Source organism: Phasianus colchicus, chromosome 2 (assembly GCF_987193195.1).
Source record: "Phasianus colchicus chromosome 2, bPhaCol1.hap1.1, whole genome shotgun sequence".
Classification (NCBI taxonomy): domain Eukaryota; kingdom Metazoa; phylum Chordata; class Aves; order Galliformes; family Phasianidae; genus Phasianus; species Phasianus colchicus.
Genome location: NC_143437.1, coordinates 62,174,673 through 62,403,667, shown reverse-complemented (window position 1 = coordinate 62,403,667; position 228,995 = coordinate 62,174,673). Strand labels below are relative to the sequence as shown.

The 228,995-nt window shown below is 37.7% G+C and overlaps 1 protein-coding gene across 1 annotated transcript; it reads right to left on the bottom strand.

Moving 5' to 3' along the window:
• Nucleotides 1-58,084: 58,084 nt before the first annotated feature.
• On the bottom strand, nt 58,085-194,470 carry MAN1A1 (mannosidase alpha class 1A member 1). Its single transcript, XM_031610985.2, has 12 exons — nt 193,625-194,470; nt 161,174-161,270; nt 149,999-150,114; nt 137,365-137,445; nt 115,507-115,601; nt 86,002-86,125; nt 84,522-84,615; nt 80,615-80,730; nt 69,012-69,231; nt 68,044-68,216; nt 62,818-62,933; nt 58,085-61,601 (listed from the first exon to the last, which is right to left on the bottom strand). The coding sequence occupies exons 1-12, from the start codon at nt 194,213-194,215 to the stop codon at nt 61,475-61,477; spliced, it is 1,950 nt and encodes a 649-aa protein (XP_031466845.1). The 5' UTR covers nt 194,216-194,470; the 3' UTR covers nt 58,085-61,474.
• Nucleotides 194,471-228,995: the final 34,525 nt, after the last annotated feature.

The window sequence follows — 228,995 nt, the reverse complement described above, 5'->3', positions numbered from 1 at the left end:
AACTTCTGTAATGCTTCTCTAAGGACATAACTGCAAGGGAGTGCTGTGAGTGAGGCTGAGTGGTGTTTAATGCAAGTGTTACAAAACACTCAAAAAGGGGACAAGTTAAAGAAAATTTGCCATGGGCTTTCATTAGTAACTGGTAAAGATAATTTTGTTATACTTGTACGACTTGCTCAGTTCAGCCCTGATGTTACTTATATATGCTGGACTTGCTTGTACAGACATATAATACCCTTGTTTTCTTCTTGGAGGAAAAGCAGCTTTGTAGGCTAAAATACAAAAATAATTCTGACTGATAAAAACATTATTCAGAACGTTAGTCTATGATAAACAATACTAAACAATTGTGATTGAGAATAAGACTTACAACACTGACCTTCCTGGGAAAATCTGGCTGGCTTGCTGATGATGTTTGTTGGTTTTAGCATAGTTATTGCCAGCTGGTGTTTATCACATCTGTTATGCATCTTCAGGGAAAAAATCATCAGTAGGGAAAAATGGCTACAGCATCAGCCCACAGTTTAAGAGTTGCTGCTCTCAGCAGTTTAATTTAACATTAAACGCCTGTTATAGGAACACCAGTATAGAGTTCAGCTAAGCTAGGATTTAATTCACTGCTTTCTATGCTGGCTTCCATACGTACTCATTCTGACTTCAGGAAGCCTATAAAAGGCATCCACTCTCACAGACGACATGAATGAAATGCAGACATTTTTATCTTCTTGAGCTCATCTCTGGAAGGTTGGGTGCAATAATTTAAAGCCACATTGAGTGGCAAGTCTTATCTACAGCGCAAGCATGGCACCATATGCTGCAGGACTACCCAGGTTTTCCTTCTCCATCATTGCCAATGGGGTCATTTGGAAGCAGATAGAGAAATGTTCCACAATAGGAAAGTTCAAACAGATGGCTGGTATAGCTCTGATCCTGCCCTCAGGGTTATTCTGCAAAGCAACATTGACAACATTTGCAAGCTGTATTTCTCACTACGATGGTATTGGAAATTGAAAGATTGGTTGCTTGGAGGGTTTTACTTTGAATGTGAATAATTAATCTCTGACATTGTTTCAGAATTTTCTGGTCTGCACAATTATCTTGGATCTATTCCCCGATATATATGACTTCAAATCACTGCATCTTGCCAATGAATCTGGGGGGATTTGAGCATACAGATTTGGACTCCAATGAGGATTTTGGTTTTGCTTTGAGAAAGAAGAAAGATAGATTGGCATCATTCCAAAAAATTAAGAGTGATGGATTTATGGTTTTGTTAAAATTGGGTCAAGGCCCCAGAGGCTCCGTACAAGTGTCAATTAAAAATAAAAATTCAAATAAAAATGTCTTTTATAAAGTTTTCTATCAAATACTTGAAAGCTTCTCTTGAAATGAAATGTTTTGAAAACAACAGTATTTTAAGATAAATTTGTACATACATGTTGCTGACTGAAAGTTATATTTTACAAAAGTGTTCCATAAAAATTCTGGTTAAGGGAGGATAAAGAAGAGTACTTAAATTATTACTGATATCCAGAATCTAGCTATCAGAATGTTGTACTTTGACATAACGTAGTCCCTTGAAACTGATTCTGAAATACTTCTAAGTTCAGTTGACTGTACTGTTATTATTAGCAGAGGTAATGCTTGCCAGTCATCCAGATTTGACTCAGATAGACTTCCAGTTGATCAGCATATGGATTAAGTGCATCAGTCCTGAAAATACACCACTATGCTCAAACTCAACACAGCGGCAGCACAGCCTCCATCCAGAAAAACACTGGGGCTCCAGATCTTAACAGGATCTCAAACAGCTCACCAATATTTAAAAATTTGGAAAAGATCAGAATTAGTGTTGCACAGATCTGGTTCTGGACAGAAGTAAGAAATTTGCTTTGAGAATGAGCAAAGTACATCCGTCTCTAAGTCTGCATTGACACGAATTTCACTGTATTACACACATAGTTTCATCAAGGACATAGCATTCTGCTTGGTACATAATCAGACCAGTCTATAAGCACAGAAGTATGTATATTTTTAATTATTATGGAAAATGTTTCTTATTCTATTGAAAAATTTTCTTGATAGTAAGAGAAATGATACAGATTTCTCCTATAAATTTAGGAATTATTGCTTATGAAGTTTAGGAATAGGCATTTTCGACAAAAAAAAAAAAAAAGAGGGCTATGTTTTTTTTTCATATACTTCATAAAACACTCTTGAGCATCTTCTGAAAATTATTACAGTTAGGTCAAGATTGTAAAAATTAAATATTAGTGATCATCATTTCTACATCAGTATTCATTTTTTACTTTATTCTTTAGTTATAAGTGCCCATAATTTAATAAATACATATATTATAATAAAATCGAATTTACTTGCTTTTTGGGTATCAAGAGAATAGGCTTAATATCACCAACATTTTTAATATGATAATTTAGTTACTCACAAGAGTTTATTGATTTTCAAATAAATCCATATTTTCAAAATTAAACATGTCGTGATCTATAAGATCAGAACTAAATGAAATATTTAAAAGTAAATAAAATGCATACAACACAGCAAAGAAAGTAGCAACATCCAGCATTGGAATATCAAGATTTTCTGCATAAGAAATTAATTAAAATAAAAAATTGTGATGAAGTAATGTAGAATCTCCAAAATAGAAAACTGGAAGGACAAAAAAAGGAATTCACCCCAAGTCTTTATCCAGTTAAACTCCAGGATCACAGCCTCAGCTCAGCAGTTACATATTTACCTTTGAAAATTCAAGTAATCTGAGATCAGCTTTTGCATAATAAAAATCACAAATTCTACTTGTATTGCTCCAATAGCAATACTTCCTATTTGATTTCATGGAAGCTGCAACAGATGCAAAGAGCACAAAAACACTATTTGACAGAGCAAATTCTCAGCTACAAAACACAGTTTTTCAACATAGACACCACCATTAGCTGTGCATTTTCACCAGCAATGAAAAAGAGTCTGTATGCTGTGCTTATAGAAATCAGCACCAGCAGTGGTGACCCACTCTTTCACAGCTGCTATGTAAGTATAATTGCTGGGAAAATACTGCCTGTGCACTTCATCTTTTATTGGATGGAAGTCAGGATGCAGCAAATGCAGACTATGCGATGGGTGTAGGAAGACAGTGCAGCCAAGATTGGCAGAGTGTTTCACAGTCTTCAAGCTGGTATGGGGCTTGGCACTATCATGTTCCAAGAGAAAGTCTGTCTTCTCCTCTGGCCTTGCTGTGGAAGTTCAAGCCTTCAGCTTAGTCTCTATGGTGATGTAGTGATCAGAATTCATCATTTGTCTGGATTCCAGGAAATCTGGAAGGATTTTTCCTGTCCCAAAATACACTGGGTATTGCTTTTCCCATGGAGGGCTGTGTCTTCAACATTGTCTTTGGTGAGGAATCCACTTGTCATCATTCTATGGACTTGGACTCATAATGGTGTCACCAATCTCATTACTTGAAATGATGTGATTCAGGAAACTGTCACCTTCAGCCTCATACTGGTTCAGTAGGTCCTAAAAAACTTGCATATGGCATTCTTGCTGTTCCTGTTCCTGAGAATTCGTGGGACCCACTTCTCACAAACTTTGCGATATTGCAATTTTGCTGTCATAGTTTCCAATGTAGTGAAGCCAATATTCAGATCCATATGCAGTTCCCTGGTCATAATTACTAATTTTTGCAAACCAGCTGATTGAGATGCTCCTCATTTCATGGTATGATAGCTGTGCATGGTCAATCAGAACATGGCTTATCCTCACATCACAGTCGCCACTGCTGAAACACACCACTCAACTCCTCACTATTCTCACATGCACTGTTTGGTCCTCATCAGTGTTCAGCAAGCATTGATGAATGTCAATGAGTACAATTGTTTAAGCATGAAGGAATTCAGTTACACACCTTTGCTCCTTAGCACTTCCATGTCAGATATCATTTTGTCACACTGTCCCTACTCTGCCATCTGTTGCACAGCAGCAAAATTTAACGAATGCCAGCATTAGTCTTCCACCAACATCTGCCTGTGATGACTCGGACCAACATAATAAAATTGGAGGCACAGTTTTCAGAGCAGCTCTCTTATAAGTTAGCTGTAGACATGTAATATTTCTGCATATTTCTGCTGCCTAGATTTTTATGTATTCTGTGACATTCAGGAAATTTTAGAATGAAAGTCACTCAGAGAAATAATAAGGAAGAACAACAAAGATATTTATTTGAAACAGTATTAAATCCCAATTTGGAATAAAATCAAGTATTCGTAAATTTTATGACATTAATGTCATAATCTTTTATTTAAAAGTCCTTCACTTCTCTCTAAGTACTTTGAGGAGTGTTTCTGTGCAACCAGATTTTTGCTTATAAGATTTTAAATCCACACTTACAGTGCATTTGCAATAGAAATTGAGGATAACCTTCCTCTCACTAAAAATACATCACTTTTTAAAAGATTTTCTAGAATGAATAAACTCCATGTCTATGCAACCTTCATTTTCCCATACACAATACATCTGGCTGCTTCACTTTTTGCCACTGAAGCTTTTTGATGCTAGACTACACTTCCTTGTTTAGTGACTACCCAGAGGAATTTTGGGAAATTATCAGGGAAAAGAAAGATGCTTCACATATTTATATTATAAATAGTATCACTTCTCCTAAAGACAGCTTAAATTTCTAGCAGTTGGTTTTACTCAGGGGAAAAGCATTTGCCTTTCAGAAGCTTTTTTTTTTTTTTTTTTCCAGAGCCAGAGCTCATGAGGCAGCACAAATAGGTCCATCATAGAAGCAAGTAGCTCTCAATTTGGCATCCACCCAAAAGAGAGAGCAAGGCCAAGTAGATATTGAGAAGTAAGGGACTGATTCTACTCCATGTAGCTGTCATACAGTGTGTACTCTGGAGGCATGTCAAATTTGCCAGGGCAGGAATTGTAATAAAAATAGGCTCAGATCAACTCCTGCAGAAGTAGTGCAAAAAAGCTTTCTTGTAAAAGATAAATCTCCATAATATCCAACTGTTACAGAAGACCTTCAGGATCACATCTAATCCATATCTGCCTATATATATGTATAAATATATATATACATACACACACACACACACAAAGAATACTAACTTGTGCTTGCCCAAATGGACAGTCGTTTTAATAAAAACAATTTATATTATGGTTCATAACTACACAATGTGAATACATAGATAAATGCAGCTCGTCAGTGTGCACTGATATGTATGAGAACCTGATATTCATACCCCAAAATAAAATTCTTACAGGAAAGAGAGACTATTGCACAGTCTTTGTACTATCTTTGGGAAATCTGGAACATCTAATTCTAGTAAAAGATGCAGTTCATATTCAGGAAAAAAATGTAGATTTTGTTGTCATCTAGTAGATCTGCAAAGTATGAGAACTACTGGAAGACATACAAAGATTTTTTTCTTTAATTTAAAATGTTTTAATTCTTCATGCAAAAATTAATATTTATTTGATCATAATACATAATTCAGCTGCTCAACTCTCATCGAACATCACTCAGGGATAAAAGTGTCTGATTCAGAAATAGTGCCTGCCCTCTGCACAAACTCACATAAACTTTTCATCATGGAACAGCTCTTCCATAATTATCAGCCAACCTTATAGGATTATCATTCATTCCTCATTGTGTTTGCTTTGCCAATTACCTTACATTTTTCTTTCCTTTTCAGTGATGAATAACGAAGCAAAAGGTACCTCTGCCTATTTTTTATTCTAATCCTCAGTTGCTTTAGGTAGCGCATATACAGGTAGTTGAATTGGATATTTCTTGTTGGTTGTTTGTAAATATTTTGATGTAATTGAAAGAGTGATATCAGACCTAAGAGACTCCGAATTAGGCTGGAGTTCAGAGTTCAGGTGCACTCCCTCAGTGGTGGAAAAAGAGAATTCCATTTCAATGTGATTACCTCACAGTACTTTCTTGCTTGCTTAACTTCCTCAGAGGAAAGAAAAATCTAATTACAAGTTGTATCTGATAGAACTTGTTTAGCTTTGTCAGATCAAAGAGTTAAGAAAAAAATCATCGAACTTATCAGACAAAGAGTATTAAGATGCTTATTTTCGCTACTTCTCTTATAAAATCAAGATGTCCAGAAAACAGTTAGCAAAATTTCTATTATGGCATCAAAGGGCTACTAATACCTTCATTGTGAATTCAACTAGATTTCTCCTGTGCAGAAGTATAAATTAATTTCTATGCATATATCTTAGAATTTCTATAATGAGCTACCTAGCACACTTCTGTCTTTCTAAGTATCAGAGATCCATGCTAAAGAAATGAATGTTGTGCCAAACACCAAGTAATTTTAAAATCCATTTATAAAAAATTACTTTAAATATTTTATGTAATGTGCTGTTGAAAACACGTTCTTCTGTCAAGTCATTTTGATAAAAATAAAAGAGAAAGCCATATGCAAAAAAGATGCATGTTTACTCAGGAGAGATGATTATTTCTGCAGCTCCAATTATTTCCATATTTGAGAAAGTAAGTATGAAAAATGGAATGAATCTGACATGGCTGAAAAAAAGAATATTAACCTCTATTTGAATTCCTGCAGCTTCTGCACTTTATTCTTCCTCAGTAAGCACAGTGGTGAAAATGGCTTCACCAGATGCTAGTCCTAGACCCAAATATTCAAACTTAGACAAAATGTAATTTCTTCCTAAAAGAGGAACAGTCTATGACCATTGTTTTAGATACAGTATATTACTGACAAATCCCTTCTAACATGCACAGACCACTGCAGAGGTAGTAGTTCTAACAGTGCAGAGCTAATTTAGAACCTAGGCTACAGGGTTATTATTATTATTTGCTGGAGTAGCTAGTGGGACTGAACATCATTTTCCTTTAAAGACAGTTTCAGATCTTCAGTTCAGTCTGTATCATCTAGAGAAAACTATTTTTACAATGCTGTTAGTTCTTTCTAGTATCAGTTTCATGTTATGATCCCAAGACAAGCATAGAGAAGAAGAACAGATCTGGGAGACTAATTACATAATACTAATTTAATCAAGATTTGACATCTTAGCAAGTGAGAAATCCCTATAATAATTTTACATTACTTATTCACCAAGAATGACAATTTCGCTATTATATAATGAAACAAAGACTGCTCTTATTCTTGGATCCTGGCATTCTCTCCTTGGTACTTCTGTACTTCCTAAACACTTCAGTTACAACCTATGCCTCTGTGCAAAAACATCACTTTTCCTTTCTCAGCTTAGTACAGCTACATCTTTCCTTAGTTCCCACACTGTGTTAACAAAGCAATTGTCCATCATATATCTATAATTTTTTTTTCCTTTTGTAAGCTTCAAGTACATATTCTTCTTCTTTCCAACATTTATGTCTGTACAGCAAGCATATCAGCATATTTCACAACAAATGATACAAATTTAAACTTAAAGTTCATAGGGCAAATTTTAATAAATGCATCCAAAGTTATATTCCAAATGACTGTGAGAAATTATATTTGCAGCATTTTCGGGATGACAGCTGAAAACTAGGACTGCATATCATTCATAGAAATAATTGATGTATGTCTATGGCAATTCATTCTAGCATAACTTAACTCTTCCTTGGTTCTGTTCAAAGGCAATAAATTTGTCTAAAAATGAAAGCAATGTCATGTATTATAATATCCAAAATTCATTTCATGGATTTTAATTCCCCATACCTCTTGCAAATAAAAGAAATCCAAGGTTTCACATAAGCACTGTATATTAAAGCAAAGCTCTTTCTGGCTGATAGCAGTTCTGCTCTCTAATAGACCTTACATTATATTGTGGAATTTTAACATTAGACATGTAATTACTAGCATGCATCTCCAAGTAAGTTAAGATTCCTTTGTTAAACCCAAGGACAATCTACTTCAAGTATGTTTCTGCTAAGTAGCTACATGCAGATCAATCATACCTAGACAGGTTTGTAATTTCAAGTAATAATAGATTAATTCAGATTAGGAGACACTTCGAGGGTCTGTAGTCAACCTCCTGCCCCATGCAGGCTCAAATGTGAAGTCAGGCTTTGCCCAAGTGGACTGGAAAACCTCCAGGTGTAGAGGCTGCACAGCTTCCCTGGGCAGCCTGCTACAGAATCACAGAATGGCCAGGGTTGGCAGGGACCTCAAGGATCATGAATCTCCAACCCCCCTGCCACATGCAGGGCCACCAACCATCCCACCTAATGCTAGACCAGGCTGCCAGCCCCATCCAATCTGCCTTTGAACACTTCCAGGGATGGGGCATCCACAACCTCTCTGGGCAGCCTGTTCCAGCACCTCACCACTCTCTCTGTAAAGAATTTCCCCCTGACATCCAACCTAAATCTCTCCTCCCTCAACTTAAAACCATTTCCCCTCGTCCTGCTGTTATCATCCCTTTCAAAGAGCTGATTCTCCTCCCCTCTGTAGGCTCCTTTTAGGTACTGAAAGGCTGCAATAAGGTCACCCCACAGCCTTCTTTTCTCCAGGTGAACAAGCCCAGCTCCCTCAGCCTGTCTTCATAGGGGAGGTGCACCAGTCCCCTGATCATCTTCGTGGCCCTCCTCTGGACCCTCTGCAACAGCTCCCTGTCTTTTTTGTACTGGGGGCTCCAGACCTGGACGCAGTATTCCAGATGGGGCCTCACAAGAGCAGAGTAGAGGGGGACAATCACCTCCCTGTCCCTGCTGGCCACCCCTCTTCTGATGGAGCCCAGGATACCATTTGCCTTCCAAGCCATAAGGGCACACTGCTGGCTCATATTAAGTTTTTCATCTATCAGGACCCCCAGGTCCTTCTCCACAGGGCTGCTCTCAAGGACCACTCCTTCCAGTCTGTAGGGATGCCTGGGATTCCTCCGGCCCAAGTGCAAAACTCTGCACTTTGCTGTGTTGAACCTCATCAGGTTCACCCGGGCCCACCTTTCTAGCCTCTCGAGGTCCCTCTGAATGGCATCCCTTCCTTCAACCGTGTCAACTGCACCACTCAGCTTGGTGTCATCAGCAAACTTGCTGAGGGTGCACTCAATTCCGTCATCGATGACATCGATAAAGATGTTAAAGAGCACCGGTCCCAAGACAGATCCCTGGGGGACGCCGCTCGTTACCAGCTTCCACCTGGACATAGAGCCATTGATGACCACCCTCTGTCTGCGGCCTTTCAACCAGTTTCTTATCCATCGAGTGGTCCACCCATCAAATCCACATCCCTCCAGTTTGGAGAGAAGGATGTGGTGGGGGACCATGTCAAAGGCCTTGCTCAAGTCCAGGTAAATGACATCGGTCGCCTTTCCCTTGTCTACCAATGCCATCACTCCATCATAGAAGGCCACCAGATTGGTCAAACATGACCTTCCTCTGGTGAAGCCGTGCTGGCTGTCACGGATCACACGCCCTTTCCTCATGTGATCAAGCATGTCACCCAGGATGATCTGCTCCATGATCTTCCCAGGCACAGAGGGGAGACTCACTGGCCTGTTGTTTCTGGGGTCCTCCTTGCTCCCTTTCTTGTAAATGGGAGTGACGTGACCCTTCCTCCAGTCATCCGGGACCTCACCTGACAGCCATGACTTTTCAAATATGATGGAGAGCGGCTTGGCAACCACCTCAGCCAGCTCCTTCAGAATCTCAGGATGCACACCCTCCAGCCCCATAGGCTTGTACACATTCAGTCTCATGAGGCGGTCTCAGATCTGCTCTGTCCTCACAGCAGGGGGGGGGATTTACCACGCCGGTCCCCACCCAGAGGTTTAGGGATGCAGGGCTCAGGGACGTGAGAAGTACTGGAATCCTAGCCACCAGTGAAGACCGAGGCAAAGAACTCATTCATGGGCTGCACTGTCCAACTGTCCTCTGGAGAGAAGGTTTTTACTTACATCCATCTGAACCTGTTTTATTTCAATTTGTGCCACAGTCTTTTGTCCTGCTATGCGCCAAGCCTAGCTCCATCTGCTTGACAACTCCCTTGTAGATATAACAGGTTGCTGTTAGATCCCCACTAAGGCTCCTCTTCCCCAGTCTGAGCATGCTTCAGTGGTATGGTTGCAAATCTATTCTGACTAGCCTCAATAGGAAGCATCAGCAACAAGCACTAGCTCCCATTATTTATAGTTTTTGTTTTGGTTTTATTAAAGTGCTATCTGACATGCTGCCCTTGAGTTCCTTCTTTTGTTTGGACCGGAGAATGTCACTTTAGGTAAGCAGCTGTTAGGTGAACCAACTGAATACACAGCATATGTCCTGCAACCTTTAACACATATAGTACTGCCTGACTCACCCACCTAAACATTCCTTTTTCCCAAGAAAAAAACAATATCCAAAGTAACAAATGATATTTCTAAAATAATAATTTAACAAAACACAGCTATTTAAGAATACCATGCCTTTGCTTTTCTTAATTTAAGAACTGAGGTAATTCTACTGTCAGAGTTTGTGAACAACTGGAGGACACGATTGGAATAGAAATACAAAATACAATGAAAAACATAGAAATGAATAGACTTATGCATGAAGTTCATGCATGTTGTGTGAGATGGCACTCTAGCATGACTTTGGGACTTTAATTTATTCTAAGTAAAAAACAATACCAATTCATATCCTCACATCCTAGCCACTTGGACTAAGATAAACAAGTACCAGAGAATTGGATCTTGTTACTCTTTAATTATCACAAACTTCACTCCTGCTAAATGTTAATTGAGGAAACAAAAATATGTTCACAGTTGTTGCTACTTCTGTTGGCACTGTACTCATAAGATTTCTTGCATAAGAAAGCAAGCAAATAGTCTGACCGTACAGAATTGTCCTCCCTGCCCAAATTAGACTATTTCAGTGTAAAGAGAGGTACAAAACAAAACCAATACTCATCAATTAATGAAACAAAACCAGAATCAAAAGACTAGAGATGGAGTATTAGAAGGCATGAAATATAATCAAAAGAGAAGAAATATAGCAAATGTCACATGATAAAGATGGTTGAATAAAATGTGTTTTTTTCGCATCTTGTGAGAGTCTATCATGTTTTCTGAGAACAAACAAGCTAGAAGCATGGATAAATCTGACAGAGACAAGAATGAGAAGATAAATGATAATGCATCAGTTGGCAGCCTGCCACTAGCACAGGCATAATTAAAATAAAATTAAAAAAAAAAAAAGAAAAAATCCCAACACCTGAATAGAGTCTATACTGAAGATGAGAATTCCATGTAATGAAACACTTCAATTACTGGTTAACTTCACATCTTGAATTTCTTTATAAAAGTTCTGATGAACCTCATATTTTAGATTTTAGTTTTGCCTTATTTGTAATTACAATAAAATCTCTCTTGAAACAGTTTCCTAAAAAAGAAAAATCAAAACCAGTTTTTAGTGGGTTCCCACTTTCTCTGTATGATAAAAAGTACATCATGTAAATGGAACGGAGTTATGTTAAAGTTCTTCCATTCAGCTCAACTTGCGAATCAGTAGTTCCAATGAGCTAGTCTGAGTAGATGTAGCTAATACATTTCATCAAATGTATCAAGAATCAAAAAGATTTGAAAATGTGATTTAAATGTTCAGCTCATATTCCAAATTATAAAGAAATACGTGATGAGGTAAACAAGCTGCAGAACAGAGACAAAAGGCCTAAATTTCCTTACTAGAAAAGTCTATCTCCAAATCTGTAGTCTCTTCCTGTAACTGGAGCTCGAACAAAAGAAATGTAAAAGGCATGCTTTATTTTTCCAGAGAAATCAATTATTTTCATACTCTGACATCATCCTCACCGAACTAGACCTCTTTAAATCAATTACAAAAGGCATAGACACCAAGACAATCAGCATCCAAGAAGAGCAACAATCTCCAAAACTGAAAAGGTAAAATTTGTTTTTCTTACATAGATATAAAAAAGAAGAACCCTCTTTCTCTACTGCTCATGCTTTACAACACATCATAGTACTTGCTAAAAAGCCCAGAATTTACATGATAAAATCAGGCCACTAAATGAAAACACATAACCTTTCTCATTACAAAAATACTCTTTAAAACATCTGTTCCAACAGAGGTACCAGGAAAGCCACTTGCTCTGCCTTGGCAACAGAAAAGTAAAGCATAAAGCTAATAAAGGGCTCCAAACGTTTTCAGCGATAACACCCACTCAAGATTTTTCAAGGTAACATTATAATTCAATAATAATAATAATAATAGTGTTACTTGGGTGCCTTTTCCTGCTCTAAAACTTCTTACATACCGCTTTCAAATTTCAGTCTTTCTTTGACTTGTCAGAGAATTTTTAATGCTGCTCGGTGGTGAATATATAGGATGAAAGTAGGTCATTTCAGTAACCTGGGGCTGTCTTTGCTCTGTCTCAGTGAACATCGTTGGGCCGTGGTGAATGAATTATTTCTTTCCTTGACTGACAATAGAAGAAATTATTTTAGGAAATTTTATGCCCATTTTAGCCTGGTTATATATTATTATATAGTCCCCTTCAATTTGAAGACAGGGGCAAATACAGTTGGCATTTCACCATGAAGGCTACCTGGAGGAGTCCCAGAAGAAACAGTCTTCACTTTTGTTCTGTTCAGTGCCTACTTTTATACGATTTTTCTGTGATCAAGCAGAAAGACCTTGAGCCCAAGTACCTCAGAAGCAGGGGCAGCGCTCGGGGCCATCCATCCTAAGAGCGAACAGCTGCGTGACTGCCACCAAGAGGACAACAAGTAAGCACACAGTCTGGATGACACTTCCGAATGGCGTTTCGTAGTCTCCTATGAGAAACGGAGGCACCCTGGGACCCAAGACCATTTCCTTGCCGTCCCTGCAGAACGCAACAATACGCCAGCCGAGCCCTGCCAGCTGCGCGCAATGAGCAGCGCAGCGCACAGCAGGTGTCTGCTCTCCTCTCCTCTGCTCTGCGGCTCTTTTACGTTTGGAAAACCACTCTGCTCCCTTTGCTTTGTAGCCGGTGCTTTTTTGTTACTGCTTCTTGTTACAATACACACAAAGCTTCTGTGGGGGCCTCAGAAGCGTTCAGAGGTTCTTGGAATGCTTTGATATATCTGTATTTATCAGGGTTTTGTTTGTTTGTTTGTGGTTTCCTTTTGATTTTCCGTGATTGGAGCTGAGATGCTTCACCAAAGCACTATAGCTTAGTGTGAAGATCCCCAAACTGCCTGTCACAATATGGATAATGCTTCTTAAATGTTATGTCTGGAAGGGCTAAACTGGAGCTTCTGTCTGAACAGGGCTTGTTTATTCTGACTGATTACAACCAATCTTTTCCAATACATGTTATTTATGAAATGCTTTGTGTCAGGCCTGATAAGTCCCAGGTCCATCTGAAATCTGAAAGAACTGGCCAAATAGAGAAAAGAAAGCAAATTTTTATCAGCTCCAAACCTCTTCTTACTTTGAGGCAGACCACACAGCTTTAGCACAAACAATTGGAGACTTCCCAAATCTGGTCCTTCCATCTCCCACTGCTCTGCTATACAACAAATTAATTTGTTCAGTCATGGCTCTAGCTGTGCACCCACCCACTTACAGCTATTCTTATAGAAAATAACTTCCTTTCCCACTGACGCACATAATTTGTGTCTTCTGATAATTGCATGTCTGATACACAGAGAGAAGATAATAATGGATAAGTACTTCAATTTGTTTCCTGACATACAATTCGAATAAAAAGGCTATGAATAAAGTTATGTCTGTATATATTTTGTCTAAACAGCAAATAAAACGTAGAAATATTCAAATACACTATTCAGTAACGACAGTAATTTTCTGAGTTTATCACTGGCTGAAATGGCATAAAATGAATATAAATACATTCCATGAATGGAAAATACCTATGCATATTCATAGGTAAAATTATTATGTTTGTAAGTTACATTATATGACATGGGAGCACGGATGATCCTCCTACTACCACTTTCAATGTTATCAGCCTTTCTCATTCCAAGACATTCTGAATCAGAACTTTCTATACATTTGTGATTTTTTTTCTTGTCTATTTTATCCTTAACCATGCCAATTTTCAGGTGCCCAACAGCAGTTCCGCAGGTCTACAACCCACTGCAGTAAGAACAGTGTGCTTCTGATAGTTGCTTTTTCAGTTTCATTTGATGTTATTGTACCAGCAAATGTACAGATAATCAATCTCTATCTCACTGTGTGTCATCATTTGATAAACTTCTGCTATGTGTAGATGTGTTTCCTTTCCTGAAAAGTCCTAGCTTAGTTGCTTACTTATCTGCTTTATGGTATGAGTCATCCTTGTTGATGAACCATCTCTGAATGGTTCTCCAATTCTGCCGCATACTATTTGAGGTGGTGGTACTAAGGATGCACACACAACTGTTCAGATGGAAATTAACAATTGATTTATAAATTATATCATACATTCTGAATGTAACAACTGGGGAATGAAAGCTTTTTTAGTAGATGCAGTTAAAATGTCCAAATTACACACTAGACTGTGGTATCCAATTGTTTTAAAGAGTATTTTTTCTTGCTAAAGGGAACATTAATTTATTTACGTTTGGTAATACTGAGATTTCAAAAATTCACTTCTTACAGAGTTGAACAGTTTACTCAAACTAATAAAGCACACAGAGAAGAAAAACAGTAATTAGTCATATATTTGGTATTCAGATGCTTAAAGAGACAATGAGCAAATGCATGCCTGCAAATTACAAGAGTTATTAGATTCTGAAAAACTTTCTGAGAACCTTGGGGAGTACCTAGCAACATTTACAACTTTTACAGTGTGTGTTGAAAGCCTGAGGAACTGAAATACAAAACTTCCATAATTACAGAGCTGTACATTTTAATATCTAACTAAATTAATATAAAGTTCATCTATATTCTGCAGAAAGAGTGGTCCCTGAAGTGGCTGTAGACAGTGTGCACTGTGCCTTCCATCTCCACACAACTGCGTGACCATCAGCATATGGCTCCATTGAGGGCAGCCTGAGGGAAGACTCATCAGGTGTGTCTGACACTGTGCTCATCAATCAGGTGTGTTGAAGTGGCTTTATTCCTACATGCAGCAGGTAGATCTAGCTGTGCAGAGTTCATGCATACTACCGCTTTTTGAAGTTTACAGAACTCCTCTTCAGAGCTAACTTTGGCAACAGGAAAAAAAGTTCCAGCAGAAATTCCTTTGCATCAGTAAATAGAAGGATACCTGTTTACACACGTAGGTGTCAAGAAAAGCATAGCTCATTGTCATGTCTATAAACATGCACCTTTTGATTTATTCATATTCCATTAACTGATACCATTCACATCTTTTCTTGCATCTTGGAAAGTATAATAACTTGAGATACTAGAGAGTGACTGTATCATACGCGGAGTTCATGGGAATCATATAGGTGGAAAGTACAGAGCACATTAAAATTATTGCTAGAGAAAGAAGAGCAATGAAAATTTGCTGGCAAATGTAGGTCACTTATTTGTGCAAGTAAGTTTTACAGTTCACTGCCTAACCTCCTGCCTTTTTACCTGAATAGGATTGTGTAGCAAGAACAAAATAAATATGTGGCACATAGACCGTGTTAATCTTATTTAGATACATTCCTGTAGAATGAAATTGAGATAAACAGCTAGGTAATAAGAAATGTACTGGACCACTAACACAATTAGACCAGTGTAAGTATACAGGATTAAATAAGTAGTATAAAAGGCCTTAAACTTGCTTAAAGTTCTTGCAAATATATAGATGTATTATTTGTTAATTTTCATGCAGTCATGTCTTTTAATATTGCGTTCTAACGTACAAGCACAAATGGATCTTTTTTGTTATTATTGTTAAATAGTAGCAAATTGAGTTAATCTTCAAAGGATATTTCTTGCATGTGACAATATCGTAATATTTCAGTATCTAATTTTGCTATCAGCTTTAGTCAGAGAGATTTTTCCTATGCAGACTCTTTAAATGTGTATATTTTCAGGGAACAACTTTCCACAGGTGTATTGCAAAAATAGAGAGGTACCAAAAATTCCACAGGTTAGTGCTGAGTTTGCACTTTTTTATGAAAAAATACATGCCATCCTCTTCAAAATATGCACTTTTGATATTGACTACAAAATTTTCTGGGGGGGGGGGGTTGGTTTGTTTTGCAAACCTGATCTGACTGAAAACTCATCCAGGAAAAGGTGGATTTTTTTAACCTGGATCAGTACTCTGATCAGACTCACTGGACAGCAGCACAAACAGCCAGCACAGGGCAGGGTTTTGGTGGTGGACAGAGCAGCTTCCTTTGGTAGCAGTGTATGTTGCTGCAGCTTTAAAGTGTTTAAGAAATGACAGATCAGTTATGCAAATCCATAGTGACTTGAGTCTGCCTGTGCTGGTGCTTTCATGGCCCCATGGCATTCCGTTTCTCCTCTCAGCTGCACATTCTCAATTTCTTTGTTTTAGCACCAGATTTTCACGTACTTGGTGATGAGCTAGTAGAGAAAGCAGCAGAGAACTGTACATTTTTCTTTCTGGTTTAATCTTCTATCAATTAAGCCATTTAAAACAGCTTAGGCTGGTTTAAACTGTGGGGGAACAGAATTTCAGACTAATGTGGTTTATTTTCCTATAGATCTTCTCTGTTGAATGATAGACTATGGCAGTGAAAGTAGCCACAGCTCAACAGTGTGTGAATTGATCTATTCCGTTTGCTGGGCACTTTCCTTTCCCAAAGGCAATGCTTGAGGGCCTCTGATACCTGTTCAGGGAGCATGAAAGACAGCCCAAGAGAAACACGTTCCTCAGTTGCCTACTAAAATGTGTGGTAGAGTTTGTGCATGAGTTAATGTTCACACCAAAACCTCCCAGCGTGTTCCTGCCTTTCCGAGTGCCATCATCTCAGTTTGTGAGACATTAATTCTGTCAGCCACTGAGCAATGTGACAGGAAGAGATGAGGTCTTGCTGTCCTGGCAGGGAAAGTGTTCTGTGACCTGTGTACCTTGTTAGAGACTGCAGGCCTTGCTGTATTTCTGACTCACTGACTACAGGCAACAACTATCTGCAGCCTGAAGCATACAATGCTGACAGCTTTAAGTAAGTCAGATTTTTCAGAAAATCTATTTTGTGAGCAATGTGGCTCCCTGGTACTGTAAAACCTCGTTTTAAAATGTGCCAGCAGATATGTATAAGCATGCTTGTGGTAAAAATAAATAAATAAATAAATTACATATTCAGTAAGTTAACAGTAAATAGGCGTAAAATAGAAAAAGAAGGGGAAAATCCTTCTTCATTATGTATATTTCTGCCATAAGATAATGCTGGAAATCACATCTAGTGTGTATACATGGCTTTAAGAGAGCTGTGCATTTTGCTGGAAAAGCATTTAAGATATACTGAATCTCAAGAGAAAATATTTTTTTGTATTTATTGTCTTGCGTACCTTAAAATACAGCTTTCCCTAACACTGTATTATTTATAAATTTATATTTGTAAGTAATTTCCATATAGTTATTCTGAGAAAAAATGATGAAATATGGGAAAATTACTAACATTTTCATATGAAATAAAAGTAAAATCCTCAATTGCCTTTTAAGGTGCCAGTCCCACAGGCTGTATTTAGAATGTGAAATAATATTGAAATGACAAATATGACAGTTTTTTTTTTTTTAAGACCTGCATGTTGCCTGGAAAAGGCATTTGCTGCCTTTGTGTTGCACTTCACAGCCATTAATATTTGTGTAATACCCATGAATCTGTTGTAATGAGGTTCTGATAAAGACCCTGAAGTTGTCAGAAGGAACTTGCTGTTCTCTTTACAAGGAACTTTTCTCAGAAATCTGTGGCAGTTCCAGAAAAAAAAAGTCATTGCAGTATGAATTTGCAAATCTGTAGGTACACTTTGTATATTGAGAATATTCTGTGTGACAAATGTGACATCTGCGCGTGTCCTACATGTGCCATAAAACCTGTTCTTAGATCAACTCTAAAGCTGGGACTATTCAATTGTCCTATAGTCCGTAAACAAGATGACTGCAGGTCAAAAACTAAAGACACAAAGACTAACTCAATAAGAGAAGGTTTTAACGGTGTTTCAGGTATAAATTTTGAAGCATAATTATTTCTTTTGTGGTTAAGTTAGTTAGGGTTCACACTAGTAGCTTAGGCTATGGGTCAGTGCAGTAGAAACCTAGGTGTGTGTTCCTTTTTGACATTGCTGCTGTTGGAGCAGCATCCCCTGGAACAGAGACACTGCAGATACCTGAGGATTTACATCCCCGTACAATATTTGTCAGGGAACATTTGTCAGAGCCTGAAGATGTTACAGCTGTGTAGGGCAGGGTGGAAAATTTTGAAAAACCAAATACTGATGAGGAAAGAGGACAGCAATTTTTATTTGCCTAGGGTGGCCAAAAACCTTGCATCAGCTCTGCTCTTTTAATACAGATTTTATTCAGTTTTTTGTTTAGTTTTCCGAGGGAATATTGTGATGTACATTTGTGTTGCATTATTCTTTGTGTTATTATTGGCTCACCTAATTCATTTTGGGGAAAGGCATTCTTAGCAGAAAACATTTTACTTTTCAAAATGCAAAACACATCAACCTAATGAAATACCCTCTGGAAGAGTCTTGAACCAAAAAGCCACATTGTTTCATGCACTGGCCCCTAGCAGTTCCAAGGTAGTATTTAGAAAAGGTCATTGCTGCTGCAGTACATACCAGAGGAAGTGAAGGAAAAATATTATAAATAAATAAATACATAAAAATTATTTGCTTTCACAGTAGACAATGAGAAAGCTACATATCTGAAAATTTGTCAGCATTCACTGTGGCATTAGGAGTCATGGTTTGTGATGGGACTCAGCAGGTCAGGTTAACAGTTGAACTTGATGATTTGAAGCCAGAATGAAGCTACGGTTCTGTAATTTACTGTGAAGGTTCGACAAAAGATGTATATGTGTTTTCTTTCCTAAAAGAGCTGCATACGTTTGTCTGTAACTTGCTGAGCCATAAAGGCTGTAATACAAAATAGAGCAAGTTCAGTGTAGAGATAATAATGTGAAATATCAAGAAGCTGTAGTCACACAGTACCACCTAACGAGTATAAACAGACTTTTGTCACTTTGCTGTAGTTCAACCAGTTTGTACTAGCCCCAGAGCTGTTATTCAAGATACAAATCAGGTTGTGTCTGGAATGTAGTGTGTCAAAGAGTGATGAGTGAAGATTAGGTTACCTACAAAAATGCCAGTGAAACTTCAGAGCTTTATGTTTCTCATTAGAAAGTCATTAAAAGTCTTACTTAAAGGAGTCTTTCCGCTTCAGTTTTGGAGTAAGCTCTTCTCTTTCCTCGAGGAGCTTGTAAGGAAGCAATATTGCATAATCAGATATGAACTGTCTTTCTGATATTTTCTTGTCAGGTCTCAGAGAGAGGCAGCTGCTCTCTAAGGAAGGGTGACCATGAAGACAAGGCCGATCCCAGTGCACTCTGTGCCTTCATCACCAGGCACCATCTCACAGGATCAGACCATGGTGGAAGGAGCTGGGGGCTGTAGCAAGTCCACTGGCAGGTCCTGACAGGGGAAGTGCTCAGTCATCGCCAGGGTCCATCCAGGGTCTTCCAGCAAGAGCTAAAGGAGAAGAGGCTGGATGCAGGACCAGAGACCGGTCCATAACGTGGGTCTAAAATTCATCTGAGGGGCAGGTCCAGAGGGAGGACTGGAAACAACTTACAACATGTGACCTTAGGGTCTATCCAGGAGACCAGCTGCACACAGTGTAGGTCCACATGCACCCAGGAGGCAGAGCCAGAGCTAGAAATGGAAGATTGGCATTACATCAACATAGCCCAGGCTAAAGAGAAATGAGGTTCCTGTGCCCATGGGCAATGCTGGGGGGAGGCCCCAGATGAAGCTGATAAGGGCCATTTAGGCCTATATAAGGGTGCTCTCAGGGTTCTGACATTTCCAAGGAAAACCTTTTTTAATTACCCTTCTCATCATTCCGCGTTTAGTAATGACCACTCCTTGTTTAGTACTGAAAAGTGGTTGTGCACAGAGCAGTAAGTGATTCTACTGAGGAAAACTGGGTGAGAAAAATAAAAAAAGAGCCTTGAAATCCCCTCCTTAAGAGGAGAACATGTTAAGACATGAGATCTGCTTGGGTAGCTGCCTACAACTATATTGTTTAACTTCTCCTTTTTTTTTTTTCCATGACAAATGTCTTATTTTCACTGCTTTGTTTCAGAAAAGCACAGAAATAAAGAGAAAAATGTTTTACCAATGAGACAAGCTTGTTCCCTTAGTTCAGAGCCATTAAACAATTTCAGACTACCTGGAAATACAGTATAGAAAAACACCATTTAGGCTATACTGTGGGTAAAACTTTTAATTGTTCTTCAAGATCACTTTTTCACTAATATACCACTGAGCTACTGGGTTCAGATGTATTTAGAAAACACGCCTCCCCCCTCCCTCCCTCTTTTCAGGGTCCTATCAGTATTAATTGAAGAATACCTCCAATTTAGTGATTTCATTGTAAGCCTATCATTTGGTAGGGTTCCTACACTGTGTCACACCAGCTATTTCCTCTGTGAAAGCAGAAGTGGATTACTTTTAATTTCCACACTTCTTCTTTCACTGAGCCACCACTTAAATTTGGCATTTGTCAGCATATAGGTGTCGAGGCCAGACTCCTCTCTGGAAAATTTGCTGTCTCCATTCTGACTGATTACTATGGCAGTAAGTGTCCTCAGTGAGTGTCCCCTATTTTGAATTAAATTGTGAGACAAGGACATGTAAGTGTCCTGTGTTACCAGACTTCCATCCCCCTGCTGCTAATTGCAGAACTATAGGGACTGCTAGAGGGTTTGACAATGGACAGGGGCTATCTGCAGCCTCTACTCACTGTCATTTTTTCTGGGACTCTATGCAAGTGATTGGCACATTCACTTGGGGAACTGTCATCTCTCATAATCCATTGGCACAGATATCTCATGAATAGCTACCTCTGAAATATCTATCCTGCATTTTTCTGTGAGCGATGTCACCCTCTAATTTAACAAATGTGTTTCCAGTTATTTTAATAGCACTCTTTATTTCTATCATGATAAAGCATGCTCTTTTGTATTTCTGTATGGATTGAAAGTTACCTGGGCGAGATTGCAAATATATTTGAGGTTTTGCTGCCATCTGCAGTTGAAATCTAATATTAATCCTAGTTTACGAGTGATCCCTGCTTCCCAGTGTCTTGAGACTTTTGTATCTCAGACGAGCAACAAGACAAGCTTTACTGAATATCATTGCATCCTGAACTACCAACTGCTTGTTCTAGCAGAAGGGAGGAGAAATGGTTACTTAACGTTATATAACTTCTTCTGTCTGTACAATACACCTTGATAGTGCAAATGGCAAACCTTGTCAGTTGTCTCTTCAGATATCTGTTTGGACAAATTATACTCCTTCCAGTGTGTAAGAATTCACAACACAAACCCCCGTTTAAACTTTGATCCACAAATGTTTCAGAAGCTTTCCAGTTGTAACACAGAGCTTGAGTGTTTAGGGATTGAGAGCTGTACCTCTCCATTTTCTAAACTGGATCATCTGTTTGTTTCATCCCTAAAACAAAATAAGAGGAAAGCCGGTGATGTAACATAGGTCTTCCAGTACTACTGCACTGAGTTTTCTCATTGAGATATGCAGTGTGTCCAAGTACACAACAGCAAAGCTTTCATGCTGGCATAGAACAGAATAAGAAAAGATTTCTCTAAGTAAATTTAGTAAGATTTACCTTTTCAGTACTGTAATCATTCTAGGCACCAGAATATCTAGAAAAATATAGGTGCATCAAAGGACATTTAGGATAATTAAAAAAAAAAAAAATAGAGTTAAATATTTCTCTATATTTTTACCATTGTACAGATAAGGTATGTAAAGAAGTAGAAGAGAAATTAATATTGTAGTTCTTCACACTTTCTGCAAATAAATGAAGAAATAGGTAAGTAAATATGTAACAGAATGAGAAGAATACAAGGGAAGTGAGTGCTTATAGTTAAGTTGGTGTCATTAACATATTCTAGGCAGAGTATATGAGAGCTGTCCTGAAAGTAATGGCTCCAATTTTGTTACATTGGCCTGTGACATAATAGGCAGATGTTGGTGGTACGGCAGTAGAGGTTGAATCTTCCCATCAATATTCTTTTAAATTTTGTTACCATGCAACAGGTGGCAGCAAAAGGACCATCTGACAAAAGTGTTTGACATGGAAAAGTGTATGCAGAGGTATGTAATTCAATTCCTCTATGAGGATAAGGTTGCACTCACTGGCATTCATCAATGCTTGCTGAATGATCATGGAGACCTAACAATGGATGTGAACACACTGAGTTGAATGGTGCTTTTCACCAGTGGCGATGGTGACATGAAAGGTAAACCACATTCTGAACAGCCATACACAGATGTCACATCATGACATGAAGAGTATCTTGATCAGCTCATCCATGTGAATTAGTGGATTATGTACAGAGAACTCTGTACAGAGCTGAATATCAACTTCAGTGCACTGGAAACATGGTAACATGGTGTCAATTTTGGAATTTCACAGAGCTTGCGGCAGGTGGGTCCCACAAATGCTCACACGGGAACAGAAGGAGTGCCATGTCTGAGTTTGTCAGGACATATTGAACAAATATGTTGCTGTAGGTGACAGCTTCCTGGATTGTATCATTACTGGTGACAAGATTTTGTGTCACCATCTATGAGCTAGAGTCAAAATGGCAGTCGATGGAATGACAACATGTGAATTCCCCACAGAAAAAAAAGTTGAGGATGCAGCCCTCTGTGGATGAAGTGACATGCACTGGTTTTTTTTTGGGATAGGAAATATGTGATCCTTTTAGATTTCCTGCAACCTAGAAAACCATCAACTTTGATTGCTACATCATAACATTGAGTAAACTGAAGCTTCCAACTTCCAGAGTCAGGCCAGAGAGGAAGACAACTTTTCTCCTGCAACACGATAAGCCCCATACCATTATGAAGACAGTGAAGCACATTGTCAGTCTTGGCTGCACTGTCTTAACACACCCACCATATAGTCTGGTTTTGGTGTCTTCTGACTTCCATTTGTGTGGATCAAGAAGAAATGGACCCTGTTAGCAATATTTTCCCAGCAATGACGACATCACAACAGCTGTGAAACAGTGGGTCACCATGTCAGGTGGTGCAGATTTTTACACAGAATTTTATTGCTGGTGAAAATGCACAGCCAGTGGTGGTGATTATGTTGAAAAATAGTGTTTTATAGCTGAGATTTTGCTTTATCAAATAGTGTTATTGTGCTCTTTGTATCTGTTGTAGTTTCCATAAATAAACAGGAGGATTTACTTCTAGGGCAACCTATATAGTTACACATTTCTTCTCAAATAAATGTAGTTAAACAGTTTCAGGTACTTTGATAAGAAGCTAGATCTGACCATCTGCATAAAATAGCAAAATATTAGTTTCTATTAGATTTGAAGACCCTCATGCTCCCAAAAAAAGGATTACATCCATTACATAGGTACTGGCTCTAGCTTCTCTAACAGAGCACAGTTACAACTCAAAATCTCTGTACTTGAGAAGATCTGCTATACAAATCCTCTTTGAATTTCAGATCTTTGCAAACCATAGCAAAATGAACAACTATGGCAAGTCTGATCCTTCTAGACTGTAAATCATCATTTCTCCTCCAAAGCAAATGGAGCAGCACTGATTTGCAGAAATAGAGGATCTAGCCCTGGATTTTAAATATTTCATGAGCTCTTCACTCAAACTGAGAAGCATACATGATGACTGAAATAACAGTTTTCTTACTGCATACTATAATTTGTGCTCTTTAGCCCAATTAGAGTACTTAAAGAATCAACACGTATAATAAAAGTACAATTTAATAGTGATCAGATTAAGTGTATTAAATTACTGCAGAGTAATCATTGAGTGAACTACCAACTTCTTTTTGCAGTCACAGAAAATCAATGTCTTAATTTCTTCTGACAAATGGTGATTGTTTCTTACGCAGATAGTGCACAGATTAAAGGAGAGTGACTGAATTTTGACTGTGTTTTTCCAACGGATGCTTAACACAGCAATCTTGAAGTTCACATAACAAGAAGCAGTTTCCATGCTGAGTTCAAGGTCAGAAACTGTAGCCATTATCAATCCAGTTTCAGTGAACTGTCCGTTTGGTCTAGAATTTGTCAGAAGGCATGCCAGGAAATCTGGGAATATTTCTGTTCATTAGGAAGATGGATATAATTGTGTTTATATTTATTTTCTCCCTGTACTGTTCATGGGAAGACCTGATAGTCCTCTGATGCACAGAACTATCTGTTCTTCAGCATCAGTGAATCATGGAGATCTCTTTTTGGCTATGCTGTGAGACCTTGAGTAAGTCACGTACTTTTATTATAGTATCAAATATTAAGTCTTAATTCTAAGGTCAATAATACCTGGCTGACAATTGTATTACGAGGTTTAATTGATTAAAATGTTCGGAAACTTTTGACTTCAAGTCATTTAAAAGCTCTTATTATGTATTACGTGATTTGACTAATGATTAGTACATTCAGAATTCATAAAGTTAGCTATAAAATTATCTTCTATAAAATTATGCTAGTATATTTTTTACTATAATGCATTCAAATTTTATCTTGAAAAATGATAGAGCAAACCATTTTATCCAGATTACTTTAGTAAAGAGTATAACCAAAAGATGTATTTAAATAAACTTAAACTTACTTATTTCCTAAATTACTAGTATATTTAAGAATATCCTGCAACAGCCTATCAATAGAAGAAAGATTACGTGGAAGTACATTATGTTCTGTGTAACAATTCAGTGTGCAAAGCCAACCTTATTTTGAATTACAAATTTTCTATGATCAGAAAGTTTTAATTTGTGACTTATTTCAATTTCTTACATCTACCATAAACCTAGCATAGGTAATGGGAAATTCAGCTTCATTTAGATCCAAGGTTCAAGTTTTGGTCATGTTTTTTAATTTTTCTCTGGAGCAAAATTCTTTCCTGAAGGAGAACTCAATGAATTTTCTCTCATACATGAAAAAATACTCAGAGTAATCCTTCTGACCAACACAGTAATGTCAACTAACAAGTAATCAAGCTAAAATGCATTGGATTGTGCTGTAGACCTAAGTGCTAGAGGGAAAGGTGCAAGAACAGATTAAAACTAAAGCCTCCCAGAATATGTCTGCCACCGCTTACATCTTAGGATAGAGAGTCTATGTTGCCACCAGATTTGCTTTTCAAGGCCCAGAATAGTATTTCGGGCTGTGGCATGGGACACAAGACATGTCTCCATCCATCTGGTGTGCTTCTACCACTGTAAGCACATGGCATACACCACGATGAGTTTGCATGAGTGTGATATAATCCACCTGTCAGGCTTCCCTGTAACTATATTTCAGTCATTGTCCTCCATACCAACTCCAGGGTTAACAGAATTCTGTATTGCCAGTTGAAATCATTTATCTTTGCAAGAGAAAGGTGACAGGACTTTTCCAAAGTTGACACTGATTTAATGCTTTTACCTCCTCCTAGAATCTGAGGCTGGCCTGGATGCATGTTCTCTCTGAACTTCTGCTTCATTCAATTTGCTTTTCTTTCAGGAAGCTGTCAATAAAGACTGCCAGAGAAATCAAACAAAACTCTCCTTTACTTATGATTGGCACTAGTTGTACATGAGAAGAGAAATAGGGAGTAAAAGATTAGGTCATTTGAGAAGGAATGGGTTGCCTTCCACAACTAAACTCTGTAAGTACATGAAAGTGAAAAGGAGGGAGGAGAAGAAGAAAGTAAAAATCCTGAAGTGTCATCTGACTTGTAGATTTGGAAGGAGAAATAGTGGCAGTTACGGTAAAAATGATAACAGTAACATGCTGTGTGGTGTTACATTTGCAGGATCATGCTCTACAAAACGCCCTTGTTACTCCCCTCCAGTTTCTCCACTCTCTGTGAAGTGCATCCATTACTCACACATCTCCCCAACAGAAACTTCCTCTGCAATACCTGCACTGTCAAGTGCAGCAATGTCTCATTTTGTTATAGCCACTTGCAGCCCTCTGCCACCAGCAGTTCCTTGCCACCTTGTCTGGGCCATTACATAGAACTCTGCTAACCGACATGTCCTAGCTGCCCTGCTGGCTTTTAGGGCCTCTGAGAGGACTGGACTTTAATGTCTGCTCATTTACACTTTCTGCTTCCTGGGCTGGGTGTGTGAATGCAGTTAAAAATCTATAGTGAGCCCAGCACTACAAGGCCTGCCCTGGGTGAGGAAAGAGCTCTCCTGATTTCTCTGGGTGAAGAATTCACTCATTTATAGCCTGATGGTGGGTTTCATTTAATGTAATTCCATTTTGGGAGCTCTGTTATGAATAAACTAATGACCTTGCAGCTGCCATTATGTGTCTCCCTACTTTTGATTATAGCTCAGAGCTAATTGCGGAGGGTAAATGGGGCAGAGCCAGAAGAGGGAAGAGCTTTAAAAGCTGAACAGCTGGCAGTTACTGAGGCAATAAAGCAATAGAAGGAAGTAAATAAGGATATCTAGAAGAAACTCGTTCTTGCTGAAGAAAAGATTAGGTTTTTCTAGAGGGTATATTCATCTGTATGGTTATCACTTGGTTTTATGGAAATTTGCACATTATTTGAGAGCTGTGCATTGACACAAAAATGGAGACATTGCAGCTGAGGGTATTTGGATGTATTTTACATTTGGCAATAGTTCCAGAATCTGCTGGGTACAAAGAAGGATCAGAGATGAACTAGGTGAGAGTGATGAAACCTAATATGTGAAGAGCTAATTAACTGAGAGTTGGCCAAGTGTTGCTCTACCTGACCCACTTTGAAAGAAAAGTAAATAAAGGAAATGAGGGATTATTGAATCAGAGAATGGTTTGGGTTGGAAGGGACCTTGAAAACCATCTGGTTCCAGTCCCTGTGATACGTGTAGGAACAACTTCTGCTAGACCAGGTTGCTCAAAGCACCATCAAGCCCGGACTTGAACACTTCCAGGGTTGAGACATCCATAAGATCTCTGGACAACCCATTTCTGTGCCTCAACACCCTCATAGTAAATAATGTCTTCATAGTATCCAAATCTATCTTTTAATTTATACAGTTGTTCTAACCCTGACAAAGAGTGTCTCCTTATCTTTCTTAAGAGTCTCTTCTTCTCCTTTAAGTACTGAAAGATCACAAAAAGCTCTTCTTAGAGCCTTCTCTTTTTCAGGCCAAATAACTCCAATTCTTTCAGCCTGCTTCCATAGGAGAATTTCTCTAGCCCTCTGATAATCACTGTGACCTCATATGGACACGATCCAAGATGCACATTCTTACACTGAGAGCCCCAGAGCTGAACGCAGTACTGCAGATGTTCATGAGAGAGAGCAGAGGGGGACAATCACCTCCCTCACACTGATGGTCACACTTCTTTTGATGCAGCCCATAATATGGTTGGCTTTCTGGGCTGCAAAGACACCTTGACTGCTCGTGTTCAGCTTTTTGTTCACAAATACAGACAAGTATTATTCTGCAGAGCTGCTCTGAGTCCACTCATTGCCCAGCCCTTATTGATATGTGGGATGATATAGTAATACACTGCAGTAGAAAAGGGCTAGCAATTAGAAGTAGTGTTACCATGACACTAAAACAAAGAGAAGAGTGTGCCTTTAATCAAGTAACGCAGTTAAATATAGTAATGCAGTTAGAACCTATTTAAATGAGGCTGAAATCAAAGCTTCTGATGAAAACTTTTGGAAATCTAAGCTTAGCTAATGAACTTGATTTAAGAAACTTAGATGCAACCCTAAGATAATAAAAAATAGCACATAGGCTACTAAACAAAGTAATGTGATCCAGATAGCTACAGACCTGTTTAACTGTCAAAATACGTAAGCTCTCATAACCAATCAGGATTTGAAAGAGTGGAGAGCTTATTTTCTTGAAAGAACTTAATTTGTTTAGTTTAAGAAGTTTAAGACTGAAAATTGTTCAGCTATTTTAAATACATTCAGGTGTACACTGGGATAGAGGATATGTTTAAGTTACAGGATATGATGATAGCTCCAGAACAACTTAGTAAAAAGCTAGTAACTGCTGAAAGAACAATCACAGCATTAAAATTCTGGGATAGCTCACCAGAAGGATTAATGGGACTTAGAAGTTGTATAGGCTTTGGCTGGTACTTGATCAGCTGCCAAAATAACTTACGCCTATGGAGACAGCAGAGGACAAGAATTGATGACTTCGAAATGCAAGACTGAGAAGGACATTACATTTCTAGGAATACGAAGAGAATAGTTTTCTTAAAAAAAAAAAAAGACAAAGCCTACATAAATCACTCTCATCCTTAAAACACAAACAAAAACCCCCACATTAATATTAAAGGCATATTATTTCTCCAAGGACATCTTATGACACCAAAGGAGGTAAAAAGTATTTATTATCAGGAAAGTGTAGACTGAGGAACTCTCTGCACCAGAGTCCGCACAACTGTCATGGCCTTCTACTCTGAGCTCTGAGGACTTGCATGGTAAATGGTTAATATTGTCCTGGCCTAAGTGAAAGATACCTGAAAAATTGCTCGCGTTGCTGGTTTTGACAGAAAACAGACTGTCTGCAGGAATCCTTCTTTCTGAAGGACAGACTGAATCCAAAATAGATGCAGTTTTAATAGTTGAGTCATCCTTGTCCACTTAAAGCCATTACTAAGATCCCATCCTACTAATGAGGCAGTGAGATCTTTTGTGTGTTTCTTCATCTGATGGAAAGAAAAGAATGTTTGGTTCATTCTGTTGCACCTCCTGCAAGACCTGGCTCACAGAGAGTTGCAGCTTTAGGATTCTCATTTGAGTACTTTCCCATGCATATTAGAATTTAGTGGGTTTCTAGTAAAACAACAAACAAGTCAGCATTTGACTTGTTTTCATTAAGTCTGTGCACCCATCAGAAATTATTCTAAATATTTGCAGCATTGAAAGTTTCCCTAAACTTAAACAAAATGCTCTGCAGTACCCACGGTCTTATACATATAGTTGAAGGAAAATCTCAGCTCTGCTTCTGAACTCAGAAAGAACTCATATCTTTATAGAAAAGAAACTAAACATGTATCACAGCCGACAAAGAAATAAGTATGAAATAAGTATGCTGTTTTAAAAGCTGCAGTTTCAGGGGCAGAAACCAAAACTCTTGTTTTATGGAAAACAAATAATAATTTACCAAAAGAATAATAATAAATAAAATAATAATTTACAAAAGCTCTGCCTAGAAATTTGCAGCAACTGCTGTGAAATCCTCGTTTTATTTTTTTTTTTACTGCATATGTTTTATTCGGAGCCATTTTTAAAAGAAGCAAGCACAGAAAATAAACATGTGCAAAGCATTAATTTGACAATAATGTTTGAAGTATCATCTGAAAAAAACACTGTAGTACCAAACTTTGGTAAGGGATGTGGTAATGTATTTAACCGGATTAAATAATATTTATTTTCCTTTCCGAATAAATTATAAATGTCACAGTTCTGCACAGCTGAAAAGATTGAATTAATTAGCCCGTCACCTGAGAGCTTTCGCCCTTTCTACAAGGGAATGAAGTGATTTGAAAGAGTGCTGGAAAGGGCCCTCGTTCCACTTGACCTTTCCAGAGATGTGGCAGACAGATCGATGGGGAAGTAACTGCAACAGGCTGACACCTTGTAGAGAAGGTATGCTTCAGGAATCAAGAGTACCTAAATAAGTTATAAAAGCACAGAGATCTACTGCCTTGCTTTATGAAGAAGTCTTCTGTTATATTGGTTAATGCTGAGTTAACTTCCAATCACTTTGTTGATTTTTTTTTTCTCCCTGTTTATTTGGTTGTTTTTAATTATCTGCATCATCACTAGAACAAAATTCTTTGATCTGAAGCATCAGTGGTGCAAATTGATAGTTGGGATTGTAGTAAGAATAGTAAAATATAGTAAGAATTGATGTTTACTAGCTCTTCCAATCAGGGTAGTTTGGTACTGCTGTGAAGTCCAGGCTCTCTATAGGAATGATAGAGCAGTTTTTTCCAGTAAGCTTTGATCTGTTGTTTCCTTATTGATAGAGAAATATAGAAGGATACAGAGAGGGAAAGCTGTTGCAGTCACAAGCTTGCATGCTGGATCTCCATTTAGAAGATGAATTCCACTGACTAAATCCCGTGTTGGGTTATGAGGGGAGAATTTGAGAACCTTCCCTGTCTACTCATTTTCCAATCAACCTTATGTATGTATGTCTGTAATCTTTTGCTTATATCCAGTAGGCTCTGGATAGTTAACTAACAAAGAAAAGAAGCATTTATTGTATGGGCAAGCAAAGTAGAATGTTGATGTTACCAGCCAATCCAGGTATATTTCTACTAATCACTCTCAAAACAAACAAATGCCACAAATTACTCAATAAGAAACCTATGAGATGTTCCTTGGATTGTTGTGTAACAATGGAAATAAGTAAACTGTGATCACCTTGCTAAAATACAGTCTTCCAAAAGCTCAGAAGTATGTATTTGTGGGGGTACTGTTAAAATCACTCAATGCTGCTTTGGAGCTAAATGGCAGTATGAACAGGGTTCATATATCTATGTCTATAACAGCAAATAAAATGATGCCTGGAACTTGAATAACTGCAACACTTCTTTTTTTTTTTTTTTTTTTTTTTTTTTAAAAGCATAGTCTGTGGCTCCTTAGGAGGATCAAAACGTGCTCTTCTAGCATAAGCCAAGGCCTTATCACAATATGGAGTCTGAATGGGACATAACTGTTCTGCAGGGAAAGAGTTTTAGTGATATGGATGTAGATGGTCAACAGCAATTTCTATAAGGGTCAGAGAAAAACCTCTAGAACCGTTCAGGTTGTTGGTTTTTTGTTTTGGTTTGTTTGTGTAGGATTAGCCAACATCTCTGGTCACAATAGAAAACCCAAGACAAGCTGAAGCTGACTGCAATAACTCAGCTGTTTCCTAGTGTGTATAATAACAAGATCAGTTGTCTGCAAGATGATGCTCTAGTCTCTAGGCCTTGCTTTGATGACTTTTCCGTCCTAAAATTAAATGTTTGGTGAAGAAGATGAATAGAATGATTTCTGCCTCTGTACAAACTACAAACGTAGCTCACAGCTAATGCTGAGCCATGTGCTTTTGTACTCCTTCTTCTAAATTAATCTTGATTTCCCTTTATTAAACATTCATATAACTTAAACAAGGAATAATAGGCTGTGAATTTACACCCATGCCCCCTACAGTGGTGATCAGCTACTTTTGTGTAAGGTGAGAAACAAGGATTTATAATTTTTTCTCACATTTGTGGATCTAACCCTGACAAATTGCCTTGAGGGGTAAGATGAAGGATGAGGCTGAAATGGCTGGATGCTGACTCCAAAATTATACTCATCAGTTTAAAAGTTCAGGATTCAGTGATTTGATTTAGGACAGAAAACTAGATACAGACAGCCTGCAGACTGACTCGTGGGTTATTTTTATAAGCAAGTACATCGTGAATGCTATTTGTTACAGCAAGCTCCACTTCTCATGTGACACTGCTAGGATTTTCAAGTCTCATCTGTTGAGAAATTATGGTATATAGCTGCTCATTTTCCAGATATCAAGTGCTCTGAGGCAAAGAGTGAACATCTTCAGAATAATACAAATACCAAAGGAAAAAATGTACCTGGCCTTGCTCCCTTTGTGTACCCTCCTGCAGCAATTAATGTGCAGATCTGCAGTAGTATATTGCTGGTTTTCATCTCTCCTGTTGTCTTCTTTACCTCACAATCACTATAAACTTGAAAGTAGCTGAATAAGGTCTTGTGGGTGCTGCTGTCCAGGAGATGTCCACCTACTTCATTGCTGGGCTTTGTGCTATGCTCTTGCCCTCTTCACAGTATTGTTCTGGAAGTAAAGGAAGTGCCGAATGACTCATTAATTTGTTGATTCCCATTTGTCTCTTAAAAAAAAATTCTAACACTGAAAAGACTTCTCAGAACGTGAGCCTCTCTTACCAGAGAATCTTTCTATACAGAAATCTCTTTGGCTAGACTGTATTTTTCTGAATTCCTAGCCACCGTTTATTATCTCTTCTGCATTGAGACATAATCTGTAAAAATGAGTTTAATTTGTTTCTGCTGTGTTGTTATAACTTCTCCTATCATCTATGGAAATGCCTCTGTGAAAATGAGAGTTGCCCCTGAAGTCCAAGTCTGAAAGTGCTCATGGCGAAGAAGAACGTTAACCTACTGTACAAAAGTACATGTAAGTTTTTGTTCTGGAGATTCTTACACCTAATAAAATGGAAAATAACCAGAACTGTTGTTTTAAGAGAAATGTTTACTCCGTATTTCAAACAGAACTGCAAACATGCTGGACAAGAAAACATCTTTTTCCTGAAAAAAAAAAAAAAAACCAAAACCACTTGGTCTAATAAAATGTTAATCAGTCTTCCTTGGTAAAAATCTCATGATGCTGGATGCCCTGAATTACTGAAATAAGTACTGTACAGATCAGTCACCTGTACTCCAAATGTTTGCTTTTGAATGTCTTCTTTATATAGTGCTCCAGCTTAATTTTTGAACTAGCCCGGTTTTAACAGACTCCAGGAATAAAAATGAAGTCTTGATGAACTACCAAATTGCTGTTACTGTTCTTTTAGGAGTGGTGGGATTCTGCTCAGATGATCCAAAGTGTTAGGAGCTGCTGTTACCTTCATGACCTTTCATTGAAAAAGAATAATCAATCTGACTCTGAGTTCCTGAACTTTCCAGTTTGTACATGGAGGTTAGATTCATGTGAAAATGATAGTTGGACATCTGCGTTGTCAGGATGAAACAGGCAAAGCATCAGGAAGCGACGAAGACAAATGGATACTAATTCCACATGGAACTCCCAACTACTAATTGTGAGCCTCTTGAAGAGGTGTCATCTCTTTCAAAATACAGAAAGAGCAAGCTGGTATTTAGTGAAGAAAAGTTTGGCAATGTTTGAGGCATTTCCTTTATCTGAAAAAAAAAAAAAAAGTCAGGAAATAATTTCCTATATTATCTGTGAGTTTACGGTATAGCTGTGTCCTTTGGGTTTATGGATTTGTATGAATGAATAAAAAACCTATGTGGCTTTGTACATATTGCTAAGCTTTATAAGTGGAGAGAATGAGAGACTATACTGGAGCAACAGGAAGACGTCCTCTGTTATGTGAGAGGCTAAAGTTTGCATCCCTGCTACAGAGACAAGTTCTGAACTCAAATATTCTGTATGAATAAGCACAGGCTAAGTTGGATTAGTAAGCAAGTAGTGGAAAACTGGAAAGTCAGAGTTCACTAGTGTGCCAAGTGCAGGCTTGAATTGCTACACCACACAATCTTGATGGTTTTTTTTCCTGATTGAGATACTTTAAGCAATGCTCTTTTTATTTTCAGTCTTATATCTGGGAGCCAATTGCAGGTGATTCCTACTTCTGAAAACATGAAAGTGCTGTAGATTGCATGGTATTAGCTAGAGTTACTGATTTTATGTGGAAAATACCTCAACTCTGGTGAAAATTCTGCAATAACATCTTCAAATATCTCCAGATCCTGTTATGGTTAAGCCCTGTAACAAATTCACTTATCGTTTTGTTGTCAAATAAAATATAACAATTGGGAAACACTGGCCAACACCATACTAAAACACTGTAATGCTATGACATGATGGAAAGGATGGAAAGTACAGCAATAGCAGCAGGGTGGCAAAGTCCCTGGCTACAGCAAACGAGAACAAAAACAACTGCAGCAGCCACCAATACAGAAACAAAAGAAAAAAAAAAAACAAAAACAACAACAAAAAAAAACCTGCTTACCTTTGGAAAGCCTCAGGTAGGTAAAGCTCTCTAATGAGCTACCCTTGCCTCCATTGCCAACCCTTAAGTGAAGTCTGGGAAGGGTTGGATCCTGGCTCCACCCCTTCCAGTCACTCAGGAACATTGCATGCAGCTGAGCTCCCCTGGGTTGGCCCTGCTTTCACACCAGGTGTTCAATCACTGTTTCAGCCCTGACTTGGAATTTCTGCTACTGATGTTCAAAGTAGTGACAGCTAACAAAGATGGAAGTTGGTGCCACAGATGTATATCTAGGCCTGGGATTTAGAGAAATGGACATTTGACCCCCATAGTTGTTTAGAAATGATTAACAAAGACAACAAAATGTTTATATTAGGTTTTACAGCTTTTCTTCAGATTTATCTACCTGAAGTGACTATCTGATACTAAGATGCCTGCAGCAATCTAATGGGTGGAATTTGATCTCTTGAATGATATCGTTACTTCATCTCTTAGAATAGAGATCCGATTTTAAAAGCCATTATACAAATTAATGTATGAATAAAACAAAAAAAAAAAACATCTCCAAACTGTTTCTTGATCTCTGTGTTCATGAATTGGATTTTAACTTGTTGATTCAACTAAACATCTGATAACAAAATAAGCAGCACTCCGTATGTGAAAGCTCTTTTCCCAGATAGATAAATTACCAGTTGTATAGAATAAGTTGTATACAACTGTATTACTACTTACATCTGTCCTGGTTTGCTGATTTTTTTACACTGTTCCGTAAGAAATTGCAAATTTTGAACTTTACTGCAGTAGCATAAAAATATTTAAGCATCTTTTAGATACTTAGCGTTCTGTAGGGGCTACAAGGAAGGGTAGGTTTGTGGGTAAAGCACTAGCCGTGGAATTATTCACTTGACTGTCTCCTTCCTTTTTTACTATGGACAAATCAAACAGGCTAAGCATTTTTTTTTTTTTTTTTTTTTTCATTTGGGACTTCAGCAACATTGCTTCCTTTCTGTCTTTCCCATGTAGTCTATAATTTGAGACAGAAATAATTCTTACAAGTTCTATACAAGATAAACTAATGCCTACTTCCAGGCAGGCTACAAACTAAGCTGTTTCGGCTGCTGTTAATTTTCTTATGTTTTTATAAATGCCATTTAAGATTCCTTTAGGTAAAGCTTCTCAAATACATGGTTCTGGTGTAGTCTGTTGGTCTATAGCCCTTTCTCCTACCGGTCCCCTCTCCGATTTTTTTTTCCCTTTTCAGTGATGTTACTTTGCTCAAATCTAAAGGACATAGGTATGTAAACACTGAAAAATTGTGTTGTTCTTGTTCTCTTGCAGTGGCATAGTCTTTGCTTCTGGGAGAAGTCATTCTCTTTAGAGGATATCTGCAATTACTTCTACTTTCTACTTTCCATGTAACGCTCATATATTCTCTTCTTAAATTTTCTGTCCTACATATGTAATTCGGAACAGAAGATCCTCAACCTTTTTTTTTTATTATTATGTAAATTTAGAAACATAAATCACTTATACATTAAAAATGATGGTGTACAAGAGGCCCTCTTCATCTCTAGAAGTGTACAGTAGTATAGTATTAGTGTCTTTCTTCTAATTTTACATGAAATTGAATGATCAAAAAAAGTTTCAAGCTTGAAGGCCTTGCAAGTGATATTTTAGAAGTCTGACAGTCTTTGAGAAAACCTTATTTCCTGGCAACTGGAGGAAACAGGAATTATTTCCTTTGCTTATAATTGAAATCCCATTCTACCTGTTTGGACTTTGCAAAAATTTTTTCTGTTTCACTTTTAGGTCACAAGATTGGTTATTTTTAATTATTTTATTGTTCTCCTTTTTTTCCCGCCTCTTCAATCAAATGGCAATTAAGAGACTGAACAAGATTTCAGCCAGAACCTTGTTACAAACTATTCACATGAGACTTACTGAGTTGACAAGGACAGAACTGCCTCCAAGATGCTATTGCTTCATTTAAAGATTTTTTTTTTAAGTGCTGAGTAGCAGTGCTATCTGTGAATTGGCAATATTGCCCAGTTTTCATCAGTTCTAAATTTTCCTTCAGTTCTCCCATAGGAAGAGTGCAATCTCAGCTATGCCTTTCCACAGCACACTACTTTTTCTGAAGCCTGCCTACACCAATCTCCCTGCTGGCCTCATCAGAAGTAAGAGAGATCTTTAAGAGTATCAGCAGCTGTAATTTGCTTCTACTCATTTAAATTCAGAGGTCCTTCTGGAGTTTCCATAGGCTTACGGGAAAATACTATTACTCTGCTCTGAGTCAGATTTGCAGTGTGAAACCATCTCTCCACTTACACACTCCACACATTGTATTTTACAGCCATTGTCTTGATTACTAAGCTGCAATTGATTCACTAGGCAGCAAATTGAAAAATTATCTCTACGCTTCTCTGTAAAATTACCTCTGATAGCAGGTGCATTAGACAGTGCTTTAGTGCTAGCAGAAGGCTGTCAGGCTATTGCCATCTCTGCCAACTAACTCTCACTGCTAGGCAAAAATTGAAGTCCTGAAACATTCTTAGGAGCTACAGCCACTGACTGATTCCCTCTAAATAGTGGGAAAGTACAGGATGGCATGTTGAGAGAGAGGAAAGTAGTCAAGTTACTATATTGAAGTAAATTCTGTGCTTAATTGGCCCTAGGAGTAAGGGTGATTAAAGGGATCTCACATCAAATTTGGTTAGATAGAGCGATGTCCTTTCTTATATCAGCATCTATGGATTATAACCCCTATAGTGAACTCACTCACGTATGTCTCTCTCATCTTCATCAGGAGGAAGAGGCACTCCATAAAACTCAGGCGGTAGTTTTAGAGCAGAGCAGACAATAGCTTTGCATATTGCATGGTGAAGATATAGTGCTTAGTGTTATAGGTGTTGCAGATGCTAAAAGTACAAATAAGTTTGCCTGTGTCTTTTTTTTTTTTTTTTTTTTTTTTGCAAGATCTTGCAAGCAGTTCCTCAACTGTCGAACAGTCCACCCATCAAATCAATATCTTTCCATTTTGGAGAGAAGGACGTTATGGAGAACTGTGTCAAAGGCCTTAAGGAATTTCAGATATATGGCACGAGTGACTCTACCTTTGTCCACTGATGTAGTTACGCCATCATAAAAAGCAACAAGGTTAGTAAGGCAGGACCTGCCCTTGGTGAAGCCATGCTGGTTGTGCTATATCACCTCCCTCTCTTCCAGGTGCCTTACCATAGCTTCCAAGAGGATCTGCTCCATGATCTTCCCTGACATAGAGGCGAGGTTGAGTTCCCTGAGTCATCCTTTCTACCCTTCTTAAAAATGGGTATGATCTTGCCTTTTCTTTTCAGTCACCAGGGACTTTGCCTGGTTGCCATGACTTTTAAAATAGCATTGAGAATGACTTGATGACTGCATTGGCCAGTTTCCTCAAGACTCTAGGATGCATCTTATTGGGACCCATTGACATTTGGATGTTCATGTTCCTTTGCTTTGCTTTGCAGGTTCTTAATCTGGTCTTTGCTTATGGCAGGAGGGGCATTGCTCCCTTAATTCATGGCTACCAACAATTCAATACAAACTCTGCTCTGGGATTTCAGGAGAGTTTGGTACTGAAAAGCTTGAGCTGGAGAAAATTAGATTGTAAGTGTGATACTCACATTAAAATTTTAAAATTTTAAATTAAATTTTAAACCTTTAATTGAGTTAAGGTAGTGATTTCATATAAGAGATAAGCAGGATGAAATGTTTAGTTTTTAAGAAGATGTATTTGAAAACAGTGGAGCCTCAGGCAGGCTTGTGTTGAGAGCCATAGGTAAAAGAGGATAAGGTCAAAAGGCTGGCTTGATGTCGGTGGTATGTTTTTGTTTAATTTGGAAAATGAATATATTTGCAAGAAGGAACAATGAAGGAGCAGCTCTGGGTCAGAGGACTAGGAAAGTTCTTGTCTTCTGAGAGCTATTTTGAAGATACTATTGAGCAACAGGAGGAGAAAAGGAATGCCTGCCTTCTTAGGGTCAATGAATAGAGACTATTTTTACACAAGAGTGCTTTTTTTCCTCTAGGAAAAATGCTTTGCACAGTGCATTGTGTAAGCGTAAGTGAAATTGTTGGTTCTATTCTACGGTAAATTGCATGTACCAATGGGGATTCATGTGAATATGTGCATTACTCAGATCTCATGGGGAGTTTCTAAGGACTGTGATTCCAAGGTCTCCAAGAGGATTCAAACCTGTTATAATTTCTACTGTGCTCCTTTAGCCTCAGAAGTCCTCTCACAACTACAATGTCTTTATTTAGGATATCTTACTTGTGTGCTTAGGCAGGTACGTGTTTGTATGCTCTGGCTCTTACAGCTTGTGAGAAGGCCACAAGCACCAGCAAAAGTGACCTTCCTAAATTGAAGATGACGGTGTTTTTATCCTTCTGCTTGGCATGTCTGGGAGCTATAACAGTAAAACAGAAGAATGTCTTCTTTTCTGTCCTTCCCTTCCACTTCCCACCCAAACAGAGCTTAGCAGCCTGCCAAAGGGTGTTTGGCTTCAGCAGTTGTGTAGTGACCCCTGGCCAATTTATAAACTCATCCCTGCCCTGGGAAGGAGGGGCTGACACATGCCCTTGTGCTTTCCTCTTGCTCTTTCAGTGCTTTCTGCTTGCTTTTCTTCCCAGGCACTCTGACATCCTGACTTATTTTACAATTACAGCAACTTGCTGCTGAGAGCTTAATGAGTACGAAAGGGCACTTATGATTTCCAAACATCATAAGGCAAAATAGTGCTGTGGGGGAGACAATCTACAAATGAACAGAAACAGTGGAACACTGAAGGGTGAGCAGGGTGGTGCAAAGCCATCTAGAAATATCCACCTGCCCTGAAATGACTTCGACTCACCTGAAAGTCCATCTGTATTTCAAGTGTGCCTAATGGCTTTAAAAATGTTGGTGGAGTGCTAGCACAATGCAAAATCTTTTCAACCTGAGCTTGCTGTTTTATGGTGGGGTATCATTAATGCCTGGAAACCTCTTGAGAAGTAGTGTGCTTTCTCTGGACTCCAGCTCATATTAGCAAATGAATGAATGCTTATCAGTGTGGTGGAGAAGATCCTATGCCTTCTTACACTAAAAGGATTTTCAGTGTTTTTGAGATATGCAAGGGAAAGCACATTCCTCCAGTTGTATAATACTCAAACATACCCCAAATGCAGGAAACCTACATATGTAACAGCTCTTAACTTTTAAGTAAAGGATGTCATAAAGAAAATGTGGGCTACTGAGGCAGACCTAATGACTTTAAAAAGGTAAACAAAATCACCAGAGCAGAAACAATAAGGTCCCTGTGAATGTGGGGAATCATCTTGGAGTTCTGTTTCTTTCTTGACGTGCTAAGTGCAGCTGAGGGTACATTTGCAGGATGCTCTGAAAGCAATACCTCCTGTTTATTTCCATAGAATCTACAAGAGATACAAAGAGCACAATAACATGATTCGATAGAGCAAATTCTCATCTACAAGACACTTTTTTTTTTTCAACCTAGTCATTGCCATTAGCTATGCATTTTCACCAGAGATGAACAAGAGCCTGAATGCCATGCTCGTAAAAAATCTGCACAGCCATATGGAATGTGGCTTGTCTTTCATGTTGCTGCTGCCACTGCTGAAACACAGCATGCCTTGCTGTGCTCACATCCACTGTTTGGTCTCCATAAATATTCAGCAAGTGTCAGTAAATGTCAGTGGGTGCAAATTTTTCTGCATGGAGGAAGTCAGTGACATACTTCTGATTTGTAGGCACTTCCATGTCAGATGCCATATTGTCAGACTGCTCTTCAGCTGCTATCTTTTGCATGGTAACAAAATTTAATGGGATATTGGTGGGAAGGTTCAGCCTCTTTTGCCATACCACCAACATCCACCTATGACATAGTGGACCAACATAATGAAATAGGAGTCATTACTTTCAGATTAGCATTCACAGAAGCCAGCTTTGCTGAGACCCTTTCTCCTGGCCCAGGCAGCTTACCGAGGGCTTCCCTTCCCTTCCTAAATGGTGCCGGGAGTAATCATAAAGTTACAGTAAGCACAGTATGCTCAGCGTGGCTCACTATGCTTGGGAAGCAAATCATGATATCTTGGATTCTTGTAACTCATTTGCTGCTTGCGTGATGTAGTTTAGCCTTCAGAGACTCTTAGATCGAAGTTACTGCTGATATTTAGAATTGCTCAGAAGGACAGAGGGTGGCAGCACAGCGCTGCCGGAGCTCACTCACACAAATTACAGAGCTGAGGCAGTGCAGAGTGGGTGTAAAACATTTCATACACACTTGCTTCTAATTAAATGTACACTTTTTGTGGTTGTTGTTTTCTTTCACAACAGGTATTGCCTGGTATTTTTTTTTCTTTTAATTTTTATTTAAAACCATATCCTTGACTTAAGCTTGACTTAAACTTAAGTGGTGAAGTTGAAAACCATGGGTCATATATGTAGTGTATGTGAACAGAGACAAAAATTGCCTCTAGGAGGTTAATCATGAAATTCCAACTTATTAAATGCTATAAAATTGCTGCCCGTTCTGCTGATGATAGTGACATTTCTTAACATAAGAGTACCAAGTGCAGACGGAACTGAGGCTGTGGCAAGTTCTGAATTGGGGAAAGAGTGAAGAATCTGCAGTGAGAAGCACTGTAGGAAGTGATAGGAACTGTGGAAGAAGATGTAGTTCAGGGAGCCTTATAATAGGCTCAGTTTGCACATTTCTCCCATGGAGAAACAAAGTTAAGATGTTGCTTAATGTGCTGCTGGAAGAGACTGGAATTTTCTGGTGTTGAGGACTAAAACTTACAAAAACAAACAGAAGCCACAAAACCCAAAAACCTAAACCAAAGCCAGATCTACATCTACAGCCAGATTTGGAGAATTCGCACAATCCATATTCCTCTTCCACATTCCCAACTAAGTGAAATGAAGACATTAGGCTATTGATAGCGTACTACTAGAACATGCATGGCTAAAAATTTATCCATGAAACATTTTCTCTGTTCTTGTAGGAAAACAATAAGCAGAATTACTGAAGCATCATTGGGAATTGTTAAAAATGATAAAAGGCTTCCTGCATGAGTGTCAGAAATGGCTTTTTTAAAAGAAGCTAGTTTAGCTTTGAAAGGAAGCCTTGCCCATTTCCTATGTGAATAGGAAATGTCTTCGTCTCTTGTACTTTATATGAGATGGCAGACACAAGTTTTGGAGCAGACTGATTAAAGCCCAAAGTTATGTATTTATCAGTTCTATATTGTTTTAAATTGGTGATGTGATTTGAACCTGTGTTATGCATTGATTATGTTATCTCAGACTTGTAGAAATTTTCAAGTTACAATTGTAACTACCAAATTGTTTTTGATGGAAATCTGTGAAGATAAAATATAATTTATGATTTGTGTTGTAATAATAGCTTAGTTAAAAAAGGAAAAAAAAATATATATATATTTTAAACACACATGCACAGGACAAATTTTACAAATGACTTTTTCCTCATTCACTTTGTTTACCACTTCAGCACTTCACTTAGATGAGATGTTATATTTTGCCTTTATGTAGGTTAATTTACTTAATCTTGTCTTGCTATGTTTTGGCTAATCAAAAAATGAATCATAATAGTTTTCTGTGTGCAGATGAAATTTTATGCCTGATAATCTCAGGAGAGATTATTTCAGTTCTGAATCTTCTCCAGAAGGCTAACTAGCTTACAAGGAAGCAGGACCAATGTGCATACTTATTTAATATCAGTCATGATTTTAGTTTAAAATAATGCAAAAGAATGTCTCTGAACTGAAGATGTCATATTCAGGAAAATTCAAAAGCTTTTTAGGTGTGGAAAAATTATTCCCACCCTTAAACAATAGAAGAGCTTGGTAGACCCAAGTCCAATGAAACACGGAAGAATGGAAAGAAAGAGCAGCCTCTTCTACTTGACTTTTGCTTGTATTTGTGATTCCAGTCACTCTTTAGAATCTTTTTCTAACACCATCACTGTTTTTTTTTCTTATTTTCTTTTGTCTGGTAGTGCTTTTAACTGTAAAAAGAGAAGGACATCTCCCACCTCAATTCCTTCCGGATGTTAGCTCTCTTTTCATATAGGCATTAAAAATCTTTGAAATGACAAAGGTCAGGTTTGAACAGACTAATTTATACTATTAAAAAAGAAAGTAGTATTTAAGAAGTCAAAACCTGATTGATAGAAATCACAGCATGCATTTTCATTGTAACTGTACACTATAGAATCATAGAATCATAGAATTACTCAGGTTGGGAAAGACCTTCAAGATCATCAAGTTCAACCACATGTATATGTACAAAGAATCTGAAATGTTTCTGAGAAAATCTTTTCAATTGCCTCTCTTAATAACAATTTGATAATCTTCTGCAGTTGTGTTAACAATGATGGAACTTATGTATTTATTTCCCTGACATTACATTTCTTATTTACAGTCTGATCTTGACAAATTAGAAATAATGTTGAAAGACATAGGTCTGACAGACCATTTGCTGCAAATGTAGTATTCTGCTCTGAATGAATCATTGTTTTAGAAAAGCTTTCTTTGCTAGAGGTAGGGCACATCATGCAGTGTGTTTCTCCAAAACATACAGGTATCCATTAATTGCAGCTCATAACACACACTTGCATCTCAGTGGGAAGGGGTTATACAAGCCAGGAAAGCACTTGGTATCTAGCAGGTTTGCTTTCTAGCAGTTAGAAAGCAGAAAAGTTGCCCTGACTTGAAAGGTGCAGTTCCCCAATCTGGAGAAACCTTTGTGATGGAAAAGGTTGTGAGAGACACAGCCCCGGGCTGCAGTGTGGTGGCACTGGCTGGTGTTGACAGGCAGATGAATGCAGTAGCAGCCACCTGCATTTCTCTGCTGCAAGTGAAGTTTTCTTAGGTGGGTTCAACTTGTGCCAGGAGGCAGAGCAGCTCGTCAGGATTTAGTGAAGTGATTTTAGCCAAGCTCCAACACTGTGCCCTTAAGTTCTGAAGATCAAGAAGCATTCTGAAATAATTGTTCCCGGTGGAGACTGTAATGAGGTTAGGCTAAACACATTAAATAACTGTAATTCCTTATTGTCTAATGACACCATTTGAAATAGCATTTGAGATCCCAGGAAACTGGGTTAGATCAACTTTCCTCTACTTCATCAAAACATCTATTTATTCCCGAGAGAGGTATCATTTTATAACTGACCAAGCATAAGTTTTCAGTGTTTCAGCATAGCAATCTGGCTTTCCTTTGTTGCCATATATATAGACAAGATATTTCTTCGAGGGCAACTAAGAATATAGTTTTCAATATAAAAATGTTAGATAGGGAAAGAAAAACAAAATCTTTTGAAGTTATTCAAGAAAGGAAGATCTTTATGAGCTGCTATATCAAATCTAGACAGACTAATTGCAGCACCCTAGCATCCTGTTAGTAACTGACTCATGGCTGAATCTTTTTTTCTTTTTTTTCCCTACAGGTCTTTTGAAATCTTCTTCCTTCAATTAGTCTCTGAAAAGAGATCAATAAAATAGTTTTCTCTTGTAAGAGTAAAGATGTGTCTAGACTTCACAATGGATAAAGTAACAGTTTGTCTGCAGGAATGATGAAATTCTCGCTCTCAACCATTGTAATATGTCTGTGGGGCTCCCAGTGTGACTGGACCATCCTCATGTGATGTGCTTATATCTACACAAAAAAAAGCAGGATTTTCTTTTAAAACATTTGCAAACAATCTAAAGAAGGCTTATGAGAGCAGTGATGTTGGGCAGAAATACTGTACTATGTTCAATCCCATGATAAGGGTAAATTTAAGTATTTGGAAAAGGGAGCTGTCTAAATTTAAACTAAATTTAAAATTAGCTTTTTTTTTTTTTTTTTTTTTTTTTCTCTCCTAGATCTGTTCTCTTACTTTGACTCAGTCCCTAAATTATGTGAATGCAGTCAGGAAATTTATTAAACTTTGAATTTTCACAAGCATTGTTCTGTAGTTGTTCATCTTTGTAATGAACAGTGAGTCTGTGAGAGACTTTACATCTTTTTCAAAAGAAAATGGTAAAGATAATAGTGGAGGCACCTGAAACACAGAATGCATGAAGAAGGTCAAACCTGTTCTTCCTCAGTACTCACGAGATGAATGATGTCCCTGCAAACCAAACTCAGCTGTAAGACAAGTGAGTCCCAGAGTAATTCCTTCTGGAAGAAATTGTAGATATGCCTTCCTTAAGCTTGAAGATAATGCAGAAGTTGGAAAGTAAGAGAGTTTTATGCATGGACAGTGAAAATGACTTTCATGTTGATGACTACTCCAATTTTTCAGATAAACTCTAAGTTAAGCTCCTTTCTTTCTGCGTTTAAGTACAAACAAATTTGACAAATAGAAATTTTGTGCAAAATTCATCTAGGTCCTGAAGACCATAGCTGTGTAATAATGAACAAGCTTGGACTGCAGAAGCTAGCAGTCCGGGAAGGCTACCAATGAGATCCTGAGTCTGCTACCATGGAGGCCAAAACAAGGTTCTTAAGATCTGCAGTAATCTGCCCGATGTCATGCACCAGGTGCATGGCAGAGCAGAGAATGGCACCTATTCCACTTGGAAAGGCAATGTATTCACTGGCAGACTCCCCAGAGAGTTGGTACAGATTTTTATTCACTAGTCATAGCTACAGCAGTCACCCTGTAGTTAAAGCAGATGACTGACTTAACCTACTTAATGACATTATAGCTGGAAAAACATTGCAGATCTCCTTATTCCTCTCTGTTTGCCTTGGCTTTCTCAGCTTCACTTGGGAGATAACAGCAACATTGAGATAACCAAATATTTGTTCATATGAGTACATTTCTTAATTAGCAAAGTTCTTTGAAAAACTGTCTACGGTAAGTGTTACAGCAACAAGAGGAAGCCAGAAATTGTTTCCTCTGGCGTTTAGTCACCTCTTAGGATGAAGCCACTAATTTCTCCTCCTCCCCATTTAGCACACACATTATGTAAATAATCCTAACAATAAGCTGTCTGGAGTATCTTATTGCTTAATTAATATGGTTTAAATATTATGAATAAATAAGATCACATTCAGATTCTGAGTAAAGTAAAGGGGATATGATCCAAGATGGAGTTTCAACTCCCTTCGCATCTGTTCCTCTATTTTGTTGGATTAATTTTATGTTCTAAATTAAATTATTCTTATGAATCTGTTTCCTCTGATGTCTGCCCTCCTCCCCTCATCTTCTCATCATCTGTCTGCTCAACTCCTTTTGCATAGGGAAATAAAAGCCACTTGACAGCCCAGCTGGCTGAGCAGGTCTGTGCTGCTCCCTCCATCCCTCATGGGGCCCCTGAACGTGAGAGGTTTGGAAATCTCTGGACTGGTTGCTCTCTGTTTGCAGATAAATGCAGTCTTCCCAACTGGCATTCATTGTTATTTTGATCCATGTTTTAATTAAAAACTTGGGAATTTAAGAGCAGTTGAAATGAAGTGGACTTATTTTTTAGTAAAAGATCCTAGTCTTCCTCTTCACTCTGCCCCCAAATAAAACTCGAATACAGGAAATTCTCAAAGCTTTGCATATTTCTGCTTAGTGAAGGTGAAAAAGTTGTTAAAGATTTATTTTCTTCACCCGGTTCTCACAAATACACATTATATATATATACACAATAATTTTGTTTTCCTATCTTATGACCTTTGTCTGAAGATAAGCTTTCTTTTTTCCCCCTTTTTTCTGGTGACCTGGAAAATGTGGCCGCATCACTGTTTCTGTAGCCAAAAGTTATATATTGAGGTTTCATTTTTATTTCCCTAAATTATAGATCCTTAATGGAATTAATTGACCCTCTCTCTGGCTGGTAAAAGGAGCTGGCACGCTGTGTGTTTAAGACTATCTATAAATAGTCTCTCCTTTTTGTATCTATGCATTTTTAAGTACTTAGTCGTGTAATTGTCATTGAAAGTCGAGTGTTCCGTAGTTGGGAAAAAACTTTGTTGAAATCTTCCTCGGGGTTTAGAAAACCCTTTCCAAGGGATAAACTAACACAGGATGACTAAATGGAATTTTAGAAATTAATTACATGTAAAAAGTCACTCTGTTTTTTTAGAAGCATTGTCAGACCATGGTCTCAGTGCTGCCATGTCTCAGTGGCAAAGACTGGTCTGAATTGTTGTAGAGGTGTTGGATACATTTAAAGAGTGAAAGACAAACACAAATACCCCCTTTTATCTCTTCAGGGTTTTTTTTTGTTTGTTTGTCTTCACCTTTTAATTTATTTAATGTTATTCTTGCAGTCTCACGTTGCAGACTTTTAATTACACAAAACTGTTTGTAGAGTGGTCTGTATGGCTTTACAATTTTGCTGCTTCTTTCAGAGCATGTTGGTGTGGGCAAAGGGAGAATGCAGGAGGATCCTGAGCCTGCTCCCATGTGCTGAGAGGCGTGTTGTACCTGTTACTTCATGATGAAATGTCTTTGAGTCTGCCTGCTGAAACTGAAGATGATTTTTTTTCCTGTTTAAGAAATATTAGCCATAACCTCTACACTTCTGAAATTAATTTCTTTCTTCTACCACTTCTTATCTCTTTGCCTGCAGTGAAAGAAACAGCAACTTAATGCAAAGGAAATCACACCCGATTTATTCATGCTTGTATAAACAGCATGTATTTCTTCACATGCAGGTAAATGGAATTATAAAGACAAGACTTTGTGAATAAAATTTTGAGAAATGAGAGTTCACTAGTAACTCATTTACCATGACAGGAGATGAATAGAGGTAATTTAGTCTCGTAAAAGTAAAATTGGCTCATGTCTTACACAGGAGTGGGAGAAAGAATATTGTTTAGTGGCTGGAAAGCAGCACAGAGTTAAGAACTGGCAGCTGTGCTGAGGGGGATTGTCTGCCTGCCTGCATAACCTGGGTGAGTCATTTTGTGTGCCTAGTGTAAGTGCTCCCTTTTGTAAATACAGGTCTAATTTTTTGGTGAGTTCCTAGAGGGTTTTGTTCTTCACAATGTGAAGCACGAGAAAATAGGACTCAGTGTGGTGCTGGTCTATTGCTGTGTTTTAATAAGAGTTTCCCTCTCTCTTTTCCGCTCCTGTGGCTGATATATTTGCTCTGTAAGTGTTTTTCAGCCTTCAGATCTGTCCTGGGCACAGTGAGAGTGGAAAACAGGCTTGAAAGTAATCCTGAAGGAAAAGAAAATATCCCTTGGTTTTAAAGATATATAATAGTTAGATGAAAAGATTAGGGCCTGCAGGACTAGGCATGATGAGCTTCAGATGAAGTACAAGATCCTCTAAGGTACCTGCTTGGGCAAATTAGCAGGACTGGGGGCACAAATGAAGTGCGCCTGGGAGGATATTTCCTCCCCCCCAAAAAACCCCAAAACCCAAACCAAACAAATGGGAAAAAAGAACAACTCAAAAAGCAAAGAGAGACTGAGTAAAACTACTCAGAAGAAATTCCCCTTGATACCAGTTAGAGTGCTGGAGAAAATCCCTGAGCTAGGTGATGGCCAGGGCTGCTCTGTGGTGCTGGATGACCGGAAGTGGGAGAGACCGGGCAAGAAGGAGGTGGCTGCAAAAAATGTGTGAAATGAGCAAAGAGATTTTTTGTGAATTGTCTGGAGCAATTTGTTTCCCACTATGTAGGAAAAAGGCAAGGGTTCTGTTGTGGTTGATTTTTATTCTTTTTTTGTTGTTGTTAATTTTGAAGGTGAGACAGAAAGAGAAAAGAAGGTTGTCAATGTGATCTACCTAAGGCTGTCAATGTGGTCTACTCGAGGCTGCCAATGTGGTCTACTTGGATTTCAGTAAAGCCTTTGACACTGTTCTCCACAACGTCCTCATGGAGAAGCTGGCTGCCCATGGTTTGGGTGGGCGTACACTCTGCTGGGTGAAACAGTGGCTGGATGGCTGTGCCCAGAGAAATGTGGTCGAAGTAGTTAAATCCATTGGCAGCCAGTCACAGAGGAATATCCCCCAGGGCTTGGTACTGGGACCATCTCTATTTAATATTTTTATTAACAATCTTGATGAGGGGATTGAGTGCACCTTCAGTAAGTTTGCAGATGACACAAAGTTGGGAGGGAGTGTTGATCTGCCTAAGGGGAGAAAGGCACTACAGAGGGACCTGGATAGACTGGATTGATGGGCCAAGGTTAACTGTATGAGTTCCAATAGGGCCAAGAGTTGGGTCCTGCATTTTGGTCACAACAACCCCAGACAACTCTACAGGCTTGGGAAGGAGTGGATGGAAAGCTGCCTGATGGAAAAGGTCTTTAATGTACTGATGGACAGTTGGTTGAGTATGAGCCAGCAGTGTGCCCAAGGGGCCAAGAAGGCCAATGGCATCCTGGCTCGTATCAGGAATGGCGTGGTAAGCAGGACTAGGAAGTAATCTTGCCCCTGTACTCGGCACTAGTACACTCACCTCAAGTACTGTGTTCAGTTTTGGGCACCTTGGTACAGAAAGGACTAATGTGCTGGAGCAGGTCCAAAGAAGGGCAACAAGGCTTGTGAAGGTCTTGGAGAATATGTCTTATGAGGAGAGACTGGAGAAACTGGGGCTGTTTTGTCTGGGGAAAAGGAGACTGAGGGTAGACCTTATTGCTCTCTTCTAATATCTGAAAGGTGCTTACAGCAAGAGCAGGGTTGGTCTCTTGTCACTGATGACGGGTGACAGGTCAAGCGGAAATGGCCTTAAGTTGTGCCAGCAGAGGTTTAGATTGGATATCAGGAAAAACTTCTTTACAGAAAGGGTTGTTAAGCACTGGAATAGGCTCCCCAGGGGGGTGGTTGAGTCACCATCCCTGGATGCGTTTAAAAACCATTTGGATGTGGTGCTCAGGGACATGATTTAGCAGAGGGTTGTTAGAGTTAGGGTAGTTAAGTTGTGGTTGGACTCGATGATCCTTAAGGTTTTTTCCAACCTGAGCGATTCTATGATTCTATGATTCTCAGAGGTTTGAGGTTAAACTGGATGGGTGCTGACATAGCCTTTGTTCTTAGAAGGGTCAAGAGTATATGCTTCATAAAAAACTGTACTATCAAAAATTCAGTGGTTCCACAGTGCAGGTAATGTTTGTTTAATGGTGTTGAACAGTTTAAATAACAGAAGTGTCTGTTTTCTGCCCAAGAACGTAGCTTTCAGCATTTTCACTCTCTTAAGAATGAACATTAAGACTGATCGATTTCTATTTTGGCTCACAAGAAGTTGTTACTCTTTGTCTGTTTGAAGACTGGTTATAATAATCTAAAATGAGATTGCTAAATCTTACATTATCATTAATTAATTTAATTATATGGTTCTGTTTTCATTTTGGAGGTGTTCTTAGTTTCCCTGAGTAGCAATGATGAGCACCAAGCTGTGTTCTCTTAAATAATTTACACATTATTTCTGGTAGCTGGAGACAGTGAGATGACTTGTGTCTCTTTAAAATGTTCCCCTGAATTACTCAGAAGATGCTGCTGTGTCGATAGCACCCTTCTGCTTCTCTGCTTTTAATCTGTTCATCATGCTGCAAATCTGTAAATAATGTTGTTTACAACAATTTTTGGTTCATTGCTAAGCATGACAGCCAGCTTTGGCCTGGGACTCGCTGAAATCGGCAGTGATCACTCTGGACCAGCACTAATCCGATCACTTTGCAGGCTGGGTTGTGCGATACCACTGGGATTTCAAAAGCCTTTTCAAACCTAGCTAGCTGTAAAAAAAGCTCAGAGGCTGGTCTGGGCAGGAAAGAAAGAACCATACGAGTTGGAGGAAATACCTGTCTATCCCAACATTTAAAAGGTCTGTGTGCATCTGTCTCTAAGATGTTTACTTCAAAAAAGTCTGTAGCTAAGTACTTAATAGCAAAAGGGGGCAGCAAGGGGTTGGAGCAGGCTGTAGAGTTACTGAGGCTCAGCAGAGAGCCATACTGAGGCTCAGCAGAGAGCCAGGGAGATGAATAAAGACTCATGAGTGATGTTTGCATTGCAGAGCAATGAACAACCCATGACGGCTGTCTCCAGAGGCAGTGGAGTGGAGGAGGGAATTACTAACTCATGGGGTTTGTTTCTTTTGCTTTTTTAACATAGAGTAAGACAAAAATTGATTGTAATATAAAATACACTTTAATAAGCCAGTGAAAGAAAGCCATGCAAGAATATTCTCAGCTTTAGCAGGCAGGCAAATTCTTTCACACTAACAGCGCCCACAGGTACTGTGGGAAAGCACCAAGCCTATGAGCACACTGTAGAGTGGGAGGTGAACTGTTGCACAATGAGGGGACAGGAGGCAGCCTATAAATTCTGGCTGATATCAGAGTAATGATATATACATATTTTTTCTGGCTATAATTATCTGGTCATATTTTCAGTGGTTGATTTCTACCTTGGGGTGATCTCTAGGATCTTGCTCTTGCTGAGTGTCTCAGGCCCTAAGGAGAAGGAATCTCTGAAGTGTTAGTGCAGTTTCCACTACAGTTCAGTTCTTGGTCTGCTTGATGATGACTCAAAGAAGGGCAATGAAACTGGTGAAGAATCTAGAGAAACAAGTAGAAGCTGAACAAACTGGGATTATTTAGCCTAGAGAAAAGGAAGCTCAAGTGAGAACTTATTTCTCTTTGCAACTACCTGAAAGGAGGTTGTAATGAGATAGGATCAGTCTCTTCTCCCAGGCAACAACTGACAGGACAAGAGGAAATGGCCTCAGGTTGCGCAAGGTTTCAGTTGGATATTAGGAAAAATTTCTTTACAGAGAAGACTGTGAAACATTGGAACAGGCTGAAATAGTTGAATCACTATCCCTGGGTGTATTTTAAAGACGTGTAGGTGTGTTGCTTAGGGACATGGTTTAGTGGTAGACTTGGCAGTGCTAGGTTAACTGTTAGACTTCATGACCCCAGGGGACTTTTCCAACCTAAATGATTCTATTGTCCTTACCCTGCTTTGTGGTTTCTGCAAATGGAAGTTTATGTTCTTGTCTCTTCTCCAGCATGGTTCTTTCTGCAACTCATTTTGCCTTAATCTTTTCACCACCGATCTCCTTATGCCCTTATCTTGTTTGAGAAATCGACCAGTGACTTAAATTTATCATATCTTCTATAGTAAAAAACATTTCAGGAAGAGAATGTGTTCGCATAACTTGTTCCACATTTATGGCATTATAGAGTATAAATGGTGGTTATTAATAATGCATCTCAAAAGGGTCTCTTATCTGACAAGCATAGTTTTATTTTAATATACAATATTTATGTTGTGCATGTAAGTGTTCTGCACTATATTTTATAAAATTAATGGATTTTCAAAAAATGGGAGTTCAGTATTATTTCTGGCTGTTAAATCTCTACCGAGAAATAGAAAGAGGCTGCAGGATTTTGCATGCAGGTGGAGATTACACTTTATAAATGCTAGCAGCCAGTGTTGGGAGAGTTTGGAAAAGAGCCGGAGATGTGATGGATGAAAATATATGAGAGTGATAGAGAAAATAAAAGCTCCAAATTTTGTTGAAGCCATTCATGTGAAGACATGCATACTTTAACTAAAGAAGCCAAATATCAATTGAAATGAAGTCACTGATTTTTTTTTTTTTCAGCTGGTACAACATAGTTCTGAATTATAAGAAAATGTATAGTTTACTGAAAGTGAATAAATCCACACAGTGTTTATCTTCTAAAATACCTGCATTTTAAAAATAAATCATCTGTAGGATATTAATAAAAAGAAAAGACAAAGCACCTATGCTTTCTTTTCATAGTGCTCCCTAGGCTATATCTGTTTCATAAATTTCCACGTAAAATTGTATGACAATTGTATTTCTCTGGGTGAAAAATTGACTTCACTAAAGTACACAGAAATGGGAGTTTGGTTGCTGACTTAAATTGAGCTGGTTTTCCTCCTGTATATATATTTAAGAGAGAAAAATGCTCATTGATGCAAGAAAATTTCCAGTTAGCCCACCATGATGACAGTGTATGTATAAAGAGAGGAGACTGAGTGCCTCAAACAACTTGTGATCATGAACAACCAGTTAATTCTACAGTCAGAAAATATCCAGTCATTTCAATGTGAGGTTGTTTCTCCTCCGCCTTTTGCCTTTGTACAGAAAGTAATGAGAATTCTATGCTGAGGCTCTATGCTAAAGTCTGTCAAATCTTGCTGCAGAAATGGATACTTACAAGGATTGCTTACATCTGTAAATATAGTGTAAAACACTAACAGTCTGCGAGATTTTTCTTCTTTATTGAGAAGCATTCAATTTTTGAGTTAATGTGTGGACAGCAGCATTTTACTGGACAGATGTATTCGATTTCTGATCTAAGAAAAAATTGTGGAGTACTTTGCTGGTTATTCAGAGATAAATGTGAAACAAGAATGCCAAGTTATTTTTTTCTCTGTAGCCTCAATGTCCTTTAACCTAATATAGTTTTTCAGATCTTTAGATGTGGGTGCAACACCAACTGGCTTCACTCAAGAACTGAGTACCGCAATGGAAATTTTACCACAGTAGTCAAGGGCCATTGCAGAAATTGCTCAGATCCTTCCTGACTCAGAGACCCTGGGGAAGCCTGCTGAGTAATTGTTCATTATGTAGGTCCTGCCTTATCTTCTCCCCCTTATTTGCATCTGTGGGTGTCAGGAGAGAGGTGATCAATAAGATGATAAACTCACTTTTTCCTGTCTCTGTCCCATTGGGCCATAAAGTTGTATTTTAATTAGTTTTCTATCTGTCTGTATTCTTACGATACTTATGGTAGAAAGGTGCTTTGTGAGAAAAAGAGGAAATAAGTTTTCTTAAGAGACTTGAAGTTTTTTCTAGCATTTTTCTTTGAAGTTCCTGTGCTCTCAGACTGCTAATTCTTCTCCTTTCTTTCTGTTCTCCCGGCATTGGTTGCACACGAGCCAAGACACCGAGCCCAGGTTCCTGGGCTGCACGAGCGGAGGGTTGTTTTTGTGCAAGTTGTGCTTGGCTTGTGCTTGCTTCTGGTCGGTGTACGCTGTACTGTGGCTCCCAGTCAGATGGATCAGTGTGGTGAGAGTTGGTTTTCCACTGTAAAGGCAGTTGGAAAATGCATGTTTGAAGCTACTTCTTGATAAATTCCTGCTAAATGAAAGTACTGGAGAAAAATAAAGCAGTGCTCTTACTTGGGATGCAGAGTTTCCAGAGAAATGCCCTGGCTGCAGGAAGCCTTAGGGAAGCTTGCTTCCCTCTGGCTCTGGTTGGAGTGGTGTTGTGTGTGGCCCCTGGCTTTGTGGCAGCTGAGACTCCTGGACACCTTGATCCTGTTGCTGGGCCCTGCTCAGACAACATGTAAGTAGGCACCACAGTGGGGCAGAGAGGTCCAAGAGGGTAGGACATGGGGTGGCATTTTACAACTTTTACTGACATATGACCTGCATCTTTCAGTTCCCAATTGAGTACCCAAGCCTCTGGTTGTTTGGATGGATTTTCTGGTCAAAAGATGACAGTGTTTGTTACAGGAAAAAAAACATTTCTAACTAAAAGTTACATTGAAAATGGTGCATTGCCAAGGAGATATAGGAGATAGCAAATCTACTCCCTGAGCTAGCCGTGCCCTCAGTTTCATGTATAGCAGCAGTGAATAGAGGACATTTCCTTATGATTTGTACCATAGTCTTAGCAGGTTTCAGTTCTCTTCAGACTGAGCAGCAGCCCTTCCTTGAACAGAAGATGCCTGCTACAGTTTAACGCAGCAGGTGACTGGTTAAGCACCACCCAATCATTTGCTCACTCTCCCCATTCCCAGTGATATGGGGGAGAGAATCTGGGATTAAAAAAAGTAGAACTTGTGGGTTGAGATAAAACTATTTACTAAGATATAGAAAAGGGTGGTAATTATGACTGTGTGTATATATGTGTGTGTACATATGAATGTATTTGACAAGTGATGCACAAATGATTGCTTGCCACCTGCTAACCCAGCTAGCCCCCTGAGCAGCAAAAGAGCCAGATGAATCTGCACTTCAAAACTCTTTCTGCTTGATGTCATATGATATGGAATATCCCTTCAGCCAGTTAGTCAGCTGTCCTTAGCAGCAGCTATAAACATTGGTGTGTTATTACTGCTGTTTTTCAGCCAGAAACAAAACATAGCATCATAGCAGTCACCGAAGAAATTGTCCCAGCTGAAACTAAATGCTTCAAATTCACCAGTGATGGCTCCAAAGTGGTCACAGCCTCCTTGCTACATGGTTCCAGGACAAAAGGCCATGCCATTGGAGTCAGCTGGGTTACAGGTGAGGGGTTGGGAGAAGGGAGGCCAGGGGACACCAGTGACATAGGCAGCCATGCCAGCTGGCAGCAAATTCTGCCTGATATAGGCAGAACATGAGGGAATAAGTTCCTGGTTACTGAGCCACCAAGAAAGAGCTCTAATTTACTTGAGCTGGCTGGTTAAGCCTCTTCTCCCTTTCCAAGAATCAGCACACTAAACATGTCTGGATGATAAATTCCTTCTGTGAAATTTTGAGTCAGTATGTTTTGCTTTTCTTAGGCTTCAGTGATCTGATGTTTGTCAGCTCCTACCCAGGATGCTTATGGAGTGTTGCAATGTTAATTTGTTGTTGCTGACCTTGCCATCTCTGGGTGGTATCTTTGGGATGTTCCAAAACCCTCATGTAGCTGTAGGTTGAGCAGTGTTATATAAACTGCAGTGACTGGAATTGTCATGCAAAATATGTTTCTGTAGCTAGTCCTGTTTCTGCTTAGTTATGTACCATGGAACTGTAGCTTAATCTTTAAAATAATATAAAATGCGTGCAGTTTATTTATTAAACAATGGAGCCAAAACACATTCAAATGGAAATACAAATCCTTGTATATACAGCTTTGGGCATAGATTTGCTCCTCCTTTTAATTCGTCCCTACTGTTCTGCAGTTCTTAGCAGTATACTTTTGAAATAGGCTGCTGTAATATTTTAAATTGCAAGTGGAAGGAACGGGACAAAGCTTAAGGTTCTTGTATACAACAAGTAGCAAAATATTTTCACACAATTTTTACCATACAATTGGTCAAAAAAACCAAGGGTATTAATCTATTTTTATTATCTCTTTTCATAGAATCACAGAACAGTTTGAGTTAGAAGGGACTCTTGTAGGTCATCTAGGCCAGCTCCCCTGCAATGAAAAGGGACACCTACAGCTAGATCAGATCAGGTTCCTTAGAGCCCTGCCCAGTGTGGCTGTGCAGCTGCAGTGTGACCCTGAATGTCTCCAGGGGTGGGTTATCCACCACCTCTCTGGGTAACCTGTTTCAGTGCTTCACTGCCCTTACTGTAATGAACTTTTTTCTTATATCCAATCTAAATCTCTCCTCTTTTAGTTTGAAATCATCTCCTTTTGTCCTATCACAACAGATCCCGCTGAAGAGCCTGTCCCCTTCCTTCTCATAGCCCCCCTTTAGATACTGAAAGGCTGATACTAGGTCTTTCAGATCTTTTTGTAAGTTGAGTGATTTAAAATGCAAGGAAGAAGTTGCACTGATTTGTAAGAACTGGGAGAAGATGTTGACTGTCTTGAGAGAAAAGAGGCCTTACAGGAGATCACAAGGTAGAGGGCTGGGCAATCACCGATGGTAAGAGGTTGAATGAGAGCAAGCGTTGGATTCTTTTCCTGGGAGGGTGCAACCCTGGGTATACATACATAGTGGGGGAGAAGAAGCTAGAGAGCAGCTCTGTGGAAAGAAATCTAGGGGTGTTTTTTGAAGGCAAGTTGAATGTTAGTCAGCAGTGTGCCTTGGCAGCCCAAAGAGCCAACTCTACCCCAGGTGAGGGAAGGGATTGTCCTGCTCTGCTCTGCACAGCCTCACCTCCAGCACTGGGTGCAAGTTTGGGTGCCACAACATAAAAAGAGCATAAAACTATCAGACAGGATACAAAGGAGGCCTATGAAGCTGGCGACAGGCCTAGAGGGCAAGCTGTATGAGGAGCGACTCAGGCTCCTCAACACTGAGGAGGCTGAGAAGTCTCATGGCAGCATATAGCTCCTCATGAGGGGAGTGAAGGGGCAGTGCTGATCTGTGCTCTCTGGTGACAGCAACAGGACGTGAGGAAATGGCATGGGAACTGTGTCAGGGCAAGGTCAGGTTGAAGGTTAGGGAAATGTTCTTCACTTTAGGATGCTCAGGCTGCACTGGAACAGGCTGCCCAGAGCAGTGGTCACAACCCCAAGCTACTAGAATTCAAGCATTTGGATAGCACTCTCAGACACTGGATTTGAATCTTGAGTAGTTCTGTGCAGAGCTAGGAGTTGAGCTCCATGATCCTCGTGGGTCCCTTCCAACTCAAGATATTCTATGAGTCTATGACCGAGTTCTGCATCTAAACTGTTGATGAAAACATTGTAGAGAACTGGCCCTAAAACAGAGCCCCATGGAACCCCACTGGTGACTGGCTGCCAGCTTGATGTAATTTCATTTAGTGTAACCCTTTGAGCCTGGCCCATCAGCCCACTGGTCACCCATTGTACTTTGTCTAACTTATTGTAGGATCACTAATTTGCAGCAACAAAATTCTTTAAATATTTCACATGGATTACATAATAAATAATGTTGGGCTCTTCTGTCGTGTGTGCCTCTCAGAGCTTCTACAGTACCAGCAAATCCCTGTGCCCTAGGGTTATACTCCTTGATAGATAATTTAATGGTCAGAATGTGATAGTATAATTAAATCATGTTGATGATTTATTTATTATTTATATTTTTGTACTGTTAGGTAATAAAGACTAATAGTAGCTCTGTGCTGTGCTGAATGATAGTGTGAAGGCAATGCATAACTGAAGTGAGAGGACAAAAAGTCAGTAATGAGAGTATCCTGTAAAATATCAAAGTGAAAACTGAAAGGCAAAGAACCTACCACAAATCCACCATGAGGTGAGCACAGAAAGTTTGGAAAGTGTATGAGAGTTTCAGAGAAGGGCTTCCAAAGTGAAGGTTGATCTACAGTGACTTAAATCAGAGGATGAGTAAGAGCTGATGCAGATAGCAGAGCTGATACCTGAACAGTGAGGCAAAGCAATGCTTTCTGAGTACAGTTGAATGCTAACAGTGTGCTGGTCTCTTTGCTAGACCTGTTCTGCAGCTGTATCACATGTGGTAGCTACCACTTTGCACACGTGAAAATGCATAAAGCCAAGAAGCAAAAACCTGTTTTGTGCTTTCTCCTGATAGACATGCACGAACTCTCAGGCCAGGGGACTTTTCCCTGGGTTTGGCAGCCTGCTTTTTGACACTTGACATCTTGACTAACAGTCAACTCAGTCCTAATTCCTTTCCTTTGGCAGAAAAGAAACTACATGAAACATCCAATTACTGCTCAAGCAGGAGACAAAGCTGCACATAAAAGTCAAAAGTCAAACCTAGACTTGTATTTACATCTCACGTGCTGCATTAGTTTTTGTTTAAATTGTTCATCAAGCAGCATTTTATGTGACCCTGAAGCCAGCTAGAGGCAGGGGCTGCTCTCTGACCACAATGAAGATTGTGCATGCACAGCTGTGCTGGAAAAATGAAACACTAGATCAAATAGCTACCCTGAAAAATTACTTGCACAGGTGCGATGAGTAAGTCTTTAGATAAAAATAGATGTTTCTGAGACTGTTCTGTGAAATCATGCAGTTTATTTCACTATCATCTTTCGATGATGGTTTCTACTAGTCAGAGAAAACAAGCGTATCTATGAGGCGTGGCTGTTATTTCAAGGTTTAGATCAGAGATGTTAATGGCACAGCCTTCTGACACAAAGTGTAGTTACAGTTCTTATGACAACTATTCCTCTCTCCTTTGGAGCATGGGCTAACAACAGTGTTTCATTACATGTTGTGTAGCACTGGGCTCTTTGACAGGCTTGTCATCTCAACCCAAGTGCTTGTTTCTAAATGGCACTTTGCAGTGTGAATTTGAGTGACTGACCTTCACTTTGCTTTGCTTGCTGTTCCGACTTCCAAGCTTCCCACTTTCATTACTTTCTAGCAAAATACATTTGGGAGAACAGATTTCTTTGAATTCTAGGAACTGATTTTTGTGGTAGATTCTATGAGTTGACTAAAATTAATTGAGTAGTAACAAAAGTATCTAAACAAATACAGAGTACTAATCTGTGTGTAACCAATCTGCTGATAAAAATGTATGGGTACAGCAGCCAAACCAGGCTATGCAGCAGGTTACTGTAGTTACTTCTGCAGTGTACTTACGAAAAATTTGAACAAATTGAACAGATATATTAAAAGACTTTATTCACAATAGAGAAACTTTTACAAATATAAGTTCTTAAAAATTAAGCATCTTGATCTATTATGTATTTCATAATTCAGGATTTATATAAAGATGAGAAGACTAAATGGAATATGCACAAATCAAAGCCAATTTAAATGTCTCAGAAATGGAAAATATGTATGATGAAGTCACCATAGAAACAGTGAGCCATAGGACGTTGCAAAAATCTGTGTACGATCAACAAATATGCAATACATATTTCACAAATGATCAGAATAATTATTATTTTTTTTTCCCATGAGAAAGTATGGTTGCCTTTTAAAATGATTTATTTCTTAGGACTTAACATATGCAGATTTAAATGTGTTATTTTGCTACAGAGAAGTGAAAAGAGGATAGGCAAGTGTGTTTACACAAAAATTATACCCCTCCATAATGCAATTTCTTTTGGTCTTATGAATGAATGGGGACACGAAGCAACCATTGCTAGCCACTTTCATACAGCTAGTTAAGTGAATGGGAAATAAAATGAATGTTATCTCAGCAATCTAACAACGGCTGGTAAGTACTGACTGTTTCAAAATGATTACTCTAGCTTTGGTGTTTTGGGGTTATTAAAAAAAATAAAAATAAAATAAATATATTCTCATTTTATGAAAAGTTTTCTTACAGTTGGCAGATCTACACGTTGTACAATCTTCTCGTCTACTTACATTTGTTTACAAAAAGTACAGTATAGTGCATTTTGTACATACAACCTGAATACCAATACCAGTCACATCAAATTTGTGCTCTTTCAAATCATCGTAACTATCAAACTAAAAAATATTCATACTGAACGTCTGTATTACAAGTAAACAGTTCTGACACGTATTTACGCACATAGGACCCAATGCATACAACAGTTTTGTGTTTGCCTGCTTTTTGAAACAAGAAGAGCTTATCAGGTTCTCCGTTGTTTCTCTGAAGCTTATTGAATAAACACAAGATCACTGGACACATCTGGGGGGGAAGCATCCCACTATTAAGAAAAACATGTAAAAAGAGGCTTACAAAACGCATTTCTCAAAGATTGCTTTTGTCTGAGTTATTGAAGTCATTTAACTGATACGAGGCCTATGATAGCATGTGTGCTATCATGTGGTAGGCAGCAGCAGGTGACATAATAAAGATAAATAAGACAAAAGTATAATCTTTTTTTTTTTTTTTTTTAAGAGGGAAGATAATTGTACGTAGAGAGATAGCTATCATTTGTTGGTTGTAACTGGGGGGAAAAAAAAGCTCCCTTATAAATACAGTTTCTGAAGAAATACAATGAAATACTCCCAAATACTCCCATACTTCACAGTTAACAAATTTCGGATTATAAGATAAGCAGGAATTCTGCTTTTCAACAGAGGAGGGCCAAGGATTCCTTCTTCACTTATTCTCATGCTGTTACTGAGAGAATCCATATTTAAAAATATAATACTTTTGCACAAGAGCAAAAAATCTCAAGCGAACTTGCAGATTCCATCCAAGCAGGCTTTATATTAGGCAGCTGTATATATATTTATATTCATTCTCCCTGCTCTGGGTTGCAGAGGCTCAGTAGAGTCCTTCTGTTAACTTCCATGTATGACTGCACAGCTCTGCCAGACCTTTGAAAGAAGAATCAGTGTCACTGGAGATACTCTTGCCTTGCCCCCTGTAGAAATGTTTTTTGCAGCTCACATGGCAGACTTTGTCTTCTCTGTCTGCAGTGGAACCACATAGGCAGTGCTGTCTTAAACACCCCAGAGGGTAAAGTTTACGGGTCAGCCTCCAATATATATAGAAATGTAATGTTATCTTTTGGAAGCTTTTGGCTTCCACATAAGTAAAGCTTATTCTGCAAACCTCTATCAGTACAGAAAAAAGTAGTAAAATGTATTCTGTAATGCCTAAACAACCATGTTTCTTCAGCTCTGATTAGCTACCCTGGATATGTGTGATAGACAGCTTACAAGGTTTAAAATAGATAACTGATCAGAACCATTTGTTTTGTTGCAGTCAAATCAGTTCATAATGCACTGTCTCAGAACAGGAAGCCAGGTGTTATACTCTACTCAAAATGTATAAAATTCATCCTTTCTCTGACTGAAAACATTTGTAGACTTCAAAACAATGTAAGACACTCCAAGCTACATTTAAGTAAAAGAAGGATTTAATTGTGCCTGATTCTTTTCCCTTTGGTGATACCACAAAGTAAAACATTTTTGGCAAAACTGTTACCTTTCTCAGTAAACTAAGCGTCTAATCTAAGGACTATTTTACAACATACTGCATTTCTGACACTTACAGAAGCCAGAGTAGGTGCTTTCAGAAAGTTTTAATTCTATGCTGGATAATTTCCTCTCTGAAAGAGACGAGTTTCTTCAAGGCATCAGAATATCTGATTTTATTCATAAAGATACATTAAATTGTTTTGTGACAATAAAGTACAAAGACTAGTGTTGAGTTTGAACCAGTCTGAGTGCTTGAGAAAGTCATGGAAAACCAAATTGTAATTCTCAGCTCAACTTCAGTGATAAATTCATTGAGTAGTTTTGTCTTTTTACCATCTACACAAATGAAAGCTGGATTAAAAACATAAAGATGGCGAGACTCCTTTTCCTAATAAGAAATGATTATCTTATTTTACTCCATATTGGCCTGACTAAAGGCATCAGGATAACTCCACTTAGAATTGGGAAGAAACTATTTACTCTACAGTAATATTCTAATAAAAACTTGAAAAACTAGTGTGCTAACTAATGTGCTAAACTCATAAAACTAGTTGAGACTAACTCCAACATATACTGCAGTTTCAGAGTTGTGTCTGCATGAGATGAAAATATTCCTATGTAGACTTCATTGACAATGAAATACATCAGATACTTTACTTTAATGATAGACCCGCATAAGAAGAGGCTGTCACAGTCACGATATTTGTCTTGGATGACACACAAAACAAATTAACATAGAACAAAAAAAGAAAAAGAAAAAAGCTCTTTATATACTTAATTCAATATGGCTTTTTGCAACATGGCAAAATATTACAGCTTAAAGCAGACATCTCCTCATGGAGGAGAAAAAATTTTGCAGTCAAATTAAAAGTATAACTGGAAACTAGTAACATGCAGACCCTCTGCTCTTTTTGGCCAAGATTACACTGCAGACTAACAAAATCTGGACAGATGTATTTCTCTTCTAAAAAGCGGTTCAGCTGATGGCTGAAGTTTTATGAGTTTGGGTCCATTCATAAATATTTACTGTTAAAGAAAACAGACTGCAAAACATTTGATTTACAAATTTAACTCAAGGATTTAAAATCAGATCACATGCCCAAGTCCTGGAAAGAAACATAAGGAATGAAACAAGTTAAAACTCGATCTATTTTTCTTTTTCTTCTTTACTCCCATCCTCTTTGCGAAGAATAGGGAAGGGATGAGCCTCTGTGTTGAAGACCCAGTGCTCGAATGGAAGAAGATCATCGTCAGAAAATAGCAAATATAAGTATCTGGCAAGAAAAAAAAGCAGGAAATATGACTATGTCAAGAAAGTGAAACAGCAGTCATTTTTAAGAAAACATGAATACCTGATTTTGGTAGAAGAATATATCAATGGAAACCACTGACAGCAAATATTAAGTCCGAGCATAATAAAGTTTAGCACAAAGCTACTCCACTCAGGTTGGAGTCAAGGGCAGTAAGAAGTGGAGACCAACAGTCCAGCTCCTCTATTTTGATAGAGGAAAAATAAGTTTAGGCCATCGAGATTGAATACTACTTTATCTCACTTCCACTTTATCCTTTGTAATGTTATTACATATTATTTTGATTGTATATGACCATTATGTATATATATTTTCCTCCTGAATGTTCAGTTTATCAAGGTGAAGTAATGAAAATACTACAGTCCAATGCTACATTACTTCTGAGAGAAACTTCTGGCCTAGGAATTCTGAAGAATAAAAGCTAAGTCCTAGCATTAGGACCAAAAGATTGAATAGACATTTATTAAGATAGGGTCTATTAAAGCCAGCAGTAAATAAAAATAAACAAACAAATAAATCATTTTATTTAGTATAATGGTACAGGGTAGTAGCTTCTTTAACATGATTATTAAAGACAACTTAGGAGTGAAACTCTCCTTACTAAATGAAAATTTATTCTGAATCACTCTCCTTCTGTGAAGGCTTTTCACAGAATCATAGGGGTTGGAAGAGACCTCTGGAGATCACCTAAATAAAACTTCATTCACTCCATTAACAATTTTGGAGACAGTGGTATATATTAAAGACTTTTATTTTTTTCCTCTTAACAGGATGCGTGAGCTTATCATGCAACTTCACTTCTTTTTCCCCCTCACTCTGCAAATTTAAAATGAAAAGTATGTGATATATGCCTGTTAAGTCCTCTGTGTACTTAATTTGTTTCCCTAGTGTTGGCATATGTAACTAGAACCTATCAATGCTTGTAGATGTAATTTCTCACCAAATGCTACCGAGTTTCTTTAAACAGAAGTAAAGATAATTTTCAAAAGTCATAGAATTTACTTTACTGATATAGAAGAGGGAAAAAAAGGCAATTTGGCTTCCTGTTACCTAAGAAAAGCTCTAATGTTTCAGTGAAATTTTGTTACATGAATGTCAAGGGTACTAATGATAAATACTTGTCTGTAGAGATGATATGTAGAACTACTTGATATTAATGAAAGCAACTTTCTTAACTTACTTGAGTGTCTCCGAAAGGAAGAAACTTTGCTGCACATCATCATGGCTTTCATGATTACTATAAACATCTCTAAGGCCAGAATAGCCACCATCTACTCTGCAGTGTTTTTCCAGTGCCTAAAGATAGGTGAGGGGAAAAAAAAAGAAGAAAAAAAGACAAGATGTTTAATAATATGAATAATCTGTCACATTTTGATTGTTTGAAAATAACATTGTAACTACCAGGAGTTTCTGACAATTTTTATTTGATCAAGAGCTAAAACTAGATAGAGCTCCGGACAGAAATCTCTTTAAAACACACATGTAGTTTTACATTAAAGAAGAGAATCAAAATGGTAAATTCATAAAAGAAGTGAATACAAGCCAGTTTTCAGAGGGAAATGTATACTGGTGTATCAGTGTAAAGATATACGCACTATTCATTGTTTTCTTTTTTCTATTTTTGATAGTGTGCCTTCTCTGTCATAGGCTTGTCTGTACAGCATTCAGAAATCCTGTCAGACACCTTTCCTGGTCATGTTTTACTGCTTACAACTTACTGTGATTGAATTGAATGCTATGATTAAGATCAGTCTTTTCTTTGCCTTTCTTTTCCTTAGTTTTGGAAAGGGGAAGCCAACTGTCCATTTCTTGTGTAAGTTCTTAAGGGTGTTTTTTTGTTTTTTTCAATTATTTCATTTTTGATAGGGAAACATCTGATATTGGGCTGTGACTGTATTTCTTTCTGCATTAGGTCCTATAACCTTTCTGAAAAAATCTTTGTTTCTTGTTAGACAGAAAGCTATGAGACTAGACAATGTAAATATCCTGGAGAGAACCTACAATGATTTAATTTAACGACTCATTATTCAAAAACAAATCCAAATGGTCTTTACCTCTAAATAATTTCTCACAAGGAAAATGACAGTAAACTGTCTATTCAGGACCACCCTCGTCTGCAACATAGTGCTCACTGTGGAAATAGGCATGGGAGTAACAACATTCAAGCAGAAATACCTGGAGCTTCATCAAAACCCAGAGAAGGAGATGAAAGGCTCTAATCCCATTAGGCAACTAGTTACTCCATTTCTGAAGTTATTAAAAATATCACTGAAGTGACTATGAGATGTATATATTTTCTTTCTGAAAATTCTATTCTGTATTTCAAACCACATATAGCAGAAACTAATGAAAAGGCAGAAGATACACCTGAAAGCAGGCAAGCAGGCAGAATAAGTGTTTTCTGATGAAAGATAGGACTAAACGTCACTAATGATTACTGAAGTATCTATCACCTCCACCTGCTCTAAAAGCTGTTCAAGATCTGTGTCTTGCTGTGAGTAGATATCCTATATTTCCTTGATGCTGGAGGTATGGTTAGTTATCTGCATATATTTAGCTTGCACATCAGGCTCTCTATAGCTTTCACTGAGAGTAAGCTGCCTATTGTACATTTAAAAGACATTTTTCTCCAGAAGAGATCCTTTAAAATATAACAGGCCTATTTTTCTTCTCTCTGTGTGTTTAGGTTCTTTAATTTTCCTGGACAGTTTTACTAAGTGACAAATATACTTAAGTTTAAACAAGTAATTTCCCCTGGCTGGTATTTCTTTTCTCTCATCTACTTGAACCTGCAGTGAATTCAAAATGCTGAATCTGTGCCTGGATTTTCAATGTCAAACACAAGATTATGTTTTCTGAGGCACAGCAGAAGGAGAACTTGAAGGATAAAGCTAGTACTCAAAAAAACATCTGCATTCTAATCAGGGTGAAGCAAAATAAAACAAATTGCTTTTTTAGGTTTATATGCTCTAACATGTAGTTAGAGCTTTCCTCATGAGGATCACCAGAATTAACTGTAGAGAGATACCATATACACAACTGAATACACTGCTGTGACAAAAAATAAGAGATTAACTTGCAACATTTTAGCCCTTTGGTGGTATCTGCTTTGTGCAAATGTGTATCATCTTACCCCTGAAAACTACTTTGCACTACACTAATGGGAAAAAAATGTTAACATCTGGTATTAGTACCACAAAAAATATATTTGTTGTAATCACTCTTTATCTGGCAGGAATGTCCTTTTGTGCCTGTGCCTTCCATTTCAGAACACAGTGACATTCATACTTACTGTGCATCAGTGGTAGGTGAGGAGAATTGACTTAACACATTTTAAATTAGTAGACCTTGGAAAATGAGAGTGGCTAAGATCAGTTATGCTAGTAATGGGAAATATAAATAAAGTGAGAACCAGCTGTCAGTCTCAAAGTCTCATAAAAGAAAAAAACAAAGGAAGTGCTATGAATTCAAAACGTGCCATAATTATAATGCAGAAAGGGAGACATTCGTGAGCTAAGCTGATGAAATCTTTCTGACTCAGTAGAAGTGGATTTTGCTGTTGGTCATCGCTGCATTTTCTTCAGAAACTGAAGTACATACAGATTGATCTTGGACAAACTGAGGCAGAAAAGCAAGCCTCCAGAGTACAAAAAAAAAAAAAAAAAAAAAAGGAGATACAAGAGTGTTTTTTTCAGACTATGAAAGCTAGAGAATGAAATAATAGATGTGTTCTGTGTTGGAGAGTTTAACAGTTCATGATCATGGCACAGGTGCTGCCTCTTACTACATGGGGACTAGAAAACAAACATGAATTATTACTGTCAGTGTCAGGAGTTGAAAATGGACATGAAATACCTAAAACTCAGCATTTTCAGACTACTAATCTTGGTAATTCTATGGACTTGTGAAGTAGTTGTGGTAAGCTATCATGACAAAACAAAACAAAAGCTGAAACAACAACAACAACAAAAAAAAAACCAGCATGAAGTGGAGCTGTATGAGCTAGAAACATCAAAGGAGAAAAAAGAAAATATTTTAAACCTACAGCTAACTGTATAGCTTCTGCAAGATCTGTTTTTGTGAAACACGCAGCTGTACATTAAAACAATGGAAGATGGGCCTGTACAGAATGAGACCAGCTGCATTTGCCACAGATGGGCTCTAAACCATTACTTTAGAGCTATACTAAAGTGGCCACAAGAATGTTAAACAAGGAACATAGGGAGAGCAATAAGAAGGTAAATAAGTATACAAACTTGAAATAAACACAAACAAACTGAATCAGGGTAAAGAATAATAATAAGGAAAACATTTTAATTGTTTATAACAATATTAACAGTGTGGGCAGCAACAATGAGTCAGGAAAAGCAGCTGGAGAAGGAACACTGTACACTTGGCACTGCTGAAGCCTAGTGGGATGACTTCCATAAACAGTGATTTTAAACATTTCAATTATAATTTGTCTGGGAAGAGTCCAGTATGAAAATGTATGCATATGGATGGTGTTAGGAAAGAAGAAAGTATGGGAACAGCACTCTATAGTAGAGGCTTTTGGGGAAAAAAAAAAAAAAAGGAGAGATTTGGAATCAGTAAGTCAGCAACATATCATTTAAAGACATATACAGCTAACACCTGAAGACAGTAAACACATTGTCCTAAATAACTACACTCTACCTAGCTAAATAGAGTGTTGACAGCAGATATAGAATTGCACAGAATATGCAAGAAATAAAGAGTTGGAAATTAATATAGTTTCACTATGGAAAGCAGATTTTATCACAAATTTTATTCCTCAAGAGTATGTAATAACCAAAATTGAAATGCTCTTTTTGCACAAATTTGAGATACATTCACTATCTCAGAGAGTGAATACGGAGTACAATTACAGATTTTTGTTGCTGTATGGGGAGCCAGGTAGCTGCAGATGTCACGTTGCAGCCAGGTACATGGAATTGTAATGCAGTAATAGCTCTCTAGTAGGGTCTCACAGGGACAGGCAATTGTGCAACAAGTCAATGTGTTCTTCCCTGACTGTAGAGCAAACTTCCACGTCTACTAGAAGGCCATTCTGAAGAGTTACAATCATACATTCCTAGAAAAAAGATGTGTTGGATAAACTGACAAGCAGAATAGTTTTAAAATCCCAGAAGGCAATAGCTGTGCAAAGGACTGAGGGGTCACTGATAAGAAATCACTGCAGAGAGTTTTGATTTCTTTCTTTGTGTTTTTCTTTAGAATACAGAGCCACAAAATTAACATTCTTTAGCCTCCTTAATCTTCTCATAAGGTCTCAGTCTACTTAAAAATCTCAGACAAAGAGTGATAGGCAGAGACTTTAAGAAGTGCAACATCAATGTGAGGAGAAAATAAGTGAACTCTGGAAGGATAATATAAGCCCATGCCTGGAGGACAAAGCAAGGTAAATCCAACGGTATTCATGTCCAACAGTAAGACTGATTAAAGAACACAAAAGGCATGAGAAACCTGACTGGCCATGAAGAACAATCACAGAATCACAGAATTGCCAGGGTTGGAAGGGACATCAAGGATCATGAATCTCCAACCCCCCTGCCACACACAGGGCCACCAACCATTCCACCTAATGCTAGACCAGACTGCCCAGGGCCCCATCCAATCTGGCTTTGAACACCTCCAGGGACGGGGCATCCACAACCTCCCTGGGGAGCCTGTTCCAGAACCTCACCACTCTCTCCGTAAAGAATTTCCCCCTGATGTCCAACCTAAATCTCCCTTCCCTCAGCTTAAAACCATTTCCCCTTGTCCTGCTGTCACTCACCCTTTCAAAGATTCCCCTCCTGTTCCCTCAAGGCAAAGAACTCCTTGACTACCTCAGCCTTCTCCATGTCTGAAGAGGCCAGCTCTCACTTCACATTTCTCAGATGGGATACACTCTCCTTTGCCTGCCTTTTCTGCCCAATGTATCTAAAGAGTCTCTTCTTGTTGTTTTTCATGTCCTTCACCAAGTTCAATTCTATCTGCACCTTGGTTTTCTTGGCTTTCCTGATCCCATCCCTATACTATAGAAAATACACTTCATAGAACTTATTTCCATGTCCAAGGCTCAAATACATCATATTTTCACTTTCCATTCACATGCAGCAATACTCAGCATCTTGAGCAAAACATTCAAATATGACCTTGTTCAGGGAAATATTTAATAAAGAAAAATCACAAGATATTTTTCAAGTATACGATACCAACAGGAGATGATGAATCAATCAAAATCATCTTATTTCATGTAGTAAATCTCTGGAAATGTGAGTTGATATTACTGATTTAAAATGATTACTTACTCTTCAACTGCTAAGCAAAATCCAGATTTTGTTCAATAGCTCACATAACAAGATACTAGAATTTAGTAAGAAAAGAATCCTTTAGAAATTACCTCTACAGCTTCCCATGCCCACTGCCTGTACTTTGGGTCATGAGTAAGCCGCCACATGTACATGTAGGTCTCTATGACTTCAGGCCGTAGGATGTAGTATTTTTCATTTTGTCTTGTAGCAATGGCCTCAACTCCACCATCAAATCTGAACGCTTCTGGCCCCAGTTTCATACCTACCCAATATAAAAACATATGCTGAAGTAAAGGCATTAAAAGGTTTCAAATCAATCATGTAACCTGCCAAATTAACTATCGTTTCATACCACACAATGCTACTTAAAATGTATATAATTTTTGACAGATACTACAACAGCTTCTTTTTCTAATATTTTGCAAATAATTCACAGTGCTCGAGAGCTATTTTTTATCAATGCCTTAAACAGCAGTTCCAGTCTGAACAGCGATGTTAACATTTGCATTCTGAGCAATTTTATATAATTAGCAACATATTAGGTTTTCCTTAAAAGATGAGGACATTCACTTTTCTCTGTTAAACTTGATAATACACTCTAGGATCTGAAATGCTGCCAGGGTTATTTTTATAAGATGAAAGAATCCAAAGAAATTTCCTGCACAGAGATTCACTTTCTTTGTGCAATTCTTTGTTTGCAGTATTGTACCAATAGAATTGAGAATAAAATATTTTTTTTTGCACGTAAAGCATAATTTGTGATGCATAAATGAACAGATCCCCTCCTTTACTTATATCTGGCTATGAAGAAATTGGCAACATGGAAAAAAAAGCTGTAATGTTAGTTACTACAGTGAGTAGCTATAATTCAGATGTACAGAAATTATTTATGAAACAAAGCAGCCATTCTTAAAGACACTTCTGAATCAAAGCAGCATTTTATCAGAGAAAGGAAGAAGAGTTTTTGCTATGATTCAACTTTTATTCACCACTGTGAATACTGATGAAACACTGATGGCTGCCTTCATAAAACCAAACTATCTGATACTGTACTTACTTGTGCGATCATAGGATTCGTGGCAAGTTCTAGCAATTTCAGCACCAAGCTCAATGTGATGGCCTGTCTTGTCACTAGGTGCTCCATCTGCTCCTAGAGCAAACATGCCTCCAGCAAAACAAGTCAGATGTCCCATCTTGTGTTCCAGCAGTCCACCCTTCCACTCAGCAATGTATGTCAGTCCACTACTTGATTTTCGAATGAGGTGGGTCTCTATGGCCTATGGAAGCACATTATTTATTATTATTATTATTATTATTATTATTAATCATCAAAAGTTACCACTTGGTAAAGCATGAAAGACCAAGACAGATAGCAGAGAGACCTTAAGACTGTTTTATATGTCAGTTGTTTTTTTCTCTGTGTTGCCTTTGCTTATAGGTAAAATGGATGAGCTGGCACCAATTCAAAGTGTAGCTAAATCAACATAGATTAGAATACACCTGATAGTGATGATTAATACTGCTACAACTTTCAGCAATTTACATGGTATATCTTATACAAAAGGCCTAAAAAATAAAATAGCATTTTAATATTTTTCTTCTCTTTCCTAATTTGAACACTTTCAGATAATTTCATTTTTAATGGTGATTAGCAATTACTTTAGCTTCCATATTTCCAAAATGAACTCTGAGAACGAATTCGTTTATTGATATAAATTCATGTGTATTATATGCAGGTCTAAATTCATATTTATAACATCTGAGTCAGTGTACTAAATGATGCTGGGCTTTTGGGACTATATGGCACTCCCAACCAAGATCAATGAATTTCCCCCCAAGATTGAATTCCTCCATAATCAAAAGCAGAGGCTCTGAGACTTCTAGGAAAACAAAAAACAAAAAACAGAAAACAAACTAAGCAGAAGAAGAAACACATCTCTGGGAAAGAATCAGAAGTGGGTGCTCATAGCAATTGTCTGGTCACTGATTACCAAATCCAGAAAAATACCCATATGTTTTCAGAGGAACATAATTAAGACAATGGTAGTGATGCAGGGGAGCACATTAATTAGAAACACACAGAGAAATTAGGTTATTGCCTTTAAAGGGTAGTGGAGAAGAAATTAATATCTCTATCACACATTCAGTTTAACCACCAGTGTTCTGGTTTATTCTATTGAAATCATGAGATCCAGAAACAGTACCGAGAGTGCATTGTACAAGAGAAAGAAAATTAATAAAGCATCACTAAAGAGAACTGTTAATAAAAAAAAGCCAGGATTAAAAACAATGTGTAATAATGAGAAGGTATTGATTATACTTATTTCTTCCCATTTAAACATCTGTAAAGGTTGTTTTATAAGCATCAGCAGAATAATTCTACAAGTTTTACTTACTATGTAGCTCTTTTGGGGGGGGGGGGGGGGGAGGGAAGGGGGGAGCAAGACTGTCACATCAAATGATATAGTTTGTTTTCCACTAGCCCACTATTGTCTTAGAAAGACAAGTCCTTTTGTTTCCTCATGGATTATATATACTTTTAGCATTGGATGCCAAGTGAAAATATACAAATTTTAAAGCATCAGTAAATAATGAAGTTTTCTGTATTTTAAACAAATCCTGTGTAAATCAACCTGTAGAAAGAGGAATTTAGCACAAAGGGGGAAGGGATGAGAAATGTATTTCTTAAGCATCCAAACAACATACTCCAATGTGGAAGATGAAAGAATTACAGGGGTTAAGGTGATGTGAAGCTAACAGTGGACATGTGTTCCAAGTGCATTATCAAAAAGCTTTTCCGTCATGTTGGAAAACTAGTAGTGGAATACCTAGGTACAGCTTTTTAAAATAATGTTCTTTGAAACATATTTTTTTTAGTTAGCTCATTGGGTATGAAGTACTTTAATGTATAATTAAAGAACTGATAGAACAGAGTTCATAGAACCTGCTACAAAATGTACTGCTGCGTAAACAGGTGAAATTTATGAGACGGTAGAAATTATTGGAAAACTTCCAGTATCTTTCAGTGTGCTGATCACATTTTTATAAAAGTTTGTGTACTCCAATAGGATATCTTATTGCTAGAACATGCAACAGTTTTGTGGGAAATAGCTTTCAGACGACTGAGGCATTCTCAAGGATAAGTAATCTAAAATCAAGTTCAGAAATGAAAAAGTTTTAATTTAGTGACGCTTCATTAGACCTTCCAGCAGGGTATCTCCATCTCATCAAATCAACACTTCTGTTAATGCCTGATAGCGCAGTTGGTCACTTAACGGTCGATTAAGAATTTATTACAAAAACAAACAAATTAAAATTTGATTGATAAATAAATTTACTTATATTGCCTTTTTTTTTTTTTTTTAATGAAAGACAAACTGAAGCATTACCGTACCTGACAGAAATAACAGTGGTCATACACATTCAGAAATACTAGAACCACACCAGACTTTATTATTTTAGTATGAAAATGGATTTTGATATACCAGTAAGCCTTTCAGTGTTTTTTTTTTTTGTTCTCCTCTTTTTTTTTTTTTTTTTTGGGCCTCTGGATAAAATGTCAAACTGAAAAAGATAACATCCATTGGAGAAATTTTAAAATCAATTTCAGAAGCTGGCATTAAAAAATAACCTGATGCTAATTGATATTAAAATGTTGCAAAATATAAATAATTTCCAAATTGTTCATCCTTTGGAGAGAACATTATATATTATACTGATTTTATTAATGAGCCCTATTAAGAACTAGTACTTATATTTATTTATAATTATCTTCACTATGTAAGCATTTTATTTGAAGTTATTTTCATTATGCAGTTGTCTTATATATTATGGACTCTCAAATTGCCTTGTTATTCTCAGTATAATTGCAGAGCCTGAACTCAAGAGTGGCTCCCTCAGCTGCTCCTCATAAGATTTGTGCTCCAGATCCCTCACCATTTTCGTTGCCCTTCTCTGGACTCGCTTCAGGGCCTCAATGTCTTTCTTGTAGTGAGGGGCCCAAAACTGAACACAGTACTTGAGGTGCTCAAAGAACTTAATAGTAAAAAATATTTAGCATTATGAAAGATCAGCGCATCTAAAAAGCCTCAAAAGTTATATATTAATAAATCTACAGCCCACATGAGTACAACATGTAAATGAAAATTCCCAACATAACTATCAATTAATGTGTTCTCTGAAATTATAAACTGTATAGGTGACAGTATTTACTTCAAGATGTATGGTAATGCCTCCCTTTTCCCCACAAATCCAGCTTAACTACAGTTGGATTTCAGAATTTACTTTGAAATATTGATAAAGCATTACTTCTGGAACAATGTAGTATTTTTATAATGCATTAACGTATTACAGTACTTTCAAGGTAAATAATAAAAAAAATCACTAATCTTTCAATTATCAGTTCAGAATCTATATTCTGAATATGTGTACCACAGCCATTCAATATGCATCCACTGGAATTTTTAAAGAGTTCAATTCAAATATTTTAATACTTTTACAGTTTAAATCAGTGAGCACTTTTTAAACAGAACATAAAACTTTTTTTTTTTTTCTGAGAGAATTTCACACAGCTTTTAAGTGCAATCAGGACAGACTGAACAAAGATTTTTGTTTTTTAAATAAGCTTCATGTCCAGAGAACAAGGTTAAAATGCTGGTTGGAATGAACAGACAAGTGTTTAAGGGTAAAAAAAATCTGAAGACAAAGTTAAGAAAGTAGTAGGATGAGGAAGAAATACTATCAGTTTAAACGAAAATATAACAAGTGCCTGAACTTGAGGAATAGGATGAAAAGCTTGGGCTTATGAGCTCATAGCAAAATGCTGATTGCTATCTGCAGTGCTGTGGGTGAAGTTCTGGCGAGGAACTGAAGTTGTTAAAACAAATCATTATAAAAGAAGATTAGGTAGCAATTTGATAAGGATCCACCCAAGTGAAAATTTCTATTTGGCAGAATTAATTTTCAATTTCATACTCACAATCAATTTACTTTTGTTTTGACGTAATTATCTACACATTTCAAAAAGGCACACATTTATTTTAAGCACAGCTCTAGTATAACTTAAAGCCTGTCTGCAAATAACCCCTGCTGAGTTTCAGTACTTGTGAATAAGGTTGTGTCATATTTTCACTATAGAGACTATTATTTAATTTTACTGCAATGAATATACTCAACACAAACCAATAGACAACATCCGCAAAAAATCCAAAAGGCTAGAAGAATGTGATCTTTTATTAGCTGATAACACATTACTGATGGCTAATTATTAGGAGCCAGCACGGATTTCCTTTTAAGCAAATGGAAAACAGTTACATGAAATTTACAGAACGTGTTTCTGCAAATCAATTAGAATTATTTTTTTTTCTTTGTATCAAGGTAATGCAGAAACCCCGTGCAACACAAAAGGTTGCAAGGAAAAAGTGGCTGCAAATGCTTGCTCTCAAAGGGATCAAGAGAGGGTGTTACCTGCCAGTGACTGGAAAAAAAAAGATGTAGATAATCTGACTTCAGACTATACTTGACAAAAAAAGAAAGGAAGGAAAGAAGACTAAAGAAAAATAAATGCTTGCCAGCTATTAAAACAAATAAATTCACTTCATGTAAGGGCTGTATGATATGTGGTTTGGAGTATGCCTCTAAGCTCCTTTAACCAGCCTACCTCTTATGACTGATTCAGTTCCTGGAAATTTTTTGTGTTTGTATGCTTTTATGCAATGCTCTGCTTTCAGACCTCACTGCAATTAAGCTTTTAGCTAAATTACAGAATCACAGAATGACCAGGGTTGGGAGGGACCTCAAGGATCACACAGAATGGACAGGGATGGAAGGGACCTCAAGGATGATGAATTTCCAACCCCCCTGCCACATGCAGGGCCACCGACCTCCCCATTTAATACTAGACCAGGCTTTGTCCAGAGCCCCAGCCAATCTGGCCTTGAACACCTCTATGGATGGGGCATCCAAAATTATCTTTTTTCCCCCATCTTGTGGGAAATTCTCTCTCCAATACAATAACTGTAAAAATGCTTGAAAATTCACTTAGAAACACTAATAGTCCCTTCTACATTTTGTATTGTGACTCGAGTGCACCTTGTAGTACTTCTGGCATCTTTCTCATCAGTTTACATGATAAAATCATGCCTCTACCTATCTGTTTCTTAGTTACCCATTTCCATTTTCACCCACACAGTTCTTCAATATGTTGGTGCCCTCCCTGGGGTCTCCAGCACTATTTGTGATTCAAGAAAACAGGATTCTCTGATGCTCGTCTGTCAGCTTTCCTAACCTCCAGGGATTGCAAGGGACAAAACACAGTTTACACACGGTCTTTTCCTCACCTCTTCCTCTTGTGATTGAGAGAAGTCCTTCATTTACCCTTTGAGTTGTTTAGAACATAAACTGGATTGCTTATAGAGCAAAATGGACGATACAGAATATAAGTAATCTCAGTGTTCAAATGAATTAAGAAAGGAAAAAATATCAACTAGCTTATTGTTAGTAGAGGGTGTTCTCATGGTGGATTATGTCACCAAGGAAAATAAGTGTAGGCACAGATGTAGGCTTCTCAGTAAAAATGTCCTGTACCTAAGGAAGTCGCAAAATTCAAAATAAACACACAATACAAAAAAGTTAACTCTGCATAAGGAGAAGAAATGACAAATGATAAACCACAAAATACAGTGAAAACTTACACTCTAGTTCTTCAAGCATGTGTATATTTTAACTTTCCTTTTACAAAAACAGCTTCATTATGATTAATGAGTTTCAGCAACTACATCTATTTAAAGAACAAAACCCAGACATTTCCTTTCCTACCTCAAGATGTCACTGTAGCTGGAGATAAAACTTTCTTGCAAGCCAGAGTTATCCATTTCCCTTCAGTAATAAATTTGAAACTTCAAAAATATCATCTTTGTTCTCAACTTCCAGGGATTATGATGTTTGCCTTGGGGATAATTACAACTCTGTATGCTTCTTTATAATAAAGCACAATAAATTATCTCAGTCCACACTTTTAATACATTTTTCTTCCCCTAGGGATCTTCTTAAACAGTGTTTTGACAATTTGAAGCAACGATGAGCATGAAAGAGAATTCTACAGTATGATATTTCTAAGAATTCAAAAGTGGCAATTTTTTTTGCTTTTTATTTTAGTATTTATGGCCTGTATGAGAACAATTTATTGCTTTGAACCAGCACAAAGCAGGCAGGTCAGGATTACTGTGGTTTCACATACTTTGAATTTGTATGTCACATGCCTGTTTTACTGACTTTGAGTTTCTTTCATCATCTTCTCTGATTGAGTTGATCTAATGCAATAGGTACTTTTTTCTTCACCAGTCTTCACAATTCATACAATGTATAATTTGTCCAAAATTCCAACGAGTTTATTTCTCATTCCAATGAGAAAAGTTTGAAATTTCCATTATTCCATTATTATTGCCATTTTGAAGATGGTAGAAAACACATTGCACAAGTTTTTTCCTAAATTTAAATTTTGTATTGAACTTATGTAAGTATTACAAGACACATGAGTCATGTGAAAGCATACTGACAGAGAAGCTAGCATAAAATAGGAAGTTTGAGCCTTTGCTACTGTTATTCAAATGATTCAGCCAAAGAAAAGTGGTATGGTTTCTGCTTGAGATTCCAACTGCTTTCTGAACTCTCCTTTTCAAAGATGAAAACCAAAATCTGAATACAGAAGAACTTCCATTTGTTTAAAGACCATACGTAAGAAACATTTTGACATAAGAAAAACCGTAAAGCACTTACTGCTTTTGGACTTGACATGCTACAAAGACAAGCTCACAAAATGAAATACGAATGAAGTAATGGGGATACCTACATTTTCAAAATGGAAAAGTTGGCAAGCATTTAACTGCTATGATACCTATCTATCTGATCTCTAAAAGATGATTAAGTTCTAGAGTAAGGCTGATAATTTACTCTTGCCCGAAAATCTACTTATGTATTTTTGTCTGGAAAGGCCTATTAGCGTCTCCAAGAGCACCAATGCTCTTGCACTAAAAGTACTTAATGATGTCTGCTACCAGAAGGCAAGATTTATTCACATTCTTCGAACAGTATAAACAGAATATCATGAATCAAAGCAAGACTCCAAGTCTCTCCCAGAAATTTATATTATCTATTTTCTGAATGTTCTAGAATAAATACCTGCCCCTCCTGGCAAGCTTTTTCACTATATTAGCCTTTGGGAAGGAAAGAAAAACAGTGCAAGTATTAAGGATACAGCTGCTCAGACATGACAGGACTTTCTGATGACAAGAGCAAAGCCCCAGGCAAAATGGGGACAATTTCTCTTGCAAGACTTTTCTGGTTAAAATCCTCCTTCAAGAGCTCCAACAACTGTATAGCTTGCTGCCTCTCATGATAGTCCATATACAAGCAAGCAAACAAACAAAGTACTTTGTATAGTCCAAAACATAGAGATTGCATAGTTCTAAGTAAATCATTAACATAAAAATCTGCAGAAGCCTTTTTTTAGGCTTTAGAAGCTTTGCTTTCTTTTACAGTCTCAAAACTCCTCCCATACTTCTGACGGTAGAGGAAGTCTAGTTTGGAAAAGAAAAGAAGCATCAAGTCCTCTGGATGTTCTTGTCCTGTAAGCATAACGAATCTTGTGTTTCTGCATAATGCAGCTTTAGTATCACTACACACAGAACACTAGTGCAGCAGTATGATAAATATTTTTAACAGAACATCTGACAAACTATGTAAATAAACCACACATTTATTCATTCTATACACTTAAGTCATAGACAAAATGAATCCCTCCCTAAAATGAGTCCACAGCCCTAAGTGCTTCACTGGGAAGATCAGCTCCTGTTGAGCCATGTTGTCTGCTGATGCAGATTTATCCCATTTTCTTGAGTGCCAAGAAGTGCTAAAATAGTGAATGTCCAATTCATTAATGTACTTTTGGCTTTACTTAGCATGAAAAATTATTCTGAGTTGTTGCAGTTCTATCATTGTCCATATCAGTTATGTAGTTTTTAGGATCACTGTAATAGCAAAGCAAATCACTTTAAGTGACTGAGTGGAAACTGCAATCAACCCAGAGCAGCCACCAGCCTGTCACCACAGCTAAATATGCCCTCTTGAAACCCTGGAGATGAAAAGGTCCTATCTGCCAATATCATGTTTCATTTTGCTAACAACATATTGCTTGGTCCCTCACTTTAATGAGAAAGAAGTCTGTGTGGCTTTGTTTTAGCTACTTCTATCATTTTCTATTTCCACATTGTCAGAAGATAACTACTTCCCATGTCACAGTGTTACTTCTAAGCAGTTGTTATCCAGTGAAATAAATTAGTAAATATGAATGTACACCACCATTTCTGCAGAACACAACTGCTTTCCTTTCTGATACCAGGGGGCCAGTGCTGGCTGAACTGAACTAGCTTGGGAGCTGCTGGTAAGGGTTTCCTCTTTCTTTTATACAGTTCTGCTGCGCTGAGGTACCTCTCCCTTTAGAGCCCTTAGATATGGTGCTCCTTCAGAAATACACTTAGGAAGGAGATGAAGGCAGTGTCCAGAAAGAGAAGAAATACTTAGGATATAGAAAGCTGGAGGCAATGACCAGGAAAAAATATGAAAATTAGGAACAGATATCAGAATGTCAAGAGTGTGAGGCAACATATGAATAAAAGTAATGGGAAAATTACTTTTTCTTTTAAAATGAGGGCTGGCATTCAAGAGAGGACGATTTGATGCAGTTGCTTGTGACTTGCTGTTGTTAGACTAAAGTGAATCCAGAAGGTTCATTTTTGCTCTAAATTATCATATTATTTTACTAAACCTAATCAGTTATCCTTCAGAGATCAACTGTGCTAGCTGAAAAGCGAGAAATGTGTCCTGAATGCTTGCAAAGACTGAAAGTTTGTTCCACGGTCAGTAAAATCCTCTAAGTAGGTAATATGTTCTATCAGTAGGAAATGTTGCATGCTTTCTGTTTAAACTAGCTTAAGAAGATCTCTTCCTTCCTAAATTATGTGAAGGACATTATATAAAATAACATATTACTTTTCAAAAGAAAAAAATAACTTACGGTAAAAATACATACACTTTATGCAAATTCTAGCATTTATGAATCTCTCTTATGGCCTTATAAATACATTCAGATTGTGCTCTGGTATTCAGAACAATATCTCTGTCCCTTTTCCATGAGAAATCAACTTTTATCAAATTAGCATCAGCCAAATATACACCTCACTCATGGCAAATAAAAAGTTTTTAAGCACAGTTTGGTATCTCATTGTGTATTTTCATGTGTGGTTTCTGGATAGCAGGAGATATTGAATTAGGCATCAAGCCCTAGCGTCACACTTTTAGAACTTGGTGGGAATATGCAGGAACAAACGGCTGGGAATAAGTGTGCCATTCCCTTTGGTATCGTCTTAATAAGAGGCTGAAAGCATTGAGGGAAATTAATCTGAGAAAATATGACGCAGACTCAGAATGCCCAAAATGCGGAGGCTTAGTCATGAAAGACTGCAGTTTGTGCTGACACTTAAATTAAAGCTAATTTAGGTAAGTAAAGGATCAATAGCAATAAAGCCAATTTCAGGATGGATTTCAAAATAGACTAGTCACTCTGGTAAAGAACCTCACATGTCAGTGGTGCCCAAACAGTCTGCAATTTCTATCATACTGCAGCAGCCCTGATGCTGTTATCTGGACAAGCTACATTACAACATCAAGCCATTCCTCCACATGATCCATGTACTCTTTCAGCTTTGATACAGATGTACTGCACTACAGAAAGTGGAGAATACAAACACAGCTCAGACACCCACACAGACACACATCGCCAGACAAGCAGGCTGCAAGAGCTGTGCGGCCATTTCTGGCACTTTCCTCCAATGCCCAGGAAAGAACATATAGGCCTCTGCCCCGCTCATGTGCCTTGCTCAGGAGTGATCCAGACCCCTGAGTCTTTACCATCCACCTGAAATCTGGGCCAGAAGCAGGGAAAGGCAGACAACGGCTTTAGGAGTATCATCCAAGGAGGTGTGTGGCTGCCCTTGTTTCCCTATTGATAGCAGGCAGCAACATTCCTCTGCATTCCTAAGGGGACAGGGAGCACAATGCACAGTATCACTGCATTAGCAATATTCAGCCTGCAACATCTTCCAGAAGAGCAATTCCCCTTTTTTTGTTGCACATATCTATACACTAGCACTTACCCTGTGTAAGAATGCATTTAAAAGAAAGAAATTGTTAAACCAGAGAAAGAAGACTTTGAGGTGGTTCAAAATGCCTTTCACAATAAGATGAATTGATACTGTATTCCCAGATACTTTGTTCTTGCTTTTTGGCTGCTAACCTAATGGCTGAGCTATTACAATATCACTGTTCTCATACTATAACTTCAAATATACTGAAATCTAATTTAAAATCCACCTTTTGCTCAGTTATCAGTGGAAATGAGGCTGACCGCATCCAAATCTGCACTTACAAAATTAAAGGCAGGATTTTCTTAGCAGAGGATGCTCCGTTGTCAAATGTACTACCAGCAGGGATCACATCCTCCCTCAAATCATCACCATATGACTTTTCTCTCTAATGAAAAAAGTACTTCCAGTGAGTCAGGGCTGTATTTTTTAATGCCACCACTTTTTGCTGTGTGGGAAGTAAAGAGAGACTTATGTCTCTTCTCTAAGGACTGCATTTCCAGATGTATGAAAGAATAAGCAGATATTACTTGGCATCTTGAAGTCTTGTCTGCTGAGGCACTGTACATACATACAGTTAATAAGAGATAAAAGTCCCAGACCTAGAGAGCTTACAGTCAAAACAGATGAAAGGATGGGAAAAAAGAAGTAATATTATCCTCTTTTTTATAGAAATGAAAGCAAAGAACAGAGAAAATGGGTCATTTGCCCAGACTGCAAGGGAAGCCTGTAAATATGGATTTAAATGTAATGCTTCACAAGTTTCAATCCAGTGTCAAAAAAAATATTATTTCTTCAAAAACAGTATATTAAAGGAAATACCATCAATAACAAAGCAAATTGCAGACTAGCAGGATCATAAATAAAACAAAGCATTAAAAAAAAAAGTATCAACAATTCTGATTTTTGAGAACTTTCTCCTGTGTCCAATTTGAATAACTGCCTGTTTCACAGAGGTTGGCAAACGTATGCTTCTTGTAACAAAAAGGCATTGTGTAATAAAATTTGTTTTTCTGTTAATATTATCTACCATAATACACTGATCCCTATTTTGACTACAGTCAAAATACTGTAGTGTCTGAAGTATGGGGCTGTAACACAAAAGAGGAATTAGCTTCTGAATATATGGAAAAAAAAAATAAAACCATTAAGAGTCTATATAGAGAAAATTCAGGGAAATACTGAACTTCTACCTGAGAGCTACTTCTAAATTCATTTCTGTTGCATACTTCATGATCATTTTTCAGTTGAAGAAAATTTGCTATACTTCAAGACTCTCCCCCCACTTCCTTCAGCAGCTGCATTCCTCTACCATTTATATTTGATGGAGTCTTAAAAAAAACCAAAAACTAATTCATTTTAAAAAAGCACACTTTGGTGGCAAACACATAAATCTCTCACATTGTTAAGACTATTAGAGATTAGATTATTATGGCAAGGAAGATTTAAATCTCTCATTTACCTGAACAGCGTCATAATACATTTTCTTGCCTTCTTCATCGGTCTTGTCTGACATCAGCCATGCCTTCAGCAAATATTCATAAAAGCTATCCCCAAGCCCTCCAATGGAGACATGATCTAAAAGGCAATACAGAAGTTTAACAGCAAGTCCATCTTTAGCACAGACAATGAAATACAATTATAGTTTGTAATTGCAGTAATGCATTTAAAGATGTGTCATTGCTGACTTTTTCACAGGAGTTCATGGAAAAGAAATAAGAATTTATATGTATAATATTTACTTCATGTTTAGTAGTCTATCTCATACAAAAATGTATTAACCCCATTTGTTTTATCTTAAAAATATTTAAAAAAAGTAGAAAACGCTGTGTAATTTAAGAAATACTTTCCCCTCTTACCATGTAGGCATTGCTTTTGTTTGTTGTTTATCAGATGATATGTCATTTAAGACACATCGTAAAAAAAGCCCAGATGATTTAGTTCCCTACTACTGAGGCAGATTTATTTTATTATTTATTTTATGGTATATATGAAAATGTCTCTCTCTCTTTATGCTTAAAAATACTATTATGTTTTTCAATATCTAGTTGGTTGTCAGGACTCAGCAGTGGTTCTTAGGAAAAAAAGACTTTGTCACATGTACGGAAGATTATTGCTCTCATGTTGCTTTATTCTGTCCTATGCTTACTACACGAAACAGTATGGAACTACAAGCACTGTAATTATTTAATTGGACCCATTTAGGACTTGGCACTGCAAATACAAGTCAAATTGCTCAGTATCATTGCACCAGCCACACAGGAATTACTGGTGGTCTTAGCTGCTTGCATAAAGTTGCACTAGCTTACTCTCAAAGAGACTCTAGAAAATTCCTGGCAAAATTTTAAGAGGCTACTATATGATTTCAGTATAGATCTCCTTAGTGCATAAAATACTACAGCTAAAGAGTGTGTTTCTTTAAGCTCTGTTAAACCAAGAACACCAAGTTTTCTTTTTGAAGTTGATACTGCCTTTTAACGTTAAGGGACTTAGCATGTATAATGTCTTCTCTGAAAGTTTTTCAAAGTGTTTTACTGGGACTAATCATTTATAACTGTCAATTTTACAGTAGGGATGAAATAGTCAAGCTCCTTCCAAGACATCCAGGATGGAGATGTGGATACACATATTGCATTGCAAGTCAGTGAGTCATATCACAAAATTCTGGGACTGAGAAAAGCAGAACATGTTCAACGTAACCCAGGCTCATAAAGCAAGATGCAGGAGAGTCACTGGTACAGACTTCAAGATTCCCAATACCTCACTGATCTTAACTTCAGAGTTATGCCTCCGGTAGAATTCAAAAGAACACAATTTATTTATTTTGGAACTCTTTAGTATCTTCTCTTCATTGAGTGCATCCTTTTGCCTACTGAACTGGAAAGCCATGCAACTGCAGAAGAATTTTTTTCTGTTCAAATTGTATTAGGACTTTTTTCTATTCCAACTTTATTACACCTATTTTTTTCTTTCTCCCATAGCCCATCACATACAAAAAATAATTTACTTTTCCCAATGTATACTGTCCCTTTGTCTAACAAATGCATTGTGCCATCAAATCTGGATTACAGACTGCTTCCCCCCTCCCCCCCTCTTCTGAATGAGATATATTAAATTTCTGTAAAGAATATACCATTTATTTAATTAAATGTTCATGATCCAAAAGGAAAAGAAGCTTCCTAAAAAAATGAGAACATTTTCTATGATGGAAGGCTGATCTTTGAACAGCAGCATTTAAATGACCTTTACAGTTTCCTAAATAAATTACCATAGAAACCTCTGACATTTGCAAACTAAATAGCATACGCATAGTTTCATCAATAGTAAGCCCTGTTATTATATACATTATTGTAGTAGACAAATCCAACTGACACATGCTGCAGCAAATCACTGTCAATTTACTGTCAAAATAACAAGGGCTAAATGAATTTACAGGAACAATGGCAGTGATCCAGCAGCGCCCTTCACAGTTACAGCATTACTAGAGAAGAAATGTTCAGAAACTACTCCCCCCACCCCACTTGATGTTTGAGAGGAAATGTTTCTGCCTTGTACCAATTACGGGTCTAGGCTTTCTTTTCCTGTTATAATCAACTGAAAACAGACTTGAAAAGCAGTCTCAAATAAAATATCTCTCAAGTCTTCTGATGGTCTACTATGGAAAAAAAAATCAATGTCTGTACACAGAAGCAATTGAAAGAGAATCGGAAGAGATGCAACAAGTAAAGATCAAATTTGCTTTTGCTGTTTCAGCATGGTAGGGACTGACCTGCATAAACACTTGTGTTCATCATTTTCACATGCTGGAAGCTAATTTCTATGTCAATACTACAAGCTATTGCAAAGCAAAGGTGGAATAAACTGTAATTGTTACTGCACATGCCAACAGAAACCAGCATAGAGGAGAGTAGTACATAACTGGAGAGGAGTACATAAGACACAATTACATTAAAAAAGGGAAATGTGAAAGGCTGTGAGATAGCATCAGTATTTGACTACTATAAAATAAATAAGGCAGAGCCACTAATGGTGGCAGCTACTAGCAAGATCCCTTCTTGTCCAGCTCACCAAAAGTGTAACTACATGATTGCAGAACTAAACTTAATGCCATGCCCGGAATGCCACAGATCAGTAATGCTCCTTGGGACACTCAATACTATTACCCTAACTAAGGGAGTTGGATGCAAATTAGGGAAGCTGTTGGCTAGTCCAGTGCCAAAAAGCTGAGTTTCTGTGGTTGACTGAAGCCAGTGAGGATTTGAAGTTGGCTGAACACAGGGTCACAAAGGCATGAAGGTAGTCTTCTGATCAAACTCAGAGCTTACAGCTTTAGAACCAACACTTTCAATGGAAAGTGTTATCATTTTACAAAGCCATGTTAAACCAACAGGGGCAACAGGCAAGCACAGACCTCAGAGCCAGTTAAATATGCCAGCTGGTTATACACATTGAGCTGCCACAGGCCTGTGGCACTGCTAGCTATTGTATCCAAGAATTTCCCCATTTATTTACCTGTTTCTACCTGAGCTTGGTCTAACCAGCCCAAGCAGTGATAAACAACAGAACCATGTCATCTACCTATGTGTTTTCAGATCAAGATATTTCATCTTGCTACTTTTGTTTCAATAATAGAGGGAAGGAAAAAGGTAAATGACTTGGAGAGTGGAAACATGAGTGAAATAATAAAAGACTGAAAGTAAGCAGGAAAAGCGGAGAAAGAAGCAGGGTCTCTGAGACTGTATTCCTGCACATTGTTCTGGCTTTGAACATGGGATAAAGATTGGAGAAGGCAATGTATAACGCATACAGGCCCAATCATCACAAAAGAGCAAAGTAGTTCAAAGACTTCAAATGCTTCCAATTTTGGTAATAATTCCTGGAGAATTAATGCTATGACCGTTCTTTCTAGTTTGCTTCCTCATTTATTGCCATTAAACTTCAACAGAAATCACAGCTGATATTAAGCACAAAAAGTTGTGGGTTTTTTTTTTTTTTTAATTTTTTTAATCTCCAGTGGAGCCACACCTGACTAAAAGTGTGGAATTTGATTCAGATGAGATGATGATGTTTCCTTAAACAGCTACTTTAGAGAACACTTAAGAATTTTCAATAAAATAATTTTATAGTCTACAAATTCCTTTTCAAAACTATAGATGCCTTCCTGCTTCCAGAAGCCATACTGAAAGCTCAAATAAAAGTACATTAAAATACAGCAAGTAAGAACATTATTTTTAAAGATGCATTTTTTTTTGCATTGCGTAACTCAGATACAATACAAAGAGTCAAGAAAACACATAGTGACTGAAAGAAATTAACAACTGCAGACAGCAGTCTGACAACTCATAGTTCTAAAGAACTGATCTACTTACGCTGGCCCCATTGACCACTGCTGGGATTCAAATAGTTGGGGTAAAGGCCTTCTGGTTTATCCAGGCGACTTAGAACTTTTCGAATATTCATTACCTATTGGAAGGGTACAGAATACTGAGCATTTTTTCCCAAAATAAAACAGCATCGGTACGAAAGTCTCGAAGTACAAATACTTCAATGTATACACAGTGTCTGAATATCTCTATGTAATCATATTATTATTAAAAAAAGATCCTCTAAGCTGACATCATCATGTAAATAAGCTTCAAGAACCTCTAGAGTTTCTGCGCCAACTGTTAGTAATGAAACACAATAGAAGAAATCTTCAAAGTTAAGTTCTTACTACACTGAATATTTCGCCTCTCCACAATATACTGAAATTCATGGAAGCTAGCTGCTTTAACTAAGCTCAGCTACTTCAGCATTATATTCTCCATACTCCCAGATCAGAAATGGTATTAAATACTTAAGCTCATCACCTAGTCTAGATGCAGAAGTGAACTGTAAGGCAATTTTGTCTGGAAAGGAGAACACTGCTGGAACTGAGCTTCTTACATCCAAACTGTCCAGGAGAAACTGATCCAGCCCTGAGCTTTCTATCAGCATGATTAAGGAGCTTGCCACAAATAAGTGGCCTGGATAAAATGACAGTTCAGATGCTTTGCAGCTGATGCACTAGTGGCACATTTCATTGCTACAAAGCATATGAAATAATTTAGACTGAAATTTAACTTTCACAAAAAATTCAAAGATGGCAACAAAGATGGAAGAAACATGATCACAATAACCATAGATCAGAAGTAGTAACATAAAAGTTCTGATTGCTTTATTTTTACATCCTTAAAGTTTAGAGATCAATTGAACTAGTTGCTAAGACAAATGATAAATTAGCTCACACCAAGCCCTAGAAGGATTTCTACTGTGTTACACAAATTGCCTTCTGCATCTTGATATGGTTTTGCTAACAGCCAACGTCTAAATGCAGACTGCAAGGAGTCCTCGACCTAACTTAATGAATAATATGAACACTTCCATGCAAAGCTTATTCCAGTGTTTCTTCTTTATCAAGTGTACCAGACCTTGAACAGCTTGTCTCGGTGCGCTGTGAAGTCTCAGTCTCTAAAGGGTTTTAAGAGCAGCTTACATAAACATATTTCCTGCTTTTTGCAGCTATAGCTTGATTCCACTTTGAAAAGAAGCATAGGCTAGAATTTTTAACACACACACACACACACACACACACACACACTTCTATCACTCTTTAGTTGTCTCTTAACAGAAGAAATGTTAAACATTACCACAAATATCACAAGATAATTAATTTATCCTCTACATTTGCTTGTGGATGCTTCTTGCCCCTGTCTGCCCCAAAAATCCAAATGGAAAAATCCAAATCTGAACAACCAAATCTTTCTCTAGAAATATTACTCTAGCATGTGATTTATCTTTTAGAACATAATTTTTAAGGAACATTCTAACCTTTTCAGCAAAGACAGGGTTCCCAGACAGGTGGCTCAAGTGTACAAATTCCAGATGCAAAGTCCCAAATTCTGCCAAAATGCTGCTGCCACCAGATGCCCAGGGCCAATTTCGACCGATTCCACTATTCAAGGGAAGGGGGTAGAAGAGAAACAGAAAACATGAGTATCTTACGTAACACTAACAAAATATGTGTAATAGATATGGTTACTAAAAGAAAACAATGAATTTAAAACATCTGTGTGGGAAAGCATGCTTTCAGCAGCCTTCCATGGATTAATCATAGGACCTCAAATTACTTCAGTTCAGCTTTGCTAAGGTTTGTAAGATTACTTCTCACAGCAATCCAGTCTTCTAGCTTACATATAACTCCAATGCATGTCACTGTATCAGAGTTTCACAGTATAACATCAATTAAATAAATCGCAATGAAAATCTTCTCAGACCTCACCTGTTTTCCCTGTATTTATCACAAGCTGCAGTTCTAATTGTTCTTATTCAGAGAACAAATGGAAGGACAAGTAGGACAGACTTAAATTACTGCATGTATACATCACAAGTCTTAACTTAAAAATATATGCAGCATATCTTTCTTAACACCTAAGAATTTAACTGGAATAGGATATTTAGGCATTGGACGCTTTTAGCAGGATGACTAATGTCAGTTTTAATTAAGACACAAAGACATTTCACAGTAAAATTAATCTTGGGAATTGTAGTAAGAGTAGATAAAAGCACATTTACTGCTAAATTCCCAATACAAACTAATGCTGGTTAAAATTCAGAAGAAAACGGCTGTTAAAGTTTCATTAAAAAAAGAAGTTTTTTCTCCTTGAAATTTTCAGCAGCAATATTCAGATCTCTTTTCCCAACATTAAAGAAAAGATATGAAAAAAAATTACTAAAGAAAAAACTTTCCTGAGCTGGATAAATAATAGCATATAAGATCAGCACAAACGTTATTAAGTGCTAAGTCTCATCCTTATTTTCAAGTAGTAAACAGCATTACAGACATACACGCATAATTTAACTTTACTTTAGCACATGAGCAGTCACTAGAGTCATCAGTTAGCACTTACACAACCATGAAAAGTGAGCACACTTCCTGAGATAAACTGTTACTCAAATGACGAAAATAATCCCAAATCATTAAACTTTAAAAGCAGAATAAAGATGACAAATAAAGAACATGTCTGTGTTCTACTTAAATGCCATGGCTTTAAACCTTGCAACACCTTTGGCAGCCTGGCCTTGAGCTGAAAGCAGCTTTGAAACTCACTGAAGTGCCACCAAAAATAAACCCAGAATATTACCTCCTGACAGATGAACTTACATTGCCCCACTTCTGAAGTACCATAGCATCTGCCAAATATTTCCCCATAGGGATGCTCCACATTTTTTTTCCCGGACTGCAAAGAACACAGCATTAACTGAGCTTACTTGAGCACCGAGTGGAAAGAAAACTTGGCTGAGCAAAAGGGAAGGGATCAGTTGAAGCTCTTCTGCCTGACCATAAAGACACAAGGACTGGGACACATGGAGGTCCTCTGATGCACGATTGCCCAAACTCCAAAGTAGAAAAATGTTTCTAATCTTGCAGAGAAATTCAGCAAGATAACCAAGTCAGGGTTCTGCAAAGATGCCCACAAGCCAGCTTTTATACAGCAGAAAAAGAACAACAGCTTTCTGGGATCTGAATATCACATTTTAAGAGCAATTTTACAAAGAAGAGTGCTTTTTACATTTGATGAAAACAAAAATGAAGAAAGCAAACCCAACTGGCTTGCAAGCTTTCTGCACTTCAAATACTGTGGGTAAAAAATTTTCCAAATGGTGGCATAAAAACTTAAGATATTATAAAAAATAAGATTAAGGTGAGTACTGCAGAGAGAATCTGGAAACACTTATCTGAAAACTGAAGAACTGACATCACCAGATTAGTCATTCATCTGAGAAACAGGCACTTTCTCAGGGCCATACTGGTCCATAATCCTGCCTCAGTGCTGACTTCTTGAAGAAAATATTTTAGCTTGTTCCCAGATTGCCCATACTAAAAGAGTTGACATAACACATTACTGGTAAACAGAGCTGACCAGAACAAAGTGAAAATTTCCAAGGTTTTGAGAAGTTGCTGTATTGTGGTGCAACTTGCAAAAGCCCATCATTTTTTCTATTAAACTCTTCAATAAATCTCAAAGTGGAAACATTGTGTTGTTCCTGCAGCAATGCATCAACCAAATTTGGCAGAAAACATATTAAGTTCCTACCTGTGCTTCACCAGGATTTCTGCTGATATCAACACATTCTGTCAGAACATTTTGATGTACTGTGCTTTGTTAATCAGACAACTTTCCAAACACAGCTATCAAGAGGTTTTCTGCATGCAGCAATGTTTACTTGAGCATCACTGCGAGGTTTATCATCAGTGCAAGATTCCCTTGCTTAAGATGGCTTGAGAGAAAAAGTTTACTTCTTTACTTTTAGTACAGTACAAGTAGAAATATCTACGTTGCATTTATGTAATTTTTAACATATCTTTTATTGACTTCATTTGGGACAGGTGTTTAGAAAAATATATATAAAGGTAATTCTGGCAAATCTGCAAAGTAATGATAATATCTGCTTGTTTTTTTTTTTCTGATGGGCATTCTAAGTCAACACTGACAAGCTTTTTTCAACAAGTGGTAGAATTGAAGGATTCAAGTCTTCAGATATTTTCCATGCATCCCTCAGTTTGGACGTCTAATATTCTTTCTTATATTTCATCTTTTGGAGTAACAAAGCAGATGAATGAGCATGCGAATGCAATAGCCACTTTAAGGTGATATTCAAGAACACAGAGCTATGCAGATAGTCAGCTCCTGAAGAAATATTACCAGATCAACAAAGTGCTCAGCATACAGAATGCGAGAGATTTCATACTCTCTGATGCTTTTTAACCAGGGAAATTAACTTTATTTTATGTTTAATGGACTCTAAGCTTAAAAAAAAAAAAAAAAGGAAACCGAAGAGGGTGCTCTTTTTCAATCACTCTAGAAGTTTTCTAGATATCATATAATTTCAAAACAAAACAGACCTTAAGCAACAAAGAAACTAGTGAGAAAATAAAATGGTGAAATGGAAAAATACTTCTGTGTCAAGAATTATAAAGAGTGAGTACATTTACAAAGCACAGGCAAATGGCACTATGTTCCTGGAGAATAATGTGAAGGAAATACATGGTAAATCTTACTTCAGTAAATCTTAATAACTGGCCATATTAAAATATTGATTTCTGTCCATGCATGAGACAAAAAAATAAAAATAAAAATCCAGTGTTCAGATATTCTGCAAGGTCATAGAATCAATCATAGAATCACCAAGATTGGAAAAGACCTCCACCATCATCCAGTCCAACCAGTTACCTAACACCAATATATCCTCACTAAACCATGTCCTTTAGTATAATGTCCCTTAGTACAACACCTAAACATTTCTTGAATACCTCTAGGAATGGTGACTTCCCTGGGCAGCCTGTTCCAGCACCTGATAACTTTTTCAGAGAAGAAATTTTTCCTAACTTCCAACCTGAATCTCCCCTGGTGTAATTTGAGGCCACTCCCTCTAGTCCTATCACTAGTTACGTGGAAGAAGAGGCTGACCCCCATCTTGCCACAACGTCCTTTCAAGTGGTTGTAGAGAGCGATAAAGTCACCTCTGAACCTCTTCTTCTCCAGACTGATCAACCCAGTTCCCTCAACTGCTCTTCATAAGATTTGTGCTCCAGACCCCTCACCAGCTTTGTTGCCCTTCTCTGAACATGCTCCAGGGCCTCGATGTCTTTCTTGTAATGATGGGCACAGAACTGAACACTGTACTCGAGGTGCATCTTCACCAGGGCGGAATACAGAGGAATGATTACTTTCCTGCTCTCAAACCACAATGTCATTGAACTTCTTGGCCACCTGGACACACTACTGGCTTACGTTCAGCCAAGCATCAACCAGCACCCCCATGTCCTTTTCTTCCTCACAGTCTTCCAGCCACTCTACTCCAAGCATGAGACAAAAAGCACTGTCTGGGGTTGTTGTGGTCAAATGCAGGACATACCAGTTGGTTTTTCTGTTGTCCTCAGCCCAGTGATCTAGCCTCAGATAAGAAGGTTCTATTGAGGGCCTATCCCCCAGTAGATGGACACTTTCTACCAGCTTGATGTCATCTGCAGACTTACCGATGGTAATATTAGTACACCTTTAGAACTTATCTCTTTATTATTATAACTAGAATTATGTGGTTATGTAAACTCTAAAGTGAGGATGTGGATCAGAACAGCATATTGAAGTAAGATCACTGCTGTGATTTCCTCTCAGGAAATACGGGCTGCTGGTAACTCAACTCAGTATTTTTCCAGCAGACCACTGTTGTTTCTTCTGTGCATAAGAACAAAAAGTATCAGAACTGCAGCTCTTCCAAAGGATTAAAAATATCCAAGGAGAGGGAACCACAGAGGAAACAAATATTTTCAAGTTTTTTAAAACTACTGAAACTCAGAGAAATAATAATATTTGCAAGATTATTATTATTTCATTAATTACATCACATTTTTTAATCACATCACATAAAGTAGCAGCTAATTTTCAACTGAAAGAAACAGTGAACCCAGGGATACTGCACAAATACTTCAATGGGTCAAAACACCTAAAATTCTGGCCATCAGTGAGCACCACTGTTTCAGTCTCTGCAGACAATTTATTACTCTCCATCCTTTCCCAGAGAATATCAGGATGACTCCAAAAGTTAGATATAGAGAAAGACTTCAAAATATCAATGTTTAATGCAAGATACAAAAGCATAATCTTAAGAGTCAATATTCTTCTGCGGAATTGGCCTGTAGAAAAGGTAAAAGGATAGAATAAAGGGACTCAGCAACAGCAATTTGAAGTGCTGAGAGCTGCTGTTATCCAATCTTTAGGATTAATTATGAAAATAACTCTTTATAGCTCTCTTAAAAAAGCTACTCAGTTACGATGGTAGGTGGAAATACAAAATGCAATAACAAAAATCAGAATATAGCACTAAGAAGAGTCCATTTAAATTCACCAGAGTCATGAGACTCAGCTTGAAGAAAATGAATGATACTTCCCAAAGTGCTATAGGAAAAAAAAAATGTCTGGAGAACACAACTGGAGACCTGTTTTAAAAGGAGCCTGCATGAGCAGGACATCACCTAGCCTGGCTTGCAGACTCTGATTCACATACCTCACTCCACTCAGTCAGCCACCAATTATCCATGATGGAGAGGGACCTTCCCAGACGGAGGTAAAAAGGAGGGAAAGGGTGACAGAAAAAAAATCACACACACTTTCCTACAGCTTTTTGCATATTTTTTATCCATCTTCCCCTTCCAGTTCCCTTAGAAGACACTCCTTGCTTTACCTGGAGGCTCAGCCCCTGAGAGTGTGCACCTTACAAGTAGAAATAAAGTAAAATTATTAGCTATTGTGTGAAGGAAAACATCACCACTCATTTTTCCTCCCAAAGGAAGCCTGAATTGCCATTTGGTTATATAGCTATTTAGTAGAAACTCCTCAGATTATTTTGTAGGCATAATATAATCACTTTTCCAAGTCTCAGCTTTAAAATTATAACAACTTGAGATTCAGCGACATGGCTTATATCCAAGACTTGTTAATTTAGCCTACTGACACTGTGTATCAATGAAGAAACCAATCATAACCGATAATATGGAAATGGGAGAGCATACAAGTCCAAGGAAGTCCAAGTCACGGAAATTAATCTCTTCAAGGGCTCCTTTGATGATCTGTGCAGGGAGATAACTGAATTAAATCAATTCATAGAAGAGATTTAGCTAAAGATGGAGCCTCTCTCTTCACTGAGTAAACCCAGAGAGACTCAACTCATCCACAGCTAGCCTTTGACAGATGCCCACATCTCCTCAAGATTTCAATTAACTTCTCAGGTATTGGATGAATTTTATAACTCTCCACACATTAATATAAATAGCAAAAAAGTAACACTAGAGGTTAATGCTTTTTTTAATTTTTTTTTTTTATTTAATTCTAAAATAAGATCTTCCTAGCTCACAAAGTATTAGTAACGGTCCTTTTTTGGATGGGCCACCTTTTAAATGACATTTTAAAAAAATATTGCAAGATAATTATTGAGCAGATTTAACTAGAAAGAAAAGAAAACCTTTTTGCAGTATTTTGGCATGGAAAGTAAAGGTCCATGAATTTTCTATATCCGTATACCCAGCCAGTCAAAGCGGTACAGATGGTGCCACATGTTTTTACTTAACACAGTGGATTATGAACATATCTAACATTTCTATCATAGATGTAATAAACATCAAATTTACTATTTTCTCTCCATTATTTCAGTTCAGTGAGAAAAATCTCTAAGGGCATATTTCATTTCAGCAAAATTGCTCATTATTTCCATGTATAGCTCTATTTTATTTTATTTTTTGTATGGAGAAATGCCTTTCTTTAATAAAAAATCCAGTATGGCTACCTAATGACTTATGGCATTGCTAGTAAAACACTTGTACATTGTAAAAGCTTTCAGTCTATTTCTTATCTGTCACCCCAAGTCTTACATAACAATATTTTGATTTAAGTAAATAAATTAAGTCTATTTAGAAGAAAGAGAATGAGGACAGTAAGGAGTCAGATTTTCATTTACATGCTCAATATCCATTTCTCATTTAAAAATATATAAATTTAAAAGACTAAGTTGCGATAGAGCCAAAGATGGCACAAACTAGGTCAAAATGCTAAATAAAACTTACTTGCTTTCTTCATTACTGAACAAAGAAATGGATTCATAACCAAACATTCAATATATTCTAAATGAACTTTGTAAAATACAAAATCCCTCAACATAAAATTAAGTTAATAAAGAAAAAAAAATGTTTAATGGTTACTAGAACCGCATACTATGACTCCACTAGCTAAGGAGTCACTATGGCAGCAAAAAAGATGTTATTCTCAGATGTTATTTTCACAGAATAACTAATGTTTCATGCATTATTTAGGATTGCCACCTCCAAAAATGCTTTCATAAGGATGATTTTTTATTTCGCCCCAAAGGGAAGCATTTGTCAATATATCATAAAAATTAATGAAGAGCGGCTTCTTCTGTTCCCAGAAGCCAGTGCTGATCCCTTGCTTCCAATTTGCTAAGAGAGCAGTTATATCCAATGACACAGCTCAAACTGGGGAATTTATAGGGTGAGTTGGTATTGATGCCTTTGAGAAGAGATCTGCTGCAAACCCCTGTGCTGTCTCCTTTCTTGAAAGCTTTCTCCTTTCTTGCAGCTAACTGACATTGCTATTCAACTGTGGTTTATGACTATAAAAAAGCTGTGACAAAAAAAAAAAAAAAAAAAATTAGAAGCTTCTACTTTCTAAAATAAAAAACAACTCGTACCACAGAGTGCACAGGCAATGCTAAAGGATAAGTTACAGATTATTATTAATCTATTTCCTTCATACATCCTCTCCCCAAAGGATACAACATATGGCATCTTGGTGTAAGGGTCTGCCTTCACAGACAGTGAAATTGATGATTTATTTGCTAATGTCTCAAAGATATTTAATAATTTTCTGTTTTCTCCATAGCATGAATGAGCTGCACACCTATCTTACGAAAGAAATATAGGAACAATGAAATCCCAGGCTCCTCCAAGCCACTGGTACTGAGCTTTCACCCCAAGTCCAGTGGCACCTTGCCTGCAAAGTCAAATGGAGAACCTGTGATTGGGTAACTCTGTGTTTCTAGCCCTAGCAGCAAGCATGAAAGACCTCACAGTCCAACTTTTGCTATATTGCAAAGAACTTTTTGCTCTCCTGCATGATCCCTATCTCCCTCCAAGCAGCATCAAGCCAGGCAGATAGAGCTGCTGCAACCCAGAGTTGTCCACAGCATCTCTTTTCTAAGAAAGGAAAATTATGACAACCTGGTTAAGCATCTCTCACGCAGCACCTCAACAGCTGAAGACAGCACAGAAAGAAACTAAAATTAGGTAGCTAGCCTACATGGCACTTTTTGATGTCTGTTTTATTCCTTAGTGCTAGGAGAATCTTTCAGCCAAGTACTAACAGCTGGTTAGTTTTTCATCTGTGATGATGAATGAATAACCATTGCCCCTGCCTAATCATTGCCCAGCTGGTTGTTTCCTGCTCAGCTGAGCTGCCCCCTCCAAAGACCAATCGCTGCCAGCAATTACCTGGCAAGGTGATTCCTAGGGATGCTGACTTAGCAGAAGGATACAGACAGTGAATTAGTGCCATCAGCAACTGCAGTGTGTAGACTAGCAACAAAAGTAGTTACTCAATTTTACAGTACTACAGGGGACAGAAACATTTCTATGCTGAAATGTCAGGCAGAACACAAATGGTTTGTATACTGTAACAAGTGAGATAATGAAGAGTTATTGGCCCAGGAGCTATTAGTTTGAGAACATTAATTTTCTCTGTTTGCCTAGTCATACGCAGTGTCAGCACTAATGTATGCTGATCTCCTGACAACTCTGTTCTGCCAGTGCAGGAAACACATCCATTTGTAAGGGAGGCACGTGTTCATCATCATCTGGCTGAAGGCTGAGAATAAGGGTAGGAAATGTCAAGTACTGTGTCTGACCATTCATACTTTGTGAAACGATTAGGACAACTCTGAAGAGATGCTAACAGAACAGCTCTGAAAACCCTACTTTTCTCCATGAGGTCCATTGGGCTTTTCAAAGTTGATGTAGGTGGCACACCTCCACAGACCTAACAGAGAGACTTGTCTATAAAAGGGCAAGAGAAAAGGAAACACTCCCCCTATCAGTTTTAGGAAAATGGGACTGGTCAGAACATTTTAATGATTCTTGAGAACTAACAGGCTTTTTAGACACGTTAGTGTACCTACGCACATTTCTTATATTATCAGAGTGGTTAATTTTTCCAAGGACAAAAGCTCTCTTCCTCTCAACATTTTGCCTTTCCCCTTTGTTGAGAAATGTACCCAGCAACCTTTAAAGGTCACCTGAAATAGTAACTATATCCTTACAATACTTGCAGGCAAAAAGTCAAGCTGCTAAACAATCATGCAGTGTGTTTCAAGTGTGTCTCATCTCCCTCAAGGTGACCATTCCACTAGTGATCTCTCTGTAAACTGGTCAGAACAGACAGAGAGACTGAGGAGCAATGGAGGAGGACACTAGAAAAGTGAGAACGAAGCAGAAAGTGGATGTGGTATCAGCTTGTGTTGTGGCCTCCTTCAGGGTTGGTTCCCACCTCTGAGAAAGGTTGTCTCAGTGTTGGAGGTGTTGGATGAGTGTGCACATCCAAGTCATGGGCTGTGACACACCTCTAAGTGCTCTGCCCAGTAAAAAAAAATACTTTTCAATAACATCATTAAAATTTAATCTCATGACAGCAGGATCAGTCTGCATGGTGAAAAATTCTTGTTTATCCTAAGATTGGAGTCATGATGGCAGCTGGGGAATAGTGAAGTGAGTGGACACCAAGGCAAATGGAAACAGCAGCACAGGGAGCAGGAGGAGCCAAGAGGCAGGTGGGGACCGAAATGAAGGGAGAACCAAGATGAAGAAGAAACAGCCTCATCTAGCTCTGGGGAGCAGCAGAGAATAAGCAGAGGCCAGTGAAATTGCCTGTGGGAAGATCATGCTTTACTGTATGCACTGAGGTCTGACAGCTGCTGAGAATGAAAAATAGAGCACTCCTTCCTTGGGCTCTGAAAACCACCAGACACCACTGAGTACTATGTTTGTGATCTGATACATGGATTCTGAACATTTGGATCTAGTGATGTGCCTAGTGATGTTTAAAATAACCTTCCCAAGCCATTCATTCCAAATATTCACCTGCTTTGTTTATGTCAGATTCCTACAGCATTTCTCAGAGGAAATACATTGCATTTCTTTAGGACTTTACCGTCAAAGAGTCTTCAACCCTTTCCTTGTGACTATCTGCCCTATAACACTTAACATATTATTGCTACTCTAAAGGGGAATCAAATCTTGTGGAACTGGCATGGCAAAGTAAAATAATGGAGTTTATGAACAGTGAGCTTGTATATGCACTCACATGAAGGAGAGATTGAGAAAGGGAGAGATAACTCATAGGCTGGCCGTGTGAAATTTCAAATATCACTATTAAACATGGTAAGTGCTTAAAGGTAATTTTCAGTGTCACCATCTAAAACCGTACTTGCTAATGTAATAATTTCTGATTAAAGTTATCTATTTGAGCACAGCATATTGTCCTACATACGTCTGACAATACAGCACTGAATAAACTAAACAATTCGTGTTTCTTATTACTTTATGCACTAAAGGTTTAATTAATCAATTTCCAGGGGCTAAAATAACAAGAGGGAATACAGCACAGAAGATGAGGGCAGCGGATAATAACCAGCACAGAGTAGTTTTAATCAAGTCCCTGAAGAAAAGTGAAAATAACAGGAAATGAAAAGTCATGAATAGAAGTCTAGAGTTCTGATATCAGTGCAATAAGAAGGTGTTAGAACACAATTTCCTACTACAACTTGTGTAATTCACTGTTAGTGGCAGTCAATTCCCCCCTACCAAAACGAAACAAACAAAAATCTCCCATTCCCCATGAAAAACTCTGAAACCTGTCTCTGAGAAGTCAACTGAAAACGTATTTCATGGTGTTTTCACTGGGGAGGGGGTTGAAAGAAGAAGAATTTTGCAAGAGTCCATGACAAACATTATTTATGTATGCTCTCTTCCTCTCTGCCATGCTTTTTAATACAGAGGACAGCTTTGTCCAAGTCTTAAGCTTCTTTCAGATCCTCACATTTCATTAAACATAAGAATGCTTTCTGCCTTAACCCATTATAACCACTGCAATCAGCACTCTTAACCCACACTGTTCTGTACATCTCTATAAAACTCCGCTTCCAGTTTAATATTACTTTTCCAACATTCAACATTTAGGCTAAGCTTTTTTTTTTTTTTTTTTTTTTTTTTTTTTCCTTCTGCTGTGGATTTGCTACAAATTTCTGTCCTCCCTCCTGCCCCCTTGACATCCTGACTGACAATCAGATATTCCTCCTTCTAATATAGCTGCACAGTAGTTTCAGATATCGGACAGCTTGTTGCAAGACTTGCAGCTGTGACTTTCATACAATGATAACATTAACTTACAAATGCCATAGATTGCACTTGCATGCGCACTTACAGATCTCTATCAGTCTAAACATGTATAGCACAGAGGCAACACTGTTGTTGAGGGATACCTCTCCCCTGAAGTGTCTGCTTTCACAGATTCTTAGCAGCAGTATGAAACGCTACAGAAACAGAAATCTGGCTCATTGAGAGGGACAGCTTGTCTGGATAAAAAAATTGAAGTAGTCTTTTTCAGACTAGTGTTGCTACGATGTAATCTGTTTTGACAAATGCTTTAAGAAAAGTATAAATGTCCCTTTCATCCAGTCTGCTTCAATCTTCTTTCTCCTTACACACACACTGCTGTGTCACATAAATCCATTTATTCTGAGATCAGATAAATGTTTGGTTTTCTTAGTGCCAGTGTCTATGAGCTTGATCCTTACTCACAACCAACAGAAAAGCTCCTGGTGGCTTCAATAATGATCAAACATTAAAATCCTGTAACTGACATTAAAATAATAGCAGAGATGACAGGCAGTACAAATATACAGTGAGTGGAAAGCCAGAGTTGAGATGGAGAGGACAAAATGCATTTCAATAGCAACATTAAGCACAGAAATTACTTATCCTATTAGGGAAGAAGCTGAATAGTTTCTACATGCAGCGTAGACTAAGCACAGTCTTTGGAAGTAAACACAAGGCACTTCAGACTGACTGGGTAAAATAATTCAGTATGTAAACAGGAGTAGTAAATAGGAACAAACATTCATTCAGTCCTGCACTGAGAATTCATGCAGCCTAACTGAAATACCAGTATAATATAAATCCTTTCAACTCACAACACTGAGATTTGGGAACTGGTTCATTTACTGGAAACCAGCAATACAAAGAAAAAACCTGATTCTTCTCGATCCTCTTCCCAACACAGTTTATGTCATAGTTTATGTACAGCTTTATCCTTCAATCTATTTGAGAATACAGATTAAACTGAATTATTATAAAGGAAGTTCTTAGTTAAAAATAATTTACAAACCACTTTACACAAGAACATTATTCAGTATAATTCAGACAATTTCATGACAAGAAGCTACTGCTGTTTTTCTCAAATGACCTTAGTTTCAAATATATAAATAGTTTGTAAAATACACTGATATTATTTATCATTTTCTGATTTTGAATGTCATGCTTGTGCCCCAAACATGATGCAATACTGTTTGATTAAACACAATTTAAATTGATCACATTTTTGTAAATGAATAAACTGTCTCATTGTTCATGTGATTAAACAAGGGCTAAAATTCAATCAAATCTGTTAACTAATGAATGAAATAAACAGGAGTATATCCTACTACCTGTCAAATATCAGACATAAAAACATACTTAATCTAGTATGCAACTGATTTTTCACTTAGGAAGGAAGGCATCCCATTAGACCTTCTCCTCTGATAAAGTCTCTGCTACCAGTTGTTCAGTTGTGTTGCACCAAGCCCCAAATTCCACCTTCAATCTACTTATAAACTACTTGAAGCAACAAATATTTTTACACAGCTTCTGCTCATCTTACAGATGAGCTATTTATAAGAAACCAATAATACTATCTGAGATAGCTAAGCACAGCACAAACAGCTTAATTCTCAGACGTGCACCAGAAACTATGACCCAGGACAATTTGATTATAACAGAATAAAGAGAGAATAAAAATAAAATAAAAAAGACAAACATTACCTTGAATGTTAAATAAAGTCAAGGCATGTATTATTATTTTTTTAATTGATTTTGTTTCTTAATCTTTTTGCAGTAATACATATTTTATATTAGGATACAATAACACTTTAAAGCAGTGAGTATCCTGAAGAAGGGAAGGAGTTTTCTATTAAATTACCAAATAATTCAATTGAGCCAAAAAAGGCTGAAAGATACAACCTACATTGACAGAGCAGAAGAATTGGAAGCACCAAACATTTCTTTTAAGAGTAATACTTAAAAAAAATAAGCAGCCCATGCATTAATAGTCTGGATCACACTTAAGTTATTTCCTGGAGGATTTTGCAAATGAGATTATTTGATAATAAAGGAGCTGGCATTAAGTAGTGAAATAAGCTTTTCTTAAAATTAATGGGATTTTAATCAATATAATGAAAATAATAAAGGACAAAGTAAAATGAACATGAAAATATTACCATTTAAAATGATAGAACAATCAAAGGCATAGAAAACAGATTTCTGGAATCATGCTGGAGACAGAATGTGTAATTTTTGTTCTTGCACCAGCACACAATTTAATTACACACATTGAAGAAGTAGCAAAACATTTGGTAAAAGGTTTGAAATGCTGTTTGCCATCTCTCACTGTTTCAATGGCTTCAGTGAAGAAATGTGCACCACACTTTTTCTTCAAACTGCAATGAAGACCTTAACAGGAATGGAATAGTAGATTCTGTAAAGATATGGCATACTGATGAGTCTTTGTGACACTTTGAAAGATAATGTCAAATTAAATAAATATTTTAGAAAAGTGCAAAATTATTTCTTGTGTAATAGAAAGCTTTTGAGTAACAGGGCATCATTGAACTCATAAACCATCAAGAGCAACTATTTTACATCTCTTAAGAGTGACTTAAATTAATTCTGTCTCATCCATCAAAATGATGTATTTCTTAACTCTTATCATATTACAGTTTGGGGATTATGAGAGAAACACCTTGCCCAAAAGATCAGAGTAAATGCAAAAAGTGAAGCTGGCTCCCTTTTCTCACTACTCCCTACTCTCTTTCCAGTAGGCAGATTTCCAAAGGGCATCTTCAAGAACTAGAAACCAGAGCCTGAATTGTCTTTGATGCGTGGGTGAATTAGGGGATGGAATAAAAAAGGCGAACCTCTCCTCCACCCTGGAATAGGCAAGTACAAATAACGACCTATGCTACAGCTGCCCTCTCTACAGCTCTTTGCTAACACTCTTAATGGAGGGAAGACATGTTTAGTCAATACATGACTGATGAATGACAAACCAATCAGGCTCATACAAAAAAGTTACAGGAGAAGAGGAGAAAATAAAGAGGTTGCTTACTTCAAAAGGCTTGATAGAGAATGAAACAAAAAGAATCAGATACTAATGTGGTTCAGTATAACACAAAATTTATACAAATTGATGTCAGTTAATCAAACAAATAACATTTGTTTTCTCATTCTGTTATTCCTGAGTAGGGGAAACATCTAGCTTATACTGGTAGGCTGAATCACCAGTTGTTCAGAAAAAACAAGTTTTTTTTTTTTACTCAAAAAATGTTTAAGAAAAAGAAACCTGGAAAATTCACAAAACTACGGAGCAATTTGCTGCATCCCCCAAAATTTGGAGAAGCAGGAACAGAGAAGAAGGTTTTAGGAAGTGAGAATCATGTTAAGTGGAAATGCAAACAAGCCATGTCATGGGGCAGATGATATGGCTTAAACATGATCTCAGGGATGAAAGTTCTAAAGGGCTTGTTTATTCACAGATGGAAAGGTCTTTTTTTGAAATATGATCAGTACCGAACACCAACAACATTTCAAGAAAAACAGGGACAAATTTTAGAAAGCTTAGAGAAAAGTAACAAGAATGATTAGGAGCAAAGAAAGTACTACACTAGGGCTATTCTTGTTAACAGGCAACAGATCTGACATGATGAGAGTTCTTTTCAAACATGTAAAAGGAAATAAATATTCCACTGAAATAGTAAAGTACTGAAATTCTAGGACAGACATCAGGAACAAACAAAACCTCCAGAACTCCCAACAGTGAAGGCAGAAGCACTGATACAAGCTTCCATGAAAAAGCGTGGAAACTCCATGTTGGAGATCTTGAAGAAATCTAGGCAAACATTCATCTGGAAGATCTTAGGTGTAGCTTGACTATTCAATATTAGAACATACAAAGTAATTACACAAATTCTGCCTTACTTCCTGTGATTATTTAATTCCTGAAACCCCTCAAAAATCATGAAATAAAGCAATGGAGAGCTAAGCTACATATTCTTGATGAATTAAGCTTGTTTAAAAATAGTAGTAAAATAGTAGTAAAACACTTAGAACATCCCACCACTGCATTTTAGGAGGAGGAGGGAAACAAGTAAAGACCGTAAAGTGTTCTTTTTTTATTTTTAAGGTGAGCATCATCAAATTACATCATTCAGACAAACAAATCTGTCATTCACAAAATGGACTGTTTAGTACTTTGATAAGTGGAGGAAAAAAAGAAGCAATTTGAAGCACTACCTAAAGTTTTGTTCACCCAAAACCAAGTTTGTGAACTTGTACCACTCATTAAAACCTTGGATGCAAATAAACATTTAAGCCTTCGAAGCCAGGTCTAAAAGCTTTTAAGACAATTATGAATAATAAAAAAAGTTATGCAAAATTCAACTAATTTACAAAACTGATTCCAGGTAGATAATAGAGAAAATCATTTATTTGTGACCTCAGTAGAAAATTATGAAGTGATGTGAAACAGCATTGCTGAAAGAGTGAGCATTCAACTATCTGTTAGAAAATATTAATTTGAAAATAATTAAGATCCAAGTGAAACACTTACAATCTCCTTTGTTCCAACAGATTTCATTATCTGTAAAGAATGCAATATGACATGAAATGGACAACATGAAAGGTCAACCAGAAAGACTGTCAGATTTGCTGTACTGACTGTGGCTTACTGGGAGATATTTAAAACACACAAGCTCCAGAAGGCTATGTATTGAATCAAGACAGTTACATTAATGGGCCTTTACCAGACATACTATACATTTTTTTTGTACTACACAGAAACCACACAACACAAGCACCATTACAAGATACATAGCATATGGCTATCATTAAAGCTCAATTATAATGAATACTCATTTATTTTTCTCTACTACAAGGAATGAAGCAGCAGTTTCAGAGATGTCAGCTGGAAACAGTAGCCTTTCATTTAATTTGCAGAAAGATTGCTCCCTCCTATTAACTTCCTCATAAAGATGTGTCAGAGGTGTAACAATAAAAATGTAATTTTAACATGAAATTTAAACCAATGAAGGCAAATTTTCTGGAACAAAATGCTTAGCTGGCTCACTAGCCTCTCTTCATTTCCTTCTGAATAGTTCTCAAACTAACAAGCCTTATTTTTTCTTTACCCTCTGGTTATAGTGGCATTTGTGTGTCTTTCACATTTACTGCTAGGATTTTATTACAGCTTGTTGGTGGGCAGTGGATTGTTTAAAATAGAGCAAATCAACTATTCCGGTACATCTTTAAAAATTACATTCACCCTATCCTCAGGTTGAATCTGGTCATGATCTACAAAAAAGTGAGCAAGGTCTGCTCATCAAAAAGCAGTAAACACAAAATTGCTTTATTTCTAATGTGAGATTTCAGCAAGAACACAGGAGATACAGCATATTTTGGATGTCAGCTAGATGCATCCACCTAACACAAACACACATGATTCTCCTCATCAGTCCTCTGAACTAAGGAGTAAGAAGTCAGACTGCTTGCTTTCTTCAACAAGAAGAAACACTTATGAGTTCCTAGAGACTTCTGCCCTTATACAAATCAGCCCATGATGAGTTACATGTATGTACAAAACATGCTAATGGAATACTTCCTCATCAGAACACTCATTCTTAAGATTGACTCACCAGGTATTAGCTCCCTACTACAGTCATTCCAAATTATATGGCATTGTTAGAAAAATAAATAGTTCAGGTTTAGCCATCACAGAACTTGATAATCATTCTAACACAGGCAGGCTCATTGCAGCAAGAGGAATACTCAGTTGAGTCTGTCTCTTCCCTACAACACTGATATGATAATGGCAAACCATTGGTATGAATGTGCACAGGATTTCTAGCAACATCTCAATACAAAATGGAACAGAGAAAAACCAGAAGGAACTCAGCAGATACAGACTGCTTAATAATCTTTATTTCTCCTGACAGAAGAATTGAGTATCTTCTTTTATAGTTTCTTTCTCAATATGAATATCATACTGGCCATCATAGCAGAAACTGAACGACACAAAAGAGGATCACCTTTCAGTTATCTGCATACACAACTGATCAGCAATCAGGAGAAAAGGAAAAAAAAGTTTGTTTTACAAAAAAGACAAAGAAGGAAAAAGACAATAAAGACAATCTATCAAACAGAATGAAAAGATTTCAGTGTCAGGGTTAATACTGCATACCTACATTACAAGGAAAAACAACTTATCATTACAAAAAGCCTTGAGGCATTTTTATAGGACCAAATTTGCTTCTGAAAGGCCTCCTGGACCTCAGAACCAAATATAAATTTTATTGACAAGACTACATTATTTTGTTCAGCTAGACATTAAGAATATTTTCTCTTATCAATACCACTGTTCAGACCCTACTTCTAATTTTTGTTCAGTAGCATTTGGTTTCTTAATAGACAAGAGGCACAGAGCACAGGGTGATTCAAGATGACCTTCATGCATCATAAAGATAGCAAGAAGGGCACAAACACTCCCCCACTCAAGCCACCTTGTCATGCTAATTTAGTACAGCTACATAATTTCTATATTCCTTTTGTGTTTCTGAAAAAAACATTTATGGATTGGTTATGAAAAATGCAACCTAATATAACCATTAAAGTAATTGCATTGGTTAGGTTTATTAATTTGTCACAATTAAGTCAATAAGAGTTTCATTAACATCGTTATATTACTTGATTAGTTTTGAAAGCGATTATCCTAAGAACTCTATTTAATTGGAAGCTTCTCAATTTACAAGGTACATTAAATTCTCAGTAGCATTTTAAGAATATTCAACATATGCAGGTCAATTACCAGTAATCACTGTTTCATACAACTGCTTCATGAGAAACTTCATTACAATACTGGAAAAGAATAAAAGGGGTTGTAAAGAATACCTCTGTACTTCAGTTTACATCACTATAGTGAAAGGCCATATCTAACATCTAAATTGTGAAAACCATTTAGAAATTAAAAAAAAAAAAAAAAGAAAGAAAGAAAAAAAGAGCAAAGATTAGAAAACTGTTATCCACCTTAAAAGAGATGATAAATTGTCAGGACTGCCAAATCACTGAATTCCACTAACAGCACTCATGCCCAGTTGCACGTTAATTACCAGATTAGAAAGTTATAATTAATTTTCTTAATATCGCTATGCTGCTTTTCTTCCTTGAGTTAATAAAAACAGATTGCAATCAATCTTTGTTAATTCATGCTGCAGAACAAAACTGCTGTAGTTATTTCCATATGTGAAAAGCTCTGTGTGCACAGTTCTGGTGAAATATCCCAGCTAGAAGCTGTATCTTCTGACATTTAAATGAAGTGTTGTAATAAGGCAAATAAATTATAAATTATAATTTGACTTAATATGGATAGTTAAAAAAACTACAGTCTTAAAAATGCTGTTAATTTTCTAATGACAGAAGTCAGAGACTTGGATTTCAAAATACACTGTATTTCAACATAATTTCAACCATAAAAGATGTTTTATTTGTAGTTGCATTGAAAGATTACACTGCTGAGACTTTTTTAATGATTAAAATGCAGTTGTGGTTAAGAAAGCATTTTTTAATTAGTTGATATTCTCATTAGAAACTATTAGAAGTGCTCCACACCTGTCTGGCCTTCAAAGAGCACAAGCTGCAAGATATATAATAACTATTAAGGGAAAACAACTATAAGGATCACAGTGCACCAAATTTTTGATAAAGAGTGTTCAGATATAAAGAAGTCAAAGCTAATTAATGCAGAGTTCAAACAGCACACATTTTCTTGTTTCAGTATCCGTACTGGTATCAAGAGTCGCTTTTATAAAACAGAAAGATGATTCAGTTGTTCTTTTGCAAGTAAAAGAGAATCAAGTACAACAAATGAAACTTTATTTTCCTTTTATGCCTGAAAAATGTTCTATTTCTCCAGCCTCGTTGCTTCTTAGAAATTAATTCTTTTCACTCCCTTTCCCCCCAAGATTTCTAAGAGAGAAGAATGGATGTAGCACTACTGGATATACAACATCACGGTTGCCCAAGAGCAGCAATCTGTGCTACCCAGCCTGATATAACAAAACTCATGTCATCAGCTCAGGTGCTAGAAAAGGAAGACTGAATATTCAATAGCTAATGATGGCTGAAAATGTATTTGCATATATACAAATACTAATATATATGTATATATATATTAGTTTCTTAAGTGCTCTGGAGAGCGGTAAAAAACACTTAATTCTGTATTTGAGAGAATGGGAGATAAGACATTATTAAGACTAGATAGCCTCCAGCAGCAAAGAACATTTTTTTTTTTTTTTTACAATTTATTCTGGAATGGGCTGCCCAGGGAGGTGGTGGAGTCACCGACCCTGGAGGTGTTCAAAGAACGTTTGGATGTTGTGTTGAGGGATATGGTTTAATGAGAACCATTGGTGACAGGTGGATGGTTGGACTGGATGATCTTATAGGTCTTTTCCAACCTTAGTGATTCTGTGATTCTGTGATTCTGTGATTCTTTCTCCCAAATTTGTCTAAATCAGCCCAACTTGCCTTGTAGTACAAAGTGCTTATATATAAATATATCAATATTTATACATCTATTTATAAAATATATATCTATATTATATCAGTTTTCAGGTTTCTCTTATTAAATATATTGGATCAAGTGCAGAATCACAGTTCAGTAGAAGAAACAGAACAGAAAATGACCACTGGTGTGCTTCTTCTCAAAAATAAAGATAATAAAATTTAGATTAGAAGAGGGAAGGAGGCACAGAAGAGGAGCGGTAGGGTTAGAAAATACATAAATTAGACCAGAGCTAATGACAGATTGAATTATTTACTGATTTATGAAAACATAGAAATAAAAGCATTGGATTATCTCAGAATCTTGTAATAAAAAACGAATACTACAAATGGCTACTTGCAACTTAGATTCAGGATTCAAATCAGGTCAAGAGGCATTATAAGCAGAAAATAGGAACTGCACCATCACACTGATGAACACTAGACAACTGAAAGTAAGAAATAAAGCACTTCTGCTGACCATATTCAATGCTGAGATCATTATTTAAAAGCAAGGACGTGTTCTGTTCTAAGCTGGATGTCTGAAGTTGGTCATAAACCTGAAGAAATACTACTAAAAAGCACCCACTCCACAGTTAGAATAGCTGGAGCTGGAAACAAGGAAGCCAATAATCCTTCAATCACTTTAAGATTCCCAAAACTAAAGCAAGCTCTCCTAATGTTCCCAGATGCTAAACATAACTGTACAATTAACAATTAATAAACTTTAGTTTATGTTAAAATGAATGACGTTTCAAAAGCTCTAAAAATTCTAAAATCAGTCTGCATGTATATTCTTGCTTCTCTGATGAAACTGACTGATTTCTAGAGAAGAATGCATCCTATTGTATGCCTATTTTATATTTTAAGGCCTCAATAAGGAATTAAACAGAAAACTGAGCTGAAAAAATATTTGGTTTATTCATGAGAAGTTTTTTTCCTGAATGAAACCATTCAAAACAAAATCATAGGCAACTATGGCTAGTCAGCTTAAAACTAAATAAGTTAAAAAAAAAAAAAAAAAAAAGGCATGCAAAACACCCGTCAGCATTGGCTATAATAAAACTAAAAACACAAAATTAAAGTTTCAGAGTATTATTAGAATTATAAAGTGCTATAGAGAGAAGCTTCTATTTGAGATAAGTGAAATAGTTAATTGGGAGATACATGAAGCATCACATCTACGGGTTGATTTTCAGTCATTCAGCCAGATGATTATTGTTCAGAGAAGATTAAGGAGAAATTCTCTTGTATCAGCAGTAATAAAAACCATAAAATCACGAATAAATCTTTATCAATATGTATGTATAAATGTTTATACATATACATGAGTGCATATGTTTGTATATGTACGTACATATGTATTAAATCCATTTTAAAAGGATAGTGTACTTAGAATAATATTGAAGCATTCTTAGTGAGGAAAAGAAAGTAGTCTTCTGTGAAGAAGGTAGAAGAATCTCATCTCAATTATGATTTCCACAAAACATAGTTAGCAATGCTCACTCCTTTAGGACAATTAGAATATTGTAAAATAGCTACAAATATTAGTCACATATTTAAACTAGTGCTTTTTTAGCATCTAACATTGTACTTTCTTTTGGTACTAGGGAAAAATCTTGTCCCTGTAGTCTTGTAATGCTTAGGTACCACACACAATATTGCCAATCATTTAGTGAGACTATCAAATGCTTGGAATCCCTCTACTCTTACTTATCCACCAATCATAGAGATGCTTAAACATGAGTAGGGGAAAAGCAAACAACAGCCCAAACTCTTTCCACTTTGAAATTTTTTTTTTTATGAAAACCCTGCTAGATTTGAGAATTTGTCCAGCTAAACGTATCAAAGTAATTCCAGATAAAATCACAAGTGAATCTTCAAATTCTCTTTCCTTTCTTCATGGCCATTTAAAAATGTCCCTAGTGAGAATGGATTGATGGATTTCACAGGCAAAATAATGCAAATGTACATATATCAAATGCACAAAATGAATAATACATGTCTCTTGACCATCTGTCACTTAGAAACTTCTTAGGTAAGACAATTCTAGCATAACTGTTATTTAATTGAAGCATTTCCATGAAGTGACTCGAATTGCAGTGACTGAGGAGTGCTTGTACTCATTTTGGGTATTTAATGAAACACAAAGTCTGTGTGACTTGACTTCCTTTTTTCTGAAGGAAGCTCTTTCCAACAGTCACATTTTGTCTGTAATAGGACTACACTTTGGTGGACACAAGTTAAAAAATGGTCATGTATGATACAAGCAATTTAAAGGGAAATGATCTATAGCCAGTGCTGGGGGACTATGCTTACACCAAGGAATCTTGGTTGCAGCAGTCAGAGTGGTCAGGGAGGGGAAGCTTAGGTGGCCAAACACCATCCCTTTACCTCAGGGAGAGACAACCACTCCTCAGATTGCCTCCTGCTGAATGGCTGCCTGGTGACTGCAGTGAGAGCTGGCTCATGCTGTGCTGGTGAGACATACAATTGTGTCTCACCTTCAGCTAGGCCCTGTCCTGTGCACTTGCATGCTCAGCTCTCAAATACACCTAGAAACTCAGCGCAACCATAGAGATCCAGGGGCTCCCTTGTTTTTCCTGGGCAGCACAGAAATACTTCATGCAGGAAGCTCTCAATTATCTTGACAATATCAAAGGGATAGCAGCAGTTAGCGTCTAAAGAAAAACCACAAGCAGCACCAACATTTGTGTACTGATTTATAAAATCCTCTTTTCCATAAAGGCAATTTCCAAACCTTGCAAGCCTGTTTCTTATGGGAAGAAGAACAGTTTTAACTATTGGGAAGCAAACTGTGGATCTGATAAAAATTCCTCATGCTCTTCTCTACAAATCCTTACATTTTTCCCCATAAATCCTGGCTGTGCTTCAACCAGGGCCTGATTAATTTCCATCTGGGTCGGCAGAAAAGATAAAACACCTGGCCAGTACACAGCATCCCTTGTATACACCATAAGTGCTAACTTCTGATTTTTTCTAAGGCAAAACACAAAACTGCCTGTCCTGATTCATGTTCCTTTCACTTTCAGAAGTTTTCCTACCCATGTTACAAACAACAGACAAAAAAAGTCATTTCCTGTCCTTAACGAACATCCAAGATGAAAATTCACAATAGCTGATGGAGGTTTTGATACGCCAGTGAGAATGTCTGCTGTGGAGTGGGACAAAACCATGAAATGAAGACCAATATTCTCCTGTACTAGCAGGCTTCTGCAGGACATCAAAATCTTGGTTTTGTTTTAAAACAATCAGCACCACCTCTTATTATCATCGCAGAGATCTCTGAAGTCTTTGTAATCCTACAGTTAGTGCTATGGGATCACAATACTAATCCCTGCATAAGGTTTTACAAACACCAGCAGTATGGTAATTACTAACCTGTAATTAATTATTTACGCTCATTTTACAGTGAACTAGTAAACTCTAGGGAGTTACTGCTCAAACCTTGATTTTGGGACCAAGATACTTCTCCCTTGAAAAAAGAACAAAAACACTTGAACTGAGGAAGATACTTTGCAGTAGCAACAATAGGTCATACAAAATTCATGGTTACAGTATTGAATTTTGCTGTTTAAATAATACAATTTAACCTTACGGAGTTTTGCAAAAAAAATATTTTTCTTGGTTCTTTATTTCTTTTCTTCCTCTTCCCCCCAATCTCCTTGATCTCAAGAATATTTTTATAGTTTGGGATCCTTGCACTGTGTAGTGGCAAATTAGACACTGTCAAAGGTCCAAAATATCTGTCCCCAAAACTGCACCAATACATCAAACCCAAATTTTAGTAATACTTTCAGATCAATTTACTTATTTCATCTGTGAACGTGGAAGAATTATTTATGGTAACTCAAGGGAAAAAAAGGAATGCTGCTATTTTCAGTAACTATAAATTTAAGAATAGTTTGTTTGATTTTTACTGAATACAAGGCACTGGTCATTCAGTACATAATGGACTCCTCATTTCAAATAAGGCAAAGAAAAGGCAAGCAATTTGCTTACCATAGTATTCTAAGGCATTCTAAAACGGAAGTTGCTAAAGAGATGGAGCATAACATAGTGATATGTAGAGTCCAAACAAAATCATTTTTGAGGTAAACATTGCACTGTACTTACCCAAGAACTCTAAAGTTGTTTATGAACCATGCAATGCATCAATAGATTCAGCATCACTTAAAATGGTAGTGCTAAAAAGATATACCCTTACTGAAACAGTCTTTATCAGTGGTTACTTATAAATCAGGCTGGAATTCATTTTCCTAACTTAAAAATTTAGTTCTTTTAATAATTTGTCTAAAGCCTTCTTTAGCCAATAGGGAGAGATCAATACCTTTGAAGGCAAATAATCTGATCCCCCAGAAAAGTGCTTAGCCAGAAAATCAATTCTTACGTAGCTGAAGTTCAGCAAGGATTTATCATTCCACAACCAGTACTAATACAAATCCACATTGTGATCCAAATGCTTGTAGGAAAAAGTCTGGTTTCAATCAGTATGTTTTAACAGTGGAAATATCAGTGTTTTACTCAATATCCAAATCCTTTTTATTACTGTTACCACTTCAGTTAACAGCACCAGTGAAGCATTTGCCAAAACCACACACACAAGCCTTTGTCAAACATGCAAACTACAAGATTACTTTTAGCTTTATTTCCTAAGACACTTTAGATTCCTTTCCCTAGAATTAAGCCCAGAGTAGACAGAAAAGATAAGATTGAAGATTCTACCTAAACTTCTGCCCAGCCCTACAGTGACAGTGAAGACAATGCAATTTTTTTTCCAAAATACAATCCCTTTAAATCACACATCTCTTTTTGCAATGGTAGTCAAATTTGAATAGCCTTTACTTAGCTCTGTAATCTTTTTTTTTTTTTTTAATTTAGATTTTAGAATTAATAATGCAAACCAGAAAATTAACATTAACCTTCTGACAATGTGTGAGATTTCTCTCCTCTCTTCTCTTCTCCTTTCCTCCCCTTTCCCTTTTCACTTTTCCCTTTTAGAAAAGCCCGATGAGTCACTAGGACAAGTAAACGCATGAATCACTATCTCTGTTAAAGAATATAATATTATACAGACAACATGATGTTTAGGAAAATTTTGCAATATCATGCAACATTCACCGTTTGACATTTCTGATAAATTAAGAGGGGGAATTAAGCTGTCCAAGAACAAATTACTGAATTTAGTTGCTTGGATCCTATCTTCATATTTTCAAGCTTTCTCAGTGCATTAAGATCCCTTTACAAACCATAAGGAATATAACTGTAAGTGCATTGATTATGACATTTTAGAAATCCCAGAATTTGAAGAAAGTCACTCTGTTAAGCATTAAACTGTATATTTTCTTAAGAAAACAGTAAGCTTTCCTAACAAATAGGGCTCTAAAGAGATTATGAGACCCAAATTCTGTGTGATTTAGGCACATGAACTGTAAACATGTTTTGAATCTGGGAGTCAGTTTGAAATGTTAAAATATTTTCAAACAAGTTCTGTTGCCTATCTTTAACACTTCATACATTAGTCGCTGATTTTTGAGCCGCATTTCCTACTAAATGGAAGACTGCAGCAGGTAAGTTTCTTTAAATGACTGCAAATTAAAATGTTACCAATTCCCTGAAATACCAAAGTGCATGCCTCACAACAACAACAACAACAACAAACCACCTGTGCCCTAGTTCCCCTGGCTATACTGTGGCATTTTAGCACAAAACCCTTCTCGTCAAAAGCACCTGGAACCCGTTGTAAGCCAAGTTAGCTTCCTCTATGCTGCTGTCATGGGAATAGGAAGCATAGGTGGTGGTAAAACCTAAAGCATTCAAACTTCATCCAAGGGGAAAGACAAAAGGAAAAGCATATTCTACCTTAGAAACATGATCTGATATGAAAAATTAAGAAGGCATTATCTTTTTTCAAAAAAAAAAATGGGAGGAAAAAAAGATGCTCTATGGGTGCATCATCTTGCTCAGAACAAAGGCAGGGGATTCCAGAGTCATACGTAGCTTCAGAAAACATTCATACAGGTATGGAGGCGTGGAAAGGTCTGTGGCCTAACATGAATACTCTGTACAATATGTGATTAAAAAAAAAGAAAAAAAAAAAAGATTAAAAAAATCAAGTGCAATTTGTTTTATAAAAATAAGACTTGCTGGCCAGATTCAATAGCAAAAACACTGCAGTTTTGGTTACTTCTATCCTTGGTTACCTACAAATGAGTAACAACTTTGTGCAAACAATTTAGCAGGTTCTCTGCACTCTCTTTGCAAAATATGCAATACTGAATTCAGCTCAGGTCCACTGTTAATGTATAATCAGTGCTAAAGTGTAAAAGGCAAAGAATCCTTGGCTGACATCAAACACAGTACACATTTTATGTTTATGTCAAGTAAATCTTATCGCTTCCTGACTTCAACACACATTAATCAAATTTATTTTAATTTCCTCCCCTTTGACTTCCATTAAGCTTTCCTGCTCTGTAATACTCCATCCACACCTCATGGCCCTTTCCTTCTATACAGGACTTCCCATGGTCCCCGTATCCGCTAATGCTGAAATCAGTCACTCTTGTCATGGAGCCAGGAAAAAAAACAGTATCCTTCCAGTAACAACACTAGGAAGCAAGCTAGAGGTCCACTTTGTCGTCTCCAGAAATCAAAAAAACAAAAAAACAAAAAAATATTATTTAGTCCAGACAAAATAGATGTAAGGCATAACCATTTTTCAAAATTTCAGATGCACTGAGAGGTAATATTATGAACTGATTCTATGTAAAAAGCCAATCAGCTTAGTGGCTAATAGTACTGCTACATACTGGCACACAAGGGATAATAAATAACTTTAAAACAGGGATTCCACTGGTCAGTGAACAGAGAGCAAACGTTTTATGGAAACTACGATTCTTCACGGGAGAATGCTTCTGGGTTGTTTACTATAAAACAGTAATTTAATGTTATTACGACTAATACGAACTGGAAAAAAAAGGATAAAGTTTTGCTTCCAAAAGAAAAAAAAGGGGGAAAAAAAGTGATATAAAGAGAGATTTTCCATCCGAAAGAAAAAAAACATTGTACAGGATCCCATACTGAGAAGTATTTTCTTGAGTGGTCCAACAGACCAACAAAAACTGGGCTCCCTGTATTTCACAGCTGGGTACCATCTCAAAAGTCCAAATCAAATACAGTTTCCTTTTTAATAGTTACAGGGTAGATATATTAAAAAGGTTACTTGACACTATGAACTTGACACAAGATGGACATTTCTTAAAATTTCTTAACTCACTATCTAGGAGGGCTGTAATTTCAGAATTTTTTATTCCTATAGATTGGAGACGCGTATTACAGAAATACCTAATCAATACAATTGCTCAGTCATAAATTACTTGAAGTTTAAGAGAAAAGGAATTGAAAACTTTAGCATGAATGAGTCAATTTATTGTGGCTCACTGAGAACAAAAATAAGAATCATAAACATTAATATAGTATTTAAAGAAGCTGTAGTAGTTGCAGTTTTACAAGCACTGAGAACAAAATATCTAAAGAATTCTTCTGGATGTGAGGAATAATAAATTTTAAGAACTAGCTTTGTCAGCTGTGAGTGAAAAACAGATGCTGAAAGTGAGTTGAAGATACAGAGCAATATCAGCAACATCAAAAACTATGGAAATGCAGCCTAAATACTGATAAAGAAATAAAAAGACATTCCACTACAAACTCCCAATCTAATTGTTTATAAGGTTCTTTAGTGATAATGTGAAATTTCATATAGAAACAAACTTACTCAAGAAATTGGCTAACAATTTTAGCTATAGAAAAAGTACAACTAACATTTTTATTTGAAAATTAAGGTTCCACAAGTGTCCCATGGTCTTTGAATCAAGAAGAAAGAAACAAAACAAAACAAAAAAAAAACAATGGAAAAGAAAGAGATGACAAGATTTAAGGTGGATGCCTTTGGCATACTAGGACACCCAAAGACAAAAGGTTTGCACATAGGCAATCACAGAGAGAGAAAGTCTGGCTCTGATACTACAGGATAAGCAGAGAAAATAAGCTATTTTGTGAAGAATATTTGCCTAGTGAAACCAATGCTCAGCTCATCTGTTAATCCAAAAATAGTCTTTTAAAAATAACCAGACATCCACAATTTGTTGTCAATGTTCTCCAGTTTGAAGCATAAATCAAAATAAAATCAAATAAAATACTAATCAGAAATGAGGCATATTAGATCTGTAATATATTCAGGCTTCAGTGGCTTAGCATTTGCTAAGCCTGGATGACAGCATATTTGTTTACGCACGGTATTATGGAATTGTCATCTACTGAAGGTCAAATCTAGACAGATGTGTAAGGATTCAGAATGAACAACCAAGAACACAGCACTGAATGTAACACTTGCTGCCATAGCAAATGAAGTTATCTTGATGCAGATTTTCTTTCACTTTGGTGAAAGATAAAAAATGGATCCCCAACTTTTTTATTTTTTTATTTTTTAATCACTATCCTATATTGCCTGGGATCAATATTTGCAGTGTCCCACAGCATTTGTCATGAGAGAAGCTAGGAACAAAATCGTAAAGATCCATCACTGAATTCAAAGCAAACAAACAAACAAACAAACAAATAAATAAAATAAATAGATAATAAACAAGATTGATATATTTAGTAGACAAGTAAGGATTTAGATAAGGGCTGCATATAAGAATTTTTTAGCCTGAATACCTTTAATAACATTTAAATACACTATGTAGTATAAGGTACTGTTGTGCTGGAATTACAGATGTATGCTAGGATTTTGTACTCGGAAGCTTTTGTAACAGCTCAAAAACAAACGAAAAAACCTCAAACTATCGTGCAATTAGCTTGTGCAGAACTCATTAAAATCTTTTGAGAATAAATCATTAACATGCATGTAAGTAACTACTTGAATTACAAGGACCACCACCAAGCAGCAGTTAATCAGTTCCTTCAGTGATGAAAAGGTCCACAAGGAACAAGCTCCCTCCTGCCCCTAGCACACACACATGCTCTTGGTCCCTTGCATCCTTTCTGTCTGAAATAAAGATTGGACATAGCCCTGCCCAAACTACAGTGCTAGGGATTTCTGTAGGACTGGCTCTGAGGAGCTTATTGGGAATCCTCAGACATAGACAGCCAACCAGCAAGCGTACCAGTGCCATGTCCCACTGTGGGAAAAAGGCATACCATGAATATACATTAGGCAGAGAACAGGGGAAGATACTTACTGTTAAGGAGGGAATCACACAAACAAAGAAACATAAAAACGCGTGACATCAACACATACAAAGAAGAAACTCTCCTTGGTTCTCCCTGACAAGCAGTACTCCACATTCTTGTAGTGGGTGATGCTGAGATTTACTTGCAGTATTATGAAAGCTGAGAGAATATACACTTCTCATTAGCAAGTGAGAACCAAAAAGTAATTTGTAGCAGATATTACTCTTGCTTCTTGATATACTAGTTATTGAAGGAATAACAATGGCAAATGAGAACAGGTAAAAATAACAGAACAAGTAGCTGGACACCTTACCTTCTCAGAGTAGCACCCATCCTTTTGCAACTACCGTACGTAAAACAACACTAACACTAATGTAGGACTTTGGGAAAAGTGATTAACAACATACTAAAAGAGTAAGTTATAGAACTAAGGATCTTACATCAACTTTTACCTTGCTGGAAAGATTAGAACTGTGCTGCAAGCAATAGTTCTGTGGCAAAGGATTTTAGTTTCAAGAGAACTTTTTAATATGCTCTAGTCACCAAAAATCACGTTTTACCTCTTAATATTAAGCAGTGCCCAAGGTATCCCAGTGGGAGTGTTGAAAGCAGGCAGCAATTTCTCTCCAAGCTCTACTGCCTTCTTCCGGAAAATCTGGAAGTGAAGAAGAAAAAAGTGTTAGAAAATTCATTGCAGTTCTCAATAAATGATATTTCAGCACAACAAAGAATTCCTGCTTTTTCCTTAGTGATTGAAGAAACAGTGCAGCACATTCAGTCTTCTATTAAACAGCGTAATAGGGGGATAGCTAGTGTATGCCATGGACTACAGAAGAACTCATACAGCAGGGTTACATGGTGAAGACATCCAGACAACAGCACTGGAAAGAACAGCATTAAATCAGAGACAACAGTGTGACTGGTCATGCTCTGCTGTGCAATGGAGCAGGAGGTTTATTAGTTGGGTGAACTGCTGGGTCCATTCTGGCCAGCATACAGCTGCCTGCCCAAGATGATATGTCCTCCCTGTGCACAGGGATGTTGTCACAGGAGCACTGCATATGCTCTGGACGAGTCAGCTCACAGTGATGGGATTTGTTAAGAATGCCATGGGAACTTGGGCTGGATCACCAGGTACCTGCTGTGTGGTGAATGTGCTGCACAGGCAATCCGAGGCAAACATAAAGCACAACACAACACCTCCCCCCCTGCCAAAAAAAAAAAAAAAAAAAAAAATGGTATTGTAGTGATATTTTTTCAGCATCATAGTCTTTATTGACTCAGTCAGCTTACACCCAGACTGACGTCAATGCCATGGTTAATTCAGAAATTGGAATATACTCCTACAGATAGCAGAGTTAACTGAATTTTAGCTAAAAGTTCCCCTTTAAAATAAAGAGAAAGACCTTGAATGCATAACATACACCCACAAGAATTACAAACAATTTAACATCAGGAACTTTTATGATTAGAGAAATAGCCTATAACACTACAACAAATACGATGTTGCTCTCCTTTGATTGCCATCTCAGCTCAGGTTAGCCTGACTTTTGGAGCACTGAGCATATTAGTAAAGAGCTTCTAATAAGAAGCAAAATTGTTCCAACTTAAATATAGAAATCTATACAAAGATCACAGAATGTAGATGCCCAAGGCCTATTTGCTTGGGATTGCACTGGAATCCAATGCAAAAGTGAAAGGCATTAACTCAGGTGTAATAGCCAGAATAGTGAAGTCACTTTCATCATCTGCTCTCTCTGGTAATGACTCTCTTCAATTTATTTTTCTCCTTGAATGTATTTATGATGGGTTTGTATTTATTTATTTTTAGAACTCAACTTGTACACTTGATGCAACTCACAGTACAGCCAAGTACAGTGCAGTAAATTATCAGAGAGAGAAAACAATGCACAGGAAACATCTCTATATTTTTAGACAAAGTATCACAGAATCCCAGAATGGCTTGGGTTGGAAGGGACCTTAAAGAACACCCAGTTCCAACCCCCTGCTGTGGGCAGGGTTGCCCCCGCACCAGATCAGTCTGCTGTTTTCATTGTTTAAGAATACGATCAGAAGAGAATTTAAAACTCTGGGACAATCATGTTACCATAAAGAACCTCTAGACTACTCCTCAGTCTCTTCATATGACACAGGTTTCTGTGAAAAGTAGTCCTAGATTTGGAATTACAGATATTTGGAGAGGTTAAAGAATTTGAAGCTAAATTCTGGCTGAAGTCAGAAAACATTTTTGAGTGGAGTGCCTGTGAGTGCTGGGAAAAAGTTGAAATAACACAGCAGGGAAAACAATCTGCTTGGAAATCCCTTCAGAATTCATGTTATTTCTGACTTCCCAGATTACTGATTGTGTGGATTCTGACAAGAATTAGTCATGGATTTGTGATCATCAGACAGCACATCATTCAGTCTTCCCAAGGTCTAAACCTTATGGAATACTCAGTAAAAACAGCTGATGCAGAACTGTCTTAACTCAGTAGATTTACTGGAGAGGAGAAAGTGACCCACAGTTTGCCCACAAGCTTTTCCCTTGTTACACCACACAGTTGCATTTGTTCACCTGTGCTATTAAACCTGAACACATGCTTTGCTCTTTCAGCACAAGAGAGTTCTCCTGAGATTTTCACAGTATATGGTATAGTCAACGTATCAGTTTATCTTAGCATCTCTGCTCTGAAACACTGAGGTATTAACAGGAGAGCGGTCATAATGAACCTCCTTAGCAATGGGCACAAAGGTGCCTGAATTCCTGTAGCAGCATCTATTGGCTGCGCAGCATAAAACCAACTCTTCTATCATATGTAAAGAACACTGAAACTGGAGATTATCAATGTGTCATATATACCTTTTAGACTTGTATTTAATGTCAAGAGGCAATCACCCCTTCAAAAGGCACATACATGTTCAACCATAGCAGTGGCATCAAGGACAGTAATGCGCCAAGGCTCCATAACTGCTCTGCTATGGGCTGTATTATCTCTCATCACAAAAAAAATTCAAACTCATAAAGAATTCTATTATGTTTATTGCTTCAGGACAAAAATGCATTCTAATTTCTCAACTAAATATTTGTTATACAGCATCAGTACTTTAATTTCAAATTGTCCTACTAACTCTCACATTTTTTCTATTCCATTTTTGCTATAAATTAACAACCTAATTTCTTATTTTAAAAAACTTGCCTACTCCATAAAAATGTCAAAAGTAACAGTTATCTAAGCACATCTGATATGAATTGGTAAGGAAACACTGCCCCAGCTACAGATATTCAAAGAAAGTCAAAAGTACTCATGATAAGGACACAGATTTGAAGAAATTGCTAGTGCTTTGAAAACACATTGAAGCTGGGCATTCTAACTTCGTTCTTTTCCAAAATACCCATCTTTTAATGTAGGAAACAGTCTGAGAAACAGGGAAAAAGGAAAAAAAAAAAACAACTAGGAAAATAGATTTTTTAAAGTGATTTTTGAATCATCATACAATCTTGGGACAACTCTTCAGGTGAAAACATACTTCTTGTTTACAAGACAATTTCAACAAGTTATTACTAATACATACTAGGTATTTTCCTTCTTTTTACAAAGTTAAAAAGAAGTCAACTACGGGCACTATCTAACATGGCTGAACAAGTGATTGCTAAATCACTATCTATCAAGTACAATGGTATAGGCAAGAATGAGAAGAATAGAACAAAACTTTGCGAATGACTGAACACACTAAATAGCAGCTTCATACAGCAAAACTGCACCCTTTCATTAAGGGTAAGAAGTTGAAGACTAATAAAGGAACCAAGTTGTTTTTTTGATTTGAGGCTTTAACATTTACAAAATAGAAACAGGAAAAACTTGTGTAAGTTGTAATTTTTCTAGTCTAAGAAATAAATGTTGTACAGCTCTAGATATTTTTTCAGTTTGTAAAAGTGAACAAATAGAAACTATTTAATATCTGTTGCTGATATGAATTTCATTCACTAAGTCCTTTTCTGGTAAGGAAAAAGTAGGATATCCACTACTGGCATGTGAAATTCAAAAATGACAGAGCATGGAAGATATTATATATAATAAAGAAAAAGCCTACAGCAAAATTTCCCAGTCCAATGGTTATCTTGAGAGTCTCAAGGACATTTTCTGGCCTCTCCTCATGGGTGTTCATCTAGCAGTAATGAAGGCTTACTTAGACAAAATACTTTCTCTGAATCAGAACTGTACCATGCACCTGTAAAGGTGTAACCACAGGACTGTCATTTGGTGCAGTATTGCCCTTCTTTAGGGTGCAGGATGGTTATTGTCCCTAGATTAATAATAATAAAAAAGATTCCTCTAGATGGAGGAACCCAAAGGGACGAACTCCTTTGAAAGTGTTAGATTACCTCATCGCACGCTTAATTGCTAATCAGGAAGAAAAGAAAACACAGGAAACAAAGAAATATCTCAGAATTGCATATGAGGCACAAGTAATTTAAAAAGAGCATAGTATGCTCCATACCAGTGAACAAGAAATTAAAATTTAACAGCAATCAGAGGAAACAATTCTATTTCTTAATGTATTATTCTTTAATTGATGAAGACATTTTCTCCACATTTCTAATTCTATCAAATTAAGCATTTTTCCTTTTTGTTTTATATTTATAGATAAAAACTGACAAGCCATTAAATAAGATTTATTGCTTGCTTTCCTGTACCTGATTGCCTTTCCCAGTAGGGTAGGGAGTGAATATTTCAGTGCAAAAGCAGGAAACAGGAGCAGAAAATGAACAAGGACAGGCTGTTTTGCTTCTCTTCAGAACACCAAATAGAATTCCTTTCAGCCTAACAAATGCTGATTTATGTTTAAAGTGATCTGCTAACAAAGAACTCTTTAGGAAGATCTTGTTCTAATACCTTCTTCACTAAAAGATAATCCAGGATTTTTGCTATCTTTGCTTTTTAATTTTTATTTTTTACAATGACAGATTAAAAATGCTACAAAAATTGCTATGTACCACCTGAGATACCAAAATACTTTAAACGGCACAAGATGAATTATCCCACTATCTTCAATACCAAGTGATATGACACTTGTTGTGTTACGTGAAACAATTTCCTGTAAGATATTCCCAATGTTTATGAAGACTTGGCATGATATCTGATTGCTGACATTAACTCGGCAGCAATGATCTGTTTTACAGTTCCTGTTGCTTTGACTGTAACAGGTGGGTTGGGGGTTAATTCCAGCCAACTCTCACTGAATTCTGACTGAGCCAAGTCAGTTATTAAAGACCTGTGCTGCAAGCCAGCAACACTTCTGAACTCAGGCATTGCAATGAGTTACTTTGGTGTAGAAACTGACAGCTGGATTCCAAGCAGACACCACCTCAGACCTACGCAGCTGCAAGTGTATTTATTGTGCACTCACATCCAGAAGTGCTGGAGAATCCATTTTGAATATTTTCCCTGTGTTCAGGGACATGGCTGGATGCTGGAAAGCCCCTTGCAGAGGCACAGGGCCTGCACAAGATCCCCTACTAGAGCACCTACATCCCTGTGGGGCTGAAGCTGCAGCCTCCAGCAGGGCAGCCCGGTCTGGGAAGGGAATCTGGGCCTGGGAAGGGAAGAGCTGACTTTGATCTGGAAAAGTGAATCATGACAAAGCATAATTCGACTTCCTCACAAAGTGTGGTTTGCCACACCCTCAAATAAGAATTTTGACTGGACAAAGCAGGGTTTTATTTTAACAAGAATTTCCACACAGTAGCCACCAATCACTGGCCACATGCAGAAGACCCCAGCAGGTTTCTTGTCACACAGGGATGCCGGCAGAGGGAGCACACAGAGGGCTGATACACTGCACAGCAGAGGGGCTTCTTGGAATCAGGTGACATCAGAAAAGTTCCAGAAAAGAGCTACATCGAAAAGACTCAGAGACATAAATAATCTCAACCACTTTTCTCTCATTATAACCCTCAAAGCCGTGATAGTTTTCATTCAAATCTCTCACATATAAGAACAACATCAGGTAAATAAAGCAGGAGGAACATTATGTTTAAAAACAATCACCACCTTCAGCCATTCCCAGAATCTTGTTAAGCATCTGCTGCCACACAGTGCTGGGTGTAAAATTATAAAAGACAGATACACACACTGGTTTCCAGATAAGATAAGCTGGAAAATGCAGATCCTGCAGTTGCAGGAGAATTCTTATCTCAGTTGAAGGCTGAAATAGCCACAGGACAGTGTTTTTAACAAGCTCTTTGTTACGGGAATCCGAAGTTTGTATTTAATACATTCATGACGGCAACAGGCATTAGAGCACTCATTAGAGCTTTTGAGAGCTCTTAGCACCTAAGGTGATGTGTCAGCTCAGAAAGGGGAACAGCAACTTCCAGCTTTCAAAAATCTTGATCTTCAAGTATGCAAAGAACCTCCCTGGATCCTGCAGTCATGGGAGATTCAGATAGCCTGCGGTTTCTGTGAGCCACAATTCCATCTCATTTGTAACACATTAGAGCAGCACGTCTTCTTCAAAATGTGTGGAAATAACAGAGAAGTGTTTAGATTTGTATAGGATACTCCAGAACCTGCTGGTTTCCAGCTTTTAGGGACCATACCACATAATAAGCAGTATGCTATAATATCCATGGATATTATTCCACAATGAAGAGCATCTGTTATCCTATTAAGAGACCTAAAACATACATTAACCTAATATCTTGTTCTGAAACAAATCTATGCAAAGATGCTTATTACAAAAATTTGATTACAACTGAAAAAAAACCTGTATTCAGTTGTTGTTGTTGTTACGGTTTTACTGATGACAAGAAAATTAATTTTCCTTTCTAGCTGATTATTGTACCAAAGAAATCGCAAAGTACCATGAAGAGTCCCTCCCCGGTAGAAAAGACCATGGAGAAATTAATCAAATGGAAGTAACTGGATTAGTGAGAGATTTCCAGATTTAATCCAAATGTACATAGCAACAAGCAGAACACAAAACCCCTCAAGTTATCAGCAGTAGCTAACACATGTAATTACTTCAGAATTTTTTTTAACTAAAAAAAAATCTAAATACTTTCTGATCAAAAAGTTTATTTCAAGGAAAGTCACTAGTAAGTATACAAACTGCAAGAAAGTAAGCAAGGTATAAAACAAATAAATATTAATGTGCAGTAATATGCATGCTTGACGCATACTTTAAAATAAGAATGAATTGCTAAATAGGAGTAGAATTAAAAAATCATAAAGGAAGACTTTGGTCTACTTATATTTGGTTATTTCCTTTTTTGCTACTTATATGTATTTAAGATCGCTTACTCAGCTACAAAGAACTTTACATTAGAGTAACTGCTAATTTATCTACCAATGTCAAGAAACCATTAACTGTTTTAAAGCTTATGCATACTCACAATTGAAAGTTAAGCCACAACACATTAGCGCCTAGAAAGCTCAAGGGCTGGTCACTTACTATTACCTGTGTTGTGACAATCTAAGAAAAGGTGGAGATGAATAAATTAAACTTTAACAATTGCCTGTAATAGAAGCAATGATTTAGGTATAAAAGCCTTTAAGAACATTTCACTCTAAATTCAGGGTGGCCTTAATTTTCAAACGGTGTAGTTTGCAAGTTGAGTAATGACCTGAATTTGCTACACGTGTGCAGATGAACCATCCTATGGTAGCTGGCTCCAGAGATCCAAACCACGAGTAGCAAGACTCGTGCCTAAAAAAGCCATGCTTAAATTTTAAGTTTCTGAAATCCCACACAACCCCAAATAAATAAATTATAACATAGCTCAGGGTAAGTAAATCTCTGTCAAAGATTTAGGATGCCGTTCTTATGTCTTGTCAGAAATAGAAATGAATCACTGAAGAGGCTGAAATCCCAGACCTCCCGCCGAATGATGTTTCTGCCAAGGGCAGATGGCAAACTAGCAGGAATTAAAACTGTCAGCAGCCTCAGTGAAAACAGAAAACTAAGTCCAAACCTAAGAGCCAGTCTAAGTTTTAAATCTGTTTTTACCTGTTTACAGAATCACAGAATCACAGAATTGCCAGGGTTGGAAGGGACTTCAAGGATCATGAATCTCCAACCCCCCTGCCACATGCAGGGCCATCAACCTTCCCACCTAATGCTAGACCAGGCTGCCCAGGGCCCCATCTAATCTGGCCTTGAACACCTCCAGGGACGGGGCATCCACAGCCTCTCTGGGCAGTTTACCTGTTTGTTGTTCAGATAACTTGGACAGACCCATATCTCCTCTTTCACCCCCACAAAACAAAACTTCCAGCAACCTACAGAAATCTGGTATTCAAATCCTTGGATGCTGGTTAGAGACACAAACATCATCATCATCTCCAGGAGTAACCACTGGACTAGCACCAGGCATACAGGCTGAGAGAACAACATATGTTATATGTTTAGCGCTCAGGTCTTCTATACTTAAGTTAGATGATACACGTATTTTAAAATATATTGGACATAAGTAAATATGAATAGAATTAGAAATACTGCATATACAATGGAAACTCATTATATTGTGAAGCAATACAGAAAACATCTGGATGCCATCTTAGAGATTTGTGTTTTTCATGATTAAGGAAACAGCTGCCTTAGTAAAATTACTTATATCCACCAGTAATGAGGAATATCTTTTAGCACAGTTCATCTGTTAAACCACAAGCATCTGCTTCCTAATTTTCTTTTTATTTAATCTTGTATACCCAGACCAAGTGCTGGAACAACAAATTTAAATAGCTGCCTCATTTTATATCTTGCAAACTATCATATCTAAACAAAGAATAACACTTTGCATATGAAACTCTCCTTTCAAGCAGGTGACTGCTGAGAGGTGATTTGCAACACCATCTGTGTGAAAGGGAGGGATGGGTGGAGAAGCCTAATAAACATTACATGGTGAATCAATAATTACATTCTTAATGTAGCATAAAGTGCTAACTGAAGATTCATTCCTAGCTTTGTAAATTTGACTTTATCTTTTAATTCCACCATTAAGTGATTCAGAGAAATACTATAAACTATGATCATAGAGCACATGTAAAAGACACTCTGTAAAAGAAAAATCACTCTATAGGTAAAGGAAGTTCTGTTTGCTTTTCAATGTTACCTAACAGCAAATGAGAGCTGTTTGTTTCAGCCTTTATTCCATGATACTTGTAAGATTGTTCCACTTGCTAATAGAGTTTTAAATGATGCTTATTAACTATATAAGTACAACAACATGTAAAGGATACTGAGTATTCCTACTTTTATTGTTCTTCAACTCATTTTTTTCCAAAAAATTACTCCAGAATTAGAATAATAGCTTAATGAAGGGATTCTCAAATAGCAGACCAGAGCAGGGAGAAAGCAGCAAAAGTGCAATTACCCTGCATGGTTCATTGATGGGGGGGTTACCTTCCAAAGCTCAAGGTCTCCCATATTCTACCAGCTTCTTTGAGTTGGATTATAGCAAACAGGTAGCTTGATGAACCTATGGAAAAAGAAAACAAACTACCCTGCCTCTTTACTCTGGCTCCTGTCAAAAGGGAATCTTCCTGAATCAACACACAGTCTGGCAACACAATCTGACACTATCACAATCATTTTAAGTAAATCAGGTACTGGTATCACTAAAAAGCCAGCCTCAAATGGTTAAAACTTCTGACAGTGTCTGTATTGTCTTGGCACACAGACCAGGTAGCACAGACTAGCTCTTCTACACCTATCTCAGGGCTTGTTCCCTCTGAAGAGGGCTGTGCCAGCCGCTGCAGAGCAATTGTCCTGTTTCTCCAGTGATAGTGCTGGGGCCCCAAGAAATAAAACTTTTTTTTCTTTTTTTTCCCCCCGACTTGAAGTGCTCCAGATAGTGAAAGGATTGTATTTTCTAGAGACTACAGGTGAAAGTTATACATGGGTGGAAGCAGAGCACGGGGGCATGTACAGGACAGTGTCACAGGACAGTCTTAAGTGAACTTTTATTCATAGTACAGTTTCAGTGGACTCTGGAACAAACCAGCGATGTCCAGAGCCTCCTACCTCTTTTACAGTGCAATGGTGACTTGCTCCAGAAAGAAGCAAGCAGTAAACTAATTCACTTGCAATGATGCAGATTAGGGCCCAGGAACAAGGGATGAGAACCCAAACAGACATGTCTAAATACTTTGGTTAAGAACAAATAATGATGTTGGGCATAGAATTAGAGGGTTTGTCTTCATTAAACACAAAAAGCCTAAGTACTTTCATTTGCATTAAAGTTTACTCTAATGTTTTTTAAAGAGATCTTCTGCTTTTACTGCTTTGGCAGTTCCACTGACCATTAATTGGATGTGCTCATGGATACAAGATTAAATTAAACTAATCTTTTAGAGTGTTTCTTCTATTGTTTAAACATATATCAGATTTAATGAGTATTCAAAATTAACTTTGTATATTAAAGCTATTCAGTATTTAAACAATAAAAGGTTCTTTTAATTCTTATACTAAAGCTGATACAGGAATTTCCAAATTTTGTGACCTCAGATACTGGAAACATCATATATATTTCAAAAAGTATAATGATTGCAAGTACAAAGACAATGCCCACTGTTAGTCTGATAGATTTACAGCAAGGATAACTTAGGAACATGTCATCAGACATAAAACTAATTGACCTTCCTATGCAACAAGCAGCTACAAACTGTTTCTATCTCACTTTTAGATATATGGAAAAGGAACAGGAAGTTTATTTGCTCCAGCTGTAAGTTTTCAGTAGTCTCTCAGTCACAACAACCAAAACCAAAGAACATATTTTTCATTTCTTTTGGCAAAATTCATTAAAAGCAATGGGATTGAGAATGTGTAATTTGAATAAACTCAGACTGGATTTGCAGCTCTGTTCAAACAGTTTTACTTTATTTTGTGACAGGCGAGCTCTAGCACTAGCAGCTGCATTGATCATGCATTTCTGAGATGCTATTTTTCAGGGGAGATGAACATTAAAATTTAACATCCTTCTTAGTTCCTTTCTTCACAAGACCACACACCATCTTCCTGATTTTTTACACAAGTAACATAACTAGAAAAAAGTCTCTTGTATAGTAGAAAAGGATAATGATGCTTTCCTAGCTCAGGGTGTTATTACTGTTGATATTTCTCTGACAAACAGTAGTCACTGGTCTGTCTGATGAATAATGTGTACATCCAAAACAAGCCTAAAGAAAGTGCTTTTGTATTTTTCTAAAATTAAATATAAGAAACGTGAACTCTCTTGCACTTCTTTTAATGTAAGTCAAAGAGAATGCTTCAAGAGAAGAAAACCATAATTTAAGAAGCTACTTTTATGTTGTAAGTTAAATCATCAGGCAGACTAATTCAATTACTCACTGTTTACTCTAAGACTATTTCTCTTACTGGACAAGCTATAAAACTAAGTGGCTAAAATATAAGAAGGCAAGCACACATTTCCAATTCTTAAACATCAAAAACAACTGCTCTGATTGAAGAGCAGTGCTGCTAGTAAGTAATAAATTTATGAGCAAATCAATTAGTTTCTCTGAATTTCCTACAAAAGTTTTTGTTTTCTCCCTCCCCCCCCTTCCCCCAAACAGTTAAATTTTGAATTCATTCCTGTAACTAAATAGCCATGAAATGGTCTTTCCAAAGATGAGCATTATATTATTTTTGAATGTATGTATACATGCAATGTATATTTGGAGGAAATGATGGTTATAAGTAATCATAAAGTTTTGAGGTAATACACATACTATAATTAGTAGGAATTATTATGTTTCTTTCCCTCTCCCCACCCCTTCTCTCCCTTCCCCCCCACCCAAGGAGGGGGAAAAAAAAAAAAGCATGACAGTTCTATAAGCTCTTTCTGTTTTTACCCAAAATCCTGACATAGTTTTACTGTTTCATTTTTGACTGAAGACTTCTCATGGCCAACCAAGAAGGTTTCACTTGATTATTTTTCTAGTTTGTAGTATGTAAATTAAAAGATAATGGTAATGTATCTGCCTTTCAAGTTGGATATGGTTATGAAAAAAATGTCTTATAAGCATGACTTAGAATGATCTACATTCATTTCTTCAATCACCGATGGTCATAGACCATCGAAAAAGAACTGGTTGAGCAAAGAATTCTTCCTATCTCAATAAGTTCTTCCATCATTGGGCCATTTAATAATCATATTAGCAAACAATCTTTGAGCAAATCAGAATGTCCGATGGCACTTAATATTAGACTATGTCTGCCCCGCTGTTCTGACTACCATCCCTAGTCTCCTGTAGCAGTCTGGCAATGTTTGCCTGCAGCATCTCAGGAGTTATTGATCTTATCTAGAATCAGTAAGATTATTTGTTGATCCCTCTTGAATATAAATGGAAATAAAAGCAACTATGGAGAGAAAAGACTGAGCACAGTCTGACTGATGTTTGCAAAAGATATCCTAAAAGCTGCAAATGCTGATGAGAAGGCCTGAGTTATTCACAACTTTTGCATAATAAAGGAAAAAGGCTGGAATTGTCTGTATACTATGAATAGTGTTTTTAAGAAGAAGTTGGGAAAACAGCATCTTTTAAGAAATGTCATTGTGAGCTGCTGACTTTGTTTTGCAGCTGTTGGTTTGAAGAAAACAAAAAAGGATTTTTAAAGAAAAATGGAAGAGAATGAATTTCACAGCATTTTCTTATCACACAATGATCCTGAGGATCCACTGGACTGTAAAATTATCTAGCCATGCTTGCAAAAATTAAGAACAACATGCCCCCCAAGGAAAAAAACACGACTTTAAACCACTAGCAGAACTGAACCAGCTTCCAAAACAACTAGTGTTGTTATCTTATTTAGCCTACAAAAGTAGATGACAGCCTAAAGGCTGAAGAAAACAAACAAACCAAATACATTCAGTTCTTCATATTAATGGTTACAAAGTCATTTGGTAGCTCAATGTATCTGATTCATGAAATGCAACAGAATTGGCCCATGATGCCAGAAGGAAGTTTGGTTTTTGTAAACTGAAGATTGACTCCACTTCAGTCACACTGCTGCTGAAATGGTCTTCCCTGTTTACTTCAAAGTTTTGTCAGTTTACATGTGGTTGGTTTTTTTTTTTTATTATAGTAAGGTGAATTATGAGAATCCCTGCTTTGTACCATCTAATCAATTACTAGTTGAAGAGATTATCAAAGTCAGGTGGCTGAACAAGCAACCGATGTTTGAGTGGAGAACATCACAGATGTACATAAACATAAAAACCAAGTTCTTCAGAATATCTTCACTACCTCTTGACTTCTTACATCTTATGCATTAATAGAAAATTAATTAGTAAGATAATAACAAGATAGTGATAAAATAAGGGGGAATGGTTTTAAGCTCAAGGAGGGAAGGTTTAGATTGGGTGTCAGGGAGAAGTTCTTTACAGAGAGAGCAGTACAGGCTGCCAGAGAGGTTGTGGATGCTCTGCCCCTCGAAGTGTTCAAGGCCAGGTTGGATAGGGCAAACTGATCTAGTACCAGATTTGGAGGTTGGTGGCCCTGCCTGTGCAGGAGGGTTGAAACTTGATGATTCTTGGGGTCCCTTCCAACCCAAGCCATTCTATGATTCTGTGATAACTAACCAGATAACAGCCGTGGAAATACAAAACTAAAATATTTATTTACAAAAAACTTCCAATGTAAACAGTGAGCTAAGGAACTTAAATCTGCTGTTTAAATATATTCTACAGTATTTTCATTGAGGAAAGCAACACTGGCGCTAATATTACTCCTCTCTTTAATCCTTCAAGTCTTCACTGAAGTGATTTCGTTCATCCTCTTCTCAGTTTTTGGCTGGAGAAAGGTTTGCAAATTGCCCATTTCTGTGTATTTTATATTTACTGACTTGAGGAATCGTGATAGCTCCTTTCAGGGGTGACCACCTGCCAAATACCAAAATTCCCCTCTGGCAGCAATTGCACTGGAAGTGGCTCAGCATTTTTCATGTGAACATCTTTTCCAAGTTACTACTCAATCATTTGCACATAGGGTGCAAATACAGTCTGTGTATGGCAGAGAAAAGCTTTTGGCACAGTAGAGACAGGAACTGGGTTCATTTATCAACCACAAAATTTATCAATATTACTCAACGGTTGCATTTTTCACAAACACATGGCACACAAATAGTATGTGGATTCCTGCAGTTCCTAAAAGTAAAAACCCCTCCTTAGTTTTCCTTACAAATGTTTCAGATTTCTTTTGTTTGAAAAGCATGATTTTGACAAAAACAAACAAACAGCCCAAAGCCAGGTCAATTAGCACTTCCCATAAATTGATCCCAAGAGTTTATGCCAACGAGCATAAAGCCAACGAGCCTTGCTTGTATCTGTTTCAGATCGCTGGGCAAGATGTATTGCTAAATCCAAAGGAGGCTAAAAGTATATCTGTCTTCTGTAGCAAATATGCCATTATCTGTACCTATTGTTGGAGGCATAAAGAACATGCAAAAATAGCAATAATGTCTGCTTCTGATGTGAGGCATTCAATTTTCTCAGTGATTTTCAGTTAACTTGAAGCCCCAGAATTTGCATATGGCAGAGAATGTGGTGTTTTGTAATGAATCTCTAATCTGATCATTCAAATAGCCAATTTCATAGAATTATAGAATTCCTAGAGTTGGAAGGGATCTTTAAAGGCCATCTAGTCTAACTCCTCTGCAATGAACAGGGACACACGCAGCTAGATCATGCTCTACCATTTCAACCACTGAATAGTCAACCCATCATATCCATATCTTTCCAATTTGGAGAGAAGGATGTACCTGAAGTGTACTTCTAGTACCTGAAGGGGGCCTACAGGAAAGCTAAGGAGGGACTTTTTAGAAGGGTATGTAGAGACAGGACAAGGGGAAATGGTTTTAAACTGGAAGAGGGTAGATTTAGACTAGATGGTCAAACAGGAATTTGATTTGTTTAACCTCTTCCTGGAGTGTGGTGCATACTACAGCATCTTCCCAGAATCTCTCAACAAATGCCATGACATCCTAGGATAAATGTAAATACCGCAAAGAAATGTTTCTTTTCTTAAAGTTCAGCAAGAATAGGAAGTATGACAGTAGTTTCTCCCCAGGATAGTTGTAGTTTTCAGAAGTACTCTTCACATACAATATTGTCAGACAAAGGAAGAAAGCATCTTTTCCCAGAATACCTCTCCAACATATAACTGTATTCCTTGGTCCAAATCCCATGAACTCATGTAAAAAGACTAAGGTTGTAACTAATACTGATCCATTTCACTAATTTCTCTCTCTCTCTCTCTCTCTCTTTTTTTTTTTTTTTTTTTTTTTAGGAACATTTCCCAATTTTACAATATACTTCAATTTCTTTAATATAAGTAATTTAACTTTCCACAAAAAGATACAAAAGTAGAAGGAGTAATTGAGAAAGTCAGATTTGGAAATCTGATGGAACACCTTGATATTTTCCTGTAGAATGAAAACTAGAGACATCTGCTAGTTATACTTTTGTCTTCTATACTGAGCTAATAAGGAGAGAAAGCCTACTTAACTCCAAACTTAATGAAAAGTAACCTCCAGATCAGTCAGTCAGTGGAGGCATAACACAAAATGGGATCTTAGCTAATCATATTATTATTAAAAATAAGAAAAATATATAATAATAAAAATAGCTAGATATTCTGAAATATAGAGATGAAGAAGATGAAAAAATGAAGAGTTAATGCATGTCCAGAAGAAAATGAAGATGCACAGTATTTTTCTCTTTTTCTTTTTTTTTTTTGGGGGGGGGGGGGCAGGGGGTGGAGGAGGGAGGTGAAATCAGTTAAATGATTCAATACAATTTCTTACTTATTACTTTTGAGCCATCTAACTGAACTTTTATAATACATTCACAGAGAGAATGAAATTTTCCATATTTCTGACATAGCCTAGATTAAATGAGGGCAAGTTAATTCCCCTCTATTGTCTCTGTCAGCATCAGCTGAGATACTTCAATGTTGCTTTCATTTGCAGAAATAAGACAGATTTTTGGTTGTAAGCTTATGTACAGACATGATTCTTTAGATAAAGATAGTATATTTGCAACAATGCTAACACTGCTTGCAACCAGCTCCACAGAGCCAGGAGTATTGTATTTAACCATATGTTGTAAGTTTTCTTAATTAAATCTTCAGAACAGGACAATCCTACCGACTCTTCAGACAATATGGTTTTATTCTTCTTATTAAAGTTGCATTTGGTGCTATAAAATGACAAAACTGAATACTGAGATAAGTGAAAGACAAATATCTTCAAATTTCTTTGCAGATACATGGTCTGTGGACAGACTGTTAATAGCATATCACACAAACAGTTCCTCTTCTGGATCTACCTAGAACTGCTACTCAAAAGGAAAGCACCCACGCCACTACCACTCTCAGACATGCCCCTCTCCAACTGTTCTGCAGAACCGCAAACAAGTGAAACTACGGGAATTGGTTGAGAGCCAAGTCCTCAGAACAAACAAACCAGCTCACTGTCAGTTCTATTTAGTAGCATAGCTCAGGTGTTCATGTCAACCACACCAGCTATTACAATCAGATATTATTTAGCTCTCATTATCATCCATTCTCCCATTTAAGTTTACTACCTTTGGCATCCAGCTATGGTAAGTCTGGAAGTAAGCAGGAATTTTTGTTTAAATCAGTGAAATGAGCAATAAAGTGTTTGTTTACTTATTCCTGAAGACATTAAACGAATGCAAAGACCTTTCAAATAAGTTTGTCATTAGGCAAACCAAGTTATTTTCTTTTTTCCAAAAGAACTCTCCAAGCACACAATGTACTTTTAGTTGTGCAAAAGAAAATCCATTAAATGTGATAAAGAATAAATATACAGGTCAATTCTAAACCCATGTTTTTCAGACCCAAATCAGGGCTCCTGGTTTCTTTCTCCTCCTGGTAGAGGTTTACAAATGGCAGCTGAAACAGGTTTACACCACAGCTGCTTTGCCCTTCCTGCTCTGGGAATCACTGCTATAAGTATTCATGTTAACGACAAACAGCTCAAAGAAAATTGTACTTATGTTGAACTTCAGCGGTTAACAATTTACTGAATTGATGCGAGTTGCCTCTGTTTTCACTTTACATCAGTATAGTATGTGAAAGTGTTTATTATAATGTACAAAAATTGTTGGTGATGATGGTAGATTGCTCGCCAGATGAATAGATTGCAGAGCTTCCACAAGGTTTCATTTGGATAGGCTTTCCCCGTCAAAGTATGCATATGTGTATCAATAATTCTGGAGCAGGGAGAGAAGGAACATTAAGTATGAAAGTGAAAAGGAGCATCTCTGTTACAGTTCTTTGAAACGTCCTAGCATTTTGTGTGCAGCTATCTAGAGAGGTAGGGTTGTGTAGAGCAGCTAAGCAAGTAGCATTGGGAAAAAGGGGAGAGAATATCAGGAATGAGGAAGCTTTCACAGTATAGGGAACATATTAAATTGAGGTGGGTTTATAATCAATAGGCATGGTTATTAATAGCAGGAACTTGAGACAGAAATGGAAGACTGAAGAGAAGTCCACTTGGAACAACAGAAGAGTAGTCTTAGAGGACAAAATCTTAGGAGGTCATCTGTAAAATACAAGTCCATAGGAATTCTGTAGTATATTCTGATGCAGCTAGCAAAGAAAGAGATCAGTATTAGGACTATTATGATAAAAGGTGATGAAGAGACTGAAATACTAATGGAGATTATAGACAGTAAGACAGTATAGACAGATAATGGTGACATTAAATCCTCCTTTGTTCTCGAGCAGACTGTTAAGTACTTCATCAGAGCAGATGAGGAAGAGCAAACCACCTTTCTATACACTGTAATGATAATTTTTTGCAGAAACTCAGAGGTTATAAGACAAAGAGTAGCTCTTGACTTAGTTTGACATTCTGCTAACTGGTGCTTCACACACTAATTCAACACCCTGTCATAAACAAAAGGTTCACTTTGGTACTGCTCAAGTTTTGAAAGAGAAAATCTATTTGCACTAGGAGTCACTCTTGAAGAGGTTCTTAAAAAAGTAACCCTAATGCACCATTCCATTATTGGGCTTGAACTAGATGACCTCTTGTGGTCCCTTCCAAGCTGAATGATTCCAGGATTGTACAAAATATGGGAATTTAAAAGAAAATCATAATGAAAACAAATCACCAAGATCATTTCAGAGCACTAAATGAACTAAAATGTGACACCACTGAGATATTGATATACATACTGATGCATCACTTATAGTAGCAGCAGATGGATGGCAAGTAGCAAACATAATCCAAATCTTAAAACAACGCTGAAGAAAATTAAATGCAATAGAAGTCTTTTACTTTTTACTAAACAGGCAGTTATAGTGCCAGTCTCTGAAGAGGAAGGAGCAGTGGCATTCACAATGAAGTGATCGAACTGATACACACTATGCCTGACGTTTCGAACGGCATCAGAAATCGAGTTTCCAGACATAAGAGGAAATGTCCTCTTGTTAGTTAGTGTCAAGTTAAGGGAAAGGAATCAGAACACAAAACATGATAAATTCTCGTACTGGTGAGATAAGATCCCCAAGGGATCTATACTAAAACTTACATTATCTGATTGGCAGAAACAGATACCTATGTACAGGTGGAAAACTTAATCCTCCTGCTACTAACACTGGTAAATCATGAATTATATGTTGGTGGGTTTTTTGTGTTTATTTGTTTTTTAAATGGAATTTAAATATTCTCCATGAAGTGATGCATCTATAAAAGAAGGAGACCCAGATAAAAACAGTTACAGTTAAATGGTGTAGAGTGTCTAAGTATTATATTAAGTCAGCAACTTTTGTGGCCAGCCTGACAAAAGCAGCTCTGAATCAAAAGAATCTATATCCCTATCCTGCCAGAGTAGTTAAAAATCTGTCACATTTCTACTTCATGTCACGGAGAGAAATGGCAATATAAACATCAAGTTGATCAAAATCAACTTTATTATCTTCCTCCAGTGAAGACAACTGTCTTTACTCCCAGAAAAAAGGATATATTATGCAGGAAGAACAGGAACAGCTGCTGAATCCAAAGTATTTTAAATAATAAAAAAAACCAACCAAAAACGTTCCAAACAATTAGTCATCCCATTCAGAAAACAGAATATCTTCAAAGGAATCTGGGAATTTACCAGCTGGATCTAAAACTTCTATGCTCCTTGTTCATTTTAGAGCACGGTGGATTTACTTAAGTAGTTAGGACTTACAGATTGTTGCGAAACATACAACATGTTGCAGCTTTGGATCATTACCCATGGGAATGTAATTTAGAAGTACAATAATTATTATAATGGGCTCAAAATTATTTCTGTCACTTCTTCTAACGAAACATAGACTTCTTTAATTAAGATATTCATAAGTGAGTTTTAAATAGTTAAATGAGCTTTTAACTAAGAAAGTTTAATTCACTGAACAACTTGCATGCAAGTGCTTCCATTCCCTTATGAATGCCCACTGACATAATAGATTAAAGAATGATGTGGGAGCAACCAGACTCTGTCAGCAGCACCAGAGGACTGACCCAAGAGCATGGGAAACTACACATTGTTGGATGGTTTGTCTGCCATCAGAGTAGCTTCACCCAGCTCTTCCCACCTGCAGCAGCTGGTTATTGCTTCAGTATCTCAAACTTAAGAGGCAAATCAAGAAGCCTCTCCACATCTGATAAAGGCAGAGGATTTTTAAGAGAGACGTGAGGAAGCACACTGAGTTACTCTCTCTAAGTCACTATGACAACTATTATTTAGGAATATCATTCTGCCTCAGATAGGAGATTTCTATCAGAGTAAAGAAAAACACTTACTGGCTTGGCCAGTGTCTTTCCCAGACTGCAAGAGCTCAGGACTCTCCCTAATCATAGCTATCAGGTTTGTGTTTTGTTTTTGTTAATTACTAGAATCATTATTAGAATAGGCATTATCATCACTAACATTCCATTGCAAAATGTTCCACATAATAATGCATTATGTGAAGTAACTTCTTTTGTTCTAAATGCTTCCTCATTTTATCTGTACAGTAGTTTTATTTGAATTTCATTGCTGCTATAAATCCAGACCCAGAGATGATAGTAAAGCTACCTTGTAAAAGTGAAGGACTAGTTGAGAAGCAATGACTATGTGTTATTTAGGAGAAACAATATGCACTGATTGAAAATGAGATTGCACATTAACAGACACAAGATATAAACCATCAACATATAAATGAAATCAACAGCACTGATGACAAATGGCTCAGGCATTTCTTGGCAGACAGTTGCCATTTTATTTAAAGGTTCACACACAATCCTCCACCAACTCTTGTCTGCCAAGAAATATTCTCTGTTTCTGTCACAACCAGTTAATTAAAACATACTGGAAAAGCTCCCATCGTGAGGAAGCTGGAGCTTGCCATCAGGCCTCCCCTCCTCTTCTCTGGGCTGAACAAATCAGGGGACCTCAGCTATAGATCTTGGCCTTCAGACCCTACACTGTCTTTGTGGCCTTTCTTTGCACGCTAATATTTTTATGTCCTTCTTACACTGTACTGCTCAAGCTCTTTCCTCTGCAGTCTACATGAGTCAGACATCATCCTTGAACTTCTGCTCGTGCAAGGGGTTTCTCATAGTGGGAGAGAAAAGAATATCTCATCACAGATGCTGCACAATAAAGAGACTGTGGTTAGAGCTCTCCAAGAAGAGGGCCAATTATAATGTTCTAGTAAGTTTTTGGTCACTCCTTAGCAGCTGCATGAGTTCACCTTATGAAATTCTCTCAGCAGAGCTGAAACACTTAATCATCTTTCCTTTATTCTACATTCCTTGCTTTGACTAATCTAAGCAAATGTGCTTTTTTTTTTTTTTTTTTTTTTGTTCCAATCAGCATGTCTTTAGAAAAAGCTTCCTTCACAGAATCACAGAATCTTTTGAACTGGAAGAACTTTCAATTCTGCAAACACCTTTAGGTATGCTTATTTATGGCTGCCAAGTTATTGTACAAGAATAAATGATTTCCTTCAAGAGAAGTAATATTAAGTAAAACAATGTGTAGTAAAGGCAAAGAAGTCAGCTACTAACCACCTCTCAGTGTTTTTTTTTTCATTAAAAGTGAATTTGAAATGAGTCTAAGTGCAAATTTTAAAAGCTAAAATATAAACAATAGTATATTTTAAATTCAGTGCGTTTTCAGTATCATCTAAATCCAGAATAGGATCATGAGAAACAAATAGTAACCTTTTTTAGGCAATACTGTCAGCAAAAAAAATTGTCTCCTCATAACTACTTTGTCTTAATTACATTATCCAATAGTAGCTGCTAAGATAACTTTTATCACTATTTTAAACTTTATGGTGCATATATTGTTTTTTTTCTTTGTTTTTGTTTTTGTTTTTTAATTTAATATTATTTAATGTAATGGGCTCAAAATACATCTTGGTCTAGTATGTGAGAATTTTGCAGATGACTGAAAATTATACATCTTTAGGCTTTTGCAGAGTTACTGCCAAAAATTGATTCTTTGTAGGGAGCCTACTTTAGCAGGGGAGTTGGACTCAATGATCTCTCAAGATTCCTTCCAACTCCTGCAATTCTTTGATTTGGATTTAATGAAATCTCAAGATAAATTCAATTTACAGATAAAGAGTTTTAACTAGTGTTGATCCTGCATTAAAACATTAGTATAACCCACAGATAAGGAACAAGAAATTACGCAAGTATGATTAAAGACTTTTAAGTGCCAAACTAAAATTTTTAAATATTATTGTTCCTGTCACTCAGTATAGCCTTCACTAAATATGTTACAGAAATAACTGTATGTTAGACAAAAAGTGCTTCTTAATCTTCTCTAGAAACCATGACAAAGTGTAGTCACAAAACCTATAAAACTATTCATAAGAAAACAATAGAAATTAATGGGATATTAATGCTTTAAAGACCTTCACACGTAAGTATACATAAGCATACAGTTATCTTCTCTTTCTTAACATGTCTTTTCTATGAGAGTCGATGCTTCCAGCTTCAGAAAAGCCAACAGCTTTGTCAGAGGTGTAGTTGATATGAGCTAAGAACATGCTCCTAAATGATTTGTGAAGAAGATGCACAATGTGCCAAATTTACCACTTCCACAGCATAGTAGCATAGAGGCTCTGTAACTACATACTTCAACACTGGGCTTCAACGCAAAGCCCAGTAGGTACATACTTAGAATGGTTTAAACTGAGGAAAAACATTAACACTTACACAAAGTAAAAGCTTAAAAACTTTAATACAAATTAATAGTAATAGAAGCAGTAACAGCCATTGGACAGGTCTTTACCATATAAGTCATATTTTCAAAGGTCTAGATATGTTTAATTCTGATAAATAAAACAGGTTGCTAATCTGAAACTTAGCTATCTATCAAGATGAAGACATTTGAAATAAACCATGTGAAAATATCTTACCTCTTCTCCTGAAAGATAGTAAGCTGAAAGGAGTCCACCAACAAAACGGATGTTCACTTCGAATACTGAAATTTCTGCATTCTGGTAAAACAAACAGACATCATAGAATTATTCCTTGATACTTTTGGTAAGAAAGATTCTCTGTACTGCAATTATAAGTTCGGATAATATTTACATAAAGTGGTAGTTCCAGCTACAGTAGAAAAAGAATTCTTTTATTAAGTACATACACAGGCATTGAACCAGAACAGTAGATAGAAAAACACAAAATACGTAGGTAAAGCCAACATTATAACTTACAGCATTTTAAAGTGCTTCCTTCTCTTCTTCAATAAAATATCATCTCAATTATTCTCATACAGTTTATCTTTTCCTCTTTTTCACTTAGATATGAGTCACTGTATAAATACACATATGTGAGCACTTCCAGTGACAGGCAATTCAGAACTCACACACAAAATATTCTCTCAGATCATTTGTCTCACGCTACCTCACCTCACACTATCTTGTTTCAGACATTATATGAGAAGATCTTGGTCAGAATGTTGTTATCAAGAATATTTCTACCTCATTCTAAATGCAGATTATTCTAAATTGGGACTTGTAGGTAACGTGAAAATGAGTTAATTATCTGTAATCATGGCATCAATTCCCTAGGAAGGAGATGATCTTTCACTGTGATAAAGACAGTCCTTACCAAGCTGGCCTGGTCTTTACCAATTACACAGACTGCCTTTGTTGTTACTTAGCAGTAGAGATTCAGCCATTACTTCACTCAAAAAGTAGATGCTTGTCTGCCTTTTAAAATATAAATCTAAAGGAAGATTCTCATTCTTATGATCGCTACCTTATCTCGACCAAATCAATTCTAGTTCTATACCTGTGTATAACATTCAGTGGGTTGTGAGAGTAAGGGTAGTATGGTTATGTTGTAGTTAGACTCGATGATCTTGAAGATCTTTTCCAACCTGAGCAATTCTATGATTTGATCCATCAAAGAGACATTTAGTTGAAAAACTAGTCTAGTGAAGCTTCTTAATTTCAGCTTTTGAATGTAATACTACTTCTTATATTTTTGCATCTCTGTAGAAAACTGGCACTGTCCTTCTAAGCTTTCAGGTTCAAAAATAAGGCATTTGACATTCATGTCTTCTGAGTTCCTTTTACTTCTATCGAGTTATTTTTCTGTTTCTATAGCTGTATTCAGTAGAAATCAATGCATAGTGGAGCTTCTTCCTGCTTATAGGCTTTCTTCTCATTTATCTAGTTATTTCACTTTTCTCCATTTTAAATGTTCAGATGTCAATCTTAACAGGAGGGAAGAATTTGCCTCCTATTTTCTATGGATTTGAAATTCTAGCAGACTACCTTAGCAGATGAAAACAGCACTAAGTTACTTATTAGAAATATTTCTTCAGTTTTCAGTATGCAAGGCACTTTGTTTAAGTAAAGGTATCTAAACACATTACAAAGGGTTGTTCAGTGTCTCATCAGTTGTTAAAGTACAGACTTCAAAAAAAAACACTCACTGACTTGCTACAATGTTTGTTCACTTATTATGAGGTGTATAGCTTCTCCTTTAAAATCGCCTGTGCAGCTCCTCCTCTAAAAATGGAGAATATAATTTAATTAATAGAATCCCTCTGATTTATATATAATTCATATTTTGTACATATGCACATACACATATGTTGTTCATTTTTTTTATACACACAAGTAAAATTCAAATAATCAAAGTCACATAGCTCTGCCTATAGAAAGCATACAGCTGACATCATGAGTGGAGGCTGCCAACTGAGAAGGATTTTCTAGTGTACAAGACTGGTCAGAAGGGTTTTTTTCCTTGTTTATCTATCTTAAAGGCACTAAAGCTCTGCAGATTCTCCTCATTTACTCCTTTCACGATATTTATCTACTTACACTCTTTGGACGTAATTTGTAATATAAAAATTTATCTGATATTTCCGCTTCAAAGTATTCACTCTGTGTCAGTGAATCCAGCAAGATGTAAAATAAAACACTTTTAAACAAGCATTCAGTTCAGCTTTAACTAGTGCAAAATTTCTATGCACTTTTTTTTTTTTAATCATGGTTAATCAAGGTACATGGTTAACTTGGGGATATAAATACAAAAATATTTAAATCCTTTAGAAATCTGAACTAACTAGTACAGCTGTTTAGCTACCAAGCCAGTTACCTATGTAAGAATATGAGTAAGGATGTTTATGTTAATGAAATCCAGTGCAGAAAATAGCTTGTAGAGAGCTGGTCTGACTTTAAAAAGGCTGTTTAGAATAAATGATGATTAAAGGTGTGGCAGGGATAGCTCTTCCTTGGAACTTGAGCTATCCTTATGTATCCCTTCAAAAAACTCCTACAATTTGTATTTGCTTGAGAGACTGCTTCAGAAATTAGTATTCTTTCCATTACAATCCTGAGATTCATCACAGGCAAAAAACTTTTCTTTGATGTGAGAAAGTTGAAGCTGTAAAGAGGCAGGTATTAGACAAGGGAATGAGTTCATGAGATATCTCAGATTGTTCCATTTCCTACAAGAACTGAATGAAATTAATGTTTGATTTGATCCAAGTAAATTAAGTGATACACGAGCTGAGTATTTTGTCTCCAGAACCCTACATTCTACCATTCTGGATGCAATAGGGCCATTTAAGTCAGAACTATTGCGATCTTTCAAGGAACACAAAGGCCCGTTAGGAAAAGGTTAGTATATACACACTGACATCTGCTTCTAGAATTCAGATATAGACAAAAAGAACACTTTGAAGTAATCCTTGTATAATCTAAGTTGGAAGGGATCACGGATCATGAGGTCCAACTCCCAGCTTCCCCCAGGATCACCTAAAATTCAAGCCCTGCATACGAGATCACTGTTCAAGTGCTTATTGAACTCCAGCAGCTTGAGGCCATGACCAATGCCCCAGGGAGTCTCTGCCAGTGCCCAACCACCCTCTCAGTGGAGAAACTTTTCCTAATATCCAGACTAAACTTCCCATGACAAAGCAATGTGAATAAAGATTTTACTATCGAACCTCAAAGATTAACTGCACTGTAATCCTGCATGTTTGCTGAAGGATCTTACAAGACATTTCTTGAAACTAATCACTCTTTCAATGTTAGCAGTTTTCCAATACTTCACTTGCACACATCCTTGACCCTTTGTTCAAAATCCTCATGTGAAACCTTTACACAAGATGCTGAAGCAGACATGATGAATGGACAGGCATTTCATGAATGGAAGATTTGAAAGCTGTTATGTTTCATAAGGTAGTTACTCTTAAACTCATTATACCAGGCTAGTTGTATACCTGGAAATCACAGAGATTACAGTAATTTGCAAAATGGTTAGAGGTTGCGTAATTTCATATCAAAGAAACACTTAACTCTAAATGGAATGTGCACATGAAGTAGTAGTCTGTTGAGAAAAGCGAACTTGTCTTAATTTTACTGCTATATCAACTTCATCCATCTTTTTGGTTTGATTTTTTTTAATTACGTGTTTAAAATGCTTCAACACTAACCATCACTCTCTTTTCATGTTTTTAATCATAATTCACATACAGTACGCAGAAATGCACAAGTCCGTATACTTCTACTCAGAAGTCAAATCCCAAAAAATGAATGCTATTTTTTATTTTGCTTTCAGATCCAGATGTAGATAAATAACTTCTGAACAGCTTAACAGTGCTATAATATATAAGTAAAGAAAAAAAAAAAACATTATCTTCATCTCCCAAGGTTTTTACTTTTTTCCATCAGCTGAAGAAACCAGAAGTTATTTTAATTTCAAATTTAGATCTCTCCTTCAAGCCTCCCTTGTATCACTGCATAGCTGGTACGGGAAATGTTTCAGTAAATTCTGATATATCTAATAGGACTTCTGTAAGGAGCAGTAACTGGACATATTTATTTTAAAATGACTATGATGTTCCTTTCTATGTTCATAGATGTAGAAGTTGTCACTGACCAATTGGATAGATATAACGTCTAATTTCACAGCCTTTTCATGAGTATCCTCATTTAGATTACATGACTGTGTATTGTGTAAGACAATATCTGATATATCTTTGTCAGTGCACATCTGCTTATCTCTCACTGTTACTATGCAGATTCATCTTGCTCTACCTGCTCTCCTTTTACAAAGTATTCTGAAAATACGTAGATGCTTGCATCTGACATGAGAGGATAAAGGGAAGGCAATCAACATCATCTACCTGGAACTGTGTGAGGCTTTTGACATGGTCCCCCACTATATCCTTATCTCAAAATCGGAGAGATACAGATTTGATGGATAGACTATTTGGTAGAAAAGGAGTGGGCTGAAAGGTCATAGACAGAGGGTTATGGTGAATGGCAATATCACAGGCCTCCACCTGGACATGAGTGGTGTCCCCCAGGGATCTGTCTTGGCACTGGTACTTTTCAATATCTTCATAAAAAGCACTGATAATGGGCTCGAGTGCACCCTCAGCAAGCTTGTCGACGACACCAAGCTGAGCGTGTAGTTTACAAGTTAGCAGGAAGTGAAGCCATCCAGAGGGACCTTGATAAACTCAAAGGTGGGTCCTGGCTGACAAACTGAACAGAAGCCAACACTCAGCTATTGCAGCTCGGGAGGCCAATGGTATCCTGGGCTCCATCAGAAGAGGGTGGCGAGCAGGGATGGGAAGGGGATTGTCCCTCTCTACTCTGCCCTCATGAGACTCCATCTAGAGTACTTCATCCATGTCTGGGGCCCCCAATACAGGAAAGATGTGGAAGTGTTGGGAAGGGTCCAGAGGAGTGCCACAAAGATGCTCAGAAGGCTGGAATACTTCCTCTATGAGGACAGGCTGAGGGAACTGGGCTTGTTCAGCCTGGAGAAGGGTGCAAGGAGATCTCATTGCAGTCTTCCAGTGTTTAAAAGGGGATTATAAACAGGAGGAGAATCAACTTCTTACAAGGGTAGATAATGGCAGAAAAAGGAGAAATGGTTTTAAGTTGAAGGAGGGAAGATTTAGGTTGGATATTAGGGGGAAGTTCTTTAAGGAGAGAGTGGTGAGGTGCTGGAACAGGCTGCCCACAGAGGCTGTGGATAGTCAGAGGATCCCTGTCCCTGGAGATGTTCAAGACCAGGATGAATGGGGCTCTGGATGGCCTTGCCTGTGGCAGGGGAGTTGGAACTCAGTAATTCTTGAGGTCCCTTCTGACCCAAGCCATTCTATAATTCTATGATAATCGAAACAGAGTATTTTTATTTCCATGACTTTTATGTTCATTGAAGTATGAGAGTAATTTGGGCTTTCATTTTACACTTGATAAATATTTAATCATTCATTTTTTGATCTTCTGATTGTAAATGGGATAGCCTTAAGTACTATCCAAAATTCAAGGAAACTTTAACTACTGCTTAACATATGTTTGGAGAAAAACAATACAAGTAACCATATGTATCCATTAAATGGTACAGGAGCAAAAGATGACAGCTTCATAGAATCCCATGTTTTCTTGATTTGATTCTAAAGACAACAATATTTACTGACAAAGTGATGTAACATTCTTTATATTGCTGGCTAAAATAAAACCAAATCTATTTACATATGGTGGAGAATGCTCGTTCTCAAACTCAGGCAAATCATGGAATCATATAATTGTTTGAGTTAGAAGGGATCTTTAAAGGCTGTTTAGTCCAGCTCCCTTGCAATGAACAGGGACACCTTCAGTTAGGTTGCTTAGAGCCCGGTGCAGCCTGATCTTGAGTTTGCCAAGGATGGGGAATTCACCACCTCTCTGGACAACCTGTTCCAAGTGCTTCACTATCCTTGTGGTAATATTTTTTTTTCTTGTATCTTATAACCAGTTTTTCTGTTGCTTTCTCCTATATGCCTCATTGTCTTAAGATTTCAAGTGTGCTGCAGTGTTGTCAGCACATCTCAGGGTAGCAGGTTGAGGGCCCCTGCTAGCATCCTGTTCTTCTAACCTAGCTATTTTATCACACATCTAAGTAAGCAAGCAAGTCTCCATAATCAAAGAATGAAACAGCTGAGCATACCATATTTTGTCTTGATAAGGGGAAATGTTGAAATAAGTTTTTTAAGCAAGAGAAGAAACTAGTTCAGTGCTCAGATATACCACAAGAAGTCACAGTACCTGACAAACTTAACTAGCAAGATTATTAGCTTAACTCATTTTAAAGAAAGGGAACCTGACTGTACCTCAGGAAGCTTCAAAAAGCAGCAAAAATTACAGAAATAAAGAGAAAAAAAAAATCCCAGGTGCTACATTAGTTAGTGTTACTCTGCATTTCCATTTTACTTGCAAACTTGTGACAGACCAATCTGATCTTAGCTGCATCTCACTACCTCATTTCCATCACTTTGGTAAAGTGGAAGATTAAGTCTACAACTGGTACACTGCTGAAGCTTCATCCAGCTGTTTTTGAGTTTAATGGTGAAGGCACTGTACATATAAAAAATGCTACTTGTCAGATGGGCTCTTCTGAAGCCTTCTCTTACACAACTGCTCCAGATTCCTAAAGATCAGTACTGGACCTATCCTCTGTACCATTTCCATAGCATATCTTCTCCTGAAAATCTTCCTCTCCACAAAGTTATAGATCAAAGCCAAGATAGTTTTTATCTGTGTTTCCTCACTTATAACACAACAATTGAAGTAAAATTTTATTTATCTAGCATCAGCTTCCACCTGGCACTCATTGGCACTGCTAGTTGCTCTGTCACTCACAATTCAATTAGGGAAATTACTGTGTGCCTTTACATGGGTGAATATATTCACAATAATCAGGGTACCTTAATTTATATTTGTTAAATAACTCACTCTGTTGTTTTTCATAAAGATCCAAAGAAGGCTTCAATCCTACCAACAATTTATTTCAGCCTTTGTCATTGGACAGATTAATTCCCAACCTTTTTTTTCCATTCAGTTCTCCTGTTCTTGTGTCATCATGAATAGTAAAATTTCAGTCATCTCATGTGCATTTCCATATATTATTCCTACGTACAAGGAATAGTTACACACAAACACATCCCCTTCTGTACAAGCATCCCTCACAAACAGCCTGTATACTGCAGGTTAACAAGCCATACAATACAACTCCAGGGACCCTGCACTGAACTATACTGAATAATGTACATAATTCTAGACTGAAAAAATAGACTGAAAGGGACCGTGTTTCAAGTGAAATGATTTGTACTTATAGTTAAAGATTACTATTGAGTAATAATCCTGCACTTAAACACAAAAGTTGGGAACAACAACAAAACTTGGCATTTTCAAGCTGTTGGGAAAATGAAAAACAGACACAAAGAATACTATAACAGCTTACATTAATCTACGGTAATTTATCTACATTCCAGTTACTTGCAACTGTAGAAAGAAAGTCCACAACTGAAATTTGGTAGCAGTTTGCACTCAGTTCCCATTCACAAGGGAAGCAATTTTAGCAACCTTTATTGCAAGCATCAAAGCCTTATTACTACCCAGCATGTTGTTTTAAGCTTACTGCTGTACCCACACAGCAAACTGTAAGACCTTAAACAGGCACAGTGTTACGAACACTAGCAGAAAGAGAACTGCATTTAATAACAAATCTGCCAACATCTCCTTTTAACCTATCAAAACAATATTTTGTGATCAAAACAAAATCAAGTCACTTTGAAGTCTAGTGTTTAGAGTACACTAATAAGCTATATGGCAAACTAGTGAACAAATAGTCCCATAAACCATCTTCAATTGCTGCCTTTCTTAAGTTTCCTCACTGACCTATTATACTTGAAGTCCATTTACTTACACCTCGCATACATGGTTTTTGTTTCTTTTTAAGAAAGAAAGCTTTCTTGTATTAGGAATCTTTTTGATTTTCTCATTTAAAGAGAAATGGAAAAAAAAGAATGAAGTGCAAAAAATTCATTTGTCTCCAAAAGAGAACTTCAGATTAGGACTGTTTAAAATAATTACTCCTCAGTCATAATATCTACAGTTTCAGCGCAGTAGGCTTAAAATTTGTAAATGCTGAAGTTTGAAATAAACAGTTTGCATTCTAAAAGTTTGTCTTATTACTTTCATGCTACAGAACTTCTGAACTAAACATAAATGCACAAAGCGTTGTTAATTGAATGTAAGTAATATTTGGTATTCTGGAATCTTGGAAAAGGGGCGTGTTAATGTGCACATGGCAGCAGAGACGTATGTAATTTCAGGTTTTTGTACTTAAACATTTTTCTAGTTGCCAAAAGTAGACATACTATAAGCAAAACCTTCAAGCTTCAAGATGGTTTATAAGATCAGATAGTGACTGACCTCTGTAAACAGCTTTGCTTAAGACTGCTGGCAGGACAGAAGCCTTAATTTATCCTTGCCATTTTAACCATTCCCTTCTCTTTAAGCAGGTCCCGAATTCAGTAAAGAATGAAAAGCTCTTAATACTTTTCACACAGCACAGCATCAGCTCTTTTCTAAAGAGATGCATCCTGTGAAGCCAAAAAGGAAAGGTATCCTTGATGAGATAGATAATGCACAACGACTCAGTGCTCACACAAAATGTTAATTAGAGTCAAATTATATCCACATAGTTAGATCTACTGCATAGACCTTTACCATTTCCATCCGAATAAGCAATCGTAACTTTCTGCCATCCTCCATTTTGGCCAAAATAGAGCAAGATGAGGCAAACATAGCAAAGTCCTCTAAAAAACAGCAAGGAAGTTATTTTAGTCAGGATTCAAATTCAGCTTTGAGAAATTTTCTAGTACAGGAAACAATTTTTCTCTTTGCCCAAACAAGCTCATTTTTTTTTCTGCTCCACACCTTTTCTCTGTTCTGGCCCTGCCTCATTTCACCTGCTTTAGAATGCTAAACAGGTTAAGGCATGAATCTAAGCACTGTTCATTCTTAGCACTTCCTGGTCAGATTTTGGACTCCGTTGTTCCAGCCCAGGCATGACTGAGGACATAATACATGTCAAAGACCATTCCCAATACATGGTATAGGCAAGTTCATCTTTCTGAGAGGAAGGAGATCAGCATGGCTAGAGAGCACTTCATTTAAGAGTGGAGGCTGAGCTACCCTCCCTTCCCCAAAACTTTAGACTAATTTCATCTTCTGCATCCAGTTAGTTACAGACCTCTTTCATCTTTCTATCATAACAGAGAGGAGGAACAAAAGCAAGCCTCTAGCTCTGAGCCTTCCCCATGATACTCCTGCTTGTTCCTCTGCCTCACCTCTCAGAACAGGATGACAGATCTGCTAGCCTCTCATCCTAAAGAAGATTGAGTGTTCAGGTACAGAAGTGAAGTGCCATCAATTCTAGTCCTTAACAGCTCCTAAACCTCCAGTGCTGTGCCAAACGGCCAAGCTTCTCCACTACTACTTACTGGCTCCTGAACCCTTCATATGTTTTATTGAGACTTCTCTTGTAATCTCTTTTCCCAAGGCTGAGTTCATTTTGCTTCGCTGAAGTGTGATAGCCTTTCTTCCCTGGTATGAAGTAGCAGTTGGCTGTTGGTAGAGAAACTCTTACAGAAAACTACGAATGCTTTGTTTGTATGCATGCCCTAAAGCAAATAGGAAAAAATGAAAACAGAGAAGCACAAAGAAGTGTGTAGTTATAGATAGGAAACAGTCAAGTTCCCTAGTGGTCCTGTAAAATATAGCATTTTTTTTCCTGTAGCATGTGCTGAGGTCAGAGCATATCCTCAACTTTATTAACTGAAGATTAAAGACACATCCCCACACACGTGAAGCTATTTAATAGAAAACATAGCATACCTCTATGATGAAAACACCATGGATTTATCCACTACTAAATGTCAAATATTTCTAAAGGTCTGAGTATATCTACATTTCTTAAAATATCAACAGAACAAGAGCATGCAAATTCCTAAAGAACCATTTTGCTTGACGGAAACTTCAGGAAGGTATCAAGTATAAAGAATTTCAGTAGTTACGTGCATTGATACTGAGCACTGCAATGTGTAGATATCTCAGTTTCAAAAATAAAGAGCTAGCAGCTCCAGTTCTAATGAAAACAGCCTCAGCTTATTGTACTCCACAATGAGGTCACTTCCAAACAAGTTCACTCAGAAGTTTACCAAGAAGGGTGGAATTTACTTATGCAGAATTTTCTTCCTAGATTGAAACTTGTCTATCTTTCTCAAGAAAGGAAACAGAGAAGCCAGAAAATTTATTGAATGGAGGAACTGAAATCTAATGTGAAGTAATGATGCCATTTCCCACTATGACATCTTTATTCTAAAAATCCTCCTGTGCAGATAAACTAATAGCTACATTACAAAGTGAAATTTGGAAACTTTTATGACCACATAATGAGAATGATATATTGCTAGGCAAATGGTTCAAGACATACACCAAGTATCTGAAGTATTACTAATTTTTAGAGAAGATAGCTTTCATTATCCAGCTGCACTGCACTAGAATACAAACACAAAAGATTCTTCCACAGACTCAGTGATTTTTTAAAGAACATCTTAAAGATTAAGAAAGAGCAGATCCAAGATTTAATGTAAAGAAAATCTAATCCTATTTATACAAATTAAGGTCAAATATGCTTCCTTAAATGCCAATTAAGTAGTCTTTGCCTAGGAAATGACCAGAAACGTTAAAAAAAAAAAAGTTTTATAATACTTCTAATAAATAGCTTTTAAAGGTAGGTCTTTGTGTCAGTTATTAAAAACCAAATCAATTTCATAGGAAAAGGGCTTATGAAACACACATAAGTAATAATATGCAAAATATTAAAGCAGTAAATGATTCATAATGCCTGAAACATGGCTATGCCATCACTTTAAATACTTTTAAAAAAAAAGGGCTCTGTATACTTTGCATTATGTAATCTCCATCTTTTTACTGTAAGACAGAGATACAAAACAGCATTTGAAATTGAAACTTAAAACAGAAAACTAAACAAGTAGTTTCAGACAACTCCATTGTCATTAAACAAACAGATTATGTGACCAATATTAAAGTTGAAAGTAATAACAAATTACTAAAGTTGGTCTTACTTGTTTTAATTTCCTCACTCTATTTGGGAAAATTAATTCAGCTCTGTATGAGTATGAAGTGTTATGAAAACACTATGTGAGCTGCTGAACTCAGGACAGTTATTTCAGATACTGTTATTGATGCATAACATTGTTATCTGTAAAGTAGTGTTGGTAAATCTGTTGGATTACTACACTGACTGACTAATGTAATACAAAATTGCAGACATTTTGACAGAAATCTTATAGCTTTGACTTATTCTTCCTCAGTAATGCTTAGATTAACAGGAGGAGCAGAAATAGTAGGCAGCACCATCTATAAGTTTGCAACAGAAAAAATAGCAAGACCTCTGAAAAAATAATGATTTTAATGTTATTAATGTAAATTACTTTACAGGTTTTTTAGCATTCTCCAAGCAGAGCTCAGATTTTCCTTTAAAGAAGAGCTTGTTATTTTCTATGATATTTTGTTCTTACATTTTTTAGTTCCTAATGCTAAGCTAAAAAGACAAAAATTTTACATCATAAAAATTTCTACAGAAATATTCTTACGCTGAGGATATACTAAGTGTGTTGTTCAGACATCTGATGCTACTCAGAAGCACAGTTTAATATTCTGTATTTATATCATTAACATAAATATAAATGCACGCTAAATTGCTGCTTATATAAACTATATAATATCCTCTCTTATTAATGCCTCTTTCTTAAATTGATAATTATTTCTCAAGTATGTAAGAGAAGCTAATTAAACATGACTTTTACATATTAGAAAGAGTACTTTGTTTGCAGAAGGTGTTTCCACCATGATGCACCTTAACTACAAGAGGTTTACAGAGCTCAGTGCACTGTGCCTACAGTGCTTTATTACACTTTATTGGGACTACTCCAAGCAGTGGAGCTACTCCATTATCTCTCTGCACCCAATAATTATATTACATTCTCATGCCCACAAAAAAGAAGAAAAAAAAGGACCAAGACCAGACCTTCTCAATTTAACTGAAGTTTTATAGTTGCTCTAGCTGTTCTGTGCAAGAACACTTCAAGAATAAAAGCTTTATAAATGAACTCTCAAGTGCATACTTACCAGTTAATAGGATGATTTGTACATGCAGGTTTAATGACCTAGTGCCTCATGTGGCTAAAGCAGTTTGAGCTGAGCTGAGTTCAGTATAAGTCATGGGATAGAGCTTTACTAGAATACTCAAAGGAATTTAAATGATTATGTGCTACGCGTAGCCTTCTCTAAATGTAAGTCTAACTTATGGAAGATTTCAGAAAGAAAAATTAAGTCTTTATGTAGCTAATAAATAATGTTTGCATTGAAGTCCTGATAATTCTATCCAAAAACATTTGAAAGTTTGTTGCAAATTTTACAATGACACCCTTATTACTTTTTCCTTGCTTCAGTTCCTCCTGTCTACATAAATCTCTCAAACTGAAAAACTGCCACTAGGCAGTACAGTAAGTTCAATACATTCCTGCTTCTTGCTACATTTTAGCTATTGATGATCTAAATGCTGTAGCCTGATATCATACTTGCAACATTAGAATCCAGTCCTCAGTTGGTTCTTAGATACTAAACAAACCATTAAGTATTAGTCATTAACACTACTTACCACATTGAAATCTAAGTTTTTTTCAACCCACTCCTTGGCTTCCTTGAATTCCTCTTTCATTTCCATGATGTACAGTGTATCGAGGGCATCCACTATTGTTGCTCCTTGAATGTTACCTGAAATAAATAAATTCAGTGATTTACTTTCCAACAGAAAGCTTTTCAGTTAAATCTAATTAATTCAAATTAATTCTAATTTCAAAATCCAGTTTTAATTAATCCAATTTAAAATGAGAAATATAGGCATTCCAGTGGGCAACTAGTAATTCACAGCCTTAAATTTGATTTCCATGCTGCTACACAACATCAAAATATTTAAGTAGTTCTTCCACTAAGTCTGTTTTGAAGAGTGGTTCTAATGCATTGCATTTTCAGCCATGGTTTTGCATTTTTCAACACTGATAAGACCATTCACTGTAAAATACAATTCACAGAAGATAATAAATCTCATTGAGAAATGACTGATCCTGAAAAAAATAATTGTTTTGTATTTTTATACTCTATACTCAATAACACACAAAGATTTAAGCAGCAGATAAGTGATGATCACATTTCATTTAGGCTAGTCCTTTCTCAAGTATCCTCTCTGAAAAAAAAATTCTCTGATATTATGCATCATCACATAGCCTGCACATAATACCGTTGTAGGGAGCAAAGGTAATCATGCATACATCTGAATTTCTCAGCTTAGAAGAAACTGCCAGATTAAGAGTTTTAGAGAAAGTTCTGTGCATTTGTGCAAGTAGTGTCCTTCTACCTCTTTCACAGCAATGGATACTAGGCAGTTTAGTTCAGCCTTCAAGTAAGATTGCAAAATGAAGCGTCACCCATATGTTTACTTTGATATGTATTAAATACGTGTTCATGATCCTGTACTTAAAGACTGTTTTGGAAGGTGGAGGAGAAAATGAACTGATCCCAAATGACATTCCCATGTTTCCTTGAAATTTATGACAACCTTCTCAAAATAACATTTTGTCTAGAAAAAGTTTTGATTCCTATTTACTGAGGACTGTACAAAATTCAGTTTGGGCCAATTTATTCAATTTGGAATTTATGAAACCAGCAATCTTCATAATTAATGCAAACTACTATTAAGATAATCTTCAGAGAAGACCCTAGACACAGAAGCAACCATTTATACCTGCAAAATAATTTAGGCTGCAAAACCAGAGAAAGTCATTAGATCTAATCCCTCTTTCTCCAGCAAAGCTAATGACTCAGGTGGATAATTGATTACTCAATCAGGAATAGATATCCCTTGGTAAATAACAAGAGAGTAGCTGCAAAGAACTTCACAGAATTTGAATATAGTTCTGAGATGTTTGAGAAAAAAGTAAGCTTGGGTTTGTAAACTTTTGCCACACATCAGGATTGAATTATTCATATACGGCACAGAAGTTAATCATTTCAGTGAATTCTTTTGTGTTCATGTCAACAGTTCACAGGCTGGTTCGGCCCGGTTCCGTGAGTAGTGGGGCAGAGGGATTTCGCAAATCTGCACCTCTGGAAAAGGGAAACGGTATCCCAAAACAGCGGCAACGATCTGAGGAGAAACAAACTAATTTACTAAATATGGTATCGGAATGCAAGATAATACAATACAGTACAATACAATGCACTATAATAGAATACAATTAGAACTGAAACTAATAAACCAAATACAATGAGAGTATCTGAAAGCTGCAGGCCTTACACTAGTGCGGTCAGGACGAGCAGCACGGAGGAGTGGCTGATGATTGAAAAAAGCAATGTCAGAGGAAATGGAGGAATGATTGGAGGTCTCTGTATAAAGAGACTGACATTACTTTCTCAACTTGAGATTGCAGACAGGAAATAACTTCCCATTTTTATCCTCTTAGAAACATAATAGTAGGTAACACTTGATCAGGGCAGCCTTATGAAGTAAGTAGCAACCCTGCCCATGGCAAGGGAGTTGGAACTAGATGATTTGTAAGGTCCATTCCTAACCTAAGACATTCTATGTTTCTGTAGTTATAAGTTACTTCATACATGTAATAAAACTAGACAATTTATTTGTTTTAGCAGTTACTGATTGCTTGTATCACCATCATTGTTTCTGGAATGTCTTTCCTACTGTAAAAATAAGTCATTTATATATTCTCCCAGATATTCCTGTAATAAAACTGCAGCATAGTTTGGTAACAAGTGAATACTGTCTTCTCAGAGCTTACTTGGAACATGACTGCCCTTCTCTCATATTAAAGGAAATTAATCCCCTTAAACATGTTCAAGCAACATACACTTTTACTGAGCTCATGAGAAAATGAGAATGAGCACAGAAAACTGCTAGAGAACATGCTCAAGAACCTTTTTGCAAAGACTATACATATTTAGTAACTACGCACACACAAAAGCAGCTCATAGTGAACTTTTCAACTGAGCTCTACCTCAAAGAAAAATAATCTACAACCCGATTTGCTTAAGTGATTTTGATAGGTTCAATGCAGTGACATTTTCTTTGGTAATCACTTTGTAAAACAGCTAACACCATCTCCAGTCACGCTTTCAATTTTAAGGTCTAGTGCTTGAGTTGCAACTCACTGCTTAGTCAGAAGAGGATTCAACCTTACTTGCCCTTGGAATTGCACACATCTTACTTTTTTCCTGGCTCTGGCCTACACAGAACCACAGTGTGGCCTACTTTGAGTAGAAATATCCCTTCTGAGCAGAGAGAAAAGAATGGGAGAATCTCTATTTTTGAAAAAATCTAATCCATTATTCTGAAGGTTTCAGAAGACAATGAGATTTAAATAGTTAAATTTGTTTCAAACTTCAACAATCTTGAGAAAAGATAGAAGAACACAGAGAGGGACGTTTGAACGCCAGTTAAAAGCCAGTTATGACTTGTAAGCAACTGTAGCTTACATTAAGTTAGCCAACAGGATAATCCAAACTTAAGAGCATTAAGGACATTGTGTACTTCTTCATCTATAACCAGTCAGACAAAGAGGAGAATGAGGAAAAAAAGATAATGAAGTTAAATGATCATTTTGTTATTAAGAATTAAAATCAAATATTTCACAAGCCAATATATACTATGCTTCTCAAAGCACATCAGACAAATAATTAAATAGAGTTATCAGTCTTGTTAGCTTCTATGCAATATTCCCAAGAAATTACGTAGAAGTCAAGGTCTACAAGAGACAAAGATTATTCCTAGGCATTTAAAATACATGCTCATTTTCATAAAACATAACATTTGGGCAGGACAATTGTCCTGTTATATGCTTAAAGAACAGCTATAAATTGGATTAACATCTATCTACAAAAAAGTGCCAGCAAAGCTGCAATCCTCAAGTCAGTGTTCCACAGTTGATCGAGGCAGAAATAAACTCTCACAAGTAATACTTCAAGAAAATGCATACATCTGAAGTAAATATGTATTTATTTAGCAAATAATACAAGAAATTGTATACTCAGAGTACAGAAAATGGACTGAAATTCATAAAATGTAAGCTTGAAGTGAACAATTGATAATAAAAATGATAACCAGATGCATAGGTCTACCAAAGTGAAACACAATCTCTACCAAAAACTCCAAAACAAGTACTCATATATGCTAGCTTTAGGTTTATGTGGCAAGGTTTTGGTATCAGGATAGATGTAGGGGTGACCTCTGTGAGCAGAGCTCAGCACTGCTCCATATCAGATCATAGCCAGCTCCAAAAGGGACCCATCACTGCCAGAGCTGACCTACGAGCAACAGCTGTGCCTCTGCGAGAACAGAAGGAAGAAAGGGAAACACTGCTGCACAACAGCAGCTGAGAGAGAAGAGTAACAAGCCACCAAGGTCAGTGCAGAAGGAGTGCAGGAGGAGCTCCAAGTGTGGAGCAGAAGTTCCCTGCAGACCCGTGGTGAAGCAGGCTATCCCCCTGCAGCCCATGGGCACCACACAGAGCAGATCTTCAAGTACAGCCATAGAGGTGCAGCAGTAGATGTAGCCTGAATGAGGCCACAGCCCACAGAAAGCCCCTGCTGGAGCAGCCCTGGGCCAGAGATGCAGCCCGTGATCTTCATGTTGGGCTTCATGTTAGGCAGGAGGACTGGGAGAACTGCTGCCTATGGGCACCCATGATGGTTCAGTTCCTGGAGAATGGGGTCTGTGGTACAGAGATGTGTTGGAGCAGTGACTAAAGAGCTGCAGCCCATAGGAAGCCCACACAGCATCAGTTCAGGAAGGTCAGCATCCTCTGGGAGTGATCCCATGAAGAGTAGGGGTAGAAAGCAACCGTGGAGGAGTGACAGATATACAGTGATATGGACTGACCACAGCTCCCATCCCCCTGCATGACTCACAGAGGTAGAAAGATGATGGATGGGGGGAGAAGAGGAGGTGGTTTTAGCTTGCTTTCAGTTTCTCATTTCTCTTGTTTGTTAGTAATAGACAATATATTGCATTAATCTCTCTATATTGAGTCTCTCTGTTTTGCTCACGACACAAAGCGGTGACTAAACTCCCTGTCTTTATCTCAGTCCTTTTCCATTGCATTTTCTCTTCCCTTGAGAAGGGAGATGAGGGAGAGTTGTGGTGTTTAGCTGTCCATCAGGGTGAAACAACCACAATTTTACTTCCTTTGTTAAACTTGCTACTGCATTTATCTGTCCCCTATACTAACAACATCACCTTCTTCCATTTAAGTAACTAATAGAGAACATGTAAAATAGCCTATAAGATAGTTAACTGAAAAGAAAGCAAAAGAAATCAGTCAACATGAAACTTAACATGGACTATTTAGCAGCATCCAAAGAACATCATTTCAACTTCAACAAGATGGTAACTTTAACAACAATCTGGAAGAATCTGAAAAAGACTACTGCTGTTGTGGATTTTGACTCAACTAATTATCTAGAATTTTGTAACAGCTGGATAAACAGAGCAGTTTAGATTGTCCCTGCATAGTGAGCAATAAGTCAATTTAACAATTCCCTTTTTTAAAATCCAACAAAGCTACGTACACAAGATAAAAAAAAATCAGAATACATTGGAGAACGGAGTAGCACCTCCAGAGTAAGTGAGCAGAGAGAATAATAAGAAAAAAAAAAAAGTGTGGTCACAGGATGAATAACTTCATGCAAGTTTCCAGGGAGATAGTGCAGGGAGATCTGCTGTCCTTGGAAGCCAAACTTACTAGGACAGCTCTGTGACAGAGCATATGTGGCCATATGGTTTAAGAAACTCAACCGGCTCATGGCCAAGCTGTTTGAAGGGTAGGCTGAGAAACTCTTATTTGTCCATCTCAGGCTTTTAGGCAAGGCATTTTTTTGCCAGGAGAGTCGAATATAGCATATAGTCAGGTTGCCAGAATCAGTGCATGTTGGTGCATTTAATAACATGCTCATAGTTTTTCTCCCAGCCCTCATATATGAAGCTTTCATTCTCCAGAACATCCACGTTCCTTATCACCAAATGTATTTGGATAATACACATGCATACATACATATTTGCATGCATTTTTGTGAATCAGATTAAAAAAATGCGATTTCCAAGCATGTCAAAGAAAGCATTACATGGAGAAGTTTCAGAAATCTGTCTTAATGCATTTCCTAAAAAAGAATGGAAACTACACAAAGATACTGCCTTCCCCTTATCCTTCTTGAAACTAACTGCTTTTATTCTTTCTGACTCGGTATCATACTTGGAATGAAACAAAACTGAGGAAAAGTATAGAGCAAAACTGAGAGGAATGGAATGAACTATGAAGTGACTTCCTGTCATTATATACATCTGCTTCCTCACCTGTAATAATTCACTATCCAATAGGCATAATAAACTAGAACTTCTTGTTCTTGTATACACAGAGAAGATGAGTAGAGCATTGTTTTTTGTTCCAGAAAAAGTGACATATTTGTGTTTCTAAGTTAAAACGTGAAAATTAGTATGTGATATTTATATGCATATATATATATATATATATTTAAATGTTATGGAAATTCAGCATATACAAGTAAAAAGCGAGAACAATTTTCTTCAATTACTATCAGAAGAACTGTTTTAATGGCTATTTTGTACTACCGTGGAAAAGAAAAAAAAAATTATACATAGCTACGTTGAATTTGCACTGAGCCCCACCTTGATCTTTCAGACCTGTCATTGTTTCCTCAGCCACTGAGGCAAATTTGTTTCATCACCTTATTGTAAGTTGAAGAAACTCAGACAAAGCAGACGTTTTCTGCTGTTTTCTTCCTTCTATTTGTCAATTTATACTTACAATTCCAGCCAAAAATACAGAAATATAATATCACATCTTTTTTTATTAATCTAGGCATTATTAGCAGATTAGATTTGCCTGATAAGAGAAATAAGATTGGATATTTTGTAGCATTAAGTACAAGAAAAAAAAAATCAATGAAACATCTAATTCTTTCCAACTGCATAACAGTGTACAATAAAATTTAAATTACATTATTTTCAATGTTTTAAAAAGATACATATAAATTTGACAAAATTAACATTTTGACTAGATCTGTAGGTTTCTTAAAGCACCATTTCAAAAGCTGACTTAGATTTTTAAGAAGTGATTTCCTTTAAATAAAGGAAATTTGAAGTGTTGGGCATGATTATTAAGATGTAACATGCCAAAACATGAAATGTACTCAGATACTGGCAATCCCCTAGCAACGCTTCCAATTTCAGTCATTGTTATCAGCTGGCAAGAATGGAGAGAAAAAGCCTACATATATTTTAACAAATCTGGCTTCTCATGCGCGCAACATGAAACAATGCAGTAATATTTCTAGAATGCTCTTCTATCTCCAGTATTTTGTAGGTTTATGCAGTCTAGAGCCAGCTCTGCTGTCTATTTAATTGCTCTTGGAATTTTTCCTCCATTTTCTCATCTATTTTCCATGGAAGCCATTGGCATCTGCATTGTTTCTGGCACTCATGCAGCTCAGCCACACATTTTGTAATGAACCCCTCATCTTTTGCTTGTTTTGAATGTCACCTTTTGATTTATATTTCAACCCTACACGAAGGATAGCATTCCCTATAAGAAACAAATCTTTATTCACTCCATCAATGTCACTCTTAATGGACCTCCATATATTGTACCAAAAAAATTCCAATCTTTAATATCTATTTTGAGCTTAACTAGACTCATATCTCCCATGCCACTTATTTATCAGTTCAAATCTAGGTATCTATATCCCATTTGCTATTTTAAAGTGCAATTATCATCTCTCAAAGAATCTGTCTGGTTTCACAGAATTGCCTGCAGTTTCCCACTGCATTAACTGCCTTGGATAACAAGTTATCCTTGCTGAACTGTCACTCTGTTCACTTGATTTTCCCAGGGCTGCAGTAAGTTACTTCAGAGCATGGCCACAGCATTACTAGAAGAGTTCTTCAAAAGGATATTAAAAGCCCCAAAAAAGGCTTTTGGAAATCTGAGAAGGTAATAAACTTCCTTGCCTTCGTACTGACCATCTTAAAAAAAAAAGAAACAGTAGTTCTGAAGCATGATCTTTCAGAGATGGGCTGAGCCATTCATCCACATAGCTGATGATGTTATTCTTTAAATAAGCTTCTATTAATTTATTTGTGAAGGAGTCAGGCTCATTTCTAAAATTAAAATTGCATACTGAAATTCATAATTTCAAGGACTTCAGCAGCAACGGTGAAGATGAGTGAGGATGGGAAATGTTGGAAGCTTTTCAATTTAAATTCAGTTATTATTTTAATAATGCAAAATTAAATTTCTTGAACAATATTAATAAAATATTAGCTCAAAAATATGCATTGGTATTCACTGGAAGAGAGTTTTGAATATGAGTATTGGGAGGCTTTAAAAATCTTGTGAAACCTCAATACTCTGAAAACTACAAAATTCAGTTCTAAGCCACGTAGTGTTTGAATACTTATTACCTTCTCCCTAGTCCTCCAGAAAAGGTACCTTTTCACTAGCACAGATTAATTATACTGTATCCACAAGTTAAAATATTACTAAACTTGGAATACTGTACATGAAATACAGTTACAGATAATTATAAAAACTTTTTAGCAAAGCTTAAGTGCACAAACTTGAGGGTTTTTTTCTAGAGAAAGATCTCTACAAGCAGCGCTCACTGGTTTTAATGTTAGTAGAGAACACTTAATGAAGGATAGCTCATTGTTCAATTGCAACTTTGCCACTCTTTCTTCAGTATTTTGTTGTTTTTTTTTAAAAAAATAAATTTTAATAATACATTTTTAATAATGAATTTTAATAAAATGTTTTTTAATAAAACAAATAAAATGAATTTGTATGGGGTTACATTCTACAATGTCAAATAATTACAATTTAAAAAGATTTAAAGAATAATTACAATTTATAAAGAAACATTATTACTTATAGCAAACGTCATATCAGTGTAGAATGCAAGCACAAAACTAATTCAGTTATTCTGAATTACTTGATCAGTCTAGAAGCAGTTGTACACTTAACTTCATGGAATTAAACTATTACAAATACTACTGAGACAACAATTGTCAGTTCACTACTGCCTTAATATTATAACTGAATCCTTCATTGTTGGTGTAAACAAAAAAACCTGCAATAATATTAGTTACTTGCCAAGATAACATGGTAAAACCTGAAGTGGCAGTTAAAAAGAAAACAAAACAGCACATGGATATCCCAAAAAGACTTTCAACGGTCAGAGGCAAGTATGAGGCTTTGGCTTCATCTTGAAATAGAAATATTTCAGCTCAATATATGTTTAAGCCTTTCCTTAAAAGATACGTTATTTTGAGTGTGCACATGTTAGGAGCACAATTTGCTTCCTCTCACATGAATGTCCTCCAGTCTGAAGACTTCCTCAAGCTTATTGAATACACCCTCCATTCTCCACTTACGCTGCTCGCAGAATATCAGCAACATCAAGATCTGACCTGGAGGTCAGAACTATCTGGGCTTCTAACCAGCTTTCTCCTGTCATGATCCCACTGGCAATAGTCCTTTTCCTCCTAGCCTAACAATAGTATCACACTGCATTAAACAAGTTGCCAAACTCATGCTGGTATTGACTAACAGTCACATCTATGTACAATTACGCCTGTTAAACTCTCATCTTATTTTTATGTTTCAGAGCCTTCAAGACAACAGCCATGACTATTTACAAAATGCCTCATCATTTCATCATACCTTAGAAGCAACATCATTGGAAAATAGCTCTCTCTCCCCTTCTATGTCTGAACTATGCTGTTTGTAGCCTACACAACATTAAGCATCACTGAACCACAGCACTGGAACCTGCTGATACCCACAATGAGATATTTCTTCCTTTAAGAAAATGGAAAAGCCATTGGTAGAATTCATACATGAAGGTACAGACTAGATCAAGTGATTTGAAAACAGTACTACAGAAACAAGGATTTGCTTCTGAAAAAAAAATAAAAATGAGAATATAGACCCAGGAAAGGGTAGTTTATGAGACAGAATGACTTGTAGATATGCTGCTCCTCAGTATTTCATAAAGCAATTCATCAGAAAGGGAACAAATACTTATTTTGATTTGCCACCATGATCAATAAGAGTGAAGATGTTCTTAAGGAAATCTCAGTAATAAGTTCTCATTCTAGAAGGCCACAATGAGGAAGAGATCTGTAATTAGACTAACTCTGGCTCTTATTCTTCTAAATGTAATTTTATTTTCAAATCCAACACTTTGTTACACACTAAAACTTGAAGACTTACTCTTGTGCAGCCTCTGCAGCACTTCCATTTAAAAATTTTGCAAGTCAATATACCTACTGCTTTTTCTGAAAATCCATAAGGCATCATTATGAACTCAAATCACTTCAAATGTTATACTGCTTCTGATGCCAATTAAACTAAACATTTTAATTTTTAAGACATTATGCACCATTCCATTTTCCTCCAAGAAAACTAAGCAATCAGGATTGCATTAAACAGTTATTGATATCTGATATTAAACTGTAAAACTATCTGTGAGAGAAGATAAAAAAAATTAATTTTGCCCATGACAACAGAAGCCTAAAGTACTTTGGTTTCAAGCAACAGGTTAATATTTAAAATCCAATAGTTAACTGTATAATCATTACCTAGTAACTTTTTTGGATGTCATCTTGCATAGACAAGGAGTACAGCAATATCAGTGTAGATGTTGTATTTTCACAATTATTTTCATAATCACAACTGCTGTCTCTTAGCAACTTCTAAATATAGTTGAGAATTTGATAAGTGCTCTATTTAAGCTGTTTTAGGAACTGTTCCCTCTTGAAGCTATCTTTTCTGCACAGTTGACAAAATAAGTTCCTGTTAAAATCAACGTAATATATTGACTTTTCCTCAGCTACAGAAATTAGTTCATTTTTCAGCTTTCTGTTTGGAAAACAGAATTTATTTGAATACAAAGACTGCTGTCAAACAGTTTGACTGATCATTTTTTCACAATACCAAAGATGATAATTTGTAGAACTGCTTTCTCAAACTTTCACAGAATGCTGCTGCCCTTCAATTGCTGTTTATCCAAACCTCTGTCCCACTTGTACAGTAAAAAGTCTTGGCTCATTACATTGGATTTCTGCAGTGTGCTTTTCCTGCTGGAGCTTTTCAGCCCCATATCTGTTCTAAACTGATAACAACTTGGGTGTTATTTAAACATCTCTTGTGTAACGCTTAGAGGTCCAAATAGTGGTTATATTCATGAAAGAAAAACAGCCTGCTAAAGTAGCCTGACCGATAGAGATTAACAAATTTCTTCAAGTGTTAAGAATAAACTCCTGAGAACCACAAGGAGCTTCAACTACCTTCATGGCTATAGAGAGTATCTAGTAATAATGCTGGTTTATTGTACAAGACCTTTCTTGAACCTGTCTCACCTTGCATTTTTTGTTTCATCCTTATGGACTCTAGTGTCAGTGAGTTCCACTTTGTATGAAAAGTTTTAAGGCAGAGAAGTATTTAATGCAACAAAACTACTTCTTTATCATGCAGTAATGACATATACTTCATTTATTCTCATTCAAAAGGGAATCTATAAGTCACAGAATCACCTTCATTAATAGTTATTTTCTATATATATCATAAGCAAGAAACACCACAGTGCATCACAAAAGCTAGAAAGAACACGTGTTTATCACCTATAATCTTTTCAGCTGATTTACTGTTTTATGCTAACGTCACTAAGCACAAAAATACACTCTACTCACCAAATAAATTGCTTGAATGTCCTTGCTTAGATATGGGCTTCAGTTCATTTAATCCCCATGCATAACGCTTATAATTATCCCAGGCATATTTCATCATCTGTAGGGAAACAAAAGCAGGATTATAATGTTGATTTTGCAAGAGGCCACAGCAAATACTGACTTGACAATATTCTCAAAATTAAATATATTTAATTCAATGCTTCATTAAATTCATGTTCTATGCATTAGAACTGTGAAATATTTGCACAGTGTTCTCTGGATAGCACTGTTCTCTGGATGCTAGTGGTGTAGTTACTATAAGAGCTCTATGTTGGCCAGATTTACCTGTCACTGGTATTCAAACGCTTATAATAAACAATATTTAATAAATGAATTTATGTTATAAATTAATCCAAGTATGATTTCCTTTCCCTGAAGCATAAATCTCTTAAACTGATGGAAATATTTAGTTGTTGTTGTTTATTCTAGAGCAGAAATTTTTATGGTCAAAATTAAGAACAATTCACAGGAGTTTTCAGTCTGGCGGAGACTTTCTTCCATAAAACTAGCTGATGCAAACTTAACACAGCTAGTGAGTAGAATGAAGCTAGAACGGGGCAGGCAAGACATCTAGGAGAGATCTTGAGGTTATAATGATATCATCTTCTATGATATAAGTGCTACTGAATGCCTCCATAGCTACTCTGATATGCCATTTTGCACAGACAACCAACAGCTTTTACAGCTAAGCATGGCTATAAAGATATGTTTGCCGTACAGAGTTGCACCACAAATAAATACTGCTTTGGAAAAGTCCCTCAGGGAATGCAGCACAAAGCTCTGCAATAAGAACAGAAAACATTCATGTCAGAAACTGGCAGCAGATCCACTTCAGGGCACTAATCACTCTCTACTACCATGATCAACCAAGACCTAGCCTAAAGCTAGGGGATGGCTGGTGTATGCAGCCAGGAGATGTCCTGCTGCTCCAGCAGATCCAGCACCTCTCTTGGCCAGCATCACCTTTAACTTCTGCTCAGGAAGAGTCTTCAAGGGTCACATCAGCAACCTGAATTTATGTAAAAGCAGGAGAGACTATGCCACTATGTTGCCTCTCCTCCCCACTTCCACAAAGCAGAACTGAGCTAGGAAAGCCAGAGGTCATCTTCCAGACAAGAAGTGATGGTTTCAGACCTTTTCAAAGACACTGCTTCAGGCTGTCAGCTGAAGCACTGCTCTGCCCTTGCTTTCAGACCTCTTCCCGAGGCCATGCATGCCAAGGATAATTCTGTTAAATAGCAGTTATAATCCTACATTTAAAAGCAACAGCCTTAGGACACACTGATAATAGTAATCCTCAGCTTTCTTTCTTCCTCTTTCCGTTGCTCAAATTACATAGAGAAATCACATCAATTAAAAACCCACATTAGGCCAGACCATAATAAATGACAACAGATTTTCTGGAGTACTGCTATGCCTGTGGGAAAAAAAATATATATTCTTTGCTATTTACAGAAGCATAAAAGCGCATCTATCTTGCAGAAGAATTCAGGAATGCTAATTTACCATAGAGCATCTACAGGGTCAAGTTCACAAATGCAAAAATTGGAGTCAACGTTTACTATACGAGCATTTTCAACCACAAAGTGTGTCTGGTGTCAGATCTCAGCTGAAAGGCAGTAAGAGCCTATGTGGGAATGTCTGCAGGCAGCAGGGATGCAGCAGCTGGCAGGAGCCAGGTCCCTCACTCAGCTTCCCTCTGGAGCATGCATTTTGTCCCAGCACAGACTTGGCAACAGGCAGCCACATCACAGGCTTTATGTCTGTGTTACAATCCCAGCTCCTGGTAAAAGGGAGGCATATGGCTATTTTCTAATTTACCAATTAATTTTTCCAGTCATTTTACATATTATACAAGAAAGATTTATTCTGCTCTGCAGTCATGTGCAAGTCCTGCACGCCCAGCTTTATAATTAGAAAACAAATTCTCAAAGATCCCTGATCTGCCCTGAACCTGACATTTTCTATGCTTTGTGAAAGTTTAGTTTCTCATAAAATCACATTGGAGTTCTTTTACTTTGTTTAATCTAGGAACACTGTGAGGAACTGTATAGCTATTTATATCAAATTTGTAATTAAATGATCTGAAAGTGACTGAAGATTCCGATTGTAACAAAATTAAGACTGCACAAGCCAGTGATCTTCTCCCTCATTTTAATCTTAGCACATCCCTGTTCCTTCTCTTGCAGAAGAGGTGGTGGTTACCCATCACCACACCAAATCAGCTCAGGGATCAGAAACTTTTGCAAATTTTTGTTTTTAGAATAATTGTTGTCCTGTCCCATCGCCAAGAGTATCAGAGTAACCAAGCAGGAAAGACAGGAACAGTTCCAAACCTAGCTCAGCCAAAACACTCACAAAGTGCATGACACTACAAGATATTCCCTCCATTGCCTTTAGCTTTTCCAACTGATTTACATTTTGATCATATTGCATTGTAAATGCAAATGTGCGCTCTTTATAGAAGCCGTTGGTCAACCATAAAATCATAAATTGTTAGAAGAGACTACTAAGATCATCCAGCCCAACTACAGATAGTGAGATTAGAAGCTAACCCACACAGTAGACCCTACCTTCTAACAATAGATATTATTAGATTTTAAAGAAACACTTATTTCTGAAAGTCATCCCATTTTGCAGAAGGTACCTACTCAGTATACTGGACACAAATGCAACCACTAGCAACCAGACACAAGCATCTGCCTATGTACCAAAAAGTTACTGGGACTCGGTGTTACTGTGCAAAGAGCACACAGATAAACACAAGTCCTGAAAACATACACACAACCACCACCAACAGCCCATAGCACTGCTGGACCACAGAGTCACAGTTTGTGCTTCCAACTTCGCAATCAGTCTCAATTTCTAGAATTTGGCACATCAGAAGGGCTTTATCTACCTTGTAGGAATCAAGATTCCTATAAACAAGAATCTCCTATCTGCTAATAGCTTTATTTTCTATGTAAGAATGAAAAAGTTCTATAATACTGCATAGCAATTTACATAGATCCAAGCCAAAGATAATTAAGCATTTGCTTAGGTCAGACATAGAACTGGAAGCTTAGAAACAAATTATAACAACTGTTTGGAGAAATTCAACTATCCTTGCAGTCTTCACCTTTCTGTTTGCATGAGACATCTCCAAAGAGGTATCTCCAGATGGTTTTTGTTTTTTATATTTTCTTGTCATCAAGGCCCTTCTTCTGACTCCTTGAATAAGTGCTGTTGAGTACTTGAAATTTTAAATAAATCTCACCTTTACTGAGAGCAACAAGAAGTTCCTAATGATGAAGAACATCACAGATCTTGGCCAGATGATTCCAGATACTATCAGACTTCGCTACAGTTTAACTAACGAAATTATTTCACTTGAGTGCTTTCAAACAAATTCCTTATTAATCCTCCAGGATGTCAGTAGGCAGAGTTACATTTGCATGGATGTATTTTCCTCAGTTCTTCTAGCTTTGCTAAGACATATTCATTGAACCTAAAAATCTAGATGAGCCTGACAGTTCACTGAGAACCCTAAGTCTACATTTGCAAGATCCCTTTCTGAGCTATGCCATAGGCTATTCAGAAGAAGCTGCAGCTGAGTGCTTGGCTATGTAGCATCCCCCTCTTTAGTAAGCTGGCTGCTTTTACGTCTTCAGAACAAAATGATGCAAGAATTTTTACTTCAAAAGTTAGAAAATATTGAAATACCATATCATTTCTGTTGGAGAATACTTAAGTGTGCTATTACACTATTATAATTGGTATCAGCAATGATTTGGAAGAAAAAAGTGAGTGTGACACTATTCATGAAAGAATCTGTGCATTTTTTTCTCCCAAAACACTTCCTTTAGAGCTAAAGAAAGATAATTTTACAACTCTTCTCCACCAAAGGAACATAATTAACTAAAAAAAAAACCAAAACCCCACAACAAAACAACCAACAATAAAAACACAGAACAAAGCAACACAAACTAACAAAAACCAAACAGGTTTGTTCTCCCAAAGCAGAAACAAAGCAGAAACAGCAGCTGGAATGCTGGCCAAACAAAGGATTATGATCAATGATTACAAATTACCATTTGTTTTTATTTTATCTACTGCCATCTTCCAAAACACTGTAACATAATGCCTCAGAAGGACATATAAGCCACTTGAAATGTGCAAAATATATTTCTACTCATACAGGAGTACCCACGAGCTCAGGCATGAAACACTGCTAGAAAATGAGTGATGCTGAATCAGCACAGTAATGGTATTTAGATGCAAACTACTGCAGTACTATGTGGAATGAAAGTAAGAATGTAGTAAGATCTATTTTCAGCAGTTAAGATGCAAGCTATGGAGATGTCAGAGAAGATGCCAGGAAAATAATTTAAGCACCTTTCAGAACTGCAATATTAAAGAAAAAGCATTCTCACAACATGAAATAGCACCATGCTAACCCTCAACAGAGTCATTTAAACCATGCCAAGACTTCCCAAGAGAAGGAAGCAGAAGACTAAAATGGTACTGGACATCCAACAGAATAAGACCCTTGAGAAACTCTAACAGCAAAAGCCTTTTAAAAAAAACATAATAGCTTGCTCATCTACTCTATTAAATCTTTACTGTTAGATTGAAAAAATCTTCAATCTACACTGAACGTTTTGCATGGTTTTTTTTTTTTTCGTTTTTTCCCCTCATCTTTTAAATTATTCCTAAGCAGAGATATATGTTCATTAAGTCTAGTTTCCCTGAAGCTTTTCTCCTTCCTGTTGCTGTAACTAAAGTTTCTTAATTCTTTTACAGCATCAATAAGGGAAATGATGGAAGTCCCTAGAATTAGCAAACAATGGCTAGACACATTCCATTTAAACTTTCCTCCTAGAAAAGGACCTCCCTACAAGTCAACGTACATGGGTGATGTCCATATTAGGTATGGCATTAACATTTCTTGTAATGCGGTGCTGTTTTGAATTTGTGCCTAAAATAATGCTGATAGCACAGCAGTGTTTTTATCTACTGCAGAGTTGTAAATGCACAGCAACAATGCTTTCTCTTTTTTCCAGTTCTGCCTCTTCTCCCCTGCCTATCACAAGTAGGCTCGGGGCCTGGGAAGGGATGTAGGTAAGATAGCTGTCCTAGACTGGCTGAAGCAAGACTCCACAGCACCTAAGACCACTCAGGTCTGCTTGTGGATAATGACAAGCGACTTCTGCATCTCTCATCCCCAGCCCATCTCCTTTCCTTCCCCTCAACCCACCAGCTTTCTCACTTTTGTTCTTCCTGCTCCACCTCTCCAAGCAGCCGTGTGATGCTTGGTTGCTGAACTCAACTCAACAAATCTCATGTGGCAACGCCAGTGTATGAAGACAACATTACATTAAGCAGTGGCAAAACCTCAAGTTCTGGGAAGCCTTACTTTCTTTCCAAGTTCATTACTGTTAGCCCACTGCACCTAAATAAGGCTCAGAAAAAGACCAATTTTCAATTGTTCTCACAGTTCTTAAGTAGTAGCCAAATTGCAATACAGCTGAAAAACATCACAAGCATTCCAGACATTGTTATTAGTAAGCATAACAGTACCTTTGAAGGTATTACAAGGTCACCAATCAGGATTTCTCTGTGAAAAATTGTATGAACTCCTTAAGCTGACTCACAACCAGTTCTCATAAAATCAGGCTGCATACATGAGCTCTTTTCATACGCTTTTATGGAATTCACTGTTAATCATAGTGAGTAATCTTTGGCAACACTGCCTGTCTTCTTGGAAGTTAGTGGAAATACTACGTCCATGCTTCATCATCTTCGTAATGGTGATTAGCATACTAGTGGACCTCTAAAGAAATACTGGTTATTTTGCTGAGTTTATTGACCTTGTCCTGAATAACCTACATTTTGAAAACAAGAAGCAAAATGATTGTTTCGTATATCTCAAAATATAATACTATTTCTAGGATTAAGAACTGCACTGTGAAATCATTTGGAAGTTTCTTTTGTTAAAATGGGTATGCTCTGAAACTTTTGTCATCATTCATTATTATTACTTTGATAGTACTTCAAACTCTTCATTTCAATCTTTTCTTTTGCACTTAACTGTAATATGTACCAATGTCTCTTCCATCTGGAAGTATATCAGTTAATAATAGCTGCCTTGAATTTCCTCAGAAAACTAAATCAAACACACACACACACACACACACACACACACACACATTTTAAAGTAACTTATCTCTGTAATTACAGCTTTTTGCCTGCTCAGACTTGTTCTAGATCAGATTTCTAGGTAAAGATGTAGGGTGCTCTACTGTCATTACTTCTTTGCTAATTACTTGTAGTTAATCTTATCAGAATAGATACGCAGATATGTCCAAGGAGTGATACATGTCTGGGTGTTATTTTCTGTTGTTGTCTTAAGCAAAATCTCAGCTTCCTGATTGAAGACCAAGTGAAAACTAGATACAGAAATGAACAAATTAGCTCATATTCAGATCCTGTTTTCTCTAAGTCTTTAGAATTTGATTTGAGGTTAAAAATTAGCACTTATGACCAAAAGATTTTTATTATAAACTCTTTATTTTATAGTTACTCTCTCTTCTTCCAAAAACAAAGTAGCAAAAAAAATCTCAAATATCCAAAGAAAGTTCATTTGATTGGGTACGGTTTATATCTTTCCCTGAATCTGAAAAACAAGACAAATTATAACATACTCCCTTGCTCTAGTGGCAACAGAATTTTGTTTTTCTACTTCAAGATGTGTAATATAAATCCTGTCACTATGAAATTTCATATACGTATATAGCCACTTCTTACCTGTCAGCAGGAAGATTATTGCAAATCAGGACCTTGACGGATTTCTGGTCTTTATAACCTCATTCTCTAGTGCCACTTCCTCAATGTTAAATGCAAGCTACATGCTCTCACTGTGCATTTAACAGCCGTTACCCAAGAGGGACCAGACCATTCCTCCTTAGCAGGTAGATGACATACACACCCAGAAGCATATTCAGACTGAGCTCCTCTGAGAACTTAGTGATAGAATTTGTCCCCAGCCAAGTAAACCCCAAAGGAGGCTGCTGTAATAGTTAATGGAGTAGTTGACAAGAACCCCCAGTTACTGTTTTCCAGTGGTAAGTGGTTAGAGATTTGGGGAACATTTAGGTGCTTGCCTAAATCTCTTCATTTGCCTTCTCACAGGAATGAAGGACTGAGAACTCAGAAGTATTTAACCATTCAGTCTCAGAAGTACTTCTGAAACTACCGTCCACAGTATAGGACACACACCACTCTCTGAGTGGAAATACCTGGAGATGTAATAATGTCAATACATCAAGGATAGCCAAATCAACAGGATTCTCTGTTAATATTAAAAATGCATATTGCATCATGAAATGTTTTATATGATTTTGTCTTAAAAGGATATATGAGCAAACTCCTGCATTTCAGAATCTCACAAAATAATTTATTGCCCACACACACAAAAAAAAAAAATAAAAATAAAAATTAAAAAATCCAAGTTTTGTACATTGAAAAGAAAGTAAGAGGGAAAATAAAAACATTAAGAACTATTCTGAGGATTAATTCATCACTTGTACTGCAAAGCGCTTCAAAATTCTCATATGGAAAGCCTGACAGAAATGCTAAGTATTATTCCCACATGTGTTATATTAAGTTACAGATAAGCTTCTATTCTTGTATTTTCTACTCTTCACAGTAGCTTGTAAGCCTCTTTAGCAGCGTATTAAACTATCCTGCTAATATTCATCTTATGCTGCTGTGGGCATCATTTGTTAACCAAGGGACCAAGCTGCACAGCGCTTCATTCTTATACACATTTTAAAAGGATAAATTATTCCATTAATTCTGTAACATGAATTCTAATCAAAAGTTAACTAAAGAGAATAGGAAGTTTGAAGATAAGGTTACTTTCTACACTTATTTCATTACTCTCTATTTTGTTTAATGCACAGACACACACAAAAATAAGACTGTTTTGTATAAAAAACAATTAATAAGAACACAAGCCCTGATGCTGTGATATGTCTGCATAAAATATAAAAATAAAAATAAAGAGTTCATTTGAAAATTATTGTACAATTTTCCAGGCTACTCAGTGGTAAATTTTTTACTCATTTATCAGACATATCTTTCTTTACCAAACAGTGAAGCACATCTACAACTATGAATTTCCTGAATAAGTGAAGATACATCTAAATGTATAGCATTGCAGTAAGTCAGAGCTGGGTTACAGTGCGTATGCTATTGCGCAGTTCAATTAAGTAAAAGTCACAGGGCGGTAAGGCAGAGGAACTTGCAAAGAAGCCAGAGCTCACCTCCACATTCCAAACACTGGTATCACTCAGATCAAGACTATATCAATGGTCTGCCTCTCCTCTAAACAATGCCAACACCAATAAAAAAAACAAACTACTGGTTCCAGCACCAAGGTATCCTAGTTGAGAACTTTTGCTTGTCTAAATGAAACCAAATAAGGCATAAACAATGCACAATCCTCCTCATGAAGAACACTGTCCTTGCATTCTCAAAAGCCTAAGGTCTGGCTAATCGCAGCCAGATGAAATTATCAACTCCATGGAGAGAAACATGAGTCAAAAAACTTGTCATGTAGTTATGCATGTCCATTATAGTAGTATTTATTCTACCTTAAACCAACCAAAGCTGGACAAGCAGATGCTTCTAGCTCAATTTTGGTTTAATTCACTCAACTTCAGCTTTCTTTCGCCTGACGTATACCAAGCAAAAAGGTTATGAAAGAAGTCTTCATTTCCTTTTAAAACCGAGGGATTGAAATGATATATTTTGTGTGTGTGGTGGGGGGGGGGGAAGATCCAAATAAGCCAGGCTTTCAGTGCATGCTCTAGGCATTTTAAGAGTTTTTTCTGAAAGCAGATATTTGATGAAAGCGTCAAGGCAGATGCTGTCAAATTACTCTGACAGCCAACTCACAATTATTAGTGGGGGAACCAATGGCACATTCTCAGTAACTAAATCAGTAGGAAAAAAAGAAATGCAGATGTAGTATTGAAGTATAGCACTATGAAATTGAACACAGCTGACATTAATGTTGAAGATGCTCTATTTTCAGATAGCTACAGATTCCACTGACATCTGCGTAGATACACAGGAAGAAAATCAACAAAAGAGCATTCTAAGTAATATGGAAATGGATTCCATACAGCCCCTACGTTACAATTCAGCAACTGTTACCAAGATTTCAGAAAAAAATTGAACTTAGAGCTTGTCACCCAAGACCACTGTTCTTCTCCAAAGGCACATCATCTTCAAAACCTAATGGCAAAGTCAGATGGACAGAAAAATTATTTCCGTTTTACTAGTGTAAATTCTGGATGCTGTTTCTTCACAAAATTTATGATTCCAGCAGTTTGGATTAATTTATTTAAACTTCATGATGGACAAAAGAGTGATCGTTCCAATGTTGGTGTTGTTTTTTGTTTTTTGTTTGTTTTTTTTTTTCCCCCACTGATGGCTCATTTTTAAATATAATCACATATAACTTTTGTGTTAGTGAAACATCCATTAAAAGAGAAACATATCACACCATAAAGTAATGTGCAAGAACTCAAGTCATTGTTCATTACTGACAATAGCGAGATAGAAAGCTGATTTTCACTTAGAGAAGCATTGCAAAATTGTACAAAAGCCTTATGTTTCTTTGATCTTATGCAGAGTATGTATCAGCCTCTGAAGTTTATGCATAATTTGACTAATGTCACAAAAGAGAAATGAGGAAAAAAAAGGAAGAAATCTGTGGAAATACTTCTCCTATGAAGAACACTGTTATACAGTAACTCATCCCACTTAGTGTCATCTTTCTTTCCCAGGCTACTTATGACTTCTTATAGTTTCCAAGAAATCCTGAGCTGAACAGGGTAAAGGAGGCTCCCTCAACTGCATGATACAACCACGCTTTTGTTCTCCTCTATTCTTCCTGCTGTTCTTTAAACTGCTATTTGGTAAGGTTTGCTTCTAATTAAATTATGAATTATTCATAGTTGAGACTGCATCTCCTACGTGTGTGTAGGTACCTGGCACTAATCAGCCATGCTGCTACTGAAATTCTCGATCTTAGCAGGAGTAAAGCAAACAAAAAAAAAATAAGCTCAGTGCACAACACATCCATATGAAGTGACGAATACCAAGGTGACTTGAGTCACCACTTCAGCACAACTATAATCATAAAAAGTGAGTAAAATGTTTTTGAAGAACCTGTTTATTATTTTCCTGCCTCTTTAAGACAGACAACTTTATGCAGTTGTATATTATTACATATCAGTGGGCACTAAGATGCTGAAGCTCCTGCACAAATTCACTGGCAGAATTGCCTGTGATCTTTCCTAGCACGTCACATCAGTGATGAACCTGCACAGGTGGCACACATCATGCTGACACTCCTATCTCAACTAGCTGGGGCTGGACTTCTTCCCTATACCTTCATACAGCTTTCCCTTGTCTCAAGGCTGTAAGATTTTCACCTCTTTTTGCAATTAATGATAACCATTCATCAGACCAGGATCAGAAAAACTGAGCAGGGCTCCTTTAGCTGCCTGGAAGAATATGGTCCAAAGCACTCAGTACCTCACTTTATTCCTCCTCCTTCTTGCCTCCAGTTTGAATTTCTAGAAGGCTATTCAAAAAAGAAACCAACAAAAATCCTAACAAGAACCCAACAGTATTTTCTCACCCTCAGTAGAATAAGTCTACATTCATTCCACAATCCTGCATCCCTACCAGAGTATACTTCAGAAATCAGGAGGCAGAAGGGTGTATCCTTTCTAGTAAAAAGCTGTAGCTGCAATAGGAATCTAGACTGGCACCGAGAACTAAATTTCAGATGTATTTTTAAAGTGCATTCTTTTCCTTAACTGCATTTTCTTTTCTTTCACACATTTAGCATTCTTGAAGTGTGGGGCACTGAGCTATCCAAAACACCACTTACTGCCAGTAAACACTTAGCCCACTCCTCAAACCATCAGCTCATGACAAGAGCTGTCAGATCAGAGTAGTCCATATAAAATTTTCATCCATGTGCAACTCTCAGCTGTAATTTCATCTCTCCCCCCTGCACCAAATTGGTCCTTCCCTTTTGTTCTCCTCTCCAGCACCTTATTAAAGAAATTGCAACATTCCTTCCCTCAAGTTCATTATTGTGACTAACGTGAAACTGCACTTTTAGAAGTCAGAGTGCCAACTTGCTGAAGAGTATTTACACAGATTAATCCAGGACCCAGTTGCAGCATGTATCAGAGGCTAAATCTGCATCATTGCCATAATGCTCAGAGAAGTATATGTGACCCAATAGCTTGAAATTAGAGCAAAAGGATTCAGCTGTTTCTCAACAGCTGAAAAACAGTTAGATAGAGGTCAAACAGACAATATTAATACATCACACTTCTTAAAATCATTTTCAAAGCATCTTGATGACCTGGAGGGTGTGACACTCTTACAAGCTTGCATTTGACACCAAGTGGAAAGAGGCAGATGGATTCTCCACCTGGGAGTGTCAGGACTGCCATTCTGAGACCAAGACAGGCTGGAGAAACAGGCTAAGAGGAATTTCTTGATGCACAGCAGGGAGAAATCCAAAGTCTACAATCCCTGGCAATGGCAGTGGGGGCGGCCAGGCTGGGGAGCAGCCTAGATATAAAGGGGGAAATTTTTTCACTTAGGGGACAGTGAGGCTCTGGAACACACTGCTTCCATAGAAGCTGTGGATGCCCCGTCCCTGGAGGTTTCCAAGGCCAGGTTGGATGGGGCCCAGGGCAGCCAGATCTGGTGGGTGGCAGCCCTGCCAATGGCAGGGCATTCGAGCTGGATGGGCTTTGAGGTCCCCCTCCAACCCAAGCTTTTCAGTGGTTCTTTCTGTAAACAAGTATGCAACTCTCATTCCAGTCCAAGATTTTGGCTGTTTAAAATATACCAGAGGAGAATTATGAGTTGTTAAAGATTTTTCCAAGCCATTAGAAATATGTCAAGATTTTTTTTCTATATTGCATAAACTGCTTCAGCTATGCAAAACACTGTCAGCTCATTTCTGACAGCAAGTTAAGAGCTACTTACTGCTACTATCTACTTAATGTCTTAGTATAGAAAGATTCAAGAATAATTGCAACAATCAGACTTCTGCAAAATATGATGAAGTGTCATGTATGAAATTATGATTTCTGCCCATTTCATATTTCTATCTATTTTTTTCATTTAAGATTGATCAAACAACTCACCCAGAGATGCATTTGAAACCAAGAGTAAATTATTTTATTTAAGATTTATTTCTATTTGCAGTCCTCTAGTATTTCTAGGAAACATGGGCTGCACAGTAATAACTTTTCTGAGGTGAAAATTCATTTCTGTAAATTAGTGATTTCTCTCTGTACCAACAGAAAGAGTCACCATAACAAAAAATGAGTATCAGTTGTTCATCTTCAGTAGTTTTACTGTAGCATTTGAAATTGATATTGCAAACAAACACTATCACTCTTTCTCTAACAATTATCTTCTTCTTGCAACATCTATATAATTATCTGGCCTGTAGATCCTGACACAACTAGTGCTGAAGTTCTCAAAATATGCAATGCTCAGACCTTAAGCTTTTTGCTTAATTCCTCTACCACAGTATCCATTTTACACAATTTTCACTAGACTTCTAAGTTAACTTAGCATTCAAGTTCACACACAGTCATCTGCAAAAAAAGTAATAAACATACCAACTGGTATCTATAAAGTCTGCTCTGAAAGTAATGCCTCCTATTTTATTATGTTGCTCATGATATCAGGTGCTGATAGGTGGTGGCATGGCAGTAAAAGCTGAACCTTTCCAACAGTATTCTACTACACTTTATTGTTGTGTGACAGATGGCAGTAAAGGGCTAGTCTGACAGAATGGAGGTGTGTATGAAACAAATTTCACTGATTTCCTCCATCTGGAAAAAATAGCACTCATTCATCAATGCTTTCTGAACATTTATGGAGACTAAACAGTGGGTGTGAGCACAGTCAGGCAGCGGGTGGTACATTTCAGCAGTGGCAACAGTGAGTCACCTCCACTGGTACAGATTTTTATGAGCATGACCTGCACGTTCTTGTTCTTCACTGGCAAAAATGCATAGCTAATGGTGGTGAATATGTTGAAAAACAATGTTTTGTAGCTGAGAATTTGGTCTATCAAATATATGCTCTTGTATCTGTTGCAGTTTTCATGGAAATAAATAGGAGACCTTACTTTCACAGCGACCTACAAATAATTCCCACCATTAAAGCTGGAGTTAAACACCTTGGAAATAACACATTTACACAAAAAGGTATATATAGGCAATGATGCCTTTTATAGAGAGTTACAGTTTAAAAATGACCTTAAAAATGCATTCAGATCAGCATTTAGGTACTAGAAGTAATTTAACCTCTAGATAGCACCTCTTTCAGTGCTATAAATAGCACATTAATGCTTCACACAATGTTTTCCTTACATATCCAATTGTACCCCTGCCAGAAGCCTTTCTAACAGAGATAGGAAGTTACAGTATTGTTAATATTTCTTCAGATGTGCTTGGATTTGATAAGGGTTGTCACAGGCTTATGGAGAATGTCTGTTCATGCCTTCATGACAGGCAGAAGAAATCTGGTGCAGTTGTACAAGGAAATGAATGGGAAAATATAAAACTGATGTGCAATTAACACCAACCAAGACAAATACCAGTATTATGTTCTAATCACCACCTGGCAGCAAAGAATATACAGGAAACAGAATTCAATTAAGAGGCACAGAGATATTTTTCTCAATGGAAAGTCTGAAAAATTAGCTCTCCTTACTTGTAAAAGGGCAAAAAGAGAATAAGAACAAAGTAAAAGCATTCAGACAGCAGAGGCTCCTCCTGACTATTTTTGTACAAGGGAAGAGAAGCTGAAACACACAATCATTAAGTTTGTTACTGAAAAAGCAAACACTCCAGAATCACTGCTAAAAGAGAGGAAAATGAGAGGGCCCAGATTTCATATTACAGTTCCTAGTTTTCTTAAGAAAAATTACTCCAAATGCATTATAGCATTCATAGTGCAAACGGAGCATAATTCCCATCTGCCCTACTTGTAACACTGCTGTATGATGGCTATCTGTAACACAGCTAATACTGTAACAACTTCTATACACTGTAGCTTTAGTGGGCATACACAGCTTCCAATCCACCAAAAAGAGACTTACTCCTTAACAGGCAAAAGTTTTGGCTTTGCATTGCCATTTAAACTTACCAGTTTCTTAGTATATATGGTACATTACACAAATACATGAAGTACCACAGATACAGAAGACAGAGGCTACTCCTCCATAATTCAGCCATTCAAACAACTATGTGAGTTCTGCCTCTCCTAAGCAGGAAACAGGGGGAACAGGAAGCCAACCATTAACAAACCCTCAAGAGAAAGAGAAACATGAGCAGAGTTTGTCTTCTCCTTTCCTATATTTCCCTTCTTCTTCTTCTTTTTTTTTTTTTTTCCCCTCCCAGAAGGTATGAAGTCTCTCAGATCACTTCTCTTGATTCCACATTTTATTTCAAGTTACTCAAAGGAAATCAAAGTATTCACCAATTTTGCAAAAGCAAAACCAAAATACCTAAGCTATCATGGTAATTTCCAAAAATGGAACTTGACCTACGTTGAGTCACCGAGTTACATGTCTGGTAGACTACAGCTGGTTGAGAAGTTCTCTGTCAAAAATCCAACTGCCTGTGTTTAAAAACCAGCTGCCCCTTACCCCTCTGTAAAACAAAACAACCACTAACAATAAAACACCCCAAACGCATCAATTTCACTTGCTTCTTTCACTGGATTTGACAAGTTCCTTCTAGGCAGGCTGATGGGTGAGGAACAGAGCAGGCACAGAGCTGAGCTTCCCTAGCACTCTGCTTGACAGGCCCTGTCAATTTTCATTTCTGGTTTACTGGCTGCCTGTGAGCAAATTTTGTAAATTCTGGAGATTCTATTTTGGGTGAAGCATTTTTGGAAAACAAGTAAATATTTTTTCCTGTCTCATATTTCTTCCCTAGATCTCTTCCCCTCCCTCCTCCACAAGTGTTCTCAGTCTAGCTCCGGGCTTGATTCTCTCAAGTCTCTCTCTTTTCAGATACTGGGTCCCCTCACCTCCAAAGCAAACAGCTGAGATTACTCTGATATAAAGACTCATTATATTGCTAGGATGTTCCTATTGTAAACACTGAGGTTCATATAGATTATATTATTCCAGAATAACACAAAGTTATAAACTAAAAAAACTTCCTGTATGTTAGGGTGGTGAGCAGAGGTCCCACCCAGACTTGTGATTCCTCTGACAAGATAACAGGAACAAGTGCAAGATACTGCAGATAACAGAGGAGGAGTAGCAGTACATACACAGATGGCTTGCCTTGTTCTGTGGCACCACAAACAAGATAACAGCACAAAAAAGGGCAAGCTCTATAGATAACAGGGAGCAGCAGCTTAACAGAATTTACCAGGACAACTGTATCATCAAGTGAAGTATAAAGTCAACAGAAATGAGGTCAGTGTGGAAAGGGAAACAGGGCTGAGCTGTTTACATGGGGAGCAGTGAGAATGGCTAATGGAAAGAACTTGGAAAGGGAAAATGAGAGAAGAAAATGCAAGGAGAAACAATCCGTGAGTTTGGAGCTGTTAGGGGATAAGCAGCCCCTCCAAACACCCCTATGCCCTTTGAAGGGGAAATTAAGTCTGTTGGTCGCAGATCCAACTTGAACAGCGAGAGGGAACCTGGCTGATCTCCCATGTGTTAAAAAGGGAGCCTCCCAACATCCAAACAATATGCAGGACAAAACAGGCATTTCCCCACGCTTTTAGCTCACTTACTATTGAGGAACACTAATGTCATTTAATTAGGACAGTTAAGAATGTTCTTTGTACCATTAAGAAATAGTTCCAAAGTCTATCTACGGTGACTTCTCTTGTGAGACATAGATTTCTCTGAGTAGAAGCCAGGCAACAAAGACCCCTGCCCCCACCCTCCTCACCCCCCAAAACACTAGATGGCTCTAAATAGCTTATCTACTACAGCTTCCTGTCCCTAACAAAAGTTTAAGAACAGAACAAGCAAACCAAAACCCTTCTTATCAGTACTATCAGTCCTTAGAAATTGAGAGTTTGGGACATTCTGGGCCAGATGGGATGTCTGTATGATTAACAATCCCCAGGAGAGTCTTCTTTCATGGAATTACCCAACTGTTCTCTGAACTGTAAATTCTTGACGTTGACAATGTCCCAGAGAAAGGGCTCTTTAGCTCGACAACTCAGCATGTCAACAGGTTTCTTCCGATTTTGTCACCTAGCAGTTTCATTTGATGCGTCCTTTATTGGACAGGTAGGAATATTTATCAGAACAGGCTCAAATAAAATGCACCAAAAAGTTTATATTTTATTATCATCTTTTTCTTCCAATTATGTTACTTTCCTGGAAAATTCTATATCTATTTAGTCCAATAATTTTGAAACATTTATATATAAACATTCATTAGGTATTTTGGCAATGATTTCTGTATTGGAGAATAGACTATCAGAGACGTGTAAATTAGCTTACTTCTAATTATATGCTATTTGTGTATTAGAGGGAGCAAGAATGCTTTAAATATAGTTTAGTTCCTGAATTCTAAAATCCAGGGAAAGAAATCATGCTCTCCAAAATGCTTTGTAAGATCCACTGCTAAAAAACTTACATAAAATAGCTATGTGTTATCATAGAATACAATCCTACACTGCATGCATGACCAGCATGCCTTTACTCCTACTGACATGCAGGTTGGCTGCCTATGATCTCACCATCCCCATGCACTTACTGATCTCAGAATCAAATTATAGAAAGCTAAAGCTTTTAAGTTTTAAAGATTCAAATATAACACTGAGCATATTAAACTAGCATGCCTCAGAGATGACAGCTTAAGACAACAGAGGTTTCAATCCTTCTAATGTTACATTTCTCCAGAAAAATCATTCTTTTTGAGCAGACAGAAGTTGAACATAAACGCTATTTAGACAGCTTCTAACAGCGTTCTCAAAACTGCAATGTTTCATTTCCAGAACTTACTCTTTCATAATTTCTCCCTTCGAAAATGAAAACGGAAGATGTAGTTGTTTTAATAATACATTTTCAGATAAAGCGTGGAATGTTTCACTCTGCTATAAGAATTTAAAGCATTTCATTTATTTGAAACACTCCCTGGTGTTGCATCAAAGACTAACACAGGAAAGGTACATTGGTTTCCAGTTTCATAAACTCAGACTTCCATCCCACAATGGCCATGCGAAAAAACAACACAAAAAATTCTAACACACTCACAAATCTATCATCTGCTCACTTTTGTAAAACCCTGACAGTTTTTCTACATGCACAGATGACTGGCTGCCCTCACATAGCTCACCTACAGACCGTGACTTAAATCTGTAATAGTAACTATTATTATTAGTTTTTAAAACAGAACATTTTGGAAGGTCCCAACATCACTTCTTTACAGTACAATACAATACATCCTAGTTTCCAAGTTATTTTCTGTTAAGCACAGAAATTAAGCCCCATTAGCCTCTGCATCCTTGTAATTTAGATTTCTGGACTTTTTTTTTTTTTTTCATTTAAACTGTGGAGTCATATAGAGACAACCAGGAGATCTATGTTTGAGCCCATCTAAGTTCACTTCAACAATTTATCCTGAATTTGGGGCATGTACTGTGAGCTATTTCAGAATATCTTAAAATACCCCGCTGCTCTTAAATTTGAGCACTGCACTATCTCCTTGGCATACATGTACGTATACCATTTTGGAGAATATATATATTTTTTTTTTAAATAAAAAAAGGTATGGTACTTATTTAGAGCCCAAGCATCCGACTGTCCACTATAGACAGACTGTAGGAGACAATTTAAGAGCTCACTGACTTGTTTCTACCTTTTTCATATGCTTATCTGATCAGTATTTTATGAAATACCAAACCAGTATGTATTTGAAATATGAGCTGAGTACTAGTGTAAAGAAATGTGTGTCGAAATTTGACTTATCTGAACAATTAGGGTGGTTCTCTGTACTAAGGAAGTGGAACTTTCTAAAATAGTAGTCAAAACACAGGATGTTGTGTGGCCAGAAGATTCAGACTTGACAGAACTAGCTTGTCATTTAAGTAGAAAGCTACTGTTCTGAAGCAGCACTTAAAATCAAAAAAATCAGTTTTCTGAGATGCCTTAAGTAAAGTTTAGTCTCTCACTGAGGGGATGATACATTTTGTTGAAGAACTACAGAGCTTCAAAACCAAAACCTCAACAATGTGTCCAACACAGTGTGCTACCAGTGATTTTGCTGCCACAGTATCAGCTCTTAATAGTAACAGCAAGTGGCAAAACAGACTTGTAGGTGGTTATAACCATAGCAGGTTAAGCCTATTTACAAATTTCAGCTGATGTGGTTAACTGGAAGTTAAAAATTTACCTATAGCAGATAAGGAAGATAATAAATTGCTGATGTGGATATTTACAGAGAAATCTTACCATCTCACCTATCAGTCACGAAAACAAATACACCAGCTCCATCATTGTCCTATCTCACTGAGCAGAACAGACTCATTTCCTTGTATTCCGCTTGTACCCATTAATAATAGCCTATATTCTTTTAAGGTTGTCATTTCTTTGAAGAGAAATCAGTTTTTAGTCCAGTCTTTTTACATGCCCTAGCACAGAAGATTTGACTAAAGCAAGTAGGCTCATCTCACATCAGTGCCTGTGGCTAATGACTGAAAGCCAGAAACACAAGCATTCAATTCCTCTGACTGCACGACTACCCTATAATACGATACTGCTGCTACTTGATAATAGGCAATAACTAGAAATCACAGCAAGAAACTCTCTAAGTACAATACTGAGCAAGTATTTTACATTTTTAAGGAAGTTTCAAAGTCAACATCAAAAATGCACTTACTTCTAAAAATCAATAATGCCTGCTGGTGCAAGAAGTGCTGTAATCTGACTGCAAACTAAATGGGAGGGGCCATCAAGCAGAATGGAAAAAGAATGGTTTGTGAGGGGCAGCACATCAGAATCACATCTGCGTTTGAAGTTTCCTGACGGCATTAACTAAACTCAAGTTCAAAAATTACAGTCATCCAAAACACATACGCTGAAAAACCTGTTTAATGTTTGCAGTCTGGTGGTTTTCTCATTGATTTTAACCAAAGCTGCTTACTGCTTTTTTCCTTCTAGAAGAAAATGGCAGCCCCCAGAGAGTATCATTTGCCTTCTTTGAAGCTGACAGATAGGGTCATAAAGAAGAGAAGCACTCATCCATTGCAATGTCAAATTTTCATCTTTTTCCATTCTCAGTAAGGAAAGAGACATTGGAACGCCATAATTAAACAGGTGAAAAGCCAGCCATCAGCCACAGGTATCCTTAAATTAAAGACACTGGGAGAAAGTAATTCCCCGCCCCAGTCGGAAGGATTGGCTGATGATCCTAAGTGTCCACCAGCATTCTTTCAGTGAGCAAATTATTGCAATCAATTTGTTCAAATAGGATACGAGTTTTACACATCATGCAAAGTGCACTACAGTTTAGTTAGTCTGGCTTTTATCCAAGTTATAAAGCAAATAAAAGAACATACATACAGCACATGACCATATTATTCTGCTGTTGCTTATCCCATCTCATAGCCCACCAAGTCTCTCTCCTTCAATTTTGGAGAACTTAGATAGTTTTGATAAGCTCATGTCTATTTTAAGGAAGTTAAAATTTGGATGTTGGTTACTAGGGGAGGGATTTTTTTTGTGTTTTGTTGCTGTTTGTTTTTGGTTTTTGTTGGTGGTGGTGGTGGTGTTTTTCTTTTTCTTTGAGAGGACTTAGAAAGAGTGGTAGAAAAGATAACAAATTTCCAGTTCTTTTAATTGTAGTACTTCCAATGCCTCCCAGGATGTTTTCTGTAAACAGCATATTTGAAACTAGATATTAAAGTACAGCAAGAATATCAAAGAGAAATTATGAATAAACTATTTTCTGATAAGGCACATTCACAGCTCAGTTTACAGCTGAAGCTCCCCACATAGCACAGGACTAATAGCAACACTGAGTTCTAAATACAAGGGAATAATTGCTGGTGAAGGTGCAGTAAAACCAGCCACAAAGTTCTCAGGATTTTTTTTTTTTTTTTTTCCTTTTTCCCCTGTGTAGAGATGAGGTGTGGCCTGTAAAACACACATTAGATATATTTGACTTTAAAGTATCAGATCCCATCCTCATTTATTTGCTCCGATGTGTTCAAACAGACACAAGGACTTTTAAAACTTTCTTTGAGATCTGTCTTTGGCATTAGTCAAAGGCTTTGTTCCTTCCTCAGAAAACAAACAAAAATTGCATTTTTCAAACAGCACGAATCTAAAGTAGAAAAGGTTCTCCACTGTAAACAAAGAAGAAAATAGGCAAAAATACCATGTACAAACAAAAGAGAATAAAACATCCACACGATGTCCTCTTCACAGAACGTAGTCACAGGTAATTAACACACCAGGAAGCTATTATAAAGTCACTCTGAAATGAACACATATAACATCATACAGTGCACTACTGTGTGTTTAAAACAACTGAGCAATATTAGCATCCTTCCAACAATTCATGGTCAAGCCTATAGCTAACATAAAATGTTTGGTTGTTTTGGTTTTTTTCCCCCTCCAATGGCCACATCAGAAGATTGTCCACCTAAAATTTCTTTTCACCTGCAAGAGACCCAAGTAGTACGACTTGGTTAGCTTACACTACAGGACCTGTTTTCCTCAGGAAAATCACATGCTGAACTTTTTCTTCAAAGAATGGATTTAAAAAATGCAGAAGTGAAGACACGACTATTGGTCAAGCTTTAGCTTGCTAAATAGGTTCAAAATAATTTTCTTGATGAAATGAAACCACCATCCACTGGCACTGCAGAAAAAATAAGAGGAAAAATTAAGAGAAAAAAGAAATCCGATCAAAATTTAAAAGGCTCAACTGTTTTGCAAAACTCAGAGGAGCTCTCCTTAAACTTCATTAGTTTCCATCATTAGTTATATTGGCTTTACAGCTACTTTTTCCTACTTTTGCTCCAAGTGACGAGCAAAAATTATGGGTGAACACCTTACATAACCCATATAAAAATGATCCCATAACAAGGGATCACTGAGCTGAAGCAAAAGGAAGGCTACATATTCACTGCTATTGCTGGAAAAATCTTTACTTCCCACATCACTGAATCATAACAGTCATAACAAATTGAAGGGATGCTTGTTTACCACTATGATACTGGAAACTTATGCTTTCAGAAATGACCAGTGAATATGGACAGGGAGGACAAGAAAACATAAAGAAGGACTTAAATTTCAAAACCAAGCTTCTGGAGAGCCAGACTTCTTTATGATATCAAAAATGACAAAAAATCTAATTCTAAAAAGTTGGACTCCCATGAACTGGTAGTGTACTGCAATAATCTAACCCTATTGTAAAAATATTTACAAGGTCTACTGAAAACCATACAGTAAGTCACGTGAATTAGATGAGAAATTAATTAAAAACCAAGTTTTTACGTTACTTATATTTGCTAATTTTAAGCGTTTACAAAGAAATCAATCAGAACTCTGCTTTAAGTTTAATTCAGTGGTATCAATTTCAGTCACAATATAAGCTTCAAACTTGCCAACTTTGAACTTGTGCCTAATTAGCTTTCACATCTCAAGTTTCATATCTGCAATGTATAAACATCTTACATTTTCATCAGAGGCACGCAGAGGAAATAAGCTTCAGAATACCATACAGTTCTTTAACAGCATTTCTCACAATATGTCAGAATACTAGTTACCCATTCTTGCCCACCATAGGCAAAAGTTACAACTAACAGTTTTGTTTTTCATCAATAGCTTGTGTTTCAAAATTGAAGTTGGAATTCCCTGTATTAACCACACTTGTTTGGCCAGCAAATATTTTCTCAGTTTTAAAAATTTCAAGATACCAACTCAGCTAACACTCAGTACCTACTATGTTTGCCTAATGAAACTGGAAAAGAAACATAGATGCAAAGGAGTTAGAAAAGGCCACATGACATTTCCCTTGCTTCCCCACCTCTTAAAATAATAGCTCACTTCAAAACAATTTATGCATGTAGGATAAACATCTAAACCATGTGTCTACTCAGATGCTAGAAAGAAGAGTTTAAGACATGAAAAAGCTGAAAAAGGCAAATTAAAAAAGCCCTGGGCAGGTTTCTGTGGAACAAGCTCAATTTGTCCAGGGACCTGATCTGCAAGATCTCATGGGAAAGATCCCTGTAGGGCAGGGGTGCCCAGAAAACCTCGATCTCCAAGTATAGGAATGGTTCTTGGCAGGAGGCACTGAGTCCAAAGAGTTCACCCAGGCTGAATGCGGAGCATGCAGGTGACCCAAACTCACAGGGAAACCCAGGGAGGAAGATCAGGCAGGAGCTGCCCTACAGCAGTGCATAAGTTTAACAAAGCTCAGCTGGAAATGGCTATGGGACAGAAAGTACCTCTACATAAACAAGAGCAAAAAGACCAAACAAAATGAACTTGCTGCTTAAGAGGCTGGAAAAGCCAGCAACAAAGGACATGAAAAGGCTTAAGCAATAATGTTGGTTTTCGGTTTTGCTTTTTTTTTTTTTTTTTTTTTGCCTCTGGTCTTTACCATACTTCTAGTGGCAAAGAGTTTATCAGGGAGAGACGTTGGGTAAATAAGTGAAGATGAAGTTAAAGATGAAGCACTTAAGAACAAAATGATAATCTAACTTGATAATAATAAGAGTCCACAGACATGGGAATATGTTTGCCCAGAGTGGCCAAAGAATCTCTGTCCTCAGACGTTTTCCAAACCTGACTTCAAGTCTGAGCAACCTGATTCACTTTTGAATTCAGCTCTTCAAGACAGTGACCAGAGGCCACCAGAGGTCCAGCACAAAGTCTAAATCCCTCAGTGACAAAATTATACAGTAAGAAGTTTGGGAGAAAGAACAAAAGTCACAGAATATATAAATGCAGACCAACGGTGCCTCCTTAATGCCTTCACATCATCAGGCTGCATAAGACCACAGACTCCATGAAGTCTGAAAGCTTTCTCCCAGACCATCTGCTGTCTGCAAGGTTTAGATTCATACACTGACTTAAGAAAAACTGGTTATTGATCTGGATTCTGCTTGCAATATATATGTAATTCTATTTTATTTTTTTCAATGTAGCTGACAATTAGTAAAGAAAAAGAAAAAATAAATCTGTATTTATTAGATGTGCTTATTTAAATCAGATCTTGCCACCAACAAACCACATCCTCAGTTACAAACAAGAGAATTTGTCATTAACCAATTGCATGAAATATTTAGCTGTACATGACATACATATGGAAAGAGATACAGATAAATCAGTGTTTGTCTAAATACACTGAATTTTTTAAAACACTGCATGGAGAGGCTTAAGGGCTTTTCTTTAGAAAAGTCATTTTTTGAAATGCCCTTCCTGATCTGTGATATCACTTTAGCCCTTGACAATATCACACACATTTCTAGAGTCAGTTCAGGTTCAGTACCATGCTTACCCTAGAGCTTTACAGAGTGAGACATAAAAGTATCAGACAACTTACAGCTTGTCATTATGTAGCAGGTTTTTTTTTCCCCCATGGTGGCTCTTCAGACAGTCTCACCAGAACGCAAAAAGCAATACACAGCCTTGAAGTATTATGACTTTTCAAATGTGTAACTGATATAAATCTCCTACTCTCTAAACGGTAATCACGTTTTCTGTTGCAGGATGGGTGGGGGGAGTCAATCCACAACAATGTTATTAACATCTATTCCTCTTCTTCAAGCTTCAGTTTAAAGCATTTAGTATTACTGTCTGGGTACGACACAAAATTTGAAGTGCAGTTCTCAGAATCACAGATGGGTGGAGAACTATAACCACAGTAACAAGCAGCACATTTCCCTACAGACAGTAAAGTGGGCACAGCTTTATCAGTATCACCATTCAGTGCACCAACAGATGTCAGTGCTCAAAGGCAGTGTGAAAACTGACAGCGGACTTAAAGACTGAGTCTGCATCTGCATGTGCATATCAGGGAATAGTAAAATTACTATCTCCCTGAGCGCAACATTTTGAAAGCAAAATGTTTTTTTAAGGTTGGTATTCTTTTACACAAGCTATTTCCTATTTCCTTGGAAGAAAGCAGTCCCTGAACAAAAGAAATTTCAAAAGGCACATAGATGTTTATTATGCAGTGAAGCAAGTAAAAGAAAAACATGCAGATACCAAAAAAAAAAAAAAAGCCCTGCAGTGGTCTGAATACTAATTAAAGAAGCAATCCACACTGATCGAATGCAATTTTATTGCTATGTTTTAAAAGCACAGACTTTGAATTAAAAACAAAAATCTTTTATGTTGCCAAGCAATAAGTTCACTTCCACACAAGTCAGGTGATGTAAAATTCTGGAAGAAAGTATCAGACACTCTTTTCTGTTTTATTCTTACAGAATACACAGCACTGCTTGTAACACAAGTGCCACCAATATATACCTTCACAAGAGAGCTGCAATGCCGCATGCTTTTACTTTGAAATTTCAACTTCTGTTTTCCACCCAGCATCACAGAAAAAAATGTTGATTCTTCTGAAAGAATTTTTGAAGAGCACACAGGAGGTCTTGTAACAGCTGGATGCAGCACAGCCACCAGCTCTTTCTGGCACAGCATCGTTTTGGTCCTTTACTCAATATTGCCTATCTTCTCTCCCCATCTCCATGTTTTTTCCTACTTTATTAGATACCTGCATTAAAAAAGGGTCCAAGTATCTTACAAGTCAGATTTCTGTTCACTCGCTTTATTTCTAAGCAATTTCAAAGCCAAAGTACGTATAGTTTCCAAGAGAGTGTGGGAGGACAAATGAAAGTAGATTTTACACTTGTAGTTACCTTTGCTTAAGAGACTACATATCTCAGTGTTCCCACAAGGGCTGTGAAAGTCTAACAGTTGTACGAACATAACAGCAGGTTACACACTCATCCAATCTGTTTCAAAAGCTTTTAAAATTAGAGGCATCAGAATGAGCAATACCTGTATCTTCATGAACACCAGCTATAAAATCCAAACAGCTTACTGTGTAGAGTTATAGCCAATCGCTGCGTAACTTCATGTGAGCGTTTCTAGGCTACCACAGAGTTCAAAACGGTGATAACAAAATGCAAGAAAGGCAAACCTGGGGTTTTACTTCCCTACTTACTTCCCTTCAGAACAGATTCAGACCAGAGCGTTTGATTTCAGGTGTTGTTTGCAATGCCCACAGCCAGCGACCTAAGCACAGCACAACAAACTACAGCTGCCCACCTGCAGCTTTGGGCCTGACTCCACAATCCAGGTGCAAACCTACAGCATAAACAAGAGCAAAGGCAGCCCAGCACACAGCACAGCCAAGAACCAAGCACAGCCTTTGGTTCAGAGGCAAAGAACTGAGCTGGGGCCTGACCCTGCACACAACCCCCCCCACACACCGCACCATCTGCACCAGGCTCAGGCCCCTCTGGGCCCTGCCACACAAGCTCCCCTGCTTGGCAGCCAGGCTGCCCAGTAGCTGTTTGCAAGAAGGGATTAACCACAGTTCTGTGAAAGGTCTTGCTTAATCTCTATCAGGCAAGGAAACATGCGCTTTATTACTCGCCAATTATATTTTCATGGCAGACTTGCAGGCTTGGTTATAGGAAGTGATGGGAAATAGGAAGACAGATTCTTCTTAGCGTGCACACATTCTTTTATCACATGCTACATTTCTTGGATAAAGGAGGTTTTCAGACACAAAAAAGGAACCAGTATACAGATTACCTGGTACACTGTCCATATTAGTATCACCCAGGCCCACCCAAACAATCATTTTCTTTGTTTTACAAGGTCATTTCTAAGAATAACTTCAAAATAATCTACAGGACCCTTCAAAACAGAGCATCTAAAACGTAATTAACGCAGATACCTCTGTATAACTGAGTTGCTTACTAGAAAGCAGAACGTTTTAGCATCACTGTACTATCTCAGGCTGCAGTTTATTGCCAGAGAAGGTCTGTACCATTAGACAGCAGCAAACAGTGAATCAAACAATGAATATTTTCCCAAAGTATTAGACCCTTATTCAGCCAAGTAAATTAGTAAGATACATTTACTATTTAATGGGCAGATAAAGGAACTACACGTTAAGTATTTTATTTGATATGAGGACTGCAGGAATTCACTACGCTGGCTCTTCAAAACCAGGCGGGGAAAAAAAGAAAAAACAGGGTAAGTGAAGACACTGAAGTGTTTTTACAGCACTGTATTTCAGACAGCTGTAAGAAAAGGTATCTGTCCAGCAGTCATACAAGTGCCTGCAATGAAGTTAATTACAAGAAGTGCTGTCTCCTGTCTGTCCGTGATCTATGAAAAGAAGATCTGTGCTTTCATTAACATTCAAAGAAGCTATCAAAGCCTGTCTACCACTCTTAGCATTTTTCGGCTTGAATGAGATAAGACATTTTTCAGCCTTAATAGTAGACTCTAATAAACAGGTGGAGTTTTTCTGCTTCAGTTTGCCCACAGCACAGAATTACAGCCCTAAGCAGTTGTACTCACCAACATTATGATTTACTCCATTTCTCTATACTAAATCACTGCCATAGGCTGCTACACTAATGTTAAATACAAAATTATCACCATGGGAATATAACTTTTGCCAAAATGCAGGAGACATTCCATTTTAAGCTTTACCTCACCTCTTTTCATCACCTTATTTAGCTTTCATGAAGAGTCTTGTGTGTCTGGAATTTAGGTTTTGCCTTTGCATAAGATGTGCACATGGTTTTCAGCTAAAGAATTAATCATGTGCTGGATTTTTTTTTTTTTTTTTTTTTTGAAAGCCAGATGTTTTCCACTGAACATTTAAAGTCTATTCATTTATCCACAATTCTAAAGATTCAGTACCCATTCTATCCATAGAACACTCACAAGTTTTGTTAATGTACCTGCAGAGAATGCAGACCAAGTTGGAACATAAGTAAACATTCCTCCAGGTCAGCTCATGGAAAGATGTAAGGATGGAAAACACAAACTAGCAATACGTAAAGATCCTATTCCAATCAAGATGCACACTGTCACACGCCATAACATTCCTCCTACTCATAACTGATATTCCTAAAAAAATGAAAACCACCACAGGCAGGCAGAACAACCCACCTGAAACAATGTCTTTCTGTAAAAAGACATTAAGTGATCCCAAAGGGAAGCATTTAATTTGGCCAAGGTGTGTCATATGCCACATCAAACGGACAAAAACATGACGTGGTCCCACTATTCTCCACATCGTCCGCCCTTCCAAACATATTAGCTTAGTTGAGGTCCACTGCTTCCTTCCCCTGTGCTCAGACAACACCATTTCAGCTCCCTGCCCCATTTAACAATGAATCCAGCAAAGCCACGGGCAGACTTCTGGCTAGCTGGCAGATTAGGATGGCTCTGTGTAGGGTCTGCTGAACAGTCACTGACCCATGTCCTTAGTAACTCATTGGCAGCTCCTCTGCCTCTTCTAGTGTTATTCCCTATGCCAGCTATTTAGTTCACTCTTGTTTCATTTTATATGCCATAACATCCACATCCCACAAGAGCACAGAATTCCAACAAACACTGAGAAAATGCCTCTGAGCCCCAGAGGATGCCCTTAACTTAGAAATAAAAGGTACTTACACATCATATTGCATTCTCTGTATTCAGGCACTTAATGCACCTTCTTGTTGTCTTTTATAAAACCACTATCAAACAATTAAAAAACACAAGAACTAGTATTTGTCCAGAAGGAATGCACAGTAGAACTCTAAAAAAGAACTAGTGGATACAAAACCACTGAAGTTTACAGGTAGAAAAATAAAACTTTGGGGTAAAAGAAAAAAAAAAAAAGCTAAGATACATTTTAAACTTCTTTGTGAAACAGTTGCAAGATGTCTGCATTATGGTCAGAGCCTGAAGAAAAGTTCAGAAGCAAATTGCATCATCAACATATTGCCAGAAATCACGAACTGATTACTCACTACATTTAGATTCTTTCTCTTCCACTGCATCCTTATGAATACATAAGGATCTGTACCATCAGGAAATGGGGCCCTATATGTTTGAAACCCAAATGTCTTCATACTTGCACACAGCAGTTTAACTCTTCCCCCTACCCCAGGGAACAACTTCCCACAACTTCCTCACAGTGAAAGCACAGAATTGCACTCCGCAGGAGCCGGGGGTTCTGTAATTACTGCTCCTGTCTTTCTTTTCCTTTTTTCTGTTCTGAGAAAAATGGTCAAGAGGCAACACTCTTCCAAAGTGCAGCACTTCCACCTGCCTCAGAGTGCTCACCTCTGCAAATGCCACATCACAAATTCAAATGCAATGGAGAAGCCAGTGTCCTAAAACAGAGAGGTTTCGTGCCTTCCTCACCCACCTAGCACCATTCCATTCCCTCAGCCCAATCTACTGCTGAGTGGACCCTCCAAGAAAGCCTTCAACTTGTCAGAAAACTGTTCAGCTTTCCTTTCTCTGTCACTTCTCTGTTGGTTCAGTGAGCTGAAGCAACTTCCAGAGGGCTCCAAGGAGTCATGCAAAGGAGACAGTAGGCAAGAGCAGGTGATCAGAAGAGATTCTCCTCCTCTTTTAATATCAAGAAGTATTAGTGAACTCACCTTACATCATTAAAAAAAAATAAAAAAAATCAGTAAAAGGAAAACATCTCCCAGCACATTCATCAGTCCCCCCAAGCAGCACCAGTGAGGGACGCAAGCATGCAGGAGGAGCCCCCCAACACAAGCCATCCCTGCAATTTCACAACCACTCCCCCCCACAGCCAGAGAGTCCTGATAAGAGCCAAGCGCTGCTATGTCAAGTGCATATTAGATCTCTGACTAGCCTTTTATGTCCATGTTCATGAGCTTTTCTTCCTCCAGATATTTCTGAACTTCCCTGAAACATTGCTAAAACTTTTTGCTTAATCTAACAATTTCCAACTAAAAGCAACCACAGAAATAAATATTTAGGATATTGAAAACTATGAACTCACGCTGCCAACTCAACTCCAATTCAGTTCTTTAAAGGGAGACAGCATGAAGTAATCTTCAGTTGCTAAGTCTGTTCTGATGCCTTGTGACTGCTGTGCTGTCTCAAAGGACAGCACAAGAAACATAGGATCAAGGAATACACTTCTCTCCAGGACTTGTGCTAGATGACCGCAACAGCTCTGAGTTGTGCAAGCACTGAGAGCAAGGTCATGGCACTATGGACATCAAGTTCCAGTTTCCCACCACTATCCTGAAGGCATATATGTCTGAACAGCACCATACAATAACATGCAGGCTCTGAGCTAGCTATCTTCTGCAGGAGCAGCATGCTGCATTGCTGCCATGACCTGCCAATAGCTTGCTGCTCTGTAGAATTAGTCAGGGCAGAGCACTACACTAATGGGATTGTACTGGTACTTGTACCTGTGCTAGCTCATTCATTGTTTTCTATTCCTTTTCTCTGAAATAAAAAGAGTTCCATTTTTGTTATTTACCTAACACCTCGGTAATTCAATTTCTTCCTCCCCCACCCACCCCCAGAAGGGATAGTAGTGAAATTAGGAGAAGATTCAAAGTCAGGTTGCCCTAATTGGAACAGAGCTCCCCTGCTTTCATAGTCTGTCCCCACTATTTCTATGTTCTCCTTAATGCTGCTTTTGTTCATATCACATTTCCCAAACTGCCTATGTGATTGCAAGTCTTCCCTGATGTTTTCCTCCCCGTTACTTCTAACATCCAGCCACAACCAACAGTGACAACAGCAGAGACTGGACAAATGTCAGCTTGTTTTCTCACCAATGGGGAGTACCTGCTCAAAACAGGGGCTGCCTCTCCATTCAGCAGGCGGAAGAACAGGAGTAGAAACCACAGACTCCTCATTCAGAGCCCAGAGCTCTTATCAGGACACCAGAAGAGAGCAGTGTGAGGAGTACCGGGTACCCAAGCCCTGCTCCAAGTCATGGAGAAACAGGGAAACTGTCTGGACAATTATTGCTAATAAAACACAACCTCACTGACACGCCTGAGAGCAGCTGTGCTTCCTTGCCGAAACCTCCCTGAAACACGCAGCTTGATGAAAGTGCAAAGCATGGGCAGCATCAGCTCAGCCAGTACAGAATCCAGCAGCCACAAGCAGCTGACAGCATCTTTACAACAGGAAGCATTGGGCAGGCGGTGCTGCCAGAGCCTCCCTCGGTGCCTGCTTGCAACTCATAATCAGAAGAGAAACCAGAGGAGCACCACAGCAGGCATCAGTGCCCTGGGCTGAGGCTTTTGACCCCTTACCACAAGGGCAAAGTGCAACGGCAGCAACATGAGATATCTGCTTCACTGCCTTTACCAGTGCTTGACTTACTTGATAAGCTTATAGCAATTTGCTTATGTTTCTAGTTAATTGCCATAATATGTTGGTTTTGATACTAAGTAAAGTTCAGCAATCTTTGTATTCCCATCTTTTTCAAGTTTCTCATTGTTTTTTTTTTTTGTTTGTTTGTTTTTAAATGCAATAAAGTATGCCATGGATAAAAGAGGTTAAAATTTCTATATCACATCCTTATTAAGAAATTACACAATCATTTTATTGTTTTGTGGCTGCAAACTATATTTGCTGGTACTAGCTAGAGCTAAACATTTATTTTAAACTTCTTCCTCAGTTTACAATCCCAGCACACAATGGCCATGCTGTAACAGGAGATTTCCACAGCTTCTCTCTAGGGCGTAGTTCACATTTTTGAAAGTTACAATATAGAGCTATACCTAAGAAGCCTGCAGACTGGAAATCCAGCCTGACTGTATTAACACAAAGAAGTGGACAAGAACTTGGAAAAACAGGGAAAAGAGCATCAGAAAGGCCAGCACACGAAGCAACACAGAATAGGAAATGTTGCTTTAAGGTCAGGGAAAAGGAGTATTCCCTTAAAAGAAAAACATAAAATCAAACTGGTTAAGGTACAGTAAGACATAGCGATTAAGTAAACAGGTGAAGTTAGCCTGCTGAACAGGGAGAGAAAAAAACTCCCACAAACAACACAGCGTAAAGGAATTACACTGAGATAGAAAGGAAAAAATAAAGACCTGAGAACTACAAGCAGTCTCTTTGCCATCATTTCCTGTGCTTACAGCTGCCAAACATCTCGTCTGGGGGTTCCACTGCTGTCAGGGGTTCCCAGGTGGAAGTCAGGAAAAATAAGAGGAACAGAATGGGAGGGGGAAAAAAAAAATAATGGAAGAGTTCTGGAGTTTGTATGGATGTAGACACATCTACCTCTCACATGCACATGCATGCAGATAGATGCACACAAGCACATTTGTATACATATATGCTAAAACATCACTGGAGAAGATGGCACAGCGCTAGCTCTGCAAAATCAGCAGTATCTCTCAGTATTATCTCCTTCATCCTGCTTACGTGTTGCGCTCTGCTGTACAACAAATGTCATGCATAGGTTCTGGAGCCTCAATATGCCAATTCCAACCTCTTTTACAAGGCAATTCCAGATAACAGGAAACAGTTTGTTGGTACTTTTAATTGCTCCAATGTGCCTCAGGGAGACTGTGAGGCTGCAGACAGGAGAACACAGGCTCTGCACATTTCGAGTTGTGCTCTGTACTATGCACTCAGGAGAGTTTCCCTTCTCCAAATCTGCCTCTGCTTATGACCCCGTACACAGTTTGCTACAACAGTTTCATTGACGCTCAGAGCACGGTATCAGATCTGAGAGTTCTGTGTAGTGTAAATGTCCACTTTTCCAATCGCTCTGTAAGAACACATCATAAAACAAAACCAAAAACAGGCTGACGGTATTTCACCAACACGGAAACACTCAGCCTCGCTCCCTATCTCATCTCCATCACCACAGAACGGGAAACACACACTACTTATTAATTTACTAACCGTAACCCCAGCAGGAGGCTGAAATTATCAACCTGATAAGCAAAAGCGTCAGTAGTGGCAAGAAGTTGAACTATATTTACAGAAATAAATATAGTTTTATAGAAAAACCCTTATTCTACGGAAAACACCCTACCGAGCCCCCAGCTCGCGGCAGCCCTACGCACAGCTCAGACAGGGCACTTCGGGGAGGCACTCAGCGCTCACCACCCGACGCCGTACCGCTATAACCAAGCGGACCGCGCTCCGCTTGCGGTGCGGGACAGACGCTCCGAGCCGCCCAGCCCGCCGCCTCCCCGTTCCCAGCCCGGGTGCGCGCTTCCTCGGGGTCTCGGAGCCGTGACACGGGGGGAGAGGGAGAAGGAGGAGGCGGCCGGGCAGGACCTGTTGCCCGGCGCGGTGCCGCCGCCACTCACCTCTTTGATCTTGTCCCTCCGCTGTCGCACGGCGGGATCGGCGGGCTCCCGTCCCACGGCGCCCACGGGCTGCTGGAACGGGCGCTGGGGCAGCCCGGCGGCGGCCGCCTCCTTCCTGCCGCGGGCGTCCTGCAGAAGTTTCTCCTTGTCCTGGCGGATGTCTCTGCGGATCTCCTCGGGCAGCTTCTGCAGCGTCTCCTTGGCCTCGCGCAGGGCCCGTTCGTGGTCCGCGCGGATCCGTTCCAGGCTGCCCGCCCCTCCAGCCTCCTCCGGCATCGCCGGACCGGCACCGGGCTGCGGCGGGGCGCGGGGCTGGAAACCGGGCGGCGGCGGCGGGGGCTGCAGGGCGGCCGAATGGAAGAAGACGCCGCTGAGCAGCTTGGAGGAGTCGGGCAGGAAGAAGATGGCCCCGAAGCAGAGGGTGATGAAGGCGCTGAACACCAGCAGCAGCACGAACTTCTCCGTCAGCCGGAACGCGCCGGGGCCCGCCGCCTTCCTGCCCCCGCCGCCCGCGCCGCCGCCCGCCGGACCGCCCAGCGCGCCCGGCCCCGCCGCGCTACCGAAGAGCGGCAGCAGGCTGGCGGCGGGCATGGCCCCCCCGCCGTCTCAGCGCGCCCCGCTGTGAGCGGAGCGGAGCGACGCGACGCCACGCGACCCGACTGCACCGGACGGCTCCGCGCCGCAGCGGCGGACAGAAAGTTTCCCGAGAGGCCGACGACAACTTTTCCCCTCCCCGCCGGCAGCGCGCTCGGCGTGTGCGGGGCGGGCGCTGTCAGCTCCGGCCCATGCCTCCACCGCGCCGCCGCCGCCGCGGGTGCCGCTCCCGCTCCGCCCGCGCGGAACAACTGCCGGGCGGCCGGAGGCGGGGCGGGGCGGGGCGGGGCCGCAGCCGGGCCAATAGCGGGGATGGGGCGGGGCCACGCAGCACCCGCCCTCCAGCCACGCCCCGGCCCGCCACGCCCCGCCGGACCCGCGGTTGGCGGGGGTGGGCTGCCGGCAGTTGGACCGCTCGGCTCCGACAGTGCGCACGAAGGCACTCGAGTCCACACGCGGGGAGCACAGCGGGTTTGCGTGTCTTCCCGTTGCCTATTACAGGGAGAGAGGTATTTTCTTACCAAAAACGAACGGCGGGAATGGGAGATCCAGGGAAACACGCAAGGAACAGGCTGGGTGGCACACAGTGTTATCTCCAACTTTCTGGAGCCCACCCGCACTGTGACAACAGGTCAGCCCTGCTGATCTGATTACAATGCTTCCTCCACAGGCACTTTATCACGGGAAAGCAGCAAGATGGGTTGTTCCCAGAAGTTCCGATGCCAACACATTACTTTGTGTGTTTGCATCATTTTGTTTTGCAAGTGGGAAAAAAACGGTAGAGGGAAGCCTGAGCCTTGAACAAGGGCAGGGAAAAGTCGTTGCATAAGCTGCAAAAAGGAGATGTTGAAAATGGACCTGGCATGGGCCTCCTTCTGCTCCCAGAGGAATTCGGGGGAGATTCACCATTGACTTAATAGGAATCGAGAGAGGCTGCTGCCCGGCGCTTCTCTAAATCCCATTCTTTAGTAGTTAGAATATGTAACAGATTAATTAAAAACAGGTCTGGAAGAGATGGTTACATTTAAATGCTGGACTGAGTCCTGCAAAACTCCCTTAAGTATACTGGTGAACGCTTCTGTGAAAATTCAGGATTATAGATGATTCCAAAGGATCAGAGGCTGCAATTTTGCATCTGGTTAAACCAGTGATTTCCTTTAGCTTTTGCTCTGATTTTTTTTTCTTTTTTTTTCTTTTTTTTTTTTTTCCCCTGAGTTGCCTTCCCCACAGTTAGATCTGCAGCGATTGCTTAAACCAAACAATAAGCGCTGGGATTTTGACATGCATTTCCCAGAAATGTGTAACATAGCCCATGAGCTGTGCCAAGACAAGAACTGGTTAGGATGGAAGGACTCAGCCTGCTTGGAAAAGGAGATAAGAATCTCTGCCTTGTTGTTGTTGTTGGAAAAGAACATTTAAGGTGGCAGATGCAGAGTTTACATACTGCAAGTCAGTTGACTAATGAAAAAGCTTCCTAAATGGAGAAATACCACACTCAGCTTCAGCGAACATTTTCTGTTTCAATCACTGCGTCTGTGGGCGTATAATATTTTTCACAGATTGCCCTCAAAACTCATGGCTAATTATGTGATAATATTTGGGGCAGCATTTATTGCTGGAATAAGTGTTTTTTTCAGCCCTCTGCAGTAATTCCTTAGGTTGCCGTGTTGCTGCAGCACTCTGAGGGATTCACAGGAACAGAACCTTCCACTGCCCTGGGTTCTGCTCCTGTGCCACAGCCCAAAGCCCTCTGCCCACTGTGGTTTTAGTGTCCAAGGTGAGAGCTGGAGGTGAAATGTATACCCATGACAGGTGGTTCACTGCCACCCTCAACACTCTCCTTGGGACATCCTGCTCTTTTTCTGAGTGTGTGGGAAGCAACAAGTATTTTTTATGCGAAGGCAGGAGCTGCTAAATTCTCCAGCCTCTGCAATGAGATTATTGTTCCAAGGACAGCAATAACCTCCTCCTCTGAACAGAACCCGGAATTTTGTATGCAGAGCTTTCCTGTTGTGACCATCTGATGTTACAAACAGTTACCAGCAGAGTCATTCGGGAGCTCTACAGTGGGACCAGTCACTGGCACATAGAGTTGCTCACAACAGGAAGACAATGGACACTGAAAGAAAAATATTGCTTCAACCCAACATTATTGTACAAGTCCTTTGTTTTAAGTCAAAATTCACAGTAGACACAAGGCAGAACCATGTAAGATATTGCAAAGAACAGGAAAATACAGGGAGTGTTTGAGAAAAAAGCCCTTGAATTTAAGCAGTATAGCCGAGGGTTGTACATGCTCAGTTTTGACTGTATCTGACAGACGGCACAGCTGTCAAGTTAATCTTCACTGATAGGCTACCACATTAAATACTATCAAGTAATCCCAATAAACCATGAACAAATGAAGCCTAACATTTGCAGTAATCCCCTAATGATAGCAGTGCAAGCCCACCCATACGTGCACCAGGGCTTGCACTGGAAGGGCCTCTTTTGGCATAACTGTCAGCCGAGTACATCCACCTAGAGGGAACATTGAGCTGGCTTAGTCTTTTTTTTTTTTTTTTTTTTTTCTAATTGAGCTGAGTTATATCCTGGATGACATCAGCTTAATGGGAAAAAAACAAGCCTTCAGGCAGTTGTTTTGCTATGCTGAGTAAGGTTGGGCCCTATCCAATGGTTATGCCAACAAAATACTAGGCTGCAGAGTGAAATGCCTCCTCTCTGGGTTCAGCTGCAGAGTTAGGAGTCATTTTCCAGCTATCATGCACAAATCAGGCATTTATGGAAAGGTAGGACTGATACACGAGAGGCGGTGGGAGAGAGATTTATGTAATCACGAGACAAGGCCCTTTTATATAATAAATGTTCTGACTGGGCAAATTCAATGAGTATTGACTGAAAGACATGGGAAAAAAACAAAACAAAACAAAAAAAAAAAAACACACACAAAAAACACCTTTGCTGTTTCTTTTCCCGTATCCAAACATTTTAACTAGCTGTACCTAATTTGGAGTGGTTCTAGTCTTAGATCTCACCTAGTGATAAAGAATTAGGCAGTATATTCTAAGAGATATGTGGGACAGATAAGGAGAGTATCAGCAGTCAGCCCATTTATCATCACATCCAGCAGAGGCAGAGATATTGACTGATACATCCTGCAGCTACATAGTGAGGTTGTAACAATATACCACTCCCTTACTGGGGGTTCATAGCATGATGTTCTGGTGAAGACCAGTTTTAAAACTTTCTTGACAGCGTCCTTTCAAAACACAATACTTTTGCCCATATCTTCAGAGGTTCTTTTAACAGACTTGCCTTTGGGAGCATGATTCACAACACCCAAGAAGTTCCTTCTAGTTCTTTCTGGAGTAAGTACCATGACAAAGCCAGAGAGTTCCCAGGATTCACAGACAGGCTTCGTAACATCCCAAATGCTGTTTGGAAAGAGGCTTTGGCAATTTGAAGACCACATGTGTATGAAATACTGACTGTCTCTGCAGTTTTGGCACTTGGCTGCAGTTCTGAGTTCACTGTGTGAGGAAAGTGTGATTCACAGCTGCAAAAGCTGCTCGGTCTTCAGTGCTTAGAGTACAAGGGACTGTCTCATGCTTTTCTTTTACAGCTCAGAAGAAGGAAACGCTGACCAGTTATATAGGAGCTGTGTGGTTAGAGCATATACTCAGGAAGTTGGAGATCTGTATTCAACACATTTTATGGTCTCAGGTGATTCAAATCCATCTCTTTTGGTGTGCTGTAGTATCATAGAGAAGGATATCCATTTCTCACCCTCCCTTTTGAAGTTGTGCTACAACTCTGAGAGGAGTGCTGGTCACTGAGGGCAAAGAGGAGAGTTTTCCTTAAGGAGTGTTGCTCAACAGTCCCAAACTGAGAACAATTGCCTCTCAGAGAAGCCTGCAGCCAAAAAGCCCTGGCACCAACCAGAGAGGTGGGAGGCATCATCTCCTTTCCTTCAAAGTGAGATGAGCATTGAAGACCAGCCTCCATTTCGAGGGTGAACTACAGAAGAAAGAAAATGAAATTCTGACATTCTTTCACAAGCATTTCCTCTAATTAAACATACAGGATGAATATGTCTAATATCCACACTTTATCTGAACTTTGGCTAATATCCAAACTTTATAAATACTGCAGGAATGTACCAGGTGTGTGAAGCTGTAGCCTGCAAAACTTCTTACTCCACTCTTTCTGTTTTTTAGTACTATGGCTCACCAATGCTATGTTAGGTTTCTTTTCTACCGATACCTCTGAAATTATCCTTCAAAACTCCTTCCATCTTCACTTGAGGGAGAGGATCGTTCATTTCTCAAAATGAAGGCTCTGTAATACATGCAGCTGGCAATGCTTATTGGGAAGAATCCAGCTAAACACCCAATTAAGGGCACAAAGGCTCTGCCTGTTCTTTCTTCCCCAATATTTTGGAAGGCACAGATGACCTGCAAGACATGCTGCCAGATGAAAAAAAAAATTACTATCATTTTATAAAAGTATGAAAGATTAAAAGCATTTTCCTCAGCATCTCAAGAAGTCTGAGTCTAGAATTTGATCTCTGACCCCCTGGGGGATCGTGTACAGTATTGGCATGAAGTTATCATACTCACCCTCAAATGGCATCTTTGAGACTGTCACACTCCTAGCTTTTCATATGTTTTTTAATTGCTTCTGTTACAGACTTTCTGCAATCTCTCAGAGCAAGCAAACAAGACCATGGTGTTATACATGCGAGGGATAGACAGGAAAACAAAAGAAATGAAAAGAGCAACAGAAGTTTATCTCTGCTGACATCCTTTAAGTGATGGTTGGTTTTAAATTCCATCTGTACCTTACATTTTTAAGATGATATTAAAAGTCATGACAGGCACATTTGTACTCTTTTTCTATCCCTCAGAATCAAAGAGGCTCTTATTTACTGCTCTTTTGCTTCCATTTCTGAACCCAGAATCACCAGCAAGGGTAGAAGGCCAGCAGATACAGCATATATTTAAGGGACAAAGCTCAATGGATTGTAAGTGACTAAAACTTATGTGTATTAACTACTGTACTTTCCTTTAGCCATAGCTAACTCTAATAGCACCATAGTATCTTATGCCAGCATGATGACTGTAACAATTTCGTTCTCCCAGCAGCACTTCCTTGGCTGTCATCAAGATTGTATTTTGCATTTGCAGGTATGAAATTAGAGTTTATTCTGACAAGATTAAATCAAGACAAGGAATGAGGCAATAAGTTTTTGAAAGCCCTTGGAAACAGACTTACTTTCCTCTCCAAGATGGCATAATTTTCCTGAACCAGAGGGGAGAAGTGTTGGCAAAGAACAAAATATAGCCATTGGAACTGGGTTTTGCAGTCATTCAACAGCTGTGTTTAGCAAACAATGGGTGGGAACCTTGGGACATCTTGGTTGCAAACCAAAGCTAGCTGTTTCAATATGTAAGCCTAAGAAAAAGCCATTGGAATGCAGATTGCTAACCTGATTAACTCTGTCAAAGTGGAATAGTATACTGTAACACATGATTGAAAGTGTTTCCAAGAGATCTTAAACATGGAGGACACTGTGAATTACTCATTTACTAATTTATATTAGGAGTACTTGGTTAGTATAAGATTTTAATTCCATATGCAATGGCTCCTTGGCTATTTCATTTTAAAAAACACACAAAACAAACAAACAACAAACACATATGAGAATGTTACTTAGTATCCTGACCATGGGTGATACCATGTAGATTATGCAAATTGCTGTAATGTAATAGTTGAGGTGGTGCTCTTGTATTTCTTTTGGGCATCGGTACACAATGGCTTTTTCTCTAATTCTGCTGAACAGCACATTTTAACAGAATGAGTACAGATGTGGCTTACTGACTGTACCCCATTTTAGCTTCTTTTTTGAGTCTATCTTAAAAGTCACCTTCTCTTCTGTAGGTTTTAACAGCCTTGAGTTTTATAAGGAGCAGAGCCTGTATATTTAGTTAGTTTCTTCACTTACTGTTCCTATTGAAAATATTCCACTGTGTCATCTAGAAAAAAGTGTTGCTTTTTTTTCTTCTCTTCTTTCCCACTTGATCTCAATTAGGCCCACTGCACATTTCTTCTTCACGCCATTTTTTTTGCAGCCAGTTCCATCATTCTTTGGCACATTCTCATAATCCAAATCACAAAAGCCCTTTGGTGACTAGGAATTCTTTTTAGAAATTTGTATCTCTGTTTATGCTATATGTGATCTCACTCATCTTGATGCATTCTGTGAAGTCAGATGTGTCCAGCTTGCACCTGATTGACTGTGAATTTCTTTTGTAAGATCACTCGCAGTGGTGTGGCTCATAGCTAAATAATGCCAGCTGGTGTGAGTGCCACACACGTGTCTGCTCAGATCTTCTATCGTTGTGAATTATTTGTCTTCTTTAAATGAAATCCAGGACTTTCAGCCTCAGTTCAATTCTAATCTTTTATCCTACTGAAACTCCCTTGTTTGATTTACTGCCTGGACTAAATGATGCAGAAAAAATCACAGCTAATCTGACCTTTGCTCTTGCTGTTTGGCTAAACCAGGTTCTTATCGAAAACCTAGGAAGGGAAAATGATGATACCAACATATATATATATATTGTCTCTATGATGGTGAGCCTTATTTTTCTCAGCAAAAAAATAAAAACTATGCTATTTCACAGTGAGATGTACTGTATGGGATTGGATTTAATATCCTTAAATGAAATGCTGTTTTGGGGTGCAAAATTTTATTTTGATTTCCTTAGAATTTGAATTCTTCTCCTAGTTTTCATTGCTCAGTTATTAATCCAAGGACTTGTAGTACACCACTGACAATTTATCCTAGACCAATTTTGTTTTTGTTTTGTTTTGTTTTTCTGGTCTTCCTGAAACATGGATCTCTGCATATTATATCCAGTAGAGCCTTCTGCTTTGCTAACATCTATTATTGCCTCAGCATCATCTGATCCTCTGGTCCATTGTTGCAATGCTGAGCTTTCAGTGCCTAATGCTTTCCTGAATGTAAGGCATTTTTGAATGCTTTATGTACCCTGAACATAGCAGGCAGTATGGAACCCTGGGCAGACTCAGGAATTACAACTGTAAATTAGCAACAAGCAACATTCAGACAGGCAGTTTTCTGTTGAAGATGAGATGCAGGAAAATATTCAGGGCTGAAAGGGAAAGATAGCTGAGTCAGAAGCAAATGTTTCTTAGTGAATCCTTCATGACTCAAAGAAACTGGTGAGGAAGAAAGAAAAGATTTTTCCTTTTGGACTAGTACTTCTTTCATGAAGGTCTTCCTGCAGGTAGTGTATCTGAAAAAATAAAGAGGAACTGAATGTGAGCATTGTCTGGGGAAAAGAGTAAATACTTATATGTAAATCAAGTCTCCAAATTGGAGTACAAGTGAGAGAAGGTTATGTAAGTGTTTCATGGTTTCAAGCCTCTTTGTATGTCTTTACAATTACCTTTCATACAATATGTTTCCTTTACATCTCAGGGAACTATCTTTGTCTTGAATAAATCTGTAAAGTAGTTGCAAACGTGTAAAGTGAATAGTTGTTTTTTTTTAACAGTGGCTGAACATTTATATATTTGTATAATATATCTACTGTGCGAGATATTATCAAATATTTTCTTAGGTTAACCAGTAACTGACTACTTTCTACTTCTGCAAAATGCTCATGCCTGTTCCTTATTATCAAAACTGAGTTTTGATTCATCATTGGCACTGACTATTTTGCTCAAATGGAAACAGCTTGGCATGTTCTTCTCCTTCTGTATTTGAATCAACAGATGAAAGAAGAAAAATAAGTTAATTGTTAACTTATGTACATGAAAACAGAGGACAAATTCCAGGCAGAACTGAATGAGGCATCTGGTTAAGGTCGTCATGCTCCTAGAATCACCCATTAAATGAAGTTGTTACCTGTTATTCCACTTTTTTTCTCCTAAGATTAGCACAGATCTAGTTTCTTTCAATGGACACACAGCTTAGTGTTCAATCTATATTAGGAAAATATTGATTTGCAAATTACCCATGAAAAAATCTTTAAAATTAGGATTTTGTTCTTTTTCTGTAAGGAGTGTTTCCCAATAGACAGCAAAGTTTTCCACATTACATTCAGGCTGATTCAAGTAATTTATTCTTTCCAGTTGAAGTGGAACGAAGACGTAATCCATCCTACTTAGCAGGCAGGAAAAAGTCATGTTTCTGTAAGGGTTTGGGCTGAGCTATCCCATACCTTCTGTGAGAGCTGAAACATACTGAAAAAAAATGGATGGGGCTGTCTTTAAAGATCTTTATCAGAAACAGTTTGGTGTCACGCTATCTTTTGCTACAACCTCACCATATCTCTTCAAAGAAAGATTTTCTGTCTTCTGTTGCCTCTTTCTTATTCCTCTGTTTTAGTTTTTTAGTGACAGTGTGATAGCACAGAAAAATAATTATGAGTCAAATGTTTGTCTTGGAATTTCAGTGGAAAACCTTTTGCATAATACTAATAAAAAGTAACACTCTATTCACCACAGTTCCATCAAAATGTTTATATAACTGTTTTGCTATAACCCATAAATGCTGTTGCCTTGTAAAGTATTCTGCTGACTTGTCCTATCAGCAACTCTGTCCTATCCACAGTCCTGCTCTGGCTGTAGAGAGATTTCCACTAGGCCTCCTGGGGACCACATCTTGTATAAAAAAGGTCTTTTTTCATCTCCAGCTAATTGTTCCATCACTGATGTGTTTCTGCCACACATAGCCATCCCGTGGCCGTCTTGAAAGATAACTTCATTTAAGCCATTGTCCATCGGCACTTCATAGTGGAAGTGGAAGATTAGCAACATGGGCTTGTGCCAGGCTTTCAGGCCAAAGACTTAGCTACAGTGTGCCCCTGTTTCCAAGTGTCCTGAAGTAGCCTTTTGTAGCCTACACAAAAGAAAACATCTCCCCTAGCCTGGAGTTAGCCATGTTGCTACATCCTTCAACTTTCATCAGTCAATGAGGAGAAATCCCAGGCTTGAACTAGAATGATCCAAGTCTGAGAACACAAGTACAGATTATTGTTCCATGGAATATGGGCTATATGGCATATGAAATACTGGGAGGTTAGATATTATTTATTGCCAGCTGGAGTCACAAGACATGTTTGTTGTCCAGGACAAGACATCTTTATTGCTGTCTCTTGCACTAGCTAGAGGTAAGAAGAAGGCCTAAAAATGGCTAGTTCTTACTTCCTCTACATGCCAGCATTTCTTTGCTGTACTGACTTAGGATCAGACAGATGCTGACCAGAATGATGAACAGTGAGCAATGAAAGTATAGGCAGTTCAGTGCCAGGGCAGTTCATCTAGGCACTTTCTGCTTGTTCGTGCAGGGATGAAGCAGTTTCCTCCTCTTGCTGTCACTGAAAGTTGATGACCCTTCTTAAAGAAACCCAGTGTACTGCACGTACAGTAGGAGGTGGGATTAGGAACTCTTCCTCCTTGGGTGGGTGCTGCTGAGTGACCAGTTTGCAAAAGGCAGCTAATTGTGAAGTGGCTTGATAGTCTTCTAGTGAGGAAATTCTCCCAATGCCCTTCAAGGCTAAGAAAGAGTAAGTGGTCAGAAGTTTAGTCAGGGACAATGTAATGGGACTGGGTAGCTGTAGCTCCAGAGAACAATATGGATTTAAGGGGACAAAACATGCTATCCAATGCACCGTGGGGCCTGTGCTGAAGCAACTGATAGTTAAATGTGTAGACATGGGACTACTCCATGTAGTATAAACTATGTTTATACTACTCCAAGTAGTATAAACCCTTCAAATTATGAGTCAGCTCCACCTTAGGGTCGGTTTTGTTACCATTACTTCACTCAGACATTGCCTTCTTCTGCCCTGTTTCAGTCAGCTGGATTACATGATGTGATATTGAATTAAATGATAACAAAGTATCAGCCATGTGCTCTGCAACCTTGACAAAAAAATTCTTTGTGTGAGTTGTGCCTTATTCCCTGAATCTTTTAATAAGCATGACTTACCACTAGGGCAGAAGTTAACACTCTTGTCTGTGAAGTGGCTTGTGGATGATTAATGCAATGAACTATCTACAAAGGTGAATGTCTAAATGCGTAAGTAAAACAGATACAAATAATATTAAGAGATGTGGAATCCAAATGAGTTGTTTTGGTTTAATGCATTAAACTGAAGTGAATTACTCCATCATCCTTTCCGAAACAGGATGGGTGGATATGGAAAATAGATTCATAAATAGAAATTTCTGAGCTGCATCCTGTGTCAGGCCTGTCTAATACTCCTTATCTTTTGTTTTTCTTCAATTTTTAAGGAGATGTAATGTGAGCTGCCTGTCATTGAGATGGAGAACTAGATGGGCCACCAGTAAGAGTCTGAGCATTTAGGAAACAGAGAATAACCAGTGTAAAAATAAGAAAGAATCAGCCAGAAATTATTATAATAGCAGTGAAATAATGTATAAATAATATTTTAAAATGCAGAGACAAATGTCACTTGAAGGGCTAGTAATATGTTATTTCCAATGTTTACTACTCCACTGCTACTGTTTTGCATCCACTGGATTACGTTGGTAATGGTGAAAGACTCATGAAGTGGTAAATAGCCAGTGCTAAAATTTCTCTCTCGCACTATCTGTACAAACCTGACAGGGACAATATGTTTCCTAACAATTTTCCACAGGAAAGAAAAGTAACCAGGAAAGTAAGTAGTTCCCTGAATGAGCTATTTGCTCAGCAAAGAATCACTAAAAAGACCTGAACAGGTTTTAGTTCACTGTAGACTTTTTCTTAAAACAGGTCTGTAGGATTAAATAGGCAAAACTTCCATGACACCAGATTGCTTTTGTCTCCAGGTGGGGGATTTGCCCCTTGTAAGATTTCTTTTTACTCTGTTTTTTCCTTTCTTCCTCTACTAGTCCAACAACATTTTTCATAAAGCAGTATACTGAAAAAATCAATTTTCATTTGTGTGTGTTTGTTGTTTTGTAGTTGTTGGGCGTTTTTTGTGTGTGTGTGTGAGGGGGGAAGAGGGGATTGCTTTAAAAGAAAAATGAATAAAAGATTTAAATAAGTTATCCAATGCAATACTAAATTAATAATTATATCTTACCCCTGAAAACTCTGTTGTTATTATTCAAATTATTCAAAGACATAAAATTGTAACGAATGCACAAGCAAATATGCTTGTATTTTTGCTTTATTTTTTTAAGTGCAGAACTCAGATATTTGCAAACATAAATCTAATCCTGTAATCAATTATGTTGAAGTTGATTGTAGCCATCAAAATGGATTATGAGGTTAGGCTGTGGTGTTCTATAGATATATAAAATGTGTCTCAGTTTAGCTTTGTCTTGAGTATTGAGTCAGAAGGGTCTGTGTTTGGGCCTTGATGAAGACAAATTTTAAGGATGTGGTGAAATATAGGACTGAAATACTAATAAGTGAAGGCACACAACAAGAAGAGGATTATTTATGTTTGACCCTTTTTCGAGTGGATTTTAACGAAGTTCTGATCTGTGGTTCCACCACATCTCTATATTTTTCCTTGTGCCCAGATAGTAGTAGCCGAGAATACCATTCACTCTTATTTTGTCTCACAGTAGTTATTGTCCTTGTTATACTAAAATACACTAAAAGTCTGCAGAGAAACTTAAGTTTATCTGAGATATAGAGAAATTTAGGTGTCAGAAAGTATTCTATAATATTCCATGGTCTAAAATAGCTTCCTCATTTTTCCATGAAGTGTAAAGTTTAGGTATAGACTCATGATTTCCTAAAAGGCCTGAATCGTGGTACTTTAGGAAAATCTGTCTCCATCGTTTTTAATATGGATGTTAAAATCAGTTTATGTTTCTTTTCTATTGTTTTTATCTGTTGTTCTCTTGTATCTATAATTTAGGAGTTCAAGACAATAAGTGCTCCAGCAAATATATGTAAAATAAAAAGTGTTGTCAAGATAAATTGTTGTTATTAAACATTACCAAAAAGGCCTGCAAGCAAAGCAAGATAAATTGTAGATAGTCAATCTTTCTCTTTCCTTTTCTTTTCTGGCTGCTTGTAAACAGACAATTAAACAAACGTAGAAGAATACACTTCGGGGAAAGAAGGGAAATATTCTGCGCAGCTAACATTAATCTAGTAGGGGACATTTCCATGGACTCCTCAGTAGTCACTGGGGAAAGATAAACTCTTTCAGATGTGATAAAGAGCAGCTGCCTTTGGCTTTTGTTCTGAATTTCTTCTGGAAGAGATTTTTTTCTCTCCATCTGCAGATGTACGTAAAACAATAGAATCATAGAATTTTTCAAGATAGAAGAGACCCTTAAAGAGTCTAGTCCAACTTCTTTGAAATGAACAGGGACATCTACTGCAAGATCATGTTGTTCAGAGCCTGGTCCAGCCTAACTGAATATCTCCACCACATCCCTGAGCAACCTGTTTCAGTAGCACAGTGCCCTTACTGTAAAAAATTTCTTCCTTATGTCCAATCTAAATCTTCCCTTTTTTAGACTGAGGCCCTTTCTCCTTGTCCCATTACGACAGACCTTGGTAAAGGATCTGTCCCCTTCCTTCTTATAGCCACCTTTTAGATACTGGAAGGCCACTGTCAGGTGTCCCTGGAGCCTTTTGTCTCCAGGCCAAGCAGCCCCAGCTCTCTCAACCCATCCTCATAGGAGAGGTTTTCCATCCCTTGGATCATTTTTGTGGCTCTCCTCTGGACGCACTCCAACAAGTCTATGCCTCTCCAGTACTGAGAACTCCAGGTCTGGACATAGTACTCCAGGTGAGGCCCCATCAGAGCAGGGTAGATCACCTCCCTCAACCTGCTGGACATTCTTCTTTTGATGGAGCTTAGGGTACAGTTGGCTTTCTGGGCTGCAAGGGCACATTGTTGGCTCATATTCAGCTTGCCACCCACTACTACCCTCAACTCCTTTTCAGCAGGGCTGTGCTCCATCCTTACATCCCTCAGCTTGTACACATAGCAGGGGTTGTCATGAGCCAGGTGCAAAACTCTGCGCTTGGATTTGCTGAACCTCATGAAGTTCGTGTGGGCCCACTGCTCGAGCCTGTCTAGGTCTCCAATAATGGCATCCCATCCCTTGGGCATGTCAACCACACCACACAGCTTGGTGTTAGCTTGGTGAGATGTACTGGCTACTCCAACCTGAAGTGCTCATTGCCCTCTGAGCTTGAATGGTAGTACCTGTGATGATCATGTGGTAGCAGCAGATAAGCACTAGTGGTGTAAGGAAGCTGCAGAAATTTTATTTTGCTGAATCGGATGGAGAAGAAGGGAGGTGAATGAGCTGGTATATAATATCAAGAGAAAGACCACTCTTGCCTGATAACATATATGCTAGTAGCTTCATACCCTTGTTCATAAAGCATGAACCATTAGTGAAAACAGTTTTTCATCTCTCACAATCCTCTCACAAGCACAGACTAAAATGTTAGGTCTTGCATGCAGTTTCCAGTCACTGAATTAATGAGAAGTAGCTGAATTGATCTCTGACAAGTTCCCTCACAGATCTGGTTCAAAAGCTCTGGTCGGATGTGCTAAGCTGATGTTCTTTACCAGTTTTTTACAGTAATGCTTATAGCTGACCCATCTTCCCCGTATGAGTATGCATCTACTCCTTACTGAGGATGAACCCATTGGTCCTGACCGTCCTTTGCCTTTCACCTTTGCAAGGACATTTTCTTCTGCAAAGAGGCAATTGAAAATCCATTGCCTCATCTGGTAGTGCCTATGCACTCTGAAACATGCACACTAGGTACTGGTGGCCTGTACAATTAAGGTTTTAAAAATTGATGTAGAAAAGAGTCGGCTCCTCACTACCTTTGATTTTTCCTTTCCCCTCATGCCACTGCTTGCTATATTACCCTGATAAAACAATTGCCCTCTTGTAAAAGCCATCTTCATGAAAGCCACACCTGTGCGATGACTCGGTCACTCAGGAGCACTGTACCTGGGAAAGCTCCCTCCATGTGGATCATTGCAAAGAACCAGCTTCCTCAAATGCAATATTGTTACAGCTTTTCCATTAGTGTGGGGAAAGATATTGATGCATCGAGGCTGATGTTAACAAGTATCTTTTCTTTCAAATTACTGGATTTGCAATCAAAGGACTCCTCCTGTTCTTGGGCTTTCTGTCAGGCTACCCTTAAACGTGTGTTTTTTGCTTGTTCTGGAAGCTGTCATTAAGCAGCAGAAACCTTTTATTACTGAATTTAGCTGGTTTTGAATGGGTGACCTAGAGATTAAAATTTCAGACTCTGTTACTAATTAACAGAGTCATTTGAATCCCTGATGGATTTATTATTTAGTACCTGGACTTAGATATTTTCTTCTTTTATTCTACAAAGGTGAATTTCATGTCTTCTGTGATTTGAAAACTAACTTTTATAGCAGAGTACATTTAGTATGCTTATTCATCACTTCACAGTGATAAGCACTTATCTCCTTGGCCCTGATTTGTGAACACTTTAAGTCATGATCTTCTTTTTAAGCACAGCGTCAAGCATTATTCTAAAGACTTTGCTGAGGCAGGAGAAGCCTTTTTCCTTTGAGAATTGCTATACATTCTATTTGCACTGGGTATGAAAATATAGAATATGTATTAGTAAAATTTATTTTTTCTTATTTGCAATTATAACTGTTTTATATAAACCATGAAATACAGTTCAGTGGAAGAAAATGTTTTTCAGTACATGGAATATTCAAACTAATCACAGGAAACTGTTAATTGTTAGCATTTGTGACATTTTTTCTCTGGATAACAATGAAAATCTAAGAAGTTTTGCATAGAAAATTGGGATTAAAAGCAAATAACCGCACTTGTAGCATAACCAAGAAATTCAGTCATCTAAATACCAGTGGCCTAATGTGTTAGAGTGTATTATTTGGAGGTTGAAAGTTTATTACTAGAGCTATGCAATTCCTTCTCTATATCAACAGTAACTGAAAGAACCAGACAGATAAGTCTCTGAGGACTGGATTGTGATCTCACGTATACATTTCATTGACAAAGTTCAGCACAATTGAACTCTACACTACAATACTTTTTATCTTAGCCAAAAGGCCAAAAAAACTAGCTCCTCAAAAGTATCTTTATTTTACCATGTAATATTTAAGGTTTGTTTTTTCAAAATACATATTACAATACATGCAATATTTATCTGCAATGTATATAAAAATAATTTTTATAATAAAGAAATAATTTAGAAATAAATACTGGTCCTTGTGTGATATTCCTAGTCATTGTATTTATGAAAAACAGCTTCATTTCATCCTGGCAGGAACTTTACAGCTTTGTAGAGACAATTCTGAATGTACTGATTCTGCAGCAATGTAATGTATTGGGAACAAAACCTAAGGGCAATATCAGCAGTTAATCCATTCTTCTCTTGCATTACAGGTTTGTGGGAAGAAAATAGACATTTTTGGGAAGATTTTTTGCGAGTGTTTTTGTTTAAGAGTCCAACAGCTTGGTCTTCAATTTGCTTTAATTTGCAATTCTCTAAATTATCATTGTGAATGAGTCCTAGGGAACCTTCTTGTTATCAAAGTATTCTACTAAGGCTTAGGTCACAGCTTTCAGTTAAAGGAAGCAGTTTAATTTAGATCTTCTACAGTTATTACATCTGCAATTACAGGGAGTGGATTTTTCACTGTCAGGCTTAATGTAGCCTGAAAAACATCACCATCTCACACAGGTTAAACACCTTCTTTGCCTAAGAAATCATTGTTTATTTTTCCTTGCTATCCTAAATAACTGTGAAACAAGCCAAAAGAGCAAGCCGGTGCACCGCTTGGGAGCCCTGCCCAGTTCACTGGCCTGGGTGCATGCTGCAGGGACAGGAGATGTGCACTCATGCAGCACCCCTATTCAGTGTACTTCAGTTTCAAAGGAAATCACAGCTCTAACACATATGCATTGTTAGGGAAAAGGGACACATAGCAAAAACCTCCACCATGGTATATAGGTCAAGCCAGGGCAAACCGTGTGGTACCGTCCTTAATGTATGTGACTTAAGTATCATAAATATCAGGGAGAAAATAAACTGACACAAACAGAAGCTGAAAATCTGAATGCCTTTTGTAGCACTGGGGTTTATAGGGTCCAACTGAATAGGATATGGGTCTGAAGTGCTTGGGAAGGACAAGGCTTATGTTGCAGGAGGGATCAACAGTATTGTGTTCTAGTGTTTCTGCTTTTCGGGAAGGAATACACAGATGCAAGTACATCTTTGATGCAACATCTGACAAGAGGTAGCACCACTGGCAGAGCTGTTACTGTGTCTTTACCAACAAATTAAGAGATGTCTATTTTAAATACAACCTTGCAGAGAACAGAACTCCTTTCTGAGACAAGTCATTGAAATTTTTTTTGTGTGTGCGTGGGCTCTGGAGTTCAGTTGTTCTGTGACAATGTTATTAAAAGTGGAACATTGTTTAGGGCAAATGAAACTATCTTCATGAATGACTTCTGCTCTATGAAAGTTGACTTTGTGTCAACATTCATAGAACAGCCGGAAAATAAAGTGATGGATCCCCCATTAGCATGGTTTAAAATCAGTGGGCATTCATTTTTTCACATGGGTTCTTTAATTGGATAAAATATGCTTGGCCAAGTGGCTAAAAGAAGCAGAGCACCAGGAAAATGAGATGGCATCAGGAGAGATGGAAGGAGAAAGCACTTGCTGATCCATGCAGGAGCATGGAATTGTCTTCTGCATTTTATACAGGTGAAATATAGGTCTGCATGAATGTATTTCTTGGAATAAGGAATAAACCAAAGCAGTTTCTCGAATATCTTATGAGTGCTCATCTTTTTATTAGCCAACATCTTTTATCTGAGACCACAATTCAAGTCTCAGTAATAGAATTTTTGCTTGTATTTCATGGAGTTTTGTAGTGCTTTGATACTGTATTAAAAAAAAATAATTAAACAAATAAATTTAAAAAATCTAAAAAATGAACAGTAGTAGTACAACTTGTCCAATTCAGCAAATAATGATTTATTAAATATATATATAGTCCTATTTTTCTATTTTGTTTTGAATGCTTTTTTTTTTTTTTTTTTTTTTAAGAAAGAAAGAAAAACCTACTGCCAGATTAATGTCTCAGCCTTTCCAATCTGCTGTAAAAGAATCCTAGGGAACAATGGGAGATGGCAGAACATTTTTACAGTTTTTATGAAAAGAGACAAATTGGAACATATAGTATTAATTTAACAAATTTCAGTAAGATTGCATAATGCCCTCTGAATTTTCTATCTACATTTTAACTGAAACCCTGGAACAACTTAAGAGAGATTTTCACTCAGAGCAGCTTTCCTTCATGTTGCATGGACAGCAGTTCATGATGGGGCACGATTTGGAGGGTGTTGCAGGTGCTACTTGTATATCCAATACAGGAATGTTCTGTAAAGAGTGCAATCATGTTCCTTATTCCTGAGTCTCGGGGTATTGGTATTAGAAGATCTTAATAATTGAGACTACAGTTGATTGTGTGTGGTTGTTTTTTGTTTTTGTTTTTGTTTTTTTTTCCAGGTTGAAAAGACATATTTTTTTCTGCATTGAAAACAATTTTTTTCTATCTATATGCCATAACTATTTTCCAATAAACGCTTTACTTCCATCAGCAGGGGCAGCAGCAGAATCCTTTTTAATTTAGAACATTGCTTTCTTACAGCTACAGACCAGCTAATATGGCAGAGAGCCATAATTTCCACAAGTCAACAGCAGCCCATAAAGCAAATTCATTTGTGTGTTACAGCATAACTGCCCCATGGTTATCCTCGGTGCTCGTAGGCTATGGGAGGACAAGGGAAGGTGCAATAGGAGCAGGTCCCCTTCACCTGAAGATTCAGAGCACCCAGAGTCCGGCATGGTTTACCATCTGCTGCTGCTCCTGGGCTCCTGACATCTGCTACTTGAAAGGCCAGTGCGAAGCCTGGTAAAAGATCACCCCATGCCCACTGCCAGGATGGCATTCCTGCTCCTCTCACTCTAGCACTTAGACATGATCCGGGCTATGAGGAAAAGCTCTTTCCCATCTGTGTAAAGGACAACTTTCTGCACCTTTAGCAGATAACTGGGTTAGTGACAGGGTAAAAGTGACAAATTATATGGATAGTACAGGGAAACTAGTTTTAACAAGAAATTTCAGAGATTACCTATAATTTTTTTCTGAGCAAAACACACACTATTTTATAACTTTCCAGTAATTGCTCAAACTAATCTGTTTCTCTCTGGGAGAGGGAGATTCAGATGAAATAGTATTTGGTTGCCAGTGTATTTAATAATGCTTAATGGCATATTATTTCTTACAACAAGCACAGAACTTGTTATTTTTACTTCTCTATCATAAGAAAAATGATACACTTTTTGAACACAGGGAGACTACAATTGTTGCACAGCTTTTTTTACTTCTGTCTGCATCTTCGAATCAGGATTGAGGTGAGAGAAGCAGCCAATGTGAAGCAAAATGACAGTGCACAGTTTGACCACAGAGAAAGTTAAAGCTAAGATTAGAGCCTCACCCTAATCTTTGGCTATGCCCTGCTGATATACTTTGTTGTCCTGTTGTTCCTCAATTTACATCATCTTCACCTAGCTGAAATTTGAGTCAGTCCAAGGAGAAGTAATGGTAGTTTAGGTCTTTCTGAGGTGAGTGTTGTCCCTTTCCCCTTCTGTAGGGAACCTGTTTTGTCATGGGAGTTGGACTTAATGATTCCCAAAGATCCCTTCCAACCCTATGATTCTTTGATTCTGTTACTCTGTGAAAACAAGATTATTGTGTTCTTGAAGTTTGCACACGTGTTCCTGATCCCAGTGGTGACCTCATGCACATGTATCTTGGCATTGCTCAGAATCTGGATATGTTTACTGGTTCTCGTCATTGACTTCCTGTACCCTCAGCATGCATGCTTAGTGTTTCCTGGTCTGCATGGCCCTGGCTGTGTCTGGTGAGGTTCACTGCTGTGCTCTGAGGAGGTCATCAGGACTTTCTCTGCACTTCCAGTGAAACTAGAATGAAAACAGGGTATGAACCTCAGTTGAGGTGTCCACAGGACAGACTGCTGGGAGTTACGATCCTTCGGAGTGAAGAAGGAACTCTCCAAGTGGGATCAGAGAGGCAGAGGGATGTGTGAAGTCAGTTGATCTGCAGTGCTGTATGAGGGCTGGTGGTAGAGGACAGGAGGGTGGAAGAGACTGGACAGTAGCTGGGAATGCTCTCAACATACTTTTGCTGTAACAGGCTTTGCTTCACTGTAGTCAACTTGCAGTGCTCAGCGTAAGTCAGCTCAAATCCACCCTGTGTGGCCCCAGGTTGGGGCTGGGTCACTGTTTGGTACAGATCTAGAAATGAAAGCAGAACAGAATGTGGGAAAAACCTGCAGATTAAGGGAGGTAAGCATGTGGAGAGGACAAAACCAAAATATTTCTGTGTTCCCATTGATCTTTGGAGTTGTCCCCAGACATTTTTAGGTTAAAGAACTGACAATTACTTGGCAGATAACCCATGGAGACACCTAACTTGACAGAATTAGGAATTGTGCATTCCAAGGGTGACATGTCCTTGAACAAGTTTTGGGAAATGGTTCATACACAAGTGCCATCCCTAAGCATCATTCATGCATGCGTGCTTGTTCAACTGTCAGAGCACTATGACAAATATGTTGCTGTGGTCAATGCAAGAAAACACTGACACTCAATTTACAGCTGAGTTCCTCCATACCATTTTTAAAACTGAGTACACTGTTGATTGAGTTTAGTGGTGTGTTGCAAGGATGTGCATTTTTTATTTTTTTTCAGATTTCTCCCTCGAGAGTCCAGCAAGAGGAGCAACAAGTAGTTTACTGAATTACCCACAAATCTTTCCAGCTTTTAAGCTCTGGAAACTTGTTTCAGACAGTATTGTTTAAATAAAGTTAGGATTCTATGGTTTAACTGAACCAATTCTTGTGTCTCCGTGATTCCTATTTTATTCCTGTTAGGAAAAAGTTTATAGTAACTCTACAGGAACCACTTGCCAGAAATGAAATTTTTAAGTTATTTAGGAAGACTGTATAAACCTTCTTAAATTACAGGCTTAACCATACAAGGAAATACATTTGGAACAATTTAGACTGTACCTATTATACTGCAATAGCTATTTTGCATAGATACTCTGTATAGATTCAGAGGGCATCTTATCAATGTGTATAAATACCTGAAGGGAGAGTGCAAAGAGAATGGAGCCAGGCTTTTTTCAGAACACAGATGGCTCTGTACAAACACCAGGAAGCACTTATGTGCAGTGCAGGTAATGGAGCACTGGCAAAGGTTGTCCAGCAAAGCTTTAGAGTCTTCTCCTTGGAGATCTTCAAAGTCTGCCAGGATGTGGGCCTAGGCAATGTGAGCAGGGGTTGGACCAGATGGACCCAAAGGTCCCTGTCAACCTCAGCTGGTCTGTCATTATTCTATGACATTCGGCACTATTTATAAAAAGGGCAAAAGAAGGTTGGAGCAGCCATCAAAGTGTCTGCTGCAGGGTATTTTCATTCTCTAAATTTGTGAAAAATTCTTAGCAATATATGGCAAAGTTGTAGGTAGATGTTTTGATGGGTCATGGTAGGATGCATGTGGGAAAGGATGTGTTGGAAATCTCAGAGGGAATTGCTATATAAGGTCTACATCATTTCATATTGGTTTATACAAATGTTTTATGAGCAACTTTATTAAAGAAATATTAACAGAAATGTCACAGGAAGACAGTTTTTTTTGTTGGTGGTGGATAGTTTTGTTTTTGGTATATGTTTTAATTTTCCTTTTGTTTTAGTCATTCTGGAAAATTCTAGGGGCTCAGTTCACAAAGTGCCCACGCTGGCATCCAGAGATGGAAGAGTGCTGGTAGCAGTTCACTCATACAGGTGAATCACAGAGAAGCCCAAGTACTCTAAATGCCGCAGTAAAACCACAAGATAGGCCAGCAGAGCCTAAACATTGGGAGGTGCTGAGTCAAAGCTTCCATACAGTGACATAATGTACCTCTCATCAGCAGGTTTCAGTCACCTACTGTAAAAAAATCACTGACAAGAGCATTAATGCAAAATTGTTTATGCTTTCTGATCTCCCTTGAACACAACAGCCTTTAGTAGCATTACGATTTTTCAGTTGTTTCTCTCATGTCAGCAGGTGTGAATTACAGCACTGTAATTTAAAATAACAGACACATAGTGTGAAGTCTAAAAAAATGAGAAATCTAGAACAACTATACAAGCAGATGGTTTTATAGGCCAGCATTTAAAAGAAGATATAATGCTATTCAGTCTTGAATTAAAAAAAAGGATCCTTTGAACTCATCCAGCTACTGGGCAGCCTCATTAGAAACAATGAGTTTGGGATCTTTGCCAAAGTATTAATATCCTTCTTCAGAAATGTTCAGAACAAATACAAAGATCTTAAACATCTTGAACAAAGCTATTTCCACACAACCATACAGCAAAAATTGACACTAAGAGAGTAACTATATCTCATTTTGTGACAACTGAAAATGCTTTTGGCTGCATTATCTAGAGATGCTAGGTGGCTTTCGCAAGACCTTTCTTCAACAAAATAATTATAATACGGTGTATAGCATCTATTCAGTTAGGAGCAACAAGTAGTCAGAGAATTCATTTTTTCTTTACAGTTTCAGAGGAGTGACCAGCCAGCAATGCTTCCCCTGTCAGTAACAACATTCCAGGAAGTGGAGAAAAACAAGCAGTTAGAAATGAGAAATGATCTCTCGCATTCCCAATAAGCCTTGGCCTTTCCAGTGATGCAGAGGACAATTACTATAATTTTATTCTCCATGAAGTGCAGGTGAGTCATGGTAGTAAAGAGCTTGTATCTTTTTCTGTATTTTATTCTGCCAAACCTGAGCTCTTGATTCTCGACACCACAGCTATCATGCATTTAGCTGATGACTGAATGAAACTGGTGGTTAAAACATAACTTTCCCAGCAAAGATTACCTTTCCTAAGTAAGTGATTATTTTGTCAGAATTTAGTTCCTGTAATGCTTTTGTGATAATACTGAGGTAGTGAGAAAATTGTGGTTTCTGTGCTACAGTGCTGAATGCTGGCTGAGGATAAATGGGTTTATTTCTCAGTCCTGGTCCAGATTTCCCTATGACCATGAAAAAGCCAGATAAGCAGTCTGTGTTTTACTTCTTTGTCTGAGAAACCTGAAGGGTAAGCAGCCCTGAGTGCTTAACTCTTGGCCAGAAAATATTCTGGCAATTTCTGGCAATTCTGGATCCTCTAAAGTTTGTGATCAAGAAGAAAATGGTGGAATGGAAGGGATGCACCAAGATCCTTTAATTCTAGTGAGCTGGAAAGCAAGAAAAGTTGAATGACAGAGGAAATATTTATAAAAGATTAGCAGAAATATTTTTACAGCTATTGTACACTTTCTTTCATTTTCTGTACTTACATATAATCCGCTTTTCTCACATGACTCTGTCTCACTTTTTAATTGGTCATTACAAAACATTCAGTTCTTTCAGACATTGATCTAAGAAAAGCTTACAAAAAAAAAAAAAAAACAAAAAAAAAACAAACAAAAACAAAAACAAAAAACCCAGTCTTTTCAGTCTTCATATTTACAGTACTATCTATTCCTCCTAATGCATGTCTCATACTGAGTGTTTTCTTTTATCTTGAAACTAAATTTAAAAGTCCTCATCAATAGGAAATATAGGTATATTTGCTCATATACACAGCCATCAGGGATTATAGCTTCTCTTCCAGTAGTGCTTTGCTCTACTGCCCAAATGTAGCACATTCCTACCAGCCTTGGCAGTGTCTGGACCCTTGTTGAGGTTGGTCATTACATCCCCATTATGTAATGCCCCATTAGGGGCATTGTGGAAATGAAGCGCTGAATTCATTTTATAACTCTTAATCATACTAAGAAATGTAGTAACATTTTATCCTAAACATTTTTTTCTCTCAAGATTTCCCTCCCTCTGGATATATTCCTGCTGCCTTATAGCATCATCTGTAGTCCACTGACAGTTCAACTTAATGGGAGTTTTCCCATTGATTCCATTATTTACTTTGTTTCACTTGGTGTTATTGATTCATATTCACTTTAGCTCAAACCCTTAGGCTAAACACTTCTGAAAGGAGAAACTCCTTCTGTCAGGAGCACCTCATTTTCAGCAAGAGATAAGATTTTCAAGACTGGAAATATTAATGTGGACCTGAACCAAGGAAAACAAAAATGTATACATTCCTGCTTATTCAGCACATTTTATATCTCCCAGAAATACATATGCACCCCAATTTACATTTTTATTTAGACATTTCTTCATTTAATCCTTCAATGGGTGAAGTACTTTCTGAAGAATCTTTCTTCTTGTGTTTTTCTTTCCTTCTTGAGCCTTCAGTCTTCTGTTTCTCCTCAATCACTGTATCAAGCTAAACACAGGCATCTGCTGCTCAGGAAATATTTTGTGGCTTTCCTACTATCTACAGGTGGCTGCATTTGGCTGCATTTTCCAGACCTACTTCTTCCACATTTCTCCGATGAAAGATACAGCAGCAGTCGTACTTAGCATGGTTTTGAGAAATATATATGTGTCAGAAAATTCATACAACCTCTGAATATAGTTTCCTGGATGTTTTCCCTCCACAAAATATTTTGTATTTTCTTTTTCTTTCTTTTTTTCTTTTTCTTTTCTTTTTTTTTTTTTTTTTCCTATCCCTTGTTTACATGGAGAGGAAAATGGAAGTTTTTAAGTATTTGTTTTATTTATTCATTTAAATGGATTGAAGGGTAGAAGAGTGAGTAGTAGGTGAGTATCTGGGATATTCACACTGCATACAGAGAACCCTGGGAATCTACTTTAGCCCACAGCCAAGAACCTGCTCTGTCCACATCTGATCTGAGTACAGAACCACCTGGTTGCTTTGGAGCAGATCTCTCTTCTAGCTCTCATAACAAAAAAATCAATGTTCCCCTGCTCCATGCCTATACATTTTCTAGCGTGTTTCTACAACAATTATGTTGCTATAATTAATCAAGATCTAATGCTTTATTCTCTCCCCCCATTTAGTTTCTGCCTAAATTTGATTTCTGTGTCTAGTACTGGTTTGTCCTGTGCCTGTTATTTGACACACATCTCTGCTGCCCAGTTGCCTACAAAACAGGGATAACACATCCTTTTTTTTTCCCCCGGGATGCCTTCCTATTATTATAATTATTATAATAACTGAATTTTAATATAAATGTGTAAATAGATAGAAGAATACTAAATATTGCTCAAATGAAAAGCAATATTCATACTGATACACCATCATGTCTTAAATAAGCATGTAGTTATTGCTATTTGTTACTTTGCTTTCTACAGCTCAATGAAGGTGGTTTTGCACCTCTCAAGACAGTTAATATAAAATGAGAAATATATATCTGTATCACAAATGTCAAACTACTTAGTATAACATATGAGTAGCATTAGATTAATTTTTTTTGTGCATTTCTATGTATGTTAAACTTTTGATGGTTCCTTGTGGGTTTTATTTCAGCTTTTGCACACAGAAAAAAATGCAGTGGTTTGTTTTAGACTGTGAAAAAAAATAATCACCAGCATTTGAGTTCCCAGACAGCACACTATGAAGCTGTTACCAGACAAAATCTTAATATTCCTGCAGTTTATAACTGTAGGTACTAAGTTTCGGTTGATCTTTCACATTCTGTTTGTGATGAGCCTTACAGATATTCATGTAATATACAAAGTTATGAATCTGCATGTGATTCTAAGGTGTGATTTTAATATAGGTTTGTATAAAAGGCAAAATATAATAAATTTTGTAAATTAAAATGCATTTGTTGAGAAGTATTTGGACATGAGGTATTTTTCTGTTCATGGGGTGTGTTGTGTTTGGTGGCTTTATGCTCTACATTTCACTACAGGCAGAGAAACATACTGTGAAGCAGATGAACCATTAATATTTTCTTTTTACAATTCTATTTCCTGAAAGATAAAACATTTTTGTTTTAGGAGTCTGTACATTATCTGCTGTACTATGCCTAATAGGGTTGGCCAGATCTCCAGATGATACCATGAACACCTTCCTTCTGATAGTGCACCATTAGAGTTGGCAGTTTTTCTGGTGATGAAACATAGGCTTGGAGGTAGCAGTAAGAACTGAGTGCTCTGCTGATCTGCAAGATGTCCCTTCTGGGGGACATCCAGCAAAGTTTGATCCAGTTCCCCCTCCAAAGAGCTGTGGAATGAGATCCTCCCCTTGCTAAATGAGACAGATTTGTTCATTCACTTGGCCAGCCTATTACAGGCTGTTTTGAAGACATGTTTGTCTTTAACAAGTTGCTACAGTGTGATTGGGTCCCAGAATTATCAAGAATTAGGGTTTGATTCTGTCTGGCAACACTAACGTGGCCTATAGTTTGTATTACAAAAAGTTCCTGAATCAAATATGCTAAACTTTTAGTTTCCTTCCAATAATCTGATGATCCACATGCCCTTTTCATATGGTGATTTTTTGCTGACACAGTCCTAACCTTCTTTCAATATCCCCTTTGGCCTCACAAATGAGTGGAGCAGAAGAAGGTAATAAATACGAAAGGCTCTTTATAATTGGAAAGATGTGAGACTCTCTTCATATTCTCATGGGATATCATACCCTATAATTCACAAAATTTTCCTGTGGCTAGTTCAGGTAGTTAGGAGTTTGCATTGTTCCTATTAAAAGCCAAAGGCACGTCTTTGCTCCTCCAATGATTTTAATGAAGGCAGCTTCAAAACTTACTAAATACTGTATCATTTAAAAAATTCAGAGTATCTGGTTATGATTCTGAAAGGTTAATAACATTTTAAATTGGAACTACAAAATACTAATCGTGCTTCCTTCTTAAGTCAAATGCACTTTATGTCCGTTACTATGGTGATGATAATTAATATACATAGAATTGTAACAAGCTGAAATAGACTGGATAATGCAGTGTGGAGCAGTTCTTGGAAGAATTGACTGTCCTCAGCTCCCAGTGCTGATGGAGAAATGCATCTCAAAGGAAAACCACTGCATTTTGCAGTCAGGTCCTGTAACTTTGGTCAATTAGGAGTGGAACTTTTCAAACTGTACTGCATAATCCTACTGAAGGCAACCAGATGTGACTCCAGAGCAAGAGACAGCACCAAACTGAAACATCATTTTGTGAGGTTCAACAGAATCTCAGTCCCTACTGAAGTTTGCACAGGCAGTTCAAGACAGCTTAGATGCTTACCTGTAAGGCACTCAAAGTGCCATTCAATTCTAAATGATTCAAGCACTGCTAAACAACTCCTACAAAATAACTCCTGCTTGTGGAAGAGAAGTGAAAATGAACAGGACAGAAAATATAGGTAATGTGCTATTTAGGAAGTCAGGGAACAGATTTTGATTTTACTTCTATTTTCAAACAATTTCTATATGAAGTGAATATACTTTATGAATCTCTCCCCTTCCCTTCCTTTTTCTCCCCATGCATTCAACTATGTCTAGATTTAATTTTAATTGTGAATAAACAAACTGGTTTATAAGATCAAAATATAAGATATTTCCTGTGTTTCTTCTTGAAGGCAAGGAAATACTATGCAGGAGATATGTGAGGGCATGCATATAAACTCACTTCAAGTGTTTTTATATGTGTATTACACATATACATCCTAGGAACACATTTCTCCTTCCTCAGAAAACAGGAAAACTAGATGACCTTTAAGTGCTCCTTCCAACTCAAATGATTCTATGATTCTACGAAACTACAGGCTGGTTAGCAGGTGTTCTGAGGACTTCATCCAGAAATATTTTTGTTTTAGTTCTCTGTTAAATGGAACTGGGAGTTTTTTTAATATGTCATCTGTAACTGTGCATATACTATTAAAATTAATTTTATTTTTATCCTATTTTGGAGAAATCACTTTGTTATATATGTCTTTCACCATAAATGCATCAAGGGTCCAATTTAATCAAAATTTATATTAAACTTACTTAAGAAAATGCTGCCATAGAAAATCATTCATCCTAGATTTTAGTCCTTCTGTAGTTGGAAGGTTCCTCTGATTCCCTATCAGATGCAGAATCAAAGAATGGCCAGGGTTGGAAGGGACCTCAAGGATCATGAATCTCCAACCCCCCTGCCACATGCAGGGCCACCAACCTCCTCATTTAATGCTAGACCAGGCTGCCCAGGGCCCCATCCAATCTGACCTTGAACACCTCCAGGGATGGGGCATTCACAACCTCTCTGGGCAGCCTGTTCCAGTATCTCACCACTCTCTCTGTAAAGAATTTCCCCCTGACATCCAACCTAAATCTCCCCTCCCTTAACTTAAAACCATTTCCCCTTGTCCTGCAGTTATCAACCCTTTCAAAGGGTTGATTCCCCTCCTCTTTGTAGGCACCCTTTAGGTATTGAAAGGCTGCAATGAGGTCAACCCGCAGATATGCCTTGCATCCAAGGTCTACCCTCCAAAGAAGTATGAACTGTTTTTTTTTTTTTTTAGGTAAAAGATCAGGCTTCTTACATGAATCCATTAATGAGAGGGAGTAAAATATGTAGTCGGATGTGCAGTTCTACAAAATCATATTTCTCTCCTGTACTTCTGCTACAGAGTGAGTGTAGTGGAAAGTGTCTGTTATTCAAAAAGATTTTTTAAACTTCAGTCACCAAAAGAACTTGAGAGAATCACCGAGCTAGCATGTTACCTATTAAGGAATCTCATCTCTTATGTGCTGCTTTAAAAGTTAGCTTAAAAACATACACGTAAAGAAGTGTGAAGATTGGACAGGATTTATTTTTCTTAAGCAGGCATTTACCGTTTTAGGAAAAAGAAGGTTTGGCATTTAAAAGCCTTAAAGCAGAGTTTTTATCACAGGTGCTGAAACAAAAGCTTCTTGAATTCTAAATTACAAGCCTGGTCAGGAATTGACTATCTGACCATGCCTTTTAACTCTCCTTAAATACATACAGTATGTCTTTGTGACTCTCAGCATCCTAGAAGAAAATATGGCAGAAGCAGCTCTGCAAGGTTCTCACAGAGGAATAACAAATACAGAGCTAAACCATTTTAAATGTGGAAACGTCTTTGTTAGCTGGGAACCTGTGTTGCCTGTGCTACCGAGCTGCACAAAACAACTCAGCATTGTTTTTGTAGTAGCTTTAAAACCTATTGTTTTCTGATGGAAAGATTCAGAAAGAGAGCCTGTGCTTCCACATTTTGTTTGGAGCCAAGGCTGGAGCTCACAGTAACTGTGCTATGGCATTCTGCCCAGTGACAGGTAGGGAAGACAACAGCATACCAATTTGCCTGCTTTTCACAAGCCTCTAAACTCTACATGTAATCAAAGGGACTTTTCATATTTAATAGTATTTATTTTGTGTGTCAGATAACACTTGTTAAAAGTCATCAGCTTTTCATTACCAAGATCATTAATACTATTGGTGATACCGTGACTTGAATAACTCTCCACTTGTTTGTCATAGCTGCAAATTGACTTTCTAATGATCCTGCCATAAATTTTCCTTTTCAGGAACAAATTCAGAAGTATCAGACCTGTTTCTTACCTCTTCCTTTTTTTTTTTTTTTTAATTGACATTTACTTTTAATGTAAAGTGATGTTAAACCAGTGATCTTAGAAGGAGGCTAGAAGGTCATATTTTCAAATAGGTAACACGTTGCTGATGGAGCAGTGTTTGTGCATTCAAATTTTGCTGATTTTTCCATCTGTTCCCCCTGCTGTGATAGGACACCTGGCAAAAAGACCAGATCTTGGTTTTTTCCTGCATGTGCACACTTTGGCCTGTTAACCTTTGCATTGCTACTGCTGTGCATGATGGAAAGGACAAAATTGTGCTGGACTGGCAGGCAGGAAACCCGTCTGCTCCATGCTTTCACTTTTACTTGCAAACTGAACCAATGAGTTACTGGGAGGAATCAAAGTGCACTTGTGATAGTTTTTAAGAGCATAAAGGCAGGCAAAGGCTCTTGTCCTTAACATGAATTTGTTCTCATACGATACTGCAGATGGACATGTAGCCTTAGATCTTAAGGTCAACAGTAAGTCAGAAGGTCATTTAGTTTTGCCTCTTATGAAAATCAAGGTGTGAGTTTCCTTCTGTTCTTTAGCCAGGCAGAGATCAGTGATTAATATGTAACTTCTAGGAAACATCATGGAGTGCAGAATACAGAGCTCCCCTTTTCAGTTTCTTGCAATTATTCACTGACCTAATGCTATATATTTTTGCCTGTGTAAATATGGCTGTATAATTCCTTGACTAGAGAGGCCACCTGTTCCTCTACTTTCTTATACTGCAAATTTCTTGTGATTGGCCTGTCAAGGCTTCTTTAACAAATCCAAATAAGCAGGAAGTTAAGAAATTAAGAACTCTTGTTACGATACAAGATATTAAATATGTGTCTGCAGTGAATACCCAGACTGGATAGTGAAAGCAGAAGAATTGCCACTTGAGTTCTAACATAGAAAATGAAATGTAATGAGGAGTCACTGGATGGTACAGTTAGGCCAACATATTGTAGCTGCAAAGAGTACATCATCAGATTTGGCTATGCTAGATGGCAGTTTAATGACAGTACCCAGCCAGCTCTGATTGTTTGTTATGTTGTTAGCAGGCATGAGTTGATATAGTGACAGAAAACTCCATTTGAGTTTGGATTGTCAAAACTGAAAAAAAAAAGCACCACCCAAGCAGCACTATAGTCAGAAGGCAATTGTTAGAGGCAAAATAATACAGCTTGGTTGCTCAGCTTATTTCCTTGGTGAGAGTGTGAACTGGAGCTGAAACCTCCCGAAGGCGTCCTTGCTGAAGGTGAAAGCCAATCCATAGAGACCAGCCAGGCTTGCAGCTGAATCCAGCACAGTACTAACCATGGCAAGTAATGTCCTAATAAAACTGTCATGGCCAGACTTAATTTTACGGACTTCAGTAGTCCTCTACCTGAGCGGTGAGTGCTGCAAACTTTGACTATCTCAATGTTTGTTCTGCTTTTTTTTGGTGCTCCTGTCACTTTCATCTTGAACAAAGTCTCTGGGAATGGAGGAGACCAAGGGAACCTTGCCCCTTGCACTGCAAGGGCAAGCCAGTTTGGTGGAAAGCCCTGAAGGAATAAAGTCTGTTGCTTAATTTGCTTGCCAAGAGGGCTGTAGATTTGGATTATGTCATTTTGATTTTGGTAGTGAAGAAGAAATTTCCATTTCCATTTGTTGCCAAGGTATAGTTTACCTTATTCACCAAGACCTTCTAATTCAAAAGACTTTGCAAAGTCAAACAAACATCATTTGAATGTTAATTGAAGTGGATGATCTGATAAATTGTGATCTCACACTGTAGCTGAATTTATTTGTTTTTCTGTTGTTGTTGTTGTTCAAATCAATCTCTATAGAGTACTCTGGTAGACATCATACATCTCTGCACTACTTGATGATGAAGTAAGATATTAAGAGAATTCCACAAAGATCTATATGTAGGAGAGGCTTTATCTGTAGAGGGAGGTGGAACTGCAGGAACCCCTTAAAGATATAAAATCTTGACAATAACCTGTCAGTAGGGAAGAAGACTGTGCAATCCAGACTGATTTGACAAACACCTGCTTTGGGAGGACTGAGTGTTAAGTGCAGGGAAACAGAGGTGTCTTAGTATGTTTTGGTCAAGGGGCATCTGGAGAGGAAGGGTTACCTGCTTTGTTGGGTCACATCAAAACAATCATAGGAGTTACTAGTCACTAAAGCCCCACAGAAAATAATAAATCAATGTGAAAACCACAGCCTATACAGTGGGAGCAGTAATGTTCCTTTTTATATGCGGAAATTACTCTGTATTGGGAAAGAGTTTGCAATGTTTCCCCTTAACAATACAAAATAAATGTGAAAAAGCAACATGACCCTGGTAATCTTTTCTCACAAAATCATATGTGACGTCCTTAGTATCAAATAGTGAACAAGTAAATAGTTCTGTAATCAGAGAAGAGCTTGAATACTTCATTTTGGATGGAATGAAATAAAATACCTCTGACAGTAATCAATCAACCCGTTACAACCTTGCTTCCAGTGGTTCCAATCCTTTTTTTTTTTTTTTGCAAGAGAGATGTCAGCAGTCACCCATGACAAAGATGAAGCAGCACAGACAATGTGGCAACTGAAGAGAAAAAGCAGTAATGCCATAGCAGATGTATCTACTGCTATTATTTGCTCTCATGAGTGGAAATTAAAATTAAAAAAAACACTTTTAAAAGCTGTTATCTTATCATTACAGGTAACAGAACTGATACCCTCTAGGGTATATAAGTGCTTTTGCACAACCAAAGTGTCCCCTGTATGAACTTGTATTCAATTTCCTTCTCCTAGAAAAAAAAGAATTGCTGAAATTTGCCATACATATGGTTGAAATATTAACTTGTCATTGTAGTGCCACTAATGAGAATTCAGAGCAGTGTTTAGCCCTAACTGAAGAAGTTATATGCAAGCTTGGTCAGCAAATACCTAATTTGAGCTCCTTAAACCAGAGGCATGCCCTACCCCTACTGCTCTGAAACTCCAAAGCTAGATACTCAATATTACAGAGACACTCAAAGAAAGTAGCTACACTTGCATGGTTCTTTGTTGCTAAAGTGAAGGAAATTGAGAAGGATGATGATGGTGTAGCTTAAAACATGGCAGCTAGTAAAAAAAAATAACAATAATGAAATGGAGCTTTTGTTACTAAGTCATTTCAGTAGCATGAAAAGTGTTATGTTGATGATGAGGAGAATTTGCTACATATTATAGTCTTAACTAATAAAATGCTACTATAATGCCGGGAAATTGAAGATTTTAGCTCCTGTCTTATGAGTCATCTGAGCTTTCAAAGTAATGAGTATATATTAACATTTACATTGCTTAGGGCTGGATGTAGGTTTAGACACCATCTGTAAGAAGATGTAGAGACATTTTTGTCCATATCTCTGCCTTTGGTTGGTGTTGAGGAAACCCATTTTCCCCTTTAACTTGTTATCTTTGCGCTCTTTGTGGGCAAGGTAGGTCTCTTGTTTTTTTTCTGTGCTTCAGTATTCTTGTTTGCACTATGTTATCCTCGATGCCAGTGTCTCCTCTTATAAATCACCTATGACTGCCTCATTCCCCTCTATCTAACACCTTGCATACTAATTCACCCTTGCATGACCAGAGTAAGAAAATCAGCAGGAAAAAGCAAAGGATAAGATGGAAGAGCATTTCCATTGGGATAGCTCACTGGGATGAAAACAAGACATCCTATCTCTTGCTGAAGTATGAAAAATCAGTAAATCCTTTGATTTTCATAGGATGGCCTTATTTCCCCTTTTGGAAGGAAGGAAACTCTCCCTGACCTGCCTTTAAAAGCTCTCTGGGGACAATATATCCTCTCTGCTCCTCTCTCTTAGAGAGATGGAGCCTCAGGGCTTATGGCAGAAAGCCCACAAGAGTTCCACTGCTTGTGCCTGTGTGTGTGTGTGCATGGTCCCTAGCCTCAGCCACACTTGGATCTTGGGGGCTGCCCACTCACTTCTCCTGGAAGGGAGGCATTATCCCTGTGAGTCACAATGTCTTGCTGCACCTGATGGGTTTCTGAGATAGAGTTTTTCATTTTTACTTGTAAAAATGTAATCAAACTGCTGCTGAGCTGGCACTATGCTCCGTTCCCTTACCTCTTTCCTCTGTTTCAGGGGGTGGCTTCACCCAGAGTGCAGTAAGCATGCTAGTATTAATGATGGTGCTAAGAGCAATGCATTAACTCATTACTTCTACACATCTCTGCCAAGTCTACTGAAAGCCATTTGGTCATGCTGTGCTATCTGGAGGAACAGTCTACAGTTTCCCCTCTTCCCTAATTTTCCATATTATAGCATGCATAAAATGGCATCTGCATATGTGCACAGACGGTCCTGACTTCTCCCACGTGATCAGACAGATGATTTTGCTCACTTTTTAAATGTTACATTTACTCTTCTTCCTTCAAAAAGTCTCAGTTTCACAGATTCATGTCCCTCCTTCCATTGTGCTCTTTTCTTCTTTCCCCCCACTTTTTTTCCTATTGGCAGGGAACCGTCAACATGAACAAACTGACCAGCATGCATGAATAGTAAAAACAATATATTCTGGAATAATTCCTGCATGAAAAACCTTCCAGAATACTATTGTCCATTTTTTCCATAGCTACACAATGTCTCCACAAATCTTGATAATTCTCGGACTGGTTTCTTTTCTACATGTCTCCAGTGTAATGACAGGGAAACCCAGACTGTCTCTGCTGGATGACAAACACTGCTTATCCTGATGTAAATCTTGTGTCACACTATAGAGAATTCATTTCCTGTTTCTCTCTGTAAAAAGGATCATCCTAGTTATTCCAGATTTTATCTACTTTCGGTCTGAATGTATTGATTTCTCTCTCTTCTTGCTATCATTTAATTTTGCCGTTAAAAACATAACAGCCTTCATAAATTTGGAGGTGTTTAATCTCTCTTAAAAATAGCTATATCGTAAATGCTACAATTCAGTGAAAACAATAACATTTTTTATACTATCATAACTGCATCCTTAAATGATCATAAATTGACTTGGAATTAGCATAATAATTCTATAAAACAAATCAGTATTTATAAATTGAATGTGAAAAAGGATTTAATTTGGCATAAGGAAGGAAATAGATCCTAGGGCAGAACTGGAAAGTATATAGTGGCATGTTAAACAGTAGAAGATTGAGTAATTACCAGAAAATCCAGGATGTTAATACAGTGAATGACTGCTGGCTGAAATGTTTAATACTATGTGAAGGACTGATGGAAGCTGTCCTAGCACATCAAGAACATATTAAACACACAAATTATCCATTAGGATGATTTCAGTCCTTCAATACAAGCATTCAATTAAGGAATACTTCTCTGTAAGCAGAAGGCACACAGAGTTCCTATTACAAACCAAAACTATTTCCATTCTTGGCGTTAAACATAGCTTTATTTTTAAATTTTAAAATCTATAATTTTCATATTATCGTTGGCATTATCAGCTTCTTTGAACTTAGCTGGCATTTAGTGGCCACATACAGATTGAGATCTCACGTGGGAAAAGTTGTCCTCTGATACCAGGCAGAAAAGCAGATGGGGTAGGGGGAAGTAGTGAGAGCAATAACAAGAGAGTGAGTGGAGGAGAGATGGGACTGATATAGTATGAGGAGATTAAAACACCAGGTTTCTTACTTTTTTTGCCAAGCTAACTCAAGTCTCCAAGTCTCTCATCCTTTCAGAGCTCTCTGTGAGTGCTATGCATACCAGGAAAAGTGGCCAAGTAGGTGATCACAAACAACACTCATGTGGAGGCAAGTTGTGGATGCTTCTGCAAATGACCCCACCAGTCCATTGAGGCACCAGTCCTACTGGGAAAGAAGGCCCCTCCTGGGAAGGCGGGGGCAGTTCTCCTTCCAGAGCTGTTTGCTTTCTGATTTGACTACAGAGCTTGCTGGTAAAGACATTAATTGTGAAGAATAGATTTGGGTTTCTTTTTTATAAAAAAAATAAAAATAAAAATCAGAAAATAAACTAAGAGACCAGTTTCTGATGTTCATCTGCATTACGCTGCACTGAAGCAAACAGCAGGTGCATTGCTTGCAATAAGCACATCTAGAAACTGGAAACAGGACTTGTATGCTTTTCTCCAGAAATTCCCTAAAGAAAACTCAAAGATGAAATTT

What these genes read in the sequence shown, in the direction of transcription:
- MAN1A1 (XM_031610985.2), bottom strand. Translation starts at nt 194,215, where the DNA reads ATGCCCGCCGCCAGCCTGCTGCCGCTCTTCGGTAGCGCGGCGGGGCCG. An exon ending in ACATTCAAGCAATTTATTTG is followed by an intron (nt 150,115 to 161,173) that starts GTGAGTAGAGTG and finishes TATTTATTTCAG; the next exon opens with GTAACATTCAAGGAGCAACA. An exon ending in ACCCTGTCTTTGCTGAAAAG is followed by an intron (nt 84,616 to 86,001) that starts GTTAGAATGTTC and finishes CCCTTCCAATAG; the next exon opens with GTAATGAATATTCGAAAAGT.